The sequence below is a fragment of the Ursus arctos genome, unplaced genomic scaffold, assembly GCF_023065955.2.
Source record: "Ursus arctos isolate Adak ecotype North America unplaced genomic scaffold, UrsArc2.0 scaffold_13, whole genome shotgun sequence".
NCBI lineage: Eukaryota > Metazoa > Chordata > Mammalia > Carnivora > Ursidae > Ursus > Ursus arctos.
In genome coordinates, this window is record NW_026622797.1 from 63,640,891 (window position 1) to 63,929,248 (window position 288,358).

Here is a 288,358-nt window from a genome sequence, read left to right on the forward strand (position 1 = left end):
ATCTTACCCCTTTATAAATAAATGAGGTAACAAAATTGGTGAAAATGAACTAATTTGCTGAAATTCACAAAGGTATTGATTGCCAACTAAAAAGCCCACTGATGCAGAAAGTCACTACCTAATAAAATGAGGTATAATTCTGATATTTGAGGCAATTTTGAGTAAACCTTACTACTGGCTTTAAAATATAAAATAAAAGTTAGCCAAAGCATAGCTAACATCATACTAAATATAAAACACTAATAAAATCGGGGGGAAAACAAGAATCTCCAATAAAACTGCTATAATTCTTAATGCTTTTGGAGGCTCTAACCAATACAACTAATCAAAAATAGTAGTTAAAAGTCAGTCAGAAAAAGACAAATTCCGTATGATTTCACTCACATGTGAAATTTAAGGGGAAAAAAAATGAACAAAGGGAAAAAGAGGGAGAGAGAGACAAAACAAGAAATAGACTCAGCTATAGAGGAAAAAACTGACGGTTATCAGGGGGAGGTAGGGGAAAGATGGGTAAAACACGTGATGCAGATTAAGGAGGGCACTTGTGATGAGTACTGGCTGATATATAGAATTGTTGAATCACCATATCATACACCTGAAATTAATATAACACTATATGTTAGCTACCTGGAATTAAAATAAGAGCTTTAAAAAATAGTAAAGAATAAAAGTGAAAATATGGGGAAAGAAATACAGTTATTGTTTTTATGGATAATATGAATACTTAGCTAGGAAATTCAAAAGAATTAAGAGGAACACTATAAAACTAACAAGAAAATTCCATAAGGTAGCTGGAAACAAAATAAACAAACAAAATGACATATCTTCCTGTATAGCAGTATTAAATAATTGAAAGTATAATTAAAAAAACATATATACTAGTATTAAATATAAGGTACTCAGTAAGAAATGTACAAGAAATATATGAGATTTATATGAAAAAAACTACAAATTTCCTGAAATCCATAAAATAATATTTGAATAAATTAAAAGTCATGAGTTGTCTGTGGATATGAATACAAAATATATAAATGTCTAATTGTTTCCAAACTACTTTAAACTTGTAATACTATTTTAATTAAAACCCCAAAGAGATCTTACCTTAATTTTTAAAAAGTACAAACATTCATGAAGAGACGAGCAGAAATCAAATTTTTTTTTTTTGGAAATTTACATAAAGTGATTGGTTTACGTAAAGGAATACATGATAAAGAAAATGTGGAAAACAATTAGAAAAGAATAGATTAATCAACCAATTATCTTGAATAAATGGTAAGGTAATAGAAAAATATCAGCTAAAATCCTTTCTTTATATGACATACCAAAATATATTATAGATTAATTAAAAACTTAAATATAAAATATCAAGACATATAAAATAAAAAAACAATTAAAACTTTAAATGTTTAAAGTCATTAGAAAAAACTAGGGGGATACAATTAATATATTAGGAACATGAAAATATAAAACTGAAAGTTGAGGATATAATGAACATTAGTACAAGATAAACTAAAGTTTGAGACAATATTGAGACAATAGATAAAGAATATAAGACAGAAGCCATTGAAAAGGAATTTCATGTAATTGTATAAAATGTGTAACTGTATAAAAATGTTGACTATCAAGAGTAATGAAAGACATTGTGAAGGAACTGGAACTCTTATACACTGCTGCTGGTAAAATGGGACAACCACTTTGGAAAACAGTTTGACAATTTCTTAAAAATATTTACTATGTGATCTATGATAAGTCACTGGCCAGACTTATTCAAAAGAATAGAGAAAGGACCCAAATTAATAAAATTATGAATGAAAGTTGAGAGATCACGACCAACACCAATGAAATAGGAAGGATCATTAGAAACTTTTATCAACAGCTTATGCCAATAAATTAAACAACCTGGAAGAGATGGATGCCTTCCTGGAAACCTATAAACTACCAAGACTGAAACAGGAAGAAATTGATTATTTAAACAGACCAATTAATTATGAAGAGATTGAAGCAGTGATCAAAAACTTCCCCCAAAACAAGAGTCCAGGGCCTGACTGATTCCCCAGTGAATTCTACCAAACATTCAAAGAAGAAATAATACCTATTCTCCCGAAGCTGTTTCAAAAAATAGAAACAGAAGGAAAGCTACCAAACTCATTCTATGAGGCCAGTATTACCTTGATCCCCAAACCAGGCAAAGACCCCATTAAAAGGAGAATTACAGACCGATATCCCTGATGAATATGGATGCCAAAATTCTCAACAAGATCCTAGCTAATAGGATCCAACAGTACATTAAAAGGATTATCCATCATGACCAAGTGGGATTCATCCCTGGGAAGCTAGGGTGGTTCAACATTAGCAAATCGATCAGTGTGATAGATCACATCAACAAGAAAAGAGTCAAGAACCATATGATCCTCTCAATTGATGCAGAAAAAGCATTTGACAAAATACAGCATCCTTTCCTGATTCAAACCCTTCAGAGTGTAGGGATAGAGAGTCCATTCCTCAATTTCATAAAAACCATCTATGAAGAGCCTACAGCGAATATCATTCTCAATGGGGAAAAGCTGAAAGCCTTTCCCTTAAGATCAGGAACATGACAAGGATGCCCACTCTCGCCATTATAATTCAACATAGTACTAGAAGTCCTTGCAACAGCCATCAGACAACAAAAAGGGATAAAAGGTACCCAAATCGGCAAAGAAGAAGTCAAACTGTCTCTCTTTACAGATGACATGATACTCTATATGGAAAACCGAAAAGACTTCACCCCCAAATTACTAGAACTTATAGAGCAATTCGGTAATGTGGCGGGATACAAAATCAATGCTCAGAAATCAGTTGCATTTCTATACACGAACAAGACTGAAGAAAGAGAAATTAGGGAATCCATTCCATTTACAATAGCACCAAAAATCATACGTTATCTCAGAATTAACTTAACCAGAGACGTAAAAGATCTATATTCTAGAAATTACAAATCACTCTTGAAAGACATTGAAGAAGACACAAAAAGATGGAAAAATATTCCATGCTCATGGATCAGAAGAATAAACATAGTTAAAATGTCTACGCTACCCAGAGCAATCTACACTTTCAATGCCATCCCGATCAAAATACCAATGACATTTTTCAAAGAACTGGAACAAACAGCCCTTCAATTTGTGTGGAACCAGAAAAGGCCCCGAATCGCCAAGGAATTGTTGAAAAGGAAAAACAAAGCTGGGGGCACCACAATGCCAGATTTCAAGCTATACTACAAAGCTGTGATCACAAAGACAGCATGGTACTGCCACAAAAACAGACACATAGACCAATGGAACAGAACAGAGAACCCAGAAATGGACCCTCAGTTCTTTGGGCAACTAATCTTTGACAAAGCAGGCAAAAACATCCGTGGAAAAAAGACAGTCTCTTCAATAAATGGTGCTGGGAAAATTGGACAGCTACATGCAAAAGAATGAAACTTGACCACTCTCTCACACCATACACAAAGATAAACTCCAAATGGATGAAAGACCTCGATGTGAGACAGGAATCCATCAAAATCATAGAGGAGAACATAGGCAGCAACCTCTTTGACATCAGCCACAGCAACTTTTTTCATGACACATCTCCAAAGGCAAGAGAAACAAAAGAAAAAATGAACTTGTAGGACTTCATCAAGATAAAAAGCTTCTGCACAGCCAAGGAAACAGTCAAAAAAACTAAGAGGCAGCCCATGGAATGGGAGAAGATATTTGCAAATGACACTACAGATAAAAGACTGGTATCCAAGATCTACAAAGAACTTCTTAAACTCAATACACGAGAAACAAATAATCAAATCATAAAATGAGCAGAAGATATGAACAGACACTTTTCCAATGAAGACATACAAATGACTAACAGACATATGAAAAAATGTTCAAAATCATTAGCCATCAGGGAAATTCAAATCAAAACCACATTGAGATATATCACCTTATGCCAGTTAGAATGGCAAAAATTGACAAGGCAGGATACAACAAATGTCGGAGAGGATATGGAGAAAGGGGATCCCTCTTACACTGTTGGTGGAAATGCAAGTTGGTACAGCCACTTTGGAAAACAGTGTGGAGGTCCCTTAAAAAGTTAAAAATTGAGGTGCCCTATGATCCAGCGACTGCATTACTGGGTATTTACCCCAAAGACACAGATGTAGTGAAGAGAAGGGCCATATGCACCCCAATGTTCATAGCAGCATTGTCCACAATAGCTAAATTGCAGAAGGAGCCAAGATGCCCTTCAACAGATGACTGGATTAAGAAGATGTGGTCCATATATATAATGGAATATTGTATTCAGAAAGAACAATTACACAAGCCAAGATGCCCTTCAACAGATGACTGGATTAAGAAGATGTGGTCCATATATACAATGGAATATTGTATTCAGAAAGAACAATTACACAACATTTGCAGCAACATGGATGGGACTGGAGGAGATTATGTTAAGTGAAATAAGTCAAGCAGAGAACGACAATTATCATATGGTTTCACTCATTTATGGAATGTAAGAAATAGGAAGATCAGTAGGAGAACGAAGCAAAGAATGAAGGGGGGGGTAAACAGAAGGGGGAATGAACCATGAGAGACTGTGGCCTGTGGGAAACAAACTGAGGGCTTCAGAGGAGAGGAGGGGTGGGGGATTGGGATAGGTCAGTGATGGGTATTAAGGAGGGCACATATGGCATGGTGCACTGGGTGTTATATGCAAATAATGAATCATGGAACATTACATCAAAAACTGGGGATGTACTGTATGGTTACTAATATAACAAAATAAAAATTATTGAAAAAAAAAGAAGATGTGGTCCATATATACAATGGAATATTACTCAGCCATCAGAAAGAACAATTACACAACATTTGCAGCAACATGGACGGGATTGGAGGAGATAATGCTAAGTGAAATTACTCAAGCAGAGAAGGACAATTATCATATGGTTTCACTCATTTATGGAACATAAGAAATAGCAGGGAGATCGGTAGGAGAAGGAAGGGAAGAATGAAGGGGGGGTAAACAGAAGGGGGAAAGAACCATGAGAGACTATGGACTCTAGGAAACAAACTGAGTGCTTCAGAGGGGAGGGTGGTGGGGGACTGGATAGGCCGGTGATGGGTATTAAGAAGGGCACATACGGCATGGTGCACTGGGTGTTATATGCAAATAATGAATCATGGAACACTACATCAAAAACTAAGGATATACTGTATGGTGACTAACATAACATAATAAAAAATTATTATATAAAAAATATTTACTATATGATCTAGCCATACCACTGCTAGTATTTATCCAAAATAATAATAATAATAAAAGAATGTCTGAACAAAGACTTGAATACAAATGTTTATAGCCACTTTATTTGTAATAGCCCAAAACTGGAAAAAAAAATGTCTTCAGTAGATCAACAGATAAACAAATGGTGGTGCTTTCATATAACAGAATACTGTTCTTTCAATAGCAGGAATAAACTTACTGATACATGCAACAATATGGGTAAATTCAAATAATGTGCTGAGTAAAAAGAGCCACACAAAATGCATGCATATTCTATCTTTCCATTTATATAGAACTATAGAAAATGCAAGATGAGCTATAGGTAAAGCAGATGAATGAGATGTAGGGACTGGTAGGGAGTCGGAGTAGTGTGGGGAGGGTGGAAAACAGGAATTATAAATGAGATTAGTTTAGGGGGGGAATGAAAGCTATGTTATCTTGTCCTATTGATGGATTCACAGGTGCAGACATACATTAGAACCTATCAAAATGTACATTTTGTATATGTAAAATATAAATAAAGCTGTTAAAGATGTTAAAGATGCAGAATGACCATGTATTATTACCTTTTATATTCAATTTACTTTCATTATTCTGTGATTACATAATTTTGTGGCCAGATTCTGACCTTGTACCAGTAACATAGTGGGTGAAGAATTCCCCTCAAGGGAAAGGCTTATGGAGGGAAGTTACATAGGACTTTGAGGCAGGGGATATTACACAGAAGTCTCTCCACAGAATCTACACATAGGAGTGAAGACAGAGAAGCAATAGGAAGGAAAGATCAGAGAAATAAGAAAGGTGAACATGGGTTAGTGAGAGGAAATGGGTTTTGAAAGATCCAGGAGCATATGTAGGCCACGGTCAGTAGTTAAAGACACAAGAAATCTGCCAGGCTGATCACCTAACAGGTACAGTCTAGAGTGTCTAATTAGATTTGGAGAGCCTAGCATATTTCATTGGACTAGAGTAAGACAGGTGACACATCTGTTCTAAGGTAGTTAATGAATTTGCTGATTAAATAAAAAAGAGATCTCTCAGTGATGCCTCTTCAAAGGAAGAGAAATCTTCATATTTGAGTAGGAAGAGCATTATGCATATTGTGTAAAAAAAAAAAGACTCTGTTGATGAAGTTGAATTGTGGCTAGAAAGGAAGGTATATGAACACTTTCTTTTCCTTCTGTGTATATAAAATAATTGCTCTTTGAAAAAGTAAAATCTCAATTTAGTGATAATGCTTAGGGATTAAGATGTTCTTGTTAATTGAATTTTTTATTTATACAATCATCGATGACAATCATAGAATTTCACAGCTGGAAAGGACCTTGGGGATCATTTAGTCCAACCTCATTTCATAGATTAGGCAACAGAGGACCAAGAGGTTAAGTAAATGGCCCAAGGTGGCAGTCAATTAGTGACAGAACTGGGATTATAAGAGAAATTTAACTAGAACATGCTTCTTTGTTTCGATCTTTGTGATTGAAAAATTTTCTACTCCAGAATGTCTTCATCTATTAAGTGTTTTAATATGAAAATATAGGAACTCTGAACCCACAAAGAGGTTGTGCCCACAATTTCTTCTTCTATTAATTTATTTAAAAATATTTATTGAACACCTACAAGGCACTGATTAAGTTCTGAGAATAAAAAAAAAAAGCACGAAGAGCTCATAGGCTTCTGACAGAAAGTAAATGTGATAAATATTATGAGAGATGAAAGCACGGGTCTCTGAAACCACAAGAGAGGGGTGTCTGCTAGATGGAAAAGAGTGGTGACAAATATTGCATTAATACACACAATATATTAATTAGGGACACACACACACACATACATGTAAAACCATAAAGAAAAACAGAGACACAATTATCACAAAATTTAGGATAGCAATTACCTCTAAGATGAGATGAAAGGGGGCAATTACCAGAAGCCTATTCAACTGTATTAGTAATGATCTATTTCTTAACTGGATGGGCACATGTGTGCTCACTGCACCATTTTTCAAATAATTATATAAACCTGTTTGTGAATAAAAAATAAAATATTGTAAGCAACTTAGAGGTAAAGAGAATGAGAATGAATGGAAATTATAGTCCTTCCCATGATAAAAGGAAGAAAGGTGATCTGGAATTGTTCAAGAAGTACCAGGGTCAAAGAAAGGAAATATTTTAGGTTTTCTGGTGACCAAGGTGAAATAGATTGAAAATTAAGCGGAGAAGACTATTAATAGATAGAATTATGGAAATTGGAGAATGTTAAAGAAGCCATGTTTTAACATGGTGGCAGGTATCTCTTTCTTTCTGTTAGACAAAAGAAAAATGGAAAAGGGTTAATGGTGAGAAATATTAGAAGCAAAGACACTGTAGGGAGCACCCCTAGGGTGCCCATGGTTGTCTTCACAAAGAGGCTTGGTCTTTATTTTCTCTGAGAGTAAGGGCAAGAGGTGGTAAGAGAGGGCTGGGGGAGTGGAAGCGATGGGGATGGCAGAAATGTTCTTAGGAGCTGGAAAGAAATGAGTGAGTGTAAAACAGCTTCTAAGGGACACAAAAATCACCATTAAAGTTTATCTGAGGCATATCTGTAGTTGATTACATTGGCAGTCTTAGGACCTTTTTATTTTTTAAGCAATGATAAACAAGCTGGCTGCAGAAGTAGAGAGCTCAGAAAGCTTAGAATAGCATAGAATGTGCCCTGGAATTGACTGAAGGAGGGAGGAAGCATAGGGTGTTGGGACATGTCATACATTGGTCTGGGGTATGAGTTGTGGAGCTCCAATCAGGCAAACAAAAGAGTGGAAAGGATGAAGCCATTTGGACCTTAATCTAAATCCACTGGGACAGAACAGGTGTGGAGATTATGCTTAGGATTCAATAGTTAGATTTATTGTGAGACTAACTACAAAGTGCAGTTGAAAGGGGAAGGGGTGTAGGAGGTAGTATGAGCCATGAACAATGTACAAAGAATGTAATAAACTCAATTTGGATTCAGACAAAAGTCAAAAAGGGGTTTGCAAGAGCAGGTGTTAGATCCCAGCAGGAAGGCAGAACAGGGCTATAATCTGGTTGATGGCCCAGGAAATTTAGTGAGGAAAAAAAAGGGTCACTATTCAGAAACAGGTCTGTAGGTGGAAAATAAGGGCCCCATTAGTAGGTGGGTGTTTAGAAGCAACACTTTTGTACATCTAGAAGGGAGCAGAAAACGAGACTGGCTTATTTATTAGTCCTTTTTTGGGAACTGGATCCCCTCGGGATAAGAGTGAGAGTGACTCTAAGGTCTACATTCCAGAGCCTCTCGCTAGAAGAGTCACTAAGTCACTAATTATCTTCAGATTGGTGTCTAAGGCTGTTCACCAGTTCAGTAATTCTTTCCTAAGTCAGATGGTTTAAGAACTGGGGAATACGAAGGTGTACTGGATGTAGAGAAGTGGACTCAGTTCTATCAGTGGAGTCAAGAGACTCCACTATAACAGTAGAGTCAAGAGAACCGAGGTGGGTACTGTCAAAGTGAGCATGGTAAAAAATGGTTTAGGTAAAAGAAAAAAAAAAAATTAACATCAGGCCTAGGAGACTGGCAGAATTTGGGTCCAGCAGCCAATGAGATTCTCTCGTTGTGACTAATTCAATATGTTGGTTATCTTCGGGTTTTCTATTTGTTCATATCTCTACCAGACTGTGCCAAATGATTTATAGTCACCTCTGTTTCTTCTTATAGATGGACTTCAAGATCACATTCATCAGAATGTCAGATCATGGGTTAGTGTTTTTTAGACTTGTGTTATTCTTAAGAAGTTTGAAATATTCCTCAAAACACATGAGCACCAGTGCTGTCAAAACTTCTATAGTATATGAAAGTGCCACAAAATACAGCAGAAACAAAATCAAAACAAAACGAAAAACGCACACCTGACTTCATGAACGGTCCAATCAATTTCACCTATTGGCCGTACTTTGAAAAATGACAAGTCAGAGTCGCCAACCTTGATTATGGAATGTGGTCTCTCATTTGGGAAGGTTCAAAAAGGGGGGTAGGGGAGGAGTACAAGTTATGAAAAAAGATATGACATGTGAAAAATAAAAGGAATAAGGCTACAGAAACATAGGAGCAAATATTTGTATAAAAAAGAGAGATTGAAGGTATATTTTCACTTATGAAAATTTTCCTTATTAAAATGTATTTTAAAGTTATCTTTTTAAGTATGAAGGATTGACTCTTAAGCAGCTGTGTGCAGAAACTATGCTGTAGAAGCAATGTTCTTCGCTATGCAACACATTATAAAAGAAGCAGGTCTATCTGGGCATCATCTGGAGGAAGGGTATTCATTAAAATACCAGGAAGATCTTAAGTTGATTTCACTGAAGGCAGTCTCACAACAGGAGCCCTGAGTACAGTGTTTTAGCAAAGTTCAGTATATATTTATATTTTAACACTTTGGAATAAAAACTACAATTTGCTTAGAAATTAAAACATAGCACAAGAATCTATGACAAGAATACTAAAAAATTTTCTATTTCATCGTCTTAAAAATTAATTTATTAATACCTTATAATTATTTCACTATTGGTGATATCTTTAATTTTCACCTTTTAAAAATATATTAAAATGTTTGAAAGTTATTTAAATTATTACTATCCTCCTTATTGTTGATTTTAATTATTATCTACGGAAAGTTTAAAATTAGGTATTATTTGTTCTAAGCACAAAACTTTCATGAAGGCTTTTCTTAACCATACTTTCCCTGAGAAATAATCTAAAGTATCTTAATTTGATTCATGCTCTTTAATAAATAATTCCACTTAATAAGAAATTTTCTTAAAATGCACATGCTATTCAACTTTAGTCCATATAATTTTGAACTATTGTTCCATAATAAAGATACATTTTGCTAAAACATGCCATTGTTCATTTTTACGTTAGTCTTGCACACGCATGCAGCTGCCTAAGGGTGAACAAAATTTATGGCTGTATAAAGTATTAAAATAAACACACACACACACACACACATACACACACACACAAACACACACAGAAAAAGCCATCCTTATTCATTTTGAATTTTGTCTAAAGAACAAGCAATCATGGAAATAGAAGAGAATTATATCAGTCAGGTTCCCAACAAGAAACAGATGTCACACTCAAATCAGGATAACTCAACAAACCACCCAAATATGGGACTATTTGCAGAGACAGTGGTGCAGGGCAACCAAAGAGTACAGCACAGCAATGTGGGGTTAGCAGTCACTGTGTAGCTGCTGCACCTTGACCCAAGGGACGAGAGAGGGAGCAGGTACTGGACAACTGCAGAAAGAGAGCCAAGAGAATAAATACCAGATCTTCCACAGGGCTCGCCAAAGGCCAGACCCAACTAGAAGCTTCTGGGCACAAGAGGCCAAGTTGTTCAGTTTCCTCAGAGAACAGGGTAGAGACAGGTGAACAGAGGAACTAGAGGAGAAACCAGCAATGTTGAAGCCAAAAATACATAGCCATAGCAAAGTTTTTTCTCCCAAATTAATATGTAAGGTGTTTAAATTATAATAATTATTGAACAGCATTAGTAATTACAACCAAGAAGGACTAGAATTACTTTTGATTTCTATTACTATTATTGATAGAGTTCAAAATCTGGCCTAACACAAATCTCACTACTAAATGAGTTAGAGGAAATACTTTCTGGGATTTTGTTCACACACACCCACACACACCCACACACACACCCACACACACTTAATATATTCAACAGCTAAGTTCATCATCCATTCTTTCAATCATTATCATGCACTCTGCTAGGCACTAGGGATTAAAAAGGAGATCTCCACTTTCCAGAAATTCACACTGTAGTGAAAGAGACAAATTTAGCAAGCAATTAGAAGACAATGTAAGTGAAAGTGGTTAAAGACCTCAGAACAGGAAGCCTTCATAAAAAGCTAACTTTTGACCTGAGACTTGAAGAAAGAATGACTCTAGACAGAGAATAGAGTTTATATAAAAGCATGAAGTGAGAAGGTCTGGTATGCTTTGGGAACCAAAAAATTCAGTGATGTGGACAAAGAGTGAGTGAGGGTGAAAGATACAGATGAGATGCATTAGAAAAGATGGATTAGAACCAAATTATTATGGGCTCATATGCCATGAAAGTAGCTTAAATTGTGTCCTTAAGATATGCTTTTCAAACTTTTTGCCATAATAATAATACAGAGAGAAAACACTGAACTTATACACTCACCGTTGGCAACATTTACAGGAGTATTCTACTACAAGTAAAAAAAAAAATTAAGTATTATACCTTATTGGGAAAATTAATGAGCATTTTGCATTCTACTCTTTTGTTTGTAATAACATGAAAGGAATATTTTCACCTACTTAAAACAAGTAAGCACAATGATGGTCAGTTTGGGGCCTCTAAAATTCCCATGCCTAATCAAGAAAGCACCCTCTCCAGGAATTTAAAAAGCAGATTTGAAAAATTCTACAAGGCAGTGGAAAGGCAATGGAAATATATATATATATGTATATATATGTAATTATATATTAGTTAGCAATATATATATATATATATTCACATCGGCTGTGAATGGAATACACACACACATATGTATATATAAATATAAATAAAGAGGAAATACTTTCATGTTAGGGTGGATTTGTTAATGATGTTGAAAAAGTACAGAGTCATAATACAATGATAATGGAGAAAAAAGAACTGATTTGAGAAACACAGGATCTAGTGTCTGGGAACATTAAGAGATCAAGAATGAGGCAAGGTTTCTATCTTGGGTAGTTGGTCTCAATGGTGATGATATTTTTGAAAATCACAAATAAAGAGAGGAACATTTGTGAATAAACATAGTTGACCACAGCTTGGGAACATATTGAGCGAGTTTTAAGAAGAACCCATACAGATAAGTAGAGCCTTCCAGAGAAATGATATAAGATCAGGTCTAGAGTTCTAAAAATAAAAATTGGGATTAAACATCAAAAATTAGCCACCCTGAAATCAAATCTAGTTTATAAAAGTGTTTTACTTGACATACACAATGTTAAAATACGTTTCTGAACTAACATGAAAACATTTGGAGACTAACTTCAACTCTTCTTGAAATACTACAAGTTCAGGGAGCCCTGAACTAAATTACCACATGACAATTCTTCCACTTACTAAGTAAAGGCTGGCCCTTCAGAAGAGGTACCCAACCTCTTCTACTCCACTACTCCTGAAGGAAGCACATACACTTGCCTCCATCTGCCTCACTCATTTATGTTTTCTGTTGAGACCCTGATGATATTTGCAGTCTCTGGTCTAGGTCAAAGCTAAAGCTATTACCTTTAATGAAATCACTTACAGGAGAAAGGAGGGGAGTAAAAGAGATGAGACAGACAACAAAAGGAGAGGGGAGGGGAGGGAAAGAGAAGAATGTTTTCCTTGAGAAACAGCTGAAAATTTGGAGAAAGAAGTGCCAGGAAAACAACTGTAAGAATGGTCCAGCCAGTAAGAAAACTAAGATTTGCTGTCATGAAAGGCAAAGGAGGAACGCTTTCCATATAATAGATAAGAAATCCCGTGTAGTCAAGAGGTTCAGTCCAAATGAATTTGGAATTTTGGAGATTATTGTTTCAACATGGGTCAGACTGCAGTACATTTTAGGGGAATGGAAAGTGTACTTTTAAAAAAACATTATCTCCTTTCATTCTTACCATAAGAGGGTTTAAGTAATTTCCCAAGTCACTGCTGTTGAGCGGCACAGATGGGCTTGGGACCTATAAGCCCACCCTCAGCTCTTGCCACACCACCACTCTGCCGAAAAATGACAGCTACCTCTTTGAAGATCCTGGTACTCAAATAGGAGTGTAAGAAAATCAGTGGCAGCAGTCAGTGTAGTGACAAAGGTGCGAGAGCCTATATAGCACCTTAAATTTTGAGATGAATTTTTGACAGCACAGGAAGCATTTTATTAAGAAGTTATGAATTTGATTGGGCTATACGTAAAACATCTACTGGAAAAACATTTCTTAAATTGACATTTTATTTTCTATGATATTGATGGAAAGGAAATTGTATAATTAGTTCATGTGTCAGAGATAGTCTGCTTGTTTACTGTTAATGATAATCAAAATATCTGACATGTAATAATGTTCTGGTAATACTTAAATCAACCTGATTATCCTGGAAACCTAGCAAACAGTAACTACAGAGTTTTTCAACATGCTTCTGGCTGTTGAAGTACTGCCAATCTGTAAAATATTTGAATTCCAAACCACAAATGGATGTGTATTCGATAGCATAATCAAAATAGAGGAAATAAAAACACAGCTTTGACTGACTAGCCTTTTAACATTAAATTTTTAAAAAGTAACTGAAAATCATAAAAAAATAGACTTCAATTTTGAATGTTAATTTTAGGGAGTTAATATTATTTTGTGGCCAAGATGAGTTTCTTCAATGTATTTGAATTCTTTTTGGTAATCGGGTTTCATAGGTGTGACCGGAAGCAGCTGCAAAAGCACATCAGGTTTGCTCAGAAAGAATATTAATGGCACTCTGAAATTCCTTATTCCCAAGAGGAGAGTAAAACTTTAAGCTGAATACTTGAAAGAATACACATTTTACATGTTTCTTTTATTAGTGATGAGAGTTGCTTATTAATCAATGTTTAACAATGTAATTACAGCTGTTTTAGTCCCACCAGATAACACAGATTAATAAATGACCTGCAACTAGTGAAGTGTGCAGAAAGGGTAATGAATTCTTTCCATCAGCACACTAATTTATTAGTAATAAACAAAGACCATGATGAATTAGGAGAATTGTAGAGTTTCTGAATATTGAAATCAAATTTCCAGATGAAAGCATTTAATCATTCAGTTTTCCTTCATTTATTTCTCTTCATGTCTGATAATGGTTTGGGATTTGCCTTTCTGGACTGCATTAAATAGTTCATCTAAAGCTCATCTCTTACACTGTTCGCAAGTTTACATTGATTCAACTCTTATTATATATTAGTTTTACCTAACACCGAAAGTAGTATAACTTTGATTTCAAGTAATTGGATTATTATGTTTAGAAGAGCAACTTGTTCCAGCTCAACAAAGCACTATTGGATTAGCCCTCCTTTTCCAAAACCGGCTTTAACCACACAGAATTCTATTTGAAACGTTCAGTTAGCTCAAAGGAGAAAGATGCAAATGCATGTCAAAAGCACATCCAAAACTAGCATTGTACAATGTTTAAGACTCATAAATATTTTTTGTTTTAAATCTAGCCTTCTTTGGAACTTCTGTGGCATACAGTTGTTCAATATGAACTTTACCTGGTGGCACATATTACAGTAAATGGTCCTTCAATTACCACCAATTGGGAGGGTGAGAGAGCTGGGGGAAGGGCAATCTAAATCTGAATTAGAAATGCAATGTTGCTATGGAGAAAAAGGATTAGAAGCATGAGATACTTACTTAAGATTTAAATAAGATATTATTTAAGAAAATTAAGAAACTATTGTGCTTAAAATCTCTATATATTCTCAGATTGTTGTTACATTTGTGGTGAGCGTAGCATAACAATAGACTTGTCAAATCACTGTGTTGTACTCCTGAAACTAATGTAACATTGTGTGTTAACTATATCTCAACTTAAAAACTATACACACACACACACACACACACACATATACACACACACACACATATATTCAACTGAACTGTATTTTGAGATGTGAATTCTGAAAGAAAGATATAAATCCCTTTAAGAAACAGGATGAAAGAAAGCTAGAAGTGGGAAGAGTCAAAGAACAAGGATTTGAAGCAAAATAAATTTTTGCACTAACTTCCTGACCAGAATGAAAATAAGTCTAACAAGAAAATTACTCTTCTGATGAGAAAGGGCAAATCATAGAATTTTTCAAGGACCCTGAGGGGCAACATCTCCTTCTGTCTGTATCCACATACAGCTGGAGGTATCCTCTCTTCTTCTAGTCAAGTCTAGCCTCATGGAGCAAAACATTTTTTCCTTCATGCAAAAGAGGCAAGTAAGCGGAGGGAGAATTACTCATGCAGAAGTGGGAGGTAACTTAATGCTTTTAATTTGTAGTATCAGGCTGCCAGGAGACTGGGGCAGAGTGGCACAGATCAACACTGTGTCCATTCTTCAGAAGCAGTCAGGGATAGGGGCTCCTCAAACCTACCCCAGATACATGAGGGCTCCAGCATGGCAGAGATCTGTAACTTGTTCCAAGTAAGAGACTGGAGAGGATAAGACACTCAGTAGGAATGTTGGGATGGAGTCAGAGACTGGGCAAAGGAACCAGGACACATTTAGCAATTTTCTGCATATCAATTAGGCTGCTAAGTAGTCCATAATAAGTTATACATTATATATATATATATATATATATATATATATATATATATATATATATATATGAAGGCTAGTAATAGTGTTTTTGCTTAAAAGGTAACTTTTGTAAAATCTGACTGCAAAGCACTGTGTTAAGTGAGTTATATTCATAATTTTGAGTTCTTAAAATTGCTCTGGGAGATACATATTTTCATCTCTGTTAGACAGATGAGAAAACTGATACTCAACAGCTAGAAGAGACCTGCCCTAAATCACAAAGCAAATAAGAATAGGGACTGGGATTTGACCCTAGATGTGCATGTGTGTATCATTATGTATCATTTAACAATGTACCCCAGAGTAAGACTGTAATAACCTTTTGATAGCGCTCCCTGGATAGTATTTATTTCCAAGATATATGTCTGGAACTAAGAGCTGGACTTATTACAAAAATCACATTCAATTAGTGAATAGGTACCATCAATTCTTTTCCTTTCATACAATTTTTCTAACAGTGCGGTCTTAGAACTTAGTCAGGCCCGAGTTATTGAAGCTATAGTTATTGAAAACCTTTGAGAAAAATGGATGAAAGCAAATGGCGAGATGGAATCGAGAATTCATTATCAACTTTTGTATGATAGAAACACAGGGAATAGAGCAGGTGCTCAGAAAATTTAATGAGCACTATTTGAGATTATGTGATGCTAGAACTTATACCTGAAGAAGAGACAAAAAGAGAGCTGTTATATGGAAACCTTTGAATTGAGAAAACCATCACACATAGTACCAAGAAATTTACACTGAAAACATACTTGTTTTCCCAGTCTTTCCATATATAGCACACCTGGTAGATGATGAGTTGCTTTAATAATTCCTTTTCTCACAAGTAAAAGTATATTTGTCTTTGAAAGACAGTGATATCTGGATAGCATTTTGCAACTATATTCACCTGCCCAACTGAGTTCAGACAAGATTATTAAAAATGGCTAATAAATTGTGGGATCTGCAACGTGTAGAGAGAATCTGTTTATGGGTAGCTCTTTGGGTAAAAAGAACAAGTCAACCTATTACAGGCATGTGGAGTGTGTTTCTCTGATCAACTGCATATATATACACATAAGTGTGTGCATACACACACACACACACACACACACACACACACACATGACTTCTGTCAGGGCATAAGTCTCTGTAGTAAGCTAAAAGGATCTTATCCCATCAAGCTCTGACAGAGAACTCTGTTGGGAACTCCAGTCTCATATTCTTCCTTTTAAGATGTTTTCCTTGCAAGGAGCTTCTGCCTTGTTACAGCAGATGCAAAGGGAGTGTGTCAGTGGCATGTGATCATTTTACATCTCAAGAACGGCTGAAGTAGGACCTAGGAGTTGGGCTTAATGCAAGTTAAAGTAACAATACGTTTTCCCTTTCTCATCTACTTTTCTTTTAGTGGGTTATCTTTTGACCTCTTTTGTTTTTTAATTTGTTCTACATATTGAAAATAGTGATCAAGCACATGCTGAACATAATACAGTCTATTATGAGGATAGTTGGAGCATTAAAGATTAAAGCTAGATCTATGTCACAAAGATATGCACTCTCCTTAAGCAGGTCCCAGATTATGGCCTTGAATATGTTCCCATAATTGCTTCATATTGAAAAAAAAAAAATCATTGCCCAGTCCTTTTCAGAGGTAGTTCAGGAACTTACTAAAACAACATGACTACCTGCTTTTCAGAAACACTGTATTTCAATTAAAAAAAATGAAAAATGTATTATAAGTCATTTATTTGTGTGTGCATGTGTGTGCGTATATATACATACATACACACGTATTCATATGCCACACATAATGTGTAAACATACATATGAACATTTTTATGTACATGATGAGGATACAGTCAACTCCTCAATAGACTTTTTCATAGATGGAAGTGGGGAAATCATTGAAAACATGGGTTTGTTGAATTAATTGCAACCTACATAATCCTAGTTATTGTCCCCATCTACTCCTACAGAGCCCCTACTTCCCTGCAATGTCCTCTCCCCACCTATGTCCTGGAACCTCCAGAGAATGTACCACTCTCAGAAACAAGTTTATCCAATAAAGCTGGGGGTTGGAGTGGGGTTGGGTAATGGGGAATTAAAGACACAGGCAGAAAGAGAGCCTGCAAAATTATTGATTCCTTGGCTTCGGTTAGTTCTAAAACCAGCCTGACTCTACAATTCCTTTTATGAATCAATAAGTTTTCAGCTAGTTTAAGTTATTTTGCTATCACTTTCAACCCTGTATGTACCACAATATTGCAAAACTTATCATGAAGTCAACTTCTCAAATTTCACTTGTATTCTTTCTTCAGACAGAAAATTCTGCCATCGTATTTCCACCACCATAAAGTACATGTGCATACAGTCCATGACCACTTCTCTATCTTATTCAAATCCTCATTATGGTTGACCTCTTGTCAGTATTTGGCAGAGCTGACCACTCCTTGGAAAACATTTCCATATTGTGCTCTAGTTTAATCACTTTCCTTTGCTTTCTTGATGAGGGATAGAAGCAGAAAAAGTTTCACCTTTTGCTCACAAGGCTGACCTATAGCCTGCATAGTTTCAAAGGATCAAATAAGTGTTGGTTGCTACATTCTTAAAGGGTCTCATGACTGCCTGTAAATCTCACCAATAGTTAATATTGAACTGAATGATAAGCATCAGAGAAATCTCATAGTTTTACGAGTAGAAATTCAAAGAAAACATTTATGATTTAATATTTCCTGCATGTCCCCTCGCCCTTGAGCACTAAGCATATAACGACCAGCTTCGTAAAGCAAAAGCAGGGCTCTTTCTGCCCAGGGGTCATGTCCCTGTGCTACTTAAATAGACTTACTAAGTTGCACTGTAAAATGTCTCAAGAATTCCTTCTTGACCATTGCACTCAATGATCCTGCAACAGTCCTCACTTTCTCTCTACTCCTTGACAACCCCAATATGTTGGGATCCTTGTACGTCCTCTTTTCTATCTACATTCTCACTTCATGTGATTTCATCAAGATCTAAGGCTTTAATTACTATATGACAAATGCATGTGTTTGTATCTGACCATTCCCCTGATCTTCAGATTTGTATGTCCATTTGACTACTTAGCATCTCAACTTGGATATATTGTAAGCATCTCAGAATTAACCAAGTACAAAATAGACACGGGATATTTAACACCTCACAAATCCATTTTCCACTAATTTTACCCAACTCGGTAAATTAGAACATTATTCAGACAATCTCTCATATCATTGAATTTATCTTTGATTCCTCCCTTATACCAATTCATACATCTATTACATGTACAAATCCAAAATGTAGTTGGAATCCAAATACTTCTCTCCATCTCCACTGTTACTACCCTGGTCCACAACACCATCATCTCTCACAAAGAATTCTCCAAGAGTCCTCTAACTAGTTTGCCTATTTTGTTTTGGTTTTCCCACATGTGACTTTGCTCACATTTTAAAATGTGGATCACATTACTTCCCTTTTTAGAACCCACCAACATTGACCCATAGAATGCCAATAAAATTAAAACTTCTTTGCCTCTGCCTAGAAGGACACATATGTTCTGGCCTCTGCCAACCAACTCCAAAATAGAATAAAACTATCCTCTCCAACTTGAGTCGCACTGACCTGTGTCTTCTTCAAAAAGGACTGATTTCAATGACAATTTAAGGTCTTTGTTCCAACTGTTCCTTCAACCTGTAAAACCCTTTCCCCAGATTTTAGCCCAACTGCCTCCTCCCATCTCATTAATTCAAGATTCAATTTAAATATCACTTCTTGAAAAAGGATTTTGCTTACATCTCGATTTACAGTAGTCTTTTCTTCTAATAAACTTTATTATATTACTAACATTTACTAGTCTCTAAATACTTATTACTCTCTGAACTTGCATTATTTTTAGTTGTTCACATTACGTTTCCTTCATGCAGAGTATAAGTTCCATGAAGACAAGTGTGATTTCTTCATTGCTACATCCTCAGTATCTGCAACCTAATTTTGCTATGAGAAGGAGCAAGAAGAAGAAAAATGGAAGAAGAATAAAAAGGAAGGGAGGAGGAAGAGAAGAGTATAAGAGGGAAAGAGGGGAAGTAGAGGAGAAAGTGAAGTATGTATTTATAAAACTGAACCTCAATTTAGAATACCTGAATTAGCCAAACTCCAGATGTATTAGTAAATTTGAAACCCAAGATACTTGAAACATACTTCTAAGTAACAAAGAATGCACCAGAACAGGGGTGGGAGATGTAGGGGTATTAATTTGCCAGTTTACAATAGTTTTCAGACTTTTCTGGGGCAGTGTTATCAACAAATGGTGTTGGAGCAATTGGAGCATAGGTCCCCAAAATGAAGCTTTACTTAAACCTTATACCTTATAAGAGAGCATTAAATCCAAAGGATCACAGTTTTATACATAATGTGTTAAACTATCAAACTTTTAGTTAAGAAAAAAAAATATAGGAGAAAGTCTAAAGTCTCTAGGGCAAACAAAGAGATTTTAGACTTGACAACAAATAGACAATTTATAAAAGAAAAAAAAATTAATAGATTGGACCACACCAAATTTAAAACCTTTTTCCCTGTTAAAGACCTTGTAAAGAGGATCAAACAACAAGTTACAGACTGAGAGATAATATCGGTAAAGCACATACCCATTAAAAGTTCAGCATCTAGAATATATAAAAAACTCTCAAAACTCAACAGTATAAAAACAATAAAACAGAACAACATAACTGTAAAATTGGCAAAAGATATAAAAAGTCATTTCACCAAAGAGGATATATAGATGGCAAAAAAGCACATGGGAAAATATTCAGTGTTATTAGCCCTTAGTGAAAGGCAAATTAAAATGACAATGAGCTATCACTACATATCTCAATGAGTAATTAATTTTTTTAAGAAAGTGATAACACCAAATGCTGACAATGGTGTAGAAAAACTGATCACTCATACATGCTAATCAGAATATAAAATGTTAGAGCTACTCTGAAAAAGATTATAGCAGTTTCAGTTTCTTATGAAACTTGTGCTTACCATGTGATCCAGTAGTTGTACTTTTGGGTATTTATTTTAGAGAAATGGAAACTTATGATCATACAAAAACCTGTACATGAACATTCATAGCTTTATTTGTAGTGGTCAAAATCTGGAAACAATCTTCTAGTAGGTGAATGGGTAAATAAACTGTGGTACATTCATATAATTGAGTGCTAGTCATCAAGAAGAGAATGAACCACTGACACATTCAACAACTTAGATAAGCCTCACACATATCACGCTGAGTGAAAAGAGTCAATCTCAGAAGGTCCCAGACTGTATGATTCCATTTGTACCCCATTATTGAAGTAGCAAAATGATAGAGATGGAGAAGATATTAGTGGTTGCCATGGTTAGAAATGCTGGGGAGAGAGGGTGACCGTGACTATAAATGGGAAACATACAGAATTGTATGTGGATTATAGTGGTGGCTACAGGAATCTACACGTGTGATAAAATTGCATAAAACCACACACACAGACATACACACATAAATGAGTGTGTGTACAACGGGTGATGCCTATGTTCCACGTATTCTCCTACTGTCAACTTCATGGCTTTAATATTGTATAATAGTTGTTCAAAGTGTTAATATTGAAGGAAACTGGATGAATGGTATACAGTCCTTCTCTGCATACTTTCTATAAAGTCTGTGAAGCTATAGTTATTTAAAAATAAAAAGTTTTAAAAAATCACCTAAGAATTTTTTTTAAAACCCAGGCCCAGGCCTCATCTCAGATCAATTAAGCCAGAACCTCTAGGTGTGGAATCCAGGTAGTAGTATGTTAAAACCGTCCAAAGGGATTCCAGTATACAGCCAACATTAAAAACCACCATTTCAAAACAGTGGCTTTCACGGTGTGATCCCAACATCAGAAGCAAAACATTACTTGAAAATTTGTTAGTCATGCAAATTCTCAAGTCCCAACCTAGACCTACTGGTTCAGAAACTTTCAGCGAGCTATTTTAACAAAACTTCTAGGTCATTCTGACTTACACTGTATCCAATAGGATAGCCACTAGCCACATGTAGCTATCGAGCACTTGAAATGTGGCTAGTGACACATGTTGAAATGATAACATTTTTGATATGTTAGTTGAAATGAAAGGTATTAATAAAACGAATTTCACTATTTATTTAAAATTCTCTCTAGTTCTATTGAGGTATAACTGACATATAACATTGCGTAAGTTTAAGGTGTACACTAAGATGATTTGATACACTTACTGCAAATGGATTAGCATTATAAATTTAGTTAACATATCCATCACTTCACAAAATTACTTTTTTTTTTTTTTTTTTTTTGCTTTGTGTTGAGATCACTTAAGATCTACTCTCTTAACAACTTCCAGGTATACAATACAGTATGGTTAACTACAGTCATTATGCTATACATTAGATCCCCAGAACATATTCATCTTATAACTGGAAGTTTATTACTCTTTGAGCAACATCTTCGCCAACCTATTTCTTTTTAATACTTTTAATGTGGCCACTACAAAATTTTAAATTACATATGGCTTACATTATATGTCTATTCAACAGCACTGCCCTAGAACCATTAATTTTTAGCTCTGAATATACAATAGTATCACCCAAGGAGCTTAAAAAAAAAAAATACCAGTGCCTATATCCTACACTAGATTAGATCAAATTGCTTATAATGGGGCCCTGGTGTTGATAATTTTAAAAAAGCTCCCTAGATGACTTAAATGTGTTGCCTGGTATGAAAATCATTGATCTAAATTTGGCTTCTGATTTTTTTTCAGCTTGGATTCCTTTGACAATTAGATTTGGGAAACTACCCCCCCCCCAAGAAAATAAACATTTACACACAATTTGTATACAACTTCAAGGTATTTCTAGTCATCATATAAAGAACTGCTCTACAGCTTTTATATAACTTACTTTTAAGAAACTTGTGTTTTAGAGAATAATACTTTTTTCATGTCCTTTGTTATCACATTTCATTTCTAAGTAGGTAAACTGGAGCTAGGGTGGGTTCTCCACCTCGATCTTCCTGAACTCTCAGAGATGATTTTCTTTTAATATACTAAGCATGTACAAAGAGAGCTTATTTTGCTTAATTCTGCCTTATTTTCCTAATAATTATTTGCTATATTTTAATAGTTATAGCACTCTTTAAAAATGAATATATATCCTCAGATATGTTGTTCTCTCTCTTGAATTTTTTATATTAGCTACTCTAATGCTCCTCAAAGATTTGAATTGTTATTACCAGTGGCATTGCCAAAAATCTTGCCTCCAAGTAATCCAAACTGCAAGAAATGTCCTCATTAAACATTTCTCTAGAAATAGCTTTATAAAGCTAATTAGAAAACACATGGTCAAACTAACTGAAAACCATTAATTTATTTAACAATTAAGTACCTGGCATGTGTATGTAGGCACTGTTCAAGGCACCAGGGAAATAGAATTTAAAAATCCCCTGTCCATATGAATTCTCATTCTAGTTTGGAGAGAAGGACAATTTACAAGGTAAGTAAAGCTATCATATACCGAGACACGATAAAATCTGAGGAAAGGAGCAAAGGGGATAGAGAAACCCAAGGGAAACGTTTGTGAGAAGAGACAATTGAGTAAAACTGTAGGAGGTGAAGGAATGATCCATGTAAATGTCTAGAGGAATTACATACATTCCAGGCAGAGGACACAGAGAATTTGAATGTCCAGATATTGAAGCTTGCCTGGCCTATTAGAAAAGCAAGACGTCAGGGCCACCTGGGTGCTCAGCCAGTTAAGTGTCTGCCTTCAGTTCAGGTCATGATCCCAGGGTCCTGGGATCAAGTCCTGCATTAGGCTCCCTGTTTAGCAGGGGAGTCAGCTTCTCCCTCTGCCTCTGCTCCTCCTCCTGCTCTCTCTCTCTCTCTCACTCTCTCTCTCGAATAAATAAATAAAATCTTAAAAAAAAAAAAGCAAGAATTCAGTGTCATGGAAAAAGTGAGAAGGGGGGAAGGGGCAAGACAGAGGAATCAGATGCGTCCTAGTTTCGTGGGACTGTTTGGGCCATTAATGAACTTGATTTTTACCACTAAGTGAGATGGGAGCAACTGGAGAGTTTCCAGTGGAGGAGTGATGTGCTCTGATACATGTTTTTAAAAGGATCCCACAGGGCACCTGGGTGGTTCAGTAGTTAAGCCTCTGACTATTGGATTTAAGCTGAGGTCATAATCTCAGGGACATGAAATCCATGGGCATGCTCTGTGTGGAGTCTGCTTCAGATTCTCTCTCTCCCTCTGTCCCTCCCCTGCTCATGCTTTCTCTAAATAAATAAATAAATAAAATAAAATCTATTACATTAATCAATAAATAAATCAGCAAACAGTTTTGGAATGGTGGGTCGATTACTGGCCCACCAAAAAGAGCCCTGCTCCCAACTCCTAGAGTTCTCCTTGGTCTCTCCCTGCCTCCTAGAATCTGCCTGAAAGGAATGAAGTCCTGAGGACAGTGGCAGGGTTTGGAGGACTATGCTAACTCTACCCTCCAAAGCATACACGGGAGACTTTGATCTCATTAAAGAGATGTGAACTAGCAAAAGTAAATACATAAATACATACATACATACATACGTAAGTAAACAGACAGATAAATACATAAAATAAAAGGATCCCTCTGGCAGGTGTTCCCTCAGTGAATGGACTGAGGATATGAGCAATGCCAGAAGCCCAGAGCCCAGTTAATAGAATAATACAAAATATAGGGGACAGGTAATTTATTTTAAACTTAAACGCTACATTTTATACCTAAATTTCCAAGTTACTTTAATCACTTCATTTATAATCACTTTCAGCCTGTGCTCTGTCCCAGGTTGGATAACGCAGGAAGGAGAAGAACAGGAAGCAGCAGCAATGCATGGCTCCTGGATCCTTTTCTCGTTCTCTTGGAAAAAGCTGATGGACATGACTTTAAAAGATTTTCTATCTTTGCCATGATTCATAATATCATTCATGGCATTGCTTGCTACTTCCTATCCAGTGAAATGGGAAGAAGGGTTTGAGCAGATTAAACATTTGTGGGCTTGTCTAAAGTAAGCAATACTTTTTCCAAGGATCAGAGTAAACTTAAATTGGATAACAACTAGATATTTTCTCAAAAAATAGAGAGTACGATTTTTGAAGTCTTATTAATAAAATTGGGATCTCTGTAGAGCTAAATGTGATGGCATAGGATTTTAAATAGCGCATTTCTCCTCCTACACAAAAACAAAGAGATAAATATGCAGATTCCAGACTAGCATGGTTTCTTTAACATAGAATTTCCTTAAAAACTTAGCAGGATCTTCTACACATATACACTGGATTTATGACCAAAGCTCTATTGCAGTGCAAAGCAGAAAAGTGGGTCTTCCCAAAAATGATGCTGGGTTCACTGGATAGTCTACAGGAGGAAAAAAAAAATGCATCTTGATCCCTACCTCCCACCATAAACAAAATCAATTCCAGATGGATTGAAGATCCAAATGTAAAAGGTAACAATGCTTATTTTAGAGGAAAACAGAAATATCTTTGTGATCTTGGATTAGACAAAGAGTTCTTGAACAGAATGCTAAAATTACTAATCACAGAAGAAAATAATGATTAACTGGTCCATATTAAAATGAAGAAATTTGGGGGTATCTATTTGGGTCAGTTGGGAGATTATGTGACTCTTGATATTGTGGTTGTGAGTTCAAGCCCCATGTTGGGTATAGAGCTAACTTAAAAAAAAAAAAGTATTTGTCCTTTCTGGTGGCTGAGTAATATTCCATTGTATATATGAACCACATCTTCTTTATCCATTCATCTGTTGAAGGACAGCTCAGCTCCTTCCCATAGTTTGGCTATTGTGGCATTGCTGCTATGAACATTGGGGTGCAGGTGCCCCTTCTTTTCCTACATCTGTATCTTTGGGATAAATACCTAGTAATGCAATTGTTCATCTATACAATGGAATATTACTCAGCCATCAGAAAGGATGAATATCTACCATTTGCATCGACATGGATGGAACTGGAGGGGATTACGCTAAGTGAAAAAAGTCAAGCAGAGAAAGACAATTATCATATGATTTCACTCATACGTGGAACATAAGGAATAGTATGGAGGACCACAGGGGAAGGGAGGGAAAACTGAAGGGGAAGAAATCAGAGAGGGAGACAAACCATGAGAGACTCTGGATTCGGGGAAAGAAAATGAGGATTACAGAAGGGGTGGGGGTGGGGCGATGGGGTAACCAGGTGATGGGTATAAAGGAGGGCACATGTTGTGATGAGCACTGGGTATTATACTCAACTAATGAATTGTTGAACACTACGTCAAAAACTAATGATGTACTATATGTTGGCTAACTGAACATAATTTAAAAAAAGTAAAATGAAGAACTTTTTATCAAAAGATGTCATGAACAGAATGGAAGGCAAACCACAAAGTGTGGCAAGACATATATATCTGACAAAGGATGCCTATCTATACATATGAAAAATTCCTACAATCTCTAACAAAAAGACAACTCAGAATAAAAGGACAGTTTTTAACAGTCCCTTCATGAATGATGATATTCTGATGGCCATTAAACATATAAAGGTGTACTCAACTTCATTAGTCATCAGATAAATGACTGTTAAAACCTCAGCATGATATCACTACATAGAATGGCTATGGAAAATATCAAGTGTTGCTTAGTACATGGAGCGACTGAACCCTCATACCTAGGTGATCTGATGGATGCATTGAGGAAAGAGAAATTACCCTAGGCACTTTAAGTTGAAGAGATTTAATTTGGAAATGAGGTGCCCACAGCAATTTGTGAAAGGTCTTGTATTAGTTTTATATAATTGCATAATAAGTTAGCCCGGAAGTTATCTGCTTACCACACCAATATTTATTACCCCAGTTCTTAAGGGTGCCACTTATTTGGATCCTCTGACAAGGGGTCTCTCACTAGCTGCTGTCCAAGTATCAGTTGGGACTGTGGTCATCTTAAGTCTCAGTTCAGGGAGGGTGCGTTTCCTAACTCACACACAAGGCTGTTTTTAGGCACCATAAGATCTACGTTCAAGATCATTTAAATCAAATTTCTTCAGCTTAAAATGTCTAGGGTAGTTTCTATTTCCTCTGTAAACTATAAGTTATACACTCCCTGCTCTTTACATATTATCACTGTTGTGTGAAATTTCCTCTCCCCTATCACCTTTGTTTATCTGACCAGGTCTTCTGTGCCACCCCAAATCAATCTAAAATGCCAGTACCTTCTAGCATGCGCTGCCAGTCTGATATACTGCTCTGCATACATCTAACAGATCCCTTCTGTCATTTGAAAGGCACTGTCTGTTAATTGTGTGTATTTCTGTCATGTACCATTAGGGAAACCATTTCCTATTTATTTTTGCATACCAGTAGCTAGCCAAAGGCTAAATAATAGAATGTGCTTTGTAAAGTGTGATGAATGAAGGGAAGGAACAAATAAAAGAGGGAAGGAGCCAAGGAGGGAGTAAGAAAAGGCAAAAGGAGGAGATGGCAAAAGGAAGAGGTCACTATAAAACAAGGCCTTATTCTATTAAGCATAGTCATTACAACATCATGTTTTATTATCTGAGGAATAGCACATTCCATGGTATCTTATGATGTGGCAAAGACATTGCAGACTAAATGTAGAAGAAAATAATAGTAGAAAGGGTCAGGGCTAGAATAAGGTACACCTAGGCTTGCTCAAGAAAATACCTAGATCTGCAGGTGATGAAGCAGTCTAGAAAAGGGAGATGATATTTATTGGACAATCAATCAATATTTTATTTGATGGGAAAAAATCTACATATAAATAGTTGAGATCAGACAGATTCAGAAAACTATAGCAGGTGGCAGGCCAAAAAAAAAAAAAAAAAACACTGAAGAGTGGTCAGTAGAGGGGCAGATAGCAGATAGCTTACATTATGATCAGTAAATAGAAAAGTCTAAGCGGCCTAAGGCACCAGCACAGGAATCCCATTAGAAGGATGGATAGTGGGAAGTTTACTTAAGGGGCTCACACTTACGGGCCACAACAGGGATTTGAATACCAGATTTAGAAAACCAGATATAGGCTTTGACTCAAGAATGAAACATTGGTTCTCTGAGTATATAATTCATTCTCCTTGAATTCTGTCTTCCTAAGGCTAGGCTTAGTTTAGATAGAGACTAAGGTGAAAGCCTACTGGCTTCTATTAGGTATAGAGAAATATACAAAGTCTATGAGCCAAGTAGATCTTAGAAATGATATGTCATATGTGTATCTGAATAGGTGAATATTTCTGGATCTGTGTTCATTATTCCAATCAGTTATCTTTAATGTAATAGGAAAAGCATTTACTTTGAACAATGGGATAAATGCCTTATAAAAATAAGCTTTGGAAACATTTTAGTTTTGAATAACAGATATTACTAGAGAACATACTTCACGCTAAACTATAAAATATGAGAAAATCAAAACTATATATTTCCACAATTATACGAAAGTAATTACCATCATATTCAAATTTCATATATAACTTTAAAGATCTTTATATATATATCTCTAATAGTAAAATTTGTATAAAATTTATACTTTCATTATCTGGTCAAAAATGGATCTATTTTTTTAAGCTTTAAACTTTATTAAAGACATTTAAATGTGTGGGGCGCCTGGGTGGTTCAGTCGGTTAAGCGTCCAACTCTTGATTTCTGCTCAGGTCATGATCTCAGGGTTGTGAGATCCAGCCCTGCGTCAGGCTCTGCCCGGGGCATGGAGTCTGCTTAAGATTCTCTCTCTTCGTCTCCCTCTATCCCTCCCCCACCACAATAATAAAATAAAATAAAATACATTTAAATGTGTGAATATATAGTAAATTTTTTAAAATATTCATTATATTTTGAGATATTCAAATACACAGAACTCTTAACATCAATCCTAAGCTTGCAACTACATTTTTTCCCCTTTTTCATTATCTTTACCATCCTGTTGTATAGCCTTGAGAACAAGTATAACCAGTTGAGTCATAGCTGTTATTCTGTAAAATGGATACAACTACTTTTTATCTAAAATGCGATAATCTACTGGACAATTTCCTAAAAGTACCTGGGGACATGCATGTTATTATAGTATATCTTTATTCAAATTTAGAAGGTAATTATTTCCTCAAAAGTTTAATTCAAAAATATATGTAAATATAAATTGTTAAAATGAAGACAGAGATGTGATAATATAGAAACATTAAATCCAAGTTGAGATCTGAAAGTACTCTCATAAGGGGTCCTGTCCTCTTTATTGGAATGCAGGATGATTTATTCTGATCCTGTACTTGTGAGGTAGATAAAGGAGGTTTTGTCTTTTATGGTTCTCATCTAACCTTAAAAAAGGCAACCTTCTGCCATGTTTTTCACATCTTTAGTTTTATAGACTTTGCCACCGGAACTTGCCTGTTAAAAGGCTGACAAGAGAGTGACTATCAGATATTAAAATACTTAATTAAACTGAGTTTGACCTCAAGTCATTTCATCAATCTAAAATCAACTGGAGAATGTGCCAGGTTAACTCTATAGCTTTAGTTAAAGCAATGTGCCTATAAAACCAAACAACGATAATAATAACCCCATAGAATCTGAGATGGAGTGTAAATTTTCATGAAAATTTTCTATCTGATCTGAGTGCAAAGAAGGGAAAATGAAACAACTTTGGATAAATCAGATGATACAATAGTATTGTATATTGAATCATCTTGCAGTTTATGGTCAATAATGGAATTACAAAGACATTATCACTGTTGACATGGCTGAAATCAACACAGAGAAAAACTGGCTAGTTACCCATTTCTCTAAACATGATTTCCTTGATTCTAAAAGGAGATACGAGTCACAAAGGAATCTGCTGATGATATGTGGTCTCTTGTGTACTGGGCTAAGGTTTATTCACCTGCATATGCTCCTTTGTGCCTTTCTAAATATTCAATAAATACTTGAAAAACCTATGTTTTTAGTAAGCTGGAGGCCCAATGTGGGGCTTGAACTCACAACTCCGAGATCAGAAGTCCCATGCTTCACCAACTGAGCCAGCCAGGTGTCCCCCAAATCCTGTTTTTTAACTGAAGTTTCTGTTAGTATTCTCTTTCGGAAATATTATCCTACTTAGATCATGAATCTGTAATCAGTTCAATTCACATCATTAAGAAGAAATATAATCACTTTTCCCTTTTAAGTTGGCTTATCCAACTTAAGAGGAAACCCAGCATCTCCTTCTTGAGGCTTTCTCCTCTCCCTAACTATCTAAGAACTCCTAGCAGTGCACTCAGTCCAAAGGGATCAGAATTTTTCCAAATGAGTAGTATGTTCAGTACATTTTGTTTTCATTACTGCTATACTGTATAACTTTTGAAATCTGGCTTTACAGAGAATTTCTAGTGATGCCTTACTCTTTAGATCCCTTCTCAGCTGTATTATCCCACATTTGAGCTACAGTGGTATAGCTCTTTCAGTTCCTACGTACATAATTAGAACAAACACCATATCTGGGTTGCTGGGTTCAGAGGGCTTTTGAACATCAGGCATGTGTCTTCACCTAGCAAATATTAAGCCTAGAATTCTCTTTCCCTCACAATGAGTACTCCTTCGAGGTATTCCAGATCATTTCCGTTTTAGTTAGAACCATCCTAATATTTCAGAGCTTCTAATATAGTTGAAACTCAAATGGGATTAGGTTGGGGACTTACGATACCTTTTCTCCCAGGAGGATCTTTGTCTCACACAAATTTTCCCACTTTCTCCACAGAACAACATTGCATATCAAGTTAAGGGGTTAGTAAAGGCACCTCCTTTGGTAGTATACAGAATTTCATCCTTAGTGCAGAGAGTACCCAGAGTTTTATAATTTTATAGGTTGGGGATACTATTCACGTATTTTTTTTCTCTCTTAACACAAAAACTCTATTTTTAAATTACTGTGATACATAGAAATTCCTACTGTTCGGACCTTTACTTAGACCTCCTTGAGAGTAGCCAGGCAGAATTTCATTTTTAGTATTAACCATGGCAAAAGGCTATGGTAAGTAGTCTCTAAAATTCTCCTCAAGCTACAGAGTTCTAAGAACTTCACAGGATCCTTCAAACTCAGAACCATCAGGTTTGAGAGAATACTCAATCCCAGCCTGGTCTTATTTCCTAGGTAAAAGACTTTTGGGAGTTAAGTGGGTGGAGAATAAGAAAGAGAATATCTGAGGTCTATCTAGAGACTCAGAGTTCCTCAGATGTTAAGTTTTTTAAAAAACTGGAGACAGCTTTTCTGCAATATAATTCACCTTCTAAGGTACTTTTGGAGCCCCTTCAGTTAACTTGGTCTCTATAGACTGAAATAGGTCACAGAACATCTCACAAATTTTTATGAAGTTCCTTCAGTCAGCTGGCACAAGTACAAAGAGAACAAGAAACTTACACGTGCCAATGAGGCAAATATATATTAATTATATATATATATAAAGTTATATAGATATAAATATATATAATTATATATTTAATTTTATAATTACCTCATCTTTATTCAGTGTAGACTTGATTGGCCAGAACGCCCAGAGATCCTGGTGCCCCCTGGTGGTCACTGAATCATCACAGATCTAGACACCTAAAATCCAAGAGTTTTGAGAGCTAAAACACTGCAAGATGAGAAACTATGAAAGCATGTAGAAGTACTTTGCACAATTTAAGCTAGTTCTTCCTATCAGTGCTGGTGACTTATGGCAAAATGAAATATAACAGAAAGGAAGAACCTCTGCAGGCAAAATCAATTAAAAAAATAAATTTGTAAGAGTATTGTACATGTGTTAAGTGATTGTGAGTATAATGTGCCACTTTCTCTGCTGTATTTAGCAGTTCTTTTAATATCAGTCAAATGATAAAAATTATTTGACTCAACACTTTTGAATATTATAAATGATTAGAAAATTTCTGAGTGACACATTAGCAACATTCAACTGGACTCTTACAATTTTGATATAATTTTTTAATCTGTTAAGAGGCCTTAAATTAACTCAGTATTTGCAGTTAGAGAATTATATTTGTTGTTTTCATAACAGTATCAATTTATCTGACCTTACAAAAATGAATAAACTTTTATAAAGGCACAAAATATAGTCTTGATTTATAATTCGATTCTTGACCTCTGACTTCCTATACTGTCAGCTAAATCGGAAGCTTAGAATAGGTGAAATTATGACTATGTGTCTTATAAGCCTAGTTTATGTACATTTTTTACACTGGACTGAAAATAAATATTTTATATATACTACATAAATCATGCTAATGTAAATATGTAAATGATTTTCCTGCACAGTGGAAAGATTGTTTACATTTTGACTGAAATCACAAATAGAGAACCCAATTTTCTGTAATATCTATTAACTGAGACATAATGTTTCTTTTCTGTTTATAATCAGTTTCTTCTGCACAGTACCTTTTCTAATTCAGTTTAAATTACCCCTTTTTCTGTGATGAACTTGCATTTTCACATTTACCAGCTGTGAATGCATTTAGACAGTTAAGTGCAAAAGTAGTAGGTTCAGAAACAGCCCTTTGATTTCATTGCCGTTGTTAACTATTTAGTTTGGCAGCCTTGGATTTGTAACATACTGAAGTCTCAGATTGTACTTTATCCTCTAAAGGCCTGTTTACCATACGCACACACACGCGCACGCGTACACACACACACACACACACACACACACACACACACAATGGCTTTTTACTTGAAAATTCATGGAACTTATTCCCTGAAGTCGTTATAATTTACTACTAAGTTACTATTTCTTCCTTAAAGTCATAGAGTATCTCCCAGAGATAAACAGTGAGGTGAATATTAGTATCCAAGCATGTTAAAAGAAGATAACAGCTGTACCCTCGTTTGGAGTGTGTGTCTTGAATTTGTACATTTATTTTCATATATGTATAGTTATGTGTGATTATTCGTAATTAGATAAAAATAACATGGTGCAGAAAAAATTGGGTATATCTTCTTTGCATCTGAAAATAGACATTTTTCATCTTTCTACTATACACTTATGATAGATATTTCCAAAGAGGGGATATAAATGGAAATGTTAAGGTTTAACTCTATTTTTTCCATTTATTTAAAATTAGCTAAATATATGTAGGCTACTCTATCAACTGCATTGCACAATGAATACATAAAAATTAAAAAATAGTTTTCAGAATTTCTGCTTTGGCTCACATGTGTTGGTTATATTCACCATTTGGTAGAGCTCAGGTATAGCTTTTCTAACTCATTTTATATACACACACACATTTACTTTTCTAGAATTTGCTATACTTACGGATAATATAAAAATCATAGATATGAAGCTAAAATAAACTTTTTAAAGTGGTAGAATGAAATTCACTATTAAATGTTATTTTAAAATATAAAAGCTTTGTGAACTGATTATTTTTTTATTTCAAGGGCTTCATGTAAAATAGGTTTATGTGCTTTGCTGTTAGCCAAATACCTTCTATTAACAATTTATATACTAAAATACAAGCTGTATAATACTGCACGATGAACGTTCTTTTGTTGATGAAGTCATTCACTTTGATTTAAATGTTATGACTTCTTTACCAATATACCTAGATACAAAAGAAAGAAGGTTGGTAAACCTAAAAATGAGTATCACTATGCAATTCTGCAGGGAAAACTGTCAGCAGCCTGGCACATGTGCATTTAATGTGAAGCCTCTTGTCTCTAAAAATAAAAGCAAGGCTGCACATGCCCCTATGTCTGACAGACAGAAGGGATACAATAAGGGGACTCCTTATACCACCTACACTCATCAGAGTGAAGGATGTTACTTCTTTGGTTTCCTGGTTTAATGGAAAGTTATTTGTATTCACATCACTGAGTATTAGTCATTCAATAGATGAAAGGAATATTTTAAACTTTAAAGGCTACCTTGGTGTCATTGTAAGTAGTGGGGATGAGACCCTGGAGAAAGTGTTGAAATCCTGTAGAATAATTTTAACTATTAGAAGTGGTTTAATATTTGTGAGTTTGTTGTTCTGAGATTAATAGTTTTATAGCATATGTGTGGAGATTTATGTTTTAAATTATGTTTTACCTTACGATTTTTACTCTAAAGCATCTGTTTGTGTAAATACTGCTTGATTTTCTCTGAAACAAGGGCACTCGACATTTTTTTGGTCTCCTTTCAAGGTTAATCTATTAAGCAGTTTACATTTTCTATGCATCCTTTAAAGGGCACTTAAGATGCTTTTAGATATAATTTCTAAAATATTTAATAGGCATAATGGCTAGGAACAAGTAACATTTAAGAAATAAACTACAGAAGCAAAGAGAGGTTAGAGAAGGAAATTTCATTTCTTTCTTCTTTGTAATTGCATTAAGTGAGTTAAAACTACAAGAGACAATTTACCATAAAATAAAACTTAAAAATCTGGGGATCTGTCATCTCTGAGAAGTCTTTGCTATAAATACCAGAAACAACTCAATTTACTCTATATTTCTTTATAGAAAGGATAGGGAAAGTTTGGAGTTTTAGGCGAGATCAAACTTTGTGCCTATTATAAATAAAGGCAAATCATGAATGACAGATTTTTCTTATTTTTTAAAGGGAGAAACAATAGGACAAGAAGAACACGGAGCTCATCTGAAACATGTGATCAAGTTACTCTGCCGTGACCTTTGAAATTGGTGATTTGGCGATTAAGGTTTTAAAGTTCTTCCTCTTAACATTACCCACCTCTTGAATTGCAAAGTGTCCGAAACTGACTAATGGTAAACGGATTTCTGTACGCAGTCGTCCTTGCTATTTTAGTTGGATGAATTCAACTGGAGATGTTGGTTATACTTTTTATTCTCAGTTTCCCTTGAAAAATTGAAGAATAACAATTATAAAATTGAATAATTATTGGAACGTATCAATTTGCGAAACAGGTCTTGCTTTATGAATTTAATGCGTGTTAACATTCTTTAAAATTAAGTGTAATTTATGCAGCGAAATGGGAAACGTTCAAATTGGGGCAATCCAAAAGAAAACCTCAAAAAATATTAAAACATATAAGAAAAATGATACGGAACCTTCTGAACGTTCTCTCTTCGTGTCCTACTTCACCTAACAAACTATTGTGAGATGATAGGGCGGGTGTGAGTAGGACACCTGAAACAAAAGACTTCCTTTCTCCACTCCCTTTTCCTCTGTTTCTTTTGCTAGAGCTTGTTGCAAACTCTTGGAAACATTGTTTGAACATAATACATTTGGATACTTTTATTCTTCCAGGGACTGTGCTGGGTGGTGCCTAGAGCTGACTGCTGTCGAGTAACAGAAAAAAGAAAAGTAGAAACCTTTCAAGAAATGAAAAGAACAAAGTTACCCGACCCGCGGAGGTTTTGAGTAACAAAAAAGTAAAAGGCACTTTACTTTAAGACACAGCTTATTTCACTTCCCTGGCTCCGTGCTTGGTATCTGAGAGATGGCTTGCATTGCCTCTGGTTTCTAAAAGATCACGAGGAGTACCGCTATATATACAATACTCTAAGTTGGGAGCGTTATTCTCGGATTGATTCTGCTCCACGAAAGCTGCGGTTGCTAAAAGCCCAATGCCCACAGCAGCACGCACCTCTGCTGCCATCCGCGTCCTCCCTTTCCGAGCATCTAGCGAAAGCTGGTCGCTCAGAACCTGGAGGGAATCCTGGACCCGCAATCTGACTCCGCTCGCCGCCGATTGGCTCGCGCCCCGAAGCCCGCCCCCGAGGCCGGGGCGGCCTTTCCACCGGGGCCCGCCCCTCGGCCCTGGGAATCGCCGCCTGGCAGGCCGGCTAAGACTGCCAGTCAGCCCGAGTGGCGGAGGCTCTCTGCTCGGAGCCCCGCCCCCTCCCCCCTAATTGATATTATTGGAGTGTGGAGCAAGCGGCCGGTCTGCAGTCGGAGACTTGCAGGCAGCAAACACGGTGCGAACGAACAGGAGGGGGAAAAAATAAAAAAGCTAAACGTGGAGCAGCCGGCCGGAGGTCGAGCAGGGGAATCGATGCGAAAAGCGCAGTAAAAAAGAACCCACTTCGGAGCAAACAGCATTTAAAAAGCTACGACTCAACAGAAACCTAAAATAAAACCTGCTCATGCACCATGGTTTTTCAAACTCGGCACCCTTCATGGATTATTTTATGCTACATCTGGCTGTTCCGCTTTGCACACACCGGGGAGGCGCAGGCTGCAAAGGAAGGTAAGGTGATGGGAACGCAAAGTTTGTTCTGACTTATTTATTTAGCGGTCTACCTGCACAAGCCGCCTTGGCCGCGGGGCTGCCGGCCGCGCCTCCGGCGCGGGGCGACCCTCCCCCGCCGGCTCCCCGCCCCCTCACCGCTCTCGCTGCTCCCGGCAGGCAGGCGGCAAGCGGGGCTACTCCGAACCGCCTTCAGCCCGGGGCCCGGGGCCGTCCGCCCGACGGGAGCGGGATTTCTGGCGCGGGCAGTCCGGAGGGCGTGAGCAGCAACGGAGAGCGGCGGGGCGGCGTGGGGTGGTGGGGGGGAATGACCAGCGAGCTCGTTCTCTAGGATCGCAGGCAGGTCAGATCTCTTCCTCTAGTCCTTCCTCCTCTCGGTGTTCGCCTCTTGTGGGGTAAGCTGCGGCCGGAGTTAGTCGGAGACTGGGGAGTGCAGCTTCTAGTGTCCTGGCCAGCCCGTCGCCGAGCGGCTGGTGTCCCGAGCCTTCCCAGAGGGGTCGTGACTTCTGTGAGCTCCGAACGCTCGGGTTACTAATGAAGTGCTCACTGCGTCGGAGGAGGCGGCGCGGGCCTGCGGTTGGCGCTCGGCCGCCGGCGCGGAACAATAACGCCGCGGAGGTGAAGCGAGGGAGCGGTGAGCGCCCCGCGGCGGGGACGTCTCCACTCAGCGCGCACCGCGCGTGGGTCCCGGCGGCCGCGCGGACAGCGGGAGTCCATCGGGCTCGGCCCACCGGGGAGGCAGGGGGCGGGCTGGGGCTGTGGAACTGATAATGAGATGCCGCCTGGGCTACTACAAGTCCCCAAACGTCTGCCCGGCAGTTGAGTCCGAGTGGTCAGACCTTGCGAAAGACCTGGATCCTGAAGGCTAGTTCTGGGTGAAGAGAGGTTTCCTTTGGGCGGCCAGATATGCCTGTATATGGTTATTATTATTATTTTTTCTTCTCCTTTGAACCACTGACAAGGTAAAATACCTTTCGGTGCCTGTAGTTGGAGCTGGGGAAAAATAAATCCTCTCAATGGAAATGTCTTGCTTCTTGAGCAGTGTCAAAATCTCCCCCCCCCCCCGTCTTCCGGACTGTAAATCTAACGTTGATTTCCCGATATTTAAAAGAAGAATACTAATAATTGTTCCTGAAGTATGGAGAATGGAGAAATCTTTATCAGATTTAGGTCATGATGGTGATGTGGGGCGGGGGGGAGGGGTTGTGTTCGATACTGGTTCTCGCTTTATGTAGCCCTGAAAACTTAAGTGATTTCGTGCTCCTTTTTTTCCATTCTCTTCGTGCACCCCTCTTCTTTCACTCAAAACACCCCCCGCACCCAACGCCACGTCCTATTTCTTGAGCCAGTCTGACCTTCTGACCCCAGTTTCCACATCTGCAACCAGTGTTGACGCTGAACCCATTCAGAGAAATGTTCAGAGAAAACCATGACTCCGAGCTGTCGCTTACGCGTTAGCAGATGAACGGACGTCTGCCAGAAACACACACCCATACACACCAAAATGCACGTTTCCATTCGCATGACATTAGCGATTAGGAACATTCAATCCTGGAACCTTGTACTGATCGCTCCGGAATAGCGGGACCTGAGGAAAAGTTTGCAGGGCTGCGGCGGAGCCGGGCGCGCAAGCTCACGCAGACCCGGCAGGAGTTTGAGCTATAAATAACTGCATCACTAGGGGGAGAGGTTCCTGCAGCCAGAATGTCTCGCTCGCTTGCTTTTCTCTTTTGGGTGCAAGATACGTGAAGAGGATTCTGATTCTAGGAGGCTGAGTTCTTTAAATGCAGAAGTGAGATGTTTAAAAGGTGGGCGGGAGGGCGAATGCGCCCCGCTTCTCAGTGGCGACGCTCCCAGCGCGCAACGGATTTCAAGAGCTGCGGTTCTGGGAGCGAGCAAGCCCCGAGGGGCGCCGCGGCACCCAGGGGCGAGCGCTGGGAACCTCCTCGCGCAGGTGCCAGGCCTCCCGGGGTGACCGAGGGTGGATGGAGGAAGATGAGGGACCTCCTTCCTCCACTTTACCCATAAGTGTTCTCTCGGGAGGTCGGTTCCCGCTACTGGGAGCGCATGTTTAAGTCAGAGTCTGACGCTTGGAGGCGAAGTGCAGCTGCTGTTTTTCCTCTTCGTAAATGCCGCCGCCGCCTCTCCCTCAAAGGAGACGCTTCCCGAAAGCCTCTCTCCTCCTCCCGGCTCCTTCTGGAGCTAGGGCGCCACTGGCTCCCTAGAGTGTCCAGGTCTGGCGGAGGCGTAATGGATGCTCGGCGCGGCGGGCGCGCCCGTCTGGCAGCCCCCGCCCCGCCCCGGGCCCCGCCCCGGCCCCCGCCGCCGCCGCTGCCGCTGCCCGCGCGGCCCTTAGGTGGCTGGGCGCGAGCGCGCCCTGCATCTTGCCCCTTGCCTTTACCCCCGCTCAGAGGGCTCGGAGTCCTGTCCTGTGCGCCCCAGGTCCTGGTCGGCCCCGGGCTACGCCTCCGTGGGCGTGAAGGGAGGATGGCGCTCCGCTGTCTGAGCGGGAAGGCAAAAGTGCGCACTTGCGGGTTTATCCAGAGAGCGGATGACGACGAGATACACTGATCACTTTAGAACTGCTTCTGATTAAACGCTCAGGGGCTGGTTTCTGTTTTGTTCTCATTTGTTAGTTTGTTTCTCTCTTAACTTGTTTGCCATCACCACCCTTCCGCGGTCCCTGGTTCCCACCCTAGGCAGTGCTAAGGGGTAACAGAATCATCACATTGCTTGTTTCACTCTCCAAAATGACTGGAAGGTCACCTGGGTTTAAAATCCACTTGTCTCCTGTCAGTGCAGAATACAAAAATAATAGTAATAATAAATCATCTCCAAAGGAACCTGGAACCCATGTTGTTTCGTTGTGCTTACTCTCTATTTTTGAGGACAAAAACAAAATAAACTTTAAACATTACTTTATATAAATTAACTAGTCCAACGATTTATTGATGTTCCCAGTAAGAAATACAACTTGGTATTTTGAAAGTGTGCATTCCCCACCCCCACCTTATCTGACAGAGAGTCAAGTGTTTGTGACCGAGGTTTGTGCTTTCATGGTTTTCCCAAGAGTGTTAAGTGTAAAACATTTTTTACAAAAAAGTGTCTCTTTATCTATGTGTTTTCTGTTGCAGGGAATAACCTTGACTAGAGCGAAGGAGTTGAACACATAATCAAAATGTTCTTTTGTTTTCTTAGCGTAACAAATTTCCATTACCTTTTAAACGCAATTTTTTTCTCTAGTGATTATTTAAAAGTTCGTATAAGCATATGTTTTATTTAAGTCCAAATTTTAACATTTTGCTGAGGTTGATGTTATGCATATTTACAAGCTTGGAAATATATTCAGTATTATTTCTGTACAAATTGATACATTTGTTAAAATGCTGTAGAGTCAGGAATATTTTCAAAGAATAAAAACTCATAACTGCATCAGTTCTAGCAGAGTGAATGCTTTAGGAGAGTAATTGTCTTAAAAAGCAATAAAATATATTGAATTGGAGGTATGGTATATATTAATGTGTAACATTTGAATACATTATCTTATATTACTATCAAAAGCATTTGTTACATTTATATACATGTAAGTGAATTGTTTATGCTTTTTGATAATATAAAAGTGGAATACAACTGTTTTTAAAAGTCAAGTCAGGAACAAAGTCAAGTCAGAGTTTAAATATATCATTTTGCGAATTAGCTAATGCTTTGAAATATTTGGAAATTAAAAAAAATAGAAATATTGAAAACAGATGTTTGACTAACCCAGAAATATATCTTGGAAATAATGGGCAATTTATTTTTCTCATGATGACATTGCTTGATATAATTTTCTATTGTATTCATTTTGGCTTAAGAGAAGACACCCTGTGGAAAAGTTTTAAAAAAATAAACTCCAGTTCTCAAAAGGCACTAGGAAATAGTTTTGGCATAATATTACAAATTAATGACTAGCTGAAGACAAACATGGAATTACATTTTATTATGTCATGTTATATCTGACAAAATTTGGAGTGCTCAATGGTTTATAAAATTCTTTAAAATATATAATTATTATAGAATCAATATACCACATATAATTTTTTACCCTTACTTTTATGATATTTTTCAGTTTTTAAACATATTTTAATATTTTGATTAAAAAATACCAAATCTAATATGGTATTTTTGCATCTTTTCTCCTTAAGAAGGGGGAATATACTTGTATCAGGTGGGTATTCATTTCATCATTCATTTACGTAAATAACTGTTTATATATCTTAGATCATGAAGTGATCATTATATAAAAATTAGATTCACATTAATAATTTTTACAAATATGTTTACATTTTTTATGTAACATTTGGAAATAAAACTTTCTTTTTCAGTACTACTGCTGGATTCTAAAGCACAACAGACAGAGTTAGAATGGATTTCCTCTCCACCCAATGGGGTAAGTGCTTCTCCTCATAAAATAGCGCCTTTTATTTTTTAAAGTAAGAAACAAAACCTCCCCCCCATGGAATTATTCACATTCGTCATATTTAAACTGTTTTAATTCTAAATGTCTCATTCAAAATTTTGTTGTGTTATAACGAGACATTGAGTTCTTTGAGTAAGAGAAGGTATACTTAGTACTTGGGGAAATGGATTTAAAAAAAAAAATCTCTATAACCATAACCTTTTGAGTTCTTATTGTGAGAGGAATCATACCTCAGGTTCCAGGCTATAAATGCTAACTAATTACAGGGAACATTTCCTTCACAAACTCACTTAAACCTCTTTAGTTGCTTTATACTTCTTAGTATAATCACTAGGTAGACTGTATGTAGTTCTTTAAAACAGTATGTGATGTGTTTCTTCTTTTAAAAACAGTTTTAGCATCATTCAAAATACACTTTAAAAGGTAGCTAAAAGTATAATATGCTCCATATTTTAGCATGGAATTTGCTGTAAAATATTATTTGGATTCACCAAATTTTTATCATGTGCTACCTGCTGTTATTAATCAGAAACGATGGCAGAGCATGTATATATTATAGTAAAAGTGCTACAGTAAATATGAGTAAAAGCTGTCCAATAAAAATCAATGAAAGTATAAGTAAACCCTAAAAATATTCTGACCATTACATTTCACATGTCAGGAAAGGTATATTATTTACTTAAATTTAGTTCAAGGTCTTTGTCTTTAGGTCTTATTTTAATTGTGAGAGAGGGCACATACCTTATCCCTATGAAGAAAGGGGGTTCCGAGAAAGGAGAGTATATATCTTATTGTTATTTAAGTTGATCTTCCTTACAGTATGAAATATACGTGAGGATATAAAAAGTGTAATATTTTACAAAGAGAAGAATGAAAATCTGAAAGGGATTTTTGAGTATAAGAACAGCATAAAATCAATATGTCATGAACTGGAAGTCAGTTTAATAATGCAAAATGTGAACAATGCAAATCTTAAAATATTCAGATTTTTTTATTCAATTAATATTTGAAAGATTACTTAAGATCATATTGTAGTTATCTGTATAGGTCAGATTAAATTATGAAGAAATGACAAGTATTTTAAAGATAAAGTATAAAAAGTGCACTGAGTTTAAGGTAGGAATGTCATACTTTTCTCGTAAGTGGAATAGTTTTCATGAGTAAAAATATACATTTTAGGAAGACATTCACAATAAAAAAGAAACACTTTTCTTACCAATGACAGATGTAGCCCATTTTCTACCATCCATCAATTAAAACAAATAGGTATGGAAGATAGTTTTTATCTCTAAGGGGAGCTAAACTGATACAAGATTGGGGTGATTATAGTATTTCATCAATGTAATCCACAAAATGATAAATTATGACTGTCTGTGTTATCTTTGACTCAAATGGGCATTTTATCAGTCCAAATATCTTAACAGTTAACCCTACCTATCTGTAGGAATCAACAGATAATATTAGGAAATGATGCTTGACAATATTTTTTATACATAAAATAGATTGGCTTGCATGTGATTAAATATCTCACAGGAACTAACATGTTATTAAGGTACATGTTTAGAAAATATTTTTGTAAGTATACTGTAAAAGCACAGTATCTGAATTAAGACTTCTTTCCTAATGGTGTAATTTGTAGAAATGATTGCAATCTCTTAGAAAAGTGAAATAATAAAACAAGAGTTGTGTTAAATGCATTTTGTAGTCTCACTATTTGTGATCTATACAATAGCTGTCTTGAAATTTTCCCCTCAGGAATACATTTTTAAATAAAAATTAAAATTAACTGGGTTTCATAAGTAGTGAAATTGATTTTTCGTACATAAAACAAAGTAATATGATTGTTCTTGAAGTTAGAGAAAGGAAATCTTGAGATATGCCTTTATAATAATTGGCCTTGGTTTCTTCGGGCTGGGGAATTGTTAAAAAGAGCACATTTATCTTTAGAGCTTTTGATTTCTTGGTAGATATCATTATCAGTTTTACTTCTTTTAATAATTTCGATCTAATTAAGAGACTAAAATCTCCCCATCCAAATGGATGAATTTGGGTATATTTGGCTAAGTGCCATTCAGACAGATTATAAGCAGCTCACTGAAACAAAGGGAAGTATGCACATCATTAACTAGTCACAAACTCAAGTTGTGTTGAATAAAACCTGCCCATGATAATGGGTTCTTTGCTGCATTTGAGGACTTCGATATGTATAATAAAATTGCTGCAAATATATAATATCGTACAAGAAATCTCTGAATTATAGTATTTTGCTAATTTGTCAGTTTTCTAAAACACAGTTTTAAAAGTAGGTATTAATATTTTAAAGTATTTTAATAAATTGATTCTCTAATCAAGTTTTACAAATAAAACTCATTACCACATGCTTATTAGTTTATTTTCCTCTCTGCTTTTCTTGAAATGATGGTTTAAATATTGCATGCTGTGTGATTTTGGATTTGAATACTAACATTTTCATATTTGACATTTTATATTGGGGAAATGAATACAAGTAGATGATGATTTCACGATTAAGGTAGCCTAAACATAAAGTGGGAAGTTTTGTAATAGTGGTAAGAAAGGACATAATCAGCTGTTATGTTAGACTTCTAGGATATTTTAGGTGAAATGAATTTACTTGCTAATGAGTGGTATAGATATTATTATACATGGCTTAATAGTCTTTAAATTGTTGCAAATTCTGCTAAACTTATTATTTTCCCTTTTCATGAGAAATATGTTTGCCGTCGTATATATTGCATCAGCATATGAATGGACATTTTTAAATATGTGGTATTTTTCCTGTCAAAAAGCTTATTACTGAAATATGATCCAGCATGCTGATTTGCCATGTACATTTGATTGTCTATTGAAAGCAATTTATTTATAAAGATGAATCATGCTTTTATAACTACTTATTTATAGTTATGTGGCTTATGCATGGTATTATATATAACACCGCAATAAATAAATAGCTCTGTAAAATGTGACTGCCTTATATCTCATTTTGGAAAGATTGTAAAAGATTTTGCATTGTGAATATCAACATGTTGTGGACTGCTTTTACATTTCGGAGCACTCTTGGCATTTTCTTCCCTGTGTTTTTTAGGTGCGCTAAGTTTAACATCAACACTTAAAATGTCAACTGAGTTATCAGAAATTCTGCCATGTATCATATGCATATGCATTAAATGGTAATTTAAGTGATTGTGTTGTGCGCTTAGTCTATAAAAATTATAATCTCAGTGGAGACTATAGACATAAGCAAACATGTAAAAAGAAACACTAATACACTAGCAAACAGATATTAAACAAAATGAAATATTTATTTTATGTACAAACGATGCAGGCAACCTGAAAGATGTGCCACTACCAGGATGAAGCTGAACTAAGAGTCCAGTTACTGTTAGCCAGGGTAGGAGTCTACCTGACTCTTTCGCAGATCATCATTTGTGCTATGCTAAAGAAGCCTCATGTACTTTCAAAATAAAAATGTTATTATTATTATTATTATTATTATTTTTGTTGCATGACTGATCACCTTTTTAAAACATTTTACAGTGGGAAGAGATCAGTGGTTTGGATGAGAACTACACCCCGATCCGAACCTACCAGGTGTGCCAGGTCATGGAACCCAACCAAAACAACTGGCTGCGGACTAACTGGATTTCGAAAGGCAATGCACAAAGGATTTTTGTAGAATTGAAATTTACCCTGAGGGATTGTAACAGTCTTCCTGGAGTGCTGGGAACTTGCAAGGAAACCTTTAATTTGTACTATTATGAAACAGACTACGACACTGGCAGGAATATAAGAGAAAACCTCTATGTAAAAATAGACACCATTGCTGCAGATGAAAGTTTTACCCAAGGTGACCTTGGTGAAAGAAAGATGAAGCTTAACACTGAGGTGAGAGAGATTGGACCTTTGTCCAAAAAGGGATTCTATCTTGCCTTTCAGGATGTAGGGGCTTGCATAGCTTTGGTCTCTGTCAAAGTATACTACAAGAAGTGCTGGTCCATTATTGAGAATTTAGCTATCTTTCCAGATACAGTGACTGGTTCAGAATTTTCCTCTTTAGTCGAGGTTCGAGGGACATGTGTCAGCAGTGCAGAGGAAGAGGCGGAAAACTCCCCCAGGATGCACTGCAGTGCAGAAGGAGAATGGTTAGTGCCCATTGGAAAGTGTATCTGCAAAGCAGGCTACCAGCAAAAAGGGGACACTTGTGAACGTAAGTAACCCGTGCTATTAAAATTCCACTTTGCATTTTTTTTCTGTTTCATTATCAGAGATGTTGAGTCTTAATAGTTACTTAAACAAGTGCGTCTGTGCTACACCAGCATTTCCGATTCAGCCGATCTTAAGTGAAGTCACTATTGAGCTATCAATGATTCCCCCACAGTGATATCTGCACTGATGCTATGCAATAAATATTGGCAATAATGACACTTGTTACTAAGATTTAATTTGCCCTGTGTTTGACCTAGAAGTCCACAGTTGCACATTGGTCTATGAGATTTAAGAGAGGAGAGTGAGCAGAGAGAGGTGTGACAGTAATCAGGATTCAATGATAGGGGATTCCTCCTGTTGTGAAATCTGTAGTGTCTGGATTGTAAGTAGCAGAAAAGAGGAGGTTAAGGAGGCTGCTAATAAGAGCTCTGTTGACAGGGCACATACAAATATATTTCTAAACTTTTAGAGTTTTTTAAAAATAATGAAACTTTGATACAAAAATCATCAAATTTCACGTGGTAGATCTCTGAGGTTACTTCTGCCAAAGCCATATTTCTTTTCTGGACTAAATAACAAAACAAATGCTTTTCTGTTAAGTCCTGTTATAGTGGACCACATTTTCTGTGGAAGTGGGCCAAAGTAAAGCTTTAGTTACTGTAATACATCAGTTGGACGTTCTCTATGTTTTGAAACAATAATGCCATACGAATTAGTGAACCTTTTCCTTCGTTTTGTGAAACTGGATTTTCTCTTATATAGTATTCTGTAGCCATTGTAATTGGCCAGTATTTTTCTATTTAAAGCTATGTCACATGGACCTTCAAAATTGATAAGTATTTTTCTGGTTTTGGATATCCCAAAAAATTCTATAATAAGGTTATATTATTTATATATCTTTTAATTTATAAGGAATAATGCATTCTGAAAAATAACTTTTATATATTCTTTCAAAGCCATAATTTTAATAAGTGCAAATCCTAATTAATTTAGAAGGGACTACAACTAACGGTATTAACTTACTATACACAAATACTCTTCCATATGCTTTATATATACTAGTTCATTTAATGAAGTAGATTTCATTATCATGTCTGTTTTATAGAAAAAAAATTGGTGCTAACAAGGGTAAACTGCTTGCTTGTAGTTACTTTAGGAAGTACTATCTGTCTTAGCTTAGAATCAAATTCAGGGCGCTTTGATTCCCGAGCCTGGGCTTTTAGCAACAATATTGACCTGGTTTCTGCACAAAGCAAGGAGAATCCTAGCAAATATTATACTGTTTCATTGCTTAATTCAAATGTCTTGCTCTTAGTAATTTGGTATATAAATCATATTACTTCCCCATAAAATTCTCATTCTAATAGAATATTTAAAGAAATAATAGTTTAAAAAATATTCCGATCTGTGTTGTCCAGTACGGTAACCAGGAGCCACATGTGGCTCTTAGGGTCTAAAAATTGGCTATGCTGAATGGAGATGTACTATAAGTATACTTTGCACACTGGATTTCGACAGCTTAGCACAAAAAAAAAAAAAGAATGTAATGTATCATTAATAATTTTTATGCTGCTTACATATTGAAAGAATCAAAGTTTAGATATGTTGGGTTAAAATATAATGTTAAAATTAATTTTGTTTCTGTTTATTCTTTTTTAATGTGGCTGTTGGAAATTTTAAAATTACATACATAGCTCATACTATATTTCTATTAGACTATTTAGATGGAGTAACTGAGCAAATATATTTTTCTATTCTGATTGAAGAGTTAAATACTTCATGTGCATGGCCACTAGTGTATAAAATACCGAAGACCCAGCACTCAATTGTCATCCATGCTATAGCTAATGCTGTGAAGTGAACTCCGGGCAAAACAGATGCTATAGGTTTGGGTTCTAAACTATAGACCAGTTTATCAGCTTCCTTTGACACCCCTTTGAAGGAGTCAAACCTGTCATACCCACTGTCCTCTTTCCCTCTCCCTTACAGTGGTAGGATTTCTTATTGAGTAGATCATCCTGCAGCTTCCATAAATGTGGAAATCAAAAACTGATGAAAATTTATCAGTACTAGTAGGCAGAATGCTATACCACTGGGGAAGTGTAGAAATATTCTTAGTGAACTAATCAATTCAGTGAAAGGCAATGTTCTTATTGACTTGAAAATAATTATAATAAGAAAATTTAAGAACATACTATTACACCTTAGCTGTAAAAACAGCCAATATGAGTTGTATGCAGATTTTGATTGATGTGAAAGTGGACTTTAAACTTTTGAACAATTAAAAATGGGAAATAAAATAAGTAAAACAGGAGTATTTACAAAAATGCCCAATTAAATCTGCCTAAGAAAAGTCTAGGAAATAACATTAAAATTCCTGCTCTTTTAAGGCTTAAAGATTTTTAAAGAAAATTATTGTATTTTTTTGTATCATTTTGTGTAATTTGACCTAAATGATTTCTGCATTTATTTGTTAAAAACAAACAGGAACTGTTTGCTTTTTATACTTACAAGTATAGAACTTAGTGAGAAAAATACTCTTTAACTGCAATAAAGGCATTTACCATGAGGAAAGACTCCCAATTTCTTCCAAATCAGCAAAATAATCTCATTAAATGTGGTACTATTAAAATTATCCACATTTATTTATTTCAGTTTCAAGAATTGGAACCACATTTGAGGATCAAAGTTATTGTCACCTGCAAACCACACTCAGGTAGTTAAAAATAAAGTAAAATGACTTCACTGTCGTCTACATGAATCCCACATTGAAATAGGTGGAATTAGGTATTAGAAAGAGTTCATTAAAAAAACTGTGATTAGTCATGATGCCTCCTTATGGTTCAACTGAAGGAGTACGTGTGCACTGTTGTAAGTCAAGTAAATTGTTTATGACATAACTTTCTTAATTTTTAACCTAGGTGATGTTGACAAAGGAATTAAAGACCTTATACTTAACTACGGCACTATGTTCATTTGCAAAAACACTTCCCTCCTTGGCATAATTCCAGGGCATTGCTGTGAGAGTACTTGCCTCTGGAATTAATCCAGGCCTGCCTTTATAGTATTTCTCCTGTTTCCTTTCAATGATCCTGTTAAGAGTTTGAAAACAAATTCCAGTCCCATATTGAGGAAAACTGAAGTGTTTGGGAGAGGATGCTAGTGAGTCCCTAGCCAAATGAGGGTGGTTAGCCACTTAAAGGCAAGTTTATCAAGGCACTTGTAGAGTGGAAGTCCATGGTGATATGTGTTAGAGTATAATTTGAAATATGAACAACTGTGAAAACTGATCACAGTTTTGATTAGTTGATGTAAGAGCCTTTTTTTTTCTTCAAGAAGATTTTGAAAAAAACAAACCCCTCAATTTTGAGAACCAAATGTTTCTCAAGTTTACTAATGTATGGAGAACTTTTATTCTTTATTATAATGCTTTCATGAAGACATCTCTTCAGTCTTTGAAAAATATGTAATTCCAGTTGGTTAGCAAGCTTTTATTGTTAAAAAGTCATTTAAAAAAAAATTACCGTAAATTGTCATAGCTTCTGTGCAAACTAGCAGATTATATTTTACATATATAAATATATTCAGAAGACTAATAAAATTGTATTCCGAAATATATTTTGAAATTTCTGGAACTTCTGTATAATTTTATTTCATTTAAAAAGTAGAATAGCATTTGTCAAAGTGTGGAGCTTAGTATTATAACTTGGGTTTGTATGGGTAATTTGCAATTTACACTAAACAATCGTGTTCATATTATTGATTAGTCCTTACCTTATCACTAAGAGATGGAAAGTATTATTTTTTCTTTCTCTTAACCTATGAAGAAACTGAAGCTCAGGGATATTAATACGTAAGAAAATTGGGTAGGAATCCAGTATCCTGTTTACCAAATCAAGTCTTTTTTCCACCACTGCACTACACTGCATCCTAAAATTTGTCCTGAACTTCAACCAATGGATGGATTCTAGTTACTGAAGAAATGGTGAAACTTTGTTCTAAGTAAGGTGACCATATGCCTCATTTGTCTGGGATAATTGTTCTGTTAACACTGCCTCTCTTTGCTTTCCAAAGTGTTCCCATTTGGATGATAAAATATATGGTCTCCCTAACTGTAAAAAATCCAAGGATGTTATGCAGTTCACATGCACCTATATCAGATCGTAGAGATGGGATCTACTTGCATTATTTATATTGCTTAGTTTTGATTTTCTGAATTAAAACAAAAATTTAGGAATTTCTTTTTTGATGATTTTAATGTGAAGGGGAATTACAATAATTTTAGATTTCTAATTTTTATTATAAGGAATTTCCCTAATAGTTGCTTCCTAATATTTTATATTAATATGTTAACAGGCTTGTCATTATTTTATTAACATATAATTAATGGACATATATGTAATTAAATAAAAACATCGATTCAATCTGAAAGCATTGATAATATTAAAATCTGTGTTGATTAGATCTTTGAAAACCATGTTTTGGTTTGTTTGTTTGTTTTTTTTTTCACAAAAAAGTAGCACGTAATTTCTACTATCACTTTTTTATGAAAACAAATAAGTCTTCATAATATATCTTGTTTATAATCAAATATAAACAGAAAAGTAAGATACACTACAGGATTAATAGCTCAATGTAGAGTCACAGTTTTCAAATTCTGGCTCTATGACATACCAGATGTGTAAACTAGGACAATCTCTCTAAGCCTTAATTTCCTTAAGTATAAATAGGGCTAATAAGAATAGTACCTTCCGCATAGGGTTCTTGTTAGAAGTCGATGAAATAATGCATGTAAAAACCCTAAGAATAGTATCTGGGACATAGCAAATAATCAATGAATGCTTGCTATTATCTTGTTACTAATAATGCAAGAAGGAATTTGCTAAGTAAAGAAATCTCATGGCAATGAGTGAATGAGGATAGACCTTACAGGCCACAAATAGTTAAATATCCTTTAAGCCAGTAATTTCATCCCTGGTAACTTATTGGAGAAGATACTTCAATGACAGAAAAGAATTTTTTACATAACCTTTTCTTTCTCCAGCAAGGTATACGATTGGAAATATTGGAAATAACCTAAATGTCCAAAGTTAAGTGCATCACCTTGATTGAAATTAGTCCTTAAAATATCAGCCAGGTGATATAGGAGTTTTAAATTACTCACTATTAATAATTTTGAATGAAAATTAAAGAATAACATTTTGCAGATGCCGATATTTAGAATATACAAGATATACATAGGGAAAAGAATTGATGCAAGGATAAATAACACAATCGATGTTTCAGACTGGTGGGATCTTGGGTGATCTTTGGTTCTCTGAGTTTTTAAATTATGTTGAACATTGACTTATTTTTTAAAAATTTTAAGTTATGTGTAACCTGCTATTTCCTGTAACAGCAGCTTGAATTGTATCTTGAATATATGGGTTTTTAAATTAAGTTAGCATCTCTGTAAAATACAGGGCTCAGGTGATAGAACGGTAGTAAGTAGAGGACATAGTTTAAATAATTTAAAAGGGGGAGATTCAAGGCCTTCAGCAAAAACAGGTCATAAATTTTGTTTGCTTTTTAGTTATTCATAGATGGCAAGAGCTTGTTATAAGTGTTTTACATGTGTTAATTCATTTAGTCTCAAAGAGGGATGTTACTAACTCATTTAATCTAGTAGGTAGGCAATATCATCACTCTGTTTAAAGGACAAAAAAATACCCCTACCGAAGTATTACATTATTTACCTATACTAAATTATATATATGAGATGCATGTATATATATATATACATGATACGTATACAGACATTTACAGGCATTACATATACATATGATGTGATAGATGCAAGTACACACACACATGCACACACACATTTTTATATAAGGAAACCAAAGCCCAGTGAGAGATGGGTTAAGTACCTACAATCGCATAGAGTGGTAGACTGCTGTTTAGTCAAGGTGGTCTGGCGGGGAATCCTTGCCCCTAACCAATACAATGCCTGCATCTTTACATTTTATCTATTGCAAAGTCTTTTATAAAAAGAAATGTTCTTTCAGGATCTTGAAAGATGCTACAAATCTGAACTTTTTTTATTTATAATAATTTCAAAATACTTCTTTGTCTTTCCCCACATCTTAAATATGTCATCTGCTTTGCCATTATCTTTCCTATCCCAGTTCTTTTTTCATGTGGCGTCGGAATGCAGTTTTGTCAAACACAACATAGATAGTATATTACTCTATTAATCAGAAAGTTTCAGGCTCCTCATTACCAATAAAAATTCCCTGTTTTCTCGACTGGTATTTAAGTCCCTCCAACTTGACCCTAACCTTCTTTTCTAATGTTCTGTCCCATATTTATCATACTCAAAGCCCCTGTTCCCCAGCCAGGTACTGATCTGTCCTTCTACGGTAAGTATGCCCATAGATATTTTTATGATGCCCTATTACTTAACATTTGGCCCAAAATAAAGTGGAAACAAACAAACAAACAAACAAACACAATTACCTTTTGTATCTTAATCCTGCACATTCCTGACTTCTTCAATGACTTCTCTCTTCCAAATTCCGATGGCAGTTACTGGTAGTAACACTCTCTTGGTACTTACCATGCCTTGCTTTTTTCAACCTGCAGTGCCAGCTAGCCTGCGTCAGCTGATTGAAATTGTGCCTTTCCTTATAATTTCAAGTTAAATGCCTCTTACTCCCTGTTAGATCATCTCTTCTTCTGGTTACTTATAAATACTTAGCCCTTTCCCTGTGTAAATCATCATATGTGATCTGATTTTTTTATTTTTATTTTTTATTTATTTGTCGGGGGGGGGGCACAAGCAGGGGGAGCGGCAAGCAGAGAGAGAGGGAGAAGACTCCCTGCTGAGGAAGGAGCCTAATGTCGGACTTGGACTGTATCCCAGGACCCCGAGATCATGACCTGAGCTGCAAGCAGACGCTTAACTGACTGAGCCACCCAGGCGTCCCTGCCATCTGATTTTAATCTTTATTTGTAATTCCTTTTACAGCTTCTAAGCTCCTTAAAAACCACAACTTACTTATGGTTTTCTACTACCGACCATAGTATCTACCTAGCGGAGTTCTTGTACCACCTTAGTCTTCCAATAAATGTTTTTCAGCTTCTTAAAGACTTAATCATACACTGCCCACTGCCAAGGCAAATATTTTTTTTTATTTCATATTCATATCACTATTTAATTTCTTGTTGTATATGGCTGGTCTTTATGATAGCCTTAAACCTGATGAGTATGAGAATTTTCTTCTCCTCATGGCATATATAGCAAGATGATAGGCTAATCATTAGAAAACCTAGATAGGAATCTGCTCCAAATATGGAATTTATTTCTATGAAAATAATATAATTATTTATATTTATTCATTGTCATATTCCCATTCTCTGTCACAGTCTTTGTGTGTCTTTCTTTCAACTTCTACGTCTCCCTCCTCTAATGAAATGAAAGTAATTTCACCTTCGTTACTGATATCTATGTCTTGAGGAAGAGAGAGTTCCAAGAGCCTGGTAACATTTTCTAAAATAAAAAGGTCTTGGGGTGCCTGGCTGGCTCAGTCGGAAGAGCATGCAACTCTTGATCTCAAAGTTGTGAGTTCGAACCCATGTTGGGTGTAGAGATTACTAAAAGAAAATAAATAAACTTAAAAAAAAAAAAGAAAGTCAAAGTATATTTGTGTTGATCTTATATGGGAAAGTGATTTTTATAAGATTATTTTGCTTCCAAATTATATATTGTAAATATTATCTCGAATTGCAATACAAAATGAAATAATAGAAACAAATCTGAGAAATCAAATCCTAAACTAATATTCTATTCTATAAATCAGAAATTAAATTCAGTATCTTGTACAAATATATTTCTATTTGAGCCATAGCTACAATTTTTTATACTCTTCGATTATTCACTTTCAGAAGCTTGTAATACTTGTTTAAGGCATCTTTGCATAGGTAATATGTGTAGATCTGGAATTAGTGCCATCTCTATGCTCCTGTCCCACAGGGCCTTTTATCGTGTAACTACCGTTATCACTTTCTTCTGTCCTTTACAGAGATATTTGCTCATAACTCTTTAAAAATATAGATCAATGTCATGGTCATAGTTAAGTTAGAATCATATTACAATTTCCTGTGGACACCGTAGACTGCACTTAAAATTATACTGCTTTTTACTCCTCTTCAATCATCTTTGTATGTGCCCACAGTGCACTGAACATGGTAACTATTCACTACCTAAAAGATAGGAAGAAGGAAGATCTGAAGTGAGGAGAAAATAAGAAAGCAAGGAAATATGAAATTAGTGTGTAGGACTTACCTTGCTAGGATTTATATGACTTCAGAACATATCTAATTATCCTAACTTTGGCAAGTATATGGTCAAACTTTTATATTTCCAGTGGCAGCTTAAATTGTCATTAATTTCTGGCACGCAGTGTGATAATATAAATCAGTGAAACCTGCAGATTTTGCATTTGATTTATTTCTGTATTGAACTTCTAGCCATTTCCTCTTAAGATGTTATATTATAATTACAATCCACAAAGGATTTCATTTATGATGATATTGTGTGTAATATAGTTATTTTGTACAAATAACAATATTATTTTCATGGGAGAAATTTTACCCAGCTATACATTTGATGTTTTTCTCTATGTGTATAAAAATCTGATGCATGATTCAGAGAGGAAAATTTCAGAAAGCCTCTTTATTCTAATTTTCCTCACATTTAAGAGAATTTAAGTTATCCCATCCTCTGCAAAATATCTTACTAATTAAGCTTATGGAGGCACATCTTTATTACGGTATTCATGTCATGTTACTATGTGAAAAGTAGAAGGTTACATGCATATATATTTGAGGTTTTAAAAAATCTGGTAACAAAAGCAGTTCAGCTTTGAGTTTGGGTCAAATTAACGAGTTATAGACATTATTTTTTGCTTTCTACCTGTGATAACAACTTTGTTAAAGATTATAGAATCTGTGTGTATATATATCATAGTATTTTTCCCATATAACAGCATTTCACAGGAACACAGGAAAAGATATACCTTAGTTGAAGTAAATGTGTATATTTTCTCTCAAATTCTGTGGTCTTATGAAGTAGTATGGAAGGTTTATTATTCAGTTTACTTTGTTTAGTCTGGGGTCAATGAATGATACAGAAAACCAGGGAAAATACATGGAGCATAGGAATTTGAAATTTGTTTCAAGGTTTAATTTTTGTGCTGTGGGTTTTGAATTTTTTCATTTGAAATGAAAAAATTACTTACTGTTGATGATGATATTATCTCTTGCTTCTAAGAGAAAACCAGGGGGGTTTGAAAGAACACATACTGTGTTTTATACTTTGTTTCACGTGTTACCTAACTAATACTTACGTTAGATTCTCATCTGTGGTGATGTTAGCCTCCCACCTGCACTGAAGGCATTAACGCTAAATTACAACCTTTTGTAGAATACCTAAATTTGGTGAAGGGAGCACCATGATGCTTTTACTAATAAAATAGACTGTCAATCAGATATAATTGTTACCTGCATATCTTACATTTATCATTTATTAAAGTTAGTTAACAATCTATTATGTTAGTATTATCTACTTTACTTTTTAAGAAGAACAGTCTTTTTAAAAGAGAGTAGGATAAGAAAGGGATTAAGGATGGGAGTGGTAGGTGTGGAGGGGTAGAATATATCTAAAGAATTGCTAGATATGACAAAAGTTTATTCTAAGAAAAATGAAGTGAATATTGGTGACTTTACTAAACTACTCTTTATTTTCCCGTGATTTATATGTTCTATGTTTATTTAGTAATTTACTATTATTAGCTAAACTAGTTCCCATATAGACAATGACATCGAATGGTATTGACTTTAATTAATGACCTTAATTTAAACTAGTAGATTGGCTTAAATAAATAAACTTGATTGATTTTAAAATCATGTCTTCATATCCACTATTTTTAACAGGCAAAATAACTTATACTACACAGTGTTCCTATTTCAGTTGACCTTTTCCTGTAAAGTAGTTTTATCCTTGAAAAGAGATGTGAGATAGGACAGGAATATATATAACATATATATAAATTCATTATAATAAATCTGTTCTGTGGACATTCTTGCACTCCTTGAGGGTATAATCCCTTCCAAGACAATTAGAATCATAAATTCTTGGAGTTTGAGTGTACCTTAAAGATTATAAAAAATAAATTAGAGGGTTTTTTTTTTTTTTTGGTCTCTCTCTCTTTTTTTTTTTTTTCAATAAGTGGGACAACTAAAGACCTCATTTATAGTTCTAACAGTTCATTCATGAGAGATCCCAAAGTAAAATCAGAACTTACTCTTTCCAGTTTCTTTCCACTTTGACATTACACACACAATATATATTACATGTACACATGTATGTACATACATATATACACACATACATATATATGCACACACACACACACACACACACACATTCACTGCCCACCTCTACTTGCCCCAGGGGTAAAAAATCATACGTCAACATAATGGAACAAAAAATTAAGTTTATTTTTTCCTTGACCCATTTTTAGATTTCTAAATTGCTCTGCACTAATATTTTAATTTGTAAGTGCTGAATAGTTAAGACTTCTTTCTCTGTGGAAATCTCAATTGACTTTTACAAGGAGGCTGAAAACTCTTATAGGATATTCTTGGATTATTGCATATATATATAAGAAAAAAAAAGCAAAATAAAAGCTACCTCAGCAATGTCATTAAATTTTCCTTCACAAAGAAAAACATTATAAACTAACTTTTACTCCTTTATTTTCAAGTAGATTGTTTTAGGTTTCCTCTGCCATATAAGAAAGTAAAGTCCTTTTTTTTTTCTTCTTTTTCTTTTTTTCTTTTTTTCTTTCTCTCTTTTTTCTTTTAATTTTCAATTCTTGTAGTATTTTACCAGCTCCTAGGTAGGTAATTTTTAACAGTTAGCATGTTTTGGGTAATGTGACAATTGTACGTAAATGTGCTTTCAAAGATAGTGGACACCTCTTAGATTATCAGAAACCTAGAATTTGGAAGGGAGCAGCAACTCTGCTGTTTAACCTTGTGATTTCTGACTGGATCTCCTCCAAGAAACCTTCAGACCTCAGCCCCTCGGACCTTGCAAGGGCAGAGGGACAGTCAGCCTTCTGTAAAATCTGTTTCTCAAACTGACCTTTAAAATTAACACATGCTAAGCTTCGACATTCCGGTTGTGAGCTGGAGCTGGGAAAACATGTGGCTCTAAGCTTAATATGTTGAGACAGTATTTTAGTTTGCAAAGGAAACCTGATAGGAACTTTTAAAGTTTGCTATTTCAGCCATGCTTCTTGCTGTTTCTGATGTTTATTCTGCACAAACATTATGCACAGAGTACTGTGTTTTTCAAGGCTGAACTTAATGGTTTGGTCATTTAACTGCTTTTTAACTTTTTCCAATATAACAACATTGCTATTCACTTCAAATTTCATACAGCGATCTCGTCGATTGTCGATTTTCAAGATTATTCACCAGGCCATCACTGTATGTGTAGCCCTCCTTCTTTCTAATATCCTTCATCCTTCAGTGTGGTAAAGTGGGTGTTCTCTCCCATCCCCACTCCCACTAGCTTTTCTTCCTTTCTTCCTTCCTTCCTTTCTTTCTCTCCCTTTCTTTCTTTCTTTCTTTCTTTCTTTCTTTCTTTCTTTCTTTCTTTCATTCTCTAATTTCTTCTTTTTTCTCCCCCCACATCTTTTCCTATAGTGTTGTAGACTTTGACAATAGCTTTTCCTTTACTTTTCAGAAAATTCTGTGCTATTCCCCGGTTTGAAACTTTTCAGAACATACCTTCCCATCTACTAAGTGGATTAAAATAGTAAGAGTACTTACCCATTCTGTGTTTTCACTTATTGAAATCCATGCATGTAGTTGGCAACATTATGTCTTTTTGCCTTCCTTACATGACAGTGATTCCACATATTATAATTTGGTGTAAGGCATATCAATTAAAAAACATTGAACCTTATTATAACTATTACTCATTATTATTGCAAAATTTTGATCTAATGATGGCATATCTTTGTGTTTTGAACTACTTTCCATCCTTTTATGCTTTTAGTAGAAGTGTTAATTGGATCTAAAGAGGAAATCTAGTTTTTACCTCTTCAAATCATTGATAATGTTCATTATTTACAAAACTTTATAAAATTAAACTTTTAATATTAAATTGAGAAGAGACTTTCAAAATGGTAAATTTAAAAATAAAAATCACAACTCATAATATGGGGCAAAACTTTTATAATTTGAATTCTAACTTGTATTTATTGAGCTAAGAAAATAAACCATACTTTGATCAATGCTGGAGGTCCTAGTCCCTTTTGTAACGTTTGAACTGTGACTATATAATTCTAGAATTACCATTGTAAGTCAGTATCATGAAGGAACTTAGTCAAGATGTGTATATGAATGCTTAAAGTTCTTAATTCTTATTTTTCAAAAAGCTGTAACAGTTTTGTTATGGTATGAGATAGGGGGATAGGGGGTGGGGACTTAACAACAAAGGAGAGTGTAGTAATAATTTAAATGGTTTTTTTCTACCAGGAAGGCAGATTAAGGGTGAATACAAAAGAGAAGCAAGGTTAGGATACTGCCACAACTTCTTCTGATCTTTAGTTTTTTAAGGATTTTCTGTCATTGTATACTCTGTTGCAGAGACAACAAACTACGTGTTAGGTCTGTAAAAGACAGCATAAATATTCAGGGGCCTGTGAATACAGCTTATTTAAGCTTATATGATACAAGCTGAGACAAGGTTGACTTGTTGAAAAGCAAAACACTAATGTATACCAGAGTTCACATTCAGCACATCTTTCATTGCAGCCCCTCGCTTTTGTTTTTGCTTTTATATATATATTTTTTACCATTTCCTAATGTATGAGATAAAAAGAAACAAAGAACCCCCCCCAAAACAAATCTGCTTTTGCACATAGGCTAATCTATAGTGACAATAATATACATTGTATTCATATAAACCTAAAGGGCATGCTTATTTATTATTCATTAATGTCAATAGATAACTGACTGTCACTTGCAGTCAGAGTAGAGTCTGACAGAATGCTGACAGTGATTGACGGACATGCTCCTGAGAATCTGCATAGGCAGAATGCTTAGGTCAGTTGAACATATAAAAACATCCTGGACCTAGACTGGGCATGAGGAATCTTATTGGTATTTTTATTTAAAAAAAAACTTTGCATAGTCCTAAGAACTCATTTGATCTTAAGATTAATTTCAGATCTTTAGGGCCATAATTATCAAATTAAAGTAGTAACTAATTTGATTTTTTAAAAAATCGTGTTCCTGATGCTTCCGGCTCATATCCTAGGGGCAGAATGTTGATTTTGTTCACTCCCCATTGCAGAAAGAGAAATTAAAAAAAAAAAAAGGTTGATAGTTGCCTCGTACATACATATCTGAAATTATTGGCATTGTATTGAAGGAAATAATATTTAATTTAGAGAATAAAAGTTAAAAGTCATTGATGTACGGTCTATATGATATTAAAAATAAAAGGGAACTGTGTTCTTGAATTTTTTCTTTGAATGATTTCAGTAATGTATATTTTTAAATGGAGTCCTCAGCCTTAATAAATATACTTATTTTAATGAGAGTTGTTAATTCTATATCTAGAACAAAATGTTTGGCTATAGAGATTTTAATTAATAGTTATTTTCAATTAAAATTTGCTAATTTTCTCAACTTGGATGAAAGCATCAACACTAAAATATAATACACAGAATTTCAGAATGTTTTAATAGAGACTTAATAGTTTTTATTTCAGAGTACAAGAAAATTATCACATTATATCTTGTCTGCAGTCACAAAAGGGTTAACTTGAGTTAGAATTGGTGTATCCTTATCTTCATTTTTGTGTAATTTATTTTTATTTTTAGTTCTCTCTTTTTGTACTAAGATCAGTATTTTTACGTATATATATATTTATTAGCTAACTGCAATCCCAGATATGCCAATATGTTAAACTATATTTTACATGCAATAAATAATGTTGACAGTTACATATTATAATATTATAAAGCGTCTGAGTTAGAAATCCATACATACTCAAAATAGTCATTTCTCGTAAAATGTGTTACATGTAAATCTGTTTGTAAGAACTTTTCATCATTTTAGCATATGTGTTTTTGAACATTTGAATTTGAGGTTAGGTAGTTTCTTTCAGATTATTCAAATGTCAGTCACAAATCTCCAACATATTAAAATAGCTCACAGCCAGGATCTCAAAGCAACATGTAATTTATTATATTGTTATAGCATCTTTGTTATGTATTAAATATTTTCATGTATATTTTTAGTCAGGGAAGGCCGTGTTTCACAGTGTCAGCCAGTAGTAGAAAGCAAAATGGAAAAATTATATAGACTAGAATTATATAGAATGAAAATTACATAGAATACTTTCAGGTACATGTGTTTTAAAATATGGTTGTCAGTAACTGCTTATATAAAATGTGAAGTACTTTTTCCCTCCCTACTGAATAGTTCTGCATGATGTATTTTGCGGATATTAGTCATCAAATAGACGTGAGATTTTGACTTTCCATTTGGAAGTATACTATGAGATTATCTAAGGGTTGATTTCTACAGACAGATTACATACCACTTTCATTAAAATGACATTGGGAAACTGAGGTAAATAGTTCAACATTTTCTGTGCTGACACGATGTTTGCCTGTCTGACTGCATCCTTTCCAATAGACAGCAGAGATGCAATTACAAAAAAAAGACATCTGTGCCAAGGTTTAGCTAGCCAAAAAGGGCAAGCTCTTGTGTTTAAAAGGTAGAGAATCCAATCGATGAAAATGTCTGGACCTGTTAGCACCAGTAAGGCTGAAGGCCACTGGGAAGCTCAGAGAGGGTCTTTTGTTGTGGAGATAGAAAGAGACCCAAACTATGACACTGTAGGGGAGCAGGGTCAGCGGAGAAGATCATCCATCTTCCTCAGTGGCAGCTTTCTGTCAGATTCTAACCCCGCTCAGTAGACGAACGAAGCCTCTACTGTTGACACCAACTGATTCTCAGCCAAGTGTAAATGAAGCTAATATTCACTGACCTTATGCATAGCAAATGAAGCCCTGTGTGTCATTTGAGAAATAATGTTTTCTGACACTTCAAAAAGTGAATGATGGACGGAATGTGTGTGTGTGTGCACATGTGTGTGTGTGCGTGCGTGTGTGTGTGTGTGTGTGTTGGTCAAGTAAGCAAATGTATATCCTTTAGCCATTCCATATTTTTAGTTGATTTTCACAATAGCCACAGATTTACCGTTTAGACACCAATTGAGCTCTGTATTCTTTTCCTGTGCATGTCGTGACATTTCACATGCAGATCTTGCCTGTGCTGTAGAACAGGCTGTCATTTGGCTTCTGCTAGTCTTTATAACAGCGCCTTGCCACGGGAAGAGAAGATTGAGTTTTCACTAATAAAAGATGTAAATTTCAAGAAAAATTCTGAGTTACTAGTTTACATTCAAAACATAATGAAACAATATTTTTTTGTGATTATAAAGAGTGGCATGGTCTCATTAAAGTCAGAAAGGCTGTATTTTATTTATCATTTTTACAGCATTGTCTAAAAGCACCTTTTTTTTCTAGTGAGCAGTGTATGTTAACAACCTAATAACCTCCTTCGTCTATAAATCAAGATTTCATATATCTTGCTTATACTGAGGCTTATATTTTAGATTGTATACTGTGCATTTTTCACTTTGAAGGGTTTTTCATAATACTTAAAAAAATTCTCACAAAAATGGTTAACATGTACCAGTGATCATAAATATCCATTACCTCAGAAATACTAAGTAGCCTCTGTACTCTGTAAGCAGAACATTATCACTGACAAAAAAGGAAAAATAGCTGCGATAAATATAAAACAATAATTTTTAAAAATTTGTGGAATTTAAGGATTTAGGGGAAAGATAAGTTAAAGCACAACAGTGAATTTTCAAAGTTCCCTGGAAGGTAATTATCTGACATGGTGGATTCATGAGAATCACCAGGACAGATCTGCATCTAATTGACATCAATCATGTTTGAACTGAAAATAAACAGTTGTAAAATTATTGGAATCTGTGTATTGATTTTTGTTCACCTTATCAGTCCTGTTTATTTGTACTTATTAAAGGAATGAACATGTTTTTTGTTCCACCAAACTTAAAAAGACAGCATCTGATGAGTAAGATATTTTCTTCTTACTTCTTTTTTGACGAGTAACTAAGATCAGATGAGATCATACACGAAGTTTTCTCCTGGCAGTGTTCCTAAACCTAATCATACAAAGACACTAAACATGTGTTTTGTCAATTCTTATTTTTCCCCACATTTGTCTGAGTCTAAGCACCCTTCTACATAAAGTGATGCTCAAACACCAAAGAGAAGTTACCGTGTTGATGGTACCTTCGCTGAGTTCTGACAGCTCTCTCATTAGTTGGTTATCTTCTGCAGGATTTAGCAATGATGGACATATAAAATGCCAGTATTAAAGTTGTACCTTTGTCGCTTTGTTTATGAATTATATGCCGTATCTGCACATACAGGTGTTAAATTCAGTGAATCAATGATTTTCCAAGCAGTACTTTGACGAAGAGCAACTTCCTCGGTTGTGCTATTGTGCTTAGTGGTAGTGGTGGTGGTGGTGGTGGTGAGGGTGCTGGACTAAACTGGGCTGATTTTCACATTGTTGAATTACATTAGGTTGTGCAAAGGGTCTTTGAGATGAATCCAGTGACATAAATACACACGAACATACTCCAGACATGACAGGAGCCTCCTATCCTGGATATAAGTTTGTTCTTAGTGATCTGTACAGTCTGTTCTCTTTCATAAAGATTTGTGAAAAGCTGTCTGGAGTACAGATACAATTTTGCTGAAGTTGATTTTGTTTTTGTTTTTTTTACATTTGTTTTAGAATTTCTTCATTTCTTCAAAAACAAAGAGCTTCCAAAATAGAAGAAAATAAGGAAGAATTGGCTAAATGGCAGTAGATTTTGCTTCCTGGAATCACTGGCTGATGGAGTTAGCCAGGTGTTTGAATCTAAATTGAAAAGGCCAATTGTACTTTATGATCCGCAGACGTCAGTTTGGATTACTAACGCTGAAGTTTAGAAGCCAGTGTCATTTTATGCTGCTAAGTAACAGCCCTATTGCCCCGAGAGCTTGCAGAGTTCAGTCCAGTTCAGTTCTGCAAGCCCAGTAGAGGGTGTTTTATATGCGAAACAGTATATTATGGTGTCATAGAGGTTTCTGGTAGCTTTCCAAAGTCATTCCTTGTTGAATCATTCCAACCGGTGGAATCATCTCACGGGACTTCTTGGCTTATTTTCAGAGGCATTGTTTTGGATTGGAAATCTTGAGACTAGAGAGGTACCGAACATCTTTCATGTATGTATATTACAGTCACTCATTGAGCTACCTCATTCAATATTAGATACTATATTCACATACAATATTGTTTATATTTCTGATTTCTAGGCACCAAACAATGCCTGAAATAATTGGGCTTCCTAGATTCTGGTCCGAAAGCCATAATAACTGAGGGCTATGGTTTGAGAAAAGATACCAAGAGGGTTATTAGTGACGCCTAAATAAATCATGGCATGTTTGTGTGACTTGTGATTTGTTAGAACAGGTTGTAAAGTGAGTTTCAGAAAGTTTTACATTCAACCAATCTGCAGGATCAAAGCATCCTTTTCCAGAGTTTTTTTTTGTAATTATTGCCATATATTGTTAAATGAAATGAGGTATTTTATCCTAACTAATGATGTTCTTTAAAGTAAGAGATTGCTATAATTTATTTAATAAGTTCACATGTGTATTAAACAATCATTCCCAACAAAAATTTGTTTCTATTTATTTAAAAAAATTTAAATATTTCAAGTAAATTTTTTTTAAAGATTTTATTTATTCATTTGAGAGAGAGAGAGAGCCTGAGCTTGCCTGCGCAAGCGTGAGTAGGGGGGAGAGGCAGAGGAAGAGGGAGAAGCAGACTCCCCACTGAGCAGGGAGCCTGAGCCCAACAAGGGGCTTGATTCCAGGACACTGGGATCATGACCTGAGCCAAAGGCAGTTGCTTAACTGATTGAGCCACCCAGGTGCTCTTCAAGTATAATTCTTAATTTTATATTTTATGCTTCTTTTAAGATCTTGCCTGGGAAATACATGACCTCAAAATAGGCATTATGCTTGTTTTTAAATAATAAGTGGTTCTTTATTGTGTAGAGGACAGGCTTCACATGATTCTATTTTTAAATATGGAAGAAATTACTATGCATTTAAGTGCCCTCCCCCAAAAGTCAGTCTTTTCCTTGGTAGTAACTTTACATACTGTGTTACAGTGCACTAAATGTTGCTTTCATATCTTCAAGGAGCAATTTATGGAAAAAATAAGGTAAATGGATAGTAGTATTTAGTTTTAAAAGCTTTTTTGTTTTTCCTGTTTAAAAATGTAAAGGAACAATGAGACCGGTTATTTGCAGTCTAATCAATGGAGGAGAATCATCTGATGAATAGTGGCATCTCTGACGGAGAGCCATGGAAGTTGTTTAATTCCTTTGTGTCAATCTGGAAGGAAAAATAAACCGGCAGTTCCAATACCTGGTCTGACATTTCCCATCTTTTCCTATTGAGGCAGCCAGGCAAAAGCGCACACTACAACTGAAAAGGTAACCATCCCTTGGAGGGCATGGTTGATTTTAGTTCTGATTCTTACCGCGCTATAGGGGTCAAGGATTTCCGGAGAAACATGACCTATGTTTGCTGTCAGGAAAAGTGGGTGATTTTCACTTTCTCTACCTGCTGGTCTCTGAAGTTATGTGTAGATTGGAGTTTACTTCACATTGCTTTGTCAGCATAGCTGTGGCCTTTTTTTTTTTTTTTTTTTTGGACAGTTGTGAAAGAATCTTGCAATGGAAGGAATTGAGTCTAAAAATTGCTTTCTTCTGTAAAGCAGGAGACTACTATATAATTTTTCAAATTTTAGATTGTACCATAATTTTTTTTTTTAATTTTAGGTTGTGCCATTTCATATTTAAGGAAATCATGCCGAATGCTGACTGATAGATTACTCCAGAGTATAAACATTATAATGAGATGACATCCCACTACAGTTCAGGTGTTCGGTTTTCAGTTTCAGATTTTCTTACTCCTAAAGCATGAAGAGTTTAACTTTTATTCTATTTTTAAGTAGCTGGAAGTTAACAAATAAGTAATAGTTTAGAAAAGTGAATTATTTTATTCTGTCCCCTTTATCTTTTCGCTGGTTAACTAAATAACCAGCTTCTCTGCCTCCATTCTTCCCTCTCATCCTTCCTCCTTCCTTTCTGTTATTTAGACTCATAAATATAATATAGATAGTTCATACTTATATAGATATATTCATAAGTTTTCTGAGGTCAACAGGCTCTGCAGTATATCCTTGCTTATCTGCATCTTTTCCTTTGTGACTTGGGGAAATTATTCCTGTTCATGTCACTTCCCTTAGGCCCTTCTCTGTCCTGTTCCACCAGGGCATAAACATCGACACAAGGAAGTCAAGAAGCTCTATTTTGTTCTTGGTAAAACCATATAATTATGCTTCGTCATTTGTATATTATAAAGTGTTTTCTAGCTTTCTTTTCCTCTACCGCCAGTTGTCTGTTTCTGTTTATTTCTTGGACAGTGGTATCATATTAGTAGTTTTTCCAGTGAAGGTGACACTGAAGTTTCCATTTACACTTTTAGACCTGTAATGACCTTTCTTGCCCTCAAGGCAGAGATGTGTGTTTTGGAATCTGTATGAACCTCTGGAGGGTTAGTATCTGGTATAAAATTCCAGAGGGATTGCTTTCATTAAAGTATACTCATAGCAAGGCTGCATATTAAGTTAGATTTAAATATTTGTTGACAATTTTAATTATTGGCAAAATTTAATGCATTTTACTGAGAGAAAATTATGAAACTGACAAGCATAATATACAGGGGGATTAGGGATTCTTCAGTGCTCCATGGCGAGTAAAAGATCAAACAAAACAAAAATATTGGAGTTAACAAAAATTCAGTACTAAAAAGACTTTTGGGGAAAGATGTTTGGGATATAAAATCAATTCAATTTAGTTCAAACAAACATTTCTTGAGTGCTTTTTGTTTATAGATAACTATGATAAATTTGTCAGGGAGAGATAAAATTACATGAGTTTATAGATTGCCAAAAACACTTAAAATTAACAATGTCAACAATCCAGTGATGAATTTGTAACTCCATTTGAGAAATTTTTACCTTATAATTTTTTCCCTTTTCAAATGTTTAATAGAAAAGTAGAAAGAATAGCACAATGAACACCCGAGTTGTCTTCAGACTCTCCAGTTTTTAAAATATTGCCACATTTGTGTGTGTTTACCTCTCCCCGTGTGTGTGTGTGTGTGTGTGTGTATGTGTGTGTGATTTTTTTTTCCTGGCTGAACCATTTGAAAATAAGTTGCTGACACATTACACTTAACTTCTACTAAATTACTCTAGCATATTTCCCCAAAACAAAGACATTCTGCTACATAAACACAATACTGTATTTCAAACACAAGAAATTTAACATTCATTAAAAAGTTATCTAATAAATAATACATATACTAATTTTCCAGTTGCCTCAAACTGTTCTTTATAGTTGATTTTTTTAAATCCATGATCCGATTAAAGAGCCTATATTTCTTTGTTTCCCATATTTCTTTTCTTCTCTTTTAATCTAGAACTTTCCCTTAACTTTTGTTTTACTGACACTTTTTTTTTTTTTTTAAGAATCCAAACCAGTTACTTCTTAGAATAATGCCACATTCTGTATTTGCCTGGCTATCTCCTCATTATTTGATTCAAGTTAAATTTTTGGCAGGGATACAATATCATTGATGTGATTTACTTTCCATTGCATCACATCATGTCACTTTGTCCCCTTATTTGTGATGCTAAGTTTGATGACTTGGTTAAGCTTTTGTATGCCACATTCTTCAATTGTAAATTTACTGTTTTCTGTTTGTAGTTAATTAGCAAATATACAATGATACCTGGAGACACTGTCATTTTCCAGTTCCCTAACAGTCGTTCCCCCAGTAAACATTGATGATGTCAAATGGAATCATTTATTACCTTTGGTCATTGCAAAATGTTGATTTTTAAATTTTCTTTTTCCTACATTTAGTAGTTTGTTTTATTCTGTAAGAGTTTCCTTTTTCTACTCCCATTTTGTTTTGAATGGTTCTATAGACTCAGAGTCTAATAAAATAGTATTTATAAAAAAACTCATACCTACTGAGTTTTTACTTAAAGAGGAATAATTTCTGCTTGAAGAAGAATGAAATTGAATATTAATTATATTTACCTTGAAGTCAGGTTATAATTTTCAGGATTTAAATTCTAGCCCACATCTTCCAGCCTTTGCTCTACCGTTTTTTACTTTTTTGTTTTTAAGCCTCTGAAGAGAAGTTTAATGCATCTTTATTGTTATGTATCTTTTGTAATGAGTGAATAAGTATTTTATTTTCAGAAGACTTTTTGAGACATCTTTCAGATTGACAGCATTACCTTATTAAAATAATTAAATAATAGTTAAAAATATCTCTTCTGACAACATATACATATGATCAATTGGCTGTGTGCATGAGCAAGCTATTTCGTTTTCTTTGGATTGTTCTGTAATCTTTATGTTTTCTGCATTGATCACGTATTATTCTACGTGTGTGTAAGCAAAGATATGCACACATGCATCTATCTATATAATCTATCTCTAATTTTACAAAGAAAAAAAGGAGCATAGTAGAACATGACAAAATTAACCCATTCTTGCCTTGTTCTTCTCTCTCATTAACATGGGGTGAAAGTCCTATTTTTGGTTGTTGTTTAAAAATATGGGCTACCTTTCTAGTTAACATAATACACGGTTCCTAATTTTCAGGAATATTTTAGTGTTAATTTAAAATACAGTCTAGACCAATTTAGTGATTGCACCACTATAAACATAGCAGGAAAATAGGGATTTCATGGAGTTTAAAGGATTATGAAGTGTTTTAATTTTTATTACTTCCTTCTGATTGCTGGATGACACAGACTAGACTATTTAAACAATTGTAATATATAAAATTCATCAAAATGAATTATATGTGTATATATACATGCACATTTCTAAAAACTCTTATAGATTGGTAGTCCTTGAGCTGTTACTGTTAATAATAAGCCATTATGCGTTTGCAGTCAATTGTATTATTTTGTGGCAATGTAGATCACTTATAGAATAAGTTGCAAATGAGTAGCATGAGTTCTAATAGGTTTCATGTATTAATTCCCCAAAGTTAAATGTGTCTTTTTGTGTGAGGAAGAAATTGGTATATAATTGCATATTAATTCTAGAAAGGAAACCAAAATAAAAACTTAACTACCAAAAGGAAGTGAATATATTGTAACAATTTTCTTCAACACATATTGAATCTTGCTATATTCTATGTATTACATACACATTTGTATTTGTAGTGCAGGTAATTTTTTATTGTCTGATATAGCATATCCAAATTCTCTGGGCTTCTTAGTTCTACCAAAAATGCAGGGTTTTGTTTTTTTTTAAAGATAGATTTATTTATTTATTTGTTTGTTTGTTTATTTATTTATTTATTTATTTATTTATTTATTTGAAAGAGAGAGAGAGAGAGTGAGCATGAGCTGGTAGGGGCAGAAGGAGAGGGAGAGAAATCCTGAAGGAGACTCCCTGCTGGGTGTGGAGCCTGATGTGGGGCTTGATACCGGGACCATGAGATCATGACCTGAGCCGAAATCAAGAGTTCACTGATCAACCAGCTGAGCTGCCCAGGAGCCCCTCTAGCCCAGCTTAATCCTATGTAATTTTTGGTAGATTGCTGCCTTCTCTATTCAAATGTTCAGGGGATAGATATCTCTTCAGGATCTCAATCTCAGAAGCTTCTTCAGCACCAGGAATCTTGTGAATAGTAAAGTGGATGGAAAGGCTGTCTATACTTGTGTTTTCCCATTGTAACAGCTATTGCCCAGTATAAGACTTGCATCAGGAAAACTTGCTCCTGCTGACAATTTTTTCCCAAATTTATGTCCCCATTCATTATTTGAAAAATAAAGCAAACCAGAAAAATAAAACAAAATTATATTGAGCATCTATTCTGTGCACCTTTAAGTAGACTTAATATTTTCATCAAAGAATAAATGTTTAAATAACTAGTTACAATATAAGCCAGGAAATGCTAATTGCATACAAATTCTGATTAAGTGAGGAAATAAATTTCAACTGGAGAGAAAATAAAGGCTTGCAGGAAATGGTATGCACACTGAGTTTTAATCAATAGATGTGAGATCATACTAGAGTAATTCCGGGCCCAGTGAACATTATGAGCAAAGATGGGGGATGTGAAATTGTAGGTCATATTTGGTGATCAGATAGCTGGGGTTTGTGTGAAAAGGATTATAGTAGTAAAGCTGGAAAATAGAAGATAAATTGGATGAAATCCTGGGGAGAAGTGGCTTTCTATGTTGTATGAAAGAATTTATAGTACCTTTTGTAGTTACGAGGAAATCATCAAGAACTTTTAAGGAGGGCATATCATCAAAGTTGTGCTATGGTGGGGCGCCTGGGTGGCACAGCAGTTAAGCGTTTGCCTTCGGCTCAGGGCGTGATCCCAGCATTGTGGGATCGAGCCCCATATCAGGCTCCTCCGCTATGAGCCTGCTTCTTCCTCTCCCACTCCCCCTGCTTGTGTTCCCTCTCTCGCTGGCTGTCTCTATCTCTGTCAAATAAATAAAATCTTAAAAAAAAAAAAAAGTTGTGCTATGGTAATAACTAAAAAGGAAGTCAGAGACTGGATTAGAGGTGGGAGAAGCTGAAAGCAACAATTCCTTTTGGACTGACTCTAGGCAAAGACAATGAACTAAGACCCTATTATGGAGAATGGGAAAGAAGGGATGTGGTAGAGACATATTACAGAGGTAGAACTAATGCTAGAAAAACAACATCTAAAGGGTGACACATGACATTAGAATTTTGAGCTTATCTTTTACTACTATCCTTTTAAAAAAAAAAGATTTATTTATTTATTTATTTGAGAGAGAGAGAGAGAGAGAGCAGGGGGACTGGCAGAAGGAGAGAGAATCTTTTTTTAAATTTATTTTTATGTTTTAGAGAGAGAGAAAGATTGAGAGAGAGAATGGGGGTGGGGGAGGGGAGTGACAGAGGGGGAGAGAGAGAGAATCTTTTTTTTTTTTTTTAAGATTTTATTTATTTATTTGACAGAGAGAGAGACAGCCAGCGAGAGAGGGAACACAAGCAGGGGGAGTGGGAGAGGAAAAACCCTGGGATCACGCCCTGAATCGAAGGCAGACACTTAACAACTGAGCCACCCAGGTGCCCCAGAGAGAGAGAATCCTGCCCAGTGTGGAGCCCCCCGCTGGGCTCGATCTCAGGACCCTGAGGTGATCTGACATAAGCCAAAACCAAAAGTCCAAGGCTTAACTGACTATACCACCCAGGTGCCCTTACTACTATCCTTTTAAAGCCCATTTTACTTCAGCCAGACTGATCTGGTTTGTCAGTAGTTTCTAAACATAGCCCTTACTTTTTGGTTTCAATGTTTTCTGTTGTCCTTATTTCACTTTCTTGACATGGCTGTTCTTCCATATCCTCACAAAATATTCATATATTATGTGTCCTTCAAAAGCTCAAGTGTTCCTTCAGGTAACCCTCTCTGATTTTCAAGGTCAAAATTAATCTTACTTGTTCTAGAAGTCCCAGAATATTTGGTTTTTCTATTTCTTATGAAAAGTAAGCTATTTCCTAAGATACTATATTTTGGTCGGAGTCAACTTTTTATTTTATTTACTAATTGTGACCTTAGGTAAATTACTTAATCTCATATAATCTCAGATTCCTCATTTTAAATTGAGTATCATGGGGGTAAACAGAAGGGGGAACGAACCAGGAGAGACTATGGACTCTGGGAAACAAACTGCGGGCTTCAGAGGGGAGGGGGTTGGGGGAATGGGTTAGGCTGGTGATGGGTATTAAGGAGGGCACGTATTGCATGGTGCACTGGGTGTTATATGCAACTAATGAATCATCGAACTTTACATCAAAAACCAGGGATGTACTGTATGGTGACTAACATAATATAATAAAAAATATTATAAAAAGTAAATAAATTGAGTATCATGATAGAATTTATGGATTCTGAGTGATATCTGATATTATTATTAACATTATATAATGCTTATGTATTACTGAGTGACATCTCAGGAACAAAATAAGTGCTTGGTAAATGTTAGTTTCACTGTTTAAGTGATGTGTGAGATGATGTAAATTACCTCGAAGATTGAAGGCAATGGATAATGAGACTCTCCTATCAAAGGATGGGTCAGTCAAATTGAACTCTTAAAGCTGGGCTTTTAAAATAAAATAAAGACTTTGATTGGATGCATTGGACAAAGAAGGGGAGAATAGTTTCAAATACTTGCATTTGCTAGTCTCATCCTTGGGCAGGTCAGAAAACCCGACAGGGTGGGCTTCTCCCTTTAAAACGAATGTGGCTGCAGATGGTGGGTGTGTGTAGATGGTGGCTTGTCAGAGGTATCTGTGGAAATAGTAGTAGTAGAAAGTAGTGGAGAAAGCTGGGGAGACAAGTTAGATTAAATCCTGGTAGGAGGGCTTTTCAGGAGGGTCTCATTCCATCACCTAGGTAGTGGTGAAGGCAGAAACCAAATTCACGTGAACCAAAAATGAATGGTAACTTGAGAGAATGGCTGGAATGAGACTCAACAGTTGTCATGAAGAAAAGAGGGCAGTAACAAAGTAAGCGTGTAGCAGAGTGGTTAAGAGTTTAATTATTTGGGTGGTGCACATAAAATGGGATCTGTTCCCATTTGGAGAGTTCATAATATGAGAAGAAGAAAGCTCTAAGAGGTTGTGTTAAAAAAGACGTTTTCCGTCCAGAGTTTGCTCAACTTATTTGATTGATAAAATGTGTATAGTTGACTTTAAGATAAATCCTTTTTATGTAGTTCTTAGTAATATTTGGGGCAGTGTTTGCAAACACAGTTGGGGAAATGATCATCTAGGGTCCTTGAAGGAGAAGGGCATAGAAAGCAGGATTACAGTGGGAAAGGAACAAGATTCAAGACTGAGGTCAAAGTGAGGCATTTCAGTTTGTGAGTGGGAAATAAAAAAAAAAAATCTGATTGATGGTGATGGCTTAAGTGTGGCTGGGTTTGTTGACAGATGGGGATGCTCTCAATTCATCTCTCCAAAAGATGAAGCTAAAGAATAGGGATGAGAGGATCGTAGGATATGAGGAAAAGGTAGTGGTGGTGGGGGGGGGGGGACTCTCACAGAATTCCTGACTGTAATGATTTTTTCTAACTTACTAGCTCTTTGGTTCCAACAACCTTTGATACAGTTTTTAAGCTTTTTAATTTGTGAAATAATTTGTGATTAATTTGACTTAATTTGTGATTAATCTGCTAATGTTTATTAATTATCCAGTTGTTAGAATTACTAACTACATGTGTTAATAATCACAATATCAAAAGAAGCAGCTTATTTGCCCTACAGAATAAATCAAACAGAAAGGTTCTGGTTTTTGAGGACATAGGTTCAAAATGAAAAGGATTTTTCTTAACAGAAATCTTTACTCTGTTTCAGGGACAGTAGTAAAACAGAGTATGATCTTTTAAAGGTATATTGCATTAGCTCTTGTGTTCCCCTCCATTTCTCTTCAGTTCTCAATTTATAAAAATATGTATCACTTACCAGTCCAGTAACTTAAAATAATGACTTGCTTTTACTGCTTATTTTCCTTTTAACTTAAAATTTATCACCTTAGAATTTTCTCTGTGTGTAATTGTGTTGTCAAGGACATATGTGCAGGGAGCACTGAAAGTAGACAAATTTGTGAATAGCAAGTGTGGTCCTTTGAAATGAATATACCTGATTCTAGAACAGCAAACATTTTTAGAAAAATCTATTCTGTACTTTTTCTAAAGAAGACTTCATTATTTTTAAAGAAGATGCTCTTTGAAAGTGTTAGGGAGACACTTTTTTTAATGGTTAAGCGAAGCAAATGAAAAGCAAATGGAAACAAGGCAGTCACCTTCTGCAGAGCTTTTAATAGTTACAGTGAAAAATTAAGGACCACCTGCCATGTTGAATTTTATAAGTATGAATAATGTAGAGGTACTTGCCAATACATTCATGACTATGTGAAAAAGAGGGGTTTAAATAGTAACACAAACCTTCAAATGGAGTTAATAAAAGACAAGGCTTTTCTTTACTGGGTAGAAAGTTATCTGCTATATAGAAAGGTCTACTGAATGAAACATTTGTCCTCAAATTCTTTTTAATCTGCTGTGAGGTTCTGCTTGTTACCTCACTTGGAATAATGTGCCAATTTTGTAAGGATAAAGAGAATTTTATCCTTTTTTCGTTCCTCTAGCTTCTTGATGCAGCATTTCCTTGAATTTCACAGTACCTGCCTGTTTTTAGCAGCTCTAATTTCAGACTATCACTTTCCTGGACTAACGTGTAAAAACTGATATTCTCATCTCCTTGATGGGGAATATTCAAGAAATGCAATCCCAGTGAGAATGTTGCTTACTAATGGGTATTTCTTTCTCCAGGCATCTTAAAAAGTTCTGCTTCTGTTTCAGCTCCATAATTCCTCCCGTTCTATACAAAAACAGATTATAACGTCTCGTATCCATGGAGGAATGCTTCTGTGGCAGCATATTGCTTTTGTATTATATATTGTAAGTGGTTCTTGTCACAGCTCACAACGTAATGGTTCTGAGCTAAAACATTTTTCTTTGCCCCTACCAAAATATTTACTTTGTCCTGTGACAAGTTTAGACCTGGCACGCAAGAATTGTGAGAGCAATAATAGGGTTTGGTTTGTTTGGTGTTCATGCTTTACTTTTCAATGTTAACAGGGTATTGTTCTTATAGATTTAATAGAGTTGAATGGAAATGATAATAGATTTTTAAAACGCTGTTGGAGATTGATATCTGGTTGGTAACCGTAGCAAGGAACCCAAGTTCTAGCACTGAACAGGGTACTTTAGTTAGTGTGGAGGAAAGTTAAAAGCAAATAGCCACAAAACCTTCTCACAGTTTTAAACTCAGTTTTAAGCAAATTGTTACTGTGAAGGAAATTGATTTTATCTTCTAAAAACATTGGTAGAGGAGCTGGCCACTAAAATTTCCCAAATCTTCAAATTTCAGAATTGTGGTGTATGTCCAGGTTATTTAGTTACTGCAGTTGTATACTAAAGTGAATTTTATTCAGGGGCTCATCATCGGAATTTCAGGAACTCTTAGAAAAGCCATTTCCCCTTGTTGTTATCTCATTCTAGTGATTACGGTGACACTCATTCTGTTGTTATTAATGGCTCTCCTTTCAGTCTTGAAAGGGTCCTGGCTGGGATGATGAATTATATAGTTACCTTCCATATAAAGCATTTGGTGTCCTCTTACCACCCATTTTATACATTTCCAAAATAATCACTTTTTAAATTATATTCTAGTATGTTTTAGCTTTTTAAAATATAAAGTTGTTATCTCCCGTATCCAAAATAAAATTTATGTATGTGTAACTGGTAGTTATATCCACTAACAAAAGTAATTGTTTTACCCTAAAGTTATTAAACTGTGACTCGGGTATTCATATTTCATGATAGCAAATTAATTATAGGGTTTTTTTTGGAGTCAAATTTAGAGCTGAAAAGGTAAAGCACCTTATAGGATTACTTGTCAAATGCAACTAGATGGAAAGAAAAATTATGTTTTGGAGGGAGAGGCAATTCAACTTTTTTGCTTTTCTGGAATTAATGTGCATTTAGAGTGAACTTGCATGAAGGCAAATTTGATTTTCATAATTCATTAAATATTTATATTCTGATCATACTGCCAACTAATCCATGTGAGACATAGTTTTAGCCTGGACAATGCTAATAGGTCCCTTTTTCCCATGTTACTTATATTAATATAAATGTCTATTTATGATTTTATTCATTCAGTTATAATCAATATAATCAGAGTTTATGCTTCCTCCCCCCATTTCTTTGTGGAATGGTTACTGAATATACATACACATTTATGAAGTGATTAGAAAATTATACTTGACAGTAATCAGGTGCAAGAGTGCATAGTATACACCAGACAGCCCAGAACTTGGGCAGAGGTGTAGATCCAGAAGAAACACACTACTAGAAACCGAACTGGATTCAGAAACTGCTGGCTGGGTTCTAAGTCCATTTTTACCACCTAGTAACATTATAAATTGGTGTCGTTCCTTAACGTCTCTAAGCCTCCCCTTTATCTGTTGAATGAGGGAAATTTGCTTGCCTTGCCTATCTGATATGATGCTGTGAGGCCCCACTTAGCTCTCATAAATCAAACTGCACTTTAATTTCCAATATTTTAAACTTGCTGGCATGAGCTGGATAATTGGAAAATATGAGAGTAGAGCCTGGGGAATATCTAATAAAAATCTCTTGATCCTACCTCCTAAAGATCTCCTGAATGTCCAGCTCTCTACAAAACACCCTGTGTGTCCTGTTCCAGTCCATGATCATCTTCCACCTGTTATCAGGGCCCCCACCTTTCCCCTGTTTTCATTTTCTGCCTTCTGCTAAGCCGTTACAGCTACGGTGATATTTCTAAAAGTGAGTCTTACCATAACATTGTCTTCTAAAACTCCTTCCATGGCTTTCTGTTCATCTTAGAATGAAATAAAAACTTCTTAACGCTCGCCCCTGCCTCTTTCCAACATCATCACTTTCTCCTCTTCCATCCGTAGCCTACATTCCGGCATGTAGACATTCTGCCCTTGCTTCCGATTTCCAGGATTTTTTCCTCTCTGCTCTTTCCTTGCCTGTGGATAATCTCTCTCCACGCTCTTTCGCATATTTCTTACTTGTTCTGCAGGTTTCATTTATACCAGAAGAGATGCCACTTATCTGTGTTCCTGAACTGATCCCCTGTTCATGACACACCATGCTTTTTAGAATTGCTTGTTTAATTACCGGCCTTCTAGTAGACAGAACTCTGTGAGGACAAGGACTGTGTCTGTCTTTCCTCCCACAATGTCTCTAGTTCTTTGCATAGTGAGTACATAAGAAGCATTCATAATATTTCTTGGATGATGAATAAGTGAATAACTGTACAGGAAGATAGGACAGTAAATAAGATAAACATTTGTCACAGGGTTACTCTATTGAGAGTGTCAAAAGAATAATGGACAAGAATTAACTTGATTTGAGAGGTAGAGGGAAGTAGAACCTTCATGTTTCCTGCTACTGAAGGAATAACAAGTTCAGTTTGTTTGTTTTTTTAAATTCTAGGTTAGGGTGGATTTCATAACTCTGGAGGCCTACCTGACATGTAGATGGAAATTTGAAATAGTGACACTGATAGGAGAGAAGGAATAGTGGTAATAAGCATGTTTCTGTCAACTTAAATCTATAGAGCATTTTAAAAAATTTTTCAAACCTTTTTAAAAAAGATTTTATTTATTTATTTGTCAGAGAGAGCACAAGCAGGGGGAGCAGCGGGCAGAGGGAGAAGCAGGCTCCCTGCCGAGCACGGAGCCTGATGTGGGACTCGATCCCAGGACCCTGGGATCATGACCCAAGCCAAAGACAGACACTCAACCGACTGAGCCACCCAGCCGTCCCTCAAACCATTTTTTATGAAGAAATTTCAAGTGAGGTTAATTTCTAAGCAAATAATCTGGAGCTTTAGCTGGAGAAATTTGAAGGAAAACTAAGTTTATAAAAGCTAAAACTAAGTTCTGTTACAAAATTATGTTCTACTCTGTGGAGTATGAAAAAAATCTAGCTGTACTTTTTTTTTTTTTTTTTTCTTCCCTAGTTAGGCCATTACTAGGAGATACCTAGGACTCAGAAGTAAAACTGACGGATACCTGTTTGTTAGTAAAGCAAGGTCTCTCAACAATAGCGCTATTGACATTTGTGCCAGATAATTTTTGTTGTGGCAAGTCCTGTAGGGTGTTTAACAGCACCTCTGATGTTTACCTACCAGATGCCAGTAACATCATCCCCATGAAAATAATCACAAATGTCTGCAGGCATTGCAAAATGTTTCCTGGGGGCAAAATTGCCCCTACTTGAGAAGTATTGCACTGGAAAATTAAAAATTATAACCCTATGCCATATGGATAGGAATGCTTTGTAATATATTAGAGTCTTGTGATTCCCACATAAATTGCTTCTGAATCTGTATTTGGTGATTATTAGCAAAATGTAAAGGATCAATGTGACTACTTCCAGGCTTTGTGAGGAATGTAGAAGTGGTGAGGACTCTGGACGACTTGTATCAGAAAGCAAAGACATCTAAGGAATATAATGGATGATAGAAATGTAAGATAAGAAAGGACAGGGAATTTGTGTTTTGAAGATCTGCGTCAAAGGTGTATAGATTGAATGCATGAGTCTGCCTGCATCTTTGACTTGGGACCCAGGATTGAAGAACTGAAGAAGCCTCACATCCCCCGCCCCCCCAAAGGCTTCAGTTATAGGGTGTGTATTTATGCATATAGTCTTCATTTTTGTTCAAATGCATTTGAATGGAAGACAGTGAATGTTTCTTATAATGGATGGATACGATTTTCTAGAAAATCAACTGCATCTATTCCTGAACGTGGGAGAAACATCTTTGGGCTTTTTTTTCTCATACGTTACGATCAGTTGTTTTCATGTCAGTGTTTTGGCTGTGGAGTACCAGTGTTGTATTAGTATGCGAAAATGAAACCACGCAATGTCACTTGGTCACTGCTGGTGACAGTATGGCATGCGTTCTGGAGTGTGTTCTCTCTCCCTCTTGATTATTATCTTCAGAGTTGTTATTAATTAGGAGAAGGCCCCACCTCCTGCTGCCTAACATCTCCCATATCCATCTATCATAAATCTCTTATAATGAGGGTTTTGTGGGCATACCTGCTAAGAGAAATAATGACAGAAGCCCTAAAATACTGTGATTTTTTTCTTTAGTTGTCATGAAGAAAGAGAATGGTAGCTTTCATTTTTCTTAGTTGCCTTTAGAAAAAAAAAAATTGTCAGACTTCACCGATATGGATAGAAAGCAGATTGATACCAAATTGTGTATGGAGCTTACATTACTGTTAAGGGTAGCAAAGAAAACACATGAACTGACTTGAAAATAAGTTGTTTTATCATAGAAATCTATTCTTTCTTCATTACTTTTCCTTTCCTCTCTCTTTCTCTCTCTCTCCCTCTCTTTTCAGTGAATGTTTTAGCTGTAATAGCTGCCTGCAGTGAACTGCAGCTTTTATTGACCCTTTCAATTCTCTGAGTTTTTATCGGTCTGTCTTATGTTGTTTTATTTTGGTGTTACATGGCAACTTACACAGATTGAAACGTGTGTTTGGCGTATTTCCTTTCATTGTAGAATAGAGGGTAAAGTTGTACCTCTACCTAAATAATATACTAAACAAAGTAAATTTATCCAAACCAAAACAACAGAAGGGAAAATAGGTTACCTTTCAAATGAAGATTTTTTTTAAATGATGTTATTTCAAAGAATTCTTTATACATGATTTCTTTAGCTGTCGAAACTATTAAATGAATTCCTAAATTGAAACTTCCAGACATTTAGCTACATAATTTATATAATGATGCAGTTAAACAGATTGCTTGTAAAAATGTTAGAGAATATTCCAGAAGGTTTTGTTGTTGTTGTTGCTGTTGTTTTACATTTTAGGGGAAGCAAAATTATCTTAATTAAAAAAATAGTGTTCTTTACTGTGTTAACATAATAAAGAATTATAATATTAATTAACATGTATAAAGTAGTTAGTATGTGCTAGGCACTGTTGTAAGTTCTTTAGTCCACATAAATCCTGTTTGGAAAAAACTTACTTTTCCTAGGCAGTTTCCTATCTAGTAGTCTAGTGGTAGTCTAGCTTTCGAACCTAGGGTTTGAACTCAAGGTGTTTGGCTCCATAGCCTGCATTCTTGTAGACTGTTCTTTGCTCATCCATTAACTTTTTCTTAACCATCAATATGTATTCATATATACAAGTTTCTTCTATTTTGGCAAGTAAAATTATAATTTACATAAGTATACATAAAACACGAATGTCCTGGGCACTATTAAAAGACTTGCTTACTGAGGCATAACACTCAGAAGGAAGACTTCAAAGGAACAAACTCTTGTGAAATATAAAGGAAATATAATTAACACCTTTACATTTGATTGGAAGAATATGATAACTATCTTGCAAGATTGTAATAAGAGTGTAATGTACCCTGCGTGAGCTAACTAGCTAGCTAGATATAGAGATGTAAATCTTAGCTATGGTGTTTAATTATAGAAATGGCATGAAAAAAAAAAAAGAAAAAAATGACAAGAGACAGGAGGGACTCAAGTTGCTTAAACCAGAGGTCAGATATGGCTTCACAAGACGATGCGATTTGGAATTGTAGCAAATGCATTTGTAATGAATCTTCTTCAGAAGGTTTAGCACCACATAGCTTTCTTCTTGATATAAATAGCTCTGAATTCGAGCCTGACTCCAAAAAAAATTCTCTAGTTAAATACCTTTTGTGAGACTCTATGTTATTTTAGTGCTTCCTGTTAGTTGGAAATTCAATATTCTTACTACTTTCTTATTATTTCTTCTGACATCTGATAAATTCTTCTTTATTTATTGTTATGTTATTTCTCCCTGAAAGTTAATAGGAGTATTTATGAAACATTGAGGTGTACTGTGAAAGGATTTATTCTTTCATATATTAATCAAATATGTAAAATGGGATTTGAAGTACAATTTATTTTTTTCCTTTTTCAAGAAAGCATGCAATGTATTTACCCATTAGTAAATGGCATGCTTCTGTTAAACTCATGATCCTTCAGAAGGGAATGCATTTGAGGAAAAGAAAGAATAACAACGATAACATAAACCTTTGTCATTCTAGAGATATAACTTTGGAGATATTGGTGAATCCTGAATACTAAAAATACCTCTAATTTCAATAATTGTCAAACTCACTAATTAAATTATCTCCATAACACAATGTGATAATCCTATGTAGTAAGCAGGCGACAAGTCCATCATGTATCAAATTCCAGAGAATTAAGAATATATGTTGATGGTCAGATTGAAAAACTGTTCCAAGTATTTCCAGATATTATATTGAATAAAGGAAATAAGATTTTAAAGTATTTTGCTTGGGTTTCCTGCTCAACCAAAATATTGATTGAAATAATTCAACTATAGGATTCTCTATTTCTAAAAAATCAGGGCTTCTGTTTCATACTTGATAAAATCCATTTATCACTTGACCAAATTTTTGAAGAACTAGTTATATGGAGCCTTTGGATTTCAAGAAAAGATAAAAATTTTTGCTCATAGAGTTTCCTGCTAAATTTATTTTTGATTTTTGATGTTAAAGCAACAAAGAATTTTAGGTTATGTTAATAAAAGTAAATGTAATATAACCTATAGAGAAAATGCGATATCTATTGGTCATTCCTAATATAAATTATTATAAGTTTTGATTATGTCAAAATACATAGATATCTTTATTGTATTATTATGTAGCACAATTAAATATTTGAATAGAAAATATATAAACTCTTAGCTATTGTGACAATTCTTTTAAGAAATATATGTCTGTATACAATAACTTAGAAGAGAGTAGTATGTTTTGAGAATTCTCTATTCCCTTTGCAATGTAACTGTTTTCAAAGAATAATAGAAGAATTAATTTAATAAAAATTAATGAGTTTGTGATATAGACATTAAGGCAATACCAATGTATGAACCTACTCAACTATCATATTTTCCATGTGAAAACTAGAATGTTTAACTAACCATATTAAATGGCACTTGGTTGTTAGGTTGTTACGAGCATTGTACTTTGCAGTTAGGTATTCAACACGTTTCATGAACAGAAAGTTAAGCATTTAAGTTTTGGACAAACTGCATGCTTTTTGGTGATACAACTTAGATGGAAAATTTAATAAAGCAAAGATATAATGAAGGTAATGTAAAGAATAGTGTACCTTATCTTGATAAAAAGATTGTTTCCTCAAAATTCTAATTTTGCAAAATATTTTATAGCACTCAACACTTGTCTATTTCTTTGACAAAAGAAGGATTTCATTTTGGGAAACTCCAAGAACTTCAAACCTTTACTGACACTGTGGCTAGACATACTCTCTTAACATCTGTAGCTTGAAAAGATTCACTTTTTAGCCTCCTACTTAAAGGACTACTAATTTAAACTACGTAATAATCATATTGAAAAATGGCAAATAGAAAGGAGTGGAAAAAGTCATATTCTTGCAAGGTTAGGATTCTCTCTTCTTACCATTGTTGGCATTTGGCAAGGATCACCATTAGTCTTGTCTTGCCATAGGTATTGTTTACTGTTTTCATTATGGTGAAATTAAAATAAATACATATGAAAATTATCAAGCATCAGATGCCTCATTTTTTCATTAGTATACATTCACTTACAAAGGGGTTTCACAAATTCTTATAGAATGCTTGATTATCCCTAAAAGTCGATTACACTGTGGCTTGTAGACATTCTGTTTATTTAGACATATACACAACTGGTATTCTAATCACTCTTTTTTTGAACATTTACAGAAGAGTAATTCAACTTAAATGATGAAAAAATTACTCTCAAACTATTGTCTAACCCTTTCCAGCTGGTTTCCATCTGTGACTGTCTTCACAATGCATTTTCTGCTTTTCTCCTGTATGTTCATTACCATTAATTTTGCATGCAATCTTTGAACTGCTTTCTTCCTTCTTTATTATCTGTATTCTGGTATAAATTGATATTTTCAAAACCTTTAGGTAGGTTTTGAGATGACTTGATTCCAATTAATTAGGAGTATTTAATGCACTGCCAGATCTTTGCACATAATACTGTATTATAGCACCATTGGTGTAGAAATAGAATGGGTCATTATATTCTAATTTGTCCTTTTCTTTGTAAGAACTTGCAACACATTTTTCATTTGGAAATTTACACATTTACACTATTATCCTTTACCATGAAAAAAATAGTATTTCACTTATAGAGTTTTCTTTTTTTTTCAGATTTAAATATACTTTGTAATACTTAGATTACTTTTTCTGAGCTCATTCTTTATGGTAAGGTATTTTATGTTCTTATCCAGTTTTCCTGTCTTTTAGGTTTCAGTTTTAACTTGAAAAAAGTAAAATAGTATATGTACATATAAATGGGCTTTAACCCTTAGTTTTGTCTCCTCCCCATAGGTCGTATACCAAATGAATTAATTTATCTTATATACATCTGAAATTGAATGCAAAAACACAAAGGTACAGAAGGGTGTGTGGATATATGTGTGTTTATGCTTATAATAAAAGAAAAGATGTAATAGCCCATTGTATTTAAATTAGTTTTTTTGTTTACAATAATTGTTTTTAAAATTTAAAAGAGAGCCAGTAAGAAATAAATTGAAATCATTTTTCATAATGTAAGGCATCAGTGATATTTCTGTTTTCCAATAGAAATGTTAATTACAAGAATTTATTTTAATAGTGGCCTGTCTAGTTCCAAATTACTAACAGAAATGAAACAGAAATGAAAGTATATGTGTACTTTCTAGAATATGGCAATTCTAGACTATCTACTAGAATAAAGTAGACTAAATATTCTAGACTAAAACTAGAATATCTTTGTTTTTGAGTTTGGACAGGTCATATATTTAAGGAAAAAAATGGCCTTCTTTTTAAGAATGGGGAGCTATCACTCGATCTTAGAAGAGCCTTACACTGACAGTTTCATTATGATTTATAATTCACAACTAGTTTTCCCTCTCTTGGAACTTTTCTTTCCCATGTTCAAAGAACAATGCTCTATTTATATGCTTATAAAATATTTCACCTTTCGTTCATATACTTACTCATATTACCATGTTAAGAGTGCTCCTAGAATCATATTAGAAATTATCTAAAGCATTAATCGAAACATGGCTGTGCAGTTGTCTTCTTGCACAGCATAACAGGGAACTCCTTAAGAGTGAGAGGTCACAAAATGTCTTTCCTTAACTGATATAGTCAGGACTCTACTACATTCTGCGTAAGAATGTGCCATGCTCTTTCCATTGATCTGATTACTATAAAAAGTTTACTAAGTTGTGTTGGTGAATTAGCCTTTGGTAAGTGGGATAGTTATTACCAGATGCATAATATTGCAGGACGAATAATGATCCTTTCATTCAGTAAACGCAGGTTAACTTTCTGCTATGTGCTAGACATTGTGCTAGGCTCTGGGATCTAGATACATTTAACCTCTGCCCTTGAGGGTCTCATAGGGAGCTGAAAGAGACACACATGAAGAAATAGTTACGACACTGTTAATGCCATAATCGTACTATGTTGTACAGACCAGATTGTACTGTCCTCCTCAGTAGCTTTAGGGGGAGGTAAAACTTTTAACTGATTCATGAAGGATGAGTTAGTTATTCAGTAAAAACAGGAACTAAACTAGATGTGTTTTTACATATCTAACATAGCTGCCTTTTCTAAAAATAGTTTTTTATTTAAAAATGTATTAAACAATAACCTATTCAAACCTATGTTCATTTTTTGCAAAATGCTATGAATGCAAAGTGGATCAGATACAGATAGAGCTGTGTCAGAGTATTTGCTTTGTGTGAAGATAAAAATGAACAATTAATTGGTTTTCTGTTGTTAAGAAGTAGAAAGTATGGGAATGCAGTTACAGAATTCTTACTGTTTTATTTCTAACAATTCTGTTTATCTCAGAACTCTGTATGTACATACATACATACATACATATGGGTATATGTATGTATAAGTCTATTTGCTTTTGTGTGTGGGGGGTGTGTGTGTGTGTGCGTGTGTGTGTACGTGTAGGGAGCTCCTTTTTTTGAAAAAAGGATTGAGCTCGACAACATCATTTGTTGTGAGGATTTATTCTACCTGTTACTTTCTTTTATTTCTAAGAATTAAGGATTGAGTGAATATCCTCATTGTCCTGATGCATCTTTTTAAAATGTCATGCTTCAGGGCAAACTGATTTCTTTATGATCTTCAGAAAATTTTCCACTGACATAACAGAAATGATTATTTATCTCCCCACATGTTCAAACTGCCTTAAACTGCTTTAGGGTTATTTGCTTCACAAGACTTAGTATTGATCCACGTTATATAACTGACTAAATAAGGGGACGAAAACTAGTCTTCACAAAGTGAAGAAAAATTGTTTTAACTGAAGATTTTGTTTTAATCATTTTTGAAAATTTTGCTGAAAACTAATGGAAAAAAGTTTATGTTTTAAAAGACTGCTTGAAATGAAAGGACTGCTCTTTAAGAAATTAAAATGGAATTATTTCTTTTCATTTTGGCTATGGGTTTTGCAAACTTTTTCTACAGATAGATAGATTTAAGTGTATTGTGGGGGGAAAACCAATTATTGATGAATCACTAATGAGATAGTTTAATTTTCATTCTTTGAATTGAACTAAAAGTGTTCACTTTATTAAATAGGATTACATTTCAAACATTCATATTTATATGCATATTTCTTGCCCTGCTAAATTTTTTGAACTTGAAGTAGCCTGCTTTTATGAAATATTCTGATATTGCCAGATCCACTATTAGCCTCACTGAAAGACAAAGCAATAACTGCCACAAATAAGTCTCCAGTTTAAATATAATTGGTCAATAATGTCCCTACCCACATTTCCTGCATGTCTACCTGAGCCGAGTAGTTTTCTCTCTTCACATTGATGAAATGCTACAGCTGTGGCAGGAAAGGTGACTTTAGAGCTTGTATTCACCACTGAAATAGGACATAATTAACCACATTGCAAAAGATACAAATTAAGGCACAATGCTTATAATTTATATAATAATTTCTTATGAAATATCAGAAATTTAATTAGCTTAAGCACATAAGCAACTGATTATCCATACCATTTGATGCCAGATCAAAGGTAATATGTATTTAGAGATCATCATGTTTGTTTTTTGGCGGACATACTTTGGTCTACTGCCTAGCGCAATGTAAAGAGTAGGCAAACAATAATTATTTAGTCAGGGAAGGAATGAGTAATTTGTATTTGTCTAATAATTAATTTGTGTTTTTGTTTGCATACACATCTGATAATGGAGAAGTGGCTCATTGTTTATCAGAGGTAGAAACTAGGGTGAAATCAAAACAGCATGGAAATTGGCATTATGAAATAATCATAATAGTTATTTATTGAGTGCTTATTCTCCACCAGGCACTGTGCTAGATTTTTCACATGAATTATGCACTTTAATTCACAGTAGTCTTACGAGAGTCTTATTAAGCTTCTCTATTTTAGATATGGAAAAACTGGGCTCAGAGAACTTAAGCAGATTTGCAGAAGTTACACAGCTAGGACAGTCTAGAGGGGAAGCCAATGTCGTGATTTACATAAAGGTCATGTTGTATTGCCTTTTCAGGATTGTTGAAGTGAGACTTCCTGTTGTGAAATTAACGTTACCTGTCATTCGGAATGTGAATTTTATCTTTCAAGAAGTGTTGTTTTAAAAATGATTATGTTAAAACCAGAGTATTGATCTTTCAAAAGAGGAATCCTCGCTCATATATTTTGCATCATTTTTTACCTATAAAGCCTACATTGTATGACCTTTCTTGGTATGTCTTCAAAACTGTGAGGAATGGCTTAGTATAATGAGAATGAATAATAAAACTGAAATTATAAAACTTACAGTATTATAATAAATATAAGAGAGATACTTGAAAATAAACTTGATAGTGGCCTAAATGCTATAGTAAATTGTGCCTCTGCCTGAAATCTTCGCAACACCAATGCTGTTTAAGGGCGCTCCTCTTTGCAGCCTCTTGTTCATAATGACAATGCCCTCAAAGAAATCTTTTAGTAGAATAAAATAATACTGTATCATAAATAAGCCACTTTTTTAAGTCGCTACAAATAAGTAATGTTTGAGTTTGGTTAGCTAGCTTTCCCTAATTTAAGTGTTTTCAGTCCATGGGAAACTGAATAATTACACTGTTTTGCTATAGACTTGAATTAGGGTTAAAATTACTCTGTTTTAGTCCTTTTCCAGTAGATTACTAAATCCTAAGTTTGTGTAGGTAATTCAGTTGTTGTTGTTGTTGAGGGTTGATCTCTTAGAATGGACCCATGAGGACAATATTGAGTGAGATCCAGGAGGGTCTGATTTCATTATGCCTCTTTCCTCTTATGGGAGTTGGTTTTTAAGTTATTTATATAATTTAAGAGCTCGACTTCTGGATTCTTATCTGCATGAACCAAAATGAATGTGCACGTCTCTGGGAACACAGACAGTCTTTGACAACAATGGCACCATGACAGCTGGAGGTGAACTGCTGGCAGATGCATCTTGACCCAGTGTGTGCCACTGCCTATCAGGGATGGCGTGCAGAGGCAGGCCACACCTTTAGAACCGGTCTCTCACACTCTTGCTGAGGCACCACTCAAAGACTAAGTGGGTGTAAGTTTGTATATCGGGTTTTGGGGGTTTGGTGATGATGGCTGAAATACACGTTTTTAAAGATAACATTTCAAAGAAAACAATCATAGGGGAGTTTAACAGCTAGATAACTGATTACTGTGTTTTTATGAAGACAAGTTTTTGTAAATAGAAATAGAAATATATAATAACTAGTATGTCTATAGCACTTAATAATTAATAACCAGGAAACAAAGGCATTGAAGCCCAGGAATGTGAAGTGACCTCGTCCAAATTATATGCCGGTAAATGGTGGAGTAGATTTGAACACAGATTTTTTTTGGTTAAAATCCAGTTCTCTTTTGCTCTATTACATTACCTGTTTAACATAACCTAATATTTATAAAGTAGAATAAGAAGACAAAAGAGATATGAATTTTCTAATTTGATATTTTTTCTTCTTTTTTATCATTTTAGTAATGACATCATTATGGCGATTTTCTGGCAAAATAAAGAGTATTTTAATGCCAGACCTCAGCAAAATTCCTAGCGTATTCCAAACTGATAATTTAATAAGGCACAAAAAAACTGTCTTTACATAATGCGTTGTTTTCTTTTCTTTTGCAGTCTTTTAAAAAGTTTTAAGATAAAACTTTTAAAAGGTTCTTATTTTACGTGTTTCTTTTGCACTACATGGTATTAATAAAACAGTAAGTACTCAATTAAATAACACAAATAAATAGCACACGTATATTTGCAATGCCCTGAAATTAATTTTTCTTCTTTTAGTTTTAAAAATCCCCAAATATTTTCAGCACTGGAGCACCTGTTATCTCAAACTTCATATTTCGCATCATTGCTTCTCTAAACTCTTACAAGTTAGCTGTAGGGTAATATGGATGGTGCCTCACAAGCTGTAATATACTCGTTACATCATGTTGTTTTTATCCTCTCTGCCCGCTGTTCATTCTCAATGTGAAAAATCATAGCATATCAGTGACAGGAGGTCTGGCTTTCGGGCAGACTTTTGTAATTATTCCCACTGAAGCACTGTCAATAGGATTAAAAAACAGATTCTGGATCTGTCCATCCCAGATGAGGTCAGCACTTTGAGCAGTGGGAGTACTATTTCTGCAAGCTGTGCTTTCCCCTTTGCATTATAGAGCATAGACATCAATATGACATAAATATTTGAACGATCCTATGGAAACGGACTAGCTTTGCTCTGACTTAGGCTCTGGATTAAGTACAATGTCCATGTGTCATAAATAAAATAACAACAGTCATTAGAATCCCTAACTATGTATGTGTGTAGATTGTACAATAATGTTAAGGCCCAGAAAGTTTCAGTTACAGAACAATCCACTTATAGTTCATAATTAATAAACTCTTTGCAGCTGCATAACTGCGGCCGGAAACATCTGCAAAGCCTCATATTTTACACACAGACACATACACATAATTCCTTCAGAAAAAGTTCAATTGTGCTTGCGGTCGCAGGTCTGGAAACAGTACGACCTGAAGAAGCTGAATCTAGTTGTACTCGGTTAGCATATGGTAGGAGAAAGGGGGTGCTGAGGCTTTCCTTGTCTGGCAAAGAGATGAGGGTGAACTAAAATAATGTTTAAGGTCTATTCAGATATTCACACAAAACTAACTTTGTATAATTAAAAATCTCTCGTAAGTATAAGTGTGATTTTGATAAGAATCTATTTCTTTTGTTATAAAATTATTCAAATAAAATTGCTACTTCTCAGATAAAAGAAATTATTATTTATGAAACTTTAAAATTAACAAATGGGTAAAACAAATATATTGATTAGAGATTATAATCTAGGTTACAGATTTTAAAATTTCCAATATTTGTTATAACTCATACTTAATATGTTACACCAAGCTACAGCTTTATTTTTTTTTAAGATTTATTCATTTATTTTAGAGAGAGAATGAAAGCGAGAGCCCACAAGTGGGGAAGGGGCAGAAGGAAAGGGAGAAAGAGAGGGAGAGAAGCAGACTTCCCACTGAGTGTGGAGCCCTCTTGTGGGGCTTGATCTCAAGGGACTTGATCTCATGACCTTAGCTGAAATCAAGAGTCAGTGCTTAACCGACTGAGCCACCCAAGTACCCCCTAACTATGGCTTTATAAAAATAGAGGAATATAGAGTATGTGTGTTAGAAAGTCAAGCTAGCATATTATTGACAGGTGTAATTTGGGATTTTTTTCTTAATGTTTGCTTACTCGTATGTTCAATTTGAAGTTGTATTATTAATGCATTTCATTATATATACCAACTTTACTGAAATATAATTCACATATCATACAATTCATCCATTAAAGTGAACAATTCAATGGTTTTTCAGTATAGTCATGAGCTGTACTACCATCACTACAAATCACATTTAGAGCATTTCTATCACCTCAAAAAGAAACCCTGTACCCATTAATAGTCCCTCTCCATTTCTCCTCACTGCCTCAGCCCCTAGCAACCACTAGTCTACCCTTTGTCTCTATAGGTTTGTCTATTTTGGACAGTTCTTATAAGGGAAATATTTTTGTATTGGATTCTTTCACATAGCCTCATGTTTTCAGGGTTCATCCATGTTTGATTGCTGAATAATGTTACATTGTGTTTATTCATGTATTAGTTGGGGCACATTTGGATTGTTTCTGCTTTTTTGGCTATTATAAGTAGTTTCACTGAGAACATTTATGTACAACTTTTTGTCTTGATACACATTTTTATTTGTCCTGGGTATGTACCTAGGAGTGGAGTTGTTGGCTAATCTGGTAATTACGTTTAACTTTTTGAGAAATTGCCAGTTTTTGTTCAAAGTGGCTGCACAATTTTACATTCCTAACAGCAAGGTATGAGGCTTCTAACTCCTCCATACTCTCACTAACACTTGTTTTATCTGCCTTTTTTTCTTATAGCCATTCTCCTGGGTGTAAGTAGTATCTCACTGTGGTTTTGATTTGCATTTCTCTGATGGCTAATCGTGTGGATCATTTTTGTGTGTGTTCATTGGCCATTGTGTCCTCCATATAGAACTATCTAGTCACATTCTCTGCCTATTTTTGATCGGCTTGTTAACAAATTTTCATCTTTTCATTTTTATTTTTCCAAAAATTCTAATTTATTAGATTTCTTAATAATATCTCATTTTACCTCCCTCATCAGTTTTATGGTGGAGATATCTTGTCATGCATTCTTTAGAAACTTTGATAGTTGGAGAAAAGACCTGGGACTTGCAGGAAGATGGTTTTAAACACCCGGAAAGCTTTTAAAATGCAGAAATGTCCAGACCCTAATAATGATTCAGTTATTTTGATAAAACCAAGTCATTAGTGTTTTTTTCAAAGTGTCCCTAATGTGCAGTCATGGAGGACAGCTGACTAAGATATAGATTATCAGTGCCTTAAAGTCCAAGATGGTGTCAGGTGTGTCCGAGATTAGAAGTGGAGTTTAAGATTTCCAAAAAGTGAATCCATTAAGGACCAGAAAAATCTTTCTTGTCTGTAGAAGTACTCTAGAAGTATGTGGATTTTCTGGGATAACCAGTTTGTGGGAAAGAGCCTTTAGAAATATAATTGATAGGCTATTCCCCCACACACAAACTTACCATTATAGGTAAGAACCAGAACGAGTCTGAGTATCTGCACCCTCATTCAGAAGGAAGAGATACTCCATTTCACCTAATTGCTTAACCTACCCAGGAATTTGTCTGTGGCTGTTAGGATGACCTTTAGAATTGTTCATCTGTGTTGAACACAGATTTGTTCAATTAGTACTCTGATTGTTCCACAGACTGAGAGCATCATGCAAGTATATACTCAAAGCCTGGCACCCTGTTGCTTAAACACTTGAGATCCATTGAAGACAAGTACGGAATCTGCTTGTGAGGAGAGTTTAACTGAGAAATCAGAATACAAGGCTTTAGTATCAACTCTCATGTATTTAAATGTCCTCGTGTTCAGAATTTGTTGCAGTATTATTACTTTTAAGTGATTCATTTATAAATGGGAAATCCTATTGCCTTTTGTGTTCTTTTTTAAAAGAATTCAAATCTCAAACATTATTTGAAGGAATGTAGTAACATAGGGGCACTATTCTTATTGAAAAGTAGCTTAAATTAAACATAATAAATTATATTTACTTCATCACAGTAGATAATATAACAGGTGTTGTAATATAGTATATGGTAACGTAATTTAGTGGATGTGTCGCACTATATTTTTAGAGCGGTAAATAGAAGTTTCACATGCTTCCCAAGTTCCCTTTATCTTTGATAGTTTTTTCATTTAAAGAATGGACAAAGTGAAAACTTGTTTGGTGTATGAAATCTGACAAGATCATGGTTCTCAGCTCTGGGATAATGAACTTATTTTATTCATTAGGGCCCTAAAGGACTGGGGAAAAAACAGTCAAAAGAATCAATCCCAGGCCTTTGTGGTAACACTGAAAAAACACTATTACTCAAACAATAGGTGAAAGATTATTTTTACAAAAGTAATTAAATATGGAAAACAAATTTTGTACATATTCCCAGCCTTCATCAATCTAGTGAACACTACCTAAAAATAATGTTGAATTTAAAAAGTAGAAACAGGGATGCCTGGGTGGCTCAGTTGGTTAAGCATCTGCCTTCAGCTCAGGTCATGATGCCAGGGTCCTGGGATCGAGTCTGGTGTCGGGCTCCTTGCTCAGCCGGAAACCTCCTTCTCCTTCTGCCTGCCGTGCCCCCTGCTTGTGCGCGCGTGTGCTCTCACGTGCGCTCTCTCTCTCTCCGACAAATAAATAAGTAAAATCTTTAAAAAAATGAAATAAAAAATAAGTAAAAAAGCAAAAACATCAAAAGGCAGGAAATTAAAATTGTATGTTTCTTGTTGTAACTAACTTTACCATTGCTCTTGTACTATATTAATTAAAGTTTGCTTTGAGTTCAAATGCTATTGAACAAATTGAGAAAGCAAAGAAAGAAAAGTTTTAAAACTGCATTTGCACAATTCCTAGAAAGTTATTCTTGCATATTTCATAGTTGTGTAGAAAGGGAAGGTATCTTTGAGGTTCCAGAAGGCATTTACCTCTAAAAACTTTTGTACTAGTACTTTTTAGAAAACCGCTGCATTTGTAGAGAGGAGAAATTGCCTTGATTTCCACATAGCCTTTTCGGGAGCCATTGCAGAGTTCACCTAGTTTTTCCCTATGTGGCTGACTCTCAGAGATGCCATTTCACCCCAGTTTCTTGTGCTGAGTATTTTACTCAAGCCATTTGTATAGCTATCTCATCTAAAATTGTAATTTTAAGAACATCTGTTCCTTCCTTCCCAAACTTTTTTACCACCCAGTTGCTAACTATTATCCTGAGAGATACAGCTTATGCCTTCGCATGTTCTTGGCTTTGCTCTTAACACTGTAGCTCCAAAGATTTTATACTTACTTTAATAACTCTAAATTAATAGTCTTCCTAGAGATTAAGTGAAAACTGTCTTGTCAAAACTTATTATTTTCAATATTAACTGAACTGAAACAGAATGCTACTTCAAAGAAAAAATGTTAAGACTTTGATGACCACATTTTTCCGGTACTGCCTCTATCATTATCTATTTAATGATAGCCATGCATGTACTCCACAATTTTGCAGGCATCTTCAGTGCCAAAATTCACAGTGCAATTGAGAATACCTATTTAGTATCTCTTCTGTGAGGTATGCTAGGCTATTATTTTATAGTTTTCTAAATTAAAATAATAGCTTTAAATTAGTAAAAGATATAGTAAAAGACAACAGGGACCCATAGAAAATTAATTTTTAGGGTTGCTAGAGCCCTGGAGACCCACTGAATAAGTGCCAGACTTTGGCTCATTGAGCAGGCAAGGCTGGTGGAATAGCATATGGCTGAGTGTCAGTAGTCCTGTGTTCTAAATCCAGTTTTAACCTAGACAAACAGAATTATTTGAAGAACTCAGGTTACTTTTGCTTCAAATCTGCTTTCCCATCTGTTAAAGCGGTAACAGAATTTAATGTAACTTTGAAAGTTGAGTGATAAGGGTTTTAAATTTCTCTACATTAGGTACCATATATATTCTACAAGCCGTGCAAGTTGAGCAAGAAATGTCCCTCCTTATTTGTAAGAAAAGTAGGAATACACCTTTATTAGAAGCTTTTATTTGCAGTGGGAGAATGAGGGTTCTGCCTGATTCCGCTACGTAGTGTGCTGCCTACTAATTCTGGAAGCCTTCCCTAGTAGATAGTAAATTATGTTACCATTGTGCTCCCCATCTCCCTGCTCCTTAACCCCCTCTCCTTGTAAAAACTATTACACACAAGTCATTAAAGACTGTCAGCACATACCTCTTCTCTATGGCTCTTTCTTTCTTTTTCTTTTTAAATTCTCTGGTCCTTAATGTTATCAAGCTGCAGGTTGTGAGTAAAGCATAGTCTTCTCTATTTTATGGATGTCATATGTGATCATTGAATTTTAGACAATACATAAGGCAAGGTACAGTGAATACTTAAAGAGAGGAATTTCTTATCCTGAGAAACCCATGCCAAATCCTTTATCTTACCAGTTAACCATTTTTATTTTTATTTTTATTTTTTTTAAGATTTTATTTATTTATTTGACAGAGATAGAGACAGCCAGTGAGAGAGGGAACACAAGCAGGGGGAGTGAGAGAGGAAGAAGCAGGCTCATAGCGGAGGAGCCTGATGTGGGGCTCGATCCCATAACGCCGGGATCACGCCCTGAGCCAAAGGCAGACGCCTAACCGCTGTGCCACCCAGGCGCCCCAAGTTAACCATTTTTAGGTGGCAAGATCATATCTTTAGAAACATTTTAAAGTGCTATATTTTTGTTATACTATTTTGCAATCAATCTCATTGTTCTCTCTGTGCCTTAGATTTGTAGTAATTGCTACTGAGAACACGTGAAGTTGTATTGAGCTTCTTTTCCTAAGATGTTTGTGAATGCTTTCCTCTTGTATGAATTGAGGAAGCCAACTAAAGGCAGACTGGCTTCCAAAGACAGTAGTGGATCATATATTTACAAGGAGATGGTTGTAGTTCTGTTTACACATCTATCACTTATCTATTGCAATATAACATGCCTTTAAATTAAGTTTCTAAGTTATCTAAAACACTTGTCTCATTTGTGTGAAATAGCTTTGTTTTCTTGAAGCTCAAAAGATGATTTTGAGCTCTCAATTGGATCAAAATTATGCATTAAATATTGAACTGGTGGACAAAAGTAGAGAATGACTCTGTATACCATCTTGATAAGACAGGATTGTTTATCCCACCTAAGAGGGAAAATGTGATTAAGTTCCTGAGCAATGCCCAAGTTGAGGACATTAAATAAATGTGAATGTAATAAGTTAAAAGTTATAATTGAATTTATGTTAAGTATTCACTAATCCTTCTTTATAGATATGATTAATGTCTCTTAAATTTGAAGTCACTAAAACTTAAATATATATTCGTTTGATAAATATGAAGGGTAAATTAAACTTATTTAATATATTCAATGTATAATGCCATAATTAATAAAAATTGTTGAAATAATGAAAATTTAATTTGGTAAATTTTAATTAAAGATAAATATATAAAATGAACAGTGATAGAAAATGGTTCAAGACTACTTGGTGTAATAGAAAATAGGATCTGAATGAGTAAGAGCAACTTCACTAGGAGGTGATAGAGACATTCTTTGTACATGTCTATTCATTGCTGAGAGCAGTTGCTGTGTTAGTGTGACTACTGTTAACCTCTCTCAGCAGAGCAGAAACAGTCCTCATCTGTTTACAGTTGAAGGCTTTCTCCTAATTTCTGGTGGAATAGGTTTCTCCTTTTCATAGGATCTCATTATTTTTAGTAACAAGCAAGTTGACTTAGTGGAAAGCAGCCTGCCTTATAACTTAAAATTGGTTGAAATTATATCTTGAAGTTTACTGAAAATTTGGGAGGGTATACATTTCTATCACTTTCAAATGAAATTTTTTGTATCATTGTTATTTCTAGTCAGGCAATTAAAATTATTTTGATATTTTTCAATATGAACCAAATTAACACATAAAACTTAATTTACAGCTACATTATATTAAGAAAACCTAACTTTGAAGTATACTAATATGTATCAACAAATAAGATAATTATATTGAAATTGAACTTACCCTGAATTAAATATCCTAAGTTTTTGTCCAATTAAATTATGCCTTCAATCAGTTTTGGCCTCTTGCTTTTGAACTGATACCAACTACAGGTGCAAGTTTACTGTATCCTTTGGTTTTTATTATTTTGCTTTAAAATGCAGTATTATAAAACTGGGTTATTGATACACACTAAAACAGAATTTTACCATAGAGAGCTTGTTTTTCAGAAATTAAATGTTGTATTTTATTATTTGCTAAATATTACTAAAATTAAAAACGTCTATTTGCACTCATGTTTCCGTTTTCACTTTCTTTTGCATACCCAGCCTGTGGCCGTGGGTTCTACAAATCTTCCTCTCAAGATCTTCAGTGCTCCCGTTGTCCAACTCACAGTTTTTCTGATAAAGAAGGCTCCTCAAGATGTGACTGTGAGGATGGGTATTACAGGGCGCCATCTGATCCACCGTATGTTGCCTGCACAAGTAAGTTCATAATAGTAAAGCCGGGAAGGACTTTCAGAACCCTTCTACTCGTTTGTATTATTGTGACATTGTTGAGATAGGCATCGGATTTGTGGATGCATTCTTAATTATTAAATGTTTACTTTTTTTCATGAACTCGATAAGGCTAAATAATAACAGAAAATAGATACAGCTTATGTCATGTTTAGTGAAACTTTCACATTTGCAAAATCAAGATGCATCTTAATAATATTTTTCACGTGTATCTAATAGGAATCAAGTAATCAAAGTAAATGTAAAAGTTATTTGAGTCTTACTTGGATATTAAATGTGATTAAAAAGTTATGGTTTCCAAATTAAAATTCCATCACTAAATAGAGCAAATCTCACATCTTGGTGCTTCAATTAATGAATGTTGGAGAGACCCAAATCCAAAGCCAATCCCAGACTTGCTGTAAATCATTCTTGAGCACATTAAGAATGAATAGATGTATTCTCTGTTATACGGTTAAAAGGGAGACTATTTTTAAACAACTGCACAACTGTTTTTTTTTTAGGTGCATTAACTGTTCTTTTTAATTGCTTGGAAGAAAAATAGCTAAAGACTGTGGCAAAAGTACAAAGACAGTTGTTATCCTGTTTTCATTTTGACATATTAAATGGAAAATAAATAAAGCCTCTTGCCAGGTGAATTCAAGGAGGCTTTTATGCAGCCTCTCTAGGAAAGGTAATGAAATGTTTATGTAAAAGAAAGCATTTCAACTAGTTTTCTGTATAGTAATTGAGCCACTAGCTTAATGGCCCACGCAGATTCTTTCGTTCATTTTTTTGGTTTGTTTTTTTTTTTTTTTCTATTTTTGTTGATTTGTTTGTTTATTTTTGGTTTCCAAAGGGCCTCCATCTGCACCACAGAACCTCATTTTCAACATCAACCAAACCACAGTGAGTTTGGAATGGAGTCCTCCTGCGGACAATGGGGGAAGAAATGATGTGACCTACAGAATACTGTGTAAGCGGTGCAGTTGGGAGCAGGGCGAATGTGTTCCCTGTGGGAGTAACATTGGATACATGCCTCAGCAGACTGGATTAGAGGATAACTATGTCACTGTCATGGATCTGCTAGCCCACGCTAATTATACTTTTGAAGTGGAAGCTGTAAATGGAGTTTCTGACTTAAGCCGATCCCAGAGGCTCTTTGCGGCTGTCAGTATCACCACTGGTCAAGCAGGTATGTTTTTGTGTTTGTCTTCACTAAGTGAATATTGCGACTACGTAAGTGAGGTGTCTCGCTTGGATATTTAGTTAACTTGGCTACACAGAACTCGATTATCCCAGCCTGTTGATTATTCACACCTTTAACTTTTCTTTGTCATGTCTCCTGTTGCCTATTAAACCATTGCTAGACTCATTAACATCTCCTCCAGAGATCTGGCAGGAGAAATAAAAAGGGATAAATTGTAAAGCAGTTAAGACTTGTAAGACAAGCAACTCTGCTGAAAGATCTCAAGGAAGGGAGTGAAAATATTGGACCAAATGAGATGTAGGCTAATTCTTGGAGGTTTACTTTTTTGTGTGGTATGCGCTTATGATCGAAATCTGCATGATAATTAAGAATGATGGAAGAGTTGAGTGCACTGTCTCACGTTGTGTTAGCCAATATTTTACCACGTAGAGTGTGATATTTGTACGATATGGCTAGTCTTTGTTAACACTTGCATGAGGGAGTTTTAAGTTCATCAGTAGTAGATTCGTGATCATATTACTGTTCATAATATTAGAGCACGTACTTAGGAGATCTCATGAGGATTTCAAAAGAAATGAATTAGGAAATAATAACCATGATGATCGTGAGCTTGTAACTTAGCCTAAAAGCAGTTTTCATTTGCTTTCTTCTTGGCATTTGAGGTGCCCTACTCAGTCATTCTTTGTTGTGGTCTGTTTTGGAAAGTATAAATCGGAAAGAAGTTTCAGAAATTGGAGACTTTCTAGATCTTCAGAAAAATCTTATTACTGAAAGAAGTTTCAGAAATTGAGGGCTTTCTCAACCTCTTGCTGCTGAAAGAAGATGCTATATAGTAGATGTAGGCAAGTGCCATGGCATCATCATTAATAAAAGGGGACCTGCGCTGGAATACTGAGTTGTGTGAGCATCGGAATAAGCTTATAACCAAGTCTTCTTGATCTTTGGCTGGCTTTCAGAAACTGGTATTATCCCAAATTTCTGGACATAGATTAATCTATTCTTCACTTCCATGCCAATTTTAACAAAATGTTACCTATTTAAATTATATCTGCAGAATGAAAACTACGCATATGGTCTAATGCTTACCATTTTGAACAGATTAGTGGGTTCTTTTCCTAAAGGTTTCATTTTTATGTTTATTTGAAAGGCAATTGCAAATCAGATTCCCTGTGTAAAAGCAGAAATCTGGAGGAAAAACAACCTAGAAAATTTTAAATTTTCAAAAATTGGACAAAAGAAATAACTAATTTAACTGATTTGGTTTGATTCCTGGCATTTACCCTGACCGTATTTAATAGTTTTTTAAGATCATTTTGTCAGATATTTTTACCTATGTTGCTTTATATTGAAATGTGTCACCATAACTTTACAGTGAGTGGGTTCAAAACATTTTAGGATCATGATTGTGACCCTATAGCTATTTTTGGAACCATTAATAGAAACTCTTAGGTCTACTGAGCTACCATAGTTCTTTCATCCCTGCTGATATCATGTACAGAAGGGACATTTTTATTTATTTTTGAATATGACCCATAGAGGCTGAACTGATACCACGAATAGAGTTCACCAAATACGCTGCTTTTGGGATCTGTTTTTTTGCTCCTTAAATGTCTGTTGTTTAATTTTTCAGATTAATACTGCATGGGCTAAATAGGTCATAGATTTTTCCCATGAATTCTTGAATCAAATATCTCACAGTAGTTAGGTAAAGTGGCTTTGGGTGTTGATTCTCTTCTGGTTAAGAGCAAACTAGGTTTGTTTGGAGGGGGAGGTAATCTAAATGTACAAAAATTAGGTTGTGATGATTGCAGAGCTCTGTACATATCATAAAAAATATTGAATTGTACACTTAAAATGAATAAATTTTATGGTATGTCAATTATACCTCAATAAAGCTATTAACATTTTTAAAAAGAATAAGAAAGTTAAAAAACAATGTTTATATTTTTATATTAAAATATTAATTCACAACGGCCTAGTCTCTATTGCATCTCAAATGCTAACACCCCATGAATTTAAAGTTAGCTTTTTATTTTTTTACTTTCAAAAAGAAATGCAATTAAATAAGGCAGCAATCTGTGGTAATTGTAGAAGTTTATAGAAGTGTTCCTTTATTTTTTAAAAGGTTTTATTTATTCATTTGAGAGAGAGAGCATGGGCGCAAGTGCAAGGGAACACAAGCGGTGGGTGTGGGGTGGTGCTAAGAGGCAGAGGCAGAGGGAGAAGCAGACTCCCTGCTGATCAGGGAGCCCCAATGCGGGGCAGAAGTTTTCCTTTATTTTTTAACAGAGGAAATTTAGAATATATTCGTGACTGTTCTATTGAATTTGTATACCCACTTCCCACTGCCCCCCATCACCTGTATTTTTGCTCTTTCTAAAGGAGAATGATTTGAAATTTTGCCCATGTTCATTACTATCCATGGAAACCTGCAATGATCCTTGAAATTCTCATTCTCTATTAACTAAACAGCATCACCTCCCACCTAGTTTATGCTACAATCATTTCAATGATGAGTTTAAATCTGGATCTCTGGTCAGTTATCCCCCTCATCAGCAATCCACCAGTGCCTACTATAAAAGATTTATTAGGAGAATCTGCATATGTCGGGATAAGAATGAAGATGGAATATAATCAGCCAGTGTTTGAAAGGTATCTTTCAACTACTTTGTAGTTTCTTTTCTATTACCTTTGGAGTCTGGAGCACAAGACCCCATTCCGCACCAGTGTTTGTGGAAATGGAACCCTTATGCTTTGCTTAGGGTAGGAGTAAGGTTTTCGTGTTAAAGGACCCGTGCTCCAGCCCCTCTCCTGCTACTTAGGATCACTAAAGTTCTACATGACTAAAACAGAGATAAAAACGTTCAATGATAGATGTTAGAAAAAACTTAAAAACTCTTTAGTGTCATATAAATATTATTGTAGTGAGTAGCAAAATGAATGCTGAATTAATCCCTCTTTATATAACTCTTTGTGAACCTGTCAAAGCAAAACACAGTAAAATCTTTATCTTTCACAGTGTGGGGGGAAGTTAACGGGGGCTTGGAATTGGCAATTATGTTTTATAACATTGGAGGGGAAGGAGATTAATTTTGTTTTGCCTGTGCAAAATGTGACTATTATCTAGTCACAAGTTATCTTAAGACTGAGATTCTACTTTAAACCAATAATTAGCTTTAAGATGAAAAGTGTATAGAGAATAATATGCAATATTCATATTTCAATAATTTTTGTATTTATTTATCAGGAACATATGACATACAGAAACTGGCTGATTTATATATATATATATATATATACACTTTTCATTGTTTTATTTTGTTAGGAATGATATGACCTATTAAGTGTGAAGTCACACATATCAAACATATGTATGTTGGAGGTATTTTAAAAATATATAAGTGAGGGGGAAAGCACATGCATTTAATTTATGACATTATGATCCTAACTCTTCCTTACATGGAACAAAAATGATCTTAATAATTACGTAAGTGATCTTAAGAGCTGACTATTTAAATGCTATTTTTTATAACAATTATAGTATTAAGTCAGCCAACTATACTGAGTAGTGTGAATCGAACACTGCCAAGGATGCTGAGGATAGGAAGGTAAAGTTTGGGCCTACCCTAATGAGGAACCCATACTGTAGCAGATTTATGTAGTTACACATGTAATATGACAGAGCACTTGAATATAATGTGATGCATGTTATAGGCCATTAGGAACAAAATACAGAAACCCCAAGAAGGAATGATCCATTCTATCTAGGAAAAAGGAGGTCCTCACAGAAAAGACACCAGTCAGTGTAGAACATTGGAATGGATTTGATTTTGCCAGGAGGACAAGTGAATTATATTGTACGCCTGCAAGAGGACCTCCCCCATTAAAACATTGTAAGTGCCACTATATTCCTTCTCCACATTAAGTGCATTAACACAAAAATCGTCTGTAGAAGTATGAAAGTTCATAAAAGCAAGTAACCCTTAAATTATTGTCTCTTTTTATAATACCTCTGTTCACTGTGGGATCACTTAAACAATTAGACAATTTTAAAGCATACACAATTATAATATGTGGTCTTACCCCTGAAGAGATTTAAGGGACTCAGCAATTATTCTTCAGATCAGTGATTATGTTACGTTCATCTGTACCTTCACTGTGTAACACAGTTCTTTCTGTATGCAAGCTGTACGATGCATGTTGTGCAATTAACTCCAATGAGGAAACTAGTCATACACAAGAAAAGTTAAATGATTTTACAAGAGTGGAAACACTGAGACATGAGTGGAAAAGGCATAGAATTTGATATACGATGACATAATTACTTAATTTTAGATAAGTTATTTCAGCTCTTTGAACTTGAATTTTCTCCTGAAATGGTATTATGCTACTTGACTCCTCATATTATAAAAATTGAGCTTTTAGCTTAATACCAGTTACATTTATTAGAATAGAAAAGTGTGTTATAGTACTATGACAATTATAATAGTAGAAATAATAGAGTGACTAGTTACTGAACACTTACTATGTTCTTGGTATTTTTCAAATGTAAAATGTACATGAAAGGAGTCTCAAGGGGCATCTGGGTGGCACAGTCGGTTGGGCATCTGCCTTCAGCTCAGCTTATGATCCTGAAGTCCTGGGATCGAGCCCCACATTGGGCTCCCTGCTCAGCGGAGAGCCTGCTTCTCCCTCTCCTTCTGCCTGCTGCTCTGCCTGCTTGTGCTCTTTCTCTCCCTCTGTTAAATAAATAAATAAAATCTTTCTAAAAAAAAAGTGTCAAAATTGAATACTTTAACTTCTTTGAACTCATGTAGCCCTCCTAAGTATAGGACGGGTTTGGGATAGAAGACCTCTAAGAGCCCATTTTATGCCGATAGTTAAATGTACAGTTATAATACAATACAAACTATACATTGTGCAGTGCACAATGTGCAGTGTTGATTGAAATTATGGACTAATTTATAGCTGAGTAATACGTGTATAGGTACTATAATTTTAATGGGATTGATAATTGCTAGAATGCTGTAGAAAGCATTGGGTAGGAATTAAAGATGAAAACTATAACCTCTTGAAAGAGGATACAGTTTCCCAATTTGGGCTCCCCAAGAAGCAGACACTTAGGTGGTATTAGGACATGCACTTGGGATCAGTGCCACAGGAAGAGAAAGGAAGAGAGCAAAACTGGAGCAGAGGGGAAGCTGAGCTGTGATGCAATCTCCTTGGAATCCTCAGCCAACTCCATGGGGAGCTCTCCACCTGTAAGCTACCTCCATATTGCCCAGAGCTGAAGAAAGGGTGTCAGACTTTCATACCTCTGCATTGTCCAGACACAGCTGCAGGAAGGAGCCTAGGAAGTAGCAAGGTGTCATTTTTCAGACAAGGAAATTCTAAAGTGGGACAGGGAACTGAGGTCTGCTTTTTCAGCAGCCATCTCGGCAGCTGGGCAAATAAATTCTTCCGTCCTTCACTGAGGAGAATGTGGGCAGTCCATCACAGCATCCCAGATTATTGTAGTCAAATACACTGCTTACCTGGAATTATTCAGTATTATGTCATCTTATCATGGACTACTGTCTTTTAGAAATTTCGCTCTACAATCCTTTACATGGGAATTTGCTGATTGATTCAATGTTCTGTTGATAAATTACTCTTCAATGAAAAAGGGACCTACTAAGAAGTGTTATTTCTGGAAGATATTAATAACAAATAAAATCTTTTGGAGAGAATGTTACTGTAGCGTTTGCCTTTTGGCTATGATTTTATTGCCCTTTTATAAGAAACTTCAAAAGTACCCCTGTATATCCTAATTTGACTAATTTCTGTTTTCAAATGTCCAGATCTTATTTCTCTGTCAAAATTAACATTTGCTTCACTGTACTTATTTAGATTTGTAATGTTTATAATGTCCCAAATGAAATATAACCATAGTCATATAACATTATACATAAGCAAATTTATACAAAAAGGAGATAGTAACAAAAGTCATTTCCTGTATTGGTCACATTTATTAGTGTGACTCAACTGTGACTATTTTTCTCATAAATTAACTCAGATCATCTCTTTTCAATGATTTAAAATGGTAGGCCATCAAGTTAACGTGTCCTGTAAGTAAAATAAATTATTCCTATATAAGTTTATACATTTTGATATTTCTTTGGAATTTATAAGCTTGATTTATATTTTAAGGGAACAAGATGTTAAGAAAATATATTTTCTTGTTTGAGAGCATTTACTGATTATGTTGAGTAATAAAAATGCAGCAATATCCATAAAGTGAAATGAGATAAATGCAAAAAAAGGAAAAAAATCCACCACCACTACCAGCAAAGAAACATTTTGTAGAAATAGTGTTAGTTTTATTAAAACATAAGTACATAAACACACATGTACACTACAGCAGAAAAATCAAATGAATAAGATTCCTTTAACAGTAAGCCATTCAAAATAGACATTTCTGTCATGTTTCTAGTTATTTTATAAACCCGACGTATCTGAAAGGCAGAACAGGATTCAGTCATGCTAATTCATGCCTTAGGGCATGATATTTTAGAAATTTATATATATAGTTTTGTTTAGCAAGTAAGAGTCTTAGACTATATTAGTAAAATTTAATTCTTTAAATTTTAAGTATTTTTGACACCATTAATTTAAAAATAAACATGTAGATACACTTACAGTTTTTCTTTAGTGACTATCAGTAATTAAAACACGTATATAAAGGACGATCTTTTTGGATACTATTTCAGTAAAATTGGCAACCATGTTGGCATTGATACCGACAACTAGGACTTACTGACTACTTAGTATGTTCTGACCACTTTACATGTATAGACCAGATGCCTACACAGTTTCTTCACATCCCAAACTTACAATGGAAATTTGGTAAAAAATTACATCTTTCTGTGATATGGTCTTACAGTAAACATCTCATGGATTTTCTTATAACATTTGTGGCATATTATCTGTGAAATGTCTGTCTTTCCCATTACACTTCACAGTGTAAGGCAAATAGTGACATCTTTGGTCTTATTCTCTAGCCTCTATAACCAGTTGGGCCCAGGGTACATGCTTAGTAAATTTGTTGAATTAAATACAAAAATTCTTTGTATATCATAATATGAAAAGAGACTTTCTAAGATTATCAAGATTAATATAAAGGGTTAGTTTAATTCAAATTCAATGTAATTTTATTTACATTATGCAATAAATATATAAGATAATGATTTCAAGTATAAAAATTTTGTGATTTGGTCTTGAAACTATAGGTATATTTAGAATCTTAAAATGAGTTTTCACCGTAACTTGATATCCAAGCAGAGATTTAGAACAAAAGCTTAAAGGACTTTTATTTCAGAATATTAAGCTACAAATTACCTTTATATTTTAAAACTTTAACAATTTTTCATATTTTAAAAATCTGCTGAAAATAAAGTTATTTTTTTTCTTTTAATATAACATTGAATAGAGGGGTGCCTGGGTGGCTCAGTTGGTTGGGTGTCTGGCTCTTGATCTCAGCTCAGGTCTTGATCTCAGGGTTGTGAGTTTGAGCCCAATGTTAGGCTCCATGCCCAGCTTCAAATATATCTGTATATATTTTTCATAACATATTTTAATATTTTTTCTTTTTATAGTTTGTGACTTGTTAAGACTATATCACATAGCTGTTCTGTGAATTTTCTCAATTAAAATATATGTAAGACAGTGTCCCTAAGCAACTTGTATTCTCAACCCCACATATTTACCTTCATGCAACCTCCATGTTTTCCAGTTCCAGTGTTATGTGAGTTGCCACATCCACCCTTTTCTGATTTTATAAATATGTGTAATGAACTATTTTGCTTATGTTGAGGTTAGGTCGAGGTTATTAACAAGTTTATCTGCAGGCTCTTGAACGGAAGGACTCTGTAAACATTTGAAAGAACCCTAGGACAAGGTTTTTAAGTAGCCTTTCACATTTTCAAGTTAATATATCTTAATCTTAAGTTCTTTGATCTCAGCTTTGCTATTTTGTGGATAATTATATTTAAAGATCTGTGAAGAAAGAGTTAATTTGTGTAATAACTCAGTTACAACATTGCTATGGATTGAATTGTGTCCTCCTCTAAATTCATGTGTTGAAACCCTGACCCCCAGTGTGACCGTATTTGAAGACAGGGACTATAGGGAGGTAATTAAGGTTAAATGAGATCATGAGGTTGGGGCCCTGATCCTGATAGGCTTAGTGTCCTTGTAAGAAAAGACACTAGAGAGCTTGCTCTCTCCCCATTCACATTCACTGAGGGAAGACCATGTGAGGACACAGTGAGAAGGGGGCCATCTGCAAGCCAGGAAGAATGGTCTCATGAGAATGTGAATCCTTGATCTGGGACTTCTAGCCTCCAGAATTATGAGATAATAACTTTCTGTTTTTTTAAAGGCACCCAGTCTGTGGTGTCATAGCATTCTGAATGGGCTGATACAAATATCCATCCCGGAGATAGTTTAGTTCCATCGTATTATGTTGAAGGAAAGTATTTATTTTCCATATGTATAGGACAGGCATAGACACTTTTGTGGGTGGGGCAAGTGTGGGAGTTGAAGGAATTTTATGCATTTCTATGATCTCTCCCCCTCAAAAAGGTACTGAACTTATTTAGTGCAATGCATTGGTAAGTGCCAGAAAGACCAATAGTAATATTTTGCTTTTGACATCCAAGGCAGTTTTTTTTTTTTTTAACCAGAGCCAATTTATTATCTCATAAATTATAGAAGGTGCTACTTTGATGGTAGCAGAACATTCTATATAAAGTAAGTTATGTGGTTGTCTCTGAATTTTTCAGGCTTGAGCAAGTTTGTCAAATTCTTGGCAATTTTAAACTAGCAATTTCTACATGATTAAGAAATGAGTGCTGTTTTAGGATTCTAGTGGAAAAGTTTTTATAACTGTATTTTGGAGATTTAAATTTGTAACTTGTTAAATTTAAGCTTCCTCTAAATAAGCTCTTCAACAAAATATATGACTGCCCATTAGGATCATTGTCCTGGAATAGTAGATAATGATGGAATTATGTAAAGTAATTCTTATTATATGTCTTGCCCTTAATAGGAGGTCCTTCATTTTGCTACTGTTAAGTTTATTGAGTGGAGATAGTAGTGAATTGAAAATGCATTCACTAGAGTATTATTTATAAAGAAATAGCTACTTTACTTTTAAAGTCAAGAAGTTTGTTCAAGTGAGATATAGAAAATCTGTTTTAACTGAAATGTGACTAACAAGACCACCTACTCTTCAATTTTAGCAGGAAATAATATAAAAAGCAAGTTAACACCAGAGACTTAAATAAAATATGCAAGAGTTTTTCAGAGGACAGACCCAGGTCAATATATATTGAATTCAGTCTCTTTTTCTGGAAGTATTACACAATTATAAATAATAAAAGAGCAAAATATATGTGTGTAGGAGGATTACTATGCTCAGAATATAAATTAACACATTTTTAAGATTGTCAATATGAATTGAATCAGGAAATGATTTCTGCTTGATTCTTAGTTGACCAAAACTGGTTACCTGATCTACTTGGTGCTGTTCCATGGTACAAAAAGGTTTGATCTGTGGGTTGTTTGCTTAGTTCTTACAGAACAAACTATCACAATCATTTCCCTGAAATAATATTAAAGGAATAGCATTGTGAAGACAGACACCGTTTCAGAAAAAAAAAAAAAATCATTTAAGAGCAAGAAATCAATAAGCTGCATTTCAGAGAATGAAAAGCCAGTGGATGGTAATTTCATACATTATTCATATATAGATGAATACACATAATGTGAATTGGTGATGAGGAAGAGGATGATTATCATGATGATGATAAAAATTTGATGATGAAACTAATATAATGTATGTCAATTATACCTCAATTAAAAAAACTCGGGCTCATAAACTTGAAGTACATATTTTGGTTCCTCTCAGTTCCATTTCCTACACTCTGATACACCCAACCATACAAACCATTGTGAGCCCTTGGATGAGCTAAGGGATGTAGCTTTGAAAAAGGTAAGAGATAGTTCTTAAATTGACAAGTGTTTAGTTGTTGTTCTATTTTTGGTGCCAGTGTTAAGAGAAAGTAAATGTTGATTATTTTATTCCTTGCTTCATTGGTGATGAATTGAAGCAAATTTGATTCAGACAAGCAATTTGGTGGAATGATGCAGAGCCATCCACAAAAACATCTGTACTAATCATCCAATGCAGTAAATTAGAGCTACAAGCAAAAGACATTGATCCAAGAGGGTCATTAACAGTTTTAACCAAATGATCTAAGTAATAGGGTAAAGGAAAGAACACTATCAAGGTCTTGCTTTTCAGATGTGTCAATTGCCACTGCAGAAGCCTGTTGGTACTTGTGTCAATTCCAGCTGCTTTATGACTTCAGTTCCCTTCATACTGTTGTAAGCAAGAAACAAGGATCAGTTAAGGGGTAAAAACTAGGAAAAATTATCCAAATTTCTTGCATTTCATTTACAAAGAGGTCTGTCCTATAGGGAGAGATAATTGCTGCAACCGAACAAAATTAATCAGGGAGAAGGCAGAGTAGATGATGTATGTCCTCTGACAAAGTACAGGGCAGAGATGTACTTGCAGTCCCATAGCCGCTTGACTTAAGACACAAGCACTAGAAAAGAAGATCTGTGAAAAACAATTATCATAGCCTAAACGCACACAGTTCTTAATTATCCATAGCATGTTGACATCAGATAATTAGTGTCCAAATTTTTAATAATATTTGATGATTAACTTCAGCATATAGAAAGATGCAGGACATTGGCTGAGCATAGCATTCATAATGGCAATCATGTATGGTAATAAAATGCAGAGACACTGGCTAAGCCATATTGTTATTGTACAGTTTATTCAAATGTTACTAATACCCTTAAACATAACACCTTTAGCTCCTGTGACACCAAGCCATATCACATGTGATGTGATGTATTTATGTGTATAGGTGTGTATATAGACAGTTTTAACTATATGTACTTTTTAACCTCAAACATTTTATGAACACATACATGTTCCTAGGAGAATAGGCGCTGAAATGGTAGAGGAGCCTGAATGTTACAGATGTGGGAATCATGAACCTATAGATGACAAGTTAATGAATGGTGTTTTGGGGGGGAGATCTGGTAGAGCTATAATTTAAAAGTTTGGGAGAAGAGTTTTGACAATACCAGCAGGAGCTGGCAGAATACCAAAACAACATGATGAAGACCAAAAAAGAGTACCCAGGCCAGTTGGGTAGGCGGGCTGTCACAGTAACCAAAGGAAGGGATATTTTCCAAGTCAGTTAATCATAGAATCAAATGTCACAGGAGGTCAATAGAATGAACACAGAAGAAAGTCCATTGGATTTGACAATTTCGAGCCACGAGAAACAATTTTGGTAGACAACTTGGAGTAGAAAATGTCATAATCATATTTGTCATGGTTGAAAACAAAGCATAACACTATGGCATATGTGGTGTAAGTGCACAATGTTGGCTGAATTGAATTGTAATAGATTACTTTTTATGCTGATTTCATACAACATTTATCAGACTGGTAAAAACTCTAAGATAGATTATGAGTCTGAATTTTGTTTGGAAAAAAGTTACTGCCTTTGTTCTTTTCTAATACATTATCATAACCTTGTTTTCTCCTTGTTTTGACATCTCATCCTATTTTCGCACATCTCTGACATCACTAAGAACCCAAATTTAGCCTCACATAAATTTCATTGTCGAGAACCTGGTAATCTCAGTAGAGGTCATAAAAGGAAAGATGTTAATTCCATAAAGATAAACTATGCATTAATAACACTGTCTCCTCTAATATCTTTATTATCGTTCTTAATATGAAATATTGTTATAAAATCAAGAGACCGCACTGATTTCATAAAGACTATGTCTGTTAATATATAATATATATGGTTATATTTATAGTTACATTTTATGTTATGCTCTGTATTCACATTTCTTTCTCTTCCTGGTTTCTTTTTTTTGCTCCCAGACATTTTAAAATATGTCCCCTATCATGTACTCACCAATAGAAAAGTTGTAGACCCAACTAAAAGTTGGGAAACTTTATTCTTGCTGTCTTCAGTCAGTATGTTAATACTAAGACTTTACCTTTTATTTTTAACCACATTTCCTTTATCTTTAAAAATGACATAAACAAAGAAGAGAAAGCCATAATGCTATTTCAACCAACCTCGGGTATTAATATGATTTGTAAGTTATTTTTGGTGCACCTGCTGCATTAAATACTGGTGTTACGTTTGAAAAGACACTAACTGACCTTCTTTAGATTGCTGTCTGACTACTTTGATGTTTCATTATTTTCTTCAATCCAGGGATGAAATGGATGAATGGATCTTAATTATAGTGTCCTGGTGACTCTTTTTTCAGACCATTTTTCTGGACAAGCATCAGCTAATCTGACAAATCGTGAACAATTTACTTTATAGTTTGGTTGGGATTAAGTTACTTACTGGAACCTGCAGGGGACATAAAAAGCAGTGTCTTCTGATAAGATATCTTGGGTGTTTGCCATGCCTATTTTCAATTTTAATCGGTAACTTTTAGGAATGGAGAACTATAAACAGATAGTTCTTTGACGGATGTATTTTTTTATACATTTACCTATAGCACTTCGAACACAACCAGACCTGGTGTACCAAATTTACATATCTAAAATCTTATTGTGTATTTGCTTATGAACTTTCTCCTGAGTTTTGACCATGTAGAAAAAGCTGGTATGTAAAGTTTACTTTTATTGAAAACAATTTTAGAAATATTACTTTATTATAATTAGGTTAGTGTATTTGCAGTGAACCTCTTAATTGCCTGTAGGTAATAGTGCAAAAATGGTTCTTATTATTTTGATTGCCTTTTAGTTTGCAGGATTTTTATGTGATATTGGAATGAATGGATTACTGAGGGGAATTTCAACTCAAATTTTGTCTTTTTTCAAGTTTAAATAAAATATAAAGGTAATTTTTTGAAGGTGTGTAGTAATAAATCAGGATCTACATGACTTCCGTAGAACAAAGATTTCTCAAGTTTTATGCTATTATATTTTTTCTAACAGTGATTGTGCTCTTTTGTGAATTTCATATGCCATCTGCGAGATGGCATAGGATTTCGTTCAGCATTAAGTTTATTCTTACAGACAAGAAAACTGTTACATATTTTCTTTATACAGGTCAATAAAAGCAAGATATATTCATTGGTTAGAGCAAGCAAATGAATAAGATATAAAGCCATATTTCCCATAACTATCATTTAATTGAACATTTTGTTTCATCTATCCTCTCTTAGGTGTATAATAAACACATCTCAAAGAACTCAAGGTAGAAATTAGATTTAGTGTCCCTCTGGGTAACTGAAATTACCCTGCTGTTGTTATAAAACACTGTTTTTTATTGTTCTTAGACTGTAAATAAATGTATTGACAGTAAAGAATTAACAACATATCCAGGAAGACTTTATTTAATAATGATGATGTAAAATACTTCTTATGCTATTCGATTTATCTAATTTATAACTCTGATTACCCCAGCATGCCTTTCATCTGTAAGAATTGCGCCCTGGGGACTAGTCAACTTATTAATTCATCACTTGTTCTTTTATGGTTGCAATCCCCATTATAGTATGAACAGAGAGTGATCTTCTCTTCTGAAAGCTGCCAGCCAACTGGTTCCAGTCTAGCTGACCTTTTATTTCTACCTGTGATCCTAATGGTTTTTCTGTTGGCTTCTGTTTCTAATAGCTTACATTACAATCTACATTTTTTGTCTCATGGTATCATGATGAGGATAGGACAGCAAGAGTGAATTCCACACCTGCAATTACAGAGTTTCATAAAGAGGAAAGACCTGCTTCAAGTTAACCTGTAGTCTTTTTTAAAATGCCTTTTGATTTATCTGTCACCTGATCCATCAGCAATGAATAATTTTCATGGAAGGTGCACTTTAATTACATTCCCATTTGACTTGCATTATCAAGCCCTATCTAGGTAATTAATCTCACCAAGTATCCAATTTCGGCCTTTATTGCTGGCAGGCAGGCCTCCTGAATTATGTGTGCTTGAATGGGTCTTGGGTCTTTTTAACCAGGCAGACCCTGAAAAAGATCTGGGGCCTTCCAAATCCTGGAACTGTGTCTGAGAAATTTTTTTCTTAGATATTGTGATTAAATTATATTTGACATCACAACTGCACTTCCATATTCAGTGAAGCCTATAGATTATTGTAATCATGAAAGGTTTCATTTCTAGGTCTAGCCAATCTGCATGTCATTTTGTTTGTGGGATGTGTGTGTTAAATTGTTAATTGTAGCTAACATCTGTATCAATCTGCTGATATAAATTTGGGGGCACACTTACCACCTAAACCTAAATGTTCCTTTACTTCAGGATTTGTTTGTGTGAATTTAGGTGAATATTTGGGTTAAAAGATGATTAGATCAAAATCAGAATTAGAATGATCCTGCTTTATATTCAGTCACATACTCTGTTTTCTACAATTTTCCTTATTCTGCAATAATAGACCACTTCCCTTTTGTGTTTTACCTGTCTTTTGATTTTGATGATCCTCATTCCTTAATTACTTACACCGATTAATGCCAAAGTTCAATGATCTTACCAACTTAGTTTACACACATACAGATACAGTAGTTCTGGAGTATATAATTTGCCTTTTTGTTATAGTCTTGTTTAATACCTAGTGCAAACATGCATTAAGCATTTATAATTTTCTAATTTGGTGAAGATGTCTATTTTGTCTAGGGTGTTTTACTTCTCTTCTCTGAAGACATTTTAAAAAACTCTGGGAGCTCCTTGAAAATCAAGTTGATATATAGTGTAAATAGATTAGCTGTCTGGAAGTGATCTAAATATCTGACAATATTTTAAGCCACAGATTGCCTGATTGGCAGAAGAGAAGGTGTCCAATCTTTAGTAGACCGAATAGGTCATAATGTTTACACAATAAACAGTAAGATAATTTTGGAAAATTTGGACTGATATTACTGGGGAAAGGATGAGTAGTTCTCCAGCTTCTGCTATCACCTCTATACAGTTAACTCTATAAGTCTGTGCCTCTCACCCTCACCTCACTCAAAAATTCCTGCCTTGTATTTTTACAAAGATAGAGGTTATGATTGAATTTATAAGTATTTCACCATCAAACCAAACTCTACACAACTAAAATCTAACTTTACTTTTTAAAAAATATTTCTTAATGTAACTTTAATTTGACCCTTTGTTTTTAGGCAAATAACTGAACACATTTTAATGTAATACATATTAAAAATGGATTCCTAAAACATTTGACATTACTTTGTAAAAATTGCATATTCCTTTATCCAAGTATTGGTTTCTCTTGTCATACAGAAATGAATCTACTATTTATTTTTTTCATAGTGGCTAGAATATACAGAAATATTTTACCATCCATAATATTTCTCCAGTGAAGATGCAATAATTTAATCTAATACTATTTGATTAGTTGTGTTTATAATAACTGCTTTTAAGCTATAGTATAGCTTAACTCAGAATTTAAATTGGCCAGGAATATTCATTACTGAATGGTTCACTATTATGAATTCCCCAGTAAAGTGTGTATGCACACACATATGTATATACATACATGCATGCATACTCTGACATGTATATTTATGTTGTATGAATAGGAATTCATATTTAAAGGAATTCTTTCATTTGTGACTATTCTATTAACATATACTATCTCTAATAATTAGGTATATTATATCTCTTAAGTAGTTATATATGTTTCCTCTTAAATATTAATAGCCAAACAAAGAGTTTATGACTTTTTAATGTCTATCTTTACATTTAGTTTCTTTTTGGCATTTCTGAATCATGAGAATTTGTATTTTTCAGTAATTCTTATTGTTTGCTGTAATGCTATTTGAATTGAGCATATAACAAGTATAATTTATGTATTTATTTTTTTAACAAATATAATTAATTTAAGGTTTGCAGATCAAGGAATTGAGGCTTAAGCAAAAAAGACTATTTGTATAGCATCATCTAGTGAGCCAATAGGGTCAAATGGTTTGTTAACCAGAAACATTCCATTTGAGTTATTTTGCTTTTCTCCTACGTATTCTTAGATGTGGATCTTTTTCAATGTATTGACTTGCCAAAAATATGTACTGCTTCAGCTCTTTACATAGTCAATACATAGACTGAGCTGAGCAGATTATTTACTTCTATCAAAATAAAATCCGTTTTTATATAATAATGCATATGTAGAAAGAATAGGCTTCAGAAATATATCAGACAATTTGGACTCAGAACACTGGATTTAGCTTTTTAAATTTTTATTTATTTATTTATTTATTTTACCTTTTTTTAAAACTTAAATTCAAGTTAGTTGAGATATAGCGAATTATTAGCTTTAGGGGTAGAATTTAGTGATTCATCAGTAGCATATGACACCCAGTGCTCATTATTTCAAGTGCCCTCCTTATGCCCATCACCCAGTTACCCCATCCCCCCACCCATCTCCCCTCCAGCAACCTTCAGTTTTTTCCCCTATAATTAAGAGTCTCATGGTTTGCCTCTCTCTGTGTTTTTTTAATCTTATTTTATTTTTTCTTCCCTTACCCTATGTTCATCTGTTTTGTTTCTTAAATCCCACTTATGAGTGAAATCTTAAGGTATTTGTCTTTCTCTGACTGACTTATTTTGCTTAGGCTAATACACTCTAGTTCCATCCACATCATTGCAAATGGCACGATTTTATTCCTTTTGATGGTTGAGTAATACTCCATCATGTGTGTATATCACATCTTCTTTATCCATTCATCTGTTGATGGACATCTGGGCTCTTTCCATGTTTTGACTGTGTGGACATTGCTGCTCTAAACATTGGGTTGCATGTGCCCCTTCAAATCACTATTTAGAACACTGGATTTAAAATCAGAATGTTTGAATCCAAGTTGACCAGGTTGCTTTTTGACCTTGGGCAATTAATACAATCTTTATATCTTACTAGTTAATCTTAGTAGTACATGAAGCAATACATGAAACAGTGTTTTATAAAATAAAAGCGCTTTGTTGTTGACTGTTGGTAGTACTGGTGTACAACAACACAATTTTGAACAGCTGTCCTATAAATTTAGCTGTGGCAAAGCACAGTCTTGGAAAAGTTAGCAAAATAATGCTGATTATAATACAAATTAATGTTGACTTCGTTCTCCTGATATGTAGCCCTCTCAATAGACAGGACTACAAAAGTGAAGACATTTCTAAAAACTTATTTCTGGGCAAAACCATCATAATTCAGAGAATTCTGGGAATTAGTAAGAGGTGTGTTAGATATAATCAGTTTCTTAAAGTGAACCTTGAATTCTTAAGACACTCACAAATTTAAAAACTATTTCTATTGCCAATTTTCACACTGTTATACTTTTAGAAAGTGATGCTAAGTATTAATGTTATATTTTATCCCTATTTTTTAAAAAAATTAAGAAAATTAAGTAGTGTCAAAGTATTTGGCATCTTATGGTACTATATGGGTAAGTGTATGGATTATATAAAGTTTAATGTTAATTTAACAAAAATTTAATTCTCTAGGTATATAGATAGATCTTATACCAATGTATAATTTTCTTTACTGCTCTATCAGAATACAGAGCCACTTCCACTATTGGACACAATTTATATTATATTTTGAGGGTAAGATAGTATAAAGTTGGTAGAGAATGATTTTGTACAAACAAATTGAAAAAATTCTAAAGATCAACAATTTTGAATTAAATTTTTAAAAGATATTCTGCTATTCATCTTTATTATATAAGAAGAAAAAAATTTAAATGGCTTCTTTAAGGTTTTATTTATTTGTCAGAGAGAGAGAGAGAGAGAGAGAGCAAGCACGCACAAGCAGGAGGAGCAGCAGGCAGAGGGAGAAGCAGGCTCCCGGCTGAGGAAGGAGCCCGATGCGGGACTGGATCCCAGGGCCCTGGGATCACTAGCTGAGCTGACGGCAGACAGTTAACCGACTGAGCCACCCAGGAGTCCCTAAATGACTTTTTAAAGTACTATTTAATATTTAGATACATAACTTTGAGGAAATTTTAAATGTTGGGAACATCTGCATTTGAAACATAAGTCCACATTTGGCAAACTGGGAGCAGGAGAAATATGTTTTATTGAAATACTAATTTTGAAAGAAAGTTGAATTTCAATGTATAGGATCACCCTTTTGTAACTCAGTAAGAGCTTACTAAGTACCTGAAAATTGTTCTCTCATTTAATATATTTGATTGGTTTCTACTTTTCCATTGGTTCTTTCTCTTGGATAGAAAATGAGCCCTTGAGTACACATTCTTGCGCACACACCCTGCTTAGATTCCTTCAAACTATTGGGGAAAAGAAAGCAAGAATTAGGGAGCCAAAAATGTAAAATAGAATTTTTAAAAAAGCAAGGAGAGAGAAGAACATAATTTTGTGCATGTATTCTCATTGTTGGTGAAATAATATATGGCAGCAGTTCCAGACCAACCTTTACCTTGGAAAGTTGTTTTCTTTGCCTTTTACATTTCTACCCTCAGGGACTGTTGATGGGGATATTTGGAAACCAGGACAATATTCTTGGACTTCCTGCCCTAGACCTTTATGCTGTTTTACATGTCCTCTCTCTCTTTTTCTCTCTTCTTCCTTCTTCTTTCCCCTCTTCCTTCTTTCTTCTTTCCCCTCTTCCCTGCTCCCTTCCTTCCTTTCTTTTAACTTCTTCACTCCTCCCCTCGCCTCTGCATCTCTCTAGTTTTCTCTCCTTCCAGCCTTTCTTGCCCTCCTATTTGTTTTGGTGGTGAGCAGCTAGGTATAGGAAAAAGCATGAAACAATAGGAAACCACTATTCCAGCGTCACAAGGTCATATAAATGGTGAACAAAGAACAGGTTGTTCCCTAAGAATGCATTTCTTTGCCTCCAGGATGCTGCAGATTTTTACATCCTGTGATATTTACTTCTCTTTCTGAGGTACATCTAACTTGAGAGCAGCAAGGTTGAGATCAGTAGTGAGAATAACAACAGACTTGTCTGGGATGCTGTACTGTTTGATATGGGAAAATACTGGAATATTTTCTTTTTCCGCTAGCTTTCTATAAAATAAATCTTTCAATTTCTACCGACTACATTTATACAAATCAGAATGAGTGTTTTTCAAAAGTAGTTGTTTGAGGCCTTTTGAAAACAGATTTTGTTTCCTTCACATACTTAAGAATTCTAAAATAAAAAACTTAAATAAAAAGAAGCATTATGACCAAACTGATTTTATATTTGTAAGAGTAGCTTTTTCTAAGGGTAGAATTTGTCAAAGAACTTCCCACAGAAAAGTAGGTCTCATTTCTAATTTGTATTCCAAAGAATAAAAATAGAGTCTTTTGTTAAAGTCTTACTCAACCAGTCTGTAAATACAGTCACTTACTACAAGATCTTGTGGTTCTGACCTTTTGGAAATGGTGTGCGGTCACTGGAACCTTGCTTTTGATCAGTGGTAATCTTTGACATTATTGAGCAACCTTATCCTTGAGGATCTTTCTCTAGTGTTCTGGGTCAGTCTCCCATGGGAGAAAAGTGAGGTTTTGAATTGTGGATTTGAAAAACAAAGCAGCAATACACTCTTCTGTTGTTTAAGGTACTTTCTGTAAAGATTCTCACTGTAGTGAATGTGCCTTTGCCAAGTACCCTAAAACAACACCATCAATCACTTTTAATTACTCGTTTATATTTCACTCATGCCTTTTTCCCAATTCCCAACCCCCATCCTCATAGATGCCAAACAAAGAAACAGGTTGGCCAATACAAGCTTCTTTGTGTTTCTTTCTCTTCTACAGTGTTTTAGGAGGGTATCCAACTTATATCACTTTAAACATTCTTCCAATTTATGGTAAAATTGTTAAATTGGAAGAAAGATGCCATTGGAAGCAAGAGGTTATCTTGGCTGCCTGAACAGTAGCTGCTATTGGAGTTGGTGTTGGGGAAGAACAGTCTGCTTCTGCTCTTATAAGCTGTTTAAAAGGCTTTGTACAGTGGTACATGTGACTGCCCACTAGGCTTTCAAAGCGATGAACACACTATATCGAAGCAGTTTGTAACACATGGCATATGAATAGAATCTGAAACTTTCATGTATACCATGCACTTGCTTGGTCTACTGATACTTAACTCATTGAAGAGAGTGTAAAGAATATCCCTCTGGGCAATCTTAAAAATCAAGAACCATGTTATAGATAAAGTTATGGAATGCTTGCATATTATTTGTCTCATTTATATTAAAAAGCCTTAGAAATTGAAATGCTCGAAAGTCTTTGGTACTCAACATGCGACGTGAACTATTTAACTTTTTTTCCCTTTTAGGATACACTTTACATGTGCTTTTTAAAATTTATAAATTATAATTAAACTTTATCCAATTTGTATTGGGTAACAAGGTTATTAATATCTGTCCCTCTTTTCCAGGTTACAGAGAGAAAGATGCATTATCTCTCTCTCATATCCCAAATAGGTCTTCAGATCTTTAGCCCACTGTTTCTGTAGAATATCAAGAGATAAATAAGGGAGTTTCCCCATGAATGATTTGAATCTTACTAATCCTTTTTTCATTATTATATTGCTAAGTCATTTCTCTCTAAGTTTTCACCAAATGCAAAGGAAAATGAGACAATTTACGATTATTTATATGCTAGTAAGAAATTATTGTTATGAGAATTCAGAAACTATATGTTGTTTCCAGATCTTCATTTTAATGTGTGTAGATAGCATGGGATTTAAAAATTAAGAACAAAAACTGTAGATGATTATTGTAGTGTTACCAAATTACAGGTTAACTTAGGGTCCAAAAGGTTTTTCCCTCTTGCCTCTTTCTTTTTTCTTACTGCTCTATATCTTTTCTGGTGGTCTTACTCACAAAACGCAGGTGCTTTTTTTAAATATAATTATTTCACTTTTTTTTTTTAAAGTAATTCCTTATGTCTCTAATGACACCCAGAACTTTAACTAATCCTTTGGAATTATAATGTAAATACCAATGAAGTTGTAAAATTTTAAATAGAATTCATGTCCCAGGTTTGGTCAGGGCAAAAAGCTTATATTACAACCCTAGACAGATAATATAACACATATGTAGATGATTATACTTTACACTGGATGAAAAGTGCCATTTCATTCTAATTCTAAAAACAGAAGTCGGGAGAATTTTTATAATATTTCTTGAGCCCCCCCCCCCCCCCATTTAGAAGCAGAAAAAGCAAGACTGGAGTTACATAAAAGATATTTAGGGATTCAGCCCTGCCTGTTAACACTTTATTGACTCTCTAGGTATCAAATTCTCAGCAATTTTATGAAGAATATATTATTATCCAGAATTCAGGAAGAAGTTAACAAATGGCCCAAGGTGATAAGGCTGTAAAGTGGCTGGGTGAGATGACCAGTGACATCAGATAGTCCCTCTGGCCAATCCTTTTATTCCCTAGGTTATATTATCTCTTTCTACTCTTGATTTTTATAGTTGTGTTGTCCTATTTCTGGAGAAAATGTCAATTCTAATAAACATGTGATACATACTCATACTGGAAAATTTCTAAATATTGTCTACACATCACAATCTATACTACTTTTGGATTAAGTGTGAAAGTGAAACATGCAAATATATTCATGGTTATCAGGGAATTGAATGGATTTGCATCACACTTTTAACCTTGATATTTGTGGATTTGATTCAGAATATATCCTAGTTACAATGCATGGAAAAACTCACAGGAATATAGATTTCCAGAGTAGCAGCCATGATAACATCTAACATGCTTCTTTGGTAGGTATTGTATACTGTAGGTGTTATATATTCAGGTTAGAGAGCTATTGCTAGAAATATAAAATTAATTCCTATTATTTTGATGATTTGAACCAGCATTTTTCACATTTAAATTAACACCTTGCACTATTTAATTGCTTTAAATCTTTGCCAGATCACATTGTTGATCATATCAGTTTATTTGAAAACTTGAAATTCAAAAATATCCTAAATATTTTTTACTTAATCATTTTGAAAATTTTAAGGCATTTTTCTTTTTTTAATTTTTTAATAATTTTTATTTTGTTATATCTTAAGGCATTTTTCTAAAACGTCTCTTGCTTTTGCCTTCAGAATTTAAGGTGTATTAGTAAGATGTGCACAAAACCAATACTAATATTACTACAACTTGCTTACTTTTGCCATGACCGAATATATTAAAGTGTAGCACAGAAATTAACTTTATTAAAGTTACAATTGAGTTCCTATGTAGAAACTGCATGTTATAAAAATATAAGCCACTTAGCAGAGAGAAATGGAATTTGCAATTTTTATAAAAGTTTATGTCAGATTAAAGATGACAAATATACAAAGCCCACATTCTGTAAGTAACTACTCATTGTTTATAGTCTGTTCTCTTTAGAGTCATTGCCAGAGTTAGCAGAAATGTAACTTGCCAGAGTGAGGGTAAGCGGAGTTACAATTTCCATTATTGTATTTTATTTTGTTAATATTATTATTCATTTATTAATTTTACAAGAAGACTCTTTATTTATTTTAATTTTTTGCTTGATTCATTTCCACTCCTCAGTTCCCAGTAGGTTCACTGAGCTCTGCTGTAAACATACTTTGAATCCAATTCTGTGAGAATATTCTTAAATAAGTGCTCTTATTAAACAAGTTTTCTAAAGCCAAGCACTTAAAAATGTCAGGTGCATAGCAGGTGCATAACACATATTTTTTGAGAAAATAGGTTAATACATTATTTCTATTGAATTGAACTACGTGAGTGAATGCGACTTAGAGTTGTCTATGTTCCCCTTAAGGCAGAGTTGATACAATGAAAGCCTATTTGTTCAGTATTGGCTTGTGGATACTGTAGAACAGATAAAATGATATAGTGGTTTACACTAGCAGCTGAAATGTGAAAAATCCATACCTTCGAAGAAATCGTTAGTAAACCAAACAATGTATATTGCAGGTGTTGCTGTTTGTCACACACACAGATTACATTGGGGACTCACTGGGTGAAAAAGCATCATTACCTCAATTGTTTGCATATTTCAAGTGAAAAAAAATTTTATCCTCAGTTATGCAGATTATTTCTTTAACTCTCCATGATCATGTCTTTGAAAAATGTTATGTGTGTACATAAGTAAATCTAGTATGCGTTCTAGAGGGAATCTCTTTTTCTAAGTTCTAAAAGAAAAACAAAAGAACTAGGTCTATGTTTGATTTGACGGAGCTCCAATACATGCTTACTTGTTTTTTGCTAAAGATATAATCTGCATATTTCGGGAAGACATGTATGTATTTAAGAGTTACTGATTTGGAAAGGGTTTATGGGTGAAGAAAACTAGAGAATACATTTGGACTTAACTGGAAGAATATCAATGGAGACCTTAGAAAACAGTTTTATTATAGTAATGTGACTATATTATATGGAATATAATAAAACTAGAGAAAAACTAACAGGCCATCTCTCTTTACTTCTTTTCCTAAAGTACAATGATATGCCTTATTTTTAGTATTCTCATTTATACATTCTTTGCTGAAAATTATACCTAAACTTATACTTTTATTGCATTGTTGCTAATTTCCATGTTGCTAATTTATATTCCAACATTTGCAATACTTTTCCTTCAAATAACCATTGCTTTATTGAAATGTTTGATCTATATGCCCACTCTTGAATGTGAACTTGATCAACAGCTCTTCTAATGTAAAGCCACTTGAGAAATGCTCACAGTTCAAGACTGTGGTTAAATGTGTGTGTTCTCCATAAAGCAAAGTCCTAAGACCAGTTCCAGAGTAAGGACTCCAATAAATGCTTATCACTTTTGAGACGCCTTCTTGGCTGATGCCCAAGCTAACAATGAAGAGAGAGAATAAAACATTTTTTGTCCTTGGAGAAAATGCCGCTGATTACCTTGGACAAAGAGTCACTTTCATTCTATGATTACCACTTTCTGCACTGTCTGAAAAAGAATTTAGTTACTATGTTTAATAGTTGTATAATAAAGATTATTCCAATTTCCCATAGTCATGTCCTCCCCTCATTCCACTGACTGTGACATTTTCTTCCTTTCCCCCCAAAATATAGTTTATCTTAACCAGAATAAAATAATAGGCCTGGTTATACTTGAGGTGAGAGTTTACATTGCTAATAATTTAATTATCAGTGTCTTTGTTCAGTGTCTTCTGTTCCAAGCCTGATCTTTGTTCCTGGTTTCACTTCAGTTGTTTAGTATAGTGAAAAGAAGATGGGCCCTTAAGCAAGAGAGACATGGTTTTGCTTGCTACTTCTGCCATATTATTATTGTGGGAAGTAGACTATGCATAGAAAAAGATTATTTTATACCTAACATTATCAAAAATATTTGAGAAAGGGGCGCCTGGGTGGCACAGCGGTTAAGCGATTGCCTTCGGCTCAGGGCGTGATCCCGGCGTTCTGGGATCGAGCCCCACATCAGGCTCCTCCGCTATGAGCCTGCTTCTTCCTCTCCCACTCCCCCTGCTTGTGTTCCCTCTCTCACTGGCTATCTCTATCTCTGTCAAATAAATAAATAAAATCTTTAAAAAAAAAAAATATTTGAGAAAATGTCAAGAATATTTGAGAAAATTCAGGATGTCCTAAATTTATTGAACCTCAACCATCCTTTCAATGGATATCCCCTTATTTTCAAAAGTATACAAAGAACATCTATGTTGGAAAAGTGCTTGCAAAATCAAATATATCAGGATTCATAGTTAATGGTAATGCAGACTTACTCTTTATTAAGTATGGATAAAATTCTTGGAAGAGCTCTTTGACCACATGCTGTTATTTTGTTGTATGTCTAAAAATGACCGTTTTATTTCCATATTTGTGTTAATATTGCTTATGGTCTGGCGTAGATGTTAATTGACAAAAGCTTTCAAACTTCTATGTCTGAAATAAAAACTGCTGATGATTAGCAATCAAAAATTTTAGTTTTTTCTGCTTAAAAGATAGGGAAATGTATGGTGGCCAGTGTCTCGTTCAGAACTTGAGGGACATGCTCTGAAGTCATTTATCTCAGGCATGTATTACTTATATCATGACAATACAGATCTGAAGAAAAAAGATATTCATTCAGTCTAACTGATGCTAAAATATAAAAGTTCTAAAAGAGACAATAGTTAAAAGTGAATGGTAATAAAAATCTGCATTACTTCATTAATGGCAATTCCATGAGGAGTTAATTGCGTGTCTCAAGATGATGAGACTTTCACAGTAATGGTGTCATCGTTGCAAGTTGGTTTTGATCATGAAAGACAGCCATGGATTTTTAGAATACAGTTTTGGTTAGTTTATTCTATAAAATGTGCCCCTTCTTTTCCTTTTTTCTTAATTTTGTTATCTTTAAATTAGGAACTTAGAACTTTTGCTTATTTTATTATTTATTTTGCTTATTTTATTGTTGAGTCAAAGTGTTATTTTGACCATGGTTGTATGTAGTTTGCTTAAGGAGGCTATGCCATCTTTCCCCTATCATTCCCTCAGCAAATCTTCTGTTATTTAAGTTGTGTTCTTTGAGGGGTCACATTGATTAGGTAGGGCTTCCATGGGAATTCTCTAATGAGAATGTTTAAATTCCAAGAGAATGTATAATTTCCCAGAATAGTAATCATATTATGCTTTAAAATCGCTGTAGCTCAGGAACCAATGTCCTAGGAGAAATCTTGGTATCCAAAGATAATAAAATTGGGGAAGACCAGCTTACCTCTATTTTGAATGGGGAAAAAAAATCAATAGGGTGTGACATATGGTGCACTTCTAGAAAGGTATGGATTCTATCACACCAAAACTCTCCCCAGCTGGCTGATACTTGAAAATTCACTAGTGAAGTGTTTTTCTTTAAAACTTTCATTCATTCTTTTATCATTCAAAAATCTTTATTCAGCAGATGATAACTTTCACACATTGTTGTAGATACTGGGAAAAAACAGTAGACACACACACACAAACAAATCTGCCCTTAAGAAGCTTCTAGTAGGAGTGAGGTGCCGGTTGCAACAGATAAAAATATATTAAATGTGTGAAATTTTTAAACATTAGATGATGTCCACATAGTGTAGGAAAGACATGGACAGAGTAGCAGAAGGGTTGCAGTTTTTAAAATGTTGTCAGGAAAGACTTCATACAGAAGATGACTTTGAATAAAAGCCTGAGTACGGTAAGAAAGCAAAACCAAAAGAAGGAAGAAGAGTCTGTTCAAGGTCCTGAGCAAGAAGCATGCTTGGCCTGTTCACCATGCAGGTGGGCATAGCTGGTGTGGAGAGGTAGAGGAGAGTAGAAGTGTATGTCAGAGCATTAATGCGGTTAGAGGATGTTGTGTTGGTCTTTTCAGGTCATGAAAGTATTCCCTCTCTATCCATGGTTTCCATTACCCACACACAGCACGGTCTAGAAGTAGATGATTCTCCTGACATATCGCCAGAAGGTCAAGAGTAGCCTAACACTGTGTCACAATGCCTACCTCATTCACGTCACTTCATTCATTTCATCACACAGGCATTGCATCTCACGTCATCATAAGAAGAATGTTGAGTATAGTACAGTAAGTTATTTTGTGAGAAAGACCGCATTCATGTAATTTTTATCCTGGTATGTTATAATTTTTTCTATTTTATTATTAGTTATTCTTGTTAACCTCTTACAATACCTAATTTATAAATTGAACTTCATTGTAAGTACGTATGGGAAGAAACATAGTATTTATAATTTGGTACAATTTGTGATTTCAGGCGTTCCCTGGGAGTCTTAGAACATTACTCCCACAGATAAGGAGGGGCTACTGTGTAACCACTGGTTTAGCTGGAGATGGAAAGCCACTGGGGATTTGAACAGAAGAGAGACATGGATCTACTTCCATTTTAACAATACCATTTGGGTGCTGTGTTAAGAATAGACAAAAGGGGTTCAAGCGTAGAAGCAGGAGATTAATTTGGGAGGCTACTGCAATCACCTAGAAGACAACTGATGTTGGCTTGGCCTAGACTATTAGCAGTGGAATGGTAAGGAGTGGCAGTCAGTCTGGATACACTTTGAACACAGAGTCAACAAGATTAGTTGGCCTTTAGAATGTGGGATATGAGAGAGTGAGAGAGACCAAAGTGACTCTGTGTATTTTAGCCAGAGCAACTGAAAAAAATGATACTGCTAGTATCTCAGATGCAGGAGATTATGAAAGGGTCAGGTTTGAAGTTGAGAAACTCAGTTTTGTTCATGAAAAGTCTAAGATGCCTGTAGTTGACTTCTAGTTGGATATACAAATCTAGAGTTTTACATGTGAGATTTGAGTCTGTGATATAAATCTGAAGTTATCAGCATAGATAATGGAATTTAAAGTAATGAAACTAAATATGATATTATAGAGAGTGCATATCAATAAAATTTTTTAAAAGTTCGGATCTGAGTGTCAGGGCACTGGATGATGAAGAAAAATTAGGAAAGCGACAGAGAATGAATGGCCAGTGAGGTAGGAGGAAAATTCAGAGTTTAATGCCCTGAAGTGCAAAGAAATGTTTCAAGAAGGAGGCAGTGATCTGTGTCAAATGTTAATAGCCCTACAAGGTGAGGAGTAAAAACTGAAGTTTGGATAAAATCAACTCAGTATGAGTCTAATGGCCATCAGAACATTTTATATGTCTTAGATTGCACTAATCTGTAGACTAAGGGTGGCTGACATTCAGCTCTGCTCTACACTTGTCACCTCCAACTGGGACTATTGTGTCCAATTATGAAATGTAAGTCCCACTTGAAACAATGGGTTTGGCTAACTTGGAGAAAACTGAGGAAGAAATGACAATAATCTTTGAAGAACTATGAAGACAGTAATCTTTGAAGAACTTTTTATCTTAGAAAGTTCTATCTTATATTTACAATTTGTCTAAGTTGTTTCTACCCATTCACTCATTTATTCAATAAATACTAAATGCCTGTGATGGGTCAAACACTCTGCTAGCCACTAGAGATCAAGTAGTACGCAAAAAAAAAAAAAAAAAAAAAAAAAAAATTCCTGTGTTCATGGAGTACATTGTCTGAAGAATTTTAGTCCAAAACTGTGCTTTGCCATAATGAGATCTGAGGTCTCTGGATATTCCCACATTAGCAGGAAACTCACCCACTAAAACGGGTGAAGAAGAAAAGGAGAATATAATTTTACCTTAAAAAATCCAGGGACAAATAATTTCTGCTTGTTCCTGCTTATAATTTTCAGTGAATTATTGGAAACCATCGCATATGGAGAATTTTAGATCACAGGCTAGTCAGCCTTTCTTCTAAGTAAGTTCTAATTATATTTTTCAGTAGATATTTAACACTCAAGTGATTTTGCTGAGGGCTGTGGACTCAGTGGTAAAAAGGTCATAGTGTCTCATGGATCCTAGATTATTGAGGGAGATAGATATCAGTCTCTTTTCTTTTTGCTCCCACTATCACTATGGTGTTATTCTTGAGTGTTCTTATGAGATTTTCATGTATGAACATTAGCCTATGGATAAAAATATCTGCTACATGGCTAATGTTTCGTGAAGAGATCAGACAGTATATAAATCTACAATTATTATTCTTGAATCTTTGATGGATCTCACTGATGGCAAAGATGGGATGTTATGTCATTGTTTTCAGTAAGCGTACGCATCAGCATTACAACTATCTTGAGCCAGCAAAGAAAACAGATAATCATTTAATCTCGTGTTTGATGATAACCATTTTTTCTTGGCAAATGCTTGAATTAAGCAAGTTTTCTTCATTGATATTTCTATGATTCAAAGTCTTTTTTTCAGCCAATTAAATATATTCAGATTCTGTAAAGTGTGTCTGAGTAAATATAAAATATTAAGCATACCAGTGTGTTCAAAACAATTTTTTTTTTACTGCAATCAATGTTGGTTAAGTGTACACCTGTTTTCAATATTAAGAAAAGTGGCAGTTCATTTTGTTGGATAGTTCTTAAGTTCCCTTTCTTATTTTATCTTTTATTTTTCACCTGGGTGCCCTAGGCGGATATATTTTGGCAAGATCAGGAGTAGGTCTGGAGGGTGGGGAGCAGTCTAATACAGTAGGATGTTATAGCCTACCTCTTACCGTTTTAAACAAAGCTTGCAAGTATGGGGAATTTTAGACAATTGATCCTAGCAGATGTTTATTTTGAGTCAGTTACCCATCTCTGGTTTGGCCTGTGTTATCATGCAACTGAAAAGGCCTGACATTTGTTTTGACAAAGGGGAATAGTCTCTCTTTTGGAAGGCTAAAGTAAAGAATTTTTTTTACCTAAAGAGTTTTGATTATTAAAAGAATATAGAAGAAGTGAGGTAATGTTGAAATTTCTATTAAATAAAAATCATTTAGAACTAATTCTCCTAAATTCCATTGGTTTCTTGCTTTGAATGTAGCATTACAATTGAGCTGTATTTTCACCAGTATTTCCCTATGTACATATATTCTTCTTTGCGTTTATAATTTTTTCTGCTGGTAGACTCTTAAGAGAAATTTTGGCCTCCACCATAGGTGTTTTTATGCATTGTGATTTGGATCCTTTCTTTGTCTCCCCAGGGGAAGTGCAGAGTTGAAGGCTGAAAGGTGTTTTTCCTGTAAGATACTTACCTGAACAAAACCTTTCTATGGGTACTCTCTTCCTCTCAAATCACCCTCCTCCCATCCACACCCATTTTTCATCCTAAATAACCTCCATCCTGGAAAAGGTATACTTACCTGAAAGAATGCTTTTTTCTGAATTGTTACTAATATAAGTAGAGAATTGAATAGTGAGTGGAAAACCTATGACTAAAGAGCTTATGCACACCCCTTCTCCCTCTTAGAAAAGGAACCTCTCTTACCTTTATTCTTGCTATGAACACGCAAACATTTCCCTCTGCTTCCTGGCCAAGGACTGGATGTGTAAAAAATTGCAAAGTTGTGAATGCTTCATGTTTGTTTGCCAATGTGCTAAGAAATGCAGATTTGTGTTTCTCTGTATATATCTTGAGCTCATCATTAATTCTTTACTTTTTTGACTATGGTTTTCAAATCTGAAAGAATGGACTCCTCCTACTTGCCCCAGCATACTTGCACACATATTTTTTAAAGCATGGCCATCAATATTCTCTAAAGGTAATGTACACGGTTCTGAATGTATGTAGTTTCCTGTTTCCAAACTTTTCCTGTTATTCAGGAATATGTTGTATGAGTTCTGTGATACCATTTTTGCCTCACGCTGTATTTTTGTACTTCATGCCTTTCATCTGCTCTTGGGTTTCCTAAGATCTAATAATCTTTTATAGATGATTCTTCCCCAAGCTAGAAAATCTAATAGCCACTGAGGCTTATGGAGTATTCTTTAGAACCACCTTAATTTAATTTATTAGGTTTCCAGGTAGAAACGTTTAAAAATTTCTTGAAATTTTATTGGCCACTTTGTATAATGGAGGCCTAATTAAAAAGACTTTGGTTAACTATTATAAGGATTTAATTCTAAACATATTAATTGGTAATTAATAATTTCATATGTAGGCAAAGAAAGTTATCTCAAGACAAACTTAATGCTTAAAAATGCTAAAAAAAAAAAAAAAAAACCAGTATTTCTAAAAAACCATCCTGTCCACAAACATGAATTTTGCTGGTTATTTTTTTCTAAGCAAACACATCAAAAGATGTGAGCAAAACTTCTGTGAAAAATCTCGAAAATATTTCTTGTGCTCAGAAGTCTGTCTGCCCCTTCATGGATGGTTTCAGAATAACTTCTGACAACAGAGAGCAAGCACACCACCGATAATACTTGGAGGTAGTTTTGTATTCGTGCTTAAATGCACGTGAAGTGTGTAAGTGGAAGGACTCCTGGAGTTAAGATTTTAATATTTCAGTTGTAGATAACTGTCTTTGAAAACATAGCTTTTTATACAGATTTGGTGTGAAAATGTTTAGTTGAGCAGATGGAGATCCAGCTGGTAGAGTGTATGTTTGTCAGGGTATCTGGCATTTAGCTACATCCAAAAATGATATCAAGCTGAAAGATGCTAAGGAGCAGCCCTGTGTGAAAGCCAGTAGGATCAGTTAGGGGTAGCGTTCTTTCATTTCTGATTTCCTAACCTTGTAGGAATATATTTTAATACAGATGGAATTTTCAATTTCAAAAATAAAATCTGAGAAAATGTAAATAAAATTGTCAAACAGCTGCCTTCCCAAAATCTTGATTACGGTAGGCCAGGAAACACATGCTACTTTGTGTATTGAAATTGAGTACCTAATGAATAGTATATATAAGCATACAAAACCATGCACATTTCCCAGAACTTTATATTCTATATACTTTAAATCACTATTTTGGTTTCAGGAGCTAAACTGTCAGGAATGGCAGGGGATAATGAGTGGAATTGTGAGAGAAAGAAGGAGAGCATTTGGGGAAGAATGACAGGAGTCCTAAATATATATGAAGACATTTTACCCTATTGGAGCCCACACTGAGGGGGCAAAAGGCCAATTGAGGAAGGAAGAATAATATATTTTGCTCTAAGTTTTAAAGCACATATATTTGGCTGATTAATATAGTCTACCTACTCATTCATCTACTAGAGAGATGAATCTTTAGAAATAAACTGTTAAAATACTTAAATACGTGTACTCAAATAGTTCCATATTACACATTCAAAATTGTTCATTTGAATTGAGAGCAATGAGCAAAAGCTATAATTGCAGTTAATAAAAATTTTCACATCATATTTTCTGTTTGGCTTCCCCTTTGGATACTGTATTAATAAAATCTGAATTCAAACTTATAAGTTAATTTCACTGAAAGTGACCAATTTGATTGACTACTACTTTATCTGAGCCACAAAGAGCATTAATTAATATATTTACTCATATAACAGTTAAAACACTCACACACACACACACACATGCACACACACACATACACGCACACACAGAGTAGGGAATGGAATGTCCCTTTAAGTACTTGGAACTGCTTATTATAGTGAGTAAAAGTATCCGCCGGTGACCTTTGGAAGTCTTGCCTTAGAGATTTATGTGAACCACTGAAACCAAAGATAATTTTTTATAGATCTGATTTGATCTAATGACCTCATGAATTTGGGATCTAAGGTTTACAGGTCTGAAGTCAGCATAAGATAGTCACTAATATGCCTCCCTGATTCAGTCATTGATAGAACCATAGCTAACTACACTGCTTTTATCCTCTTACCAAAAACTTGGGCTGGAAAAAGCATGATTCTCAGCATGAACTAGTGAGTTCAAATTCAGAAACTGTTTAAGGAAGAGTGTCTATCTACAAAAGTCTATCAGAAAAACATCCCTCTATGAAATAAAAATCTTTTTCCTTCTCCAGGGAGCTTCATGGCTTTATAAAACAAGACAAAAAAAGAATTGCTATGCAAAGACTGTAAAAGATACTTGCTTCTGATATCCATGTAATTTTTTATTGGAATATTTTTTCCTAAATTTTGAAAAGAATGTTAATAAATACTTTATTTCCTTTCTTCAAATATCCATCTTAAACTTACATGTTTATTTCACTTTCCTACAGTATAAAATTATATACAGGGTATTGTAGATATATAAATTACATAGAGTATAAATTACATATATGTATGTATATATATATGTAATATATATATATAAAATGTGTGAGTGTATGCATCTGTGTGGTGTGAAAAACTGCTTAATTTACTTTATACTGAGTTCTGTATTAGGTTCTTTGCATTGATTATTTCAGTGAATCCTCACAATACTCTCTAATGTAAGTGATGTTAATTTCCCCATTTTATAGATAAGGAAATAAAGGTGTAGAGGGTTTGAGTAAGCCATGGCTGCACAGAGGCAGAAATCAACCCCAAATCATGCTCTTATTTACTGTGCCTTATGGCTTTTCCTAATTTTCTAGTGCCTTTAAGAGCCAAGATTAAGTCTTAAAGGGTGGAGTTTAGATATTTACCTGAGTAACTGAGCAACTCATTTAAACAAATTCCTGAAAAATTGACCTATGGATGTTGAAGCCATGTGGAGTTGTGTGGACTAAAGGGCCAAGGAGAGGGAATGACTCTTCTCAAGGATGACAGTGGCCTCCCAGTTCTTGCTGAAGATGCATGCATATGTATACAGTGGGGCCAGATATGTCAATTCCAGAAATCTAGATTTTTTAGTGAAATCTTCAGATTGTGCAATTTTTGTCTAATAATTCAATTTTAAAGCAAGCAATGCCTTCATTGTGTCAAACAAAACAGAAATATAGGAAAGAGCTAGAAGAGCATTGATTTGTAAGCTCAGCTATAGACAGGCATTTTCACTTCAATTCCAAGGTTAAACAGACTCTGAGACAAAGATGTATACAGGAAATTTTGGGGGCACTGCTCTTGAGATTAAAACCTATGGGTGCAATGGGAGCAGGATTGGGCAGAGGAAATCCTTGAGCTAAGATGCATCCACAACAATGGCCTTGGTAATACCGTGGAGTGCTTTGGAGCTGGGAGGGCACTCTATAGTTGTCCTGATTGGGGTGAGGAGCCAGGCTTTTATGCCATCCCCACTTCTGCCATTAGTAGTCATTGAATATGCCCTGCCCGAGGGTGTGAACCCAGGCCAGGTTGCTCTTAGCCTACAACAGTTGTCAAAGGGATACTTAACCATAACTGTCAGTCTCCAAAACACTTAGTACCGAAGAGGAGATCTGGTTGGTGCAACAGCATGATATCCACAGTCTAAGTCCTACTACCTACCAACTGTTTTCTGACAATTCCCTAATAATCCAGTCCCCTCACCAGAAATACCTTCCTCCTACCTCTGTGAATTCAAATTCTATCCATCCTTAAAGATCTGCTGTAGTCTCCCTTTTTCTACTGATCCTTATAGACCGTATTTTCAGCCACTGTGATTGATTTTTATACCGTCAATTAATAATGCACTACTTTGCCCATTCTTTGATTCTCAAAACTTTATGTCCCTAAAATGCACGTCAGATGCATGTTGCAAATGCAGATACTGGGACCCATAGTCAAGAAGTCCTGATTCTGTACATAACTGGGGTGGAACCCAGTTTTGTGCATTGTTTATATGTATGCAGGTGATTCTTACGATCTTAATACTGATGCCAGATGTTTACATAGCCCTTTGCAGTATACTGATTTAAAAGAGATACATAAAAGTACACATTCATGTATCTTCCTCAGGGCATGGGTTGTGTATTGCAGACTTTTTTTTTTTTTTTAAGCCTTCCTCATAGCACTTACAATAAGTAAAACACTGCTATTTTTATTTGGCAGTTGTACATGAGAACAAAATATATAAAAATATACAGAATCTTGAGTAAACCATGGGACATTTTATAAGCGAAATTATATTCTAACTAATCAAAATTATTTTGGAAAACTTCTGACTTGAGAAGCTCCTACAATCTCGTATTTCAGCATTTTAATGCTGCCTCAGGATTTGGCTAATTGTGTTGGGCCATCTTGTCTCTAAAGCATTAAATACTAGTAAAGCTGTGTAAGCTTTAAATATAATTTTCCAAATTATATTTTCTGACTAATGCTTATGAAATTTCAAAATGCAATATATTTCTTTATTATAAAATATATCTATTTTCCTCAGTTTTAATTGTACATCTGACCTGTCTAATGGCATATTTTTAAAACCATGCAAGAGAAAAGTAAGCATTATACTTCTACAGAACTGGGTTTTTCTAGCTCCATTCTTTTTTTGTTTCTAGCTACATTCTTAAATATATTTACTAAATATGAAAGGGAATTGTTTTCCTCCCAAATGAAGTAAAATTGCACTACAAATCATTTTGTGCTAATGATTGCATTCCTTTAAAATAGCCAAGCATATTCAGTGCCTAATCACTCTGCCTATCATTGTAATATAATGTTAATTTTAAAGAATTCTCTTTTGTAATGAAAGAACTAATATACTGAATCTTTATTTGAATTTTACTTATATATCAAAATGCTTTGCTAAGCTTTTGTTAAACCTGCAGAATATTCCGAATGCTGCAGCTTCTTAGTATTAAAATATGACATTTATTAAAGCACTTCTGGATAAAATAAAACCAGGCATGAAAATATAATATTGGTTAAAATTTTTACAGTTTCCAAAGGAGGTTAATTAATTAATGAAATGGATCAGTGATTTCTTTTCCTTAAATGAGGAACCCACTAATAACAGCACATTTTGCTTGCTATAGATTTTGCCACTGATTCACAGTTTTCATTATTTACCATACTTTCTTATGCCAACATTGTACCCAATTTAATACATAGTCCATCATCTAAATATCTACTAAATATATATAGTAGTAAGAGGGATCTTTAGCATAGAAAATGTATCTTTCAGCTTCCTACAGAAATTAAAAAAAAAAAAACCTGTAATGAACTATCTCATTGATTTATAGGTATTATTTTCCATGTGAATTTATAATGATCAGTTATTGGTTACTAAGTAAAGATTACTATAATACTTGAATGTTAATATATACCTTCTCTCAGGAAATTCTGTTGACTCTACTCTCAACATTTATATATTTACAAAATATATAGAGAGAGGACCTGACTACTTTTCCGTGTCCTTGGTTGTCTCGCTGTTCCAAGCCACCAGCATTTTTTACCTGGATGACTGCAAAACTTTTGTGTAGGTTTTTGTTGTCCTACACTTGTCCCCTTACAGTCTGTTATCAACAAAGCAACTAGAACCTTTTTAAAGTATAGACCACTTTATTCCTTTGTTCAGAAGTCTGCCATGGCTCCTCATCTCACCCAGAGCAAGAGTAAAAGTCCACCAGGCCTTAAGTGCTCTGCTTCCTGCTGCACCTTAACCCATCTGACCTCATCTCCTACCATTGCCCCCTGCGCTCATTTAGTCCAACCAGATCAGTCTCTTTACATGGTCCTGAAAACACATCAGAAATGTGTCTACTTTTGCACCTTTGTTCTGGCTAATCTTGCTACCTTAGAATTATCTTCATCTGGATATTTCTTTGACTAACTCATCTCCTTCAAAGCGTCCTTCAACCCCCCTGTTTTCAATTAGGTCTATCTTGACAATCAACTTAATATGACAGCTTGTAACTTCTCAACATCTTGACACCCTGACCCTGCTCTACTGTTTCTTTTTCAAGATCACTTTTCACTTTCCATACCATACAGTGTTCTTGGTTGTTAGTTTTATTGTCTCTCTTCCTTCTGGAGAATGTAAGCTTCATTAGAATAGAGATCTTTCTTTTCCTTGATCTTATTTCCCAAACACCTTGCAAGAGTAGTGTGAACATAGTAAACCCTTAATAAATATTTGTAAAATTGAGTTGAATTGTGACATTAGGAAAATTATGGTTTGTAATTCAGAATTTAAATTAAACTTAAATAACAACAAAGATTGAAAAGTTGAAACACCAGAAAAAATAGTTAAACTTATCAGAAAAAAACACCATTTTTTTTTCTGTCAGCCACAGACAGCAACAATTTTCTGGTTCTAGAATTTTAGGCGATTTTAAAATAATTTTTTTTAAAAAAAGAAAGCCTGACAAATGAGGAAAACTGCATGAAGCTTTAACAACTAATCCCATTATGATATCGCCGTGAGGGTAATAGCAGAGCCAGCAAAGCAAAAAACCCCAAAATACCCCCAAATGACAGTACGCTTTTATGTCCACTATTTCATAAAAGCAATTGTTGTTTAAAAACTGTATAAGCAGAAAATAAAATTGCATGATTAAGGACATCTTACAAATTAAATACATTTACCTTTATTAAATATGCACTAATTTATAGCATTATCTCTTTTTCTCCTTTCTAGTGAAAACTACATTAAGGAATCGCCCTAGTCCACAAACTTGCACTTAGATACCATAAATCAGTGAACTCACTGGCTTCAAAATGCCGGATTCCAAGTAGTTTTTTTCCATGCATTTCTTTCACTTTCTCACCAAGCAGATGGCAGCATCGTGGCAAGCTATGGAGACATGCAGGCCAATTTATTCTGCCATGCACTGAAAACTGTGCGAGAATTTGTAGGCAAAATAAAGGCAAGAGAAAGAAACTCACAGTTTTGAGAGCCATATTATATACCAAGCGCTGTGTTAGTGTTTTCATATATATTATTTCATTTAAGAAATCCATGAATTAGCAAGAGGGGGATGTTAACACGTAGGAATACAGTATGTCTTATAAGTACAACATTTTTCTTCTGAGGATAATGCCGTAATTGGATTAGCTCTTCAAGCTCCATGCAGTGTCGTATTTTGATCAAAAAGAAATGATAGAGCGTTCCAGATACAGAAAGTGATACTGAAGAAGATACAGAGGTGAGAATGAGAGCTATGATTATTGGATGGCTGACTTGAAGGAGGATGAAGAGTTCCAACTCCTATTGTAACCTCATTAGATAAGCTATTTCATCTCTTTCTGTAGCTAATGACTCTCCAAGGGATTCTTAAGCCAGCTGTGATGGCAGCAGGAGCCACTTTCACATACTGTAGGTGCTAGACAAGGTCAAGGACTTCTGCTTTTATACAGCTGAAGGGATTGGGGATGGGTGGGATGTATGTGGGGGAGTACACAACTGAGCTGTTTTTATTCCAGTAAAATTTGTTCTGCCCAAGCAGTTAATATTTAAACTTGTAATTATGTATAACTCCGTGATCAAGTATAAATGCTGCTTGAGACTAAATCTTCATTTGGCAAGGCCTTATTACAAGAAAGTTCATAGTTGGATTAATCACTTTGCTAATCTTAAAATTGAATACCCTGAAAAATGTGCCAGAGAATCAATCATGGCCCATAATTCACATCTGAAGGACCAAAAGCAGCACAAAACTGGGTCTTACATAAATGTGTCTCCCAAATTTTAGTACCTTTCTGTTCTGAACTTTGTTTCCAAGCTAACCTCTCTATTGTGGTTCATACTGTGCATTCCTAGGACACACTTCCACCTATCATGCGGGAGCACGTGAATTTATTTTCACATTAGCTTATTTGAAACATAATTAAAACAGTAAATTTTTAAAAGTCCTCTGATAAATTCCAAAGCCAAAAGGTTATGGGGTTTCTGCAACATTGTTTTGTATCTACCCACGCAAACATACAGCATACACAGTAGAGAGTAAAGCCCTCAAGAGCATCTGCCCTTAAGCTTGCTTTCATCCTAGCAGAGTGAAGAGAGGAAATCCAAAGTGTCCAGCATGTTATTATTTGTTTGGCAAAGAGCAACTAGGGAGGAATGACCCTAGTAAACACAGCAGGTAGCTTTACTAAATGTGCAATATGAAATTAACACATTCCATCTTAAGGCTGTGGTTCAGTTTTCTCTTGTTAAGGCTAATTGTTATTTTCCGTCCAACTTCTAAGTGTTTTCAATATTTGTTTTTATAGCTACGTCACTTACACATTTAGAAGCCATAGATATAGGATATATATCCAGAGAATCTTGAAATGAACTTGTTTAATTTATGTAATATAGAAACTTAATAATCAACAGGAGGTTCTCTAATCAGACACAATAAAAATTTTTAATAAACCATTAAAGGTATATTTTAAGGTACCCATTCCTGGAGGCCTACTGCTGTAATAGGGCTCTCAAAACAAACGGTTTCTCTAAGGAGAGGATCAAAACTGAGAGTGAATTATTAGCACTTTAATTGTGAGTAAAAAAACACCTTGTGAAAAGCTTAAACAGCTTCCCAGGCCATGAAATTGGTAAGGCAAAAGCATGGAACACCATAGGTAAAAAGTTGAACAAGGAAAGGCTGGCAGATAGTAGAGGTGTTTATTTTAGAGTTCAATGATTGACGTGCGTGGTTTTCAGGCTGTGGTTCTAATACTTGGTCACCATTGTGGGTCATGGACATAAGGGGTACTTGCTACTCTGTTGGTTAAACTCAGGTCTCCATCAATGCTCAGTAGATGGATGTTCTCATTAATGGTGGTGAAGCAGGTTTGGAGCCACGTGGGGGCCGGAGCGGGTCTGGGAAAGTGCCTCTGCCCCTTTGCCGTCAGGTGTGCTTACACTGCTTTGTTAAATGCTCATCCAAGTCTAAAGTTCTTTATCTCTGAAAATGGAATCACAATAAATTTATTAGGTTGATTACTATGCCAGTTAACTAATAGATAATTAATATCCCGATGATGCACGTAGCGGTAATGGGTAGATTATGTACAATTATTTTTTCATATAACACTTCTTTAAAAACAAGCAATTTAACCAAAATGAAGCTTCTCAAAATTTATTTTCTGATGTAATTTATTTTGACATGTTGCATTTTTAAAAACAAATTACTTTAGGTATTTTTCTGAATAAAAAGCAGTATTTCCTATGGAATTTGCTTGTGTAGCCGCAAGGGGAAAGATGTGAACACAATAAGATTGTTTCAATATGACTGTTTTTCAAAACATTCTAAATAGCCTGTACCATGCATGTTGAGGCCACCGTTGCTAAATGGAACTAAGGTCTTATAGAAACCAGACAATGGAATAAATGAATAAAGAGAGGGATAAGGCAGTTGATGGAATAGACAAATAATGGAGAAAAAATATAAAACTATAACACAGAAGTAGAAGGATTGAAGAGAGAGAAAAGAGATGTTAGGAGTGAGAATATAAAATAAGAATTGTTACTCTACGAGGGTCTCTTACAACATTTATTTATTGTTTTCAGTACTAAAATAAATGTTATAAAATAGAAAATCCAGATATGTACAATGTACAAACAAGGAAGAAGATAATCAATAACTCAAAATCTTTCCAAATCTTTATTAATAACATGTATTGGATTCTACATGTTACTTTTTTCTCAATATCATACAGTATCATTTTCTCATGAATGAAGTACTTCTTGAAAATGTTACATCACTTTCAGTGGTTTTATAATATTAACACGTAGGATATTTACATTGTTTTCCATTCTCCACCATTATTGATGTTTCTCTAAAGATAGACCTTTTAGAATCTATTTGGGATACATTTACAGAAATAGATTTACCCAAAGACTTGGTCCTTATTGTTAAAATGCTTTGTAAATGGATTATTTCAGTTCACACTGTATCTAACAGTATAGGAGAGAACTTGCTATGAGTTTTGTTTTGAACTTTTATGAGACTATAAAGTAAAACATTATATACAAAAAAAATTAATGTCCTCTATTTGGGGGATTTTCCATTGCTGATTTTCACTCAATTTTCAATGTCTTCCCACAATGAAACGGAAAAATTATGTGGGGGTTGGGGGTTACGACTTTTTCCACTGAGGCCATAACCAAAATTTATATGAACTTGACTCATGTCATAGGCCGAATAATTTATTCCAAAACTCAGCACCATCAAAATGTAAATGAATTATAATTCATCTTTATTGAAGACTGTTCAAAAACATACCCCCCTTTTAGTCTTTTTAAATGCACTTGTTAGATGCCTGGTAACTCAGTAAAGCTGTCAAGGAATTAAGGACTGTGAACCAAATGTAAAGTGACTCAAGTGGTTAAAATCCACCTCTTAAAAATTTATTCTCCACACCTCGGATCTCACTTTTCTGGTTTGCCTTTTAAAAAGCAAAAACTGGAAAATGCTATTTTCTGAAGTAGTGCGATTAACAGAACATTTATCTACATTGTTCATTTAATTGTGCGACTACTCACGTCCACTAATATGAGTAGTTATATTAATGCTTTTAATTGCTGATTTCCACATGAACATTTATTTTGTTCTTTACTTAAATTGAACTGAAGAATAAAATGTCTTATGATTAAATATTTTAATAGTATTATAATATTTATGTAAGTGTGTGTTCATTTTTATATGCTTATGTTTAATTATATAAATTATATATGACTATAATTTATGAAATTTGAAAAACAGATTTCATTTGAATGGCATCTATAATAGAGATATCTTTGATTAGCCATATCGGGCACCAGGGATTTTTTGCATTATTTCAATTAAAGTGATAATTGCTTTATGAGCCATTAGTTTTTTAATCAAGATCAGCTTTTCAATTAAAGTATTATTTTGGTGAATTCTGAAAAAAATTTATGTCTTGAAAAAATTTAGAACTTAGGTAACTACAGTGATTTCTTACTATCAGCATTTCCTATGGTGAAGTATTTAATAGAGAACATTTTTAAAGCAGCTATCACATCATGAAGAATTTTGAAACTTAAGATTACTATATATACCCTTTCAAGGGAAAGAGATCTCTGAAATTTATTTACTAAAAAATATTTGAATTGCTCATAAAAAATTATACGAAATCAACATACAGAGATTCAACTATGAACTTTTAACTATTATCAGAATTAATAGTGCATTGATTCTACTAATTATAATAACAGAAATAATAGAATATTCTTGCCTTTTGTGTATTAATCTGTTGCATGGCAGCCAGAGCAGGTGTTGAAGGGCCTGTGTGCTCAGCTCAGTGAGCCACAGAGAAAAGGTTCTGGTATCCCGATCAAGAGGGAAAGGTGATGGCTAGAGCCTGAGCTATCATATAGCATATCACTCAATAGTGATTAAACCTCAAAAGATTAAAAATAGCCAGCATTTCATGAGATAACAAAGAATATGCTTTCTGTTTGGACAGTGTCAGGTTTCTGTGACTGATACTGTTCGTCTGCTACTGTTGGCTTATTCTGTTCACCCACGTCTCTCCCACCCGACACCCTTCACCACGAGCACTGCGAATGGAAGACTTCAGGATAATGTTCTTCCTTTATTCTGATAGTGATGATATCTGAACAAAAATGTCTGCATTCATATTCATTGTAAAGCAATATTGATATTTGAGAACTAAGTAGGGATTGTTTACTACTTTCACTGGTTTCACATAACCGTGCAAGGTACTTTTGTTATTAGTAAACCTTCCTGGTTTCATCCAGGCTCAAAGCATAGATGAGTGCTTTCCCCAGAATGAAAAGGACAGGATATGATCGCACAATTGTGAGGGGATAAGGAACACAGTCATAACGATTGATCTATATTAATATGTATCATAAGTGCATATGTATCCTAACATAATTGTTATTTTTCCACTGTCTGCTAATGGCTTGATCTCAATGCCATGAAATTCAATTTGTATTAATTAGCCTAAGGGGAATGTAAATAAACTTGACTTAAAAATTGTATACTCTCCAGTATAAAATATAAAACAAAAATTATATAGATGGAGAGATGATAGATAGATAGATAGATAGATAGATAGATAGATAGATGATAGATAGATAGATATTGAATTGAATATATAGCTTTGATTGAATAGATTCAGCACCCTGGAAGTCTTCTATGTTAGAAGAAAAAAGGCGGTGAGGATAAATAATCTTCTTTTCCATAATATGTATTGCTGAGGTCTTGTGGGTGTAATTTAATATAGAGAAAGCTAAAGATCATAGCAAAAAAGGTTATTCAGAATGTGTTATCAGAGTCAAAACAACTCAGTTCACTAGCTGAATAGTTTAAAGGCTTGTTATCTTTGATTTATTTCTGCTATATGGTATACACAGCATCTTCTCAACCAGAATTTTATGTTTGTCATCATGGTGATTTTTTTTTTATACCACATAATGTCACACTGGTTGGTTTTCTTACACAGAAAATACAGGGAAACCTAATATTTAGTTGATACAATGATGGCAACATTAAGCATTTCCTTTGTAAACAGATGCAATTTAGATAGGCTTGAGAATTTACAGTCTGATTTCATTTTATTCTGTTATGTTTTCAAATAAAATATTATTCATAATTATACTTCTTTTATACAGTAGTATCCTATTAAGATTAAATTGAGATAGGAATAATTCTAAGTGTGCCTCTCCACTGTAGTATTTTCTGTTAAAATAAATAATTTCTACTAAAACAACTAAATTACTTGGGTTTATCTTTATGGAGAGATTTTTCTCTGTCTCTCACAAAAGAGTTGATTTCTCTCATCTGACAAACCAAAAGCTATTGTTTCCAATGTAGGTTATAGAATTCAGTTCAAATTCTAACATAGTTGGAAATAAACTGAAGACGAGTGGTCTTGTGCCTTAGAAAATTTAGTTAGGTTACCTATAAAGAGTCTATTTTATTAATATATTTATAAATTAATTTGAATTGCACATGGAATTTAGCTTAGAAATTAGGGAAAGAGAAAAACAACCTGTTTACAGTTGAGTTATATTAAACATTGGAACTAATTTCGCATTTTTAAAAAAGCTTGTGGTTAGTTCAGTATAACAGACTATGTGAACAACTATCTAGTTTTAGGTCTTTATTTTCCTCTAATTCTTCAGATTTTAGAATTTTTAAGCCCATAGTACTGTGTCATGGACACATTTAAGGGGTTGGCTTTATCAACAGAAATTACTATTTAATTAAATCCATTTGAGTAGTTGAGAAATATATTCCTACAATTTTTTTGCTACTCCTTAGGAACCTGATACTTGATAAACTCCCTGAGGGCGTTCTTTATATTTTCATTCCCACAGAAGCTAACATTATGGTTCCCTTATCCCATTAAATGAGATAGAGTGGAAAGTTCTCAATATAATCTTTGGCACATCAGCCAAATAAAGAGTCATCCAACTGGGATTCCTGGGAGGCTTTCTGAGAGAAGAGAAGAAATTGTAGGCTGCTTCCCCAATTCTCCAGTCAAATCACATTTTTTAAAAGTTCTTTTAAAGTTAGAGACATGTTTGGACTTATTTAGTTCAAATAAGTATGATTCTAGCATAAATAGAGATTTTCACACTAGTTTTCTTTAATGTAAAAATGTTAGCAAGTATTTCCACTTCCTAGACTAAAATAGATCTTGTTCTGATATTTTATTGTGGCACTCATTATACAGATTGATTTATTTTAAAGCAAAAAAGTTCTGGGTATTAATTGAATATCTGTAAATGGGTGACTGTATTAAATACCATTTTATCTGTGTGAGCATTCAGAGTATATGGCAGCAAAATTTTTTTTTAATCTTTCTACACGTTTGCAAAGATGGCACTAATGGAAGTATTGACAACAGAAAGAGAAAAAAAATTACTCAGTTCCTAGTATCTATTCCCATAGGTAATTCAATAAATTAAAGACTGTGATTTTCATTTGCTTGGCAGTTTCCAGTCTACATTATTTTTCACAGTAACCTAAATATGTCTAATAAGTGAAAATTAACATGAATACTTATAAAGAATTAGCAGGAAAGCCGCTTTCAGAATCATTAGTTACTGGTTACTTAATTGTGTAATTATATATACTGTGTTTTTTTGTTGCCAGACAAGTATTTCTCTTACATGGTCATTTTAGGTTGGAATTGCCTATGCGGCTTTCAATGGTTATAGCAAAATTATAGGGGGAAAGATTCCTTTAAAAAGTGATTTGTAACCAGCCAGGGCATTTGGGGATTATTAGGAGATTTTAATGCACTATGTTCCATATAGCAGAACTGCTTCAGCCTTTCATATAATTTCTTGGACTTTTTCTTGCATAATTTCTCTTTTCACTATCATCACCTTTTACATTTCTTTCTCCCTGCTTAATCATATTTTCCTCCCTTACTTAAGGTTCAGTGCATGCTTTTCTTCTGTGAACTCTCTGTTGTTCATTGATTCCATATACATATATTTTGTATCAGGAGGTAAAGAGAAGCCATCAAATTGTTGTGAGGGGAGAAAAAAAACCACAAAAATTGCAGCCCTCATTGGAGCTGTAACTTAGTCTTTTGAAAAATTTTTAAAATAAGATTTTAGAATTTATATTTTAAACAAATGTTAGAGAGATGAGGGAGATAACCACCAAAATAAATTAATAAGCTGTGGTATTTTAGAAGGCAATAAACAGGAATGGGGCGTAGGAATGGAGTGGTAAGGCAGGAGCTGATTGACAATTTTAACAGTAAGAGGGTGACATTAATAACAGGGAGGAAGAAAGGGAGTAACCATGTGCCTGTCTAAGGGAAGAATATTCCAGACAGATGGAGCACCATATGTGAAGCCATTAGGCTGGACTGCCTGGTGAGTGGTGGTAATATGGCAAGGCTATCACTGACATGCAGGGGGAGATGGTGGTAGGCAATGAAGTCAGGTAGCCGCTCTAAGGACCTGGACTTTTTAACTGAGGTCCTTGGGAAGCCATTAGAGAGCATCAGCAGAAGAATGACATAATCTGACTCAGGGTTGTAAAGACTCCTCCTGTAAACCCATGGCATTCTTTAAAGTGTGTATCTTACTTTCTGCACTTACACATTACTTTCTTAACCTGATTATATCCTCCTTTAAGTCAAGGACATAAGAAATAATCAATCATTTTATATTCCCTAGAGTATCGAGAATGAAGTAGGTGGTGTAGTGGCATTCAGGAAATAATCATTGATTTGGTTTGGGAGGCTGGAGCAGAACGGATAAAGCAAGCATTGCTACCAGCGTTAGCAACCCCAGGCATCTTTTCTACGCAGATTCATTAGTTTACCTTGTAAATACAAGCAGTCCAATAGACTCTGCTTTTCTGTCCTCAATCTAGAACCAAGAATAAATCACAGACGCTCAGGCTGCCTTTATATTGCCTTTCAAAACACGTAGTTTGAGCAAGTATCCAAAATTTAGAACTTAAGCGTTAACTGTCCCTCTGTCCTAAAATGCCTGTTAGTCCTTTACACTTTTTTTTAGTGGATCCTGTGATTTAACCAGAAAATTTTCCAATGTTCTCTTCGTTTGAGAGCAGTGACGGCTGTCTTTAACAACAGATGCAAAATCATCTTTCTCCTATTCATTTCTCAGACATTTATGTCTTACAGCGTGTGAGAAGCATATTAAGTAGCAGTTAGGTAATAGTAAAAAGGTTTCCAGAGATAATGCTTGACAATTCAATCAAAGAAAATCAGGAGGAACAATTCATGGGAAAAGGTGACTGCGAAAAGATTGGTGAGGTTCCTGTGGACATTCATAGGATAAAAAGAGTGGTCTTTTGCCTCGCTTCTTCTACTTCAAAAATACAATGTTACCTCCCATTTTTACAGAATCCTAAGTCACCTGTCTACTGATGAAATTATAAAATTAAAAATCTCCAGTAAAAGCCTATTTAATTTAATTTTTAAATGTAGAGTAGATACTATGCTGATCGTGTGCATGCTTTTGTCTCCATTTATTTCCATTTTATGTCTCAAAAGGAATACATGGTAAGGTTGTACTACTTAAGGTGATCTGTACACTTCATCTAAAATTGCACCCATCAACACTATTTCCCATCTCTCTCCCCTGCCTTATTTTTCCACATTAGAACTTCTCACTATTAGCATAGTATTTATTCTACTTATTCGTGTTACTTCCTAGATATCACCTTCCTATTCCTATTAGGATGTAAGCTCCTTAGAGTCAGATACATATTTCTTAATCTGTTTTATACGTTGTTCTGCTCAGAACTTAAAAGAGTGCTTAGGACATGTTAGGCACTAAATAAATATTTGTTTATTGAATGAATAAAACAAATAAGATATATGTCAAATTATGTATGTACAGATGTTTCTAGTTTGTTGTGTTTTAATTTTATGTATGCTACCTCGTGACACAGAGAAGTTTAGATTTTTTTGTCTATCATTTGTTAATGGTTTGTGAGCATAGCATTCTTTGAAAAACCTTATCCGTAACAATGTTATAAAAATACTTCCTCCTTTGTTCATATACCTGTAGTGGGAATGCTTTTTGTTTCTGTTCTCTGTACTTCTAATACATGGATCAGAAAAGAGTCATCTTGTGGCTCTCCAGTTTGGGGCAGTTTGAAATACTGGAAAAACCACTGACCATAACACAAGTAAAACTGAATTCCAGTCCAATCTCCTACAAAGTAAACATTTACCTTAGACAAGTCACTTCGTTTTTTGCAGTCTCAGTGTCCTAGCTATGAATTTCAAGATATTGAATGGAAAAGATACTTCAGTTTTTTCAATTCACTCTGTTCTCACTGTGCTTCTAATACTGTTCTCCTTGTTGACTGTATGACAGTGAATAAGGCAAAGTCCCTGTCCTCATGGAAATCAGATTCTAGGACACCAAGAACTATTCTGGTTCTAACATTCTTTATGCCTATTGCAAATGGTGATGAAGTGTGGGGGAGACTAACCCTTAAGTTATAATCAAGAAAGTTATTATAGGGGCGCCTGGGTGGCACAGCAGTTAAGCGTCTGCCTTCGGCTCAGGGCGTGATCCCGGCGTTGTGGGATCGAGCCCCACATCAGGCTCCTCTGCTAGGAGCCTGCTTCTTCCTCTCCCGCTCTCCCTGCTTGTGTTCCCTCTCTCTCTGGCTGTCTCTATCTCTGTCAAATAAATAAATAAAATCTTTAAAAAAAAAAGTTATTATAGTCACTGGAATTCAAGTACAGTAAATTGGTGACTAATACCCAAACCAAAGGCGCAGATAATAGTATCATGTAATATTCTAGGCTTTGTAACCTGAGTACTTTTACTTAAATTCAGTTCGGCCGGTTTCTGCATGTATCTGTAGGCATGCTTCTTTACCTTTACCTCTCTGAACTTCAAAATGCTCATGTGTGCAAAGACTCTCATAATAGCTACTTTACTGGTGTATTTTGTGGAGTGAATGAGATAATATATGTGAAGATTCTAATCTAGAAACTTAAAAAAAACTGTGCTCAGTAAATGTTAAGTTTTAGCCCTGTTCAACATCCCCTGTGATGTAGTCCTAAAACTGGAACTTTTCTTCACCTGTGAGTTATTTTAGGTTGAGGTCAACGTAGAGATCACAATAGGTCGGAAATCAAGGAAGCCTAAGACGCAGCAGCAGCCTCTCCGTTTAACAGGACACTGATCTACCAAACACCTCCTGGAAAGGCCATCTCTGAAAGCCACATATCTGATGGTAAAGCTTGTTTAGTTGAGGGCTAATTTTGTTCCCATCCAAACTAAGGATAATTCCAACTCTAATCGATGGGGAATTACATATGAAATATCGTAATGGATATAGTGGTGACCTGGGGTATTTTAGGCAGAGACATATGCTGAAGTAGAAACTTCAGCGGCTCAGAAAGCATTTAGCTCAAGCCTTTGTAGTATGTTTTGGTGCAAGCTTGGAGAGACGGTATATAGGAGCCTCAATTACTGAGTTCCTGTTTTTAGTAAATAGCTGCCCTGTAGGTCACTAAGTGCTATTGCTGACAAGGTTGTATATGAGAAAGCTTTTATTTTAATAACCAGTGGCAACTTGCACTTACAAAGAAGCTTGCGTTTCTCAAAATCCTTCTTTGGTTCAGAATGGCTGCACAGAATTGCAACCACCTCTGGAATAGGGATCCTAAACCAATGATTAACACAGGACTCAATGGGAGACAAAGAAAAGGAGATTTTGGAGTAGAGACACAGCACCAAACCTTATTCTTACAAAATGTGGTGTGGGGTCTTTATGGCCACGTTGTACGAAGAGAACGTTACTTAAATATCTTTCTTAAGATTCATATGCAATAACCTGAAAATAATTAAGCTCACTTTCCTCAAAAAGGAAAAATAAGTTAGGTCTACTCCATGCAAACTCTGTATTGTACTTGTCTCTCTTTAGTGACCTTGGGAAAGTTATATAAATTTATTAATCTGTTTCCTGTCAGTAAAATTATGAAAACATCTTCTCCAAGGACTGTTTTGATGATTAGATTAGGCGCTTATACAGGGCACTTTCCACAGTGTTCAGCATACGATGTTGGAAAATGAATGGTGTCCGAAGAGAAGAAATAATTTTAAAAATGCAATTGGCAGTTGAAAAAATAAACAGACAAAAATCTATAAGGACAATGTTATATGCATGATTTTATACAGAAAACTACGAAACATTCTCAAATGACATAATAAAAACCTCAAAATATAAAAAAGTAGACAATATTTATTGCTTGGAATTCTTCGTACCAGAAATACATCAAACCTTCTTAAATGGATTTATATACACAATGTGATTGAAATCAGATTTCTAATACAGTGTGTGCATGTGTGTAAAACTCCATTCCTAAACTGAATGAAAAGGGAAAATGGCCAGGAATAGCTCCAACAATTTTGGGGGAAAATTGGTAGGAATATGTAGTATAAAGCTATGTAATTAAGAAAATATGCTAATAGCAAAAGACAGGTAAGTACCCTCATGCAATAAAACAAATATCTTAAACATAAAAGGAAATATGGTCTATGACAGAGGGGACATAATTAAGTAAATAGTACTACTATACTATTTATTGTACTGAGCATAATAAGTAACTTATAATTCCATAGAATGAAGACAGTTGTAAAGAGAAAAATTATAACCTAAACAATTTTGAATAAAGTATAGAAGGTTATCTTTATGGCCTTTGAAAAGAGAAGGAATTTCCTGGAAACGCAGTCCATAAAGAAAAGATTGATAGACTTGGCTGTGAAAGTCAAACCATAAGCTACGTGACGGGCAGTAGATGTTATATATATTTGACAAAGGAATAAGGTCTGGTAGTTTATATTAAAAAAATACTAAGAAAAAGAAAACCTGATATATGAAACTGAAGAAACAGGATCGGGTAATAAATCAATAAGTAGGGAAATGCAAAAATAAACAGCTATGAAAAACCACTTAACACATAAGAGAGTAAAACTTTAATTAAAAATAGAATATCCAGTGTTGTCTCGAATGCATAAAAACGGAAAATTTTATAAATTCCTGATCAAACTAAGAATTTATAAAGCTGCTTAACATGGCAATATCTGTTAAGCTGAAAAGAATAGTACTAATGAAATTGTAGTACACAGTCACAGTGATTCACTCTATCTTCTGTAATCAATTCTTTACAAATAAAAATGGAGATTAACTTAAATGTCTATTAAAACAATGGCTGCTGGAGAACAATTTCCTTTCTATGTTTAGAATATGTGGAATTTTTTAAAAATTTCTTAACCTATTTTGTCCAAAATTCCCTCCCTCCCTCTTCCTTTCTCTCTTCCTCTTTTTCTCTCCCTCTCTCTCAATTTTAAAAGTAATCACACTTTGTAAGATTTGGAAGATTTTTCCAGAAAAAAAAAATTAATTCAAAATGGTTAAATCTGAAACTTTGAGAAGATGACTATCACACAAGCCAATCTGTTTTAAAATAGAAGTGTCACATGTTTCAGGTGAATTCAGTAAAATATGAAAAAGCAAAACAAAGGTATTAGTTGTATTTACTTTCTGTAGACTTCCCAAACTTTGACTTATTGTCGGTGCCCCATGTGAATCTTTGCCTGTGAACAGATGCATTGAAAAAGCTGGATTTAAACTAAGCATGAAGAAATAATAATTAAGAGAGGTCCAGATGTTTTTCAGAGCTCGTAAACTGCAATTAATGTGACTATAGTTTCCCTCTGATGATATATATTATATTCATATGTTCCTGCACAAAGCAACATTTTACAATTTTTTTAACAAATGTGAAAAGTGTTTAGTGAATTTGTAACACCTTAATCTTATTTTTTAAAAACCTGTATATGTTGGCAAACATTTACATTAATAAGGATCAAACTAGTTACCCATCAAAAAATGTGCATTTCTCCAACATGTATTCTCTTCAGTTTTAGCATATCAGTGGTTATATATAAAACAATTTTTGATACATCAGAATGGAGTTTATTTTCTTAACAATATTTGTCACTGAACTCAGACTACCTTGACACAGTTTCCCTGATGCACAGCCTGTTGCAGGGGTAAGGAAAATCCTTATTATGTGAAAAAAAAAATTAATTTGGTATAATCTATTCAGAGTCCAGGGTTAAAACCCAGGCTATATATTGTCATCTCCACATTCAAAATCATAGTGTATTAAGACTTTTTCCACAGCTAACATCCTTGAGGTTGACATCTTCTTGTGACTGAGTAGATAGTAGCAAGAAATTCAATTACAGCAAGCCGGCTCTGTCATTGCACCTGTCTGCTTGCGCAGGAAATGATTTGTAAATTGGGCTTTATCTTTCCCATCCCATAAATCTCCTGTCCATAATTGACACTTGTCACCATAGATGAATAGTGGGAGAAAGAAAACAGAAAGTAAATGAGTAGCCCACCTGGGAAAACGATGTCTTGTTGCCTTTGGGAATCATTTACAAACAGCAGTACCTACGGGCCAGAGTTTTTATCCACGAGCGGGTGGCAGATATTTTGCTATTGAAAAATACGGTCCTGGAGCTGAATCGCAGCGAACACCAGACAATCGAGTGATAATTAATATATAATATTTCCCAGGGAATATAAACATGTCTTCCAAAGAAATAGAAGCTTTTCTTTGCTATTTTTGAAGCTTTTTTATTGCTGCTGCACATTTGTAAGTATCAGGTTGGTGTCTGACCTGTCAAATGCATTCATGAAGCAAGCATTTTGCCTGTCTTGGGAGTTGATATTGTCACTTGTTACACAACTCAACATCAGTTCAAAGTTGTTTAATACCAGTGTCGACAGATTGGTTTAAAAAAGACATAAGAATGACGATGTTTTCTTTCAAATGTCAAAGCATGGAACAAGGGATTTCATAAAGATGATTTTGGGAGAAAGCGCTAACCATAAACACATGACAGATAAACCTTCATATCTAATTTTCCTAAACGACTTATTTAATTTTATATTTCTTTCTGAAGCGTATCTCACATTGTGAGACATGCATATTTTAAAACAAGAAAAATATTTCAGATTGTATTAATAATCTCCTGATACCGAAATATCAAAGTATTCTAAAAAATCCTTCTAAGTTACACCAAAATTTTGATTGTCTTAAATAAAAAAAATAACCATAAGTGCAAATAAATTTAAAAACAGGTCAAATATTTTACAAACTAAGTTATGAATAACAAAAATCATTGTGTGTGCATCGTGTTTGGCTTTGCATAGTGTTTTCTACATATTGTTTTTCAGTAATTTAATTCTTAAGCATGTCTATTTTATCAGTATTTTTAATCTCCAACTTATTAGGGGAAAGCAATTTATCATTCCTTTACAGTTTTGCAAGATCCAGAATTATTCCTTTCACCTGTATGACTTACAAATAATTCTAACCAAAAGGGTAACATCTTCATCACTCTCTTTGCTCCCACAGATCAGCAAATTATAAAGAGCTGATATTTGTCCTAAAATGGGAGCAGATGATTAGAAATGGAGCATTGGCAAGAGCATAGGTTTGACTTAAATACCTCTACACTATTTACTGCTCCGGTACCTGGGGTTCCATGGGCTGTTTGCCTAGTCTACCTAGCATTTACAGAAGTTGTAAACATTCTGTTATGTTTATACTACAGAATGAAAGTTTGTCTGAGGAAGTTAAGTTGCTTCTCTGTAGGTTATTGTTAGTGTAAAATAAATGATTTATTTATGCCCACTTTAGTATGCTGGACTTGTAAACACAGCAGGGAATTTCTGGGATATTGATCTGAAGCCATAGGCATTTATAGCATAATACAGTGGTACACCATAACCCTTTATCAGGGTCAGCTTTGTCATTTGGAAACTTAACTGAAGAACAAAGAAAAACCTTTCAGTGCAAACAAGAGTGCTGCATTTTTCCCTGCCTTTTCTTAAATCGGCAGTTTTCAATAACAAGTATATCTGCTATTGTTATCTAATGAGTATGTTCAGTCTAGACACATGTATTTAAAATGCTCAAGTGATATCAATAATAGCAGACAGCATTGCAAATAGAGATGTGAATATTGTTGTATTCACATGACAAATTGATTTAGAGCTTCTTTAAGTAGATACATTACTTGTCCAAATGTGAAAAAAAAAAAAAACTTTCAGCTTGTTCTACAAACATGTACGAAGTGTGTCCTTTGTGTCTGGTCCTGTACGGTATCAGGGATGTCCTACCCCAGGGGAGCTCATATTCTGTGAGGGAGGAAGGCATATGAACAGGTAATTACCCTAGATGACGTATACACCACATATGGAGAAGCAGAGCGTTTGGTTGTCTTGAAGTTGTGAGCAGGAGGTTGAGAGCAGGCTAGGGTATGAGGATTTCCATGTAGAGGAAATCAGGCAGCCATAACTGTGGAGGAATGAAATAGCATGAACTGTTCAAAAAAGATAGAGATTTTCCTTTTAAAGAAACTTGAAGGCCTTTCGCAATCCTGACATATAGGTATGGGAAGGAAATGATGGGTAATGGTGCTGGAGGAGTAAACAGAGGCCAACCATGACAGACCTTGGATGCTGTGCTAGTCTTATGACAGCTGCCATCTACTCTATACGTAGTATGTGAAACACTTCCCATCTTTTCTCATTTTATGCTTTCAGCAACTCAATATTTTCTTAAAGCTCAATATTATCTCCATTTGAGAGGTGAGAAAACCGAGGCACAATGAAATGAAATGTGTCCAGAGTCACACAGCTTATGGTACCCAACATTGTGACTCTTAATTGGGATTTATTAAAAGCACTTCAAAGTTTCAAAATAACATAGTCAAAATATATTTTAAAAGGTTATAATAATGCTATAAAGAAGTGTTAAGGTCATACTTCCAAATCAGTTAAATTAACAAGCCAACATATTAGCAAAGAAAATTCGCTATAATCAGGAATTATTACAGTTTATAATTAATTTCCAGAGTTTAATATAGAACACTTTATATAGTGAATGTCATCCTTATATCAGAATATATTTGGATGGATAATTTCAAATTTTGTAGAGCATTTACCAAGTCATGTTCAAAATAAAAATAAATTATGTAGGACATAATAATTGAATAAGACAGTCCATCTCTGCACTTTAGCAGATGCCTAAATATAGTATATCCTCGTGGACTTAAAATGTTCAGGGTTGCAAATATATTGCATTTAAAACATTTGTTAAGTTTTAAAATGCCAGTTTATATTAAAACAAATGCAAATAATGTAACGAACTGAGTAAGAAATATTTCTTGATTTGTTGCTTTATAAAGTCATTTGACACATTTGTGTCTCCTTTGTTTCTTAATAATACTAACATTTATTGAAAAATTGCTAATTGCTAAGTATTGTGCTAAGTGACTTACATTCATTGTCTTTCCAAATCCTTGCAACACTTTTTATTCCCATTTTGCAGATGAAAAATGTGTGACTCAGAGCAGTTTAGCCACTTGAGCAAGATGGTAAAACTAGTAAGTGGCAGAGCTGGGATGAAATCTTTTCTGTGTGACATCAGAACTTGTAAAGTCGGAGGTAGCATCATTAGCAGTGCGTTTTCTTTCTGTTTACTGTAATCAACCATATATACATATAAAGAAATAACCAATCATATGTTGTGATGGTGGTGGTTAATTTCAAGCATGGGAAATCAAATTTAACCTAGACTGATATGAAAATAATTTCTCTCCTAACTTTGGGACATAATGGAGTTACATTTTTTGCATGCATGTTGCACACGTGTGTGTGTGTGTGCGTGCATGCACGTGTGCATGCACATGTGTACGTGTCCTCACCAACTGTCTCACAGTCAGGTGTCCTTTTGCACCTTATCAAAGGAATAATGTACAGTTTTCCAAAAGGATAGTGTTCAGAAGCTAACTAATGTAATAGTTCTCATTTCTTCAACACATAACCTCGTCATCTGGCACCAAAAAATTATTCTTTGTATTCTTTTATTCTTTGTATTCTTTGTATTCTTTTAATGTAGAATATCAGTCTCGTTGCAACTTTTAGCAAGTATTTTCTTTGGCTTTTGTGGCTAGATGCTTAATGATAATTCTCTCTTTTCTGTTTGACATGCACAAAAAAAAAAAAAAAAAAAAACCTCCCAAACCATAAAAACACTACACTTTTCATCTCAAAAGTTCTTATTTTACTTTTATTTTTTTTAAGTTTTTACGTAAATTCCAGTTAGTTAACATACAGTGTAAAATTAGTTTCAGGGGCACAATATAGTGATTCAACACTTCCATATATCACCCTGTGCTCATCACAGCAAGTGCACTCCTTAATCCCCATCACCTATTTCACCAGTCCCCCCCACCCATCTCCCTCTGGTCACCATCAGTTTGTTCTCTGTAGTTAGGAATCTGTTCTTAAAGAGACAGGCAGATCAAAAGTTCTTATTTTAAAATACCGTGGAAGGAAACTTCCATTCAACGTGAATTCTTAGTAAGTATAAAACATACAAAATCTGCCTTTCATTTTTCATTGATAGGGAACACAAAATGCGTTACACAATTGCTTCTGTTTGCCATCCAAGGCAATTTAGAACAAAAATAAGTAACGTGTTCAGAAATTTGATGAAGTTTTCCAGAGAAGTATACCACTGGACAAATTTTATTAGTGGACAAAATAGAAAAATGTACATATTTTAAAAAGGAATTAAACACTTGCAGTCCAGTGAATTGCAAACGTTAAGTGAACATCAGCAGGGTACTATTTGCAACACCGACAGTTGTGATGTATTTCAATGTTGTAGTCATTGCCTGCAGTTGTATTTTTTGTTTCATTTTGTTTGATGATGATGATGAATCAGATTTGTGTTAACCAGGAAGTAGAATTATCTTTAATGAATCATTCATGTAAATTTCTGCCAGGACTCTCATCTTAAAATGCCTGGGCCGTAGGGATCCTGAGGAGCCTTGCTGCGGCACTGAGTGAGATAAGATTGTCACGTGAACAAGTAATGGAAAGTGCCTATATCCCGTTACTGCTTCACTTCTCAAGAACAAACGTAGTTTGTGAATAGTCCACTGATTTAAGGCGAAGGAGATATAAAACTGAATAATTGACCTGAAACTAAAACTAAGAGAGGAGTGAGAGAGAGCGAGAAGGAGGAGGAGAAGGGGGGGGAGGGAAGGAAGAGGAGGAGGAGGGGAAAGAAAGTCTTTCTATTCCAGAGGAAAATTTTAGATCAGAATTTTGTAACAAAAATGAACTATGATGACAATAGTCCCTTAAAATTAAACCTGGCAGATTGGCCCATAGAACTGAGGAACATCTAATGTTATTTCTCATGTATTAACTCTTGTTTGAATAGGGAACTGAAATGTTATAAATGCATCATTATAATAACCATTTAAATGAAAATTCAGGGAATTGAAGCTAGCATTTTTTCCTTACTACTATTTTTTTAAGAGTTTATTTATTTATTTATTTGAGAGAGAGAGAGAGCGAGAGAGTGGGGAGAGGGGCAGAGGGAGAAGAAGAAAGAGAATCTCGAGCTCCCACTGAGCATGGAGCCCAACTTGGCACCTGACCTCAGACCCTGAAATCATGACCTGCACCAAAATCAAGACTCAGAGGCTCAACTGACTGAGCCACCCAGGTGCCCCTTATTACTCATTTTTTAACTGACATATAGTTGATGCACAATGTTATGTTAGCTTCATTTTGATGGGCATTATTAACAAGTGTATTATGTATTACCAATGATTTTATATGTCCTACTGATCTCCAAAATCCCGTGCAGGCACATAGAACAAGATAAAATGAGAGAACTTGGTTGCATGTGGAAAGATTTTTTTAATAAAATAAAATAAAGCCCCAGAATACCATAAGCAAAATATGCTAGGTACTTTTAAAATCTATTAGTTTAAAACCTATTTTAATTAATAGTTTGAATTCATTGGTATCAAAATTTGTCTTAGTGATATATTGAAAATTTCCAAAAGTTAATTGCTGACTTTTAAGTTATCCTAATTAACATAGGTTGGTATCACTAATTTATTCCTTTTTAAAAGTCATTTGAAATTTTGTGATTCCTCCCCTAAAGAATAGCAATATACATTGCAAGCAGGAGTCAAAAAAATGAAGTCTGATCTTAAGGTAGACATACTCCATCACAAAGTTCTATGAGATATTTTAGCACTGTAGTTTGAAAGAAGAACTAAACTGGAAGTTAAAAAAAAACACATTTACTTCCTAGAGGAAAATTTTAGATAATTTAGAGTTACTATTTATTCGTTAAACCAGAATTTAATGGATACCTAAAGACTGGAATAAATAATGGGGACATACTGGCTAGCAAAACCAAACATGACCTCCCAACCGTATGGATCTTATAGTCTAATGGGGGAAACAGGCATTCATCAAATAATCCTACAAACACATGTCAGTTTTCAGCTCTAAAGTGCTGTAATGGGGGATTTCCTAATTCCAGGAGAACACACAATAGATTGGATTGTATCAGAGAGGAGAAAAGAAGTTGGGAAAGATACTCTAAGAGGAACAGCCAGAATGATGTTTTAACTCAGTGCAAAAAGCAGCTTGACACAGCTGAGGAATAAAATGGAGTACCAGACATAGAGAAGGAGGGGCGGTTAAACATGGTGAGGCAGGAAAGAAAGATGGAGAGTAAGTCCTGTAAGAATTTTGGTTCTTATTCTAGAAGTCACGAAGGGCCAATTCTTAACGACTTTCATTAGATACAATTTGCATACAATAAAATTCACATACTTCAAGTCTATAATTCAATGATTTTAAGTAAATTTACAGAGTTGTGTAGCTATCACCATAATCCAGTATTGAAACATTTCTGTTTCCCCCGTAGGAGCCACCATGCCCGTTTCTAGTCACTCTCCATTCCTACCCGTAGACCTAGCGAAATACTTACCTATTTTGTGTCTATATAGGATCATCTTTCTAAACAGTTCATGTGATAGAGTCATACAATGTGGGTCTTGTGCATCTGGAATTTTTCATTAGCATGTTTTTTGAGGTCCATCCTTGTTGTCCCATTTGGCAGGTCCATTCATTTTTACAGATTAATACCGTTCCCTTGTATGTATTCTGTTTTATCTGTTCATCAGTTGATGGACCTTTAGGTAGCTTCCTTTTTTTTTTTCTTTCTTTTTTTTTTTTTTTTTGCTAAATAATAATGCTTTGTGGACAGCCAGGTTTAAGAATTCCTGTAGATCTATGTTTTCTCCTGGGTAGACAACTAAGAGTGGAATTACTGGGTCATATGGTAGCTTTATATTTAACTCTTTAAAAATTACCAAACTGCTTTTCCAAAGTAGCTCCCCCATTTCACATTTCCACTAACAATGTGTAAGAGTTCCTTTTTGCACATCCTTGGCAAACACTTGTTATCATGTCTTTTGAGTGTAGCCATTCTCATGGGTATTAAGTGATATCTTAATGTGGTTTTAATTTGCATTTCTTTAATGACTAATGGGAGTGAGCCTCATTTTATGCAACCTTGAGGAAATTTGACTTTTTTTGAGGAGAAGGGCCTTGAAAAGGACAAATAAAAGCATTAGCCACACAGAAAACCTAGAAGAGTATGTCATGGAAGCCAAGGAGAAAAGGAGAGAAAGATTAACAATGTTAACGTTACCAAGAATCCATGAAAGATGAGGGCTGAGAACAGTACTTTAGCGTGGTTAGATGAGGGCATTGGTGGCCTTATTGACAGCTCACTGGATTGAATGAGGTGGACTGAAACCAGCCTGGAGAAGGTTGCAGCATGAATGGAAGCTGAAGAAATGGAGAAAAAGAACCTAGACAACTTTTTTTTTTTTTTTAACATATTTGTGTGCAATGGGAAGAAGAGAGACTCCTTAGCAGATGGAGGGAACATAGGCTTGAGAAATAATTTTATTTTCGTGGGAGAAAGTTGAGTTGATGTAAAATCTGTTTGGAAGAATCTAACGGAGAGGAAGACATTGGTTACATAAAAAAGAATGGGTCATTTGTAGCATAATAAATTTATCCGTTTATTTGCATATAGTAACTGCCTAAAATATGGATGGTGGGGTGTTTCTTGCTAGTACTGTGAATCATGTGAAACCCTCTTTTTCACATAGGAATTTCTCAAGTATAAAATGGTTAAATGAAATAATGTCATTGAAAGATGTTCTTATAAAAATCTCTATATTTATGTTAGTTAACATAAATATTCATGCTGTCTAGTCAATGTTTAAATCACCTGATATAACCTTTTCAGACCTGCTGTTGCTCTGCTCATGTTTCCTACAACTTTCTGGTCTACTGGGAAAAACCTTACCTGAAAATCACTCCCTGATGTAGCCAAACAGGGAAGACACTTTTTCCCACCTCATCTTAAACGTGGCAGATAAAGACTGAGTGGTGTCATAAATATCTCACCAAGTCCTAGTTTATATAACCTTACTTTTTACATAACCTTACATGACCTGTGCCTTCGTTTAGGAATCTGAATGACTTCCCTTGGTCCTCACTGTTCTACAGTCAGAAGAGACATTCATTGAGGAGGTTGGGGGGGGGGGCTGGGAATCAGGGAATAATCTCCCTCTCCTCTGCTACTGGGAAGATGAGGGTGGCAGACACTGCTAGTTTCTTCTAAGTATCAACTTCTTTCTTTTTTTATTATTATTATTTTTTTTTTAGGGCAGCAGGACACCCAGCTTAAATTTTAAAATTCCATTTCCAGTCTAGGGAATGAGATGAATGAGATGTAAACAGAAGATTGCTAGAGCTTGCTGGAAAAGTTGGCTTTCCTTATTTAGATCCTGAGCGCTCCACGTTGCCTTTTTACTCTGTGCCAGCAACGTGGATGCGAGAGCTGTCGTAGCAGCAACGGCAGCGGCAGCGTTTTGCAGCCCTGAGGGAAGGACCACAAGTACCATCTTTAAATCCTGGAGCCACTGAACTAAATATAGCAAATGCCCATCTGCAGAATACATTTTCTTTTTCCAGGAGGAAAACAAAAACAAAAACCTTAAAGCGCTGTTTGTTTTTTCCTACTTGCAGCCAAACAGACTCCAAGTCAGGGGTACACAAACTTTTTCTGAAAAGTACTAGGTAGATAATAAGTATTTTACATTTTCCAGGTCATATTTTCTCTGTTGCAATTCCTCATCTTTGATATTTTAGCAGAAGAGCAGCCAGGTACAATATATAAACAGATAGATACAGCTATGTTCCAATGATTTATTTGTAAAAACAGTTGGCTAGCCAGATTTGGCTCATAGCCACTGACCATGGCTTTAACTATTAAAGGTGAAAGTGAAGATGTTTTCTTAATTGTATTTATGTCCCAGTTAGTTACTGACATGGTTATTTCTTGGTGGCTAGGTATTAGGAAGGAATAGAGGAAAAACTACTTATGTGGCAAGAGGAGGAGAGAAGCAGAAGGCAAGCAAAAGGTGATCAGTCTATCTCTGCCTAAGAGACATCAGAATTTTAGGAGGATTTGGGAAGATTTTAATTCTTGTATTGAGCACCTTGTTCAGTAGTAATAACAAACACATTTTATTCATTGTATTTTTTTTTCTGTTTAATACTAATTCCCAATATTAAAACAGGATTGTTTAACTCCTTTTCTGAACCAGCTTACAATATTTCGGATCAAATGTGTTTGCGTGCTAACCTGGCAATCAAAATGCTATGTATAATATTGTTTCTGTGAGAAATGAAGTCCAAGTTACAAACAACTAAACCTCAAATTAACTTTTGGAACCAAACATTCATGAATTGGTAACTCTCCCTGCATAGAACTATTCATTACAAGCTAGATTTTCCCAGTGCATAAAAGTGACTTCTTGGGTATTAATTGGCCACTATAATAAACTGCATTAATTTTCCCTTGAAACTAAAATATTATTTAGTAAACTAATGCCACATTGCACTATTGACATCATACAGGTTTAGGGAAGTTAATGAAGTTTTCCTTTATACCTAACTTCCTAGGCAGTAGCTGATATGCTGTGAAACAGCCACTTTAAAATACAAGCTGCAATGCTAGTTGAAATGTATTTAGCAGACTGTATTAAATGAAGTGCTTTGCTTATAGTAAATTCTTGAAGTCAACCAATAAATCATAACTGGTATTGAGAACTTATTATTAAGCAATATGAATTTGTTACATTTATGCACATTGGAGAGAAAATATATCCAAAATACCTAGAGAAGTTGAGATGATAACATTTTGCACTTACACATTTTAAATGAAGTAATTTTAGTGAGTTTTGAGATCCTTTAGGTTTTATTCCTTTTCTTCTCCTATTCCTTATTCCAAGCTTCTTCCTTCTTTTCCCTTCCCTTCTTTCTTCTCCTTCTTGAATAATTCAACTTATAATAGAAAGGGATTAAAATTAAAAATCAAAATTAATGTAACACCACCAGAGTGATGATTTGGGGGAAAAAAAGTAAAAAAAAATAAAATGAACAAAACCGCAAATGGGGAACAATTTCTGCAAAAAATAAAATTGTTAGATAATATTTTAGAAAGTAGGATGGTTTGGATACATATGAGTTTTAGGCCTAGAGAAAAATAGAGTAAAAAACAATTCATACCAGAGTAGAAGATACAGAGGAGAGGGAAAAAAAAAAATGTAGAAAAGTATGAAATTGATAGCAGCCAGAATATAATGGAATTGGTCGTTCTCTTCAATCATTATCAAGAACTTTGAGATAGAGTAAACGAACGGTATAATACATAACTGTCAATCTTATATTTGCTGCCTTAGGTTTTGTATTGTATGACTTTAAAACTCGTGTATCATTCTACAAGTGGATTCACCCTCACTTATGTATCATATGTGGAAGTGGCTTTCCAAATAACTTTAATATATTTATTAATATAATTCACAGAGGCATACTGTATATCTTTACTTTGGTACATTCATACATACATATGAACACTCGCATGTCAAACATTTTTATGAAACTATCATCATATGTGAACACTCAATTGTTATTCCCTTTCATTAATTTTTTTAAAATTTTGGTAGCAATACATTGTATTGATTTTACAATAATGACAAATAGTGCTATCATCATTTACAATAATGAAAAATAGTGGTATCCTGGAAAAGGATTTGGAAGCTCTAAGTGCAGTGGAGTCATATAGTAAGCACACAGTGGCAATAAAGCAAGTTTTATTCTAATGGAAAATATGATTTTTTTCTGAAAGTATATAATGAACACACTGCTTTAAGGCAAAACTCATGTCTCCTCTTTCTTTAATATTCTTCTTATGGACAATGTTCCTTTTAGTAAACAACCTACATGTTTTAAATACATGCTTTACTGCTCTTGAAAAATAAACCAAATCTGTGGATTTCCAGAATAATGTTATAAAATACTGAGCAATATTTTAAACATTGTGTAGATATTTAGCAAAAGAACTAATGAGCTTGCTTAGACACAAATTTACACCTATGTAAATTTATATAAAATATTAGCATATATTATTACATAATTTAAGAATATTCATGTGATTTCATGACATATAATAGTGTATAAATTAAACTTATCTAAATAAGGGATTACAGTCATGTACATGTTGTAAAGCCATATAGATAGTCAAATACAAAATAATTTAGACAGTCTTTATTTAAAATCAATTAATAGAATATTCATGTTATAAAGAATTTAGATAGCTATGAATATTATAATTAAAGATATTCATAACATAAACATTTGAACTAAATTAACATTTCAAAAATTGTCAACTGGTATTACAATATTGTTGTGATTGAAATACAATACCATTCTTTCTTCATTTATAATAAAACAGGTTCCAGGACCAAAGAAAATGTACACAACTTGAAAATGTTACTTTGATGACATATAAGGGAGGTTTTGGTCATTAACAAATGTGTGTGTATGTATATTTATATACATGTTTATATTTTATATTTAAATTACATATTTATATTTAAATATACATATTTGTATTTATACATACACACGCATATCTCTTATTCTATTTAAGCATTCATTTTCATTATTAAAATGTCTACTTGTGGGCCATAATCACATTGTTGGCATTATAAATAACATAGTCTTTAGCTATCTATTGCTTCATGGAAAATTAGAGATAGAACCAGATTACCACATGTGACGATGGTTTTTAAAATCTATCTTTCAAAATATTTGCTTTCTTACCACCCAAAATAGAGAAGAGGTTTGCTTCATCTGTATTTTGCTCTCAGTTCAATATATATTACAATATTTTGAAAAAGATGCACATTGTTGGTCTCCTTCCTGTTTTGGTAGTTACTTCATTTTTTACAAGGATATATTCCTTCTAAATGACTTAACTTTAATGTCTTTCTGTCCAGCTGGTACATATAAAATAGTATAAATTATGGAAATTGTTCATTTCTAAATTTTAGAGGTTGAATAAAAATTCTCAATATAATATTTAAAAAGGTAACTGTTGTCAGCATTTATTAGGGAGAGCACTGGAACCCCACCTTGAAGTGACAATTTATGTTCCTCCCAAAGCTGCAAAGGAATTGTTCTCAAACTCAGCTGTACATTAGCTTCATCTGAAAAGCCTTTGAAAAATATTGATGCCTGCCTCCGACTATGAATTTATATATGAATTTTCTAGAACAATTCTTTTTATGAAGTATACGATCTAATTATAGCTATTTTAAAGCTGAGTAAGCTGAGGCACAGAGAAGTTCAGTACCTTGCTCGAGGTTGCACAATTTGCAAATAAACAATGGAACCTATGAACAAATCCAGTAGACTAGTTCACGGGGGCCATGCCCCTCACTCCTACACTCTATTGCTTCTCTAAGTTTCCTGCCTTCAAGGAACATCAGAGTAGCAGGGGAAATTTTCAAAAACTACAAAATCACTAAATGTTACATCGTGTACTATTGTCAACAAGGGAAATATTATTTTAGGGAAAAAAGTAATAATTCTGTATTTATTAGCTGAAGCAGAGGAGGAATGATTCAATAAGTTGTGACTTATTGGTGGAGGCCACTAGAGAGAAATCATGGGCTCAGTCTTGAATCTGGCTCTGTTGTTATTTAGTTGATATAGTTATCTCTTGCAGATTGTAGACTTGATGGCAACATTCCTGATAATTAGTTTAAATATGTAGTTATACCAAACACTGAATTAGAAATGATTTTTTTTTTTTTTTTTTTTTTTTTTTTTTTTGGAAACAGGGGAAGTTTCTATGTGGTTTGCCTTCCAAGAATTTACCGGCACTCGGTTCACATCTCATCTAGGCTATTATATTTACTTGTGCATTCAAAATGTGCATATTCACATTTTAACTTGTTTTCTACATTTAAATCTCCTTGAAAGTGAGAACTTTGGCCTCATCATCTTTGCGGTCCATTCAACTCTTTGTTTATACTATATTCAGTCATGAAAATTTTAAGTTGAATTGATAAATGAATGAAACTCACATCAGAAATCAATAATAGTGTTGTTAAAGTGATCTTACCTTCTGGGCATTTTGGTGTAACAGTGAAGGATACTTTAACGCTAGAATACTTTCAAAAGACACTGCTGCTCAGAACACTACTATATGATAAGTAGTTTGCCCCGGAAAGACAATCAAGGAGCCTGCAAAGAGAAAGAAATGCTTCTTTCATCAAGAAGCTTTGCTAAGAAGATGTCAGCCGAGCGGTAACAGAAACGAGCTTACTGCCATGGTTGTGCATTTGACACAAATTTCCTCACCTCCTCATAGGCTACTGACTTGCAGCTGCACTTGGAGTAGCCAGTCCGCACTTAACGGTGGTACTGTCTTAAACATTTAAGTGATAATTGGGGCGCCTGGGTGGCACAGCGGTTAAGTGTCTGCCTTCGGCTCAGGATGTGATCCTGGCGTTATGGGATCGAGCCCCACATCAGGCTCCTCCGCTAGGAGCCTGCTTCTTCCTCTCCCTCTCCCCCTGCTTGTGTTCCCTCTCTCGCTGGCTGTCTCTATCTCTGTCGAATAAATAAATAAAATCTTTAAAAAAAAATTAAGTGATAATAAATTTACTTATTACTCATTTCCTTTTATGAAGCAATGACTCTAAATGAGTTTTAACAATGCCCACATTTTGCCTACTCAGTCCATATAACCTCACCCACCTTTTTTCCACCGGCGAGCATTAGACTGCTCTGAAATATTTTATTCTCCTTAGAGGATTCGTATTAAATACTGGTTTACCAGCAGTTTCATTGGAGCATGATATACAAGAGAAGCAGATGGGAAAGGCCCATGCTTATTGCTAAAGTCCTGGTCAAATATATCGTAGTACGTCTGTGTAATGGCATAAACACAGCTGATGAAAGAGCTGTGCAGATCCGCATATGTTCAATAATGCAATTTTTTAAATGAAGTGTAGGTGAAAACATCAAGGTTTTGAACTGTGCTATGAGAATAATGCCATTCATGTAAAAAATGCATATACTTGTACACACCTAGACTATTTCTGGAAAGATTTCAAAGAAACTGCTCAGAGTGGTGCTTTGGAGACGGGTAGCTTTGTGATGTGGGACCAGACGAGGAGGGAGTATTATACCTTTTGAATTTTGTAGCATATACATGACTTTGACCTTTAAAAAAAAAAGTAATTAAAAAAATCTCTACTCACTTTGACCTCTTCTGGTATCTTCAGGCTCTAGACAATTGCCTGTTGAGCAGATCCCTCAGGGTCTCTTCGTCATTATGGCCCATCGTGGATTCTCAACAAATGTTAAATGAATGAGTGACTGCTCAGCCTTCCTCCTTCTAGTGTCTGCTCTCACCTGGAATTATCATGCTGTAGCTGAAAACAGATGGGAAGTAGAACTTAAAAACATGGGATTCAATCTAATATCTGGCCCTGAGCAAATGCCACTTAATTTCTGTAACCCTCAGCTTCTTCACCAATAAAACGGAACAGTACCTATTTCACAGGGCTGTAGTATGGAAGGAAGATGATCGTATACTATGTATTATTATATGAAGAAGATCATATATATGACTATTGCAAACTGTAAGGATTTATAGAAATGCCAGAGTGCCCTGCATGTAATAAATGCCAAACACATACGTATTAAATAGAACTGAACTAAGGTGGTCCCCAATTTACAATGATTGGACTTAATTTTTTGACTTACGATTTTTTAACTTTACAAGGGTGCCAAAGTGATACACATTTACTAGAAACTGTACTTCGAATTCTGAATGTTGATCTTTTCCTGGGCTGGTGATATGAGGTGCGATCCTCTCTTGTGATACTGGTCAGCAGCCCTCAGCTGCAGCTCCCTTTCAGCCGCGCGATCAGAGGGGTGAACAACCGATACGCTTACAACCATTCTGTTTTTCACTTTCAGTACAATATTAAATAAATTACATGAGATCCTCAATACTTTCTTGTAGAATAAGCTTTGTGTTAGATGATTTTGCTCAAGTGTAGGCTAATCTAAGTGTTCTGAGCATGTTTGAGGTAGGCTAGCCTAAGCTATGATGTTTGGTAGGTTAGATGTATTTAATGCATTTTCAACTTACAGTATTTTCAACTTAGATGGGTTTATCTGGGCATAACCCCATCATAAGCTGAAGAAGATCTTGTAGTAAAAAGTAGCTTTACCTCTTGGTTAAAAAGATAGATAACATGTATGACTTAATATCAAGGGTTCCTTAACCTCTCTGAATTGTTGTATTAGGTGATCATTTAGTTACTCCTTTGTAGGTATGACTGACATGAATAGTACAGCTAGTTCTGGGAAGCTGCCTATTTTATACCTCCTGTTTATATAATATTTCATGTTATTTACATTGAGAATTATAATTACATTGTAATTATATGAATGTTACAAATTAACCCCTCATCAATTAACATTTTGAAGTTAGCAGGAATCCCAATACATGTAGGACCAATAGCCACAGTATCTTCCTCCACAACCCTTACCTCCTTGCCCTTAAGTCATTTTTACACAGAGATTTTGCCAGGAAGTGCTAACTCCTATGGTAATTAATTAAACGTGCAAACAATTGGTTGTTAATCATCTGATGATAACAGAGAAGAAAATTTTATTCTCAGCAAAATATTTTGTCAGATCATTTTTACAAAGATGCTGTGACTATTGCTTTAAAGAACAAGGCCATTCTTAGTTGTTCAAAGAGCGGAGAAGTGACTTTTGCTGTTGCAGTTATGTATTTTAGCACTCGACTGGAAATGTATTGACATGACTTACATATATACTTGACTTGGATTCCAATCCAGGATGCTTTCTTTTCCTGCACTGTTAGTTCGACATCATATTCACTTTTTCAGAGGACTTTCAGATCTTATTTTTAGCTCTTACTGAAGTTGTCTTTTTAATAATTGTTTTTGAATTTATTTAGAAATCCATTCTGTGATAATCTTATTAGTTATATTGTATATCTTACATTTTGAGTAAAACGTCATCATCCTAATTGGTGTATTAAGTAGGTAGCAATGCAGAGTATGTAATTTAATTTTGAAAAAGATCAATTCATCTTCCACTGATTTTTTTTAACTACTTACAGAATGAGACTTGTCTGTTTTAGCCACAGATCATGCTTCTATCCATCCAAAAGTAATTTGACAGACATCTATTGCAAATGGATTGTTCATAATTGCTGCAGACTCAATTGCCCTTATTCCTATGCTTTTTCTTTCATATAAAATTTTATATTTATTGCTCATAATATTATTAGTGACCCTGTTTTTTTCACAGCCAGGAAGTTGAAGTTTAGTGAAGTCATGTTAGAATTTTTTTTAAAGATTTATTCATTTATTTGAGAGAGAGAGAGAGCACACACCAGGGGGGGAGGGGCAGAGGGAGAGCATCATCAAGTGGACACCCTGCTGAGCATGGAGCCCCACAGGGGCACTCAATCTCAGGACCCTGAGATCATGACCTGAGCCCAAACCATGATTCGGATGCTTAACTGACTGAGCCACATGTTAGAATTTTTATCTATTCTAACATACTCTAAAAATGGAATTGATAATGTTACATGATAGATCCTCTCTACTTACGACCTAGTGTTTGTTCTTAAAGTAAATTTCTATATATTTTTATACATTTTTCCTGTAGTGTAAAAATGAAACATCTGTGGGGAAGAGTAAGAAAGCTAAAAGTTGCGGTATGAAATGCTAAGCTCCTAAGAGTACACATATTTGTTATTTCAAAGGATTGTTTAAAATGAATTCCAGGGGCACCTGTGTGGCTCCATTGGTTGAGTGTCTGCCTTCTGCCCAGGTCATGATCCCAGGGTCCTGGGATCGAACTCTGTGTCGGGCTCCCTGCTCAGGGGGAGCCTGCTTCTCTCTCTCCCTCTGCCCGCCGCTCCCTCTGCTTGTGCACTCTCTCTCTCTCTCTCTCTCTCTCACTGTCAAATAAATAAATAAAATCTTTAAAAAATAATAAATTCCATACTGGATAGCAAATAAAGCTTTAAGTAAAGACTATTATTCTACTATTGTCAGATTTGCATTTGACTGTGTTCTAAAAATTTCTTCATTTTCATTTTTTGTATTTACCTAATGGAAATCTAACAACCGTCAATAGATTTAACAACTTGAGATGCATAGTAAAAGGTCATTTCATTCTTGTTGACCCATCTTACCTCATTGTGTTGTTTAGAAATACAAATATTATTTTTCATTCACCATTCTTTATTGAAATTCAGTCAGAGCACTTAACTGTAGTAAAAATAATGAGTAGTATAAATAAATTACTTTTTAAATCCAAAATCAAATTCATGAACTTCATTGAAGTTGTATTACACACACACACAAATCTTTCTTCCAAATGTATATTGGAGATTTTTTTCCTATAAGACATTGCATTTTGAGTCCTAATTAAGATCAAAATTCCTTGACTCCATGCTATTTCAGCATAGAGTCTGACAGATCACATTATTAAACTCTGCTATCACTAACCTTTTTTCATAGACTTCATTAAAATTCCAGTAAGTCTGGAATTTTTTTTTTACTATGTGTATTAGTATTTTACTAGGTTTTTTTTTATTACTATGTGTATTTGCTAGCATTAAACAAACAAACAAACAAAACTACCACAGAAACCTTAACGCAACACCCATTTATTATCTTCTAGTTCTATGGGTCAAAAGTCTGGGTACAGCGGAGCCGGCCTCTCATCTGGAGGCTCTGGGGAAGCATGTCCAAGTTCATTCATGTTGTTGTCAGAATTTGGGGTTTTTGTACTTGTAGAATTGTGGCCTCCATTTCCCTCCCTCTGTCAATGAGGGCCAGTCTTTGATCCTAAAAGCTACCCCCTGTATCTTCTCACGTATCTCATGTGGCCCCTCCAGCAATGGCAGGTTGATTTCCTCTCATGTTTCAGGTCTCGCTGGCCCCTCCTTCTACAGTATCTCTCTGGCCCTGGCTGGAGAAATTTCTCTGCTCCTAAGTGCTGATGTGATTAGACTGGGCCCACTGGCAAAGATCCAGGATAATATCTTTATTGTAAAGTCTATAACCTTAATTACATCTGCAGTGTCCCTTTTGCCATGTAATGTTGCATATTCACATGTTCCAGAGGAGTATGGACATCTTTAGAGGACATCTCATTCACCTACTATACAATGTTTTTAAATGGTCTTTTTCCTCCACTTCATGCTGGGAACTTTTTCCATACCTGTAGGTAAATTTACTTTTTAGTGGGAAAAAATGAAAACTTATGAATATTTTCCAGCTTCTGATTTAAATATATCTGCTATACTTGGATTTTAATTAGAAATTGGTTAAGATAAAAAATCTCACACAAGTGCTTGAAGCTCAAATCTGTAAAATGTTGATTGGTTCAGGTCTGTACATAAACCCACCATTCCTACTGATTATTTTTAAATTCAGAGCCCTCTACTAATACTTGCAGACCACAGATTTTACCTTTTCGGCTTGTTATTAGACTTTTGATTTCCTTTTGCATCAACTTCATCAACTTTTTCTTATGCTGTTGAGATTTTCCACTTGAACCACAGAAACCCTTTTCTGAGTTTTCTAAGATCGTCTTTCACTGTCAATTGTAGAGACTCCATTTATGTCGCCGATAAGTCATGAGAATCTTCCGTGTGTTTCTTCGGTTGAAGTTAATTTTTATATTTGAATATTGCTAGAAACTTAGGTGAGAAATGAATCTGTTAATCATTTGTTGGAATCACTATTAAAGTTTTATATTTAAAAGCTCCTCTCTATGTGGTATTTGTTTTCCTACATTTTCCAATTCAGGAAATTTATTATTGTTGGTTACTGTTTATTAGCTTCACATCAATCCCGAATACAATAGGTTTTGTTTCACTTTGCTAATTAAAAAAATTATAACTTAAATATCATAATACCTAATTGGGTCTTAAGTATGTATATAATTTAGTTGTAGACATTTCTTTCCAAAATTAACTTCAGATTGTAGTTAATTGGGTATTTTGGTGTAACAGTGAGTGTATTGGTGAGATTGTTACAATGAGATTAATTTAGATCAACTATATTAAGCATAGAAATCATTATGTCTTAAGATTAAAGAACCTTATCCACTCCAATTTTACTTTCACGTGGAAGTTTATCTGAAAATAATGAGTCTGTTAGAATCCAATTCGCTTAGAGATGTTTTTGTTTATAAGGTATATATCCTTATGCCTGAGAAATGAAAACTCAAGGGAAAATATTATCAATTGTCCTGTACCAAAATGTTGCATTTGAAGGACATAAGACAGACAAAGGTATTTCCTATCTTGCATTTTGCCTGTTCTCCAGGGCCATGTGCTGGTACGTCTAGCTCTGACCCTCTTAAATATGTGACTCGATATAGTATCAGCAAGGGACACATTTTTAAAAAGGAAATATCCAGGAAATCAGGAGTATAGTCATTTATAGATGTGTCTCCTTGTACAAAAGAGGGAAAAGTCGCTGTTAATGGTGTGATACGGGTTTCAAAATACCATATATTACAAATATATTTTTTGACATCTTTTTCCCCCAGCCCCCAAATTACCATAATTTTATTGGTAAAAGTTCTTTTCCAGGATGAAATAATGAATATAATTTTAGTGTGTAACTTGCAGAAATCAAATCTCGTTCTATACTTAGATTTTGCTGCGACGTGTCAGAAGCTAAATGAGGTACATATACCCCACGTCTTCTCCATACCTTGGAGAATTTGGTCTCTTCACCTTACTATTTAGGATAGAGACTAAGCAAAGTGTCGCATAGTTTGCCTTACACTGAAAATCACATTAAGCTAGGTGTGTTTTTTGAAAGAGACCTAGACGGCCCCTCCTAGCTCTCCACCTGTTTCCAATGAACGTATTTCCAAATGGCACACATCCTATCATTAACTCTGATCAGACACCAGCGGCCTTACTGAGTAGTTCGTGTATTGACTCCTGCAGTATTCTTACCTGTGCTGCATTCTATTTTTTACTAAAGTTTAAATACAGATTTTTTTTCAGAATGATTTTAAGTAGATTAGACTACTGGAAATTATTTGCTAAGTAGAATGTCACCTCAAAATTCGCTGGGGTTTCTGTTTCCCCAGGCTATGGCTTGAGGACGCAGCCTGAGAACATCTCAGGCGGCTCAAATATGCTAAGCAGGTTCTGGATGGAGAGACAAATCACTTTAGAAAGAAATTCTTCTTCGCTGCATAGATTCGGGTTTTAAAAGTCATGGCAAAAATAAGATTTCTTATTAGAAATTTGTTTCATTGGAAACATATCAGAAACGCATTTAGTCTGTAAACACAGTCTGCTGAGAACTCCAGCCGCATCCCCTAAAGGGAAAGTTGTTCCACTTAATCTGCCCTAGTTACGCTTCTGTTAGTAATCTGAGAGGAAATGGGAATCATGCATCTTCATGTCCTTCCCTCAAAATCACCAAGCCAGAAAGAAGTGAAAAATGTTTTTCCTAGACATTGATACAAGAAATTATTAAGAAGTAGAAGTAACAAAATAAAGTCAAAGGGATAAACATCAGAAGCTTGCTTAAACAGCTTTGGCCCCATATAATTGCTTTTCTGTCAGCAGGATTATTAACAATTTTGGACATCTGAAAATTAAATTAACAGCCTGAAAATATTTTACAGAATGAGATAGAGCATGATACATGAAACATAATGACCCCACTGAAATTCAGCCAAGCCCGTGCAGCTACTCATTTAGACAGAGAAGACAACTAGTTAATCATCACCGAGCAAATTAGACAGAGCAAATTAGTTTGCTACATTCCACAGTCTTAGCTACCAAAAAGAGTATATGCCACTAATTAGAATGAAAGGACTCTAGGCATATTATTATCTATATAGAAAGAGAGAGCAAAATTGTAGCTTGAATTGCTTCTATCAAAGCTTGAAACCTAGGTTACGTAGACAGAAATTACATGTGCAAGAGTGTGTGTGTGTGTGTGTGCGTGTGTGTGTGTATTCACACACATTTAAGTAGCAGCAGCTTTAGCGTTCTCTTGCATTTTGACCTAATGAAGTGTAAAAAAATTTTCCCAAGGTTAATTGGAATTCTTTGGGAATACACACGCACGCACACACACACATACACACAACACAGCTAAAACACAAAAACATTTTCAAAAAGTGTGATCCCTTTAAATGAACACTAAAGTAGCCATTTCATATAATTTTTTTCTTACACGGTATTAAACTATTTTTTTCTTTTAAAAAGTGTATTGCCACTGCATGTGAAGTAAATATTTGGACTTAGTTTATCACTGGAGATTAATCTGAAATCATATTTTGTAGCCTTAATTAGCATTCATTTGCTTAATTGTCATTCTCAGCCCCATCATTTCCATTTTTCACCAACTTGAACAATGCTATCTTCTGCTGTTTGCACTTTAATTTAAATTTCTATTAAGGTTTATGAACAGTAATAAGGTCCTGTTTGAATATTCATTAGCTTCTGAATTGTGAGCTATGAAAAGGTGCTTTCTTTTACCTTAATGAAACTGGCACAGCATGGGACTGATCAGTTGTGACATTTGATTTGAGGCATCCAGTGAATTTTCTCATTGTTTATTGACATGTCTTGTCCAAACAGCTCCCTCGCAAGTGAGCGGAGTGATGAAGGAGAGGGTGCTGCAGCGGAGTGTCGAGCTTTCCTGGCAGGAACCAGAGCATCCCAATGGAGTCATCACCGAATATGAAATCAAGTATTACGAGAAAGTAAGTGCTAAGAACAGCTGAAGTGTGCAGCCGATGTGTCTCATGTCATCCTACTGCACTGTAGACTAAACTTGGTCATTATGCCAACTATTTGGAGCTATTCTGAAATTCATAGTTAATTTTAGCCATTTTTAATAACCATCTTCTTGCATCTCAGGTTCATCATTATAATTATGATTTCTGTCTATTAAATTTCTGGGTTACACAAAGGAGACTATTCCATTAGTGGTATATTTGTTCAATTTTTGATATAATAATTAGATGTAGGATGTTTTAGTACCACAGGGCCATGCAGCCCCAACGCAGTTTCGAAGAATGGTTCTTTTAGGGTCTCTGCTTGGGCCCTTAATGATTTATTTATGTGGTTTCATTAATTATGATGGTGGCCTCAAATAATTTAGTAATTTGGACAAATAAAAATATTTTCCATGATAAATAATGCAGTTTCTCCAAATTTCAGAATCAGATGATGATATTCCGCTCCTTTAAATTCCTCCTGAAATTCATTCTGCATATGTCATACTAATCATATCTACCACTTCTTCACACTCCTTTCTCCATGAGAAATAGGATGGCTAAAACCCAAGTGCTGCCCTTTAATCTCTTCATAATGGCTGAATATTAGTAAATAGTGATATAATTGAGTGTATGAGTGCATTTATTTCTGACCCATCTGGAAGGGGGTGGGCACCCTGTTCACAAATTATTATATAGGCTCCACTTCACAGAAAGATCTGATGAAGGTTTGAAACACAGAAATGATTACTATTACTAATATTAATATTAGTAATTAATATTAATGTTATTATTAATACAAGTGTTACTTATTGACCTCAGTAAGTTAGCTAAAGTGCTATAATATACATAGCCATTTTAACCATTTAGACGGAATTTCAAAATAGGAGCCAAGCTTTGGAAAATCTTGGGAGCTGAATTGACTTGATTGAATAATTTAAATGCATACAGTGCATTAGCAATAGATACATTTTTTTCCCTTTGAAGAAAAAACAGTTTAAGATTAGTTTCAATGTTCAGATTAAGTTTACAATATTTTTGCTTATTATTTGCATTATGAATTTATGACTTCCCATGGCCAAAGTTACATTTTAAATACCTTATTTTTGTACCAGGTAATACTTTTCTTGCCTATCAGATGTGTTTCTGAGGGAATCTTTGTTTTTACTGTTGGTTTTGTTATGTCTGTTTTCCAGTGAGTGAGCTCTAAGAGTTTATAGTCAGTCCCTTCTGAAATTTCATCAGATTTCAAAAGCAATGAAATACACTTTAAAAATATGTTAAGTGGGTAAATGAGAGTAAAGTTTCTCACAGTGCAAGGAAATATTTTGCACATCCTTAGTCTGGAATAAGTTTGTTCAAATAGTTTCTTTTCTATTTTGCATGACAAAAACAGAATGTTTCTACATTTGCTGAACTTACAAATTTGGTAATTATTAGAACAGAATAGTATATTGCATTCTAACATATGTAAGCATGTTCTCTAGATATCATTATGTCATCTAATACGAGTTATGCCTAGTTCTTTTACTTGAGATAAATATAGATTTATAATACCAACAATTGTTTTTATTAATGATTATAATTAAGACAATCACAAATCAGCTTCACTAAGTACAGTTTAAGTATAGATTTATTTAAGCTTTTGCAAATATCAGTGTGAAGGCAAGTCAAACAACCAGACTGACATTTTCAGATTTCAATGAATAGTCTTATTGTCAGCATAGTTGAGCACCACTGTTTATTATAGAACGAATAAGAAACTGTCTAAAACTGTATATTTTGTTGGGTATATAGCTTTTTAAATAAAAAAGCCCATTAGAGTCTTATCAATTAAGCTTTAAATTTGTATTCTTTTGGATATCATTTTGATGGAGTTTTTTTATATTCTTGAGTTTTTATAATTATTTCATTCTTAGTCTTATCATATGTAATATGATAAACACATTTTTAAACTCTGCAAGCCTCAGTTTTCATGAAAAATGAGGAAAATTGAACTAAGTGATGTTTAAAATATTGCCAAACCATAAATTATACAGTACTTTAACTTTTATATTGAGAGTTTTAATTTAAAATATTCCATTAAATACTGTTTTGTAAAAGTGGTTTTATTCTGTGAGAAGTGTAGTTTTTAATGAAAGCAATTGATATGTCAGTATGGTGGTGGTATTAGCTAAATTTCTTGATTTAATACCTTTCTCCATTTTTTGCATATGGCCTTTTGCTTGCTGAATAACATTCAGGAAAAATATTAAAAGACTACATTATGAAGGGACGACCTCTACTAAACCATAGATTTTACAAGCGTACCTGGGTTTTGGTCAATAGGACATTCGATTGTATTTATGACTAAATAGTTCCTGCCACCGTGCCCTCTACCAACAAAGCAAAAGCTCAAAACATATAAATGGTTTAACAAAATTATTTCTCTTTGAAATTTATAGAACAAAGGCATGTGTTCACATTTCCATTTTATATTATCTTAGAAACAACTCAATGTTATAATATTCCACAGGGTACAATGTAGCCTTTATAAAAACAATGCAGCAAATTGAAATAAATTGTGAGAATTGGCTGTCAGATTGCCTGGTTGCAATTACAATTAAATATTCCCTGAATATATTGTTTCTAGGATCAAAGGGAACGGACCTATTCGACAGTAAAAACCAAGTCCACTTCAGCTTCCATTAATAACCTGAAGCCAGGAACAGTGTATGTTTTCCAGATTCGGGCTTTTACTGCTGCTGGTTATGGAAATTACAGTCCCAGACTTGATGTTGCCACGCTAGAGGAAGCTACAGGTAAAATGTTTGAAGGTAATTACCACCTCTGGTTTGGATTCTTATTCTCTAGAACTGTCATATTTTTTCCAATATTGAGGGCAATGATTTGATTCAAGATTATTTTTATATTTAGAGGTGAATATATATGCATAAATACGTACTTTGTAAAGGTTATACAGAGTAACAATTTAAAATTTGCTGTTTTGTTTCTCAGTGTGAGAATCCGATAATTTATATTAGTCTCTTTAATACACGCTGGGTTTTTGTTTTTGTTTTTTTGGAAAAGATGAAGTCAGAAATAGAAACAGGACTTGTTCAATTGTGTATTGCTGTTTTTGTAGAACCCAAAACAACATTACTCTGGTTGTGTCCATTGAAGGTGCTCCTTCACAGAAACCCCAAAATGAAGCCAAGATATACACAGGGTGGGCCAGGGAAAGACAATCTATAAGAATCAGTGTTAATTTAAGCTACGTGAGTTTTAGCAACAATTTCAAAAATTGCAGTTCAGAGAGAAGATCGTAAAAGTTGTATTTATTTTTATCATCTCTTTTCATCTTTTATAACATGTTCCAAGCATACTAGAGAATATATTCAAAGTATATATGAAATATTAAGAATATAATTAAATGAATATCTCTGTATCAACCACTCAGCCTAAAAATAGAATGTCACCAGATCTTGAATCCCATTTATCATTTTGTTTGTTTTATAATTCCGCAGAACATAACAAAAACGCATGTGTCTATAGTGTACCACAAAAAAGCAGATGTATGTGGGAATGTGTGTCCCAGTTTACTGTCAGAGTGCAAGTTCAGAGCAGCCTGAGTACTATGCTGGTTGTTCTTCCATTAGCTGAGGAATCAGGGTGCATTTCTGTATTTTGGGGTTCTTGATTTCTCCTGATGTTACTGCTCAGGGACAGGATTTACCTAGCTGTTACCTTGTCATCTTGCCAGTGTAATCTTCCCACACAATTCTAAACAAAGGTGAACTAAAAAATATTATGTGATTTTTCTTTCCTCAATTTTTAATAAAAAGTTTTTAAGTAAATTAAATTGGTACAATTTTTATCGGTTATTTTGACTTCAAAAAATATTTTCACAGATCTTTTAAAAGGCAAATTGGCAAATATTCTTTGATTAGAAAATGCTTGTCAAGTTTGCTAACCGTATTCTTCTTTCAAAATATTTTGCAGTGTTTTTAAATTAAGCAGTAACTCTCAGAACCTCAAATAATAAAACATACATTGAAATAAATTTGAAATATAAATCATTTATATAGAATTATAGACACAAAGACATCAATTGGAAAAATGTCACATAATTTTGTGTGATAAACTTAACACCATTATTCTTTATTATCTTCTTAAAATGAAGTATCTAAGATTAAAAATGAGAACATCTAAGTTCAATGGCCACAAAAACATTAAAGTGTTGTACATTAAGATTTCAACATTTGAACATTTGAGTGGTCTTTTATCAGATGTGTTCTAGTAGTTTTCAATTTAGACTGATCTCAAGATACTACTTTGTGATTTCTCATATAATAAAACACCTTAAATGATGTTTTATCATATTCGAATGAATAGCTTAAACTAGTTAGACACATTAGTTAGCTCACATTTACCTAATCATTCTTTATCAGTTAAACCTCTAAGTTTGAATTTCAAAATGAATTTGTGCATTGTGCTGACTTCATAAGTTGAGAATATTGGGCCAAACTATTTTTTATTGATTCCTGAGATTCATAGATATTATTTTCATTATTTCAAAAATTAAGCATCTAAGGTTCAAAGAGAATAAGATGCAGTAGTAAACTGGAATGATCACATGAAATGAATGTTAAAACTAGATTTTTGCATTAGAGAGAATTTATGATTTTTATCATCAGACTATTCTCTTCCATTGGAATGTAAAGTTGGTGAAGGAATGATCCATATGTCTTTTCCTTGCTATTGTCTTGCCAGTTCCTACTATCAGTGCTTGACATAGAGAAGGCACTCAATAAATAAGCAAGGATGACCTCACAGTCATCCACATAGAACAGATTACCACTGTCAATCAGTGCTAGGAGACATGTTTCTGGTTTTACATCTCAGTTCTTCCATGTCCAGTTGTGAGACTTGGCATGAGCTCAGGTACCCTAATTGCTAGCATAGCAGTACCGAACTCAGTGGTATTCTGAATATTACCTACAGTACACAGAGTGCACATGGAAAGTCTCAAGTCAGCTTTTAATTTATTATTTAGCACAGCCACTCCCAAGCTTTTGTTCTATTAAAAAAATACTGAGGATCTCCAAAGAGATTTTGATTATTTGGATTACATCTATGAATATTCACCATTAGAAATGAAAACTGAAAAAACTTTAACACACACAAACACACATTTTGTGTGCCATCAGAGTAATGATGTTTTCACATGTCATATAACTTCTGGAAAACTCAGCTGTGCACCTGTGAGCAAATGAGAGTAAAAAAGGCAAGTAACATCATATCATATAAAATACTTTTGACCCTGCAGATCCCCAGGAAAGCTCTTGAGGGACCCTTAGGTTTCCAGACCACCCTTTGAGAACTGCTGACTTAGCATGAGTTACTCACTAAGAATTAGGGATGCAGAGAGACACATGACACAATCGTGCTCTGTACAGTGAAGGAAACTTGTACACAAATTCTGCCATACAATTAAGCATGGGGCTGCATGACCCAGTGCTATCAGAGTGTCAAGAAACAGCGATTCACTGTGCTTGGAAGGAGGGAAAAAGTGAACATGCCACCAAAGAGAGGTCCCTTGAGCAGTGTTTGAAAAGGGAAATTAAACAGATTATTCCATTGCACATATATCCTAAAATCCCCATCTCTTCAGAGTCAATACTACTGTTTTTACAATTTTAAAACCATGATGTGATGATTATGGCACTTACGAATTACTTTTAAAATTTATTACCCATGAAGTAGATGAAAATATTAACCATAAATGTTGACTCTGGAAAGATTAAAGTGTAACCCTGACTATATATAAAAACGTATAAATATTCAAAAATTCTAATCATCATTCACCTGAGTTCAGTTTTCTCGTTGGAGTTCTGTTTCTGACACTAAGGCAGAACTGAGCCCAAGACAAGCAAAGAATTAGACCCATGGGACACAGCGATTGAATGGAAACAATTTCTACTCGTGCGTGTGTAATTTTTTCCTCCCTCATGAACAGAATTACTCTGTTCTTTTTTCTCTCTCCCTCAACATCTAGATATCTAGATATATAATATATATAAGGATATATATCTATCTAAATATATATATCGAGAGAGAAATACATATATAGATTTATATATATATACATATATATGTGTATATATATAAAGACAGATACAAATTTAAAATAATCAAACCAAACCAAAAAAACAAAAATACTTGAAATCTTTTTTGTTGTTGAAAAATAATAGGCTGCAATTCAGAAATTGAAGCCTGAAAGTTTTGTTTTTCCCACCCTCCCCCCCCTTGCTCCCTCAGGGAGCAAATCAGCAGGTGCCGTATTAGCAAGAGTGTAAATACCTTTGTTCAGAAACTGTCTATTACACGGGAGCTACTTCACTGTTTTTCGATAGAAGATCTGTCTATAGTTAGCTTAGCATAGGTATACAAAATTAAGAAATGAATTGTCAAGAGGAGAACATAGATAAATAGAGAAGGGCCAATCAGAAAAAACTTGATGCTGCCTATTGTGGCAAGACATACTCTGCCTACGTATAATTTACTTCCCTGGAGACCCAGTCCCTCGCCACCACCAAGAAGGAGTAGTATTTTCCATCCTGCCTTATATTAAAGATTACAGCTGTGGATTGTTTCAGCAATAAGCAAACTGTATTAGTTTGATGTTGTATATTAAATGATATTTGCAACCTGGATCATTTGTTGAAATACACATTCTCATTGTTTTTACACTCCTTTGATTGTTTTATGAAATCTGTACTGGTATTGGAAATATAATACTCTGGGGAAAATATGACAATTATGAGTTATCATATAAGTAGAACTTTACTAATTTGGAAAAATGGAAGTGAGAAGGCCATGTGACTCGATGAAGAATCGGAATCAGGGCCTGCTTTAGAGGACACATAAACACATACTGCTTCCCAAGAGACTCTCAGAAAGATCCAACTGGGCTTGTCTTAATAAGCATAGAAGAATCACTTAGCCTTGTACAGGAAGTATCTGCAATTAGATAATGCTAAAATGTTTTTTAAAGTACTTGCGGAAAGTTTGCTTTTTTGTAAATAGCTTACCTCCTCTGTAATCTTAAACTCTCAAATGCGTGGATAGCATACTTTGTCAAATTAGTACAAATACTTCTACTCACCTTTTCCCTGAATTATGGTGCATTATAAAATCAGATGATTTACGATGATTCCATGGTGATTTTTATTTTATATTGATAATATGAGAGATAAAGCACTTAAGATGCTTTGAAAAATGCAGAGTATATATTTTGTTCCCTTTTTCACATATCAGAAAAAGAGACATGGAGATCGAATACCTTCCTGGGGGGAAAAATGGAGATTTAATAACAATTGTAGATCAAAGATTTCTCTCTGTTGATTCATAACTAAGTTTTCAGCAACTAAGCAGGGGATAGCCATTCGATAAGGCATTTTACAGGTGTCTTTTATAGCTGAGGAGTATAAAGTAGATGAAAGTATTGTCCTTACCATGCCCTTAAAATGCAAAAAATAAGCGTTTATTTAAGTTTATATTATTACAATATAATGCATTTATTTAAAATTAGAGGTGAATTAAAAAGCGTAGGTATCTCCTATTCATAAGATTTTGTTTACCCTCTCAAGTTCTTACATGGTGTTGAGTGTTTCTGAACCTATTTTCTCTCTTTCCAGCAACAGCCGTCTCCAGTGAACAGAATCCTGTTATTATAATTGCCGTGGTTGCAGTGGCAGGGACCATCATTTTGGTGTTCATGGTCTTTGGCTTCATCATTGGAAGAAGGTAAAACACAAATTTGTTCTAATCTTTAACACAGAATGTATTGATTTTTCAGAATTATGTCAGCCTATTACTTACTATTTAGTGTATTAGAATGTTAGAAAGTAAATGCAAACACTCTTTGTCTGGTATGAGATGTTACAGGTCAATACATTTCCCCTCTCCCAAGGTCAAAATACAGTGTGAGCTTAATCTTTCACTGCCTTTAGTTTAAGAGCAATGAGTGTTATAATTTCTGTTGGGTGTACTTTTATTGGTTACTTTCAGTTAGATTTTCATCATAAGTATAGGAGATAGCTGGGGAAAGATGTACGTGTTTAGTTTACTGGTCAGTGGAGACCATTTTAAATCTGTTGTTGTTGCTGTTGTTTTTCAGAAAAAAGTATAAGCAAATATTCACTCACTGATAAATCTAAATCAATGAAGTATGTTCCTTCTACATTATCTCACACAAAAACTTTATACTCTGTACAGTTTTTAGTCATATGAGTTACTATATTATTATCAATGGGTTCATAACTATGGACAGGAATTTTTTTGTATTTTGTTTATTGCTCTAACTGGCATGTTGTCAAAGAATTAAGGTATGTTGTACTGAATTTTAAATATATAAAGTAAGATCATTAATTGACATCACAAATCTGATTTTTTTCTAGGCACTGTGGTTATAGTAAAGCTGACCAAGAAGGGGATGAAGAGCTTTACTTTCATTGTAAGTGTTTGGCTTTTCTTTATTATTATGCACCCCAATTAATACAGACACCTGGTTGTTAGTATTGGCATGAATAAATTCCTAATGTCTCATGCTTCGAAGTACGTAATGAGCTCAAAATGTTGCTTTAAAGCATTTGAACAAGATATTTAGAATGAAAATCATATGATGTGAATTTTAAAAACATAAAACAGTTTGAGAAATGTAATCTCTCACAAGAAATTATAATATTACTGCAGTATATTTAGCTGCTCTTAGGGCACGATTTTTCCTTTTGCAAACTTTGCCCCAGTGTTTCATACCATTCTAACAAAAATCCATTAAAAGTTGCATGGCCTGTCTTCCAGCTAAGGAATTCATTTAGAAGTAGAAGGGCAGAGCCTTTTTTTCCCACCCAATGAGTGACGCTACCATGAAAGACAGAGCTGCAGAGCCTCTTTCGCTTAGGCTACTGTACATTGTCCATCGGATGGATATTTCCCCCAATATGGATTGCATAATAATAGGATTCAATCCTCCACTGTTTTTCTGTGGATTTGGGTTACCGGATTCTTAAAAGTTGATTTTAGAAATCACATTCAGAAGAGATCTTCGGAAACCAAAGAAAAGAGATGCCCCTCTGCATTAATCTTATTCCTGTTGCAATGTGGGTAGCCAGGAAAAAAAACCAAATGAGAGCTATGCAAATAAATGTTATTACTTCATGTAACCAAAGTAAAAACCTCACGATCATATGATTTGAGTTCGGACAATTAATGATGTTCTTATCCAAACCCATTGTTTTTATTGTTAATCTTTAAAAATATTAAAAAACAATTGTATTTATTTTTCTTGGTAGCATAATCTTTACCAAAATTTCTCATGGATAGATAAATTTCCTAATTGGCCTAAGAATTACATCGATCATTGTGTTATTTATCAAATTACTTTGTCAGTATCTAAGAAGATATTGTCATGTACCCGTCCTAAAGTCACAAAAATGTATAAACATCAATCAAGAAAATGTGTGGTTTAAAGACACAAATTGTGAGCACTGTTATTAACATTACTATTATTATCAGTGATGAGAGTGCCATGGGCAGTTTATAGAGATACACAGAAAAAATGGAGGTTACATTTTTTTTTCTCTTTCACAACATGAGAGAGTATTTGTAACACTTCCCCAATGGGAAGGAGTAAATCGAAACTTGATTGCCTAAACTTTTATATCTAGTTTAAAATGTATCTAAAAGAGTTATCTATAATTCCTAAAATGCCCAATTCTACCCATTTTGTGAAAAATTTGATGACAGAATCATTTAATTTTACCTTCATCAGTATGTCACTTTTCTTTCCCTTATTGAGTATATCTGAGACATCCCCAAATTATCAAATACGTTTTAGCTTATTTGCTTTTAGCTTTCAGGTTAATGCAGAAGGTAAATTGAAATACGGCTTACCTGAAACATGTTGTATCACCTTATGCTAAATTGTCATCACTCGCTTTTAATATTTTGATGCCATTTGCTTTTTTTTACATTTAACATCAAGTTTGTAATCAGAAAAAAATAGAGCTGTATGTCTTACTTGCTGACATAGACAAGATAAACTTGGTATATAAAAACAGTTTTCATCTCCAAAACAAAGTATCAGTGGTGGTTTTAAGATATTTAACACTCATGAGAAATGTAAATGAGATATTAAAATACAAAAAAGCTTGTACTCTTAAACTGAGAGAAGCAACAAACCAGAGTATTCAGAAATTGTTAATGTTTTCCTATTTTAAAACATCCATTTTTAAATGAATAATGAAAAACTAAAGTGCACTTAACGATATCCTACCCTGGTAAATGCTTGATATTTTCGAATCACCTTTTTTACAGAGATATCTTTTCTTGTCATTTGATGAGTACCAGGCATTTTATTTGATTTTATAGCTGTGTGTAAAATACGTAAAATACAAAGCTATGGTCACCAGCTATTTACAAGTTGTTGTCCTTTTATTTCGTTAGTATACAGACAATTTTCTTAGGTGCTAAGACACCAGATTGAATTTTTACAGAAACATGAAAGCAACCATTTAACTAGCTTTTAGAGCACTGAATTTAATAGAATGTCCAGTCATTTGTATCAGGCGCCCTCAACTCTCCATGGCCCCAAGTGCTACATTTAAAGACATAAACACAATGGAGAAGTTTAGTGAAGCAATTCCAATTTACATTTTGTTTCCTCCTACCATTTCTTCTAACAATGTCTTTGAATCCAAGCTGGGCAGTATTTCATGTTTTTATGCCAAAATTGCTGTGGCCTGTCAAAATGTTTTATGACAGCTTGAATAAAGAACCATCAGAGACCCATTTGAGATGCAGAAGGTTACCTCCAATCTAGCTCCCTTATCACAAAACAAAACCAGAAAAACAATGAAAGAGCGAAAGAAAGAAAGAGAATAAAAAGGGAGAAGATGGCTCATTCTCCATCTGCCTGCCAATCTAGGAGGTTAACCTATTGTTTTCTTCCCTTCTCTCTTTTTCTCTTCCCCCCTCTTCCCTGTACTCCTTCTTCTCTCTTTTCTCTTTCTATCCCCTCTCTCTTTTCTTCTTGTGTTTTTTTTTTCATGTTCAGCTTTAGTAACAAATGAGCATCTGTCAGTTTTATAAACTGCAACAATAATTGTTTAAGACAATCAATTTTGGATAAACAATCAACTACAGAATAAATCAAGATTTTTAAATCCCATTTTCTTTAGACATTCTGCTTCTTTTTGTTTGTTATGTGTTTATTTTTAAAAATATAATTTTAATTTAATGTGATGACATAAGCACAGTTAGGCTGCAGTGTAATACATAAAGAAATATATTGTTCTCACAATAGTAAGATTTAATGAAAAGATTGTTCAGTGGCTTTGTTAAAAACAATAAAGTTTTTTTGAGGATATAGTGTAATTCTTTTTATTGCATTAATATAACCAAATATATGCCTATCTATCTTATCTTTGTCTTTAACCAAATGATTAGATTTGGAGTACATTATTGTAATTGAATTTGATTTAAAGTTGACTTAGCATTATCTGTTACCTGCATGCTTCTGGGTGCATTTTAAGAAGATTTTAACTTTTAAGATGAATCTATGTTGTTTGAATTTTGACTACCTTTTCTGAGGCATATTGGCTACCTCCTTCCAGAGCCTTATAATTGAAAGTTCATATAAACCATTCCTCTTTCAAATTGCTGTCATACATGGTTAGCAGATCCCAGGAATATTGTAAATTTTCTAACTTTACTCTGCATTTTGTACATCTGGCCTCTACTGCCCTTCAAGGTGAAGATGAAACTGTGTCTTTAGTAGATTTCTCTCTGATTCTGTGATAGCGGTCCCTCACATCTTGTACTAATTTTATGTATATGTCAACGGTGGTTGGTCTTTAAGAAAATAAATCAAAAGAATAAGTAAGATGTCTAAATGTTTTTAATATTGCTGTCAGTGTAGTAGGCTACCTGTAAATGAAATGTCTTCTTTTCCCAGTGTATTAATTTGATTGATTGACTGACTGATAGATTTACAAATGTGTTTCCAAGTCCATTACAAACCTCACTATGGCTTGAACTATGCCATGATAGCAGTGAATTTAATTAAACCTCCAGTCTGATAAGAGTCCTGTCAGAGAATTTTGGTGATGTCTTTTGTTGATTTACTGGAAAAGCAATTCAGTTAGTAACCTATGAGCTGGATCCTATGTTACCTATAGAAGCTTGCAGATAATACCTATACGCCAACAGACTGAAGTAGTCTGTTAAAACTGCTGTGAATCAGGTGGTGTGGAAGCAAGTTCACTGTTCCAAGGAGCACTCTGCATAATGAAATTCCTGGGCTGACTGCACAATAAGTGCGTTGCTTCATCACAGTCATGCTTTCTTACATCATTACAGTTAAATTTCCAGGCACCAAAACCTACATTGACCCTGAAACCTATGAGGACCCAAATAGAGCTGTCCATCAATTCGCCAAGGAGCTAGATGCCTCCTGTATTAAAATTGAGCGTGTGATTGGTGCAGGTAAGGCTGTTGTAGCTTCCTTGTTCAGCTGTTCCATTTAGCCAGGATCGAAAGTCATACATCATAATGACAGGCAAATAATTATACCTCAAGTATAGAACTTTTGCATTTACCTGAACTGTTGGAAGCAATGAGGCTGTACTTGTTTATGAGAGCTCAAGGAAAAAAAAGGGAAAAAGAAGCATATGGCACAGAGAATCTGTGTATCTTTTGTCTTCTGTTGGATTTTTAAGATAGCGTTCTACTGGCAGCTACTTAATAGTTCTGGCCTGTTGTTTAGGAAATGACTTAGTAATTTTTTTTTTTTTAATTAGAATGTTCCCGAATTTTGCTGGAATATACATTTCCTCTTACTTGTTTTACCGTCTTCTTGCCAGGCTTTCATGCTTATCTTTTTTTCATGTATTCGTGGGTATCAGTTAGCCTTTTAATTCCATGCAGAAAATTAATATGTGTGAATTATTTAAAGGAATATTATTTCCTACGTATACAACATATTTTCATAGTAATTATACATGTTGGATTCAACTCCCTTGAATTTAGCAGTCATGGTGCATACGAATTCCAGACTTTGAAGTTTTTAAAAAATATTTGCTTCTCAAACAGTAAAAGCAATCACAGTGTTCAGAATTTGCAAATGCGCCCTTATGCTAAATTTAATCATCAGTGTACATTATATACTATATTTCAAATCTAAATGTTTTTTCTTAAGAAGTTTGCATTAATCCAGTTAAAAAATTACAGTAGCTTGTGTAACAGATAGTTTCGCAAAGCTTAAAATTGTTTTTTAGAATTATGCATTTACCTTGCAAGAAGAAAATATTTTTGAAATTAAAATACACCTGCCTATTCTATTACTTCAGGAGAATTTGGAGAAGTCTGCAGTGGTCGTTTGAAACTTCCAGGGAAAAGAGATGTTGCAGTAGCCATAAAAACCCTCAAAGTTGGTTACACAGAAAAACAAAGGAGAGACTTTTTATGTGAAGCAAGCATCATGGGGCAATTTGACCACCCAAATGTTGTCCATTTGGAAGGGGTGGTTACAAGAGGTAGATATTGATATCTTTCATTTATCACATGGACTGTAAGAAATTAGTGTTATTTTGTACCTAATTAAAAAACCAAGTCATGAATATATTGCATATTCTAAATGAATGTTTTTTCTTGGTATATCACAGACTAACTTCTTCTTTTATGTTACTACCTCTGAAAAAAATCAGGATGAATGAAGGCAGGATGAGAGTTAAAGAATAAATCTGATAGACAGATGGAGTGACTGATATCTTCATTCAGCTTCAACAGCCATAAAAGTGATACACTTTAGTCTTTACATTTTATATCAAGTGTCATTTTTTTTCTGAGTTTCATTCATAGAGCAGGAGTCAGAACACTCTGACTTTGTTGTTTAATTTTGTGAATCATAACCGTCTTCCAAACAGACATTTAATGACTGTGAGTTCAGCAGCAGCACTGGGGACATTAGAAACACTCACAGCTCACACATTCAGCCTTTCAGAAGAGCACCACATATCTCACAAGGGTGAGAATGGGAATAAGCCTGAAGTTTAGGTTATGGTTCCTGAAGCAATGCTTTTTTTCTTATATATATATGTATGTGTATATATATATGTGTGTGTGTATTTTTTTTTTTTAATTTTAGGGAAACCAGTCATGATAGTAATAGAATTCATGGAAAATGGAGCCCTTGATGCATTTCTCAGGGTAAGAAACAAAATTATCCTCTCATTCTAAATATACTATCCATATTACCACTATAATTGCTTGGTTTTTTTTACAGTATAAAACGTAAACATTATAAACTTTAACAGATCGGAAAATTGCCTTTAAAAAGGCAGATTAGATTAAAGATCAGAGTCCTAGTCTGGATTGAACTAGAATCCTTTTGAGCACGTAAGTGATACATTGTGGTTTAAACAATAGTATTCATGAATATATTCCCTCAAATACAAAGGATGCCTACCAGAAGCCTTTTAATTTGAATACATGTTATAGAGTAACATTTTACTTTTTCAGTACAAAGAGGTAATACAGAGAAGACTAAAAAATGAGATAACCATTCAGTATTAACATGATGATCCCAATTCTGTTCTCTGGAACCATTTCTGTCTTATTACTATGTGAACACTGAATGTAATAGAATTACTAACATTTTGAAAATTAATAATATGTGATTATTTTTATAATAAATTCTAAATATATAAACATACATATTTTTGCTCTGAGACTTTTCACCTAAGAATGTAAACACCTGTTAACATTTTTCCAAATGCTGAAGAGAATATAGTCTAAAGAATAAGAGGACATGTGGTTTTATCATATGTAATCTGGAATGATACATTCAATTTAAATTATAAACAATCAGAAGATTGAGAGAAATTTTTATTCTGCACCTTTATGATATGCATAACTCTCAATTCTTTGGAATAAGGCAGCACCTGGCAAGTTTATCAACTCAAACCAATATCCTCATGCAACATATTTACGATTCAGTTGGAGAAATCTGTGAATTAAAAATGGCTTAGAGGGGTGCCTGGATGGCTCAGTCGTTAAGCCTCTGCCTTTGGCTTGGGTCATGATCGCAGGGTCATGGGATAGAGTCCTACATTGGGCTGTCTGCTCAGCGGGGAGCCTGCTTCTCCCTCTCCCTCTGCCTGCCGCTCTGCCTACTTGTGCTCTCTGTCTCTATCAAATAAATAAATAAAATCTTTATTTAAAAAAAATGGCTTAGAAATAGATGGTGGCCAGTCTGGTTGTAAAGAGCTCTCAATCCCATTTGCTAGTGCATCTGTTTTAGAGAATCTTTGTTGCAAGTAATGTTCCCACCAACAGCAGAACAAGGAAAAATATAAAATGAAAACAAAATCAGCCAGGATAATCATTTTCTACTTCATAGTTTTTCTTCATCTTTAATCAAAAACTTTCTCCTTTCCCTTTTTTATCTTCTGGAGAAAAAAATCTTAATCTTCATCCCTTTGTATATTTCTAGATTGTATAATTTTTAGCAGGTGGAAAAAACACTTCGTTGTCAAGGATAATATTTTCAGATACTCCATTGCCTAACTTTGACCCAAAAATCAGTGTATACTTTTGGACCCACATAATCTGATACTATTTTTAATCAGTACAAATAACATATCAATCTAAATAACTAAACGATTACCAAAACTCAATTTTGTATTATTGGAAGGTCAGTCGAATCAGCACCTGTTTTGTTTTTCACAAATGTCTGTATTATATAGAAAATTAGTTAATAAATCTTATTATACTCTAGTAAATGACTAGTATGCAGACAGTTTTCACAGCAATTTTTTCCCTTTGAAAGTACAGTGAAGGACTTTTGTTCTTGTCTTCCTGTAGAAACACGATGGGCAATTTACCGTCATTCAGTTAGTAGGAATGCTGAGAGGAATTGCTGCTGGAATGAGATATTTGGCCGACATGGGATACGTTCACAGGGACCTTGCGGCTCGCAATATTCTTGTCAACAGCAATCTTGTTTGTAAAGTGTCAGATTTCGGCCTGTCCCGGGTTATAGAGGACGATCCAGAAGCTGTCTATACCACAACTGTAAGAAAAAGTCTCTTCCTGCACCTCTTTGTCTTCCAAAGGTTTTCCTACCAAGAAAACAGGACATAATATGAAACTAAACAGTAGAAAAGAGGCAAACTCACCTCAGCTTTTTGTTGTTGCTGTTTTTTCCTTTTGCAAGAATCATTGCTGCTTTTTCACCCTGTATAGACTAAGAGAAGAAGTGAGATCAGAATGGCAACATGCTTGTCTTATTAGCAAGGTGTTCATATGCATAATACAGTTTTATACCATAACATCTAGTTGCTAGCTTTCGTAATTGTAGCAGAGAAATATAATCTCATTTTAAACAAAGATTTTAAAAGATTATTAACTATGCGAATTCTTACAACTTTTGTGAGATTAGAAAAAAAAGGAAAATATATGAGGATTTAGTGAAATTGCCCACATTTCCTTCCACTTTAATAGTTATGTTGCCTTATTGGTCATTGTCTTTTGACTAGACTCTTGCCCTAAGATCACCAAAGGGCCCATTAAATTGAGTTGCCTTAAAAGTGAAAACTTGTAATGACATTTTAAAAAACAGATTGGTAAGTTTAAATACACTTAGAGAGATTCAAGGTGGATAGGTGGGATACTGCTGAACTGCTACCCAAATATACAAATGTTTAACTGTAGCTTTATGGTTCTGCTATAAATGATTTATAAGTTATTATGCATATTTAAAATTTCAATTTCTTTTTATAACAGGGTGGAAAAATTCCAGTAAGGTGGACTGCACCTGAAGCCATCCAATACCGGAAATTCACATCAGCCAGTGATGTATGGAGTTATGGAATAGTCATGTGGGAAGTTATGTCTTATGGAGAAAGACCTTATTGGGACATGTCGAATCAAGATGTAGGTGTTACACTAGTTAAACAAAAAGGATTTCATACGTTAATATCCATTGTTATTGGAACATGTAGGTAATGGCTCATAAGAAGAAACTTTTATAGAATTAGAAAAATATGATTGCTGAGTTTCCACAGTTATTCCCACAAAAATTACCATAAATTAGTGGTTCAATTAATTTCATTTTGAAGAATTGCTTTTTCTCTTCTTTTTTTTTAATCCTCTTGATGTAACAGAAGCGTACAAAAGAGATGTCCTCCTAATAAAGATAATGATGTTGTGCTTGCACAGCTGTAGTGGGAAAGTCACATGAGTAAAAGAGTCATTTGCAGAGAGGAGGGGAAGGAAGGCTGTGGTTGTTTGTTTTGTTTTTTTTGTCTTCAAAGCTTATCTTTCTTTTGCTCTTAATGTCCTGAGAAAACAGGTTTAAACTATCTATTGTTGGTTGATTTGATTAAATTTTAATTTCATGAGACAAACTAGATGTTATATATTGGTAAGTGTTTCATAGTGATATTTTAGAATGGAATCACAATGGGAGTAGTTTTGGAAATTCCTGAAAAATTAGCACTTAATTAAATATGCATCTGGATACACACTAAAGCATAAAACATGCTGTTATCCTTTGAGAAAAGAAGGTGATGGCAGTTCTTGGGGGCATACATCTCACACCAAGAGACCATTTATAAGACAATATAGCATAAGTGCAAGTGAATATTTGCTTCTATTAGGTTGAATTTTATGAAATTGGCATTCGGTTAGGTCAGAAACTTTCAAATACTGACAGATTCATATAGTTCAACATACTGAAAATGTGAGTGAAATTTAGATAAAAGTAGAGCAAGTGTAAAATGTAGGTAGGTACCTGGATTTGAACTGGAGCTCTGAGAAGACTTTGGTTCATAACTGAGAGAATTTACCAAGGGGGCACACTGAACAGTCCAGAAGCAAAAGCTCAGCAAAGTGTAGAGGTGAACCAAATAGACTCACTGTCCTAGAACAGAGATGTGCATATTGCTAGTGATTTGATGTGCAGATTAAGTTGGGGCAAATTGATGAAAGGCTTTATGAAGGAGTTTGGAAATGGTATAAATGCATGTTCTTGATGAGTGAAGAAGTAAGTGGTGCTTGAGGAAAGTCTGTACTGCCATTTAAAAGAAGGATGTGACCAGCAAACTGGAATAGTGAATTCTTGAAGTATTATATAAACATGGACAGCAATAGAAGCTCACTAAAGTTAAAACTGAGTTATTTTTCAAAACAAGGTTGCAAGCATTGTTCTATCAAATCAGTATTGGGGGTTTATTGTTAGAATTTACCGTATCAAATTCCTAAAACTTGTAAATAGTTATTTTTTGACAACTTAAGTCAGATCGTTTGTTGGTAAGGTTGAACAAGTTTCTGAATTAACTGAAAAGTTCACAGCCTGAAGAGGTGGACCGTTTAAGTCATCTAAATGTTTTAGTGTTTTGAACTGAGAGATGACATGAAACTTTTTTTTTGGTTTTGGTTTTGCTTTTGGTTTTTCAAAGATAAAAGTCTAAATGATGAGTCCGTTTGGCAGAGGCAAAGTTGTTAATATTTGACAGGACTCAGTGTCAAAGATTTCATGGACTGTCAAAATGTGGGCAAACAAATCCTTGGGGCAGAGAAAGAGAAATATTTACATTCCCTAGACACTCAGTGGAGTTTCATTTCTTTTGACACCTTCCTTCTGTACTAGATTCAAACATAAAAGGAATGACAGGAATATAAGATGACTTAAATTCAAAGTTCACTTAACTTCCAAAAAACAAATAATAGAAATGGTTAAAGAAGAAAAAAAATCTTCAATTTTAATTTTTAGAATTCCTTAAATATTCTTTTTTCCTGAAAACAAAATGTCAAAAATATATAATTAGTGTATCAAGAATTAATAAATATTTTTCTTGATCAAATGAAATTATGTCTACAGGGACATTTACTTCTGACCTAGAACGTTTAGCACTATCTTTCCTCTTTTTTGTAATTTTGAAGGTTTGAATTATAAATTCAGACAATAGTTTCTGTAATAGTAGGAGATTACCTACACAATTGTTTTTATAGTGAAATTTATATTAATATTCCTCTTATAGGATAATACTCATTATTTTATACTTATGTTGTTAAAGTGCTATTTGAGTAATTACATGTTTAAGTTTCAAAATACAAATGGTGAAAAAAATGAATAATTCAAAATAATGAATTTCATTCTGGCAAAAAATTCTCTAGATAAAAGGTTTTTTACTTTAAGTCTCTGGTAGGAGTTCATGGAGAAACTTAAGAGATCTGACAACCCCCAATGCATATGGAAATTTTGCGTATGTGCAAATAGGTTGTGTTTTCTGGGAAGTTTACTTTCAACAGGTCTAACTAGATATTACTTTTAATTAGTTTAGATTTATTTATTAAGTGAATTAATTAACATTGTTCCAATTTAGTTGCTAGGAATTTGGCGAGGATTTTAGAAAGTCTTCAAATTCCAAATGCCTTGGATTTTAAGACTTTTCATAAGACACTGTGAGAAACAACATGTAAATTGATCGTTATGTTTTAAGCAAGTCCACAAAATTCCAGGCTGAATGCTGAATAAAGGGAGGTTTCTGTGATCACTCTGAACAGACCATAGGTATTGTAGAAGTCAGTAAGGTAGATAGTTTCCAGAAGGCTTTATTTGCATGGTGGGCAAGGCAGTGAGCAAGAAAATCTTGGGAAGAGAGTTTGCATGTGTCTGATGATCCCCAAATCCAAACAGGTTATCACTTGATTAGAACTTGAATGGATTCTTACTGTATTTCTGTGTACTTGTAACTTTCTTGAATTTTCACTGTAATGGGAGCAGTTAGAATTTAGTTATTTGCTATTAAAATTGAGGGTGAGCTTCCCAAATAAATTTCTGATTTTCATTCTTAAAAATCTGCAGATGTTTGGCCCTTTCTGTAATGGCCTTTCAAAGAAAAATCTTTATATAGATTCAGTCGAACATAATGAATATTACAGAAATTGAAAATATGCTTAGTTGGCATTCACAGTAGCGATTTTTCATTAAATGTGTGTCTTAATTAGTTCAAATAAAACTTTTACCCTCCAATTTTGAAATTTTGAAATTCTTTATATAGATTATATATTTTTCTGTTTATAGTCCTCAACAAAGTCATTTCTTCTCACTTTAAGCTAGACCAATACATTGTTAGTTTAACTTGTAAGTAGTCATAAGGATGATAAAAACAATTAAGTTTCCATAAAGTTAAATTATTAAAATGGTTCATTAAAAGACATTTTAAGAGCTTCAAAAATATACTACCCTTTAACTAAATTTACTCTGTTAAATTGTGAGCCCTGTTTTTCCTTTAAAAGTCACCACTGATTTATAACTTTGTATTTTTTATATTATGATAGAAACAAAATTATGGGGTTTTTTTTTTTTGGTGAAACTTTGCCATAATCCCATATGTGTGGTCCAAAATATTGAGTTGCATAAAATGTGGGTCATATATTACTGTGAGGTTAATGGAATGGAAATGAGCATGAGCAAAGAGCAGAAGTCAATCATGTTCGATCCCATTTTGAGTTATTACAGGCCCATTATCATGGGGTTTTTCTGTATTCCTTTTTCTCTTAATTACAATGATCCTACTATAATAATACTGAAACACTTTGCAGCAAGTAACTTTTGTTTTTATTTCTAAGTATTTCTTCACAGTATATACCAAAGAAGTGCCCCCTATATAAATGTCATTTACCAAAGTCACCTCCTACTAATCTGGGTCCTATCTAGAATTAGAAATTGCTTAAAGTTTTTCTGTTTTCTTTGACTTTTATTAAAATATTAAGGATAGATCTGGGTCCAAGGGGTTTCTGGTAGTTTCATAAGAAGAGGTCTTAAATGAATTTTGTGAATAATTACATAATGCTCTAAGAAGTGTAGGTTCAACCATATTACCTGTGTGCCTTGTTGTTTCCAAGAATGTATAACTATTTGCAGAAAGTGCTTTTTACTTTCCCAACGGGAAATAAAATGCAGCTAACCAAATAAAAACTGTAGAACCTCAATTCTCTCTAGTGCTCCGAGAGGTAGGTGCAGGATTCCTGATGGGAAATTTAGGGTCCCAAATTCCATTCCCCGTCCAGAGCATCTCTTATTTTAAATGCTATCTTTAGCTGCTCTTTAATGAATTTGTAAACCACTCTATCTTTGAAAGCCGAAGTTTCATTTTGTGCTGAAATCAATGTTTCTCTGCTATAATAATAGGAATCATGAAATTCCTATAACGCAATAAGACAAACCACAGAGGGTTCATTAACTCATTCTTGTAAGAGTCATTTAATAGTACTATGTTCATTGGCACAAAGACTTAAGAATATATGTTTTTATGAAGGCTTGGAGAGCTGCTGAAGAGTATTTATGTCAGGAGGATCATGATAAGATTTAGATTTACATTTTATTAATTTTTATTTTATTTTTAAGTAATCGCTACACCCAACGTGGGGCTTGAATTTACAATCCCGAGATCAAGAGTCTCATGCTCCACGGACTGAGCCATCCAGACACCCCTAGATTTGCATTTTTAAAGATTATTTACAGGACAAGATAAATGGAAAGATCACTCTAGGTTCATTGTTCCTTTCTGCATATCTGAAGACAAACAACAAGCAGGGACATAGGTTAGAAACACACTGCAAAATAAGGACTGCACTCATGTTATGAGCAGGGGAGTGGAGTCCTGTCAAATCAGAAAGATACTGCTTATGTTCAAATACAGGCAACCTCAAATATAACAAAAGCCACTCTTTTCCCAATTAAAGAAAAATGCCTCCCGATTGTTTATTATTTGGTCATTTTGAATATATAAATTTTTAGAGGTTGTCGATTTACTTATTCACAACTTAAGCCACCGCTTAAATAACTTAAGCCAGCTTTCTGGAGTACAAGTAAACTGATGTGTAGCAAGTACAACGTAGTAATCGGGAGAATTTCACCTGAGGATTTTATCTTACAGTACTTTTCAAAAATTACTATAATTAAGTTAATCTATTTACCTTTAAAATTTTATCAACTTGCATTGATTTTTCATAAAGTGTAGATTTTTTTAAAGTGTACTTTTTTTTCTTGTCTTATACGAAGGATTTTCTGTAAAAATTGTTGATGCCAGCTATTTTATTCGTCCCAATCGGCAACCTTTTACATTTTAATGTGCTATTCTTGAATGTCAACAAGCATCTTAGGAATATGTTTCCCTACAAGTATTAAGTTAATCAACATTTCTTAAAGCCATCTTTTTGTCTGCCTACATTTGGCTTTATTTTCTTCAAAAACTCAAGGTTACCGTTGTTTTTTTCCAGAGGTTTTTTTTTTTTTAAGCATTTCTACTGCTATTATGTCAGTCAGTATCAAAAAGGATCTGTTAATCCCCCTTGATATTATGTTAATGTTTTACAAGTCCTTATTTATGTTGCTTGACTTCTTAATTATTTTCCTGTGCTGCTCTGATTTGTAACCATTTCTGATTTTTAAGATCTGTTTTTGCTTTCCATATAAAGAAAAAGAAACAAGTCTGAATAAGTAACTTTCAGACTTTTTGATTGCCATGTGACCATGTCCTTGGAGACTTATTTTTCATGAACATTCAAAGCTTATTGCAGTGTCTCAGGAGGCTATTAGATATAAATAGAAAGTGATGTGCTGATAAAAGTTGAACAACCAGCACTCTGAGTGGGAAAGCCCTAATTTCTAACCTTTCCCAGTTTCCGGGTGTAACTCTTTGCCTGGCCCCTTCCCAAGGCTGATTTCAGTCTGCCAGTGTGAGGTCACTAAACTTGGAGTTGGAAAGTGGTACAGTCACCTTCATGAACCACCTGTATACTACTCGATCCAGCACACCACTTGTTGTTTTTTTTTTAAGATTTTATTTATTTATTTGACAGAGATAGAGACAGCCAGCGAGAGAGGGAACACAAGCAGGGGGAGTGGGAGAGGAAGAAGCAGGCTCCCAGCGGAGGAGCCTAATGTGGGGCTCGATCCAAGAACGGTGGGATCACGCCCTGAGCCAAAGGCAGACGCTCAACAACTGAGCCACCCAGGTGCCCCTCCAGCACACCACTATATATTAAAACCCTATACATTTTCCTAAGTAGATAGGCTGCATATTATTTAAAATAAGAGTGTGCTTGGTAATATTTTCTATCAAAGCATATTCACGTATTTTGAGATCTTCTTGTATGAAAGTGTTATTTGAACCCTGCAAAAAGTGAAACTTTGGGGGGGGCGATTCTGGGTACCTCAGACCTTCCTCTTACAACTTGAAGAATTCATACATCCATACACATATATGTACATGTACAGCCATATGCAAGTAAAATGGTTTCATAACATATTCTCTTTTCAAAACCTCTGGGATGCCATGAAAATTTTTCCATCTATTGCACCCTGGGTGACCTTAATTGCTGCTCCTAATTACTGAATCAACCAGGAAATATCACGATCTCATGCTGTTCATGCACCCCTTAGTAACACATTGAATGTTCATGGGTGTTCAGGAAAACAATAAGCAAGTCTTTTGCAAAGCTTCAAAGGGTGCTTCACTCTTATCTAGATAAATCACTTTGCCTACTAGACAATGCATGTTATTATAATTGAACCTCAATCAGTAATATTTTTAATGTCCTTTTGGCTATTAGGTTATAAAAGCAATAGAAGAAGGTTATCGTTTACCAGCACCCATGGACTGCCCAGCTGGTCTTCACCAGTTGATGCTGGATTGTTGGCAAAAGGAACGTGCGGAAAGGCCGAAATTTGAACAGATAGTTGGAATTCTAGACAAAATGATTCGAAACCCAAATAGTCTGAAAACACCCTTGGGAACTTGTAGTAGGTAAGAAATACCTAGGGAATGGAATCTGGGGGACATTCAAATACTCAAGCCGTTTATCTCCTCAGTCCTAACCCAACAGCAAGTTGACGTTTGTGTTAAACTATAAACTGATGTGAAATGTACATGTTCACAGAAGTTTTTGTTTTTTCTTTTCAGGTGGCTTACCTTAATTAAATTAGTGTTTAACAAGACCCATTCTTATTGCCTTTTGGTTTTCTTAAAACTTATAGCAGTTATCACTGGCTGTCATTTTTAGAAGACTTTCCAAACTGGAATTTTGTGATTAAGTGGCATTTCACATTTTCAAATCAGTATTATTGTTATGTGGGTCTTTCTTACTATCACCTTACTTTTTTGCATGTCGCATTTTCTTTGCTTTGAGCTATTTAGTAAGATGAGTGTGGGAAGTTAAAGTTTATGACAGTAGCTCAGTACGCGACGAAAGAGCTTGGCTCGCCCCGTTGCGAGGAGCACTAGAAACCATTCGGCTCCAGCCACCGGGTAAAACCGGATGCTCGTCGTGTCCTTGCAGAGGTGTGTGAACTCACCAGGCGCTCTCAGGCACCATCAGTGTGGCGAAGACACGTTCTCAGTAGCACCGCATGGTCTGAACAACTTAGTCCACAGTCAAATGTGCTTCCTTTACTCCCAGTTGCTCTTGGCGAAGCAAATGAACAAATAAATATGGACTGACTACAAATATTGTGGGCTGTACTTTAAAAATGTGTGGAAGGCACATCTGGTGGTTGTCAAATCTAAATAAAATGTAAATTTTGGAATTTGTAGTTACCCGGCAACCTTCAATTCGTATTAACTTGTCTGTTTATCTGTTACTATAACACCCATTAGAATATGTAATTTTATCTTTACACCCTTATTTTTGTATGGGCTAAGACATTCTTTCCTTAGTAGTTCATGAAAAAAAAATTGCTTTTCTGTTTTCATTCTTATCTAGGCCAATAAGTCCTCTTTTGGATCAAAACACTCCTGACTTCACGACCTTTTGTTCAGTTGGAGAATGGCTACAAGCTATTAAGATGGAAAGGTACAAAGATAACTTCACAGCAGCTGGCTACAACTCCCTTGAATCAGTGGCCAGGATGACTATTGAGTAAGTTGAAACTCTCAAAATTCTATTGAAGCATATATTACATAATCCGAGCTTTATACATCAGGTCATCTGCCATTTACTAACGAGATGTAAACCACAAAATCAGGGAGAAAAATATCTCTTTAATAAGTGCCTTCTATTACCAGGTATTGTGCTAACTAGACCTTTGAACTTATAGCATGTTTTTAAACTCTCACAGCAATAATTTTCTTCAGTCAGTAGTTTTATACACAACAAGGCACAGGCTCAGAGAATATAAGTATTTTCCCAAAACTGACTCAACTAGAAAGCGGTAGCTCATTTATCTCGGTAGCCAGTGTTCTAAATGCCACGCGGGGAGCCGTCCACTTTCCGTAACCACTGTATCATTTAGGTGCCTATGCATTAAAGAAACTTTCTCCATTGCAAAGGAGGATTTCTTTCACCATGTTTGTAAGACATTAAAAACTCAAAGCTTCATACCCAATACCAAATGCATGATCACATCCAATAGGATTACTTTCTGAAGAGGTCCAAGGGCGCTTAATTCAATTAACTGTAACTAAGAGTTCAGCTTATGTTTTGGAAGGGGTATGATTGACTCATTTTTTTTTAACTTGAAGAATGACCTCATAAAACAACTTCTGTAATTGCTGTGAACTGGAAGTGAAAAGAGCTAAATTTTCCTTTCTGGCTCCCTCACTGATTATGTGGTCTCGGGAAATCCACTTATTATCTCCGAACTTCAGCTTCTTTGGCTGCAACATAACTCTCACGGGCAATGACGTTTCTCTCGGTCCATGTGTTTGAAAATGGGAAACAGTTTTCAAGGTCCTGTTAGTGGGTCCAGCGTCTGTAGTGTTGTGCAAAGGGTTTCACATTTTTCAGCTGAGAAGCCAGCAATCAGCTGCTCTTTCCTGGCACGTCAGGAAGTGGCATCCCTGTGAAGTTACGTGTGCGCGTGCTATCTCGTGTGGTGTCCTTCTACTCACCACGTGGAAGAGCTGGCACAGTGACACCTCATCTCTCCAAAGCAGTCTCCTTCCCTGAAAAACGAGGATCCTCAAAGTCTTATTAGACCGCTACCGTGAACCACTGCACTACCGTACTGTTGCTCTGTTTTAGCCGCTTGCGAATACCTAAGCTCAATCTTCCCGGCTATTAGGAAAGGTAAAAGTACGTACAAAGACACAGCTAGTCGATGTCACATTTAAGCTATTAAACAGAGGTATTGCACATTTTAGAAAGTAATTTTTTTCTAAAATGTAGTCAAATGATCGAACTGAGCTGGATTTGTGTCTACAACGAATAATAGGCTCAGAATTACCCCTTAATAGTGAAACTCAGTATAAATCTTTTGGTGATCGTTGAAGATTCTTGATTTACTAGAGCCCAAAATGCTTACATTCGTACTGTATCCTGTTGTAACCATTACAAATTTTAAACTTCACTTAGGTTCAAGAGTACATTTCCAGTAGCGTTTCCTGGTCTTCCCTTAAGAATAATTTTAAGACTTTGATAATATCGTATGCAGAATTCAGATCAGCTGAAAAATAACTTATGGCAAATTGAGAGCCCGAGCTGTTAGGTTCTCGCGAAGCAGCACTCTGATGAAGTTTGCCAGTCCGACCCACTGCAGGAATATGATTGTAATCCCAAGACCACTCAGATAAGATCTGTTTGCCTAAGATAAACAGATGGTTTAATTAAAGAGCTGATGACAGTTGAGTACCAAATAAATTCTTTGTAAGGTAACTAACAAAATGCATTTGTCTTTTTCAGAGATGTGATGAGTTTAGGGATCACACTGGTTGGCCATCAGAAGAAGATCATGAGCAGCATTCAGACTATGAGAGCACAAATGCTACATTTACACGGAACTGGCATCCAAGTGTGATGAGCCTTTCTCCCTTGTGGGGGAGATTATGGACTGCGAGAGAACAGTACTGGCCTTCGGTTTATGCATAAGAATGCTGCTAGAAGACAGTTGATGCCCTGGGTCCTTCCTACAGTGAAGAGAAGATTTAAGAAGCACCTATAGACTTGAACTCCTAAGTGCCACCAGAATATATAAAAAGGGAATTTAGGATCCACCACTGGTGGCCAGGAAAACAGCAGTGACAATAAACAAAGTACTACCTGAAAACATCCAAACACCTTGAGCTCTCTAACCTCCTTTTTATCTTATAGACTTTTTAAAATGTACATACAGAATTTAAGAAAGAATATATTTGTCAAATAAAATCATGATCTTATTGTTAAAATCAGTGAAATATTTTCCTTAAATATGTGATTTCAGACGATTCCTTTTTAAAATCATTTGTGTTTATTCTTCATAAGGACTTTGTTTTAGAAAGTTGTTTATAGCTTTGGACCTTTTTAGTGTAAATCTATGACACATTACTACACTGGGTACCTTTGAAAGAATCTCAAATTAAAAAAAAAAAACTCATAGCATGATTGAAGATATATCTCTGTCAGAACATTGGTATCCTTTTTGTGCCATTTTATTTTGTTTAATCAGTGCTGTTTTGATATCATTTACTAATTGGCAGGTAGTCAAGAAAATACAAGTTGCCAAGAGCTCTGGTATTTTTTAAAAAGAAATTTTTTTGTAAAGATCAGACAACACACTATCTTTTCAATGAAAAAAAGCAATAATGATCCATAAATACTATAAGGCACTTTTAACAGATTGTTTATAGAGTGATTTTACTAGACAGAATTTAATTAAAAAAAATGCAAATTGTAGGTTTATGACTATAAAAAAATTGAGGCACTTCATCTAAAGTGTTGGTGAAGGCAAGTCTCTGAGAGCAAGAACTATCCAGTGTTATCTAAACTTTAATCCTAGCACATCGAGATTTTTTCAATATCGAGACATTAGGAAATTTAGGAGAAATAGTTGATGTATATTTTATATCCTGTTCTGTTTCATGCAGTCCAAACACGACAAGAAAGAAGTCAGTTTTATATTAGAACTCTGAAGCAGGAGAAAAGGGGCAGTTCACATTTTTCACCTTTCAAAAACAAATCAGCTGCACAGAATATCACCCTTGCAGTTTTTAAAAAGCCTTTTATTTGTGAACGCTGATGTCAGAAGCTTATTAAATGAAAGAACTCTTTTTACCGCGTAAGGAAGAGGTGAAGGATCTGGCTTTTGTTTTTTGTTTTTTTTTTTAAGCTTTATTTATTAAACCATATTATTTGATTACTGTGTTAGAATTTCATAAGCAATAATTAAATGTGTCTTTATAGATATTTCAGGAATGTATACATATTGTGAGTAATGCTTTCAAAGTTACGAAAATCATGAACTACCCCAGAATTGAACTGTTGTACTTCCAAAGAGAATTGGGCTGTTTATAATGATTTTAATAGAGAAAGATCCCAGGGATCGGTCATAATTGGTCTTGTTTGATAATGTGGGCATCCACAAGCAAACAACAGAAACAAAAACCTGTAAATGTTCCTTTGTAAAACTTGTAAATTTTATTTATACTGTCTTGTTTTGTACACACATTTCTCTGTAGTGGGCTCTGAATACATTGAAAATGCACTATATTTTTCTATTTTACTTGCAGAGCATCACAAAAGAACAGGTATTTTCAGTGCTACATAATGTGTTTTCCCACATTTAGGACCAAAGATGGCTATAGAAAAACTCAAATGGATTGCTTCCCAAACCCCTCCCCACCCTTTTTTTTTCCTTTTAAATCACTGTACAGTGTTATTTGATATTTTAATTTATTTTTCGATTGACTAGAAAAAATCATTTTAATTTCACTAAAATGTTTTTTGTCCCTAAGGAAAAATAGTCTGTAAAATAATTTTAATTAGCATAATACAGTCACCTAGATACTTCCATTTGTAATCTTTGTAATAGACTGTAAATATATTTTTGGAACTATAACACAATGTGCTTGAGGGTTATTTTTCAGTGTCTGCAGTGTATACAAGTGTTTATACTAAGTACAGCACTTTACAATTCTAATCAGTAGCATTGGCCTTTGAGAGAATGAGTGAAAGAGTTTGAGTGAGTGTTCCTAATTCCGTTTGGATTCTAAACTCACTGATAATGAAGTTCTTTTCCTGTTCATAGCTTAAGGTGCTTATTTTTTCTATTAAAATTAAATTAACAAAAAGCCATTCTAGAAATAGAAGACATAGTATGGTACATGCAAACGGTGTCTTTCCTGCTTTTTTCTAGCTCTAGATTGATAGTTGAGTAGTCTTTCTTGAGTAGAAGGGCAGAATAAAAGTTTTTTTGAGTTTTTTTTCAAAAATAACTTTTTTCTTCAGCAATATACCTCATCTGCCTTAAATTTTTTACAGCTCTTTACAGGGAAAGGGGAGAAGGGATGGGAAAGACACACAGCACAATAGGAAGTGTATGAATACATCACTCTCTCGTTCGTAGGTTTCTTTTCCCAATCAACGTGATGATTTCAAAATACATGTGTGTGATACAAATATTCAGAGAAAAAGAATTAACATTGTAATGCTGATTGTAATACTCTCTTCCAGAAAGAGATGAAATGGTATAATGATAAGAATGTACAACTTGCACCTTGAAATCTTTTTTTTTGATAAATTAGTGCTCAGGGGAGGAAAGGTAGAGAAAGCGAACGTCAAAAACAGAATTCAAAAATTATTAAAAATGCAAAAGGACACGGCCTCCTTGCTTTAACAGAGCCACCTGTTTTTAGAATGCTGTCTTCACACTTGACTTGTGTTTCGCATTCAGTACTGAAATAAAAGTAACTTTTATTACATCTGAATCTAACATTTTCTCAGCAATCGATCTGGGCCTTGTTTACTCGAACTGGTGGTTTATACTTGTCAGAGCACTATGAGTTGAATCATATTGTACACTTATGTAATCTACATTAGCTAGTACGATTTAGGACTATATTTTAATTGCTCCTCTTATCCGTGTTTTTAAGACAATTAAAATGGTGTAATTCACCTCTCTCTCTTTTTTTATTTTTTAATTTAGGTAATGCTGATATTCTCCCTTTTGTTTCCTGAGTGGCCAGAACGGTGCTACTCGCTGATGTGCATGTTCAAAGAAATTACTGATGTGTATTTTTTTGCTCTATGTGAAGAAATCATGGGGAACTTGGGGCGAGATGTGCTTTTTGTTGGTTGAATTTGTCCCTCCTTGCCTAAGAATTACTACAGGGGTCATCCTTTTATAAGGACAAACTGCTTTTAAACAGTGTCTTCAATGTATCAAGCACAAATAACTCTTTCTTCAACACGAATCATAAGTCTCTTTTTACCAGCTTAAAATAATAAACGAGTCTATTAGACAATGTAAAGAAAATCCTGTCTCCAATCATTGGCGGGTTCCTTTATGTCCCTTACTCATTTATTTTCTTACACAATATCATGAAAGGAGATGTCTAGAGTAAAGGTTTCATTGAAATATTTCAGTGGACCAATCAGAATACAAAGAAAATTAATAGCCACTGATTCCCTTCATCCTTTTGCACAGTGACTTAATTCCACTCTAATTATTATGGAATAACAAGTTAAGACTCTATCTTCAAAGAACCCTACTATCAAACATTTTAGTTAGAACCCTTATTGTTCTTTTTTTTTTTTTTTTGAAACTGCAGCTACATGGTACTAACAAGGATATTTGCTTGTGAAAGGAAATATTTTGTCATCAGACCCTGACAAATACTTTAGACATTTGATACAAAATGGCAACTTGGGGAGCTTTGGCATTTAAGATGCTGCAGGACGCAAAAAGAGGATCCAGAGCAAATGGAAACGGTGATAAACCTGGTGGTCTGACCAGGTCGTTTGCCGTGGACCCTGACCCAGCGATCATTCCAACTTGGCCCCTGCAACACAGAGATCTAAGCGATCCCTACTCTGCAGCATCGCCGTTTGAAGCTCTACAAACTCTTCACAAATAGCTAAACATGTTTTCAAAGACGAGAATAGACTAAGACCAGACGAGGTGCTATCACTGCTTATCACTTGTGATGCTGAAGCTCAGGCGAGGCTGGAACACAAAGTTTAATCTTGAAGTCTTGGTCCCTGACTATTCTACAGGCAAGGCTCTTGGGAAGTTCACACAGTGATAATTATATAGCTCAAAACAGTGATGGGCAGTCACAAGAGCTTTTGAAGGACTGGATTCCGTAAGCAGTACAAAAATATGCTACCCTACCAGCACGGGTTTCCCTGCAAAATTGTAAAGCTGTGAAAGATACACAAGTTCTATCACTAGGTAAGAAATAGATTTGAAACTCCCAGTGAGCAGCAGTAACAATTCTTTTGTTGAAACACTTTTAACTCCTACTTCTACCATTTGTTTCTCGTTATTAGCTGCAATGAAAACTCAGTCTCAGTTTTGAGGAAAGCTGCTGAAAGGAAGACGCATAAAGCAAAAAGGCGATCAAATTCCTGAATGCAAAAAATCGTTAACTAACTCCTGATACTAACAAATGGGAAAAGACAGTGCCTGGTGACTGGCAAAGGTCCAAGCTGCCCTGAGGGGAACACCATCCTCTTGGCTTATTGTCAGTGTCCCCTCAATTCCCCCTACCTGGCTGCTCTTCCTGCTCTGGCTAGTACATCTCAGCTGGAAGAATACGGGCAGGAGAATATAATATTTCAACAGCAATGCTTCTGTGAGCCTCATCAGAGTTAAATGCTGTAAGGGGATATTTTTTTTTCAAGTTCAGTGATTGAATGTAATTAAATCTATAATTAAACAATAAAAGACCTCTTCTGATTGACCTTGAGGTTAAAATAAATTTAATTAATTGATCTAATTTAATTGGACCTATTGCACAAAGTTTGGTAGGTAGGAGTAAGTAGCTCCAGTGTTCTGTAGGTATGTAACAGCACTAGGAATTCTTTATGTGTGTAACAGTAGTAGGGATTTCTAACTTTCCAGCATTTGATGATTTGGAGATAGTAGCGAGTGAAGTGTTGTCTATTCGAAGCCTCCATAAATAGCAAATAAAGCTCAATCAGATATAACCTGCAATATGTGTATCATCATTTCAAATATCCCGGGTTTCTACAGCTGAAAATTATTCTCGTTTCCCTTTTGAAATACACAGCCTTTAATTAAGCATATTTGTGGATTTTATACCTAAATAAAGAATGCACAATATATTTTTAAATGAGTGCTTAGTCATAGATCTTAATTAAAGATGCTCACGGGCACATTGGTTTTTTAAGTAATGTTGGGTTAGCTTAGTAGAGAACAAATCTATATCGTTCAAATCTCACCATTCCACTATGTAACCCAAACTAATTAAAGACAACGACTGAACAACAAACTCGAGTAAAACAGAGAAAATTAAACTATATATGTAGAACGAGTGTTCAGATAAGACACGTTTTTAAAAATATTTTGCAATTCATAGTAATGAGGCAAACAACTCAAGAATCCTTTTTAAAAGTGACGTGAATTTGCAGACACTTACTACACAGCTAGGATAGACTCTGCGGCAAAGTAAAAGAGAAAGTCGTAAGTTTAACCTGATAGCCCTCTGCCAATTTGCAAGAGAGGCGCGCACTGCTAACATTAAAAACCCGACAGAATCCGAGGCTAAATTGGGCTCTTTCCAGGGGAAAGAGACCCACACATTTCTTCAGCTCTGACGTTTGCACAAGTGTTTTCAAGGCTCCACTGGGCAGGGCATCTGCTGACCATGCATGACCGAAGTTCTGTGTTTTCACGAGATTTTTGTTAGTTGCACACCAAGCTCCATGTGTATTCACCAGAACCCAACTTCACAGACAAAACCAGGAAACCTGATGCGACAAACAGACCTGCCGAGCTCTACCTGACCGACGGACGGGAGTCAACGCATGGGCTGGTCAAGCTAGTTCCGTGACAGCACTCCTCTAAAAGAAGCACCACCTGTTAGGTCAGGTGTGGTGTGGGACCAGCTGAATGCGGAGCCCCTAAGTCTCCTCTGATCTACTAACAAAACAAGGCCAGCAAACACTGAATAATACCATCCTTCAGATTTTGAAGTGTGTATTAAAGGCAGGGATAAGTTATAGGGAACCGAGAGAGTCAGACAGGAGAAGCTGAGTTTAATAAGAGAAACAATGCAGAGCTATTGGCAATTCTGACCAGAAAAAGGCTGTGGTGGGAATGAAGTTTGAGGGACCACAGTCTGGCAGTGGTGCCTGACATATGAATTAATTCCTCTTTATTTCTGGATCAGAGCCATAGAATATACTCTCTGCCTCCATACCTTCGCTCTTCATTTTTGCATTCCCTCTTACTTTTCTAAATGGGGGAAATTCCTCTCAAATGAGACACGTCTCAAATTTCCTTCCTCTAAGTCTTCGCTTCCTGACACCTAGGAGGCAGAATCATCTTTCCTGTGCTTTGCTTACGCTGCTGTGCTGAGGTTCTCCCACTGCGCTCCGTCAGATTATTTGTCTGTGTGTCTCTCCCGCTGGATCAAGTACTCTTGGAGGGCAGAAGCCAAATGGAAATCTTTGTTTTACGTCCTGTGGGACTTAGCAGTTTCTGGCACTCAGTAGACACTCTATAAATATTTTAGAATCCTTGAAGTGCAAATTAATTCAAATTGGTTTCTTCTTAAAAGGTAGGGAGGATCAGGTGTTCTGAAGGATGAATGGGGTGCAGTGAAGGTGGTCGTAAGCCGGGTGTTGAGGGAGAAAACTAATTTCAGAGCATGGATGGCTGCTCCTGTGATAGGTTGGGGCAGCAGGGACAGCCCAAGGGACCCCGCAGAGGAGCACAGAGACATGGACCCCTGTGAGAAAGGGAGGCGGAAGGAGCTGATTAGGAAGCAAGACCAGAGGGGGCGCCTGGGTGGCACAGTCGTTAAGCATCTGCCTTCGGCTCAGGGCGTGATCCCGGCGTTATGGGATCGAGCCCCACATCAGGCTCCTCCACTATGAGCCTGCTTCTTCCTCTCCCACTCCCCCTGCTTGTGTTCCCTCTCTCGCTGGCTGTCTCTATCTCTGTTGAATAAATAAATAAAAATCTTTAAAAAAAAAAAAAAAAGGAGCAAGACCAGGATGCCCAAAATGCAGGATCTTCCAGCTGCCGGAAAGGAGGAAGTACCGCTGGTTGTAAATAACAGAGTGAGATGAAAGAGGAACTTGAAATCAAGCAGCAGAAATTGGACTTGATGAGAGAAACAATGAAGCGCTATTTACCAATATCTGGTTTGATGAGGGAAAGGCATGGCAAAAATGTTTTTTTAAGGAACAGTAATGTGCAAAAATAAATGAGATGTGATTGTGACTAATCAGGCTTAGACAAGAGAAAAGAGTATTTTTCTTCTTCCTTAATGAAAACACCGCTCACTCCAGCTCTCCAACTCAAGACAGTGTCAGTAATTCTGTAGTTAAGTAAATATATTATAAAGTTGACTTTTGTAAGCCAGCCTGTGAGTCTACTTAGCATTTACGTTATGAAGAGGCAACAGCGGTAGGTGACAGCAGAGGGTTTGAAGAAAGACCACATGGCACTAATTCTTGTCACAACAGGTGCAATGTGGGGCAAATGATTTAAATTCTCTGTTTCCTTCTTTCTATCTTACCTATAAAATAGACATAAATAGTTCCCACTTTAAGAGTTGTCGAATTTGTTAATTGATACTTGGAAAGTACTTATACAATAAGTACTCAATACATGTTAGCTCTTCTCATTTCTTTGGGAAATATTTTTGTCTATATTTCTAATTAGCTGTTTAACAAACACTTATGAACACACTTTGGTGAATTCTGACCTAACACACAAAAGTATTTTGAAATATAAATTGTATGTTTTTGTCCCAGATTTCATCCTTATCCTTTTCTCAGTTTTTGTTTTGTTTTGTTTTTTAATAACCATTAACCATATGTCTTAAGTCAGTACCCAAAGAGTCAAACTTCACTCATCTGGCCATAAACAATCCTTCACTGCATGCAACTGATTTTACCTCTTTGATATTTCTGGAATCTACCACCATCCTCCCAGCCACTGCCCTAAATTAGGTTTTCATCACCTCTCACCTAGACTAATGTCACATCCTCTACTCTGTTTCTCTTCCTCTAATCCTTTTTAATTACAACTTTCAGAGTCATTTCTCTAACACGTGTCTGATCATGTTTCCCCCCAGTTTAAAAAGACTTTAATGGCCCCTCACTAATTGGAGAATTGCATTCAATTATGTAACATATCATCATCAGTTGGGATCGTGCCTGTGTGATCTTCACATTATCACCTCCTGCTGGACTGAACAATTTGTGTCTTTGGCGTAGAAAAGTCTTTCACACGCCCTTGTCATTATGAGTTTTCTGAGGAGGGCAAGTGGATGTCTACCTACTGAGCCCAACACAGATTTAAAGGCTGGAAATAGTTTCTATTCCTATACCTCAAAGCAAGAATACGTAATTACCTTGAAAACAAATACTGGACAAAAAAGTTAAGTTTGAGGAAAAACACATAATCCCCCTCAATTTATAGCTGATATCAAAATGTCATTTTTTCCACATTTTATGCATCTCCTTCAATGACTTAAATACACCTCTGGAAACTATAGGACAAAACAGATCATTTGGTTAATAAACTTTGCATTCTGAGCTACAGTAGAAAATTATATCCAAATATTTACATGCTAATTTACATTTTCTTTCATCTAAACATACATTTAAAATTTTGTCTTTGCTATTCGTCGAAGAAGTGGTGGGTAGATTCCTGCATGGCTTTATTCTATCATCTTGTCTGGAAGTTGGAAAATCTTCTCTAGGGCGCCTGGGTGGCTCAGTCAGTTAAGCATCTGCCTTCGGCTCAGGTCATGATCCCATCATCCTGGGACTGAATCCCAAGTCCCGCTCCCTGCTCGGTGGGGAGCCTGCTTCTCCCTCTGCCCCTCCCCTGCTTTGTGTTCACTTGCTCTCTCTCTCTCCCTCTCAGCAAAAATAAATAAGGTCTTTAAAAAAAAAAAAAGGAAAACCTTCTCTTATTTTTCTTTACCCAGTTATATTATATAGTATTTTACGCTGTTCCTTTATCTGTCAATTATGTTGCCTCACAGACAGGAAGTAGAACGTTTGTCCAGCTCACATTTCTATTTCAAAGCCTGGCACAGTGCCCAGCACATTGCAGATTGTTAAGAGGTGTGTGTTGAGTGATTGAGAGTCACGTGACCCTCAAGCCAGGGGCTCTGGTACTCTAGCAGTTGGTCCCAACCTAATGCATGAAGACAAATCTCCCGAACTGAGCCCCTTAATCCCTCTCATCCTACTAAAGTGTATCTCTTCTCAATGTCACAGAAGTTTCCCAGATGCTGCCTGTGCCATTCCTCACATAGCTCTCATCTTTTTGACCTTAAAGCTATGCATAACCTCATCAGGAGCCCCCGGACCACAGTGTCATGGGGACCTACACACTTCGTACCAATGCATAATCCGACTGAAATCAGCAGTTGAGGGTCACATCTTTATTTTGGATTCGATAAAGAATCATATTTATACTTAATTAACCGCTCACAAACTTGTTTGTTTAGGGGAAACAGCTACGTAATTATAACTTCATCATTTCAAAGTGCCATTCTGACTATTAAAATATGGCAACTGCCATAACTTCTATATATTTCTTCTACCCATCTTTTACCAAATAATTAACCACTTTAAGTGTTTTCCTAGCCTTACAGCTCCTTCTTTCCCTTAGCAAGAGGTCTTGGTGGCCTTAGCACAAACCATATCACGCTCAGTATTTAGCCTGTTTTCTTGACTTTAATATTAAAATGCATACCTTCGTGCTTTACCATCTATTTATGTAGGTAAGTCGAGTTAAATAGGTTAAACCTGTGCTTCTATAATTCTTACTCTATCTGTGTTATCTGCTCCCAGTGCAGCAGCGGGCCCTGCTACCTGCGCAGGCGGTGTGTTTAGGAAGGGGGCTGAAGCCTCTTCGCATCTGCTGTTTTTACACATTCAATGCGTTCATGATAAGAACCAAAACCTGCTACTAGAGACATGCATTTAATTACATGCTTCTGCCATCTTTCAGGAGTGAATGTATTATCATGTTTCTTATTTTCTTTCTTTCTTTTATAAATAGAGACTTAATTTACTATAATAGTAGTGCAAATTTTCTCTATGCATGAGCTGTGGCCCTGGAGTTACTGCCAGGGAGCATTCTTCCCATATATTTCCGTAGCATTGCCTAGAGGCTGAGTAAATAGTGTTTGCACACGGTAGGTACTAATCAATAATTTTGACTAAATGAATAATGATGTAGTTGCCATTGGGGCTAAAAAAAATACATTTCAAGTTTAACTGAAATACAATCTTTTACTTGCTTGATAGTATCTCAATTTTGGCTACTAAGTTTAACTGTCATCGTGTGTAACTCCATATAAATGTAATATCAACGAAGAAGCTACACACTTGCAGAGGACAAATAAGAAGCAAGTTGGAGGGAAAATTGAGAAGCTCTCATTTGTAGAAATATTAGCCTCGGTTTCACCGTTCACTGATTCCTTGACCTTTGCAGAACAATTCAAATCTGTGAAACTCCTGTTTTCTCATTCGTCACTGGATGCCTCTGCCTTCCTTTTTTCTTAACAGCAATTTTATGAAGAACATACAAAATTAAGCAGACAAATGAGCTTTAAATAATATAGAACAAGTTTTAAATTCACATTATGATGGTTTTATTTATTTATTTATTTTTTTAGTTGAATTTGAGATGCTATCTTCTTGCCAATTGCTTCTTTACAATTTCCAGTTAGCCTGGCAAATTCTAAATATATGTGCGTGGGAAAAGACAGTGATGGTTTCTTATTTATTCATGATTTTGGTATATTTTCTTCTGATCTGAGTTGGTATTTCCTAATGTCGTCGTGGCTTTCCAAGCGTCCCGACATGGACATTATATCATCTTAGAATTCCTACACTTTGCTTTCACTTCCTGGCTTCTAGTCAAGCAAAGGCTCAAATTCAAGATGTTTTCTTGTTTTTTGTTTTTTAGCTTCTAAAGCTTCCTACAATCTTGCAGCATGTAACCTGCAAGGTCTCCTAATCCCATAAACTCTAAATCACATCCCCTACTCTCCAAACTACATACCATTTATCTGTTCTTAGAGCCCACCTGGAGTTTCTTGGTCATCATGGATTCTGTGTGTTGGCCCCTAGGTCATGGGCGTCAGGTGTTACTCGGCACACATGTAAGCTGCCCAAATTTAACAACTGTAACTTCCGCATGAATAAAGAATGTTTACTTGTTCAGCAGTGCTCTGGGGTTCAGTAAACTTTGATTCTCTATTTTAATCTTGTTGGTACACATGTCTAATTATGCTTGTTGGTTTAGCACTGTGTGGAGAGTGTTAGGTAATGTTATTATCTAGAGTTTGCTCATCCTGAAATGTCAACCACAGGACTAGAGCCGAACGTCTAGAGTTGAAGCAACATGACTAAGGTTGTGTCAACATTGCTCCTAGGCTCTGTATCATTTTAGAGATTTATAACTTGGATGTAAATATTCACCTCGAACTCTCCACCATGGCAGGACTTTTCTGGCCCTTCTCACTGTGTTTCAGATGATCTCAAAATCAGGTAAGAAGATGACTGATATTTGGGGGACCGTTTTTTGCTTTGTTTTGTTTCTGGTTACTCTTGGGATTTACAAATGGCTCATTCCATTTAAAATAAAACAGACTGCATTGTTGTTTTTTTAATTTTAATATATTCCAGACAGGTAGAAATGTGTGTGCATGTGTATAAACAGCAATGCTTTAAAGCTAACCATTTTGACTATTGTGACTGGATAAGTGAATCCATAAATACTATTGAGACTATAGAAATACATTTCAAAGAGTTACTGAAGTAAACTCTGATTTACTGGTAGTTTCTCCATGTTTGACTATAAAATTGTAATTATTATCATGTGCGGAGCCATATAATTTTTTATAATACATGGCATATTGAGTCTTGATTCACATTTTGCAGTTTCCTAAAAATCTCCTGCAGTTCTGTTTCTCAAAACTCACACCTTTGGTTATTAAGTGTGCATCTTTTTTTGACTTAACTTTTCAGAATCTGATGGCAAAAGGTGACAGTCGTCCCTGTGTGCATTTCCGAAGTAGATGTATGAAATCGTTACCTTCCTGGGATTCCAAGACATGACAATTAAGTCTCTTCTGTTCTCAGTCAAATTATAACAGGTCTGAGCAAAGTAGGCAACTGCACGTACTTGCACTCGGCTGCAGGAAAGGGTGAGTAGAAGAAGGTAAAAAACTCTTTTGTTTCTTCCTTCAAATCCCGGTTCTATCCACTAACGGTGATGTGACCTTGCGCTGGTTACCTAATCACGATTTGGCTCATTTTCTTTTCTGTTAAAATGAAAACGATGAATAATACCTGTTTCATAAAGTTGCTCCTAAAATTAAATAAATGCTTGTATGTGAAGATCTTAGAAGCATGCCTGGCGGTTACTATTTTAATAGTTACGCTTATGACTAAAGACCCTTCAGTATTTGGAAATTAAGGGGCAGGAACCCAGGATGGGACAGGATGGTTTGCCACATCTTAAATATCCAAAAAGCTTCTCCAAAAGCGACTTAAATGTTAAGCATTTCGTTAGGCCTCAGACCCCTATGATTATGGAACAGTTAATGATAAAAGATGTAGACAGGGGGGCGCCTGGGTAGCGCAGTCATTAAGCATCTGCCTTTGGCTCAGGGCGTGGTCCCGGCGTTAGGGGATCGAGTCCCACCTCGGGCTCCTCTGCTGGGAGACTGCTTCTTCCTTTCCCACTCCCCTACTGTGTTCCCTCTCTCGCTGGCTCTCTCTGTCACATAAATAAAATAAAATCTTAAAAAAAAAAAGATGTAGAGAACCTAGAAAGTAGCTATAGAGAACTTTGGAAAGAAGGATCTACAGCTGAATATGCAGATTTCTGGAGTCCAGCGTAAACTTTTGGGAGAAAACCTGCTTAGGCCCTGCCTTAGGGTATAAATGTGAACTGTGGATTTCCCAAACCCCTTCCTAATGAGTTGCAAATGAGACCATTGCACAGATATTGGAGCAAGAGACACTTTGCTTATGGTACAGACTTGGCCACTCACTCATTGGGATTTTGAGGAATCCCCTCAAACTATTTGAACCTGTGTCATCACCAGTGAAGTGAGGCTAAAATATCTGCTTGAAAGTATGGCTTTGAGAAAGAGAGAAAGAGAGAGAGAACACAGCATATTACCTACTAATATCACACGGTGCTTACCTTCCCCTCCTTGACTGCACCAAGGGCTCAACAGGACACAGCAAGGTAGAGTGCGCCTTCTCCCTGGTCTACCAGGTTCTGTCCCCAGAGATGGAAATGTGGCAGCCTGGGCAGGTGTAGCGGTGACGGCAGCTCCACGGTATACAAGAATACCCTGGCTGGTCTCTTTTTGCCAAGGAAGCTGAAGGAACAAATTTTTCCAGTTTATCTCCACCCAAAATTCTCTTCCTAGTAAAGAGCAATCAATGTGTGACACAGCCTAAGCCCTTTAGGATTACCACCCCTTGTTTTTGTTATGATCAGCTGCAGTGTTTCTGGAGGGAAGCAAAAATGAAACAACCAGTCTGGGGGCGCCTGGGTGGCTCAATAGGTTAAGCATCTGCCTTCGACTCAGGTCGTGGTCAGAGAGCTGCTCAGTGGGGAGCCTGCTTCTCCCTCTCCCTCTGCCTGCTGCGTACCCTGCTCGTGTACTCTCTCTTTCTCTCCCCCAAATAAATAAATAAAATCTTAAAAAAAAAAAGAAAAGAAAGAAAAAGAAACACCCAGTCTGCACTGGTAGCCCCCATGATCAAAATATAATTAGAATACCAAATTTTTAACGATGTAGCAAAAATATTTGAATTACTATAAATCGATGCTTGGCATTTTCTAAAATTCAGCTGACATCACAGATGTACAGAATCTAAGTAGAAAAAAGGGGGGGGAGTCAAGGTGAAAGAGATTAAAAGCCAATTATTTGTGGAAGCAGAGGTATATTGATGCAATGCATACTGCACACCCCCCCACAGAATAAACTCATTGACCAGGTGTTCGTGCATACATGGGATAAGCTGGTGTGTATAATGCAACCCAACACCGCTGGTAGTGTGGATAATAGTTTCCTTCTCTACCAGAACTTGATATTAATAGTGATGACATGCAAGGTCAAGAACAAGAAATGCCTAATTATTATTTTATAACTTAATGTCCCCTTTTGCCCAAATTCCCTTTCCTTTTACTACGACTACCTATTGAAAGTTAATTTTCAAGAAAGTATAGCAACAGCCTGCCTTTCTAAAACTGCAAAGGTTTACAAAACCCATTTCTTTCCTATTTTCTAAATAGCTGTAGGCAGAATCATGAAAATTATAGAGAAACACAATCTTTCTCTGCTTTATCTTGATATGCATTCTATATTGTGTCACTGGTAGGAAAAATAATATCTTGCCTTCATGCACAGTTCAGCATATAAAAGGTAATCTATTTGAATAACTATGCAAAGAGCTTCAGCTAAGCAATAAAATGCAAGTCAAGAAAGTATGTACACCTCATCCCTCTGTGAATGTTTTAAAATGGGAGCACGTTAGCTTCTAGTTGGACGGCAGGCGGTGATCAGACCTAGAGTTCTGGCCAGGCTACTGTTGACACTGGACAAAATCTACATTTGAAATATTAGGAAAGCTTTAAAAAAAAGCTTCCAGTCGTTGGACGTCTCTGCTTTTCTGCAAAAATACGAATCAAACTATTGCCATGATTTCTACATTGTAGAACTCCAATGGTGAGTTCCTGCGTTTTTGGAAGCACTTCCACCTCTTGATCAAGCTTTCAGCATTGAATGTTTTCTAATTTCTTTCTTTCATCTGGAGGCGGGTAGTTGAGGCTTGCTTGAAAAACTTCATTTTTTAAAGCCTTCAGTGTCTTAACTATTTCTGAGGGAAAAAAGTGCGAATTTATTTGGAGGGATCTTAAAGAAGAAGAGAAAGAAGAGTTGGCCTTATTTTTTAAATAACCAAAAATAATCACGTAAGCAAATAAGTTACATAGTATCAGGTGACCTAAGATCATCTTGACAGAAGTACAATTTCCGTGTTTATCTCGTGTAATTTTCAGAGCACTACCAAGAAACATTTGCAACTTGCTTCACTGCATTTAGAGATAAACAGAAGCACAATTGGTCAAAGCTTCTCCAGTATCTAGCACTGCTCACACCATCACCGGATAGGGAATCATTTGTCAAACACCTTGAGGGACACTGGAATTTTTTTAAAAATTTAATTTTACTTCAAAAAAATGCAGAAGAATAGCCTTTTTGTTTATATTTGGCATCAGAGTTCCCATTGCTTAATAAGCTATCAATTAAATGATTTCTATGATTATCGAAACCCAAACATTCTAATTCTCTTGCCGGCCTCATAACTGCTAGCACCCCATTCGTGCCCTCCGTAGCAGCCCTGATTATGTTGCTCACACAGTTTGAAATCTTGCCTGATAGAAATATCTTAAGTTTTTTTTTTTAATTCCCTCTTTACTTGGGTATTACTTCAAACAAAAGCCAAAATTCATAGGAGGCAACCCCAAATAATTTAGCCTGAATGTCTGCTTGAGTGTGAAAAATTTTAGTTTGCAAACTGATGTTACGTATAAGAAAAGAGAGCAGAGCCTGGGGCTGAGGTCTCCAAGCCACACGGAAGCCAGTCATTCCCAAACTTGGACACACAGAAGAATCCACGGTGGGCCTTTTAAAATACGATTTCTTGCTCCCACCAGCAGGATTTTGATATAATTTGTGGGAGTGCAATCTACACACAGGGATTTTTATTTTTTAAAAACCAGGTGATTTGATTATGCAGCGAAGTTTGGGAACCCCTGATGTGGAGTGTGGATTTACAGGCCTTGGGAGGGACCAGAACAGCATTCTCTGAGCTCTTTCCTCACTTAAAAGAAATCTTACAAATGATGATGGTTTGCAAGTTTCCTTTCCATTCCCACCCCTCCTAACCTCAAGGAAAATGAACCAGTTGCCTCTGTCTCGTGATTTTTCATAAAGCTTTAGACATGTCTACAATGAGGGAATGTATGGGGAAGGATATTCATCTTAATTATGTTAATCCTCCTTAGCCAAGAAATGGGAAGTTGAGATCATCCCTCTGGATCAACAGAAATATGTTTATCATTGCCATAAAATTGTTTGGGGGCAATTTGAATACATCCTTCAGGTTTGTAAACGATTCACGAAATAGCACTATATTTCCCTGTGGATCATTCTATACCATGTAAAATACCAAAGGCTATGACTTAAAAAAAAAAAAAAATTCGGAATTCTAAGTGATTCTGTATGAATACACCAATTTAACTCTATAGTAGTCATCATGATTACCCCTCTTCATGGAAAATATTTTCAGCTCTATCTCTTCAGCATGATTTTCAAATAAATGGCAATTTTCAGACATGTAAGAATAGGGCTTTGTAACATCTTTACAAGACAAAATACAGAAATGTTTATAAAGTTTGTCTGATTTTTATTAGACACTTGAGGTAAATATGCTTTTAGAACCATTTTGGATGGACTAAAAAACGAGACTAAGGCATTTCCAAAGATTTCATAGTACTGAAATTGACTTGTGCTGTCTGATATTTTCAATCTTAGAAGTGTTCTTTTAATATATATAACCAAAAGTACAATTTTTTTTCACAGTCCCTAAAACTTTTATTTTTATTTATTTATTTGAGTATAGTTGACACACAATGCTACATTAGGTTACAGGTGCGTAACATAGTGATTCAACATCTCTCTACATTATGCTGTGCTCACCACGAGTGTGGCTACCATGTGTCACCATACAGCGCTGTTACAATGTCATTGACTACCATCCTTCTGCTGTGCCTTTTGTTCATGTCTTATTCATTCTTAACTGGAACCCTGTATCTCCTCTTCTCCTTCACCTATTTCCCCACCTCCCAGCATCCTTTCCTCTGGCAAATTTAATTTATTGACAATATCAGGAGCTCTGGAGCTTTTCTGTTTCCCTTTTTTTCTTAACTAGTATTATCTAAGCATAGTTTCCAAATATATTTAAATAATCAGTAATAAAAATAATCGTGGTTAAAGTTCTATTAACAATAATAGTAGTTAACATTTTGTCAGGAATATGGTACATGAATTATTTCAATTATGTCTTCTAAAGTTCAGTAAGGAAAGAATTTTTTATTATTATTATTATTTTTTTATTATTCCCACTTCCTAGACGTGGAAATAAGGTTAGAGAGATTAAATGATTTTCCCTAGTTACACACAGAATAAACCATAAGAGCCAGGATTCAAACCTAGGTAAGTTATCTCTAGAATCCATGCTCACTGTAACATAATACAATTAACGCAAAAGCTTAAATAAATGTGTAATATCTAAACATCCTGAAGGAAAGCTTAAGCCAGTCACTATTTATTGACCAATGTGATATGCTGTTCAGATATTTAGAAACATGAGTACATATAGATTTTATTTTTAACCAAATATTTGCTATCACTTATAAGGGGGCTTTGTGTTTACATAAATAGATTGATAATTAACAAAATCCGAAAGGTTTTTTTTTTTTTTTTTCAGAATAAATACATACACAGTTTAAACACTAAAGACGCTATGTGAATTTTCACCATCTGGATATACATTAATGAGGCTCTTAAAAAATATAAACTTATACATTAAATAGAAGACTATTTATTGCCCATTTAGGGTGCAAACCTCACATCCCTCCTTCACCCTCTTATTATCTGACAGTCATAGGCACATCCGGGGCCAGGCTCTTTAGAAGATCAAACTCAAACTACTTAACCCGTAACTGGTTTCGCTCAAGGACGTCCAATAAAAAACCCCGAACAATGTTAGGTTTTCCTTGTAGCTACATTCACAAGGTGACACGTGTTCTAATGTGCTAAGACAATGCCTAGAATTCAATAGTTCCTCTTGTAAATCATTGTCATTCCATAATTGCAGATAGAAATTGTCATACATTTTAGATGGAATGTCTAATAAGCTAATTGTCTATAAATTCTAAAAAGAAGAATTACCATTTAGAAATGAATTCACTGCATTTTGGATACAGATTGAAAAACCATATCCAAAGTAGTGATAAACATAAACAGAATTGCAAGAATAAAGATTGTCCTTAATTCAGAGGTGATACTGGGGTAGTCAAGGCTGCTGAAAACACACACACACACACACACACACACACACACACACACACACACTCATACATATTAGGAATTATGTAGTCTCTTGATGAAAAAATAAAGAGGCATATAAATCTAATAATTAAACGTTGATGGATATTTATGCCTGACATCATTACATCATAGCCAGCTGTAGGGGAGTACATTGCTAGACTCAATATGTTGGCCTCTTTTTATTTATCATAATTCTATGAGACAGGTCCTATCACTGTTCTCAGTCCACAAATGGGAAAGGCAAGTTCTAGAGCAATTAAGTAACATATCCAGGATCCTATAGCCTTGATAGCTATATTTGACTCCAAGACATCGCGCTCTTCCCTGCATACCACAATAATTTAAATTATTTGCTTTTTGTCTGCTTTCCTGTTTTTTTCTTTTCTTTTTTTTTTTTTTTTAAGATTTTATTTATTTATTCGACAGAGATAGAGACAGCCAGCGAGAGAGGGAACACAGCAGGGGAGTGGGAGAGGAAGAAGCAGGTTCATAGCGGAGGAGCCTGATGTGGGACTCGATCCCATAACACCAGGATCACGCCCTGAGCCGAAGGCAGACGCTTAACCGCTGTGCCACCCAGGTGCCCCTGCTTTCCTGTTTCTAAGTGGGCTCTTGTTGAGCAGGAGAGAAATACAGGTCTATATCCCTGGAATTTTGTCCTAAAAGTTTTCAAGAACCATGGAATGTAAATATCTTACAGTCTCCATTAAATGATCAAAAAATGTAAATTAAGAAACACTTTTACTAAAAATTATCTTTATTTCAGGCTTATTCAGTGAGAGGTTTAGTCTTTCAAATAATTTCCAATTAGAAACATAAGAAAGTTTGATATCCTGCAGATCCTAAATTAGAAGTATGGTTTTAGAATATTGAAAGAAATACTTTAATAAACTTCAATAAGCAACATGAGAACATTTTGAAAAATAAATAATCAACAAAAATAACTCCATCTTCCCAGTAGATGTTGGGAAAACCTAGACCTCGTCTTTCAGGTGCTGAGAAGCATGATGATTTTTGCTATTCAGAGAAAAAGAAGGGAGCATAAATGGCATAAAATATGAGACAAAAATCCAAGCATCTTAAAACTGAAACCTCAGAAAAGACTATAGCAATTTTAGAACCATTAATGACAAACACCTAAAATTAATGTTACTAGTGCCCTAAAGTAGCAGAATGCTGGGTCTCTGCTAATAATTCAGGACAGAAATCCTCAGGAAACACATGATCCTGCCCCTGGGCTCTGCTTCTTTGCTTCTACCCTGCAGTCTTCTTCGCCTCCAAGTTCGCACAGCTATTCTTTAAAGCAAACGATTACTTACTTCATAACTCAAGTTCAAAATTTAAGCAAGTGCTTAGGTATGAAAAGAACAAATAACCCCAGCAAAAGAAACTTGGTTTCTAATCTCACTTTGCCCAAAATAATGAATCTGGTAACCCGTCTGAGCCTCCGTGCTCTCATCGGTGCACTCTACCCAGAGCTTCTGATTCTTTGGCTTTGAGGTCAGGTGGGCAAATTTACTTAACAAGTTCCCGAATGACGCCGCTGCTGCTGCCCTCGGGAACCCACTTTGAGAATTACTGATTTAGATACCATCTAAGGTCCCTATTGGGTCTGTCATTCTTTTCTTTCTATGTGAAGATTTCAAAATATTTCTCCAGTTTTTCCTCCAACAATATTGTAATAGGCCTTTTCACATTTTTATTGCACGAAGAATAGAATAGCCATATCCTTATACTGGGCAGTGTAAGTATAGATAGGCATTAGTATTTTCTGGCATCTTTTTAGGGGAATGAAACCTATACTATACCAAACCAATTGTCTTTTGTCTGTTGTTCTTATTATGCACATTAACAGATATGAAGACAAAGGAATTAACTTCCTCAGAAGCTTGCTAGTTTAAAAAAAAAAAAAAAAAGCTGGGTTTAACTCCTGGGTCACTAAATTATGTTTTAGTTCAATCTTGCTTTAGAGAGATGTGCCTGATATCATATCTTCCACTGAGAAAAGATTTTGAAATTATTTTGGTGTCTCTATATGCTGTTGACATGAATAGATTCAAATCTGAATCAACACAACAATCTCAATGTGCAATTTTTCTGGGTGATAGTGCGAACACAGTGATACCAACAGTCAGAATAATTATTATCACAGCCCAGCATAGTATTTTGAATGTGTATCTGATGCATCAGCTTTGATATGAGTTCTGGTTTAAGTATCAGTTCCAAAGTGCCTTTTCTTTTCCCTTTCAAAGAGGCAAGTTCAACAAGAGCTCTTTAGCAGTCATGAGGCTGGGACAAGTTTATATAGTTGCTGGATATCTCAGGTGCTCTCCTGCCACCCAACTGTTATTGCAATACTTGGCAAAGAATTGTCTGCCAAGAGCCCGAGGAGGAATCCAAGGGTAGACTCACAGCCCAACAGGGCTATTGTCTCATAACAGCTGTCGGGCTTGGGATTCCTTGGTCAGTTTCCTCACAGCAGATCCAAATTAGTTTTTCCATGTATATAGGTTGGTAGGAAAAGATTGCATTGCATTTTATTCCTTTCATACCCGATCCACACAACTTATTGGTGTCTGGATTTAGACCATGTCTTCTCTATATGGAAAACACAGGTGTAATTTAAGACCCCTTCTTATCAGGGCAAGAGCCTTTTTTATCTCCTAACATCCTGAGGCAGCCGTGAGCCTTTCTCTGGTCTGGTCTTGAATCCTGGGCTGGCGGGCTCAGAAGGGCTGAGTGGTGAGGGGCGCCACCCAGCCCTGAAGTCAGAGAGGAAGAAAGCCTTGATCGGCCAACCAGTCTTCATGTTCTCCTTGTACTGGATTGGATATTTCTGACCTCTAGACTGGCTCCTGAGTACTGACTGGGACCTTCATTCTTACTGTTTGGTACCCGAGGTTTTTCATCTGGACTTTGCCATAAATTGTCCGCTCTGGGCAATTTCGTATAATTCCTTATTGTAAGTAATGTTATAATAAATAATAAAAAAATAAAAGTAAGAATTGTATGATTGCTGGTCATTTCAGACACTGCGGTAAAGTTTGAAAGAGGAGACATATGGGTCTTTAAATGTTCCTCAATTACCAATAGGTTCCGAGCTGCGAACAGAGGCACAAATAGCAAAGAACCAAGACTAGTGATAGTTCTGCTCATTGCTGAGTGTCAGAATATACTCTCATGAGATTATCATCACATCAGTAAAAACACTAATCACCTGATATGGAGCAAATATTCAATAGGTTGCCATGATTATCAAATTAAGTATATAAACTTGCTTGTGATGAAAATCCTCTATGATCAGGCTAAATATCGCTTTGATACACAGCCCATGCTTTAGGCAGCCATGTTTCCCTCAGAATGCTAACATTTCCTCAGTGTTTGCCACATGCACCCTGCACACTCCAGGAGTGTAAATCCGGCTTCTTACCTGGACAGCCCTCTTCCTCTGTGAAGATCCTGCTACAGTTTGTTCTTCTCTTAAAAGCATTTAAATTATGTTTTTGGAGCTGAGCCATTCAAATATCAACTCTACTATCAACTAGCTATGACTTTGGTAGATTATTTAGCACCTGAGTCAAAGTTGTCTCATCTAAAACATGGGATAATAATAACTGCCTCACGAAGTTGTTGAGAGAAATAAAAATTAAAATTAAGGTTTGTAAATATCTGCACAGAGCACAGTAAATAGATTTTTTGTCATTAAAAAACACTGTAACAATTGATTATAAAGGTTGCCATAGAAAATGTTAATTCTAAATAGAGTGAATCTTCTAATTTAAAACCTTTTTCAGATTCCTCTTAATGTCTAGATTGGACTAGAGAACTACTATGCATGTCAGTCAATCATATATATCAAAAGGTAAGTCTAGTCACATATGTACACATATGTGTACCTACATATGGTGTTTTAAATAATTTTTACTGTGCTGAGTAAAAAATCCATATCAGAGAATTGTGCCTCCCATACTTTTGTGAGTATTCTTACATTTAATTTACGAGAGTAGAGACAATCAGTCTACAACTTTAAATAAGGTTATGATGCCAAGCACTTTGGGGAAGGTAAAACATTGAGTTAACAAGCACAAATGTATTATGGCTCATTATTAGAACACTTTCCTGAGCAGCTTTTCACAGAGGGATGGCTCAGGGTGACAGCAAGGTAACGCAGACTGTAAGCAGGCTTGGAGCAAGGAGGTGTGAGTGTCCAACATTAGCACAGGTCAGGTTTTGTCCATAAACGCTTTCCCTAGTGAGGAACACTTGACAATATGCTGCCATGGTGAGTATTTGTCAGTTTCCTTCCCATCATTCCATGCTTCATCCTCCTGGCACTCTAGATCCAAGAGTAGGGCTTTATGTAATGGAACTGTTTAATTTAATTTTGTTATTTGAATTTTAAGTATACAGTTTGGATTAATGATCCTTGACTTTTGATGTGAGGATCTCTGGTCTAAACCTGGCCCACTTTAGTATATTTATTTAGTTCCTTAAATAGTGAATTTAACATTGTAATAAGAACACATGGCTCTGACATCTCAAAGATCTAACTATGAAATTGGTATAATATCAATCATTATTACTTGTACTGATTTTGTTAAAGGCCAAATAAATAGAAGTATTATACTCTGATCATCTGACAAAGTAGGTGATAATGGACAAACAGTATTTGTTATCTCACAGTCCACAACCCTTCTCTGGGGAACCACCTCTGCCTGCCTCATACGATTCTGGTGGTCTGCCAATGCAAAGACCCTAACTGATCACAGGGTGGGTATGTGGTTCAGGCCTGATCAACCAGGGCAAAGCACCACTGTGAGAGCACCAAGGATAGATATCTCACCAAAGAGAGACCATCAGAACCTGCACACTAATGCTGAGAGATGGCAATGTTCTCCTATCTCAGAATTTGCTAAATGACGATTTTAGAATCCATGCACTGCTGCCAATCTCCCCTCACCCACTATCATGGGAAGAAAATCTGAAAAAAAAAAAAAAAAAAAACTAAGCAAAAAAAAAAAAAAAACCCAAACAAACAAACAAAACAAAAAAGGAAAAGAAATGAGGTCAGAAAAGCAGAGATTATTTAGGAAGAAGGAAAGTCCTAAAGATAAAGTTTGAGTCCCTTGAGTCACTGAGTCCAGGTCTGTCTTGGTAAAATGTGACAGTAAGTTCCTTTTGATCTGTAAACTAATTTGGCTTGGATTTCTGTTACTAAAAAATGAAGTTCTCAATCTTTAACATCAGTTTTAATCTCCTACTGAGGAGAGTTAGTAAGTCCTGGTGTTTAAAAGCATAAAACTTAGATTATTTGGATATCCATGTATATCACTTAGTAATTCCGAAACTTTTCACACTCAGTTTATCTGTTTCCTTGTCTGTAAAATGGGATGATAATGGTATCTGTCTCCATGAGTTTTTGTAAGAAATAAATGAGTTAATTTATATAAATAACTTAGAATGTTCTTGGGTATATGTAGTGGTCAATAAGTCTAACAATTAATTCTTCCCTTTCAAACCATTATTATAAAGGGTATAACCCATGTTTCCGTCTGGTGGAATTAAGTACAATAATAGTTATAGTGGCTATTTGCATTTATTCAACAACTACTTTCTGAAAACCTACTATATGCAAGAAAGCACTGTTCTAGGCTGGGTTATAGCTGTGAATGAAAGTCCACAGAAACTTGAATACTTCACATTCCAGTCTTTAAATGGTAATGAACAAAAAAAATGATTAAGTAAAATACATTGTTAGATGTTGATAATGCTATGAAGAAAACTACGTCAAAGAGGGGCAAAGGACCACAGGCTTGGTTGAAGGCCCATGTCTGTGTGGAAAACCAAAGGGAGAAGTTGTGATTTAAGTACTCTTAATGCAAACAAAAAAGCCAGAACGTTCCAGGCAGAGGAATTCTAGGAAGAGCAAGTGCAAAGCTCTGGGGTAGAAGAAGGTGGTTAAATTTGAGGAACAGTAAAAAAATATGTAAGGGAAGACTAATAGGAAATCTGAAAGGTAATGAGGAGCAGAGATTATGTAGAACCTTCTAGACCATTGTCACAGTTTCAGCTTTCATTTTGAGTGAGATAGTGAGGCACTGGGGGCATTAAACAGAGAAGTCCTCTGATGTACTGTTTTAGGATTATTCCAGCTAACATTGTGGAAAACAGGATTGGGGGAGGAGCCCACCAAGAGTATTGTGGGGGAAGGATCCTAGCACAGCTGATGCCTTCTTTCTGTTCCCAAGAAGAACCTTCTGCTTTGTACAGGATAAGCTGGCAAGCTCACAATCACATTGTATGCAAAGAGCTCAGAGCACAGTCAGAAGTCCCTGTTCCCACAAATTGGAGACACATAGAATTTCCTTGGCTATGCCCATGTCAATGGCCCTTAGACATGCTCCCAGCTTTCTGCATCTCAGACCTCCCTGGTTCAAGGTCTAGGTCCTTCTACTGTAAATTGGAGTGCATGCCCACTTCAGCTGGAGAATGCATCCACTGACCATAGGGGACCAACACATTGCAAGGGGCTAGATCGTGTGTCCTCTTTCTCTTGCTGTACCACTTGGGCCTGGCGTGCATGTTGTTTGTCTTGGTCACCTCAAGTCATACTCTGGTCTCCTCCTCACGTGATACTTGTCTGTCTTTCGTCCTTAGTTGGATCCATGGTATATTCTATCCTGTGACACGGCCTGACTACCTAATGAAGCCATATCCAGGAGACAGATGATGGTAGCTTGGAGCTGGTGGCAATGGTGGAGTTGGTAAGAAAAATTGGACTGTGGATCTATTTTGAGGATGGAAGCAAACCAGCACTGATCGGAGGTAAGATGTGGGCTAAAGGAGCAAAGCAGGAAAGGGTTACCGAAAAAGAGAACGGCAGATGAGGGTCCTGGAAGAAGAGTCTGTGTGAAGCGAGGTAGACATCAGGTTGTTTTTGGAGACGTTGATTTGGAGCGGGGGCTATTGGATAAAGAAGTGAAGGTGGTGAGCAGCAGTTTGACCAGACGGTCTGGGTTTAGGGTAGACACAGAAGCTGGGATATCAGTTCAGAAGGCATTAGCATGTAGACAGTAAGGAAAACCATGCAACTGGATGAGATCATCAGCAATGAGTGTAGCTAGAGAAGTGGGCCAAGGACAAATCTGGGGCACTCCCAAGGCCAGAAAGGGAAAGAGGAACCCCCAAAAGAGAAGAAAGAGAAAGGAAGAAAACCAGAGAAGAGTGTTATCCTAGGAGACAGGGGAAAGTGGGCCTCCTGCAGGAAGGAGTGATCAACTCTGTCAAATGTCACAGATGAATCAAATAAAATGCGGACTGGACACCGACCCAGGGTGACCTTTACAACAGCGGTGTTTGCAGAGTGGTGGGGCGAAATATTTACTGGAGTCCTTTCTAGGGAGAGTGAGAGAAGAGAAATTGAAGATCGAGAGTACTGATGTTAGGCTCCCCCCTTGGGGTTTATATCTTAATCTTTTGGAAAGATTTACTTGCTATTAGACATTTTACTAAATGTAAAACTTACATGGCAATTAATTTAATAAATTCCTTCTCAACGTTTAATAAAACATCTGTGCCTTTTTGTCCACTGTGATGATTGAGATGTATGGCATGCAATAAAATTATTAATAATGTTATCCTTTTGAATGGGAATCTACTCTTTGATTCACACCATTAAATAACCTTCTAATCTGTGAGCCAAAATGTCAACCGGTACCTTGGACTGGATCCTAGGGATATTAATGGGTAAAAGAGAACATTCCTTAGCTGGTTTATTTTTCTTTAGTATTAGTGCAGTTTGGCTCATCTGAACGTCTGTAGTAAATTGCTTTTTACCCAGGAATTTGCAAATAATTTAGTTGCAGCATTTCTAACTGTGTGTGTGTGTGTGTGTGTGTGTGTATTTCTTATTAAATTCTGGCTAGAATCCATCAGTTCTGGAGTTATATTGTTTTACAGGTTTTGTGACTGGTTTGTCACAAAAAGTAGAACAAAACCCAATCCTTTTCTTTGTTTCTGGAGAGCAGTTTCATTTGGCAACGGTGGTATTTCAACGGCGTCTACTAGATGCCTGATGCTGGGTCACGGTGGAGGCTGAGACACTGCTGAGTGTTTTTGATAACGAACCTTCATAGTCCCGAGCTCAGTGTATCACCAGACAGACCAAAAAAGGCTGGATCTTTTGAGCAATGCGTTCCTAGCAATCTACTTGGTTTCAACTTCAGTACAAACAGACGGATTTCAATAACATACACAAATCCCCTGCAATTTGGGGAGGAAGATTTATTTTTCCCCTAAACCATTCCATTTGAGCATTGAATTTTCGGCTTAGAATACTTAGTGAGAATAGACAAATTTATAATTGCATAAATTACAAGAATTTTAACACAGACACACACACACACACACACACACACACACACAATGATCTCAGACTATATGATAACTGTTATGTATTTCTGGGGATTTCTAGATGCAAGCATATGCAATTTAAATGGATGTATCATTCATGTGGTATAATAATTTTAAAATATCAGATTTTAAATATCTATAACAAGCACACTTATAGGTATAAAAAAAGAAATCTCTGAATACTGACTGGGAAAGAATAAGGACAGATTTATGTAGAATTCTACAGAAATCTGTATCATCTCAGGACACCTGGCAGGGTCAGTCCATAGAGCATGCAACTCTTGATCTTGGGGTCGTGAGTTCGAGCCCTACGTTGGGCATGGAGCCTACTTAAAAAAACTTAAAATGAAATATGTATCATCTCTTGTATTAGTGTTCTATGGCTACTAAGGCCAATACCATAGACGGGGATAGACGGGATGGCTTAAACAACAGAAATTGCTACCCTCACAGTCCTGCAGGCTAGAAATCCACCATCAAGGTGCTGGCAGGGTTGGTTTCTTTTGTCTCTCTCTTTGGATGGACGGCGTCTTTGTCTTTTTCCTGTGTCTTCAGATGGTCTTTTCTGTGTCTCTCTGTGTCTGAATTTCTTCTTTCTAGAAGGACACCAGTCATACTGGATTGGGCCCACACTAGTGACCTTATTTTAACTTACTTACCTCTTTAAGACTGTAGGTCTTCTCCAAATACAGTCACATTCTTAAGTACTGGGGTCAAGAATTCAGCATAAGAATTTGAGGGGGTGGGGCACAATTTAGCTTTAACAATTTCTATGTATTAAACAACTTAAAACTCATGACTAGAGCAGTGGTTATCAACTGTATTTGAGTGTCTGTCCTATTTTAAAAATATTTTTAATGCATACCCACAATATTTATGCATTTATTTATTTATAAATGGGACCTCTAAAACATACACAGACGTGGACAGTCTAAAGAAATGACCCGAAGAGGGAACATATTAACTGTTTTCTTTTCGTCGTAGCTTCATACCGTTTTCTAATTTCTCAGGAGCAATGTGCATTTAAGAAGAGCTCTGTCATATCACTAATGAATACAGTTATACATGTCAAATAATTTCCTTGTTTATTTAATTTTAAGGGGAACAACGTCTAGTCATAGTGTCTTTGTTTTTACCTCTTCGTGTGGTTGGAGAAGAGCTCTGATCATTGGGGATCTGGACAAAGTCCTGGTTGCACAGTGCTTGCCTGGCTTCAAGAGGATTGTCTTCAACTGGGGAAAATAGCTAAAGCGATAAACAAATAACTATAGTCTGTAGAGCAAGCAGGCCAAGGAGGAAATAGCAAGATAAAGGGAAAATGCTCTTTGAGTTGAAGTGTCCGTAGAAAGCCTCTATCAGGTGACATCAGAGCAGAGACCAGAATAACACGAGGGACAAAGCCTTGGGTAAGTTTGAGCAGTGCTCCAGATAGGGGATTGGCCGCCTGTTGCCTGTCCCTGTCCCTCAGGACAACATAAATGCCACAGGTGCCGAATCTTGGCTGTCAGGCTAACCACAGATACCTCGGTTCATCAGCAGTGCCTGGTACAGGGTAAAAATTCAATACGTCTCTTATTAATTCGTTGTAAAATTCCTTACCTTTTGAAAAACTAGTTTGGTGGTAAGTTAGGGGAGAATCGTAAAAATGCAGTGGACAAATGTGTTTTAATGACAAATCTGCCGGGATTCTGTGTGAATGATGATGTGAAAACAGATCCAATATAAGCAACGCGAGATACGCTGAAAATTGTGAGTGAAATGTTGATTATTAAAGGTCCAAGGAAACAAAGTAGACAACTGAATAAGCAAAAGAAAAGGGAAATAACCTTATATTAATTCACTTTCTGTGGGAACCCAATTTCCAGGTCCCAAGTTTCAGTTATTAAACATTTTCTGATTCCCTGTGTCATTTAGGTTCTCTGGGAAGTGAGGCTGAGATGCTATCCAAGAGTTTTGTTGAGTGGAATAAGAATGAAGCCAGACAGCAAGGAAAGCCTTCAGACTGCAAGGCGGCAGGGCTGACATGCGTGAGAGGGAGGACAGAGCTAGGGACAGAAGTGAGGAGGGGCAGGAAGGACAGGGAAAGCCTCTGACGGAGCTGCAGATCTGAAAATGTCTGCACCATGCGCCAACAGGGAGCCTGAGAGCAAGGATGGCCCAGGAAGGGTCCTGCGTGGGGCAGAAATGGCCAGGCCCTCCCCGCCCCCAGGGCTCAGTCATTGCTTGGGGGGGGGGGGGTGCCAGGGTAGAACAGAGGCAGAGGACACAGCATGAACTCCCAGAGGCTGTCAGCTAACTGTTCTCTGCAGCACCCCCGGCAGCCTCTTTCTCCATGGGAGATCAGAGAGGGGCACCCCATGCCTGCCTGTCTCACAGAAGAAGCGGCCACATGTGGGCGCCTGTCCAGGGAACAAACATTAGAGGTTTCTTCCTCATTCCACCTGTTTTCTTGTGCTGGCATTATTCATTTCATCAACAGCTAGACTTATTTGGTGGAAATCTTTTTAAACCCCCTGTCTATTTTGTGAGTGTTGATTTTGCTAAATTAAAAATTCATGCCATTAGCCACAGGTAAATTGCAAACACTGAAAATTGCTAAAAGTGAGTGGAACAGTCAGGGTCCCATCACACCTTACCCCTTCCCAAAGAACCTCCATCTCGTGTGGTCGTCTCACACTCGTGGAGTGATAGGGCCAGCTCAGGTCTCTGTGAATATTAGTGGAGATGAATTTCTTTATCTTTGCCCTATTTATGAAGAGGCACACAGAGACAACTGCAGATTCTATTTCCTCCTGGTGCCCATGTGGACAGTGGGAACAATCGATGACATGATGACATCTATGAGCAGTGAGGGCATTGTGCATAAGGGCAGGAACATGTCTGCAGGCCTTCTGGAGGCAGAATTCTGTGTGGGCTTTTGCTTACTGCACCTGCCGGCCGTTGGTATCAGGGGCAATCCCCACAAGCAAAACTGCTTCAACAGGGGCCCAGGTGGCTTTTCCTATGGTTACCTATCACTTTTTGAGGGCTTAGCACATGTCAAGAGGCTTCTTGTCTATGTTTTTGGCCTGTAGAGTAATAAGATTATTTCCTCTCTTTTGTATATGGTAAAATAGAGATAAAATAAGTGATTAATATCTCACTTAAAAATCACACAGCTGGAATGTGGCAGAGCTGAGATTCAAATCTCGGTCTGATTCCAAATTTCAAATTCTAACCACTAATTATTTCTCAGAATGAGAACTTACATGGCTCACTAAAATACTGTTTAAAAAATTAGAAAGAAGAGTATCACTTTGGGCCCATTGTAATATGAGGATATATGCATTTATTTTTCTTTGTTTCGTGATTTTTTTCTCCCTCAGTACTTTAGATCTTGCTTCTTATGGACAGCTACCCTTCCTATGCCCTATTTATATTTCAAAAACTCTCTTTTGCTGTGATATTGAAAACAGGTTTCTCATTAGTATTCAGGTGACAATGAGAGGAAGCTACCAAACAGTGCTCATGAAGGGGCAAGGCTATCATTACAAACTGAGCTTATGAGAAATGCCAGTCAATGCTGGTTGCTCATAGGCTTTTCTTTCTTTTCTTTCATTGTCTTTTTTTTTTTTTTTTTTTTTTTAAACAAGGGAATCATTTAGAAGCCGCCTCTGCCGGCATGGTAACATGCCGAGAGCAATGGTAGTGTCTGGGTGGGTGGAACCAGAGCAGAGAGCTTTAAAGAGATTTAGGAAGCATGCCAGGTCCACAGAATGAGCCTCTGAATCAGGTGGGGGCATAGTTGACCTTTCACAGAGGGCAACAAGCTTTGCTCTCTTTGTTCTTGACAAAATTACTCAGCATTGCCATGTGCATGTTCCTGTTCCATGTTCAAAAATTCCTGGGGCAGGTTCGGCTTTGACACCCTAATAAGAGCAGGCATCTATAACTGGCTCAGCCTTCATTAGTTGGCAGAACCCAGGGCAGCGGTCACTCCCCGCCAGGTGTTGAGGACGCTCTTGTGCTGAGATGTGTGACTTCCCCATGCTGTGCAGCGAGAGCTCTCGTGGGCCTTCCTGGGTTGGACTCCACTGGCTTCTCGTTTGTTCCTGCCACAGTGAGTGAGGCTTCCAATGCCATCCATTTGGACGCAGCTGGGTGATCATCTCGAGACAGGACAAAGACAAGTGGAATGGCCCCCTGCACCAGGGGTGGGGGCGGGAGGGGAGACAAACACGTCCCTGCCTCAGAAGAACTCTCTCTGCTCACCCTCAAGGATCTGTGCAACCCCAGTGGGGCTGGTGATATGCATTGGGTTACGCACTTCTGCCCTAGAACGTAAGTTCTCGGAAAGGAACAAATAGCTCTGTGTCCATATGTCTACACCCCCAGCACCCTGGCGCTGAGTTCATCAAAGGCAGTTGATGAGTACTTATATTTTATAAATAGATGGGAGGAAAGAAAAGCCTTCTCTTTGCATTGGCTTTTTGATTAGTGTTACCCTCCTGACCTGCCAAGAAACTCCTGCAGACCCACTGAGTTTCTTGACCACTCACCTGGCTTTCGTGGCCCGCCTGGCCGGTTCCCTTGCTGGCTCCTCCTTGTCCACTCATGATTGGTTCTCTGTCACTATGTCTGTCTCCTCCAGCTCTGGCTGGCTCTCCAGGCGCTGGCTTCCTGCTTTCTCTAACTTCTCAACGCTGCCTGTTTCCTAACAATCCGACGTCTGTTCCCATGTTCTTCACTCTCCAGGGCCTCCCAAGCCTTTCCATGACACATCATGACTTTAAAGCTCAGTGATCAAACCAATCTTTCTCTCACACAACCACCTGCCTGTCACATCTCCTTCCCTAACCTTCATTTGTGTTCTTTAGGTGGGACTATGTCACGAACACGGGGGACTTTCTTTGAAAGTAATGATGCGTGCTAATGTGAAATGCTTCTCTGGGAACAGAGTGTACGCTAAGCACAGTTAAAGGACCCTTGCCCAGGGTAGAAATGAAATGCAGTGTGGCTTTCCATTCTCTGCACTTTGAAGATATGCTCTCGTTCAGCAGCCATCTGAGCAGCTATTTTCAGCATAGCACCAGGCCAGGTTCTGGGAGGAATACAAACTAGCAGGTTCCTTGCCATTCAGTGGCCTGCAGGAAGAACATTGTGGTCAGGCCCACAAGACTAATACTGGGAAAGATAATGGGATGCGAGGCGTATGTGAGCACTGCTGATATAGCAAGCGTTTGAGGAGCAAGAGGATTGCTAAGAATCCCAAAGACCAAAAATAAATGCTTTACCTCAGGCTGGTTTGGTTCACTCCTAAAGAAGTGTAATCATCTTGGGAGAGTTCTCATATGCTGGAAACATCCAGTGGGACAGATTCTAAAACCTTTTATCTATCATATTTCAAAAAGAGATAATGGAAAATGTTTCTTTTAAAATGTGTGCATTAAAATATTTGCCCTTCCAACAAATTACACTAAAAATGTTTTCCCCGTGTTTTCCATACATATCTCACTTTAAAATAAAATCAAAGAAGGTGACCTTAAAGTATATTGTTGCTATTTTTAGAAAGATTAAGTATACAAACATTTGCACAACCCAGATCACAACTCATGCGAAAAATTTACAATTTTTTTTCAAATTTTTTGGCTTCTGAGAGAGTGTTATCTTCCACACTGCAAGGGATTTGGCTCCTTAATCAATGATGTTTAGCAAAGGAAGTGGAGGAATGCCGGGTAATCTGTAGGGTCTGTTACAACTTGACAGACGGACATGTTTCAATTTGTAGCATCACTAATGTAACAATTCCTTTCTTCTGGCTAAACACAAGCCTTTTGTATAGGTCACTAGGGTTGTGTAACAGCCTATCCCAAATCTTACAGTTTAAAACAACGATTTATTCTCATCTCTCCCTCAGAGTTTCTCATGTTGGAGGCAGATGGTGCTTGCAGCCGGAGTCATGTGAAATTCAAACTGGACCGAACATCCAAGATGGCTCACTCACGTGACTGGGTGTTCAGACTGGCTTTGGGCTGAGAGCTCCTCTGGGGTTGTTGACTAAACACACACATGTAGACTTCGGATGTGGTGGCTGAGCTTTCAACAGCATGACTCCTAGATTTGAGAGGGATTATAACAACCATTAGATATCATATAGACATAATCTATGATACATAATATATTATATCATATGTAATGAAATATGTACTATACATGTATTATAATTATGTTAATACATTATATATTGTGTAATTATATATTCCATATATTATACAATATATTATAACAACGATTTTATTCTGCTCACAACTTTGTACGTTGGGAACTTGGGAAGAACTTGGTCGGAAGGTTTGTCTCTGATCCATGTGATGTCTTATGGGACATATTGCAAGAGGCTCAAGTTAGAACTGAAAGACTTAGCCCCAGGAGTCCCATGCTGTCATTTCCACTATATTCCATGAGTCACTTAAGCCACTGGGATTAGTCTATCATATTCAAAGAGAAGACATTAGATTCAACTTCTTAATATGAGAAGTTGCATGTGTTTGGAGAACAAGACGGTTTGCCAGTCTGCCTCTGGCCATTACAATGGACTATTCTCCCACATGCAAAATACACTCAGTCCCATCTCAAGGCCTTCGTGTTCTCATTTCAGTATGACATTAGCTCAAAGTCCGGGAGCTCACTATCTAAACAAGGTCCAGGTATAGCAGAGGTTTCTCAAGGGTAATTACTCCCAGTCTGAGATCTGTGAACTGAGGAGACAAGTTATCTGTCTCCCACACATCGAGCATACAATGCTGATTGAAAATGGGGCAAAGTAAGAATTGGTCCAGTACTCAAAGCAGAGAGAGTAAAGTGGGGTGTATGTAACAGTCACTGATAAAAAGCATTTCTGAAATCCAGCCAGGCACACATTGCCTTTTCCCTGAAACAGGCCCTGATCTGTTCCCTTGGTAGTGATTCTCTGTGGATTTAGGCTCTGTACTCTGGGCTTTGAGCTTTGGTCTATGTTTACAGCTGTGGATCTTTCCCAGCCTGCTTCCAGCCCCAGAAGACTGGGGGCCCAGAGGACTTTTTCATTTTGAACTATCTCTGTCTTTTTCAATCCAAGCTAGCAAGTAAAATTTTCTTACAAATTTTATGAGTTTCTTATAAATCGCATTGGGGGGGGGGGGTCCAGTCTACTAGGCAAAAGCCAGGTATGTTGATCTCTCAGATATAGGTTCTTCTCCTGTGAGAGTCAAGATGGTTGTGGGACAACACCTTTAGGGTCATAAACATCCTTTTATCTAGCCAAGTATCTAAATGGCATATCTTCAAGATTCTTAGAAGTCTCGGTCTTTTATTCTTAGGGGGTCTTTGATCATACCCTTAAATCTTTCTGAGTTCTCAACAAAGGATCTTAGCATGGTATCCTTGACTTTATCTTTACCCTGAGACCATTTCTTACTTTGAGAGACTTTTCCTTGGCTGGAAACACTGTCTCAGACCCTCCATGATTACATTTTGAACTCATTTCTCTCTCTCTTCACCATGCCACTAAAAACAGTTGTCACTTTGATCATTCTGCCTGCAAGTCTCCTTAGCGAAACACACCAGGTAGCTACATCGACTTTCCATGTTATGGTAGGTGACAGTGTTGACAAACTTTCCTCCCTAACACAACAGGTGTTTCTTTAGCTCTGATAACAATATCCTCATTCTTCACTAATGGTCTCCCCACGGCTCCCTTAGGTTCCACTTGCCTTCTAGCTCTAAAGCAAATGCTTTTTATTTCAGGTTGTTGTTATAGCAGGATGTAATCTCAAGATGTAGTTTCTGTTTCAGTTATTTATTGCTGGGGGAAGAAAAACATTGCTACAAAGTTTAGTGGCTTATAACAACCATGTTACTTTGCACAATTTTGTGTATCAGGAACTTAGGAAGAACTTGGTTGGGAGGTGTGTTTCTGATCTGTATGATTTCACCAGGGGCAGCTGGGATTGAAGATGCACTTCCAAGATGGCTTCTTCACTCACAGGTCTGATATCTCAATGCTCATTGGCTTTTTTGTCCCTCTCCACATGGTTTCTCATCCTTCATGGCCTCACCACCTGACTTGGGCTTTTTATAGCATGGTGCACTCTGGTTGAGCCACTTATTACCTAGCAAATGTCTTCCAAGAGGAAGGAAGGAGAAGTTCTCAGGCCAGATAAGATTGGAGCCTGGAACTGGCACAGTAGTATTTCTGCAGTTATTTCTCTTTGCCCAAGAAGTCACAGGGTCCACCAAGTTCTATGAAATGGAGAAATAAATTTAGATGTTAAAAGGAGGCTCTGTGCTCCATCAATTACTTGGTTATCTGTAATTCCTCCCAAATATGATGAAACATTAGGACAACACAAAGAGCATCAGGTGAAATGAGATGAGTTTAGGATTTCCCTGGGCCTTCCCTGTATACAGTATTATTGTGAGATTTAAAACGATATTTACAAACTTCTGTATGAAAAAGAGAAATGCACAAATTCTTTGATAAAATTTGGCCATCTGCATTTATTTCTGAAGAAACTTTAACAATCAGAAGATTGCCAAGTAATCTGTGAAATGCACAGTATTCCGCATATATCTACATATATTATTGTAACTTCACATCATGGTTTTTAATTTTTCTCAACTTGTGATTTTAAGAATAATTTTTTTTTAAACAATGATATAAACTTGCCATAGAAACAAAACACAATTTTGGGTTTAAAGAAGATGTTACTATAAAATGGACACAAATAAGCTAACACTTCCCTCTGTTTAAATGATAATATTTTGATAACATTTTACAGCAACCAAAGAATTAAAGAAAATGTGTTTAAGCTTTTGTCTTTTGTCCATTGATTAAGATTCATTTATACTTGCCCTGATGTCTAAATAGTATAAACTGTTTTCCATTGTGGTTGGAAAAGATGCTTGATACGATTTCAATCCTCTTAAATTTATTGACTTGCTTTGTAGCCTAACATATGATCTATCTTGGAGAATGTTTCCATGTGCATTTGAGAAGAATATGCATTTGGTTACTCTTGAATGAAATGTTCTATAAATATCTGTTAAGTCCATTTGGTCTGATGTGCCATTTAAGGCCACTATTTCCTTATTGATTTTCTATCTGGATGATTTATCCATTGATGTAAGTGGGGTATTAAAGTTCACTACTATTGTTATATTGCTGTCTATTTCTCCCTTTGGGTCTGTTAACATTTGATTTATTTGTTAAGGTGCACCTATGCTTGGTTCATAAATATTTACAAATATCATATCTTCCCATTGGATTGAGCCCTTTATTATTATGTAACACCCTTATTTGTCTAGAATTATAGTCTTTGTTTTAAAGTCTACTTTGTCTGATATAAGCATAGCTTCTTCAACTTCCTTTTGGTTCCCATTTGCAAGAAACATCATTTTCCATCACCTTCACTTTCAGTCTGCCTGTCCTTATAATTAAAGTGAGTCTTTTGTAGGCAGCTTATAGATGATATAGTCTTTTTTTTTTCCATTCAACCACTCTACGTCTTCTGATCAGAGAATGTAGTCCATTTACATTTAAAGTAATTCTTAATAGGTATGTGCATATTGCCATTTTGTTGATTATTTTCTGGCTGTTATTGTAGTTTCTCTCAGTTCCTTTCTTCCCTTCCTCTCTTCCTTTGTGATTTCATGACTTTTTTTGCAGTATACTTATATTCTTTTCTCTTTTTGTGTGTGTGTATTTAGTATGGGTTTTTGCTTTGTGGTTACTATGAGGTTTACATATAACAACTTACATTGCTAACAGTTTATTTTAAGTTCATACCAGGTGAGGTATCCCAGGTGGCTCTTGGATGGAGTCTGCAGAGCAGGCAATAGAATCTGTGTCCCTTTGATGCTTCCTGAGAGCCCTGGCTGCTGTTTTCCCAACGTCTCTCCATCCTTAGTTCAGCAGCACACCTTAGTATTCTGGATGGGATGAGAAAAAAATGGGCCTCTTTGGCAGCATCTCTCAAAGCTGGGGAAGGCTGGGGAAGTCAAGCACTCCCTCAGGCACTCTTACCTTCTCTGTGGGAGAAATCACTGGCTGAGACAGTCTCTCTTGGCACTGAGGTGTGCTGCCTTGGGGGAAGGGAGAGGTGGACAAAGTAAAACTATTTCCTTATTGTCTTCACTGCACCTAATCTCCTTTTTTTCCCCTCCCACTGTGTGTTGGAACTTTTCTGGACTCCTGGACAAGATAGTCTTGTCTGTGAGTGATTATCAAAATCAGTGTTTTTTTGAGAAGAAGTAGAAATCTCCTATTCCACTATTTTGTTGATATCTTTTCTAATTCAATATTTCTGTATTTTTATGAATATTTTTGAGCTTTGTTCTGGGACACAATAAGTTACTTGGAAATAGTCCAATCCTTTCAGACATTGGTTTTAAGTTTTGATAAGAGGGACTGGGTCTGCATTTGATGTCGGTCTAAATTTTCCCTATTACTGAAGCATAACCCTTCTGAGCACTGTACCCAATGCCCCATGAATTATGAGGATTTCCAGTCTGATTGATAGAGGCAGACACTCTTCCTGTAGGTATGAGTACTGGGTACCATTCTCTCTAATCTTCTCAAGTGTTTTTTTCCCCTGGTATTGGGTAGCTTCATTCCTCTGATGTGCTAATCAGCACTCTGCTGAATAATCAAGGACTCTCTTTAGATCCTCTGAGTCCTCTCACTGTGCAACACTCACCTATTTAGTACTCTGTTCTACAAAGTCTAGCATCTGGGTCTCCCCAGACTCCCAGGTTGTTTCTTCAACTCAGAGTCTGCCATGCCATGCTCTATCTGAGTCCCCCTTTCTGAACTGCAACCTGGAAAATTTCTAAAGAGGAAAGCTGGAGCAATTGTAGGTTCACCTGATAGGCTCCCCATCCCTCGGAGATCACCGTCCAGACGCTTGAAGTCCATTGCTTCATATATATTGTGTTCATTTATTTTGTTTGCTTCAATAGAAACATAAATTTGTTCTTTGTTGTTCCATTTTGGTTGGAAGTGGAAACCTTAGCTGCTTCTTTTATATGTTAGAATACAACACCCACCTACCTCTATTCAATTCAGGCGAAGTGTCCTGTATCTGTTTCAGATTAAGAAAGCAAACAAAAATAAATGTAAATAGTATCCAGTGTTTAAAAGATAATTTAAAACCATTTCGAGCATTCTACAGAGAGACATTGGAGGTACCAGACAAAAAATTCCATTTATTCCATCCTCCTAGAATCCCCCTTCTTCAGCTCAGCCAGACCCCAACGACTCAGCATTAATTTTGCCCAGAAACCCTCCCCAGACCAAGCCTGAGTAGGAGTTTTTCTTTCTCTACCCTCCTATATCGTTTCTTGTGTCTGCCTTTCCAATGTAAATCAATACAGACTTTCCAGTCTTCTTTCAAATCCTTTTCTGCCCATCTCTTAGATTAAAAAGGCTTGACTTCAAAAGAGGTAAAAAATGGAAACCTCCTGACAAAGTGGTCTGTGTTTGTGTCTGTGTGCATGAGAGAAAGGTTATGAACATACATCGTCTAATTTTTCTTTTGTATTTGTCACATACCTTAAGCTTAGAAAAGCAATAAGCTGAATTAATCACTCTTATAATTAGACAAATTACATATGTGTCTGGTCCTAGTTTCCTGATTGTTAAGATCTTTTCCAGCTTTAAAAAATTTATGAATCTTCCTGGATTGGATGAATTCCAATCCTTCTGTGTGGTTCTGAAGGCATTTTTAGGGGACTGAAAACCTGTAGAGACAGAGTATCCCTGTGTGGCATGAGAGGAAGGCAGGGATCCTGAAGGACCACTGCATTTTTGCCCCTAGATCAGCTTATTTGGGAGAGGTGACCTGTGTTCATGGCGCCATCGCCCTCTGGTTTAAAGGTAAGACAAGAGTCAACAGGGCAGTTTAACTTTGCACTTTCCTGACAGTCTCTGAAATGAATTTTGTTCATTTGGTCTCTGACACTGACCTCAGAAGGCATAAAAGCCTACTTCGAATAAGCAATCCCAAGTGGCTATGGAGCTGAGAGCCTTTCCTGAGAGGAACACCTGGGAAGGCAAACAGGGTTGTCATCCTGGAAGCGCTCTCACATGATTTCATCCTGTCTTCCTTTCTGTATCGTCTTTTCTGCCAAAGAGAGTCACCAAACCAGAAATGGTAAAAACAGTGTTAAGTGTGAATTTAAATTCAGAAGAGGAAAAAGAGAATATTATGCAGGATAGTAAGATGGCGATTAAATATTTTGGAGTCATGTCTTTAGGCAGAAACAAATGAAAACCTAGTTCAGGCCAGCAATTCCTTCATTGATTCAGTAAATGTTTTCTGAATGCCTACCAAGTGCCAGTACTGTTTTCAGTACATGCTCGTGCAGCAGGGGAAAAAAAGAAGATAAAGGTCCTGTCCTCGAAGTGCTTTGATTTGTAACTGTGATTGCAAAGGGGTTATCGCCACTCTGTGAAATGTCACAGGGAATGGGAAAGGGCCAGATGACAGGGGGATGCCAAATTCCTTCTTCGTGTTCAAAGGAAATGGCAGAAGCAGAATTCAGAAACTCTGTGCCATTGACATCCTTGGGTAAAATTAACAGAATGGATTTGAATCCTTAACCCAAGAAAAAGGAACTACCACTGGTTCCTGGTTACACTAAGTCACGTGAGCAGCTCCGTCTTGCTTTGTGATTGCTGAATCAGATGGGGAAGTCAGGAGAGCTCTATGCTCACAGCGTATCTTGATTTCAGCAAGACGTTTCATAGCGGCTCCATATCACTTTGAGGATTGGTTTGAAGGGCATGGACTGGCCGAATAAACACTCTAAGAATCTAGATTCAATGGATTGATACCAAGTTGGTAGAAGACTTAAAATTTCAGCTGATAGAAATACGCTTTCCTCTAATATAACAGAGGCTCTGGACAGAAAAAAGGGAAAAAAAGAATATTCAATTGTGAACCATAGGCACAGGTAAAAGTGAAATAACAACATCTACCTTATAAAATTTATATGAGGATTATGACTTCACATGCTTGCCACATAATAGGAACTCTGTAAATATCACTCTGACCCCTTCCTTGCTCCTTGGCTCAAAACATAAAGTTTACTTTTCATCCTACTCCTGAAGATATGCTTAAACATCACCATTATTAAAATAAAATATATGCATACTATGATTCGAACAAGAGTTTGCATTTAAATGTTTGGTATAAACTTAAAAGGAAGAACTTAGTAACATTTAATAATTAATAATTAATAATATTTTTGCTTTTTAATAAGACTTAAAAATAGATAAAAATTCACCCTTTAAATACCTACATTTTCTCATAAAAGGGAAATGGAAAGCATACTGAACCATGTTCTCAACATAATCTGTATCCTTGGTTTGTCTTTACTGTGAGTGTTAACAGCTGAATGACAGCCTCATAAAGATAAATGTATAAGCATGCTCTTTGCAGCATTATTTGAAATTGGAAAAATAAAATAAAATTGTGCCTTTAGGGGAGTAGTCATGTAAGTTATAGTACATCTATACAATGGAATTACATGCAACAGTAAATGATAATGAGGCAGACCTATAAATAATGACAGGGAAAGACCTCAAGAAAACTAAGGAAAAATGAAGTCTTAGAACTATGCAGTATATTTCCAATAGTATAAGCAGCAAAAGGACAAAGGATGTGTGTGTGTGTGTGTGTGTGTGTGAATGCATAGGAATAGACCCTAGAAGACGATACTTAATCTCTGATAGTGGTTACCTCTGATGAAGAAAAAGGGGATTAGTACAGGAAAAGTGAATGGGACATTTATATTTTGTTCTTGTTACTTCTACATTGATCAAGCCTTTTAAACAAAAAAGCATGCATGCATTTTTTTAATTTAATGTAAAATATTGACAGATGCTCAGAATTATTTGTCAAGAGAATTCTTCTTTAAGCTATCTCTCAAAGAGCGCAGTGGTACTAGGAGAAAAATTAAGGTCTCAAATCCAAACTGTGACTTATTTGTTTAAATAGAAAAGTGAAATAATATTCTCATGATTAAATTTTTCTTTAAAAATCTAATTTGCTTATACAAAAAAGCGATTTTACCATTTGCAATTAGTCTTCTTTAAACAATAAAAGCAAATATAATTACCATACTTTCTTTTTTATAATCATTACATGGAAAGATCTAAACCAACAGTATAAGAGGGAGATTCATTAACTAGATTTTATTTTATATTTTCATTTTAATTAATTTGTCCGGATTGAACCCCAAATGGAGTAAGAGCTCCTTTTCCAATTTTGATAATCACAAAAGGGGTGCAGACTCTAGCATGGATTGCATCATGGTGCGCTCCTCCCGCCCCCCACCTGCTGCTCTTCTTTTTCCTTTCTTCTCCTCCTTCTCTTCCTCTCCCTCCACTTCCTCCTTCTTCTCTTTCTACTCCTTCCTTTTCAAATGGCACTTCTTTTGTTCATTTAGTTACCAGATTAGAATACAACAAATGGAATTGCCTGTTACCCAAATTCACTGAATCTACATCAATAAAAACATTTCTAAACATTTTTCTCAAGGAAGTCTTTGGAGAGACCATCTTCAAGCTCAGTGTTCCCAGCAGTACCTCAACCACATATTCTGACCTTTGCTTTTTTCCATTTTGACCCATAAAATTTCAGTGACTGCTGGGTATAAAATAAAAGTTCCAATGCCAATCAGTCATCCCACTTGAATTTAGATATGTTCCAGAGAACTAATTGGACTTTTCGTAGGGCCATGCCTTTGATGTTGCTGATGTCAAAAATGTCATCCCCTCCTGCTAGAGACCTGTATCCTTCTGAACAGGTCATAGCTTTTCTGTCTATCTTGGCAAGTTATATCTGCTTTTAAAGAGGCTGTCAGTTTGGTCACAGGTCATTTAAAGCACTTATTTTGTAAATTGTGCGTGTTTTATTCTCTCAGAGGTGTCAGACACTTTGTTCTTATTCCTTTCTAAATTTTGCCATGAAGAAAAAGAGCTGTCATAAATCACCTTTCACTTTCTCTGGGTCGGGACTGTATCCTTCAGCTTCAAGAAACAGTATCACACGGATTTCTTTGTCCCGCCTATTATAAAGAAATAGACAAATTAAAAAAAAAATCACATGTAACCATTTGTGTGGTTGGCGAGCCCATTCTGGTACAGTCATTGTGTAGCCCCCCATGCCAGTCTACAGGGAGATGGCCACTCTGTCGCACTGGGTAGGGATGGGACAAGGCTTCTCTGTTTTCAACATCCCATTCATGCGGGCTCCACCAATGTTCTGAGTCTTCCCATGAACACGAAAGTAGAGAGGAAGGAGAAATCTAGTCTCAGAGCCTGACAGTATGTATCTGTAAGCGAGCTGCATTGCGAACGTGTGGATGTCTAAAGTGTTTCCTTATCGTGGTTGAGCAAAACAAACAAATAACATTCCTTGGCTCAGCATGGATCTGCCTTGAATCTGCCTGATTCCAGTCCCTTGACACAAATCCAGTGAATGAGAAGTGCTAACCATGACTGAGTCTAAATTTTCAGCCATCTCATTTGAAATCAGAATTTAGGTGGAGTTATGGGAAATAAAGTGATGCTTTATTCACTCAACAAATACTGAGTATCTCCTCCGTTCTAAGCACTCTTAGAGGGGCTGGGAATAAAGCTGAAGGAAAAACAGGAAAAAATCTTCAGCCTGAGGGGGCAGACACTCTGGTGCACACCTCTGACTGTGGACTGAGGATCAACCTGCGACATGTTGGGACTGCTTAGAGTTTGCTAGAAATCCTCCTTGACTGCGTAGTTTTGCTGAAGTCCAATTATTATCCCTGGACCCTGGCTGTGATGGTCTTAAGACTCAAGGGCAAAGATAACGATGGACTGTCAGAACTAATTATGGATTTTGGAAATATAATGATTCTAACCAGGACAGACATGAAGATGAAAGTGCACAAGATGCCTTAAAACACTTGGACATATACAGTCTATGGCTGAATAGAAACTTTTCAGAATTTTGCAACAACATTTCCTTGTTCCTGAAGTACACCCGAAAAGGAGTGGCATGCAAAGCAATGAAAGGCCCATAGTTCAGACTCAGAATTCCTTGAAAAGCTATATTGAAACTCGGTAATGTTACATGATGATGTTGCCAGAGTCCTATGAAATATAAACATCCCTATTGCCTGGCCCCACACTCTGAGGCTTTCATCTGAGCTAAGGGCTTGGGATAGACTGATACTACAATGGGAATGATGAACCTTTGGAAACATATATACGATTTGGAAATAGAAGTTGTAGGGGGGTCTGGGTGGCTCAGTTGTTAAGCGTCTGCCTTCGGCTCAGGGCGTGATCCCAGGGTCCTGGGATTGAGCCCGGCTCATCGTGCTCCCTGCTCTGCTGGGAGCCTGCTTCTCCCTCTCCCACTCCTCCTGCTTGTGTTCCCTCTCTTGCTGGCTGTCTCTCTCTGTCAAATAAATAAATAAAATCTTTTGAAAAAAAAAAAGGAAATAGGAGCTGTATTATGAAAAAAAAAGATATTTGAAAGTTAATAAGCATTTTAGGGATGCTGCAGCAAAACAAATATGTAAAGTTTTCCCATATATTGAAATATGACCTGAGCAGCAGAGGTTTAGTGAATGGGCTCATAAAATAGGTAACAATTTGTTGATTGTGGATGAATAGCTTCTCAGTTTAAGATAATTTTGAGCATATCAAAAACAAAATAATTGTCTAGAAAAAATTTCAGAAAACTGACCAGAACACTGATTAAGGACAAAAATTAATAAGGTGCCTGCATTCATACGGAGGTTAGAAACTGTGGTCCAGAAGGCATATACTTATACCAAATCATCTGGTTTAGTTGATCTCTAGCAGTTTTGACAGGGTCTAGGTCAAGGCCCATTCTGTTCTCAAGTTTTTCCTGACTACATACAAGGACTTCCTCAACTTCTTCTAACCATGGAAGCCATTAAAGGAGGGAGAGGAAATGTAACAGCTACAGTCAGTGCTCCAAGCTAAGGCTCTTTGATAAATGGCACCGTGGGCTATGCCGGGCACAATGACATCTTCCATCGCAAGTCAGGTCCCTGCCTGGTACTCTAGAGGCATTTGAGGAACCATTTGATAAAAACACTTTCTGCAGGGTTCCTAAAAACTATCTGTCAGAGCAAAAGAACTCCAGTATTCTAGAAAATGGGTATGCCATTTACTTGTTGGCCAACGGCCAGGAAAGGATAATGCTGTTGCAGAACATTAGCCCATAACCAAGAATCATCAGCCTCACAGAAGGTCAATGTCATGAAAAAGATATTAAAGATTCCATGGAATGCCCCATGAAGCAGAGTTAATATTCTAAGCACCTCATAAAACAGACTTAATAGGCCAAATATTGAATAAAAGAGAGAAATAACCTTAAGTGAAATAGATACGCTAAACAAAGAATGTTGTGTACAGTTAACGTCAATAAACTTGAAAATATGGATATATTTTGGGGAAACAAGAAAAATGTCCAAATGGGTGCAAGAAAAGATAACAAATGTGAGCAGACTGATACCAATAAAGAAATAGGAATGCAATAAACAGGCATTCTCTTCAAATAGTTCTAGACCTAGAGAATATTATAAGTAAATACTATCAGAATGTCAATGAACAGATTGTATTTCTCTTTCTCAATATGTTCCTGCAAATTAAATCCATATATTAAGTTAGGCAAAGTGTCCAATTAATTTAATTATGTAAGTGTAACTGATACTAAACTAAGAAAACAAAATTACAGACAAATTTCAAATTAATATAAATGTAAAAACTGTAAATTAACATTAACTGATCAAAAAGAGCAGGATAGCAACAGAATGATACCAATTGAGCAGATTTTATCCTGGAAATGCAAGGGTAGTTAAATAGCTGAGTATCTCTCAATATTTTCCACCACATTAATGGAGGAAAAAATCACATGCTTTTCCATACATGTAGAAAATCATTTGAGAAATTTCAGCAATTACTGATGATAAAGGCGTATAGAAAGCATGAACAGACAAGACATTCCTTAACCTGATAAAAGCTGTTTTCCAAAAACCCAAAGCACATATACAAGGAATTTTAAGAATATTATTTTCAAGGTTTGGAAGGAAACATGGATTATTGGTATTGCTCCTATCATACAATATATTATGGAAGGTCCTAGAAAGGGGAGTGTGATAAGCTGTATGGAATAGAAAAGATAAAATAGTCATTATTTCTGGATAATTTGGCAATTTACCTAGAAACTAAAGAAAAAAAGAAAACAAACCAGAAAAGCGCTTAAAACCAATAAAAGACTTCAGCAAGATTGTTGTATTAAAAAAAGTAGCCCAAAGTCAGCAGCATCCCCCTGCACCAGCAGGAACCAAAGATAACATAATAGAAAGCATATAATAAATATGTGAGAGTTAATCTAACAAAATTCTATTAAAAGACACAATATAAGACCTGAATAAATGGAGATTTACATTTTGTTTGTAAACTGGCCAATGTAACGTCAGGAAGAAGTGACTCTTCTTGGGAAGTAGGGAAGGCTTTTTAAAACAAGCCACAAGAGTACTAGCAATGAAAAATCTGCATTTATTTTATAACACCACACAAGATGCCCCATTTAAAGTAAAAACTCTGACTGCCTCAGTCAGTGGAGCACGAGACTCCTGATTTCAAGGTTGTGAGTTCGAGCTCCACGTTGAGTGTAGAGATTACGTAAAAATAAAATCTTTGAAAAAGTAAAAATGAAGTAAAAATCTAAAGATCAGTGACAGCTAGGAAGAATTTGTAATGCAGGTAATAAGAAGACTCAATATCAAAAAACATAAAATTTCTAATAAATCAGTAAGAGAAAGCAACCCATGAGAAATATAGTCAATCAAGAGCTATGAAGACACAACCACAGAGGACAGCATTAGAACGCCAGCAAGCATAGGAAACTGCGGTCAACCTCACCAGTAATTAGAGCTATCATTTTAGAAATGCCAGTGGAATACCGCTTTCCCCCTATCAGAGCCACAAAAAATATAAATTCTGACATTATGAATGTGTGAATAGCAAGGGCTTTGGGCACTGACTCTCAAACATGACTTCACATCGGAATCTCCTCGGTGGCGGTAGTGGTTGGTGGTGTTTGGGAGGTGTGGTTCAGAAAGTTCTCACGCCTGACTACTACCCCCGTCATCTGATTTATTTGATATAGACTTTCGAAACCATGCCTATGATGTAGCCTTATAGAAAGAAATATCATGTGGGAAGTGCTATATAATTTCGAATATTCTAAGGGATGTCACGTCGACGATGAGATTGCCTACTGTGAATCTAATGAGAAGAACAAGTACGAATAAACAGAAGTTGCAGAACATTAGAATAACTTGTAGTGAGAGTTTCCAAAGAAAGGAGACCTGCTTTATGAGATGGAAAGCTGCCTGTTAGAATAGATTGGTAGATGGAGTAGATGACCTTAAAATGACCTATAAAAATGTGATACTAGAAAAACTGATAACAGTCTAACCTGAATCTTTCTTTCCACCTTTTTTTTTTTTTTCTTTTGTCTTCAAGAATTCCTGACTCAAGCTTTTTTCCTAGGAGGGAGGCATACCCAGAAGGTGGTTGTGCATTCTCAACTCTTGTTCCTATGTGGCTTTTTCTTTCTTTCTTTCTTTCTTTCTTTCTTTCTTTCTTTCTTTCTTTCTTTCTTTCTTTCTTTCTTTCGGTTTTTGTCCTTTTTTGGGGGGGGGTCCCTCTAAATAGGGAGTAAGATGGAGAATAGGAATCTCAGACCTCTTGCGGTACATTTAACAAAATACCTCTCACCTTGGAAGAGAATGGGGATTTCCTTCACCTTTGTGGATTTTAACGGGTTCCTGCTTCAGAGATAAGGTTTATGGTGATCACTCCACTGTTCAGAAGTTCGGGGATATTGGAGCACATCCTTACACAGGACCTGAGGTTTAGCAATATGGAGCTTAAAAAGCCCCAATTTCTATCCTGCAATTGCTTACTAAGAACAAAGTGACTCAATCCTCTGATCCTATTTACTGAAACTTTTACTTGGGGTCTAGGCAAGAATAGAGTTTTCAAGGCAAATAATCATATATCACCATTGAAACAACCCCTTTGTATGATATATCAATTATTACATAAATAGTGATTTTTCTTGCTAAGGAGATGAAAAATCCCTTCTATTTAGTAAAAAAAAAAAATAGGCCATACTTAATCCACATTTATGTATGTATATTATCATATGTATAATACACTATACATATATATTTCCTTCTGACAATTTACTCCAGGAGATTATAAATAGAATTATGGGCAGGAGAAAGAAAATAAGGTATCTGTTACTACCAAATGAAACGTACTCAAGCTTTCGTGAAAGAGGTTCTTAGGGGCGCCTGGTGGTTCAGTAGGTTAAGCGTCTGCCTTCAGCTCAGGTCATGATCCAAGAGTCTACAGATCAAGTCCCTCATCGGGCTTCATGCTCAGCGGGGAGTCTGCTTCTCCCTCTGCCCCTCACCCTGCTCATGTTCTCTCTCTCCAACTCTCTCTCTCTCAAATAAATAAATAAAATCTTAAAGAGGTTTTTAATCGGTAGAATAGACAATGAAATTGAGTTGATTTTGTTACTTAGACTATCGTCTTGACTCTTTCATCTATTTGATCACTCTTAATATCTAGATTTCTTAAATTCTTAAATCCTCATTTTTAAGGAAATTACCCTCAAGTTCTTGGCTGGGTGAAGATGAAAAGGAGCGCTGATCGGAGAGGCAGCATTCAGTGTGGTTAGGGTGTGGTGGGCGCTTGCAAAATGCTTCACGCAAATGGTTTTCCTGGAGTCTCACATCTCTGTCAGGCGTAACTATTAGCATCCTTTTGCACGGGACGAAATGAAACCTAGATTAAATCCTTTTCCCAGGGTCACACAGTGTGGGGCAGAACTGACTTGAACCCAGTGCACCTGACTTTGCCCATGGCGTACTAGTCTGTGGGAACTTCTTAAACATCGGAAGGAGAGGATTTTATAAAAACCCCATATTACAAAATGAAACAAAATCCCATGTTACATATAAAGAGAGACAGGACCAGGCATTCATTAAATCAATTCAGTTTTATGTGAAAATACGTTATAAAGGAGTTTTTATTTGATTTTTATAAAACTCAGAAGTGAGATAAACCTGCAATCAAATGCTGAAAGACATCATCGATTTATAACACTTTAATTCGGACTTTGTGGTTAATGATACCTGAGCTAGATAAAACCTACCCATGCATGTTTTTAAGAAAAGAGCGTTGTTTGTAAAATTACTACAAGTGATATTTTTAACACAGTTAAAAATAAACTCTTACTGCGTGTTTTAACACACTCATTCTTTGAGACCGAGTGGCATGGCAAAATTCAGTGCATCCTATTAAATTTAGACCTGACATGATCTCCTTTTAGAAATATGTAACAGCTAGCTCAAATTACGCTAAGTACTTTAAAGTAATAAAATATAGTTCATTTAAAATATTTAATAGCGCAGATATTTCTGAAAATCAAATGAAACTTCCATCCAGTAATTTCAGATTAATGAAGTTTTATTATGTCTATTTGAATCAATGCCTCTAACTCCCATTACTTTTGAAGAGATAGGGAGTTTGTTAAGACGTTTCAGTTGTAGGATGCGATAAATGTTCATTTTCCTGTTAATAAGCGTTTGCTTTTATTAGCTGAAGCTAATGCTACAGTATTTCTTCCTTTTGAGTTTTATATGCAAACTGGTTGTAAGTCCAAGCACCTGAGACCGAAGCTTCCCAGTATTCTTAAACCCTAAATGATAGAGAAGTTTCTAAATTTGGAATGCGTTGTTCTTCCTTCCCGGTTTGGGGCTTCTGCTTTATAGATAAGTAATAACTCGCCGCAGCCCTTGAATAAAATTACTAAGGCCATTTCCGATGCTGTTCTTATTATGCTCTACCCCCAACGCGACACCAAAAGCCATAGTTAGGGCCCCAGCACAGCATAGGTGCTGTTCTCAGCCTGATCAAACAAGCTTAATTATGACCTCCAGATAAAGGTACTGCCATTAAGCCATTGAATTATCACAGATAAGGCCGCGTCTCCGTTACTGTCTGATGATAAATCACAGCTAACAACAGCAGAGGAGTCAGAGCTCACACAGCTAATCCTTCGGAGGTTTCTGATGGGCTGGTTCTCCTACTGTTTTGCATCTATTTACGTTGCACTCAGAACCCCCAAATGGCCTCTGCTTATCTCCAGCTTTAGATAATTTATGCTTTTTGCTGTGTCACCTCACGGCTGAAGCTGTTATCAGGAACGAGGAGGTTTAGGAAATCGGATCCACTGAAATGCTAATCCTCCTGCCAATTACGACACAAAAACAAGTTTTCTTCACTGATTTGCTTTTGTTTATTTGATACTGCCAATGTGGATTTTATGATTACAGTTTAGGACAATTGTTTAGCTCCAAAACAAAATAAGCATTTAATTTGACTAGCTTCCTCTTTTCACAAGAGCGGTTGGGCAATTTGCACTGATTCAAATGGCCAGATGGTTTCCTCTCTGTTTGTCACTGACTAAATAGATGTGTAAATATTTTTATTTTCATAGAGGGCTGGTCTTGAGAATTTGTTGAAACCCCTCTCAATGGTGGGCTTCTGCTCCAAGATGTACTCATCCTAATTTAGATTCTTCGATGTGAAGTGTCTTTTCTGTGGAACTATTTCACATAGAAATATGATGCCTGTCTTGGAATTTCATTATGATGAAATTTTTTTCATCCCTTACTGCTGTCCAAGTTTTATGAAATCTTATCTCTGAGAATTTTATGAGGTTGTTTGACTAGTAGTTAAATGTATTACTTTCAGTGATATGAAACATTCCTAAATGAGTAACTACCAAGCCCATAAAATTCTCATGTGCTTATTAGCATAGTATAATGAAAATTTGAAATGCAAGGTTAGACTGTACTTTCAAACAGGCGAATTAAACTTATACCTAACTGTAGCTATGTTTTTCTATTTACTCTTTCTAAACAAGATCTCTAAGGTTTTAAGGTTGGGGAAGGGTGAGGTCACCCAATTGTCATGATTGATCACCAATTATTCAAGTCTTCTTGTGTTGACTGTTGATGCCAGTTATTGAGATAGTAATCTTTGGAGTGATAAGGGAAGCTACAAAATTAATTCAACCTTGAGATTCCATTACACTTAATGTCACCTAATAGAACACTTGATATTTTTAATCCTAGTTAAAGGCTTTCTCCCTAAGCTATTGCTGATGGCAGAAATGATGGAAAAGAAAAATATCTGACTTTATAACTTCTACAATTCTTTTTCCTCTGGGTATATTTCAGTGTATAGCATTTATGTAGGTGGTTTCTCAAATGGCTCCTTGATTCTTTTATGGAAATGTAAGGTAGGTGTCTGTATTTTAAGTTGAAAATGAAATGATCATATTCCCTCATATATAAAAGCTGCTTCTCTTAAAGGACTTGTTTCTGCAAGGTATTCTAAAGGTGAATTTAGAAAACTTTCCTAACTTTTTCTTCTAAGGGATCACAATTTTTAAAAAATCTGGATTAGTAAAACCTATGCCGTTCCAGAAACAACTTAGAGGTGAATTTTAGGTGAGATCTAACATATTAGTATATACCTTGAAGATAAATATTAAGTCACTAGCCAAGTAATACACTTCATTATTTGTTCTGGATTTATCAGTGGACACATTATTTTTGAAATTGTCATTTTTGTTTTATTTTGTTTATTTCTCTCCCATTTAACCACGTTTTTGGATATCGATTTCAGATTCCTCGGGTTCCGACAGACTCTACTATGAACTTTCACACTTGGTTTACTTGTATCCAGGTCTGTGGTATTAAAACTCATTTCAAAGCCACCAAATTGTCTGCTCCTCTATATGCGGAATGAAGTTTTCTAAAAGAAGAGGGAAAGCATTCTTTGCTTTATGCCACAAATAAATCGTGCTGTGAACAGGAGGTCGGTATCAGTTTGAATTTAGAAATAACAATGTCTGCTGCCTTGTTTTGCCTTGATGAGCAAAAATCAGAAATTAAGTAGCATTAAGGAATGTGTGTGTGTGTTTATTCATCTCCATCTATTCAACTTTTCTCTAAGATTACAAAACACAGTAAGTTCATGCTTCGTGGAGTCCTGGTGGATAGAATGTCCTTCACTGAATATAATAACAAAACAAAACGCAAACAAAATACAAAGCAAACAAGTGAAAACAGAATAATTTGTCTGCTTGCTGGTGATAATTTTTTTTTTTACAGAAATGGAAAACAAATATGATAAAATCAATTAAGCATGAAGGAATAATAAAGTCCCATTTGTGCAACTTAGGAGATGGTCTTAAATTTTATTAGTCTATTTGTTTTGAAATGATAGTTCTCCTGTACTACCTTCACTCTCAATCACCATCTTTTCTCTCCTCTGCTTCTCCTCTTTTCTCTAAGAGAAGTCTAGCCTCTTTTGGCATAAACTTTCTTACTCTGCTACCAGAGGAACTCTTCTTTGAGGGTACACATTTTCTTCTACTCTAAAACCTTTGTTTTCTCTCTGCTACCATTCCCCTGCCTTCCTATTCTCAGATATCACGCTGCTTGGTTAACATTTCACACATGGTCCTCACGGTAGTGACGCCTCGAATGATTTTACTATGAAATTTGTTCTCTCTGTGATAGTAAAGCCTTAAGTAAATGAAAGAAAACTTCCGACCTTAATATGAGAAACATTAAGCATTTAAGGTTTTAAAATTATTTTTCTGAAAAGATGTGCTATCCTTATGACTCAACGAAGTTCAGGGAAATGCGCTCAGGCAAATCTCTGTCAGCTGAGAGAATGTGAAAGAGGGAGAGGTGGGAGAGAGAGCGAAAGGAGGTGAGGGAGATGGGAGGAAAAGAAGAGAGATTGGTCTGCAAAGGAAACCACAGGATTTGAATATTCTATTTTCCAAGACCTAAATGGGTTAGTCAGAAAGGAAGTTACCATGAAATCGTACACACAACTACCGACATTGCCATTTTCCCTACCTCAAGCTTGGGTCCCTTAGGATCAGCGGAAAGGCTATTTGAAGGCTTTTTATTGATCTGTCACTCTTCCAAATTCTTAACATATTTATTGTCCGAACTACATGATTTAGGACTTGGCTATACATTATCTTGTACCAGTCTTTAGTTGTCTCATATATGTAAATTTTATCTTCCCAAACAGATTCTGATTTCCTTGAGCGTAGAAATGCCTCTTATTCTCTAATGTCTTCATAGCACTGAGGCTAAGTGTGTGGCCCGTAGACATGGGCTATCAGTATGTATTTGGAGATAGATTGAGATGGAGAGATCATAGCTGATGATCGGGGCCAGCTGCTCAAAGGTGGTGTCCACAAGACCCTCTGAGCACTTGGGCTCAAGAATGACACATATTCGCAAGAGGACTTGGAAGGAGATGGCAGTACAAAGCATAAACCTTGATTCTTCTGAGGGGTCAGGTGACTGCCCAGCCTGGTAGTTGAGAAGCCACTGTAGAATTGTTTAGGATACACAGATCCTTCTGTAGCCTGCCCAATTTAAGCCAGCTGCCACAGATACCTGAGATCATACAAAGAATTCTGCTTGGACACATTTTTAGTATTTCTCCATAGGTATTTTTGGCAATTCGATATAGTTCTGTTTTGTATTATGCAAAAATACAAAACTATTAGAGTAGGGATCTTTAAAACTATATTTAGACCGATAGGAATGAGAACAACAATTTTGGCATTGGCTACAGAGGGTGAGGATTTTTGTCATAAGTGTTTATACCCAGTTCTATAGAGTTGAAATAATCATAAAGCCAAACAAAACCAAATGACCACATGTTGTGGTTTGAGTTAAGCAAACAACTAAGGAAAACATGGAAATCACTGGATATCTATGTAAACTTGCAGTTTGTTCCCTGCTTTATGCACGTGCATTCATGTGAGGTGTTGACTCTGTTTTATGAAAGCGCACTGAGAAAAAAATACTGGCTTTAGGATTTTATTAGATTTTTTTTTTAGAGGAGAGAAGTCCAAACCTTTTATAAATCTTGCCAGCCTCTCTAAATCTGTGAAAAATATTAGAGTCCTCTAGAGCAAAGGTGAAAGTGCTTGTGTTTATTTATTTTTTTCTCTCCTGTTTTTCAACAGGGAAATCTCAAAGGCAAAGACATTTCTTTGTATCTCACATTAGTGTTTTGGTACACTGGTATGGAGACAGGGCTGTTTCTCTGGAGACTCTGGCTCCCTTTTCCAATCTCTCCCATGTTTATTTGCAGGAGATATCAAGTTAAAGAGCAACCTTGAATGGAAGAAAGGACAAAAAAAGACACTAAAGCTCAAGGGGCAACCCGGGAGAAATGGGGTCAGGAAGATGCAGCCACCTTGGTTGAAGGTTGGAGCTGAAAAGGACTTTAGAAATCTGATAGCCTGATTCTACAGCTAAAGAAATTGAGGTCCAGAGGCTGTAAGTAACTAAAAGACGCTCACCCAAGTCATCAGTTAGTGGCAGGTAGGGAACCGGGTCTCCTTTGCCTACTTCCTGCTTCTGAGCCTTTCCCCCAAATCAAACTGTCTTTCTTGCTGCAAGTGAATTGTGAGGGAGAGGAGAAGTCACACAGTTTGAGCATCTTCTCGGCTTTTAAACTGTTTGCTGTCAGAAACCTGAGCTTTGCCTTTTCTTGTCACTGCTGAGGACAAGTCTCCAGCCCAATGGTCAAGTCCCATAATTCATTATCACCTAAAGAACCACAGGCTACCAAGCTAAATATGGAATATTTATAACTGATTGAGTGACTGCACATTGGCTTGGAAAGTAAACTAATGCTTGCTCATCCCTAATGAAATAGAAAACAGACTAGGTTGTGGTGTATAAATAGCTCTATAGTGAGCCTGCGTATTGTTCCCGACTGGTGAGCAGGTGTTTAGACCTGTTTTTGAGGTAGCCAGGGGAAAGCATGGGGCTGGGGTGGGGGGCGGGTGTGCTGGCAGTGAAGCCTGCCTGAGATCAAGAGCACTGTGAGTTGAATGAGCTGGATCCTCATGCTTTTGTATTCTAAAAGCTCATGGCAATGAACGGAAAAGACATTTTTTGGGCTAGAGAGCACAGGGAATGTATAAAGAATTGCACTGACAAGGCTGTGTGATCGCTGGGGAAAGGAAGCGTACAGTAAACTCTTTGCACAGCATGCCTAGTCAACTTTGGAAGAGATGGAATGTTATAATGAGGATTCATCCCCTTTCTGAACTGAGGGACGGAGAGCTGACCACATCACCAATATTTTAAACACTGACTATGTAAGGCGCGTGGTCTCAAAGGCAATAGAAAGCCGGAAGCTCATGATCCCTCATCTCTGTGCCATTCACGAACAATGCTGCCACGTGCTTCTTCTTGATCTTTAAAACAAATGGAGAGGAATGTGCAAACCAGAGCTGCCTCTCCTTGCCCCTGTGGGAACTCCGGCGACAAGGACCTGGTTCCCGCTGTGCAGCGCTGTCAGCTGTAGGCCTGCAACTCCTGGCTGCAACTTAGCCAATAAACTGGTGCACAGCAGAAGCAAACACCACTACTCTTAACATGCTGGGGGTTTTGTTTTTTGGGTTTTTTGGTTTGGGTTTTAAGTTTGCAAAAGATTATGGTTAACTATCAATATGGAGGAAGTCGGAACAGATCTCAAAGAAGAGAACATCATGAAAAGAAGTGTTTTTTCTTTTTTTAATAATAATTTTTTTATTATATTATGTTAGTCACCATACAGTACATCCCAGATTTTGATGTAATTATCATATGGTTTCACTTATTTATGGAACATAAGAACTAGGAAGATCGGTAGGAGAAGAAAGGGGAGAAGAAAGGAGGGGGAAAGAGAAGGGGGAATGAACCATGAGAGACTACAGACTCTGGGAAACAAACTGAGGACTTCAGAGGGGAGGGGGGTGGGGGAATGGGATAGGCTGGTGATGGGTATTAAGGAGGGCATGTATTGCATGGAACTTTACATCAAAATCAGGAGTGTTTTCTTTTAGCATCTGCCTCACGCAACTTTCAGACTGTTAGAAATTACACACAGAAGCTACATGGGACCAGGAAAGCATGTACTCCGTCACTCATTCATTTGTTCGTCTGTTTACTATCTATTTGATGGCCCGCACATTTGATCTTACTCTAAAATGAGATCTGCAAGGAGTCTAACATCAGTGTTTAGAGGTGTGTAAAATGAGTTCATATGTTTCTGTTCCTTTAAGAAAAAGACACGTAAAATAATGGGGATATATGTTATTTTTCATATCAAGAGCACACTTACTCTATCTTTCTAATCATTGTTTCATGATGGATCACTGAAAATGACTGCAGGAAAATAATGCAGGAACATTAAATGAGCATCTATAATGGGTTCTGACTCCATTCTTGATATGTCCTTTTCTTGTCTCACTTCTAGGAAAATCAGTAAGAAAGCTCTGGAGCTTCATATCTTGTGCCGATGGGAAGGAAATCCAAGCTACCAAGCTACCCTACATGCTGGTGCCTGGGGACCCTCCCCCAGACCTGCCCTCAAAACACAATCCCCAAGTCCATCGCTCCTCCTTGCCCTCTCAAGTCATTTCCAAACTTGCCTGGGAGCCGCCTTTACCCCTCATTGTATGAGTAATGAACATCTTCATACCTTCGTGGTCCATGCATGGTGTCATCTGTTTCAGTATCTGAACAATATTGGACGAGTTGGTCCTGTCACCCCTGTGCAGTGTCTACACGGTAATATTTAATTTATAGGGATTTTTATATAAACTATCAAAAGTAATCTTAACACAAACCAATGAAGTAGGTAAATCACAAATGAAAGAGCAGACTTAATATGATTAAATACAATGGATATGTAAATATCCATTTACATTTGCATCTGATCTTAAAGTCCATATTTTTTCTTACAACATGTGTTAGAGAGACTGTTTTTAGCTTCAGATGTCAGAAGATCCATACAAATGTTCAAATAATCAACAGATAATTCACAATAGAAGAGTAAAGTGAAAATTGGTAAATTTCATGAAGTAGTTGCTGGAGATACAATGATATCTAATGAATAAGAGGGATATTTCTCATCCTGAATCTATTTTGATCAATAAGAAAAAGTTCCAGAAGCCGCTGAACAAACTTCCTCCCCTAGACCTAGATTCACATTGGCAAGCCTCAACCAGACACCGGCAAAGGGACCGACACCACCTTGACTAGCTTATACTGGCTGTGTTCATCTTGGGAGGAGGAAGGGCCTGCTAGGCTGAGCATAAGAGGATGATCGTCTGAGGAAATCAGGGGCTTTCATCCCAAGAAGGAGAGGAAGCGATGATTCTTGAGCAAGCCATCAATAGTGCCCACTATTCTGTCTTATATGTGCCATGATCGCATGAACCTTAACACTGTAGTTTATTATAGATTTAATACATTTTTGGCTTATTTTACATAGTAGTATTTACTAGCTCATATCTCCCCAAGTCAAACAATAGCAACAAAGAAGCAACCTAGAGTCCCCCCCCCCCGCCCCCCCCCCCCCCACACCTTTCCTCCTGCTCTCAATGGCAAGCAGTTTGTCATTCTGAGTCTGGTAGCTACAGAGACTTGTAAATGACCGTAAATGACCGGGTTGGCTGGATTCCTGCCTCTGTGGGGTCCCTCTCATATGCGCTACTAGGTTGACTAAAGAATGGCATCGATGCCCAGAGGAGTGGGCAAGGGGAGTAGCAGGTCTTAGAAAGATCTCAGTGTTTGGGAACGTGTGCACTCTATCACCAAAAGAGGTTTATGATCACTTCTCTTTAGTGACCCTGGTCAGATGACCTCCTAAAGGCCAGAACTAGTTTTGGCTGATTCTTTCCTGATCTACACCTTTGGATGTGCAAGGAAAGCAGAAAACAGAGAGGCCACTCTGGGTGTCTCTGGAAGAGGCTGAGCGCCTGCCATTGAAGACATGAGAAGATAAAAAAGAAAAAAATAACTCTTGGGCTTTTTATTCTATAAAGAATCCCTGCCCCACATACGTTTCAGCCCTCAGAACTGAGCTTCAGTGAGCTGCTTGAGAAAATAACTGCCTGTGTAAGGGGCCAAAACAGCCAGAGAGAAGAGGATCCGGGTGAAATACTGAATCCACATCCAGCGACATATGAGCAAACTGAAAACTGAATTTTTTAAAAATGAGAAAAGAAGGAAGGAAGAAAGAAGGAGGGAAGGATGGAAGCATTGAAACAAAAATGCAACACACACGCACACACACCCCCTAAATTCCTGATTTGGGGACTAAAAAATTAAACATAAAATGAAAGGGGAGAATAGTTACTTTTGAGAATAGATGATCTAAGTAGAAGAAATACCTCAAACTACAGAAAAAAAAATGATAAAGAGAAATCACAAAGAAAAGAGAAGTTGTGAGAACAGCTTAAACAACAAAAAACCAAAGATGATTTGGAAGGAGGAAAAAGGAATGGATGGGAATGAGGTAATTACTATACACCTTCTAGAAGTACGTTTTCCTGAACTGAGAGAAGATTTGAGTCTAGAAATTGAAAGGGCTGACTAAGTTCCAGGATGATTTAATTAGAAGAGGTATACAACCTGGCAAATCTTGGCAAAATGTGTGAACTCCAAGGATAAAGAAAAATAATGTATGTTTCCAACTTAAGAGAACAAGTTACCAAAAAAGGAAAAATAATCAGAAATAAGGCATAGGCCTTATTATGTGATATTGGCAGCTAATAGACAATAGGAGATTATTTAGTACTCTCAAGGAAAAAAAGAAAAACAGCATGCAAAGAATCCTACTTAGTTTTCCTGTAAAGGTAAAAACTCAGACAGTTTTCCATGCAAATGTGCTATCCAAGGAAAATACTTGAGAAAAGACCATAAGCAAAGATAATCATTAGATAAAAGAGAAACACAGACTGTAGGAAGAGGAGGTAGTGTTGAGAAACGAACTTAAAATACGTGAATTCAGTAAATGAAGACATGAGGACCTTAAAACTTAAGGGATTTAATGCAAAAACAATTCCAATAGTCACTGAATTATTCCCGCAAAACCTAGGGGTTGGGAGTGGGTGTGGGTGAGGGAAGAAAGGTTGAAGATGTTCTCATGGTCTTCTGGGGGGTGGGGGAAAGAATCAGAGAAGAGGGAGAGAGTAAATGTATTCTACGGGTTTTGTCCTATGAGAGTTAGTGAAAGAAAGTGAAAAAAAATTAAAGGATTGAGGAAGGAAGGAAAGAATACATTGTGGAACAACTAGCAGTAGAGTCATAGGGGGAGAAACAGGAGTTGTAAGATAGAGCAAAGGTGCTGGACGGACCACATTCTACTCTCTCTAGGGGTTGAAATTCCATTGATGTCCAGTGAAATTTTGTAAACCCCCAGTGAAATTTGGTCAACCCAAAGAGCTGCTGTTTGGCTCCCATGTATCTAGCCTGCTTACTGCTGGTCTCAGGGACAAAGACCAACGAGGTGATTGAGTGACAGAGCAGCAGAGACTTGGGGAGATGGGTCCTGGGACAACGCGGAGAGTTCCCGACAGTGCTGTGTGTGAGTGTGGTAAAGGGCAGCACGGTGTGCAGGCACAGGCTTCTACTTCTGCAAAGGCTGTGACAAAGACAGGAAATGCCTCCTAAAACTCTAGTAGGACTCTTGTGCCAGACATCCCCATCATTCACTGACAATTAGATCTCTACCCATTCAGATCCCTGAGAAAGGTTGTATTTTGAAGGTAAGCATGACAATTGGCTCTCTTTGGCTGGTGAAGGTGACAATTGACCATATGTGTCACTGTGGAGGAAGCATTTATTGCTAGTGTGTGTGATTCTCTCTCTCTCTTCCCCACCATGGCAGCTGTGGAAACGTGTTTAAATGTCACCATCATAAGACCATGGAGCCTCTAACAACCTAGGTCATTAAGGGATAAAGTTAGTGCTAAGGCACTTGGGCAAAGCCATCTGTTGACCCACTTTGATCACGTAACATGAGAAAGAAAGAAAGTTCTGTTGTTTTAAGCAGTGAGATTTGGGGCTGGCAATATCTATCCATTTTGATTGATTTATCCAGCCATCAAAGGGCAAGACCCTATTGTGGCTCTCAGACAAGACTGTTGTCTCCTGATGCCAGGACAAAACAAAGTCCTGGTAAATTAAATCATCTCAATGAACAAGGGAAGATAAAGAAAGGGGAAGAATCTGAAAGCAAACACATCTTAAAAGACTAGAGACAGAGTGTTAAACTTGAGGCCACTGTGTTCATGAATTAGTAAAATTAAATTTATCAAAATCAGCAGAAATAGAGGCAAAGTTCATTCAATTAGGGGAAAATGTCATCTTCATATACACTATTTTAGGGATGAACGTGACCATTAAAAGTTATAAGGTACAGAAAATCATAATTTTAATGATCTAATAAATTTAACTCAGGTACATATGCTGATCAACGAGTCCCGTGAACTCTTAAGAAGACAGTATTATAGGGGCACCTGGGTGGCGCAGTCGTTAAGCGTCTGCGTTCAGCTCAGGGCGTGATCCCAGAGTCCTGGGATCAAGCCCCACATCAGGCTCCTCTGCTGGGAGCCTGCTTCTTCCTCTCCCACTCCCCCTGCTTGTGTTGCCTCTCTCGCTGGCTGTCTCTCTCTGTCAAATTAATAAATAAAATATTTTTAAAAAAGAACACAGTATTATAGAGTGATATTGTGGTATCATGACAGCACAGTGTTACTATCTGTCCTTAGATGATTTTTTTAAACAAAGAACCTTTCAGTTGGACTCTCTTATTCATATTCAGGTTATTATGTCCAGGAATAGATACTTTAAAACAAAAGAGTATATGAAAGAGTGGGGGGGGTGGGGGGGAGATACCCATTTTTTTTTAAATGAATGAATATAGAGGTCTAAGTTTTATAGATGCTGTCATTGGTTTAAAATGTCGGAAAGTGGTGAATAGTCAGTGATGGGCTTACAGTAAGGAAGTATACCTACAGTGGCTGGCACAGAACTCCAGTGACTGTTCAAAGAACTCTGAATATCAGTATTAGTGGAAAGTACCAAGGCCATTCATCACGTTCGTCTTGTCATCCTTTGCCAGATAAGTAGGCGCACTGCTGCCAGAATTACTAGCCTCAGTGGCTATACAGAACTTGGTCTGTCATTTGAAATTATAAATGCAAACCATCATTTTATAAAACTATTTAACAATATATTAATTTAGAAAATAATGTAATTAATAAATATCAATAAAATACAACACACTCTTTATTATAGCTTGTAACTAAATTATACTTGATCATTATAATTTTACATTATAGGTAAGCTGAATGCTTTTTCATTTGAAACTGACTTTATCATATAGCCATTAAAATTTTCAAGACACATTTAAATAACAAATTTAAAAAATATCTTCTTAGAGCATGAACACCCCAAAAGGAAGGAAATCCTGCCATTTGTGACAGCATGCATAGAATTTGAGGGCATTATGCTAAGTGAAATAGTCAGACAGGGAAAGAGAAATACTGTATCATCTCACTTGTATGCAGAATCTACAAAGGCCGAACTCACAGAAACAGAGAGAATGGTGGTTACCAGGAACTGGAGGATGGGGGAAATGGGGAGATGTTAATCAAAGAACATAAATTTCCAGTTATAAGATGAATGAGGACTATAGTTAACAATACTGTATCACATCCTTCAAAGTTGCTGAGAGTAGATCTTAAATCTTCTCACCACACACACAAAAGGATGATTATGTGAGTTAATAGAAGGGTTAACTAACCTTATTGCGGTAATCAGTTCACAACATATATGTCTCAAATCGTCACCTTGTACACCTTCATCTTACACAATATTATATGGCAATTATATCTCAAAAAACCTGGAAAAGATTCCGAAGTACATACACACACATTCACACATACATACACACACACGAAATGAATACTTCAAAATTAAATTGTCAAAGCCATGGATGGTGAAAACATTAAGGCAACAGAACCTGAATTTAGTTTAATAAAAACATCATTGCTCACAGTCCTTAAATATTCACTACTATGCAATTTACTTGTTGCTTTGGATTGCAAGTGTCCTGAAGTTATCTGTCTTAATCTTCTAAGCCTAGTACTCCATACTACGGTGGTATACTTATGTTCAGAGATTGAGAAAGAATTCATTTTAATAGTTAACTTTGGTATAAAAGTATTCATTAGGAGAGCGTGGGTGGCTCATTTGGTTGGGTGTCCGACTCTTGATTTTGGCTGGGGTCATGATCTTAGGGTCGTGAGATGGAGCCCCATATCAGACTTGGTGCTGGGCATTGAGCCTGCTTAAGAGTGTCTCTCTCTCCCTCTCCCCTCTCCCCTTCCTCTCTCTTCCTCTCTTAAATAAATAAATAAATAAATATATAAATAAATAAATTCATCATGTGACGAGTACTATCATGTTATTCATTTTAAAAATGTATTCATTTTTACGTAATTTTGAATGAAAGCTACGTGTCTCTACCAGCGTGTATCTGTGTTAGTTAACAACATTAGTTGTGGGAGATCGGCTGTCTTTATTGTCTATCTCAGTGCTACTCAAATTGTGATCTATGAGCTGCAGATCCCTAATTGCTGGTGAAAGAGTTACAACATTGAGAGTGAGAGATTAGAAACTTTCCTGGGGCGCCTGGGTGGCTCAGTCGTTAAGCATCTGCCTTAGGCTCAGGGCGTGATCCTGGTGTTATGGGATGGAGCCCCACATCAGGCTCCTCCGCTGGGAGCCTGCTTCTTCCTCTCCCACTCCCCCTGCTGTGTTCCCTCTCTCGCTGGCTGTCTCTCTCTGTCAAATAAATAAACAAAATCTAAAAAAAAAAAAAAAAGAAAGAAAGAAACTTTTCTGACAATTTGGCATTGCTCATGACACACAAACACAAAATCCGAGGATGCGTCTCAGTGACCAAGGAATAGATCAGTTTCTATTTTGTTTGACTTCTGTGGGAGGCACTTGTAGTTCGAACTGCTGAGTTAGATTGGTCTAAGAGACCCGAGAAAAAAAATAAAATAAAAGCCAACTCTTTACTATGGCTACTTTGAGAAGCACTGGTCTGCATTGCATAAGATGGATGGTAATCTTAGGTCAAGATATTTCACTTGTTGGCTTTTGTTATTAGCATTTGTTTAAATGATTCTCTAAATTAAACTGCAGCTGATTATCAATCTAAGTAAGTAGCTACAAAAAATGCTATCTATTTTCCTTGTAAATAATTTGCATATACTTGAATATAGTTATCAGTGAATTTATGAAGTTACACATGAATGGATTTAATAACTAATAATAATAAATACAACAAAATAGCTAGCGATTATGCAGTACTTATGACATGCCAGGTTAAACACTTTAAAATCATTATGTCCTTTACTCTTCACAATAACCTTTGAAGTTAAGTACTGTATTACCCCCTAATTATTTAGGAAGTCAAAGCACAGAACAGTTAAGTAAATTATCCAAGGTCAAATATTTAAGAAGTGGTATTCCAGGGATTTGAATTTCAGCTCAATAATATTTAGGCTCTGTACCTCATATTAGTGCTTCTCTAACTTCGGCAGAGCATGTTAAAGACATTCCTAGTCCAAAAAGTCTGGGGATGGCTGAAGAATTTGCATTTCTAACAAGCTCCCAGGAGATGCTTGACACTGCCGATAACACACATTGAGGAAAATTCCATCATTCCGTCAGAGAGTAGGACAGGGTCCTCTGCTATGAAGAAACTGGGCAGTCAGGGGGGCCTTTCTCTTTTTACCAGGTATGCTATCCCTTGTCAAAAGATGATGATGTCATTGCACAATACCTAAAATCAAAAGCACAAAGCTGAATTTATTGCAGGAGAGCTATACTGCTCAGGCATGGTCTGTCTGGGCAGAGCAGAGGACTGTTCTCATATGGGTTTTGGGGAAGGGTGGAGTATAGGCATTGACAAACATTCACAAATCCAAGTGGGTTGACATCATCCATAGATGCTTAGTGGCTCCTTGCTTGTTACCATGGCTACAGAACAATCTGTCTTTTCTTGACGTTATAGAAACCTTTTTACTCTCACCCCAAACCTGTATTTGTGTGTTACAAATATCCTGCGACCAGGTTCAATCGTGATCTTCATACCACTGTCCCCAGTTTTTGCAAATGTATCTGATAACTGAGTCTAGGTGAGCACTTACTAATTGATAAACACTTGATCCATCTGTTTTTAGAGAGTTGCTCTTGGATTTGCAGTAGACGCTCATTGCATATTTATTGAAATCATAAATGTAGTTTTGAAACAAAGTAGGATTCCTGAGGATCAAATAGCAGGAATAAAAGAAATATCCATGGGGCACCTGGTGGCTCAGTGGGTTGAGCATCCAACTCTTGATTTCAGCTCTGGTCATGATCTCAGAGTCGTCAGATCGAGCCCCACGTGGGGCTCTGGGCTCAGCTCGGAGTCCACGTGAGATTCTCTCTCCTTCTGCCCCTCTCCCCTGCTCCTGCACACGCACACTCTCTCTCAAATAAATAAATTAATTAAATAAATCTTTAAATAAAGAAACATCCATGGGCATACTTAGCAGATGTGGGAAAAGAAAGACTCTTTAAGAAGCTCTTATTCATATATATCATAATTCTATATCTGGGATGAATAATTTTAAACATTTTTAGCCTTCTATTTTTTACCAACATAATCATCAATGTACTCATTCAAGATACTGTGCCTGTGTGCACATGTGTGTATGTATATAAATATATATATATCCATGCATATGTATGGATATGCGTGTGTGTGTGTGTGTGTGTGTGTGTGTATATATATATAAAATGATGGAGAACAATTTATCTTTTTTTCCAGTGTATGCTGTTTTTATTCTTCTTGAAGTTAGACACTGAGTACCATGAGTGAATTAGCTCATTACTGAATACTTAAGTACTACTGAAATATCAACAATAGCACAGAAATTCTGTATACCATGTAGTCCAGGTTAATAAATAACATCACTGATTTGTTCTAGTTTTTCTTATGGGTCTGTCTAATGGGACTCACTTTTAGAAATGTAACACCAATGTTTAAAGGTGACACATAAGTTGACTCACAATTTATAGAACTACTTGTTTTGCCCTAGAACTAGTAATTTGCTCTATGAAATATAATTTTGCAATTACTTTCTTATCAAGTGCTCTGTGCCTGATTAAATGTTTTTATGCTTCTTCTCCAGGGATTACCCTGGAAAGAGATAAGAGAAAAAGATTATTCTAAGTAATACTAATACAAAGTAGGTAAAATACTGATTTATCAAAGGCCATTTAGGTAATAAGACCATTTCACCCATTCTGAAGAGGTGAAGAACTAAAGTGTAATGTCATATGTAGACCATCAATATGTAATTATTGGATGCAGAGTCCCACGATTTGTTTAAATTATGCTGCTTCACCAAAGAATTAACAAGGATGATGCATCAACATTTTCCATAGAAATCATGTGCTTTCTTTGCTTAAGGACACTAAGATTTAAGCTCTATGGCTTCACTAAAGCAAGGGTATTTGTATTGAGAAGAGCCCAGAAGAGTGTCTGGTTTACAGTAAGTGCCCGTATCTTGATTGAGTTAATGAAGGCACTCAGAAGTAGTTTTCAGTGAGAGACTAAGCCATTGACCCATAAACACAAAAGCAGGTCCATTATGGAGGGACCAGCATGAGGTTGTGTAGTCTAGTGTTTCTCAAACTTTAACGTGACTTGTAAATAACCTGATCTTGTTGCCATGCAGATTTTCGGTTAGTAGGTCCGGGCCAGGCCTGAGAATTTGCATATTTAACAAGCTCTCAGCTGAGGGCAATTTTGCTAGAACCCCAGCGATAATTCAGATAGTGAAGGTTTAGTCACTTCTGCTTGAAACGGGCCCTAACCTCATCTTACACAGTAACTGTGCCAACTAATCGCATTATAAAAAAAGGGCAAACAAATTCTATGCTGGGGATATTAAAGTAAATAAAGTACAAAGCCATGTTATTGTCCAGAGTTCTCTTTGTAAATTTGCTTGGTGGAACTTTGTAGTCTTAAGCAATTATAAAGCCATGGAGAAAGTGTGCCTTTTCTTTTAACAAAAGGATCTAAGTCTTCAATGGGAAACACACTGAAGTTGCTGTCAGTTAAGTTAATTGATGGTTCCTGCTGGAACCTGTGAATTTCCTCATGTGAGCTCTGTGGAAAAGTCACTTTGTTTTAATAAACCTAGTTGGTTCATGCTTTAGGTCCTCACTCACTCTTCCTTCCTAAATGCTAGAAAGTTTGTTTTTACGTGGCTTCTTCCCTTTATTTCTTTGAATAAGATTTTCCTATTTAGGGAGTTTGTAGAAAGTGTAGAAAGTTGGCACAGTTGGCCACAAATTTCTTTTGCATGAATGTAGAGAAAGTGAATGTTTTGTGTTGGCAGAACCATAACCCACCCCAAACTTATGGAACAGACAAGAGGTATAAGATAGAGTCATCTGGAGTAAGATAATCATTCTCGGGGATATAATGTACCAAAGAAAGAAGAATCTTTGAGCCTGTTCTGTGACATGTTTGATTATCCTAAAAACAGGATATGAAAACACTATAACATCCTGTTTCTTTTAAAGTCTGGGTGGCTTGACAATACAGAGTTTGTTGAACAATACGCCAGATAATCCTCAAGCTACCGCTTTTTCAAGGTCAAGTCCACACTAGCAATTACAATGTTTGTTGAAATCATTTGAATGGCAGGTATAAAGGCTGCCACTTAACCAAACTGGTTGATCAGGTGACATTGTGAATTTTGCTTTTGATTTTTGCTTTAAAAGAATCACTTGTGTGGAAAGAAAAACAAGTCACTGGCCTAGCCCAATTAACCCTAAAGCTAACAGTGACTTGTAGATAAACCTATCAAGCATTCTCACAGAATTAAATAAAATCCATTCACATTTAATTGAACACAATCTCTAGATTCTCACTATATTGAGGGCCCAAGTGGAAATAGAAACAGTCATTGGTGTTCTTTTTGTGATTTTATTCACTAAAATAGGAACAGGTGGGAACAATCTCAATACAGGTGATTAGATTTTTAAATTTAGGGACAGGCAGGGGTTTTTGTGTGTGGGTTTGGGCCTCTAAGTCCTAATATCTTCTTGTTTTTACCCTCTGCCACTTTTGGATACATGTATCTATTAGATGATTTGGGAGCAAAACTTACACTGAGTAGCACCTGGCATAAACAAAAAAATATATTTTTTGGAACCTTCTACTTTTTCTGTACAGAACATTCTGAAAGAAGGACATTTTAATGGTGACTTAAAATGGGGAAAACAAATCTTTCAAATAAACTTGAAGTGTATTGTGAGTTACCATACTTATTTTAATATAATTTACTATAGAAACTATAAAATAGGCTTTGATTATCAATATTATCAGATTATCATTTGGGGAGATTTTATAGGATAGTTATATATTCATCCATTACTAAAGTAAATATTTTTCTGAGTGTCGACTACTTATTACACGCTTGGTTAATATCAAAGATATTAAATTTTCCTTGGGATAACGAAAAGATACTGTGTTTGTGGGACACCTGGGTGGCTTAGTCAGTTAAGCATCTGCCTTTGGCTCAGGTCGTGATCCTGAGGTCCTGGGATCAAGCCCCGGGTTGGGGTCCCTGCTCAGCAGGGAGCCTGCTTTTCCCCCACCTCAAATAAATAAAATCTTTTTATAAAAAGATACTGTGTTTGCGAAAGCAAGTTGTAAATTAGTATTTATACTATCATCTCAATTTTGAATAAATAAAAGTGAAAGTATTTCTTTTATTTTTAAGGTTTTATTTATTTATGTGATAGACAAACCAGCAAGAGAAGGAACACAGCAGGGGGCCTGGGAGAGGAAGAAGCAGGCTCCCAGCGGAGGAGCCCGATGTGGGACTCAATCCCAGAACGCTGGGATCACGCCCTGAGCCGAAGGCAGACGCTTAACGACTGTGCCACCCAGGCACCCCTAAAAGTGAAAATATTTCTACATACTCTTGTTTATCTCTATATGTATGTTTATATGCATAGGTATAGTAGTTAGGATAGGAAAGGTTTTTCTGTGGTAATATACAACCTTTTAATCTCAGTGATTTAAAGCAACAAGAATTGATGGCTTGCTGTTAGGAGTTCATTGTGGGTGTGTGCGACTTTACAGGGTAACTGTCCTCTCCAGTGATTCAATCCTCTGCTTGAACAAAAATGTGGTCTCTTGATCCAGCAGGAGAAGGGCAATTGGAGAACTGGGCAAGGCTTTGCACACCGTCTTTGCTTGGAAGGGACATATATCCTTTCTGCTCAAATGTTTATTGACATAATTACAGAACGGGACTTGCCTACCTGCAAAGAGGCTGAGAAATGTAGGGGAGTACACAGGATATCTGGTAGCCTCTATTTCCACAATAGGAAATGGCTAAAAGGAGACAGGCCGAGTCGTTAAGAGTAGAGAATTTCGGTGAGTGGAAGAGAAGTGGTGAGGAATGGTCACTTTTTATTTTATTTAAATCTAAATTATTTGTTTTTTCAACAATACAGCATTTTGTTAACAATTAAAATATATTTTAAATTTTATAAACCATGATAATCACTCCTGTGGGAGCAGGGAAATCCTTGTTGGCCTAATTTGTGTAGAGAGGCCACGACTAGTTCAGCACCTTGTATGACGTTTAGACTCCTTTTCACTCATAATTGTCCTTTTCGGGTTTTTTTCCTAGTTAACAGGTTTGTGATGTTATCAATTCTCTTTTCACAACGAAAATGTTCTAGGCTTCGTTTCTGTAGGTCATTGACTTTTACTATCGAATTTGCTCCAAGTCCTTAATAAAATAGCTAGAAGGTGGACTTGTCTAGTAAGTCCTCATGAATCTCAGTGGAGTTGCATCAGAGAAAGAGTGACCTGTAACCATGGGAGAGTGTTTCCAGTAATAAAAACTTCAGATATGTTTTACATGTAATGTTATTGAAAAAGTCAGAAACTAAAATTTTGTAAGTTGGATAAAGCCCTAGGAAGTCACAGGCTTTTACCACTCACAGTAGGAAAGAGAAAGCTGTTTAGTGAATTTGCTTGGGAAATGACTTCAGGGAAATCCCAATTTGTCTTTGGTTAGCTAATTTAAGAGTGTCTGACCTTTTCTAGGCTTTTATGTTCCCCTAGCTCACTTTGAAGGTATATAATTTGCTATTCTTTTAGACACATATTATGTATTCTTTAGATGTGAATAGTGTCATATGAATGTAATACTTAACAAGTGCTACATAACTTGGGTTATTTTAGGTATAATAGAATTATTAAACAATTGCCACTCCCAGGTTGTAAAAAATGTATATAAAGTCAGGCAAGATAGGATAGACTGAAGGTAAAAAAAGTCATGAAGGAAATTTGAGAACTTAGTATTTTTCAAAGGGTTATTTGCATGAGCAAAAGAAGTATTAAGTTGAAGTAACCAAAGGAAGACATGCAGAATTAGTTCAAAAGAAAATTGAGATCTGGGCCCTTGGGTGGCTCAGTCTTGGTTAAGCTTCTGCCTTCAGCTCAGGTCATGGTCCCAGAGTCCCGGGATCGAGCCCCAGGATGAGCTCCCTGCTTAGCAGGGAGTGTTCTCCCTCTCCCTCTCTTCCTCCCCCTATTCGTGCTCATATGATCTCACTGCTATGTGGAATTTAAGAAACAAAACAGAGGATCATAGGGGAAGAGAGGAAAAAAAAAAACAAAAGAAAATCAGAGAAGGAGACAAACCATGTGAGACTCTTAACCATAGAAAACAAACTGAAGGTTGCTGCAGGGGAGGGGTGTGGGAGGACGGGGTAGCTGGGTGATGGACATTACCGAGGACCCTGGGTGTTACAGAAGACTGATGAATCACTGACCTTTACCTCTGAAACCAATAATACATTACATGTTAATTGAATTTAAATAAAAATAAATAAATTTAAAAAAACAAAGCATCCTCTGCAAAAAAGAAAAAAACAGTCGACACCTAAAAGTGCAAGCAACACGCAGCCCGAAGCCTGCATTACCAATAAATCTGACTTAAAGTTGGAGGTCTACCTGATTAGCGAATAATATTTCCAGGGACAAATTCCCATTGAGAGCCATATTAGTTGTACAAACCAAACTTCACTGTAGCTAATATAAGAAAAAAAGGGCTATGTAGTTCATAGAATCTTTAGAAGACTCAACGCATCGCGTTAAGACACTATTATAGCTCAAAGTCACACAGAAGAAAACACAACTAGGAAAAATGTCTAACAACCTAGGTATCGCCACTTAAGGTGTAGGTTAGGCACCAGCTGCCGCGCCACGTCTTGTTCCTACTCTGGGATGAGAAAAAGTGCTTGCGCCAGATTGCAAATGAACTGTGTTGCTAGTCACACTATTTAGTTTAGTTGACAATTATTTTCACAGTGAGATTTTCTCAATAAGGAAGTAGTGTGGTAATTTACATTCAGGTGCAAGCAAAGATGGGCACATGAAGCAGAACTGTTTGGAAGGGGCACCACTGCCTTCACTACCTACCACTCGACCCCCACGATTCTGCAAGTGGATACCAGAACGCTCTGTCACAGCAACCCCAGAAGAACCAAATGACTCCATCACCTACTCACCAGAAGATTCCATGTGCTATTGGGCTACAGATGCTCCCCAGGCTTCCATCTGCTTCCAGGTCTTCTGTGTGGGTTCATCATCTTGGGAGAATTGGATGAATTCCCAGCCCCTAATCTCAATGGAGCCTGGGAAGTTTGGTTTATAAGCTGTTCGGCACCTATAACATGACAACAAATTAAAAGGAGGTTGGAAGTGTGTAGGACCCTAACACACACTACCTCTGACAGTGAATCCTCTAAGGCAGGGGAATATTTGAAAAAAGAAAAGCGATATCAGTGAATATTGCTGATGTCTCAAATGTGAAAAAGGGAAGAGATGTGTTAGGGAACCAGTAAAGGCTAGATGATGGGCTAATAAATTAACATATGGAGTCTCTACCCAGGATGGGCTCATTTCATTGAAAAAGCATAGGGTATTATTTTTCTTAGATTTTGTTAGGAGCACATTTGTGATTTATTTGAGTTATAGTTTTTTTAAATAAAAAGTCTGAAGTATTCACATGAATCAAGAAGTTAAATTATTACCATACTGGAAGGGACTTTTGAGGCCAGCCAGGTCAGACTTCTTCATTAAAATATTTTTTGAAGGAGAAAATGATAATGTTTACCAAAATACATAGTAACCACTAACTAACAAAGCATTGTCAAATAAATTTCTTTGGGACATGTCTTAATAAATAGTATGAGATGTAATTAACACGTCTTTTTATGTGAACAGTGATTCTTGAAAATTAGTTGGCTTATTTAAGTGGAATAGGCATTTACTTTGAAAGTTATGATTGCTTAGTAGGTCAAGTAACATTATGACTGAATATCACTTTCAAAAATTGGTGTCAAATTAATTAATTTTATTGTATTTATGAAATGCAAATTAAGTTGTGTTACTCATATGCTCTTAGCAGTGGACAGTAGTTTTACATACAAGCTGATGGCAAATAAATAATAGTAAAAAATAAAATGTACTGTTTAATCAAATATTTTGAGTAATGAAAAACTATCATCTAAAACATTACTTCATAACCTTTTTTTAGGTCATAAATTATTTTGAGACTATGATAAAAGCCACGGATGCTATTCCTAGCAAATTGCACATACACACAATTGTACATGGACTCATAGAAGATTTATGGACCTTTCGAAGGCTATCCTCAGACTTTAGGTTAAAAAATCCTGATCCAAAGTAAAGCAGAAATAACCAATTTTACCAATAATTTGATTTTAATATATAACTCTATATTTTTCATAAAATGATATTTCAATTTGGAGCTGAAAATTGCAATTTGATTTATAACTCTTACTGGCAATATGATCTGGGCATATAAACTCTCTGAATCTCAATGATCTCACCTGTAAATTGGAGATGATAATCATTATGTCACAAGATTACTGTATTTCCTTTGATATATATCTAGCACAGTACCTGTCACAAAGATATTTAACAAATGTTCATTTACTCATTCATTCATTCATTTATTCATTTTTTTGATGTATTAATAAGATTGCTCAAAATCTCTTGATTACTTTGTAGTTATGTAGTTATGTTCAACAGAAATTGATGGAATGCTCACTTTGTACTAAGAGTTATGCTAAGTGCACACATAGATGATTAAGGATGAATCCCTGCTCCAGAGGTCCTTATAGTACAGTGGCATGTCAAGAGGAAATTTCAATGTATTGTACGAGATATAAGAAATGGGCATAAGTTTGTATGGGGGCCCGCATGAGAAAAGGAGCAGTGTAATGGATACAGAGGATTCATGGAAGGCTCCATGGTGGAGACGATACTTAAGTGAGACCAATAATATTAGTAAAATAAACTTTCTAATTACTTACTGTATGTTGATTATTTTTCTAAACACCATATGTGCTATCTAATTTGATCCTTAAAAAATCTCCATGAAGTATATATCCAACTCCTTCTTAAAGCTACCCATTTAACGGATGGGGCTATCAGGCTGAAACAGAATGGACAACATTTCAAACGGCATACGGAAAATCAGTGAGTGAGTTTAAATTAGCTTTGATTTCAACCCTACATTCTTCAACATTCAGTTGAAGAAAATTGGAAGAGCATTTCAGTTAGGGGAAGTGTCTCCAACAAGTGCATAGAGACATAGAATGATTTGTATAAGGAGAACTACACAGAATAACAATAATAACAACTAAAAATCTTGATAAATTGCAAAACATGAACAAGAGATAATCCCACATACTATCAGGATGGATTAGTTATTTTAAAAAAAAGGAAAAGAAAAAGAGCAAGTAGTCATAATTGAATTACAAATGTCTAATTTGTGGATTATAGGTCTAATGGGGCAGGAGTTAGTTCAGATGTGGGAAGGTGATGCATCCAAGGTGGGATAAGTTAGGACATCCGGGAGGCATTAGTCCAGAGATAGAGTCAAAACTAGAGATAAACTATGGTTAACATTAGTTTACAAACAGCAATAAAAATCATTAGAGTATACAAAACCACCCAGTACTATAGAAGGAACATGGCATTGAACTATGTTTATTTTGACCAAAAAACACCTATACTCTAAAAGATACACATTTATAAAATAATAAATTTATAAATTAATTAAAAATTATTTTATATTGCCTGTTTGCAAGCAAAATGTGGTAAAAGTAGAATCTATAGCTACAGAACGTTAAGGAAATCTTTGGTTGAAAGTAAAATTAGCAAATTAACACATTTACTCAATGAGACTGTGCTCAACAGAACTCTCTATAGCGGAGCTTACTAAAGTTCATATTAGAATAAGTACTAACTAAAATAAATAAAACAAAAACTAACAAAAAAACTCCCTGTGGGTTTTTAAAAAAAAAATTTATAGAGCACAATTGACACACATTACACTAAGTTTTAGGTGTACAGCATAGTGACTCAACTTATCTGTATGTATGCTCTGCTCACCACAAGAGTAGCTATCTGTCATCCATCATACAACACGTTTACAATATCATTGACTCTACTTCCTCTGCTGTGCCCTTTATTCCAGTGACATATTCATTTAGGAACTAGAAGTCTGTATCTGCCACTCCCCTTCACCCATTTTGCCCATCCTCGTCCCCCTTCCTTCTGGCAGTTGTCAGTTTGTTCTCTGTGTTTCTAGGTCTGATTCTGTTTGTGTGTTTGTTTATTCACATGCTTTGTTTTTTAGATTCCACGTATGAAACTCCCCGTATTTCTTGTTGGGAATTTAAACTAAGCTGGGGAGAGATGATTGACAGCTCTTTTTGTTTTTTGATCACTTGTGCCCTAATTTCTCCAGATGATCCCATTAATACTCTCATTTATAAGTCTTTCATGATGTTTTCTAAGTTCTAACTTATTTTTCAGAATATCTGAAGGTAATATCCGGAGGCTGAAAGGAATTTGGACCGTTTCCTAAAAATATAGTCCCTTAGTAGAATGTTCTATTTACAAGACAGTTTTGTTAACAAGACTGCATTTCCCATCTTGATAGTTTAATTAAAGGTTAAAGGAGATCATGTGAATAGACAGTTTTGATTTTCCCATTGCATTTATTTTCAAACAATCTTAGTATTATAGCAGTCAACATCATTGAAACACAGAGACATAGATGACTTGTAAAAAAGACATTTTCTGTAATTACATGGTTAGCCTCATTCAGACTTACTGATCATTTCAGATACACGCGTAAGTCCATTGATCATGAACTCGCTGCACTGGCAAATGAACAGATGTACAGTTATTAATCTTGGATAGGATCACATGTAATTTCAATTGCGATCAGAGAAGGCAATGAGAACATGACACAGCATCCCGTGTTTAAGACTTCGGAAATGTCAGGGCAAGAGAAATGCATGCCTACAAGTACCAGGAAGGGAAATGTGCATAATCGATTTTTTCTTCTCCATTAATTTTTGAGTTCGTAAAGCAAAATTCTCATCTGACAAGTAGTTCAAATATATGTGTACTGACTGGAACCTTGCATGTTTGTGAATGTATGATTTGCACGTCTTCGAATGCATGATTCTTCTTAGGCCTCTCAAAGTTTTACCTTTTAACTTTCGAGTTTTCCTATGGTTTTCATTGTTTAAACATGGGAAATGGGGTGGAGGGGGGCGCATGGGGAAAGATGGTTATTCCATTAGTGCACAAGAGAAGGAAGTCCAAAACCAGGTTAGAGAGATATTAAGCAAAGGCCAAGTGGAACTATTCATGAGGTTATTAAAAAGGATAAATAAAAAATGAAGACCACAGCAGCAGGAATAAAGCCACTCTTCTGAGAGATTAATATTTCAGATATGAGGTTGGCTGCAGAGGTAGTGTGGTAAGTACAATGCTATGTGCCCAGAAAACCCCAAATGCTAACTTATTGAAAACATGTTGGGTGTGCGTTTATAATAGAAATAAAATCAGCAATGTGGTTATGGGCAATATTAAATATTCTAACTTGGAAACACTCTTAATAATGACACTCACTACCTTCTTGAGTCTTAATATAGCTAAGAGCTGGTCATATCTTTTAATTTGAGCAAATAACCTATAGAATGTAACGTATTTGCAGCTTTGATTTTTGGCTATTCAACAACCTGATTACAGCATAGTAAATTTGTGGTGAGACACGTGAATGGCCAAAGCTGGAATATAATTTGACATTTAAAAAAAAATGATTTGATGCTGTAGACACAAATCTAATTCCACCTTTAACCATTTCTTTCATTTATGTGTTTTTAATCTTTCTGCTAAAATAGTCCCCACTGAGATTCATGATTAGTGGAATCTAATTCTAAGGGAAGAGGTCAGGGAGATTAATTTGTGTGGGACCATCTCACTGGGGATCTCAGTGGCAGAAATTCCAAGTTGAGAGGTAAGTTGTTTATCCCCAAAGACCAAATGTTCTATTTCAGCTTTCTGGCTACTTAAAAGAAAAAGGGGTTGTGAATAAAAAGAAGGAGCCAACATATGTGAATGTGTAGATAGCTGACTATAGTTTGATATAAATTAATAGAGCTTGGCCATCTAATGGAAAAGCTAATAATTTGATAGCTATTGCTCTCTACCTGAGACTCTGGAAACCTGGAGTATCTGCTAAGAAAATAAGATGTGAAAGTCTCCAAAGTTTCTCAATAATAAACAATAAGCAGTAACTGCAGGAAGCTTTATTAGAAAGCTTAATTACACTTATACGTAAGAAATGTAAGAATGACAAATAATCAACAATATATATGAATAATAATATCCTGTTTGTGTAAAGGTGCCAGTTGGTGTTTAGAGCTAGCTAGCATTATACGAACACACCTACTCTCTTTCCCCAACTACCTCCCCCATCCCACCCACAAAAAGGAAGGGGATAATAACTAAAGGTTTTCACATGTAAGTGTAGCATCTCTTTTGTAGAAATATAGAGACAAGTTTACTGACTTTGGCTGATAAGGTTATAGATTGGGAGGATGTTAGTAAACTAGCTAACTAGTACAGTTTTATGTATTACATTCTCTCTTTTATTAGTAATTAATAGACTTTGTTTTGTCTCTTTATCATGTTGATATGTAATCACTATATTTTATCCAGTACAAGATGCTTTTGCCCTCTAGAATTGCACATTATAAAGCATTCTTGTGAAATTCACTGCTGTATAAATAGAATTTAATTCCTTCATACTTAAACTTTGGTATTTATATATTCAGATCAACAGATTTCCAATACTCTAGCTGATATTTAACACACTAAATATCTCTGGGAAAGCATTTCTTTAGCATCCAGACCCATTAATTTTTTTTTAATTTCTAATTTTAAGACTTTTCAGGCAAGCCTAGTTGCTTATGTTTTATGACTTCTTAAAAAAAAAAAAAACACCTCAATGGTTTCAACTCCATTTTGATCAGCAAGTTGTTTTCTCCATGTTCAGGGGCTCTTGTTCATGAAGGGACTGCTTAAAGTAGTCTGAGCCCTTGTCATGGTCTCAGGGTAGTGAGATGGAGCCCCACGTGGGGCTCCATGCTGAGGGTGAAGCCTGCTTGAGATTCTCATTTTCTCTCTCTCTAAAAAATAAATAAATCTTTAAAAAAGAAAAATCCTGAGCTCTGAACTGTCTAAAAGTAGAAAAGGTCCCAAAGGTAAGAACAGCCCCTTCCTTACCTGGTCGTTTGGCAGAGAAGATAGTCCATACCCCGTAAACACTGCAAAAAAGAAAATGAAAAGGATATTCTCAATTTATTTTACTTGAAATTCCTCTCGGCAAACCATAAAATTATAAAATTAAAAATTAAAAAAGGAAAATTGCAATTAAGACTCCACAAACAGCTGACTAATGTAAATATTTTAGGCAAAATGATTCCCAGAGATCCATTTGAGCACATCAATTGCATCGAATGTTTATTTGTAGCTTGTTTTCATTCAGCCTCTTAACTGAAAAATTGAAACGCATAGTTTGGCAGTAGAGAAACTCATGTAAAATTTGGTATATACTTGAATGTTACAAAATAAAGACATGATTTTTTGTTGTCAAGTTTGTTAAGACATGGGGTCTTACTGCTCTTACACTGAAAGAGTCTCATTTATACAGACATAGTCAAAATGGGTACGATCTTCTATTTTTATAACTAGGCAGTCCTCTACTTCAGCTTTATATATAAACGTATATAAACATGTGACTATGTAAACATATGGCTCTGTAATATCCAGAAATTTTTTAATCTATCGGGACTCCCTCGACAATTGTAAAGAACTTTAAAGGTAAATACGTATAAGAATGTTAGGTCGTAAGGTTTGGAGATTACAGTCTCCCATTATTAGGATAGACTATTGGGTTTTACTGAAACCATATTTCTCTAAAAATAGTAAGCTGAGTTTAAGTTTAATTGAAAGAATGTGTTAGCACCCAGTAAATGTTACAAATAAACCTTTAGGAGAAATTCTCCTTATATTATCCCTTACCTCTGTAAAAATCTTAATTTTTCAATATTACTTTTATTGTTCTTCCTTGAATTTTTTTTTCTCCCTAAATTTGTCTATTTTACAATAAAAGAGTCATTTCAGTGGGAGTGAAATTTCTGCCTTCTTTTCAAAAGCTATTTAATTAAGAGGAAAGAAACAAGAGTATAAAAAAAGCATGTCTGGTTATCTTATGTTTGACTCTTGCTACTGGCTAGTGTGGGGATGAGGCCAGTCACTATCATTACACTCCTGAGAGCAGACCATGGCAATTGATTTCCATTATCTAGTACGGCATCTATTACCTTGCACACTTCTTAGATTTTAGAGGACACAGACTTTTAAGCTGAAAACTCTAACTTTAAAATAAATCACTGACACCAATTAAAAGACACAGAATCTGAATGATTTCAAATCTCAAAAATATTTATAATTTTTAATGTTTATATTTAATTAAATTTAATGTTAATTTATATTTAAATTTAACTCCTATTTAGTTTTTATGTTTTAAAATTATCAGTTGAAATCATTGATCATAGATCTTACCGTAATACCGTGATTTAAGTCCTTACATTTTGAACATACCTAATGATACTATTTCCCACTAACCTAAATTAGAATGTTTTAAACCTGTTAATATACTCTTCAGCTACTTGGTCTTTTCATTTTTATGGGATTAATTTTGTTTGCCTATTCTTAAAATATATCACAGTTTCGAGATAAAAGCACTATATTTCGATGGTAATCATATCACAATACATAAATGTATCAACCTTCATGTCCTACACCTTAAAAAAAAAAACAAAAACAACCCCAAAACTTATATTTAGCCCTTTAGTTGAAAGACGTGATGGAACTGGAGGGTATTATGCTAAGCGAAGTAAGTCAATCAGAGAAAGACAGTTATCATATGGTTTCACTCATATGTGGAATATAGGAAACAGCACGGAGGATCATAGGGGAAGGGAGGGAAAATTGAATGGGAAGAAATCAGGGAGGGAGACAAACCATGAGAGACTCTTATAACTCTAGGAAACAAACTGAGGGCTGCTGGAGGGGAGATTTTAATTAAGAGGGGGGATGGGGTAACTGGGTGATGGGCATTAATGAGGGCACGTGATGCGATGAGCATTCATCAACTGATGAATTATTGAACACTACATCCAAACTAATGATGTACTATATGTTGGCTAGTTGAATTTCAGTAATAATAATAAAAAAGGAACAACTACTGATCAGATACTCCTTTTTAAAGAACTTGGACCTTGTTCCTACTGTGGGAACAAGAAAGTTGTATAGGACGCAGTTAGTACTACCATAGAGGAACTTTTGAAGAGAATGAGTCTTAACAAAAAGGAACATTCTTTTATATTAATTGTTAATTGTAAATGTAGGTCTGTAATTTTCCTTAGCGAAAAACTAAGATATTGGGCCGGCATCCTGAAAAATCCTTTGGGACTACACCGCAAAATCCTTGGTTCTTAGTATGATGTCCCATGTGCAAGTCTGTTCTGCTTTAAGTTTAAAAAAATACATCTAAATGACTTTGAGCTTATAAATGCACATTTAGCTTTAATGTTAATGATACCATTCTGATGAAGGAGGTGGATAATGAATATGGATGCTTCCGTTACATATCGCGTATGTACAAAGTAAACACGAATGCAGGAGTGAAGTTGTTAAGAATTCCCCCACACCCTGATAAATTCTGTTTTAAGTGGCTTTGTTCAACTGCCTACAAACTTATTTCATTCTGTCATCACCTCTACATTCTTTCATCCTACCTGACTGACACGCTAACGCTTGGAGAAAGGTGGAGATATTTCAAATGGAGAAAAATGTACGATTTGATTTTTTAAAAAGGCATTTAAAACGTACGCATTTTCTTGACCCATTATTATCCTTCAAAACATTATCTTTCATTAAAAATGGATGCCTAGTTTTGTATATTTATGGTACCTAATGAATAAGAAGAAGCTGTGATTCACCTACGAGGCATCATGCTAGACAATTTCAAATTCACATCGCGGTGACACTCCATGTAGGATAAGGCATGATGGAAGCAGAAAGGTTCCAATTCTCCCGTACGCCTCTGGCAGCTGCTGGCAGTTGAACCACTGGGGAAGCACCGGGAGATCACCTGGCTGCCTGCATGGAAGAGGAGGCTGACCTGGACTGTCTGCTACCCAAGCAGCCTCTTGAACTCATAGCTGAGCTCGTTCACTTCGCCTCTCTTAGGCAAAAGTGTGTGGGGCCAAATAGGCAGCATCAGTACGACTGTTCCATGTTAACTATTCTATGCCAAAGCACAGATGAGGGTGAGAGGGACTAGGGTTCGTCTTCCTTCTGCAGGAACTTTTGAGCCGATGTCCTGGCACAATGTAATGTATGATATTCTGATACGGGTGCTCATTCTCTCTGATGTGAGGCCAGTTAAGAAGGAAGTTCCCTCCCCGCCTGGCATCATCACGCGTGAGCCCTGCATGTTACCTGCAGTGGCCACACTTAGGCAGGCTTGTACAGATGGGCTATTGATGCCCCCCACCTCGCTCAAACTGTTTGATGCCACATAAAGCAGGGAGATACGGTGAAAGAAATGATTTCATAGGAAGAATATGAATGTCTCACCAAACAAACTTAATTATTGGCAGGGGGGACAATAATTCACACAATTCAACTGAACAGTTGGGATTCTAATTTTCTTTGGGGAATATCAGTACTCCATATACTTTTTTTTTTTTTTTAGTCCAAAGCTGCTTATATCGTCCCCAGATCTCCCACACTATTATTATTTAGCAGATGAGCAATAACATGTACTGTAAGACGTCATGGCTCCACACACTTATTTTAATTGCACTGACTTTGTAAAAGTCCTTTTCCACTCTCCTTTCCTTGTTCTACTTTGTCCTCTTTCCGACACCAAGTGATTTATACTTTCGTTATCTGATCAGGCCTGACTTTCTATGGAAAGAATGAAGGTTAACAGCATTTTTTCTCTGTCTTCTCTGTATCCTCTGTTACCAAATTTCATCTATCAGTGGATGACATGTTGACTTTTTGACTAATAAAATGTTAAATGTAGAAATGCTGGCTCTTCTATAATAACATATGTTGTCTTGTTTTGGGGAAACATGAGAAAGAATTCATGGAATAAATGAATATGAATTTTGAATGTTTGTGGAAAAAAAACCTCTGAAGATGTGGGAAAATGACTAAAAAGGAAAATATGAGAGGCCCTGTTGGCTTGGAGAGGTAAAAGAAGAGATCTTGAAAAACAATTTGGATTTGATGTAAGGGTACCGTAATTCTCCAGCTGGTGCAGAAAGCATTATTCTAAGTAATCAAAGACAAAAACATTTTGCCAAAGGGATCAGGACAAACACATTGTATATTGAAAGAATGAGAAGAAGTGAGTGGTAAAAGAGTGGATGGCTAGATCCAAAGGTGAGAAATCTCTTAATCCTTGGCTAGTGTCAGCCCAGACTAGCATCCGGCTGGCTCTCAGAAATTGCTCTCATTTTTCCAATCTGCCTAAACTTCCACTTTTATTCAGGGACTGAGTCACGTCAACCCTGGTGATGACCAACCATGTGCTCTATTCTCGCCCCTTCAATGTAGTTGTCAAATTATTAAACACAAATAAGTACAAATTTAGAGCGTCATTAAAAAGTACCTGAGAGATCAGCAGGTTCATATTTTATGGACAAGAAATGGGAATGCAGAAGGTTGAATGATCTGCCCAAAGCCACCTAGATGCAATTTTAGTATCTAACACTTTTGTGCAGTTTTACGCCTTACTACTCATTGGCAACTATATACTCTTGTGAGATCAATACCCACCTCTGTGAAACATTATCTGTCCTTTATGAGCAAATACCTTTTGAGATGTTAGCAGACAGGCTACAGGCCAGAGTTGGATCACGGCAGAACAGGTTTAGGGGCGCCTGGGTGGCACAGCGGTTAAGCGTCTGCCTTCGGCTCAGGGTGTGATCCCAGTGTTGTGGGATCGAGCCCCACATCAGGCTCCTCCGCTAGGAACCTACTTCTTCCTCTCCCACTCCCCCTGCTTGTGTTCCCTCTCTCGCTGGATGTCTCTCTCTGTCAAATAAATAAATAAAATCTTAAAAAAAAAAAAAAAAACAGGTCTAGCATAGCCCCAGCGATTTTTACCACATTGTCTTTCCTCCCACACTTAGATCTTGAAGAAAGCAATGAGAAAAGCTGGCAGGAACAGATTTACTACTGCTCTTAGTATAAGGTGAGAGTAACTAAAGTACTTTTTTTAATGTAGCAATCATCTAGCATTACTATATGTGCTGTCCAATGGCAATATCAAGGATTTAACTCATTTGCTTAACAGAAATATTTCCAGCAGACGTATCCAGAGTAGGCTACAACTGAAATGAAAAGTTTACCAGTGAATTATATTACCCAAAATACCTATGTGGCCCTGTGTGTCCCTTTCTCCCCAAACATCAGCAGCTCTATAGAGTACAAAATGGTAAATAAAACCCAAGATTGCTCTTTGCTATCTAGAGGGAAACAGACGGGCTTATCAGTATATGAAATAATAGAAAGCCCAGAGTGGGGGGTCAATTCGATGGAAAAGGTTTAGTTATAAAACAGACGGGCTTATCAGTATATGAAATAATAGAAATCCCAGAGTGGGGGGGGGGTCAATTTGATGGAAAAGGTTTAGTTATAAAACATCTCCCATACTTCTAGAAATTTAGTAGGTCTTCAGGGGGCCAGCAGCGTTCCAGGTTTCTTCTGAGAATCCAATCAAGCTTATTTCAAGACTTCCAAAGGGGTTGAGTGAAAGCATATATCAGCATCCCTTAATTTTTTTTTCCCTTTGAAATAGGCTAAGAAGATCTCAGATTATAAATTTAAGATGTCAATTATATGTTTCAGAATGCTTTGACTCTTATAGTTAAACATTTTCAAGTAAAATGCATGATACATTGGCTTGACTTTAACCCCAACTCTAAGGGTGAACTCCAAATATTAGAGAAGGTTTTATGTCAATTTAATTTTTCTCCTCTCCATTCTTTGTTACGGTTTTTCCAGATAATCACTCCCAGTTGAAACTTCATATTTCTATTGTTATAGATAATAACAAAGCCAGCATGACAATATAGTTTCCAGTCTACTTAGTTTTGCTCATCAAGCTTTGTCTGAAACCCAGTTCCAAAGTCCGGAGGAGCTCACTAGAAACCATTGATGAAAGGACATGTATGTGTCCACTTAGGAAAAAACAAACAAACTGTAAAATGATATGGCATTCGGATGAAATGAATTGATAACATGCTGAGTCCTGTCTTGAGTGTGTGACTTTATGTTTTTGTCTGTATATGTGTGTGATTCTTGAGGGCGGAAGAAAGAATATGAAAGGAGGAAAAGAAAAGGATCAGAGCTGTAGGTCACAGTGAAATTGCAACGCTCCTCTTAGTATGGAGATCCATTATAGACATTTGAAACCATGTAAATGATATTATAGAAACATTAGCATGAAAATGCTGGCAAGAAACTAAAGGTCTAGTCTGTGTTTGTACTTCTTTATGCGTGTTTGTGTGTTAAATATTAGGAGGAAATAAATTATTTAAATCTAACTCTATCTAGCTACCTTTTTTTTTCCCTCCGACTTTTTGGCAATAAAAGGATTCAAATGAATGTAGCTAGTTGTTCTAAGCACTTTAAAGCAGATATTTAAAGTCTAAAAAAAGTCTTTCAATTACTGTTTTAAAAGCTGAGAGCATTTTCTTAAAAAGGAATAATGATTGAATACATTTCTCATCAAAGTGAAGGATTAATAGCAACGAATGAAAGTTTCTACAAAGTTTTACACAATGTGCTGCAAAAATTCATTTCCCTCTTTTTTCTCTCTCCGATGTTTTGGCTCCTTGCCCTTTATACAGCTCACACACTTAGTTTTGTCGTGTTGGGGAAAGCACAGCAGATCATTTTATACATGAACTACTATTTGGGGGAAAGTGTAAACTCTTTTATTGTCCCATAGTAAGCGTTGTGTATGGTCCTTTGTTTTTTGTTGTTTTTGTTTTTTTGCAAAATGATGAATCTAGCTAATTGCACATAATTTGTATTTATTGTTTATGTGATTGGTAGAACTTCATCAGTGAGCAGAAAATTTTCAGTATCATTAAAATTTTTAAACAATCCCTGAGAAATTTAGAGAAGCTCACTGGACATTTAAGAGACTTTTATATGTTCTCTGTGATTTACTAGCCTGAGATAATTACTTTTAATTAAAAGCAGATGGAACTTCAACACAATGGATGGGAAAGACATGTAGCTAGAAAAAAACCTGAAGAAGCAGTACTGTTAAACTGTACCTAGTTTTATATCTATGCATTTAAAAATATGACTGTATTACTCAAGTTTTTGTACATAAAACTCCTATGTGAGAGAAAATAATAATTTATTTCCCTAGCTGTGAAATTAAAAGCTTTCTTAAAGTGAGACAAAACTTCTTTCTGATTAAAGATGTACCAGTTTAGAAGAGATGATTTTTTTTAAGACTACTTTGGTATTTCCAAAGATTCTATTGTTTAATCTGCCAAGAAATTCTGCTCCTACATCAGTAGAAATTTCAAAACTCCAACACGACCATACTATTTCCTCAATAATAGCAAGGGAATTAACTTTAATGCAGTAAATTCACAAGAAACTCCTCTGATAAAAAGATGCTTCTCAGTCCTATTATTTAATTGATCTTTTTGGAACAGTTCATTTGTACTCCAGAAAAAAAATAATTAGATGGGTTATTAAGTTCTTTCAAGTGTATGAAAACAATGGTGACTAATACCCAGATATCTTTTTATGAAAGGCTTTTGTATTTGAACCTTCTAAATTTTAATCTCTAATAGGTGGTTCTAGGCTTACTGTTATTATTATTTTAAGCCTTAAACTTCCTTAGTAGCATTGAAATAAATTTGATTTAAATTCCTTTTATTCATTTAAGATTGCATGAAATGGATTTTACTTGCACAATGTGAAATATGTTAAATTTCAAAGCATATACTTTACTCTTCATTTCCTGTCCGGTCATTTAGAGAAAGCCACACTGTGTGGCAGAAAAAACACCAATTGAGTACTCAGGAGACACGGGCTCTAGCTATGTGACCTTGAATTAAACTTCAATTAACTTCTTTGTGCCTCAGGGTCCGTATCTGTTACATGAAGGAACTGTCAGAGGTTGCGAATCGGCAGTCCTAGCTAGATGCAGCCCGCAGATACGTTTTGCTTGACCTACATTTTAAAAAAATATGAATGAAAATGGTTGTATCAACTTACATCCATCAGCAGTGCCTGTGAGTCACACTTGCTCCGTATCCTTCCCAATACCTGATATTGTCAACCTTATTCATTCTAGATTTGGGTGTGTTTGTAGTCCTATTTCATTATGGATTTAATTTACATTTTTCTGATGACTAATAAAGTGAAGTGTTTTTTTTCATATGTTTCTCAGCAGTTTGGATAGCTCCTTTTGTGAGGTGCCTGTTTCTTTCTTTCTTTTTTTTTTTTTTTTGTCTTTTTTTTGTTGTTAAGGTGGATTGTCTGGTTTTTTTCTTATTGATGTGTTAATGAGCTCTTTAGATATTCTGGATATGAGTCTTTTGTTGGATAAATGAATTCAAAGTGTGTTCTCCCATGCCTTTCACTCTTAAAGGTGACTTTAGATAAACTGAAATTCGTAATTCCAGGGAAGGTCAATTTTTCAAACTTTTCCTTGTAGTTAGTGGTTTATTTAAAACATATTTAAAAATATTTGCTTCCCTTAAGTTTACAAAAATATGTTCCTTTGTTATCTTCTAGAAACTTCATCTATAAAACATCTTAATTGGGTGCCTGGGTAGCTTAGTCGGTTAAGCATCTGCCTTCAGCTCGGGTCATGATCCCAGGGTGGTGGAATCGAGTCCCACATCTGGCTCCCTGCTCAGTAGGGAGTCTGCTTCTCCCTCTCCCTCTGCTTCTCTCTCTCTCTGTCAAATAAATAAATAAAATCTTTAAAAATAAATAAATAAACAAATAAAAATAAATAAAACATCTTAATTGATATAGTAGATATTCCTTGACACGTGCTTGGATTCAGGTAATTTGATTTCAAGGTATGTACCTGGAAGAAGTGCATACATTTGTGTACCAAAGAATATGGGCCAGAATGTTTATAGAGTCATTATTCATAGTGGCCAAAAATTGGAAGCACTTATCGATCCACTGTAAAATGGACTGGCATACATTCATACGATGGAATAGTATACAGCAAGGAGAAAGAATGAACTGCTGTTACATCCATCAGAATGCGTGACTCTTACAGATATAAAGTGAAAGAATCAAGCACGAAAGAGCAAATGCTGTGTAATTTTGTTTATATAAAATTCAATACTAAGCAAAACAGTTATGATGAGTGGTAACTGAAGAGTGGTTATCTTTTAGAGCAGGGAAGGTTAATGCTGGAGGTAGTGCGAGGAAAGCATCAGAAAGATACCTGGATGGCAGAGAATATTTTATATTTGGATCTGGGTAGTGTGTGTACAGGTCTGTACTCTTGGTAAAATTCACCAAGTTGTTGACGTGAGATCTGCCCTTCCAATCATTATTAAATGTTAAGGAAGGAAATGTTTGCTGGGGCTAATATGTTAGGCATATATGCAGATTATCATACCATTGATCTATGGAATAGAACGAAAACACTAGTTCAGAGTAATCTCTACTAATCTATGTCAACATTTCCATAAAGTTTCTAACCAGTCTCACTTCGAATTTTCCTACACCATAAAAGCAGATTAATCTTAACGAAATACTCACTTTTAAATACATTGCCAGCCTATTTGGAAGTCTTTAGTGATTTCTCTCCATCCATACAATAAAGAGCAAATCTTAAACCTTTAAAGTATCTATAACTTGATGGTGGGTGTGTATGGGAACTCACCAACATGTACTGGGAACTAATTACCTATCAGGTCGTTAAACTGGTTACTTTAGTGGATTTAAGCTTTACATCAAAACTTTAAGTTAAATGGCATTATGTCATATATCAGGTTAAAGATACTGAGCTTCCACACAGTCAGAAGTTAGGTAACAGGCAGCAGCAACAGGATAAAGATATAGGTCTCTGTGACTCCAAAGCAAATACTATTTTTATTATACCATGTTGCCCTGCAGTCACATATAAGTCCCCAATCTACTTTATCCAATTTCTCATCTTCCTAACTTCTTTATTCTGAACCAACTTAGTTCAAAATATGCCTCTCTCAATCAACTTATGCTATCTGATCTCCTAATTTTCCCTAATCCTGATTTCTTCTTTAAAGATGTGGAGTATTTTTGAAGACATTTGCTATCTGCATCTGTGTTATTCATTCTTTCAGATCACTTCGAAAGTCTACCTTTATCCTATAGCTTTGCTTAACCACCGCAATCTGAATACTCTTTCTCTCCTTGGAAACCTTAGCTGTAATTATTGCTGGGTACAAATCATACATTATGTATAACATTGTGATATTTCTTTCGTATTTCCTTGAAATGTTATTTAAATTCAGGTTTTTTCTTTACTTGATGACTGTCTTATTTTCTTAATTATGTTGAAAGCTCCTGAGTACAGAGAAAGTGTTTATATTTTTTTATCTCCTCCCTCAGAAGTATTCAAAAATAATGGAGATTGAGTATGGTCTGGACAAAGTACTGTAGCAGTTTGAATTTTACAGGTTTAGGGTAAGAATACATTTCATGGGGGTCAGTTTTATACTTATACAATTATTTAGATAGATAAATACATGGAGTATGCACGATAAATAGATCAATAGCCTAGAGATTTTTCTAATGTATTAAAAAGCAGTTCTTTATGTCCTATTTCCTCTCTCCAATTCACTGCCATCTGTCTTGGCCTCCCCTCCCCCACCACAGTAATTGGATCACTCTTCTCAAGATGAACAGCAAGTCATGGGCCTCATCTTACTGGGCCTCTTCCTAACTTTCACGTCTGACTATGCTTCCTCTTGGAACACTATTCTTTAATTTCTTTCGGGAAACACTATTGATTTTTCTCCCATTTCACTTACTACTCCTTCATAGTCTCCTTCGCCTGTTTCCCCTCCTCTACTTTAACTCTTAATGTTGCAGTTCATTCAATCATTTATTTGTTCTTTAATTAAAAAATCCTTATTGGGCATCTACAGTGTTAGTCATACAGACACTGGACACCCAACAATGAACGATTTTTTAATATCCTTTTGTGGAATTTTGATGGAGGAAGATAATTAAGTAATAAAATGCAATGGGTTAGAGGTGGAGAAAAAGAAATCAAGGCAAAAAAGAGAGGATTAGAGCTGGAGGTTACAGGACTAGCTATACAATTTCTGAGGCCCAGTGCAAAATAAAAATGGAGGGCACTTTGTTTAAATATTGTTAAGAATTTCAAGACAGCAGTAGCAGAACATTAAACCAAAGTAATGGGCCCTTTTAATATTGGGATCCTGTGCAAGTATACACATCACATACCCATAAACATGATCCTGAGTGGTTCCAGAAATCGCTGAGGTAATATTTGAGTGAAAACTTGAAAGAGGCAAGGAATTGAGGCATATACATCTACAGGAAAAGAGCGTTCCAGACAGGAGCAACATTAAGAGCCAAGATAGGAGGTGGGAGCACGTCGGGTGGATTCAAGCAAAGGTGAAGCAAGCAGTATGGCTGGCTGAAGCAGGGGGGAGAGAGGGGTGACCAAAAGATTAAATCCAAGATCTAAATGGGGGCCAGGTCAGGTAGGGTCTCACCGGTTACCGCAAGATCCCTTTTTTAATCTGAGGAGTGTTTAAAACACAACTGAATTTTCCCCAGGATCATCTCACTTCTATGTTAAAAGCTAGATTATTGGAAGCAAGAGTCAAAATAGATGGGAGATGATGATGGTTTGAAATAATCCAGGTGAGAGATGACTGCAGTAGCAAAGATTAGGTAGGGAAAAGTGTCTGGATTCAGGATATATTTGAAGAGTTTTGGTATTTTGTTCTAGGACTTCCTTTCTTCCCTATCTCTACATGGTGTTACCCCAGTCTCGTGGTCTTATATGCTATTTGAGAGCTGATGGTGCCCTCGTATACTTCCAGTGCGAGCCAGACGTGTCAAGTCCTGCCTGACATCTTCCTTTGGATTTCTCATAGACGTTTCAAATGTAACACATCCAAAAATAATCTAATAAATGATTTCCTCTCCTTAACTTGTTTCTCCTCGATCTTCCCTTTATCAGAAAATTGTATCCGTATTCATTCAGTTGTTAAGCTAGAAACCTTAATTCTTTATCTTACCTAATCCCCCACATCTAATTAATCAAAGGTCTGATCACTTATACCCAGAATAAAGACCTTAAATCCACCCACCCCATCCATCCTTCCTGCCATTTCACTCATCCAAGCCGCAGGCTTCCTGCTCCTAACTGTTCCTTCCACTTCTGCTCATGCTGTTCGTAGCGGCTCAAGTATTAATTTTAAGATGCAGATAAGATTGTATCTTTCTTCTGCTTTGAAACCCTTCAATAGTTTCCCATTGTATTTTGAATATAAGTAAAACTGCTTGCCATGTTCAACAAGGTCCTGTTTGATCTGGTCTAGTCCAAGCTCTCCTGTTTCCTATTCTGCCTCATGCCCTGCCCCATAGCTCACTCCCTCTCCAATACCCACACTGCTCTCCAGACAGCTTCTACACAAATATTAACTCTGTAGCAATAGTAGTAATTGATAGCAGGTAAAAACCAAGAGGAATGATTTTTCCCAAATATGTGGCCACATATTTAATCATTTAAAATACTTAATGGTGAGAAGGCGGCTCCTTTGGTCACCATTATAGCACTAGCCAGATTACAGTGAGCACTACAGTGTATGTATACTACAATATGCATGAGTGAATAAATACATGAAAAGCAAGTGCTTGTTAATTCAAGCTCTAGTTCTTTCTGAGGCTGTAAATGCTCTATTAAGTGGAAGTAATAAACTTATTTTATGTCTAGGATTTTAGTTTGTGATACATTTTTTTAAAAGATTTTATTTATTTATTTGACAGAAAGAGAGACAGCCAGGGAGAGAGGGAACACAGGCAGGGGAAGTGGAAGAGGAAGAAGCACGCTCCCAGCGGAGGAGCCTGATGTGGGGCTTGATCCCAGAACTCTGGAATCACGCCCTGAGACGAAGGCAGACGCTTAACGACTGAGCCACCCAGGCTCCCCTGTGATACATTTTTCAAACACATACCACTGTAGAAACAGATAATTTTCTTTTCTTTTTAACCTCATGAACGTCTAATAATCTCCTTAAACCATAGAAAATGTTTGGCATAGCTACAGTTTTCATTTCTGAACTTGAGAAATAGATCGATTTGTACATAAAATATTTTAAAATAACTTTTTTTTTCAGTTCAGTAATTTTGGGACACAAACAATACCTCTGAGGTAAAACATAATTTTGTGATACAGCGATAAAGTTATATAATGAAGAACTAGGGAAAAGATTGTCCTAAGTATTTCAGAGAAGCCATAAATTTAATAATATTGTATTTTGGGAAATAATTTTGAATTTATTTTGCAACATTTTCTTCCTTTCCATTTAGGTTCTTGAATGCAAAAGAAATACTGAAGGGAAAATTTTGAAGTGAAACTGGGATAACATTAGCATTGGTTTTTCTCACGGCAGCGGGGAACAACTGCCTGTTGACCTTCAGACATTACCTCCACCTCTATTAACATATACATCAAAATATTGGAAAAAGTCATAGAGCAACAAGAAAACGTGTAAACCTAGGAAGGAACCATAGGGCAAAGACAATGTGAAATGAAAGTCACACATTTAGTTGTTGTCCATGATCAACTTATTGGATGGTGACTGTAGTTTCTGGCCTTTTCATGTCGCCAGGGGTCTTGAAAGAACCTGATACATTGAACAGTAGGATATGTCTACCATTCAGAGATCTAAAAGTCTCATTAGCAAACTGGGGTGGTTTTGTGGACATGAATGCACTTGTGGGCCAGGATCGGAGACTTCCAGGAAAGTTTTATCTTAGGACGTTCAGCAAATTTTACCGTGCTGACAATACCAAAAGAATGTGATAGTTATAATGGTTAAAATTCTAGTGCCCTTGAGAAATTCACAATGTAATAGAGGATGTGATAAGCAAACATACTGCAAATATTGTTGAGTAAGTAGAATATAAGATAGAGGAGCATCTAACCTAGTCTGGCAATAGTATCTTGAGACCAAGAAAGTCTCTGTGATGAGCTAGTAATGATTAAAAACAAAAAAGAAAAAAGAAAAAAAACCTATGAAGAAAAAGAACAAAGATAAGTGGAGGAGGAGAAGTACATTCCAAACTGACAAACAACTTGCTAGATGGTGCCTTGGGTTGAGAGAACATGACAAGTTTGGGAAAGTCCATTTTCGTGACAGACTAGAATATGGTGATATTATAAGATGGAAAAGAGGTCCAAAAGATAAGGTCTCAAGATCAAACAACCTACTCCTTATCTGAACATTCTTTTTTTTCTTAGTGTAGGCCTAAGACACCATCTTAAGTAGATTTCTGTTTTGGCTTTCTTAGAATGAGGGTGTTCTGAGAAATACCCTTGTCTCCCAACTCCCTACTTTTGGAGAGTGGGTAAAATTCAAATGTCTGTAGGTCTTCATTGTTTTCCTATAACTCTACTCTGATAGTTTAAGTATTTCTTCCTACAGTGTCTCTATTCAAATACTTACAAGTCAGAACATACACTAAAAAGGATACTTTACTGTTGCAAAGTTGTAATAATAAGATTACACATTTCAACACCTAAATATGACACCTTCAAGAAAGAATTTCAATCTGTCTTTATTAAAGAATCACGTAAGGAAAAAAATGAAATCTGAACTCCTTCTCCTTTTAGGTTTCTCATGCCTTTTTGGAAAGTATGCTGCACTTTCATAGAAAATTATCCTTTGATCTTCAGTGAGTACAGATATTCTGTATCTCATTTATGCTTAAGACAATGCAACATGTTTGTTTTGTCATTAATACTAATCCTGCTTTGATTTCTTTGAACTGTTGGCAACAGGTAATTCAACTAAAGTCTTTTCTAGACAGATTTTGTTCTTTGTTGGATGATGAAATTTCTCTGGTGTTAACACCTAAAAAGACTGTCTACTTTCCCTTTCCTCTTCTAATTATTGGATATATTGTTAGACTGCATCCCAGAAACCAATTTAGCATTTGAATTGAGGAAGAACATATTAATTTAAGCAGCTTCTGACCTGTCTTAAAAGGAAAAGTTCAAAAGACAATCAAAAAGTAAATCTAAAACTTCTAGGATTAAAAAAAATAATAATGCATTGTTGGCAAATGGCTGGCTATGATCATCCTCATTCATGTGTCTTTTTCGTTATTTTATAGGTAATACTGTTGTGCTGTAGACATACTAGAAACTTCCAATATAAAATATATTACAAATTAGTTGTGTTCCTTGCTCAAATATCAGTGATTTGGCAAAAATGAACAATGGTGAGCATAGATAAATTTGTTTTCCAATATTTCTAAACCAGTCCTACTTACCAAAATAAAATTTTAATCAATTTCAACATGAAATCTCATCTATTCCTAAAATTTTCCAGGCAATATATATTTGCACAAACACTTGGCAAATTTCTAGATATCACATCTGGTAGGTGTGGATGAAATTCATTAGGCTAAGTCTTCTAAGCATCTACGTTTGCCAAAGCTTTGATATGACAAGCACTTATTCCCAATGGCGGTCATTTATTCTTTGCCAGTTCATAAGTGCTTCCTCCTCGCAGTGGATTGCATTTCCGCTGGCATTTGAAACATTGGCGACCATGTCACTGTATATTAGAATACATGTGCAGAGAGATTACTATCAATCCAAAACAGCAGAATAGAAGTTGCATTTTTCAGAAGTTGTTGAACTAAAAGTCAACAGAGGACTCTTGGCTTTAGAGAGAGAATTCTAACAAGGGAAGGAAGTACATGTATATGACTCAAGGGCTGCCCTTGAGTATTTGATTACAGACAAAAATAGGCTTACTTAAAAGAGCTTTTATTAGGGGGAAGATAGGAGTTAGACAGTCTGATAACTGAAAAACTTCTGTTTTCTGCTTTCAGGTCTCCCTATAAGCAACTGGAAAATGTTCTGCTTTTGCCTTCAAGTGGACATGTAAGCAAATGGTTATCATGGAAGCTATTTGCAGATATGACTTAGGTGTTGGGAAGAAGGGTTGACAAGGAAATGACTCACTTTAAAGGGATCCTAAACAATGACTACAAGATGCCCATTGTTAACTTGTCTTTCTTTCTCAGCATATGTTTTGAAGAGATTGAGCCTCAGAGACTGAAGTAATAGATGCTTATAGAATTCTTTATTTGTAAGAACATTGTGAAGCAACGTGCAGCAGATGGGAACAAAGAATATACATATATATGCATATGTGTACGTATATTGTGTATATGAGTATATATATTCTGATGCTAAACTGTAAGAAAAGATATTTCTATCACTAGCCAGATGATAAAAATAATTAGATTTTAGAATATATACCATCAGTGACCAAGTTCGACGAGTCATTTTTTATTTCAGAATGTACCCTGAAAGAGCATAAAACCAATTTGTCTCCATTTTTGTAAATAACGTCATCTTCTGTGTTCACTCCTGAAATTAGCCCAGGAAAAAAAAAAAAACCCACAAAACCTCCTTGGGCCTCTATGAAGTTTAGTTACTTAGAAGAGTCGTTACACAAGCCTTTGTGATACTGATATATGTATGTGTGTGCTTATTTGTTTGTATTCAGTAGCTATGGTTATTCTAAAATTAAATGACGAGGAGATTTTATGTGTGGCACACTGCTGAATTTTAACAAGTTAGTAACGCCTACTGTTGTCACTAGATGTGAAAAAGCTAGTTAAATAAGATTTGGCTTGACACGTGAAGTACAATGCTATCATAAATTATCTTGCACTCACTGGAGAGATTTTGCTTATATCCAATGCCAAAATAACCAGGCATGTAAGTAAAGCAACTGTCAATTTAGTGAAAATGCCAGTCAGATTTGATGTTTGCCTCAAATTATCTAGCATATTAAATAAAAACATAACCAAATTGAATTCAGTTCCATATTGATGATGTACAGATCAAAACTCTTGCAAATTAATACAAGCATATAAATTGGCTGCCATGATGAAAATCAGAAAGGTCCTAGAAATTTATATGTAGAATCTAGTCCTTGAAGAAGTAAGTTATCAAACCTGCCTCCACGCTGGCTGGGTCGGCTCTGCCCGGGAATAGCTGTGTCGTGTACACATTTCTTAAGGGTGCGAGGAAACTATAGAGGACCGCACAAGGCTGCGAAGCACCAGAGGTCATGTAGCTACTGTATTAGCTACAAAGTCGAAGAAAGACTAACACAAAAGTCAGAATTTTTTTGGTGGGAAATTTCACGGAATGAATCATAGATGCTGGTCATTATTTGTGAGTAACTCAGAAAGAATCATTTCAAATTTCTATCTCAGTTTTCAACTGAATCTTATTTTGGAGTACATTTTGCAGGGGAAAAAAAAACATAATAAACCATCTTAGATCTCGGATCCTAATGCTAAATAATAGAATAGGTCAAGAAGTAAAAATTCTGAGTAAAAAACGTGATTGAAATAAGGCTAAGTCCTATCTAATTTCTTAAAAGTAGCTAGGATTCTAATAGGAAGTACCCCCCATAAAAATAATGTGGCCCAAATCAGTTATCTAGAGCTTTTCAATATTTAACTCGTTGTCTAAAAATCATTTTCGGTTTCTGTCTTCGAGCATCCCCAATTCCCTGCACTACAAAAATAAAACTTAGATGACAGGTTGCGGGGAGGAGTACCTTCGAGTTCAGGAGGTCCTGCTAATCCTTTTATTGGAAGGTACACGTTGCTGGGAGCTGAGCTCTCCTGTGGTCGAGTGTCTGTGCCACGGGGTGGGGGCTTCCTTCCTCTGGCTGCTCATACTGAATATGGTTAACGTTCCACTATGCAATAAGTCATACTCCAGCCCCTCTTGGAACATAAATTTACCTCCAATTCTTCCAAGAAAATTAAGGATATGTGATTTGAACGAAATCAATTTTCTTACTTTCATAGCTATCAATTCTTCAGAATCTAATTTGTTCTCTGTTCTCTTCCAGTTTCAGATGAAGAAATCTTTAATTTCCCCTTAAAATTTCCCCTCCTCTCCCTGCATTTTGACTCCATCTCCCGACAGTTTTCTCCATTCCATG

The 288,358-nt window shown here is 35.8% G+C and overlaps 1 protein-coding gene across 5 annotated transcripts; it reads left to right on the top strand.

Moving 5' to 3' along the window:
* The first annotated feature begins 35,616 nt into the window (after positions 1-35,616).
* On the top strand, positions 35,617-196,746 carry EPHA7 (EPH receptor A7). 5 transcript variants are annotated; one of them, XM_026511793.4, is made up of 17 exons: positions 35,617-35,929; positions 40,294-40,358; positions 43,944-44,613; positions 93,651-93,806; positions 94,678-95,013; positions 167,743-167,867; positions 170,515-170,698; positions 175,562-175,670; positions 176,324-176,379; positions 180,285-180,410; positions 181,274-181,459; positions 182,071-182,132; positions 183,789-183,998; positions 184,710-184,859; positions 191,550-191,743; positions 192,699-192,854; positions 194,616-196,746. In XM_026511793.4, the coding sequence occupies exons 1-17, from the start codon at positions 35,833-35,835 to the stop codon at positions 194,728-194,730; spliced, it is 2,997 nt and encodes a 998-aa protein (XP_026367578.1). In that variant the 5' UTR covers positions 35,617-35,832; the 3' UTR covers positions 194,731-196,746. The 5 variants fall into 5 exon arrangements, with proteins under 5 accessions (XP_026367578.1, XP_057167165.1, XP_057167166.1 ...); XM_057311182.1 differs by having other exon boundaries at positions 180,297-180,410; XM_057311183.1 differs by having other exon boundaries at positions 170,515-170,683.
* The last annotated feature ends 91,612 nt before the right edge of the window (positions 196,747-288,358 follow it).

What these genes read in the sequence shown, in the direction of transcription:
- EPHA7 (XM_026511793.4), top strand. Translation starts at nt 35,833, where the DNA reads ATGGTTTTTCAAACTCGGCACCCTTCATGGATTATTTTATGCTACATC. An exon ending in TGAGCGTGTGATTGGTGCAG is followed by an intron (nt 180,411 to 181,273) that starts GTAAGGCTGTTG and finishes CTATTACTTCAG; the next exon opens with GAGAATTTGGAGAAGTCTGC. An exon ending in CCCTTGATGCATTTCTCAGG is followed by an intron (nt 182,133 to 183,788) that starts GTAAGAAACAAA and finishes GTCTTCCTGTAG; the next exon opens with AAACACGATGGGCAATTTAC.